The sequence below is a fragment of the Melopsittacus undulatus genome, chromosome 1 (genome assembly GCF_012275295.1).
Source record: "Melopsittacus undulatus isolate bMelUnd1 chromosome 1, bMelUnd1.mat.Z, whole genome shotgun sequence".
NCBI classification, from domain to species: Eukaryota; Metazoa; Chordata; class Aves; order Psittaciformes; family Psittaculidae; genus Melopsittacus; species Melopsittacus undulatus.
The window spans coordinates 8780353-9067651 of record NC_047527.1 but is presented as its reverse complement, the minus strand read 5'-3'; the positions used below and the strand labels follow the sequence as shown (position 1 = coordinate 9067651).

At 41.2% G+C, this 287299-nt stretch overlaps 3 protein-coding genes across 3 annotated transcripts; all 3 read right to left on the bottom strand.

The window, feature by feature from the left end:
- Nucleotides 1-2420: 2420 nt before the first annotated feature.
- Nucleotides 2421-23106, bottom strand: OC90 (otoconin 90). Its single transcript, XM_005143819.2, has 14 exons — nucleotides 23061-23106; nucleotides 19320-19385; nucleotides 19043-19102; nucleotides 18586-18760; nucleotides 14677-14789; nucleotides 13271-13399; nucleotides 10669-10725; nucleotides 8275-8325; nucleotides 7895-7951; nucleotides 5869-6018; nucleotides 5411-5506; nucleotides 4427-4601; nucleotides 3214-3320; nucleotides 2421-2731 (listed from the first exon to the last, which is right to left on the bottom strand). Exons 1-14 carry the CDS (start codon nucleotides 23104-23106, stop codon nucleotides 2421-2423), a joined length of 1593 nt encoding a protein of 530 aa, XP_005143876.2.
- A 4610-nt stretch (nucleotides 23107-27716) lies between these two features.
- HHLA1 (HHLA1 neighbor of OC90) lies at nucleotides 27717-43551 on the bottom strand. Its single transcript, XM_034069747.1, has 15 exons — nucleotides 43476-43551; nucleotides 42001-42060; nucleotides 40832-40912; nucleotides 39891-39974; nucleotides 39719-39802; nucleotides 38399-38482; nucleotides 37784-37840; nucleotides 37596-37682; nucleotides 36815-36907; nucleotides 35728-35853; nucleotides 35073-35144; nucleotides 34797-34868; nucleotides 28360-28516; nucleotides 27974-28056; nucleotides 27717-27760 (listed from the first exon to the last, which is right to left on the bottom strand). Exons 1-15 carry the CDS (start codon nucleotides 43549-43551, stop codon nucleotides 27717-27719), a joined length of 1260 nt encoding a protein of 419 aa, XP_033925638.1.
- A 13067-nt stretch (nucleotides 43552-56618) lies between these two features.
- On the bottom strand, nucleotides 56619-246278 carry KCNQ3 (potassium voltage-gated channel subfamily Q member 3). Its single transcript, XM_034063092.1, has 15 exons — nucleotides 245947-246278; nucleotides 88715-88805; nucleotides 85961-86087; nucleotides 84040-84212; nucleotides 82024-82179; nucleotides 80464-80574; nucleotides 79142-79237; nucleotides 77671-77765; nucleotides 75538-75564; nucleotides 64871-65058; nucleotides 63704-63806; nucleotides 61055-61186; nucleotides 60079-60177; nucleotides 58332-58416; nucleotides 56619-57373 (listed from the first exon to the last, which is right to left on the bottom strand). The coding sequence occupies exons 1-15, from the start codon at nucleotides 246273-246275 to the stop codon at nucleotides 56636-56638; spliced, it is 2550 nt and encodes an 849-aa protein (XP_033918983.1). The 5' UTR covers nucleotides 246276-246278; the 3' UTR covers nucleotides 56619-56635.
- Between the last annotated feature and the right edge of the window lie 41021 nt (nucleotides 246279-287299).

Below are 287299 nucleotides of genomic sequence, written 5' to 3'. Positions count from 1 at the left end.
GAGGAAATTGGGACCTTCTGTAGCTTGCATGACACATGTGACACTCATGTCAAAAAGACAGCTGTCTGCATGGTGGATACCACAGGTAAATTCATTCTGGGAGCTGATGACTACAAACTGAACTCACCTTTTGAGTTGACAGGGTGAGCATGCCCTTCCTGCACACCCTGATGCACAGATGCTCTGTTGCTACCACCCCTGGTCACTACTGCTCCTCAGGCTGCTTCTTGTAAGTACTTGCAATGCCCAGGCCTTTCCAGCATCCCTCATGTAAGCTGACTGCTCCAATTCTGCAGCATTTCCCAGCCTCAGGAAACTCCCCTGTGCACCAAGATCTGCTGTGCTGGAGCAGCTCCACTCAGTGGCTGACTTAGAGCTTCAGTTACACTGTATTTAAATCTTTTATTCTAAGAGCAGATTTAAAGAGAGGGAAATTTGGAATATTTTTAATAAAAATATTTTGTAAATAGTATTATTTTGCTTCCCACCTCCCCAGGTTAATAGTAACAAGTAAAAAGTATGCCTTTGTTAAGCAAACTGAAGCATTAAGTGTGAGAATTCTTAGAGACCTAATTCCAAGAGAAAGTGAGACAGGTATGACTTGATCCTTAAATCAATTATTAAGTTTGCTTCTGAATGTTCAGGATCACACAAACCTGACTCCTTAACAGTCAAAACTTGTGAAGAACAGTATGTAAGACAGGCAAACTGACGTCAGTGTTAACCTTCTTTGTCCTACTGTAGGTTTGCAGGCTCAGAATCATACTACTTGGAATCCAAGTGTCTCAAGGTAACACCTTATGTTGTGGTTAACATCCGAACACACCCCAAGTGGGAAGTTAAATGACCTTGTTTGTTTCTGGCTCTAATGTCTAAGATGCCTAGGAAGTTAGGCTGAGACATAATACAGATCTGAACCCAAACTCTGAACTCGGAGGTGGCTGGGAGGGATGTCAGACTTTGTTTCTCTTGGTGCTCAGCACAGGAAAAGCTATTGCTGAGGGTGAGGTGCTGTTACTGCTTCTTAGGGAGGGAGGTATGGTCCTAGGGACCACAGATGGACCTGAAGAGTATGAGACAAAGGAACACCAGTACAATTCAGCTGTATGAAAGAGTGATAGTCACCAGTATAACTTAAAGATCTCACAAGTGATGCAAACACAGCATAAAGTCAGTTATGGCAGGTCAACAGATAAACGGTCAACCAAGTTAACATGACTGCTTTTGATCAAGAATTCAAACCTTCACTTTTTCAGTCAGGTGTGTTTACAGAGGAAGTACCTTATTCCTATGGGTTTGATTTTGCAAATGCATGCTCAGAGAAAAAATGAAAATCACACTGAATAAAATGTTGCCTGTCCTTTGGACAGGTCACCTGGATTTAAGTGGTGTGTTTGCACTGTGTGTGCTATACAACTAAAATCTAATGAGAAAGACACAGAAGGATTCTACCTTTGTGTGCATCTTTCGTGTCAAAGTAACAAGGTTGCTGGTGAGCTTGACCCTAGCTGGGTTTATTTGTTGTTTAGGTTTTTTATTATTAGCCAAGTTCTAGTAATTTAATTGCTTGTGACAATATTTTATGATCAAAGCATAGTGTAAATTAGCACCTTATCAAGTAAAAGGACATACATATCCTTTCACACTGCTGTTGCCTGATAACTGGTGAATCTTACAAGTGGTGAGTTTGGAAACAAAAGCAATCAAACTTGGGTTTAGTAAGAAGCAGAAAGCAGTATTCCAGCTTTACATGACATACTTTGGAATGCGTTACTTTTAGTTGATCCCAGGTAGCAGATCCTTTACATTTAATCCCTTTAGCGTAATGAAATCTCTCAAAACTGGAAGTAACCGAGCATAGGACATAGTTTTGGGGCAAAGAATGGGCTGTCTACTGTCATGATCTGATTGGCCAGCAGAAACTCTGGGGGTTGAAATTGCAGTTAGATAGGAAGGGAAGAAGGAACTTACTAACTACCTTGGGTTTTCTTCTGAGTGTTTCCTGCTAAGCTCTGTAAAGAAAGAGCATCTACAAAGGGAGTTGGAGTAGTTGCAGATTGGTTTAATTAAGAACCTGAAATATTTAGCCACCATAAGCAAGATCCAGTCTGAACCAACTAGGCAGTTAGCAAAATCAGTCTCTGATCAGAGCAGTTTTTACATAGAAATCAAACGAAATTATACAGAACAGTGTGAAATAATCATTTATGGTAACATCTGACCTAAACAGGTGGTCCATAGCGCTGACCTCACTATGGTAAGAAGGTATACAGCCTAACATCTAATACTTAGTCTATGATTATGTCACTTGTGTGCTGCAAAGTGTAAGGCAGGCACTGGAATGATAAGAAAGAGCAAGGTATGCAGTGACTGACTATGAAAGTATCCATGTCATTCGTCAAGTGTGTGGTGGTAGTTGGTTATCTGCCTCCATGTTGCACAGCTCTGGAGTTTCCAATGCGATGATGTGTATCTCTCTTTGCTCTTCTTAATACGCTCCCCAGTGGGCCTTCCTCCTCACTGCTCTCCTCGGAGCTGGAAATCCCTGTGCCTGTTCCTGTGCCTGTAGAAGGCCTTTCATAGGGGTCACTTTGACATGAGATTTTCTCCTCTTGGCACTCTTGACTGTGCGGAAGTTGAAGGCTTTCATTGAAGAAGGCAGCAGCCATGCACTCGGCGGCTGCCTTATCACAAGCGCACAGTAGTTTCTCACATATGCTCCAACCAACACCTGAAAAAGAAGTTTCAGAATTGTTTGATAGAAGTTAAAGTTAGTCAATGTGTCATTTGCCATGGGAAGATGAGATTTTGAAAACAAAATTTTCCAATTTTTCTTAAATTTTAGCTTCTGAATTCACCTTTTACCATCTAAAGACAAGCCTGACACCAAGGCGCTGGACAACTGAAGGTGCAACTGCTTTGGTAGAACTTGTGAATGTAAGGACACCAACAGCTGACTTCTCTCTCCAATCAAAAAATGTCTGAGTGTAGTTTTCTCAGCCTGACCAGGTCACATCATACACAGTGGTGTAATTCCTTCTATCTCAGCTAGGAAAAAAGCTCAGGTTTATAGTAAACATCACAAACATTTTGTAAGCCAAACTTTTGTGTCTCTGTATTCAGCTCCAGCAGCTCACATGGTGGCATTTGATCTGTAATGCTTTGATACACACTGTCATCAGGACATTGGAAGTTTCTTCTACACAAACTCACAGTTTGGTTTATGATCGAAACACACAACTTCAGATCTTGAACTTCTTTCTTCATGACATCCAAGTTTCATAACTTGCTCTATACAACAGTGATGAGAGAAGCAGCACCTGAAATAAACACTAGGTGTAAGTGAAAAACACTACCTACATCACAGGGTACTCACAATTACTTTACCTCTTTATTTTCAATGTCTGTTAAAACGAAAGTCGCAGTTTTCATATCGTGGAAAAATATTCTCCATCAAAAAAGTAAAACAGCCCAAACTGTTCCCACTGTCCTCCCATACCTGTAGTTTTTAAGGGGTTTGTTTTAATTTTAATATATATTACAGTTGTAACTGTGACCTACTAAGTGCTATACATAGTGGGGCCTTGATGTTGCCCCAGCTATTATGAACTTCCACACTGGGACAGACTTTTAGGTTTAAATGCAACGCTCTCAGGGGAGATTGCTTTGGTTGAATTGTCTTCATTGCTCCAGAATTCAACCTTAAACAAGGGAGATTTAGGTGAGATATAAGGAAGCCATTCTTAACTGTGAGGGTGGTGAGGCACTGGAACAGGCTGCCCAAAGAAGCTGTGGCTGCCACATCCTCAGAGGTGTTCAAGGCCAGATTGGACAGGGCTTGATAGAACCCTACCTAGAGCAAGGCATCCCTGTCCATGGCATAGAGGTTGGAACTGGGTGAGCTTTAAGGTCCCTTCCAACCCAAACTGTTCCATGATTCTAGGAATTGCTGCTCTTGGTCAGCCATGCCATGACAGCACATGGTCGCCACAGCAGGTCTCTTGGCTGCAACTCTGGCATTCACTTGTGCTCTACACTCTTCTGAAAGACAGGGTGGCAGAGGTATATAATGCTTCATAAACCCTTTTCCAAACCGCCTCTTAGCCAAGTTTAACAGCATCTTTTGATTTACTCTTCCTTATGCTCCACTTACTTACCATTATTCTCCTTTCTTGAGTCAGTAAGTCTCTTCAAAGCATTGATGCTATAATAGAATCTCTTAGTGACATCAAAGAATTTAATGTTTTATGTGTTTAAGTGGATTTCTTTACCCCCCCCCCCAAAAAAAAAAAATGTGGGGAAAAAATGTGGCCTCACTACTGGTATATAGCTATACGAGGCCCAACAAAAGCAATACTGATCTTTGTTGGTCCATGCACACCTAATAATACCCACAGGTAATAGCAGATTATAGAAGAGCCCACACCTGTCCAGTGCATCAGTAGGATAACCTCTCCCTTCTTGGCCACAGTAGCAACCGTAAGACTCAAACTCCTCTGGGCATCGCTCAGTTAAGCAGAACAGCATTTCTCCTAGCTGGGGCAGCTCCCGTTTTGCTCTTCCATTTCCTCTCTCTTGCAGAAAGGTTAATCGCTCACATACTGTAAAGCAAAAAATGTTAATTGATACATCGTGTTTTCACTGTTTTGGGGGTTCTCATGTGATGAGAGAAGCATTTTCAGGGTGATCAGAAACTTTCAAAGACAACTTTTTACTCTTTCTAAATGATAGCTCCATTTCATGAGCTATGGCTCTTAGATTAATATTGAATAGAACAGCAGAAGTGTGCGGGGGAAAAAATGAAGATATAAATTATATTTCAAATTGGATTGCCATAAGAGTGCTTTGTAATCCTTCATAGACACTTTTTTCTTCTGCAATATTCATTCCTAGCTGATCAAACCTGTGCAGTAGTTTCTGTCTTGGCTAGCTCAGAAAATACAATCCTAACCTCTTGTGCTTACGCAGTGATGTGCAACGACTACATTGCTGACGGAAACTCCTCAGAGTGAGGAGCAAGGGAAGTTCCTTTTATTGCTTCCACTGCTTGTAAAATAAAGTAACTCAAAGATTCAAATACTGCCCAAAAACAAAGCCAAGAAGAATCATTCAGAGGGCTCAGTTTAGATCTGGTACTGTATGAGAAATGCACTTATAACCTAATCATAAATAGTTTCTGTAAGTTTTAATGAGAGCACATGGGTGGAAGAGAGGAAACTGTCCAATTTTTTGGAGGTGAATACATCTCCTGTTGTTCTTGTAAATACCAATACATAGGTCCTTGTCTAACTGGTTTAGAAAAACTACAATATTTATATGTAATATACATATACCTACCTATAAATGTAGAGGTAGCTGAATATTTCATTTCATTTCATATAACTGGGAAAAAAACACCAACTTCATTTACCTTTTCCTGCAGGTTCATTGGCTCTCCTGTCAGACAGTACCACCCCCAGAGCTATTCCAGAAGTTGTGCTCTGGCCACCCCTTGCAGGGCTTGTCTCTGGAGATAACATATGCATAGATTAGACTTGCAAAGGCAGAAGAAACACTTCTTTCAGTAACGGCTCTAAAAGTTCATATTCTGAACCACAATCCATTGGCAGTCTCCTAGCACTTGTTTAACTCATAGTTGGAAGCCTGTTCATTAATGGTTAGTTAAGCTTTCCTGATGGGTATTGGACAATGAACTGTCTCTTTCAGTGCAGTCTGTATTGTGCGCCCTGTATTCTATGTAATCTATCCAGATTTAGGGAGAAATAGTGTCATTCTACTTATCTGTGAGAAATGTTGAATCTTCAGGTAGCTGTGAACAGGAACAGGAGACTGCTGTAAGTTGGAATAAACATAATCATTTTTACTTGCCCTTTTCCTTTGTCTTTGCAGATATGACTGCAGGAATCTTCTCTGTGGGAACAATTTTGACTAGCAGTGAGTTAACACCTCCTGGGAATGAGGCTGGGGTCGTGTTTATCTCTTCCACTGACACTACAGCTTCCATAAATCCGTCTTCCTCTGAATAAGCAGAAAGAGGAAAGCAGAAAACAACACAGGAAATAAACAGTAAGATTTTCATTTTAGATAGTTGGTCAGAGTAATATCCTCAGGCAGCGCTGGTGCGAATTGATGGTCATAGAGAAGAAACATTCAGGATGAAAACTGGAAAATCAAAGAGCATCCACACTAGTCATTTCTTCACATCCTTTGCCTTTCAGAAGATAAGACTCTGGTTAAATACAGCAGTTTAACTGCTGTGTGGTTTTTAAAACCTTATATGTTGCTGCAAATAATAGGGTTTGCTGTTTAGTCAGCCCTGCTGAGAGATGAAGTGCAAAGGGAGGCATCATGAGATGTCATTTTCAGAGTAAACTGCTGAAAAAAGAGGTGTCAGTTCACATGAGGGTGACAAACAGAGAGAAACATTAGTAAAGGCAGGAAAATGACTTGACTGATGCAGTGCTGGGCAACTAAATGATGCCTGTGTAGTAACCACAAGGAAATATCAAGGAGAAAATAAGGTTAAATAGAAAGATAATTTTCAGGAGATTCTTTATCCTAAAAATGGTATTTGTTTTTTAAATTATCTGAAGCTTTATTGTTGAATGGGAATCTTTTGTTTTATTTTGGAACTGCTTAACACCTCCTTTCTTTTTTAAAGCTTTTTTGTATAAGCTAACTTGTACATGAGTTGGCCCTTTCCAACCCTAACCTATGATTCTATGATTCTATGAAACGAAATCAAATTGATTAATTTTACCTGAATGTCAATATGAAGAATGTGGCATTTCACAAACAAAATACTTGGAGAATACTAGTGGACATGTGTTTTCACATGTTTAAAGCCTTTCCTTTTGAATTCCAAGGGTCAACTTATTAACTGAATTAAACTCAAATTCATCCCATTTGTCCCTCTGATGTTCTGGTTTTAGTATGTGTTGGAAATGACCTGCCATATGATAAGAGAACAGATTAAAATGATGAAAATCCTGCTAAGAACACAACGAAGCCCATGAAAGGTTGCGGAATGAGATCAATAGCAACATGCTAGTTTTAATAGCTCGGCAAGGTGCACATTTTGTGTCACTTTGACAGTGATGTGTTAAAATGAAAGCAATTCCTGCCAGATGTAGAAAATAAAACTGGAACTGGGGAAATGCACTTAGCTAAGAATAGATGGTACAAGATGGTACAATAATCTTCCAGGAGCCATGCAGGTCTGCAAGCAACACAGGTTTTTGACAGAGGAGAGTAGTTAGTGATTTTGACCAGTGCTTAGTACAGCAGTGCCAAATGTCTGTGGGGTGGGAGATATGGATACTGCTCAGTGTAATAAGTGTCAAAAAATGACTACTTTCTACATCCCATATTCAGTGTTTCTTGGTATTTTTCTGGTGTGTTTGTCTATATGAATGTTTCTTTCTACAACAAAGGGGCCAATGACAATTCCCAAGTCTACCAAGGGGCTCCGCTTCCAGCTGTAGCTACTGGTGTGGCTGTGCTCAAAGTGCTAATAATTGCAAAAGCTCAAGCAGGGCTTAGACTGAGAAAGAATTCTGTGAAATTCCATGTTATAAAGAAGGAGGAAAAATCAAACTGAACCCTTCTGGCAGCAGGTGCTATGAATGTAATTTAAAGGATCAACCATAATATCAGAAAATCTCATGTGAAGAGGTTTTTGCAAGTAATGAAGGATGCAAATGGATGGCTGGAGGCAGCAAACAGCTGATGCTTCACAGTCTGGTTTTATTGTTGGTGTATATGTGATCTGACCCTAATCTTAAGGTTATTTTCTGGCAGCCCTGTTGTCACTGCATAGATTGTTAACTGTGATGCTTTTAGATGAAGTATTGCTGTGTCAGTCAAAGAGGAAGGAAAGCTGAGAGTCACTGACCTTTTATGGAGAGGACGGGGGGAGCAGGAGCTGTAACTCTGTGGTCCCTTGTGGTAACTGCACAAAAAACAGAAGCATCGTGGTAGTGACCTACCTGCTGCATTTCTGCAGTGTATTTTTTGACTGAATTAACTGAAACATCATAAAGCTGAACGTCACTATTAGCCTTGCTTTATAGAGGGTGATTAGGAAAAGCAAAGTGGTTTGCTGAAGGATGTGCAAGTCAGTGGAACAACCAGAGTGTTAAGAACAGCATTATCTAGAAATCCTGTGCTGCAGATTTTTAACTGTGACAGCACAGAGCTTCATAAACCAAAATCCAATTTCACCTTCAGTAAAGAGTGCCTGATTCATCAACAGCAGTGTAATCAGACTCTTACCTCTGGCTCTGGAAGTCCCCAGGACCATCTCACTGGGCTCAAAGGACTTCACTGTTGAAGAAGGAAAATGTAGACTCAGAAAACAAGTTGCCAGCACAAACTCTTATGAAAAGTCAAGCTGCTGAGAAAGCTTTCTGAGCAGTGCAGGAAGTCAGGCATTTCACATATAGCGATCTGCCTGTTTGTATCAGCAGTGCATTGATTGTTGCAGACAAAGCGATGCTGATAAAATAATCTTATTGCTGCGTTCAAATAATGTGCTTTACAGCACAAACGTGACTGAAATAGCAAACTCGATGTTAAATTCATTTGACAGATGAATGCACTAAAGAGGGTTAGGTATAAAATTTCACTGTTGCACACAGAAAGATGCCACATTGCTCATAAGCACCTGCTTTGAGAGTAAAGTGTTTGCCTGTATTGAAAGTCAAGTATAATGGGCAATTACAAGGCAAAATACTTCCCTAACCTCCAATTTTATTTTTTTACCTGATAAAGTTATTTTCATTTGTCAGCTACCTTTTGATAAATTACAAACATAGCTATCAAATGATCCAAAAGTTCATCTCTGCACCTTTTTCATGCGTTAGAAATTTGTGATGTGATCAAAAACGTCTTTGCCATTGCTTCTAAGTAGTACTTAGCTTTGGTTTAATACAATTTCCATGGCTGTTGATGCTGGAGCTCATTTGGGCTTAAACAGAGAGACAACTAGTTAAATGGGAAGTAGTTCTCCAAATGTTTCCTTCAAAGTCTGACTATTATGGTTTGTAGTGTGCTTTCAGCTTTCTGAAGTTCCCTATGCAGGTTTTTATCCCTTGGCACTATTTTGAACCTTATGATGAGCGATACCTCCTTAGAGACCATGAGTAATCATTTTTTCAGGAAGAGATTGCTACAGATGTGCAAATGCAGGTGCACACACTCCTCCAGGAGTTCTCAGGTTTCTATTACCAAGCTTCCCAGCAGCAGCTAGAAAAACATGAGCCAATATTGGAGCCGTTGTTCGGTGAGAACAAGAAATATCCAGGAGAAAACCCACCGTGATACAGGGGAGGTATGGAGAAAGAGCCAGCACTTACATTCAGCATGAAGCACCCTTGTTTTGTGGCACTTTTTTAAAAATAAAAGAAAAACATTTAAAGTCTGAGGAAATATTTCTTTTTTTTTTAAATGAGGATGAAAATGAAAGGGGAAAAAAAAAAAAGAAAAAAATCCATATGATTTAATGTTTTTTCATTATTCTAGATTCACGCTTTGGGCAATGGCTTACTGAGAAATGCAGGAGAGGACACAATAGCTTGAACCTAAGTTCTTAAGTTCCTCAAAAGTACAACTTTCCACCTCTTCTCAAGTGGTCAAAAACAGTGTAAATCAGGCCCTCAGTGACATGGTTTAATGGTGGTCTTGGCAGTCCTGAGGTAATGATTAGACTTGATGACCTTAAAGGTCTTTTCCAACTCAGTTGATTGTATGATGCTATGAGTGGTTGCTTGGTTGCACCCATCCAGTGCACAGTGCCTTGGTACTTGTTAGATACAAGGTCCCTGTACACAATACTGTGGTTTTGTTTGTGATTACAAGAGTGCATCAGCTAAATTGGACTATGGAACATCAAAGACTGGCTTCTGCATTTCACTACTGTGTGAACTGGACCTTACTTACTAGGTGTGCCCCCAGTACCACCCAGGACTTTGGATGATTTCTGCCCATAACCTCTTGTGTTGCAGTGCACAACATGCAGGTGAAAAGTAAATAGTTCTCTCATACTACAGCAATGAGATTTTGTGAGCATCCATTCCTGAATAAGATAACTTGATCACAGCAGTAAGAAATGAAGATTGTCAGAAGAACCACTTAGGAACTCACTTGGGAGGTACCAGAGTAACAGGGACTTCAGCCTGGATCTCTGTAAGTAAATAAACCCCTAAAATGCTGGCTCACTTGCCACAGATTGTGCTTGGTTTTTCCTCATGCTACAGCTTGATCCTTTATAAATAAATGTCTCTTTAAAGACAAGAAGCATACAACTGGCTGTGGGACCAGTGGCTGGCATCTACGTAGCACGTGTCTGCCAGACGGCTCACCTGCTTCTACCTGTGTTCTCAGGGATCAAAAAGGTCTGCTTTGATGAAAACAGGGTTTGTTGTGGAGTTCTTATTCTCAGCCCTTGGTAAACTTACTGTAAACACTGGTTAGGCACATCACATTGGGTACAAATTGAAAAACAGCACCTTCTCATTCAGCCTTGGATTCAATCACAAAAACATTCTATCTACTTTTATATCAGTCTTTCTGGAAGGGTAGAAGGGAAGCAAACAGCTCGGTTTTGTGTTTTATCCTTTCAGCCTCTGGGAGCTGAAAACAGTGCTTCCTGCACTGCAAGTTGCAAACCTTCTTCCATGGATGCAGTTGCAGGCTGTGTTCCATCAATCCCATGATGAAGTAAGTCTGCAGAAATAAAAGCACTCTTACTTCAGAGAATCACGGCTTAGGATGCTCATTAGACTGGATCTTGGCATAACATGATCAGAATGTAATTGCTTCATAAATATTACTATTATTGTGCTTTTTGTATGTTTACTTTGTATATAAATATGTATATCATATTTATATTATATAAATATAGCAAATCCGAACTTAATTATTGATAATTACAGTAGCAGTATTAAAATCCTGCCTTACTATTTATTCATTGCTGATACTAAATCCTACTCAGTAGCATGCACTACAATAATAATCATTATAAAAGAATCCCTCAGTCTCTATCACAAAGAATTTCAGCCCAAACAAGAGAAACTGCCTGGTGATCAGCATTCTTTACATTCCCATTTCAGCACGTACTTGAATACATAGCCAACAGTGAAGGTGTCAAGATAAGAATTAAATACTTAAATGCAAATCTCAGATGTTTAAATCAAAGCACTTGGTTAGGATGCTTGTTGGAGCAGGGCCCTAAATGTGCATGAAAATAGAAAAAGGATCCTCCTGAAAATGCTTTTAAGTTGCTTTTAGTGCATTACTTCTTCTATTATTTCTCAGTGAAACTCAGGGTTCTCTTCTGAATTCCTTCTCAGAAAAAGGAGTCATTTGACTGAAGTTTTCCTGTGCACCTGAATAAACACTTGTCACAAAAATGGTGCTTTGGTTTATTGGGCTTTTTTCTCTTCCTTTCATGTTTTGGCATCTTGCTAAAACTTTGCTTCTCAGAAAGGAATCCTCTAAATAATCGGGTTGTTTTTCTGAATATAAATTGGTCTCAGTTTAACACCCTGCAGTCAATGAATCACAGAAATGAGCACGTACCCTCCATATGAAGTGTTGTCAGCTCTGTCTTGCTGCTGCCTTCTGAAAAAAGAGAAAGTTCTCTCATCAGCCAAAGTGAGAGGAGGGTGTTTGTCACTGCTTAATCTGAATAGGGCAAATCGGGAGTTCATGGAATTTATTCCTGTTAGCAAAGATTCAGGCAAATGCACCCCCATTTCATTCAACTTTGTAATAATGAATCTGCCAAAATGTTTTTCCTAGAAATTTGTCAGATGGGGTCATTATTTTTCTTTTAAAAGCCTGAACTGGCCAGAACTACACAAAAAGATAATAACAGGAGTGAACACTAAATAAAGATGTTTCATTCAAAGGACTTTATTTTTCCATTAATAAATATAACCAGAAGCCTAAAATTAGAGAGCTATCGAGTGAGCTAAAATTGAATCTATCTTTATTAGCAGAACTAAAACTAGCATGATTTTCCTGTTAGCACCTAACAATTTCCCCCTTATTTGTAATGTGTTGGAACTAACACACTCTCTATTAGAGCCATCTGATCCCAGTCAAAGATTACTGGCTTACACAAAGCTATTTTCTGCCTTTGATGCACACGTTCCTGTGGCATTTTCTTCTCCAGTGACCTATTCACAAGGGGCTGCACATCCAGAGTCTGATAGAGATGTGTGTATCCGTCCTTATTTAGCACTAGGGTCTGTGAATCTGAGCCAAAGGCTTAGAAAAACTAGCATTGCTTTTTCACCTCCATCTCAGCTTGGGAGTTCAAAGGTCTTCCCCCTTGCTATGCTCTGATTGCAATACATATGAACTAAGTTTTTAATCCAGCCCTGTTCCCACAGGACAGGTATTCAGTCTTAGAAGGCTGTAATTTCAGCTACAGAGCACAGATCCGTGTATGACAATGGAGATAAATATCCCCTTCATCTTTAGATAGGATTTTGCCTTCCAAGATGAAAACCAAGTAACAGAACAGAGTAGGTTTATTTTTGCTTTTCCAGTTAGTTTTTACATGGTTTGAGGAATATTTGGGCTAGCAATATTTTGGCAGTTTGGCATTCCTGCTAGTGACCTCAAGGGGTCACTAATCATCCCAACTATCAGGTTGGCAAAATCATGGAATAATAATCATAGACCGATTTGGGTTGGAAGGGACCTTAAAGCTCATCCAGTTCCAACCCCCTACCATGGGCAGGGACACCTTCCACTAGACAAGGTTGCTCAAACCTATGTCCAACATGACCTTGGACATTGCCAGGGATTGGATGCAGGAGCTTCCTGAGATAAAAATTCCTTCTTATCTAACTGTAATTTCTCTGTTGCAGTTGTGTCTCTTGACTCTTGTCCTGTCTCTGTGCACCCCCAGTAAGAGTCTGGCTCCCTCTCCACACCTCAATAGCCTACACTACTATTGAGGACAGAAAAGAGATCTACCCTGAGCCTCCTCCTCTTTCATCCCATGCTCCAGCCCCCTTAGCAGGTCAGGAACCTCTCTTGGATGGGCTCCAGGACAGCAATTAGTCTACCTTCTTCTCTCTTGGAATTCACTTGAGTAGCAGTAAATGGAAAGGACACATGAAACGGAGAACAGGTCAGAGTGTCAGATAGATATATTGCAGGGGAGTGCCCAGCTACTGCTTCATTCTTGGGTCAGATTTGATGCCAGTGGAAAAAACTGGCAGGAGGAGGCAGTCGATCAGGTCCTTATTATTACCTGTAAGCAGAGGTGGACAAAAGGAAATATCCAGTCCATTCAAGGAAGAGTTAATATGTGCCTTCACCAAGCATTCAATGGCGTCTTTGTTACAGTTGCAGAGGAACTGTTCACAGGGATCCTCAGACTCTGGAAATAAAACAAGGATCCAAACGAGATACTATTAAAAAAAACCTTTTCCATCACCTGCTTTTTCCTCCCTGTGAGGTTTGTGTTTATGTTCATTAATGCAAACCTATTTATACTGTGATTTTTCACATTAAACACAGTCAAGTTTCACAGTCCAACACTGGTTGTGAAATGCCAATGTAGCCTGACACAGCTAATTGCTTCTATTAAGGACTATAGAGCAGTGCTTTACTGCCTCTAGTTTTCCCATGGAAAACTTAATCCAGCTGATACCAGCTTTGACATTTCATGACTTCATTAATATATCCCTCCTATCTCCAAGAATTCAAAGTCCAGATGCCAAGCTTTTCATGTAAGATGTGATTTAGTTCTTCTAAAGGATATGAAATAGTTTCAAAGGAAATACTGTTTTCCCACTTCAAAAACTTCTACCTTTTAGAGTTTCAAAGAACATTGACCTTTCATAGCTGTCACCCTTATATTTCATTTTTTTTGACATGTGCTATTCTTTTAATGTACTTTGACCATTATAGATTGGCCTAAACAGCAAAAATGATTTCAATTTAAAACAAGAAAAGGAAATTGAATCAGATTGCTTAAGCAAGCTGTAAGGGTATTGGCTTGGGGATTCTTCCCCTCTTTGCTGCTCCTCTTTTCCCCTCAAATCATGTTCTAGGATATCATCTTTTCTGAGAGCCAGTACTTCTTGAAAAGTTATATTAAAAATTATTAGGCATTAAAGAGCCCCACTCCACACTTGCCAGGACTATACCAGCATTGCATGGAGTAGCTCCTATTGTAACGCCATTGTCTCTGTTGTCATTGGCGATACTGTTGTAGCTGAGGAGTGTATATAACCCTGTAAGCAAAAATACTTTGAATCCCTCAATGTATATAAAACTGAGACTTTAAGCTTTGGAAGAGAGCTGTTTGTGAGGTCTTTCCCCAGCACCCACTGCATTTCTGATGTGTGGAGATATCTCAAGCATCTCAAGCAATGCCAGTGGACCTGCAAGGTCAGGGAAGCCTCAGTCTGCTCATGGAGCCCTGGCAAGTTTCTACCCATTTGACTTCAGTTTACCTGCTTAGTTGGGCTTTGATACCTCTTTGTATTCCCATTTCCATTCACTTTTGAGCAGAACACTTAATCCCTTAAAAATCCACATGAGGAGGTGGTTTCTGCTAAATTTATATATGACTTTGGTGGGGAAAGCAAAACGAGCTTCTTGGTCATGGTGAGGCTCCAGCATTAAGCTCCTGTGATGGGTTAATCTTACCACAGGTCAGGTTTTCAGTAGAGCAGCTGACATCAGTAGAAATCTTTGATGGGTCCCATGTGCACTCCATCTCCATCGCTTCCTCATAGCATTTGCGGTGCTGGAAACAGCATCTTAAAGAGTGAAATAACATACAGCCCACAGACTCTAGTTTCAGTTCAAGCTCAGATTGCAATGCTCTCATGTTGCTCTTAAGAACGCAAAAGATGCTAAAGAAGAAAAAGAGGTCCTCAGTGTTGGTCCTTAGACACAAGAAAGGCTGAGTACTACTTTCCCCGAAGTCAGTCTAGTGGGATAAATACAGCTGAATGCAAAACTCAGTGGTGGGATCAGGTCTGCAGGCTGTGGGAGACAACGCCTGCATTTGTGTCCTGCTGCAGTACCTGAATTCTTACAAGGACTCCATAGGCAGTTTAAATGAGAAATCCACTTCCAGTATCCAAATACCCACCCACAGCACTCACTCCCAAACAGCACATCATGGCTCGGCTCTAGAGGTCTTGGATCCAGCCCTGCCACAACCTTTCTCACTGCAGATTTGGAGAACTACACAGAGGCTGTCACTCACAGAGGGTTAATGTCTCTGCAATGCCTTGTGAATCCCTGTGTCTCGCTGAGAGTATATAAGTCTGTGCAGTGTAGCCCTCTGTTTCTTGTACTTTCTCTGCTATGCAACAAGCAGAATTAAAATACAGTTATGGGAAGGAGCCACAAATGCCTGAAATGCAAACCTCAGATGCCTGCGTGACCACTTTAGCTGTGAATAGCAATGAAAGTCAACTAAAACAAGCAGCTCTTCATCAGTCATCTCTTCAGCTGTTTTTGAACAAAGTCATCTCCTTCTATATTATAACAGCATCTGTGTGCACTCACATCAGCTATAAATGAAATATCAGTACAACATTCAGTCATCATTTACCCCATATAAAATTGTTACAAAGATAAAGCAGGAGCTTGCTGCTTGATTTAGACTCAAATATCCTAATTTCAGAGAAACAGACTCAGAACATGAGGCTGTTATTGAATTGCCATTGGTCTTGTCCATGCTGAATGCAGAGACAACATTAACACTCAAACCCAGCATCTGCTGCCAGGAATCACGATGCCACATGATCATGATGTAAGGAGTTAAATTTAACTAAGCTGATGTGGGATTTTTGTTAAAGACACAGTGAATGTGTTATTACACATCATCCTCTGTCCTGTGTGTGCACCTAATGTGGACTGAAGCACTCCTGCACCGATCAGAGCAGGGAGCAAACAGTCTCCTTTCTAGGCTACACATTGACTTTCTCACTTCCTATACTTAGGAAGCATTTAATATTTAATCACTTTCTATATTAATGAATTATTGCAATGTCCCTCACAACCATGGAAGCAGTCCAAGTCTTAACCACAATCACACTTTTGACTTGTTGAAAGGCATTGGTGATGAGGTTTGTTTAGGTTGCCAGCAGTGGTTCAGAGCTCATGAATAACAACCCTAATTATTCTATGATTCTATAATAGCATTATCCCAGATGATGAAGTTTCAAAGCCCAGTTCCTTGCACTCCAGGTCTCTACTTCCTGTTGGTTGTTTTTTCTGTTGTAACCTGGTTTAGGAGAATGATGGAATGTATTGAACAAAGGTGAAGGCAAATAACATTCAACAGAGAGTCTCTGATGGTTCCTCTGCACCACAAACACTACTATGCCTTGTTTTGGAGGTGAGGGTGAAATCTGGAAGCTCCATCAGGAGCAGGGTTTTAAACACAGAGCTAATGAAATGTGTCAAGACCCATTCCTTTTTGTGCCTGAGATCTAGTGAGGTGTCAGCATGTAAAAGCATAATTATACAAACTCCTGCAGTTCTTGTTTGTTTGAAGCATCACAACTGCATCAACCCTGAAACAGTTCATCAGAAAATATACTTTCCTTCACTTTGTAAGAAGGGAATTGTAAGACGTGGATTGTCCTCTGGGCATGGTTCTCTTTCTCCCTTGACTATGGAGGCTCCTAATGGAACCCATGGATTTGGCTTCTAATTTCGATATGGCAATAAACTATTTTGGGAAGTGAGAAAAGGTTGGTACAACCCTTTTCCAGTGCCTTAAAACCCTACAGGGAGATGTTCAGCCCCTGTTTACGAAACAGAAATGGCAGTGACAACATCTGAGGTTTGCAAAACTAGTTTCCAAGAAATAAAGTTAGTGAAAAGATTACAACACACTAGGAACCATGTCTGACAAAAACAGACACTGGTTTGATGCTCGATTGAACCAAAGGTGCATCTGTGTCAGTGGCAAAACAATAATCAGTCTCCATTTACTGCAACCTGCAGTGGGGTTGCTATGCCACTAAGGAAACCTCACTGCAGGGCTGCTAACTTATCTGTAAACACTATGAGACTCTATGGATGGTTCTTGGACAAACCTGCTGATAAATCATTCAGCCCTTTCTGTATTTATGCTGCTCTGCATTAAAATGAAGCTAAGTAAAGCAAAAGCCCAGGTGCTCAGCTCCACAGGTATCAATGCATTGAACTGATTCAAGCTCTTATTTCAGCATGTCATCATGAATGCCAAGAAAAGCTTTCTTAAGAAGTCCCATGGGTTTTTTTTCCAATAGCAGGGTTAGATTTTCATTTTCCCAGCCATCCCATGTTGGAAAGGGGATGGATTCATTTCCATCTAGCTATAGGCGCTGACCCTTTCTGAGCCACTGCTGTCTTCGCTCAAGGAATTAACATATTACATTGTTGGAAGAAACCTTTTTTCTATTTAGACATGGATCTTGGTTCTCTTTGAGTTTCTTTTCACACCTCACACAGGTATAAGCAAAAAAGCATTTGATTGTCCTGGCCTGACTTACATTTCTTCTCATTAGCCCAGTCAGGGTCTGCGGTAGCATCCCTCCAAAGCACAGAGAGGAGCTTGGATGGTTTAGTTCCTGATGCATGATACTGGAAGAAGCCATTGAATTACATTGTTCTGCTTTGCTCCCGGGTGCTCCAGTGTTCATGACACAGGTATTCAGGGCAAGATCTACTTAACCTCCTACCTGCCACTTGAAGTCATGCTCAACTGTAACCTGATTCTGTTGATGCTTAAATCCCCTTCAGATGCCAACATTTTCATTACAGCCCACTATGATCTTACACTGCTCCCAATACCAACACTTTGGTAAGATTGTAAGCTCACTAAACCACTCAGATTAATACTCTCCCACTCACCTTAATAACAGGCCTTCCAGGCACCAACTGATGAGTCAGACAGAATTTCCCAGTACAAAGAAATCCATGAGGTTTTCTTCACAAAGAACTGCCCAGAATTTAAAGAATTTAAAACTTCTGGGTAAAACTTGTCAAGGAGATGGGGATGGTGTTTACTTATGCTATTGCATTAGTAACTCACCTTTGCAACCAATTTAAATCAGCTGTGCCACCAGAGCTGCACTAGTGGAACTGTATGCAGGTGTGGGACTCTGCTTTTATCTCTAGGATGGGACTATTTCTCCCCAGTGAAGTGTGGGGAGATGAATTGATTCTGAGCCATAAAGAAAAAGAAGAAAGTGGATCATTATATGCTATAGGTTATGACCACCCCAACTTCATTTGTTTCCAAGCTATGCTGTAAGACAACTGGTATGGGGTATTGGCCCAGGAAAATGATAGTGCTGATCAGCAGGTAGGAAAAACATAAGACAAAGCTAATAAACCAGAGCTGAAATTGTCTTTTGTAGGTTATATCAGATACTTAGATTGTGTGTGATGAATAGATTCAACAGGGTTAGAAAACATTTATAATAACTCTGAATAATACTCTTTTCTTACAACTGTCCTTAAATTGTTTAGGCAAGTGTTACACTTTGGGTCATCAGAGCATGAAGGCACTGACAGCCAGTCAGGGCAGATGGGGCAAACACTTACTCATCAGCTTCATCCACAGGGAGTCCTTCCATCTCAAACCGACAAGAGCAGCCATAGTCTTCAAAATCCCTGGGACAAAGCCCAGTAACACACTTCATTCTGTTCACGAAGTTGAGCAGGGCAGGGAAGTTTGTGAAGATGGACTGTAACCAGGTGAAGTGAGAACCCAGGCAGTCTGGAAGGAGAGCAGCCACAAAATGCATGGTCAATGGAGGTGAGCCTGGTGTGGGGCACACATGAGTGATATTCATGTGAAAACAGAGCCTAAACAAGGCAGGGACATTGAGCAATGCTTGACACTTGTCCTTAAACCATGACAACACTTAACAGTATTTAGTATTATGGTCTTTGAGGAAATCTACAACCTCAATGATCCCTGCTCTTTTTCAGTGTATATAAGATGAAACTCCATGGGATTTCTATTCAGTGTTCAAGTACAACTGGAACACATACTTACCAAAAAATAATGCAACACTTTCCACATTCTGAAAGACTCCATTGAAAAATGTGGCATTGTCTGCAGGAAAAAATAAACAAAACACACTTCTTTTTATAAGGTAAATGACAAAAGCTGTCCCCACACTGCCCCGGTCCTGCTTCAGCTGGTAAACCAGTTTGAGATAAGCGTTACTAGCTGTTCACTGACAGCACGCACCGCTGTGATACTTCTCAAGTACAAGCGATGCCCCACTGCCATGCAATAGTATAGAAAGTAAAGCTTAAACCATTCTTACTCAGGATTCTCTCAGGTGTGTCAAGAAGCTCTGGCAGGAATGCTGGCTTCTCCAGTCCTTGGCCACCTGCTTCAGCAAGCACATTTGAGGAGAAAAAGATTTAAATACAAATGAAAACAACAAATCAAAACCATATACCTACTTCATTATGACACATACACTGCAGGCATTTCAAATACTGCACTACTGAGGTGCTTTATCAAAGCCATGAAACACTTGCTTGGCTCCATCCACACCCAGAAAAGCCTGGAAGCATACTGATAAGTACCATTGACTTCAGCTTAAACCGAGGTATTGCTGGTGAAGATGTGCTAACCCTTGTAGGTTAGATGTGTTAACTCTTCTGAACAGCAGCACTTGCTGGCGTATATCAGTAGAATTGTATAACACTCTTTTAGTTGCCCAACTACTTTCATTGTCCCAAACTTTTCTACTCTGTAACCTTGCGCTCTTATTTGAAGCATGGCTGTAACTAGATGACCTTAAGGTCCTTTCCAACCCAAACTATTCTATGATTCTATGATTTTATGATTATTTGAAGACCAGAGTTTCGTTTTTGAGTCCTTATTGCCTCTTTTCCCAAACTATTTTTTTCTTAATTATGCTTTTCCTTTTGAAGATGTTGTGATGTATTTTCTATTTGCCATGTCCTGAACGAGGGTGAAATCAAGACTTGTTCTCTCCCTTCCCGTTTTTTCCCTTTCTTATTTTTTTGCATTATTTTAGGAGAGAATGTGTTACTTTGTTACTATATCTAAACTGAAGGGTTTTTTTTTTCTTTTAAGGTATTAAAGGCATTTAATGGCTCAAGGTTCTAAAAACTGAAGAAAAACCCTAATGTTAAATTCATGGCATAGCTTATATCTCAGAAGCACTGGCATTAGGAAAGCTGTCTGTGGTCTCTATATAAGATTCCAGGAAAGAGCTGACAGTTATCTTGCCAATCTGTTGCATTTCCCTTCCATAAATGTAAGTGTAAGAGAGTAGAGTAATGGGGTTTATAGATATAGAAGGCTTAAAGCTATGTTTAGCAAACGATTAGGAAAAAATAGGACTTTTTCCTTAGATCATATATAAGTATCTTCTCAGGATGTCTACAACTTTTATGTAGTGAACAAGATATTCATGGTAAGAGCCATATGCCTCCAGCAACTCATTTCTCAAGTTTAGTGGCAGGATACGGATATAGGATTGAGGGAGGTAGGAACAGGTTGTTCCTCTTCTGGTTTTCTTTCCCTGAAAGTCTTGCTCACAATGAAAAGCTTTTAGAAGACCAGCAATCCATCAGAAGTGCCCTTCACTGCAGCAGGTCTGAGGGGACAGACTGCTTTCCACAAACCACACAACAACTCCTGATAAAGGGTGGCCTTTTCACACAGCTGAAACAGGTCTGTTGAAAGCTTGACAGCCAGGAGTAAATCAGATTCAAGCAAAGCAATGGTGTGCCTTGCAAAATAAATAGCACTGAATGCTATATATTCGTACACACGTTTGCTAAAGAAAATTGCCCCTTACTTTTGTCTTAAAGCCTGTATTTCCTCTGCAATGACGAGCATCCTTCTCCCAAGCCATATTCTTTCAAGCACGTCTACAGCCATGTTTCGGCACACTGTGTAACACCATGGTTCAGACTCTGTCTATTGATGAATAGCCAGTGATCATCCAGTCCTTTCAGCAAAACTTGGGAAAACATGAAAATCCCATTGAGTAGCAATGAGACAGAGAGAATTGATAAAGCCACATTACCTAACTGCTGAAGTTGTGATTGCTCCAGCATCCTTCATTTGCACTTAGTTCTTCTCAACAAACTTCATTTGCACACACTCAATTAATGCATACATGTTTGAAGCTCCCCTAGAGACAAATCTCTGTCACAGGGTCAGCAGCTCAGTAAACCTGTGGCTCTTCCAATCCTTTCATTGCAAAGAACCATATTTCTAGTTGTCACTAAGTCAAGATCAATGAGCCAATGTTTTCAATAAGTTTGCTTCATTTTGTTTAAATTGTCATGAGATGGACAAAGAGAAAATACTTTCTGGATGAATTATTCTCTTTTCTTCTTTTACTGTCATGTCTTTTGGTCCTGTGTTGTTCCCTGCAGAGCCAGTGACAGATTGTACTATAAAACTCAGTCCTTTAAACCTCAGAAGATCCTGGGGATGTCAACTTCTCTTTCTTTTCTCTAAAACCTGCTAACTGACTTGTCACATGTCCTGAGGAGACTCATATTATACATCAGCTTTCGGGCTTTTCAGTTCTGTACCTTATCCACAGAACTTTCAGACACATGTAAAAACCTTTCTAGACTGTGCCTGTGATGTTGGCACTCTGGCAATGCTTTTCTGCAGTGTTATCTTAAAAAAAATATCAAAAAAACCCATCAGTGCACATCCAGGTGTGTTTTGCAATTCTGGGTAATTAAAATGTCATCATTTAGGGCATGGATGAAGTTATTATAACCCTCAGTGAGCAGAAACCTCAGCTGTGCCAGGATAAGCCAAGCAGCAGCAAACCCAACTTGTTTGATTTATTGAAGGTAAATCACATTAGGTTCTCACAAAGATGCTAGTTCATGCACTGATACTTGTTTTAGTCTCAAAGCAGAGATCAGCAGAATAGATGCCACATAAATATAAACCAACAACCGTCTCCAAACCTAAAAAGAGTAACATTTTAAGTCTTTGACCTCAGATTGTGCTTAGCTGGGGGAAAAGACCATAAAAACTGTGCACAGCATTTGAGGTTTGGGGAGAAATCCCTTTTAAACATTATGTAGACAAATTTCTGAGTGTCCAGATATTACTGAGTGCTCTAGATATTATCAATATATAGTTCTCTACACATCTGGGGACTAAATATTCCTTTATTCATAATGGATAAATGGTGTAGGTATTTTGGCATTCTCTATCACTGCAGTGGGAAATGCTAATAATCTTTCAGATTTCTATTCCTATAATAGGAGTCTTAAGGTTCAGCTTCATCAGTATATTTTATCCCATATGTTTTCTGTTAGAACATTTTCTTTACTGACTTCTAATGCTTGCAGCCCCTGAGAAGAGAGGTGACTGGTGAAATTGAAGTAAATCACTGCAGAAATTTGTCTATGCCAAGGTGCTGATCTTTCTTCTCCCTGTAGAAATAACCCCATGGAGTGACTAGAACTGATGTTAGACCTTCCAAGAGGCCTTCTCTTCACCTGCACACTGCTACTCACAGCGCAGGGACTGCAGAGATGTGAAATATTTGCCCATCCCTATCACGGGGAAGGTCATTCACCCATGGCAAGAAAATCTGAAGAGTTATGTGAAGAAAATTATTCATAGTAAAATGTGAAGGAGGAGTTTTATCTGAACACGAGTTATATTTCAAGATTCACTGAATGGTTTGGAGAATTTAGACAATACACATGTATTGAACAAGTAGAATCTCTTTATTTTTAACTTGCAACTTCTTTAGGGTCTAAAGGATTTAAATAATAACCAAATGCTAGCAGAAAGAAAGTTGCAGTTTGTTTGGTTGTATTTTTAATCCCATTAAATGTTTGTTGCTACATTACAAGTTCTGGGAACAATACATTTATAAGAACTCCATAGATAAACTTATTTAAGTGCATTTGAGCATTGAACATCAGGTTTGAGGGGGCAGAAGGTGTTCTTCTAAAAGATTGTTTCCAAATGCACAAACTCACAACAGTATTTAGACATAAATGTCAAATAATCATGAAAATACATTGCTACTCACCACTGTACAACATCACTGACATAGACACCAGCAGAATTGCAATCATTTTAGTCCAAAGACAAGAAACAGTCACACAGCAGACCGGTGTGCCTGGAGAGTTAAGTAAAATATTAGGCAGAATGTTATCTCTTGAAACAGGGAATGGGAAGGCATCAGCTTAGAAAATCATTGTTTTGTAGCCTGGCCGTATTTCTGCTTGATACAATTTAGTTATTACCCTTATAGTAAATGCACATATTATGACAATGGTGAGCCTTATGTGTCCTTCAGGTTTTACCAATGTCCTCTATAAGCAATATTTATTTCAGTATTGCATTAGGTGAGTCAACAGGCTCAGCCAAAGCATCATAGACAGGGAGAGTTCTTTTAGCAATAGAATGGTGGACTTGAAGTTTCTTTTATTTTACAAACAGTTTTTGCATCCTAGTTGATCTAAGAGGACATTTAAACAATTCTTTAAACTTTAATTCCTTAAATTCTTTAAATTGTTTAAACAATTATGTTTAAATGCAGATACTGTGAAACACTAAATCAAGAGACATTCTGGGATTACTTCTATTGAACTCAGTTAATCTGCAATCCATTATACTAGTTTTCTTCACATCACAAATATCTCCCACTCTCTAGTCAAACTTTTACTCTAATCTGCACTGAGACTGACCTAATGCATCATGTCTTTTCTTAATGATAAACACGTTGTTAAGAGCTTTAAGTTTTGGGTATGCTTGTCCTTACATAAATGTATGTAAAGAATTCTTCTGAAGCCTTGCACTAGTATTTATTAGATGACAGATAATGGGTTGTTTTTTATCTATACTCCCTGATTTAGAATGATTTTCTATGTCAGGCATGGAATTTTTTAAAGCCAAATAAATGAATATTTATTTATCAGTTTTCAAATATGTATCTACTGTTGATTATCTGCTCTCTTATTGTCAAATATCACATTAATTCCTATTAAAAATTGCATTATTTCATGAGGAAGTGAGATTATAAATCTAACAAACAGCTCTGGATATTTATATAGTCTACTATCCCAAATCTCTTGCCTATGCTTCAGTCTACAACTCCACAGTTCCAACTAGCTTATTCTACATTGTTTCCTTCCTGATTCCTGTGTTACAGAGTGCATCTAGAAAGACTTACCTTGAGGGATATTATTCGAAAGTAGTTGGATGGAGGACAAATGGATTTCAGCATAGTCAGTACTAAGTTATTTATACCCACTTGGATATATACCTTACCCATGTGATCACTTCCTTTATCAGACCCGCTTCAACATTTATTAATTAATTCTTCTGGAAGATTCCTTAGAGTCATTATGCTCACAGTGTATTTTAGTAATGTAGCTCCAGCCATGTAAAGGATCTATACTGGGAAGTCTGTTCTGCAGGTGCATTCACCGTATAATGACCTTGCCTAATACTCTTGGCTGTAATTAAATAACAATCATCTCATTGTTATTAATCACTCACAAAATCTCCGGGGCATGTGAATATGGCTTTGATAGCTTAGCAACAAGTAGTGCTCAGTGATGAAAGATGAGTGAAAATTTACACAGCTTTAAACACTGGCATTCCTCGGAGTTGAGAAGTCTTCTCCCATCTATCCGCAGTGGCTCTGATCCAAAGCTGAGTGAAATCCAGGGGAAGGTTCAGTAGTGAGCTTTGGGAAAGCTTCTCCTCATTGGGAAGATGTGCTTTCTGCCAGGGTCAGACACCACAGCCCTTCACAAATGACATTAACAAAGGCAAACTGTCCACTGAGTTTTAGCATGGAAAAGTGAGAAGTCCACAAACTGGAAATTGTAGAAATACATACATGGACAGGAGGCTTGAGTCCTCCAAGACCTTCAGAAACCCTTTTGACCTTTCTCCGCTAAGATCCTCCTAGAGAAGCTGTTGTTATATGGGCTGAATGAGCCTGGTCACATGGGTTGAAAACTGGATGAATAGAGAGGGCCAGAGGGTAGTGATCAGCAGCACAAAGTCTGGTTGGAGGCCAGTGACTATCAGTATAGGTGTCCAGGTTTGGGCTCCTCAGTATGAGACACACATGGACAAAGTTGAGACAATCCAGGGAAGGGCCATAAGGATGAATAAAGGACTAATTTCTGTCTGAAAGCAGAAGTTGTTATCTCTCATATGAGGAGGGGCTGAGAGCTGAGCCTCTTCAACCTAGAGAAGGCTCAGGGGGATCTAATCAATGTATATGAATACGCGAAGAGACGGTGCTCAGTGACATGACAAGAGGTTCCCTCTGAACATCAGGAAATGCCTTTTTACTGAGGGGGTGACCAACCACTGACACAGGATGCCCAGATTGCTTGTGGAGCCTCCTTCTCCCTCCCCTCCTTTGGAGATATTCCAAAGCCATGCAGACATGGCTTTGGAATCACAGACATTTGCAGTCACTGGACATCTGGGCAACAGGCTCTAGGTAGCCTTGCTTGGGCCGAGGGAGTGGACCAAATGACGTCCTGAAGGGCCTTCCAACCTCAACTATTCTGTGATTCAGTGATGATCTATTGATTCAGTACTGACATGTTGACACGGAATGACAGGGTCCAGACACTATTTCTGTGACCAGCCTTACCAAGGAACTTTACAGAAAACATGGCAGAAATTATGTGTTAATGATATAAAAATTCATTTTCATGTGGGTTTTGGCGTCTCCATTTGCAGGATCCAGGGATTGCCCAAAGAGCATTTTTACTGCTTGGAAGAACATTTTCAGCTGGACAAATCATAGGGGGCTTGACTGAGCATAATAATAAACACGAGACTGCTGAGGTGCTGGTTTGTCCATATGCCACCATCATTTCTGTACTTCTGACAAACATTCATAGAGGTTTCTCGGGACTGAAAACCCTGGAACATGGGAAACAAATATGTTTTCTTAGTGCAGCCAATGTGTTCACTTTTTTCATGGAGCTTTTTCATTCCTTCTCTTATTTTGAAGTTTTTCTCATTAACTTTCATTATTCCCCTGGGAAAGCCAAACCTAAGTCTAACATAACTGTGACAAGAAGGTTGCCATTCAGGACAGGTACCATTAATCCTTTCACAAGATACCCATTACCATGTGATACCTTCTAATTCTGTCCCCATGAACATGCTTTGGGCAGTAGATCTCAGGCCTTTCCAGGATGTTAGAGTGGAGATGGTTGTGACCTACCCCCAGTGCCAGACATGGCTCAGGTACAACCTATTGCACTACACAGGCTAGCACTCTGTCCGAGGACTTGTATTCCTGAAGGAAAAACACAGAATGATTTCTTCTAAACACAGAAGTGCCCTTTAGCTTGGAGACCAGTGCTACAGCTCAAAGCTGATTAAACTTATTAAACTAATAATAAAACACTCTTTAAAAAGGGAAGCCTTTCCCCAAAATGCTTTTCTTTTTGATACAAAGTCAAACTGACTTTAATGATTGTTTCCTGCCTTTATGTTCTTGTTTCCATGTCCTTCTGCCTGAGTTCTCCAAAAACTTAATGATAAAAATGTATGAAATAATATAGGTGGGTTTTTTCTTTAATCATGTCTTCGGGCTTTAAGGTGATTTTGTGAGATTTAAAGGCAAATCTGTTGCACAAAGATGCAATTCACTCAGCTCCTCACAGCAGAATACAGAATGACATTTCTTCACAGCACTGCAGTACCATGGCCATGTTAATATTCCCAATTCATATACTCTTTGTATTGATATTCCTCTCTTCCACTGGCTAACATTTGGTATCAACTGTAATTGGTGCTACTCCAGTCTATCCTGCTCTTTGATATAACAGAAATGCTTCCCTCATACTATTGGGCACAACAGGGAAATGTATTTTGGAAGAGGGATGCTGCATCACCCCTCTCCCCGGGGGTAGAATTCCTTATGATACAACCTTTCTTTTTGGCTTTATATTACTTTGAACACATATTTCTTCAATGAAACATCAATGTGCACCAGCTGTAGTGCAAATAATCGCATTTTCTTTGAAATGTTAATAGTTTCATGATGTATTTTGGGTCAATAGCAGCATCACATTGCTTCAGTGTAGGAAAAACATAGTGTGGTGCAATTTGGTTATTCTTTTTTAGAGCTGCTTTTAGTTCACCAGATGTGCACTTAAGGCAGGAGTGATCTTGGTGAATTCACACAGATTTACCACTGGGTGCAGGCACAAGAGGTGTGAATATTTACTTGGTGAATCTGCACTTTAGGTGCTGAAGTAATGGGAGACTCTTGATTTGGAATAGTTGATAATCTGCATATGTTCAACCCCAGGCAAAACCCTCTTTGTCTTCAGTATTTCAGGTTGCTTTTAAATTACCTTGTATTCATTAATTGTGATTCTCTTATTTGTAAATAAAACTAGAATGAATTCTTTGCATTCACTACCCAACCACATAAATACCCTTTATAAAATCCAATTTTTAAAAGCCTTTCAATTCTTTTATTGCAGTTACATCATTTGTATAAAATACATCTGTTTTTACACATTAATTTTGCAATGCCTTAATGGAAGACACATTTCTAGGTTAGCATATGGTTAATAGCTTGCCTTGTTATAAATATTTGCAAATAACAGGTTTCATCCTCATTTTTACACTAAGGAGACAACTAAAACTGCCAACGATCTTCCAATCCACAGGATAATTCCCCAGTGCTCTAGACCGATGTACAGATGTTTTTAAGGCATTTTTGTTTTAGTGCTGGAAAGACATAAAAAACACTGTCATCAGAAGAGGTTTTACAAGGAAAATATTAAAAACATACATGAAGATTAAATTTTTAATACCTTAAAAAATCATTATCAGTAAAAAGAGCTGTTTGATGAAAAACAGGAAATGCTCTGTGGATATCTAAAACATTTGTTATACTGTCATAGTAAATTATGGACAGATATAAAGAGAAAATGTACTTACTTTGGGAGTAAGCAACTCTTTTGACTCTTGCACAGACATAATTTGCATTTTTCAAGAACCAAGAATAGTATTCGACACAGTACCTAAGGGTGTAGTTGAGATGTTATCTTTCATGAGCACAGCTGTATGCACGTCATACCGCTAATATTGAATATGGAAATAGAGAGAGTTTGAGCTTGATGATGCCATTAGATATGTGGAAAAAAATCAGCTGAGCATTATTCATGTAGTTTGAATACTGGAAGCTAGATCTTGGTCATTTGGGTCTCAGACAGTAGCTACAGATGCTCAAATATAAACATTAGTGATTGAAAACTGTCATTTGAAAATAGCCTGATGGAGCACTTTAAACAGAGAGAAAGAAAAAAGCTATTTCCAGGCTTTACCTCATGCCTTCCTTCCTGGAATATCTTCTCTGGCCAACACAGAGGCACAGCTGGAAAAACCTACACAGCTCCATCACACAGGGATTGATCTTCTGCACTAGAAGAGTGACAGGAGGTGAGGTCACACGGAAGTCTTTGAGCATCGCCTGTGAACACCCTAGAGAAAAACACAGCTCTGAACTAGTTCAGATGCTTCTCCCATTAAATGTCTTGTAGTGCCTTATCTGGGCTATGAGAAACGTGCAGGTTAATATGCCCATATAGGTGTCTTAAAATCAAATCTGGGTGAGGCAGATACATGCAGCCTGGCAGTTGCTTGAATGAAAGCCCAAATATTCTGTTCAACTCATTATTATTTATCATTACTGGTGAGTTACTTAAAACCACATTGCTTTTATTTATAAGGAACAACACTCAAGATGCAGTTTATTTATTATTACCTGTTTAGGCTGAGATTTAGTTGCCACTGCAGCATCAGCTTTCCACAATGCAAAATAGCAAGACAAAGAACAGCGCTGTACACTTGTCACCTTTGGTAGTTTCTTTATGCATATGCTCCTTCAATGAAAAACTAACTTCCAGCTCCACATGCTTCCCTACACCCACCCTTTAAATCTGAATCCTAGATTAAATATGACTGAGCTAATAAACAAACAGACTCTCACTGCTCTCACCATCACTTGGTTTTTAGCCTCATTAACAAAATAAGCGTGATTTATGCAGAGGTTACGGCTTTCTCTCTTGTCTGTCAGTTTTCCCCTTCTTGCTTCTAGTGACTTGAATAAAAAGCTCATTTCAGCCTAGTTTTTAGGGAGAGGTAAAGATTCTCTGGATAAATACATTCCTACAGGTTTCATTAAAACTGACAAGTAATGAGAGAAGAAAAGGTCAATCTTTTCCTGCAGTGAGAGAAAGGTGGGTGAAATTTCTCCACTTCACTATTTGTTTGCCAGGAACCAGCTGTTGAAGCAGTGTATTTTCCTTCAAGTGACTACCATTATATTACTTTAACTTGAGAAAAATGAAAGGAAATGGTGTACCTGGCAATGACCTCCCTCTTCCCCTCTTTTGAGCCAACCTAAATGACAATATCTAGTTTACTCTGTTCATTGAATCTCCTGCCATAAGCAGCAAGAGATAAACATTTGAACACCAAACATTTCATCCCAGCAACAAATGCAGCTGTGCCAGACTGCAGGAAAAGCAATACAACAGAGTGGGTGACAGTAGATTATAACAAAATCCTGAATTGCTATGTGGTTTTTCAGTGCTAAATACAATCTCTCTTCAGACTCCCTTTCTGTTATAGAAAAACTAGGCAAGGTGAAATTGAGAAGGAGGAAGGGGGAAATTAAGAAAAAGTAAGGCACACCTGAAGCTCTTTTCAGCATATCAGGGCTTTTTGTCATCATATTAAGAGAAAAACCTAACATTTACTAGTCTTGTCTTCTCCAAAGCAGTGCCTGTCACAGATCATCTTGCACCTTAGGAACCATTATGATAGGGCAGAATCAAAGGACTTGCTAGAAAAAAGAAATACAATATTTACAATATGGTAAAAGACTGCCAGGGCATGGCTAAAACAGGTCTGTAACTATATCTGCTTTGCATATTTAGTAAACAATATTATATTATTATAATATATTATATATTATTATATTGTTATATAATTTTATAATAAAATCCATCATTATATAATAACTGAGGAGGAGGTGCTGCATGTGAGGATACGCTTTGGGTCACTACAGTGAGCGCCACTTGCCCTGCAAGGCATCACATCTGACCCTGGGGAGCTGCAGGTACACACATCGTGCTGTCCGCTGCATACAGCAGTCCTTCCAAAGGGATGTCTCTCCTAAACCAGCACTCCAAATGTAAGGGACATATCTGTAAGCATCATGCTGGTGTTCTGAGAAGGTAACAGGGACCAGGCTGTGAGAGGGCACATTTGAATCATGTGGACGTCATATGCACCCACTGGGGTGGAAGATCCTGAATGTGCAGGGTGAAGGTTGACTGCAGTGTGGGTTTGCAATTTGCGTAACTACCAGCAGGCTTTGGCCGTGTGCAGATAAAGAGCCCTACCTGCAGAGAATAATCCCTTTAGACAGTGGAATTGCATTTCCCGTTTCACATGTCTCACATACTTTATAGCTTTGGGCCATCTTATGTTATGTGATAGGAGAGGTTACGGGGGTTAAATTTGGACTAATGAAGTTCTGTTGAAATAAGGTTGAGTTGTCTAGTGCTGACAAGAAGTTTAATATAAAATGGCATTCATGGGCAGGAGGAAAATAAAGGCTCTGCCAACCTGAAAGAGATCACTATGATCCCATTTTTCTCCTGCCAGTACTTGCCCAAGGTAGCAGAAGTCCTGGAACAATGGACAGACACTTGATGCTCCCAAACTCACGGGCCCCTCTGCAAGCTGGTTGTGTGTCAGAGGCGCTGCACAAATATCAGGAATAATAAGTAAGTCAAGGATGGGCAAGAGGGAGGCCATTTCTGTTAATCTCAACAACGTATCATAAATGTCATTAGGATTAGGCTTTGTCCACTGAATAGCATTTGACACACCTTGATTTTTTCCCACTCCATGGTGCTTAAAAACACTCTGCATGCTAAGAACTGAATATCAGAGTGTGAAGCAATGAGGTTTTAATAAAAGTTGCCCATTGAAAGTAATGTAGAATTGCTGTGAATAATTAAAACTTGCTAACGGCCACCCTCCAATGAATCTCAGTTTCCACTGCAGTGGGTACTTGCTCTCCTGCCTAACAGGTGTTAAATACTTCATGCAAGCTATGTTTTCCAGCAGAAACTCAGCTTTAACTAAATGCAAATTGAACAACTGCAGTTTCAATTTGGACTCATCTATGCAGGAAAGAGAAGTCAAACAGAAAAGCTGCAAGTTAAACAAATTGGTTTTCATTTTTGACAATCACTTGATTTTAAATTAATGCTGCATTTACATAATGCTGTATTTATTTAATGCTGAAAACCCTTGTCAATTATGTTATATTTAATTTTATTTGGCTTGGGTAATATGCTCCCATCATTGTTGAAATTAAAATTTTCAGTGCTTCATAGAAATGTTTTATCTCTTCTGTAATTAATTTCTACTGTGAAATGTAATTTTTTTTATCCAATTCACAATGTCCTACAGATTTGGATAGAAATTTAAAAAAATAATGAAAAGTGAGAGTTTCTTTCAGAATCTTATTTTCTATGAATTTTCTTTCCTAAGGAATTGAGTCACCTTAAAGGGGCCAGGAAACAAGGAACCACAGCTCCCCATGCAAAGCTCTGCTCTTGTCTGTTTGAAATTACCATGTTACTGTCACGGATGGAGAAGTGACCAATTCTTGCTGCAGTAAACAGACTTTTCCATTGTTAACTCAGTATCACATCTCTCTGACACTGAGATTAAATTTTGCTGCCAGTGAAAAGCAAGGCTATGGCTACTGTGAATAATTCAAACCTACAATATCCCTCCCTGTGTGCTCCAATATGCACAGCTGCATATTTTATCAGTTCACATAAGCTTTTGTGACTTAAGAAATTACTTCTTGGGATACTGTCTCAGACTTCAGAGTATTGTGGATGCCCTGCATTGATTTACGATCCCACTGTTCAATTTATTTCCCCAAACGCATGACTGATATATGCAGGTAGACAATCTCTGCCATCCTGGTTTCCAATGGGGAAGCACTAATGACTCCATTCCTTGGTCTTATTGAAATCCATGTTTCCCAGCCTGTTCAAAAGAGGCTGGTTCCCAGTTTGTGTTTCTACAGCGTCTATAGTGTTGCCCACATTGGCAAGTGTGCAAACTGGACTGTACACACATTAGACATACAGAGAACTTGGGTTTTGTGCAGAAGTTTTGGTGATGAGAATTACCATAGAGTATTCTTCTGCTCCCATCAAGGTAAGATCAAGATAGATCTCCCAATAAGGCCTAGTTCAGCTGAAATTCTTCACACCATCAAGAGTGTCAAGAAGTCAAACTATATTTGTGTGATGTGACATCAACTCATTTTGTTTATACAACCAATGTATGGCATGGGGGGGTGAGGACTCTGGTATTTTGAGCTCTTCTTTAAACAGAAATAAAATGAAAGAAAGATAAAAAACAATATTTGCCTTCCTATATACATGGTTCAAAATCTCCCTTACATCTAGAACTGCTCCTTGGCTCAGGACCTATGAGTCTTCTCCTTTGAAACGTGTCTCAGCGGATAGGTTTTTTACTGCATAGCTCTCTGCCCTCCCAGGCAATAGTTTCTTCCCCCTCTTCCTTGATGCTGCCTTTCTGCAGGACTTGTGTTTCTACGATCACTTGATGCTGTTGTCGCACCTTGATTTCCATGGTCAGCATTTTTACCTCTGATAACATTATTTACTTTTGACAATGAATGCCCCACCGAGCTGGATGCTCTCAAAGACTTTCCAAATGCTTTTCAAATAGCAGGGAAGGACCATGAGGCTGCAGAGTTTCCATTCATGTGAAAACCTGCTGCTGAGGCTCAAGGTTTCACCTTACCTCTCCTGTTCTGACAAGCAAAACATCAGCAGCAGTTTTCTTAGTTATATTTATTAGAAATCCATATCAAAGACCCAAGATTTCCTTTGACAGTAACAGAATGGTGCGGGTTATTTTCCATGTTTCCTATTAATCCATCACAAACCATTCAATCAGCATTTGTCTTTGCTCTCCTCACCTACCACCCTTCAGAATTTTCAGGATTTTATTTGTTCTTACTATGATTAACTTTTTTTGTGTTGTATTTCCTATATGTCCAAACAAAGCTTTGAACAAGTATTAGTTGACTGGCATTTTAGTTCTAAAGAGCTAAACTGGTTCAAAAGACACCTCAGGTATCAAATCTAAATGAAGACCCTTACAATTTTGCCCCATATTTTATCTTTGCACTACTATGCTTCCCTTAGACAGTCACCACATGGAAACATAAGCAGTTGAGGGGCAGATTTCCAAAGTTCCCTTTGTCAGTCCTCACTACCTACAAGACTTGTGCTCCCACTCAGTTGTGGTAGCAGCAGAGTGAACTTCAGTGCAGGGATCAAGAGCAGCCTTTTCCCAGAGCATCCCATGAGCTCTTAGCTCCACCTCAGCTCTAAACACCCAAAGCAGTAGGACACAGTTATAATACCAGGAGACCTTGGAATTGTACTATAGGAGTTTTCACACACTACTGTCAGTGGTAGCTCCCAAATTTCTCTTCCTATTTTGCTGCACAAACAGCAGACAATCACAATCCAGGTCTGGAGTCCAGGCACACAGATTTTATCTGTATCCCAGCGCAGGCAGTCTGGATTTTTCCTCCAGTATAGGATCATAGTAACACTGATGTACTTTCCATATTGCTATCAGTACTATACTATACACACCAATGTATCCCTCAAATTGATTTCCTCAACTACAATGTTAGTGGGAGCATATAATCAGGAAGTGTAATTAATGTAAATGTAACTTCAGTTGTGTCTTGTTTGCTGTTCAGATGGCCAAGTGGTTGAGTTTCCAGTGTGACCAGTGAGGGTGAGAACACCAGACTGGGCTGGAAGGATCACAAGGGTACTGAAGATGTCTGTATGATGGGGTGGATTTTACCTAGATTTTAGGTGTCCATGATGCTGGTTCCTAGAGCTGCAATAGTTGTGTTCTGTCCCCAAGGCTGAGACGTGTGGCTGAGATTTATTCCTGTTGTGCTCCTGAGTGCTGCTCTTACTTTGGATGTAGATAGCCTGGACTCAGACACACACATCCATGCTCAGCATCCAAAGTAGGTGATGGACTCTCCCAGAGTTCAGACTCTCCTCTGGCATTGAATTAGGTCCAGTTTTTCAAAGTTTCTTACTAAACACCTATCTGTAAATATCATTTGATTGCCAACACGAGCATATGATACTTATGAGTGGCACAACATATTAACTCTTAGTTTCTAACTCCTTATTGGTGTTATCTAAAGGAAAAACTGAGCCTTCCTGAAAATCTAGGGGATAAAGATCCTTCTTTAGCTCAAGAGGAAGTTTGCAGGATTCTAAATTCAGGGCAATTTTGTAGATTTCATGTGGCATCGACTGACTTAACAATTGTGTTTGTACCAATAGGAAGATTTAAAGCATGATACTTTCTTTCAGAATGAATCAATTTTAAGGTTCTCCAATCCATGTTAAAACTGACACATGGGGTACATACGCCAGTTTTATCACCTTGGTATAATGTGTATTTTGAGTGTGTGATTGTGTATGATTCACAAACAAATATGGAAGCAGTCCCTTAGATATTCTGAGTGGTTTACATAAATAAGAAGTAGTGTAAATGAAATATGTATTTTGTTTCTGTGTGGAAAAACCTGATATATTGATGTAGTTTCAAACATATTACCATTTTTGGTGCATGAGTGCATACTTACTGGTAGCTGAATAAAGTTTCAGGCTCACACCAGGTCTGTAGGGTGGCACAGACAGCACTGCAGAAGGCAAATCTGAGGGAGAGAAAAGAACTTGCCTTGACATCTTTGAAAAATAAAGAAGGAAAAAAGCCCTCTGAAGTCACAGACCACTGATAAACACTTACATAGACACTGGTGTATAAATACATTTACAGTCACCTATTTCTGTAAATGCTATTTTCTATTCTATAAGTGTTCCATCTGACACACTTTGTTATTATCCCAGATCAATCTCACCTGGCTCTGTTTGTATGAGTTTGCTGGTTTCTTGAGAAGATGCTGTCTGCATCCAAAATGCATCCGTGTCACCTGTGAGAACAGAAAGACACGTGTTTCATGTCATTCAGGATATTTGTTATTTAGCTGTCTACTGAGAAGTATTGCTCCCTCACCCAGCACTTCTAGTGGCACATAAAAGTGTCAAGATGAAAAAGGAAGGACAAAAGCTGTACTTCACCAGATCTTGACATGTTCACGGGCTAGCGAAAGGTAGGATTTAAAGAAAGGGTGTAAATGGAGACCAAGAGAAGCAGCTCCATATTGCTTTTCCACAGCTCTGCTCACCAAATTTGGAGCAAAATGTGAGGAAGACCTGGATGGCAGAAGTACCTATGAGGAGCAAAATTTAGTTTTCCCCCAAAGAATTAGGAACTACAGGGTGGACCCAATAACTGATTTTAGCACTTGTGCAATAAACACATTGACTCACTAGTGACCCAGAATGGGTCTCCCTAAATGGAATCCTAATGCTGTGGCTTCAACTTTTGGCCAAACCCCAGCACTAGCTGGTAAAGTTGATGTCAGTCCTCCTCACTGTACTCACTAGGACTGGGCTGCAGGGCTGGTGATGGGGTTGAGCTCCCCCCCATAGTCAAATGTGGTCCGGCTGTACCGAGTAGTCCAGGATCATCCACATGCAGTGGTGGAAACAATTCTTTCACTCCAACCGTCTTTGGCCCTGGTGGGGACCTCGTGGTGATGATTTCCTCCACTTCCTGGGCAAGAGGGATCCTGGTAGCTGCAGAAGCAGGAGAGGTGGAGGGAGGGCACCAGCTATGCACTGTGTGCTGATACCCCATGCTAGCAGCAAGCACAACACACTGGGGAGCAATATGTAAATAACAAAAGAAGAAACTGAAATATTCCTCTAAATTCAAGGTTTTTTCTTCTCATAAATTGTTTTTTATTTCCCAAATGCCTTCACTACAAAGGAAAGAGTTGAAAGCTCTTGTTTAGGTGAAGGGGAGCAAGCAGGCACTGGAGGGCAGATACTGAAAGTTAAGAAGTGATGATATCGTGTGGCAGGAATGACACTTGGGGGTAGAAGAGATCATAAAGGTTGGTATGCTGATAAGCAAATTAAAAAGCTTATAAAAAGACAGCAGTCTGACTAGAGATAATGTAGTAATTTTGTTGTAGAGAGATGCAGCTGAAGTGATGAGGAGGCATGAAATCAAGATCTGAATTTCTCTTGGCTTCTACTACATGCAGGCAAGTGTGAACCCTTCTTTATGGCTTTCACAATGAGGCAGACTAACACTTATCTTGTAGCCCTGTGGCTAAGATAAGTGCACTGAAGTTTATTAAATGCTCAGGTACTCACAACGGAAAGTCACATAAAGTCACATAAAGTCAAAGATGGAGAAAAACAGAGGAAAAAAGATAATAAAAAAGGAGAGGAAGCAGTTTAATCTGTCTTTTTTTGTTGTTGTTCTTTAAAACCAACAATCATTTTTTCTTTGCTTCTCTGCCTTGCTAGAAATCTTATTTTTCTAATAAAATGTCTTTTTTATAATAGTTTTCTATCCTCCAGCTATTCAATGCATTACTGACCTGCTCTGCTGCTGCTTTGGACAAGCTTCTATCTTACTCTGTAACTGTAGTTCAACATCACAGCACTGAGCAGCAAACATACATGATCACTTGTCAAGATGTTAATCAAGGAGAATATAAATTTAGGTCTGACAATATTTGCTCACTTTTAAATGTCCACGCATGTTCTGCTGATGGATCCACTGTTTTCTTTGGGTCTTCCTGTAATTTCATGACACTTGAAAACATCGAATCTAGATCTTTGAGATGTAAGAAGAGAGGGTTAGAACACTCACCATCCATTGCATATTGTGTGATAAAAAGGGAACAATTCAGGTTCTGGTAGAATAGAAACAACAGTTGTCTTTTCTTAGTTAATTTTTGGCAAAGTGATATTGTTTTGAACAGGAGAGAAGCATCCTAAAGCTTTCAGCACAGGTAAACTGGCCCCTGATTTCACTTGACTCAAGCACTGAAAATGAGAAATAGTCATGGGCAGCAATGAGATGTGGTCATCTGAAGTGCAGCTCAACCTGGCAGCTTTGGGTGGAGGAGCCAGGCAGCACAGTCTGAATACATCCAACTTGTTTCTGAAGGTAACTCATATGAAGGTAGAGGTTATTTGTGCTGAGAGCTAAGGAAAATGTCATTTAGGTTAACTGGGAGCCTCTCCAACCTAGTGCTGAATTCTGTTAAAGCTCTCATCTCAGGATGTTTTGTTAGCTCCTCCACTAGAAAGCCTTGTAGCCAGTGATTTATAAGTTTGTGAACTTTGCTTATAATGATAATATTATTATATTAAGCATCTAGTAATATAAAATATTATTCTGTTTTAATGATAAAGCTAAAATAATGTGCACATATATAAGTAATGATAAAAATATGAAATAATATTTTTACATTATGAAGATAGGGTATTCATTGCAAGTGCTACCTGAATTTACTTACCCAGGTCAGAAGATGTGTTACTAGAAAATGTATAATTAATAACAGGGGACTTCTCCAGCACTTCCCAAAAGTCAGACAGATTTCTCCCTGCAACAGAAATGATTTCAAATATCAAGAAAGGCTTCTTTCTAAATGTAAATCATCACTGAGAAGAAGTAGGGCAATATTTTGGGGTGGAATAGTTTTACCTGTCTGCCCTGTCATCACACAGATGTAGATACAATCTGAATCATTGCTCTGACGCACTGAAAGGCAGAAAAATGTAAACCAGGTCATTGCTGCCAATTTTCTTTATATGATACTAGCTTAAACAGTTGAAAACACAAACACAAAATGACACGTGGCTTCTGCAGCTGGACAAATCATTTTCTTCTGACCTGACTTTTGGTAAAAACCTTGAACCAGCATCAAATCCAAATGCTAATAATTCCATGGAAAACATTTCTATGTAATTTAAATTGTAATTTACAAGTGTTTTTACATGGGAAATTAATTTCTTATTATAATATAGCCTATAATTCTTCTTCAGGAATCACAATTCCCCAAATACCAGTATTAAATAATAACCACCCAAACTTTCAAACTAAGCATAGTTGCTAATAGAAGCACTCATGTCTCTATGTTATATATATCCACATTATAGATGTATCTTGTTCCTTTAAGGAGACTTGTTTACAAATCTTGCTTTGCAAGAAAAATGCTGCTGAATTAGAGCAATAAGCTTTTATACACATTTCTATGCTTGTTTCCAGGAGTAAATCAGTCAAATAAGACAATGGCAAATGTTAAAAGGAAATGCAAACCTGAGAGAATAGAAGTGGATTTGAATATTTCTGTGAGATAACTGGTGGAGTTTCCAGTAATATCAACAAGTAAAGCTGTGAAATCTGGACAACAAAACAGAGAAAGTTTATGACTGAAAACACATATTCTATCATTTATGAGAAGTCAAAAAATCACTTTTATACGTGATCATATTTTTGACATATGCTTCTACGCGATAATGGCTAAAATACTATAAAGTTCATAATGTTTCTGCTGGATGGCAGAGGACTTAAGAAGCCACTGTAATACTCTGTAGAAATATATATGAAAGACAATATCCACACTAGCATCAGAAGGAGATCCAAAACCTGTATGCTCTTCCTGCACCTACTGCCTAGCTATCTGCCATGTAGGAACATCCAGGAGGTATCTGATTGTCTCCTCTGAGGTTTACTTCAGACATACTGATGATGTTGTCAACTCAAAACAGTGGGTAGTGGTGATATGGTGTTACAACAGGTTCTGGCAGTAACAGTTCTCATGTAGGAAGTGACAGACAAGAGGCCTGTGTTGGTTCCTGAATTCTTTCTGCCTGAAAGGATGCTCTCATCAGAAAGTTTAAAGTTTCTCCACTGTCCTCCAAAGAAGATGAGGTCATTATGGAATAAGGCTTGTGAGATGTGTGGGTCCAGGAAAAGCCATGAGAGCCATTGCGGCCCATGTGTGTGGTCATCACATGAAGCTTAGAGGCTCCAGGTTTTGATCACCAGCTGCTGAGCTACTCTTGATATCTTACATTAACCAGCCATAGAATCCAAGCACTCAGATCCATCTTGGAATGCTAAATACTGAGAGATCAGGGGTGTGAATGATGACTGTAGGTGAAGGATTTGCCCAACAGCATTTTACAGTCCATTAAACAGCCCTATGAACATGTTAATCCTTGCTTTTCACTCTAAGGCTCACTGAAGTTATTGGAGACTATTGGTGCAGAGTAGCTATTGCTCATTTTGTGTGGGTCATCTCCGTAGACCTAAAGTGGCTGTGTTGTGTCTCCTGCACTGCTCTTTGTATTCTGAAGAGGAAAGGGAGGTCTTTCAGCTGGGTAAAACACACCACTCATTTAATTGATGGCTCCATTCCAGTCTAGCTGGCTGGATGCAGCCCTCTGAGACCAAGTTCAGTGAGCCTCCCCAAAGGTTTGGAGCAGCCACTTGTCATGAGTTATGGCTTGTACTTCAGTAAGGTGATGCTACTCATACGGATGGAGACTGCAGGATTCAGGCTACAGCTTACAGCTCCAAAGGAAATAATTAATCTTATGTACATGCAATTGCCAGTGTCTGCTGTGTACTCACCTGTCAAGTCATTTGTCACATTGTTCAAACAGTAGCAGTAATGCATAGGGAACTTGCCAGGGTCAACATTTTTCACATTAGAAACTGTAGGGAGAGACAGAGAAAAATCAGTATCTTGGTGCAAAGGATGTGTGAGAGAAAATGCTCCTGCACTGAGAGCTGAGGCACTCACTGTTATAAATGGTGACTGATTCTTTGTGGAAGGCAAATGAGCTGTAAGACGTGATGCTCAGCAAAGAGAAGAGCTTTTTGGTACCTGCAGAAACACATACCCATGCTATTAGCGGTTGAAACCAATTATGAGAACAGCATGTTTTGACTCAGCTCATTTAGGAGACAGGCTGAGGGAGCTGGGGTTGTTCACCCTGGAGAAGAGAAGGCTCTGGGGAGACCTTAGAGCAGCTTCCAGTGCCTAAAGGGGTACTGGGGGAAAGCAGGAGAGGGGCTTTTTACAAGAACATGTAGGGACAAGACAAGGGGCAATGGCTTTAAGCTGAAAGAGGGGAGATTTAGATTAGACATTAGGAAGAAGTTCTTCCCTGTGAGGGTGCTGAGGTGCTGGCACAGGTCATCCAGAGAAGCAGTGGCTGCTCCATCCCTGGCAGTGTTCAAGGCCAGGTTGGAAGGGCCTTGGAGCCATCTGGTCTAGTGGAAGATGTCCCTGCCATGGCAGGGGGTTGGAACTGGAGGAGCTTTAAGGTCCTTTCCAACCCCAACCATCCTATGATACAATTTCTAAAAGACTTCTGAGGTGCAGATACAGCTGCCTGAGATTCAGTTCTTCCTCATTTCCACTGAGGGAAGGATTATTTGTATTATTATTTGTTGTTTGGGGTTTTTTTAATTCAAACCTATGGTGGATTATAAAGTGCTTTCTAAAGGCATCCCATAAGTAACTATGTTGTGTCTATATAGAAACACACACTGCTTTCTAAATTCTTTATGTCAGGCAACAAACTGCATTATAAATGTGCAAGAGTAACATGCTCATGGAATTAATTCTAGAGACACACAGAATGCATTTATGGGTTCTCTTGCTAATACCTTTAGTCCTTTATCACATTCACCACTAGGCTGACAGCCTGTGTGACCTGCCCAGCCTTGTCCCGTTACCTCTGAGCACCGTGTTCAGCATTCCATTGATCAGCTCTGTCAGGTTAACAGCAGCCAGATCCACGGACTTCGCAGGCAGCTCTGAAAAAGAAGAGCTCTCTGAGCAGCTGGTTGGATGAAGACACAAGGAAAAGGCCATTTATCCCCTGTTTATATATGGGAAAACATCTTCCAGAATGGGAAATAGAAAGAATGAGCAGATTAAGTATTGGAATGTACTCAAAAATAATAAAATAGTGAGGAAATAAAGATGCCAGGAGCGCAAAGAGGCGTCTGGAAAATAGCAAGGTCAAGCAGGCAGTGCAAGTGCAGGCCAACATTGAGGTAGGGCTCTTGGTCACCTCTTCCCTTGAGCATGCCCGTGAGGGGATGCCAGGGAGCAGAGCCAGTCCTGGAGTTTGGGTGCCCTCTCGTGCCAGGCAATGGGTATTTATTGCCAAAAGAGAAGGAGGAGAAAGTGCCCAGGAAATGTCCCCCCTTCCCCAGTGCTGTGTGGAACTGGGATGAAAATATAGAGCTGATTCTGTTTTTTGGCTATCTTGATGGCTATGATGCCACTGCAGAATAAATGTGCTGCAGCTGAATCACACTTCTTTTCAAGTGATTTCTGTCACTGTTGCTTGTTTTTCCTGAATTGAGATTTCCAAAGATGTGCTTTTGCTTCCCTCCCATAAGGGCACGCAGAGGCAGAGCAGTGTGTGTGAGAAGAGGGAGATCTGTGTGTGTGTGACAGAGAGAAAACAGAGCAGCATGGAAGAAGAAGCATAGAAAGCTGAGAAGAGAACAAAATCGAATCTGGGGATAAATACAATTTTCCAATGACTTCAGTATTATTTTTAGCCAATTCAAAGCAAAGCTGCATCCCAGGGCTGGAAGCAAGGCTTGTCCACAGTGTAGAAGAGCAGAAAAGGATAACAAAAGGGAATTAAGAGCTGGGAAGGAGAGAAAGGAAAAAGAGAAAACTTCATTTTAGATTTCTGGAAGGACAGAGGTTAAAGTGGCAGGGCAGGGGATCTAGGCAAAGCCTGGGGTGGGTGAGGAGCTTTTGCAGCAGTGGTGGATTGGAGCTCACAGAGAGGAGCCCATCTGCTGACACCTCCATGCCCAGCACAATACCTCCACTCCCATTAGTACCCACACACAGGGCCTCCTGTTGTGCTGCTTGTTACCTGCAGTAGCCAGCACTGCCACTTGCTTCTCTTTATTATTTTCTCTTCTTATGCAGGAAGCTGTGAAGTGAAGAAAGAGGCTGAGAAGCAGTTTTCCACATTGAGCCATCTGCCTGGGTTACTTTGCTACTGTCATTTGTTATAGCTCAGAAATTGATGGATATCAGCACTGCAACACAGGCCACTGAGTATGCGCAACAGTAGTCCATCAGATGCCTAAAAATAAGGATGTCCTAAAGGACCAGCCAGATGCTTTAGCTGACAGCTAATGGAAGAAAACAGATTAAGTGTCTGAATTTGCCCCCTTAGCTCAAGAATCCAAAGAAAAACAATATTATCAAACTGTTGTAGAGATCTGTTCTAGGCTTGAACCCAACATCGACTGCAAGGAATATAGTGTAATAAGGCCAACTCAAAACAAACCTCCACAGGCTACATGCATGTTTGTTATTCAGAGCAGTCATTCAATTGAGTACTGTTCTCAAGAGCTGTGCTGCAAGAGGGATGAACTGGAGTTGGGATCAGGACATTGGACTGGCTTCCTAAGATTCACTCTGTGCCAGACAAATGCAAGATGCAGAGCAGTGATTAAGACATCACAGGAGGTGCTGAAGTGCAAGACTTTGGTGCTTAGGTTCCCTATTCTATCAGTGGAGATCTGGGTGCATCCAAAGAATAATTCAGAAGGCTCTCCAAATGAAATAGTGATAACAAATGATACAGTCCCATCCCTCTCTGAAGGTTCAGTGTCTCAATCTATCCAAGCTCCCCAGGAGAAGTCTTCTCCTGGGATCTGGTGGTGAGGAGGGCTCACCTCAGCTGTGGTGATGCTTCTCTCTGTGTTAAAACCTGACGGGCAGCGCTCTCACCAGGGGATATGAAACCTGAGTTCAGCTTCCTCTTCAGAAAGACTAAACCTATAGATCTGCAAACAGCAGAAGAAAGAGGAGATGTGCCTGCATGGTCTGGCTGTTTGTATGTAGAATGGTGAAACCTGGGTGTTTGTCCTTATTCGCACAAAAAATCTATTCCTTGTACAGCGGACGATCCCTGGATATATTTCTCTTTCTCCTTCTCTGCTTATATATATATAAGTGAAAAATATCCTATAGACAATCTGTTGCACAAAGCCTGTGAATCCTGACTCCTCGTACTGTGTTTCTCAACTGTATTAACAACTCTCACTTTGTACAACCTATATTTGGACTGCCCGTGTAGGTGGTAGGAGCTCTTCTAATCCCCTGTCTCTTTCCATACAAACATTTCTGACTCCAGATTCATGGCATGGGATCCTAGGGTAGACCTTTGCCATCATTTGATCTGCCCTGCTGAATGGCACCAGCCCTGGGGATCCAGCCCATCAGCCTTGCTTATGCAGGGTGAAAGAACCAAACCTGCCACAAATGGGAAAATGGGACCTTGAGAGCAATTGGGAAAGAGATACCCTAGGAGCACCAAACCATCATCATCCTTACCTGTGTTGAAAACCAGAAAGAGACACAGAAATCCCAGGCTCATCTTCACTGCCACATGCCAGCAGAACCACTGCATTCTGGACTTTGACTTCCAGCAGGTTTGGATGCTCTAGGAAAAAGAAATACTCTTTTAGTGGTGTTAAAGTTTGTAGTATCATGTCCAACTGTTGTCCCAGAGTGATGTGACCATGAGAGAATTATTAGGTCTCTGAGATGCAGCAAAAAGACTGGTGTTATAAATGGCAAAGAATCAGAAATCACACAATCAGCATTTTCTCCGTGTATGTGTTTGCATCATGAGTTTAGTGACTCTTGATTTTTTGAGTCCTATATCAAGGTCTACAAGAAAGCTGGAGAGGGACTCTTCATCAAGGGCTATAGCGATAAGAGAAGGCGTGATGGGTTTAAATTTAAACAGGGGAAGTTCAGGTTACATAGAAGGTAGAAGTTGTTTATTGTAAGGGTGGTGAGGTACTAGAATGGGTTTCCCAGAGAAGTTGTGAATGCTCCATCCCTGGCAGTGTTCAAGGCCAGGTTGGACAAAGCATTGGGTGACATGGTTTGTGAGAGGTGTTCCTGCCCATGGCAGGGGAGTTGGAACTGGATGATCTTAAGGTCCTTTCCAATCCAAACCATTCTATGATTCTATGTAACTGTGGCTTTGGTGGGACTTGGTAAAGTCATCTACACAATCCTGGTCTCTAGCAGCACGACCTGAGCCCAAGGGACACTGACACATCAGGTGCCTAAACCCTTTCTATTGAAAGACAATAAAATTTACTCATGTTCCATTTGAGACCAGGTATTAACTGCTTTTCTGTTCAGAAATGTTCCTTGCCTGGTCATCCCTAGTCTTGTATTTCTGTACTTAATTGTTGTCATGGAGTTGTGTCCTGTGCTGCCTTGGCTAGTTCCTCGGGAAGGATTAACCATGCTTTGCCTTCCAGACAATGAGCTGCTTTACAGATTTCAAAAGATTAATTAGAGGTGGTTAGAAAAAGAGAAGGAAAATCCTAGCTTCTTAACATGCTCCCCCCTGTTTTTGTAGTGTCAGAACATGCCAAATAGTTCTGTAGTTGTCAGAAAATGAGAGAGCATATGAAAATCAGCAAAAAGAGGGCAATTTTTTCCTCTATCTCTTGGAGTAGCTCATCTTGCAAATATGCAGCAAATCATTATCTACAAGATAATACTGTTTGGTTTGCAAACTATTATCATAATGGTTAAATTCATTCACATAGGGAATTCACTAGAGAATGAACACATTCTGAAAATAACTAATTTGTACTTAGTGCCTCTAAACACACCCTTCCTTGAAGAAGATGAAATGATACCAAGCATTTCTGTGTTTGAAGTGTCTGTGGTTGCTTGTCAGATGAGTCAAAAGTGTTTAAGTGCTAGCTCTGCTAATTCAAACAAAGCTCTGAGAAGCTTTTTAGGCAGTCCATCTTATCTATTCAGTCCATCTGCTTAATCTTTTCTACTCGACCCCAAGCCTATACTCGCCCACTGTTTCTGCACAGCATGAGTAGAAGAAAGGGCTGAGGAACAAAGAAAACCTTGGCCAAATCTTATTCCATAGGCTTCATATTCTGTCACTTTTCCATGATCTGGACTTATCGTGTATGGACAGACTCCAGTGTCTCATGGACCAGACTAGGAACAAAAATCCTAAGCTTGGCTCTTCTATCATCGATATTTGGGATCTGACCAACAACCAGACTGCAGACCATAAATGTATTGCTACTATGAGGATCACAGTGCCTGGCACCCCCTCAAGACCATCTCTGTGTGGTATTATAGAGCTGGTTCATAAGTAAAAGGGTTGATAGATAGTAGATAATTTTCTATCAGGGATCTAACTTCATTACTTATTTATTTGAACTGGCTAGAGTTGTTCATGGTGGTGGGACAGGCAAAAAATTAACTGACAGAGAAATAGCAGGCTAGAGAAGCACTTAAAGAGAGTACATGCCTAGAGACAGAGAAATGGCAAGAAGTTTAACATAGGAAGGGACTGTCTTACCAAAGCATCTTAAGAGAGAGAGAGGAGAAGAAAATAAGAGCTGTAAAAGTAGAAACAGACTGACATACAAAGCTGTGCTTGGAAGCATCCCATGCACACTGAGAGACATTCCTGCTCACCTGAATTTGCAGCTCCCTGCTCTCCTCGCCAATGAGCTGCTCCTCCGTGTTAACCAACACACGCAATTTTCTCCTCTTACAATGTTGATTTGCAGCAGGAATTCAGAGCAAGCATTAGCTTGGCCATAACACCCACATTTAATCGAGGTGTGACTACACACTAGTCTAGCAATTAAGACAACATGCAAACACAATCTGGAAGAATGGATCATAACAGCCCAAGTCCTGTTCTAACAGAGAAATATTAAATAAAGTTGGTATAAAATGATGGAAAACCCTTCATTCATGGAAGCAGATTTATCATTTTTGTGTCCCCTGGCCAGTACAAGATGCTTAAAGAGAAACTGCAGAGATATCTCAATACTAAGGACATCACTTAAGAGACAGCCCTTCCTCCTCAATTGGTAAAAGCTGATTTAAATTTGAAGCATTAGGTGTTAGCTGGTTTCTAAACTCTTTTCCCAGTATTAACTCTCTGAATATTTATGCTGTCCAGTTAAATTTCAAGGCCATATGTGATATTCCTAGAACTGCTGCCTGAAATACCTCTCAGCAATGTTGATATTAGTAATATTAACTTTTACAACATATATCATCTTTTCATTCCTCTAGTTATCTGATACTTAAATTTTATCTATCAGGGACAAGTCTTTATTACTATGTGATTGTATCTCCTTTGTTTCCAACATACGTGCCACTACTGTGATGACTGAAATACACATCCAGATTGCAAACATGAAACCTTCATTGTACTCAAGCTCAAAGTCACTAACCATTTCCATTTCCAGACATTCTGAGATTCACAGGCACCACAGGCACAGGTGCCACACATCCATGAGCACACCAACAAATTCCAATAAACTGACCCAGTGAAAATGTTCCTTCCAAACATTGATCTCATACAGGCACAATATCAAGCCTTTTGCTGCAGATTCTCCTTTACCTCTACTGGATGCAATAATCCTCCTCTGTTTATTTTAAGCTGTATAATATTAGTAGAATTCAGTTTACTTTGAACTGTTGATAGAGAGTTCCCAGAACTAATAAACTGGAGGTTTAAATCCAGTTCAGATTACCTTTATGCACTCATGTAGACCTCTTAATTAACACCTCTTTGCTACTCTGGATTAACAGCAATCATAAACCAATGGGTTTATTAGCTATACTTCATTAGAACTCATTTTCTTTTAGCAGGTAACCATGAAATTTGAATTGTTTTCAGTTTTCATGTACAGACAATGAATCAAATATCCAGTAATTTACCCATGTCTTCATTCTAAACAGAGCAGAACAGAGGTTAAGAGGGCAAAGAAATACAAATGAAAAATCCTTGAGTATTAATATCCTTACCTTCATTCAGTTCCAGCATCCAAAGGTCATCTCTCATTTTAAACACACCATGATACACCAGGTCTAAGAAAATATTCCATGTTAATGTGAAAATAAGCCCATGTTACAATGACACAGCAATTACATTGCTACAACTGTTTTTAAATTCATATTTATCTGTATAAGAATTTAATAAAATATAATCAATATATGTTTAAGAAAATAAAACCCCAACATTTATTTTTCTACGTTTCCATCAATCATTAATAACACACCTGAGATGGTTTCCTCCAAGTACATGTGAAACCACTGAGGTTTGGAACAGTTAATTCCAACTTACCTGATTTCCCTTGACAAAGGTGATTATCTTCAGAGCTTATATGAAACTGGAGGTTATTGCCAGGTGCTAATAAGCACTCTGTGAAAGACTCTGAGTAGGCAAGCTTGATAATCTTGCTTTAAAATCCTGTGAAAATTGTTATCTTAATCTGAGAAGGACTAACTAGAGGTAACACAATCATAAGCATACAAAGTGCCTGTTGAATCCCGCATGGAAAGGCTCTGTGGCAGGTCAGGTGGGGATTGGAAGCTCCTTTTGGCAGTGATGACTTGAAACACTGAGAAAAGAGGGTTTTTTTTCCCTTTTAAAGGGACAGCATATCTTACTGTTATTAGGCAAATGCCACTTTTGATGGTGAGAGGTAGGCCAGGGTAAGCCCCTTTGGTAAAGCTTTAGCCATGCTTCAAGGAGCAATTTAAACAAGAAACATTGTTGGGAGGATGGAGAAGAAATCTGAAGTGTATTGTAACTGCAGAATATCAAAAGCAACAAAATGGCAGTTAGAACAGAAAACTATGGTGAGGAAGAAAGCGATCTGGTCACAACAATGACATCAGGCAATTTTGATGGTGTTGAGTGATGTTAGTATCCAACATAATATTAGTGTTGGAAGCAGTTGGTGAAATTCTGCTCCCATTTACATCAGTGGACTGGAAGTGATTCCTCCAAAATCAGTGAGTTTAGATGCAACACTGTTAAAAGCAGATAATCATCCATTCAATAATATTATCCTAAGCCACCAAACACTTCTTTGTGTGAATTAATTCAAAACCTTGTAGCAATTAGAAAAAGGAAACTTAAATTGATTCACAGTCAATGTAAGAAATAGAAAGTGCTTTAGGAACCTGCACAAAACCTCGACAGAGAAATATTCTGTTAGAAAGGGAGGATAATATGAGATGCACAGGATGGCTGCATACACGCTGCCTGTTTGGAATGGTCTAGCTTGGGAAAGATTGAGGCTGCTGTTCAGGAGCACTCTGGGATTTTCCTGTCTATGTCATGGCCCTGCCAATGCTCTGGACATTTGGGTTGGATCCCCGGCACTACTTAATTTATTATTGGAGATATTGCTTAGGTAACTAGTGTGTCATCAGGTCATAGAATCACAGAATAGTTAGGGTTGGAAAGGACCTTAAGATCATCCAGTTCCAACCCCCCTGCCATGGGCAGGGACACCTCACACTAAATCATGCCACCCAAGGCTCTCTCCAACCTGGCCTTGAACACCACTATTTGTCTTTGTCTAACTGTATTGTCCCAGTCTTGCAGTCCCACCAGGTATGGTGAAGAAAGCTGTGATGTTACCCAAAGAATGAAGAAACTTGCTGCAACAGCTAAATCACTGCAACCTGCCAGCATGTCAGGTACAAAAATGTCATTTTTCTGTTTTCAGGTTTCAGTCATATATTTTGGAGGGTCCTGTTTTCCCCACAAAGAAGACGTTTATGGGATCATGATATGCGCGTGGTAGAGCTGTGTCTCTGTCCTGCAATTCTGTGGTCACCAAGAATTTAATAAGCTGGAAGGCAGCTGCAGCCACGTTTAACAGAGTTATAGCTGGTAAATACGATGCTTACACATGCACACGCATGAACAATCCTACCTTCCTTTCCTTCCACTCTGCATTTCATGAAAACACATAATCCAGTGCAATGTCATTGCATCTAAAATTATCTAATTCTATATGGCATTTACTGGTGAGATAAAAGGAAAATTCTCATGACTCGTGACTAAATGCTGCAGCTTGAGCAGTATGGAAACACCTTTTCTGTGACAAGACTTACTTTTATCGGTTTAATTACCAGTTGCTCAATATCTCATCAGGAAGGCTGGGATGAAAGTCCTCTCTGTAACAGCTGACAAACCCAGGTATAGCCAGGCAAATGTGTGCGCTGGGCTGGGTTCCAGCCGTTTGAAGTTGGGCTGTGGGGATAATTTGACTTTCAGCAGGTTTTACCTCATGCTGCCTTTCACCCTGGGACTCAGTAGTTTTAACTTTCCTCAGCTGCAGAGCGATGCTCAGGTGACCAGGGAGGGGGCTATTGTTCAGCCCCAACTTTGACTCCTGGAGACAATGCTGTGTTCTCACTCAGAGCATCAATCTGAGCTCAGAGCTTTCTCAGGAGTATAGTCTTTACGTGCCTTCTTTTTCCAGCATCTCTTTGTGTGAAAGCAGTGGGTCCATAATGAGCATCCCAATATCCAGAACAAGAAAAACACTTTTAGCATCTTAGTAACACAGTATAAGCACATAATTCATACCAGTTACTGAGTAAATACATTCCTTTGCTGAAAGTTATGAAGGGTAAGTCCCTATTAAGGCAATTGTAATAAACACATATTCAAGCCAAATGCCCATGTTTTATCTGTAAGAAAGAGAACAGCATGGCATGAAGATCTGGTAAGGAAGGAGAAAACAATCTGAATAGTGGTGCTTTATCTCTCTGTGGGCTGAGAACAGAGTGTGGAAGTGCTCCTTGTATATCTTTTCTTAGACCTTTAAAACCCACCCTTCTACACAGCAATTGCACTACCTCTGAGTGACTGCAAGGGCTCTGGCTCATATGTTCTTGAGACCTGAGCCAAGAATCAGCACCAGCACCCCTTCCCACTGGCTCCATCCCAGTCTGGCATGAAACCCCACTGTCCTGGCTGCGGTATAAACCATCTCTGCCCTCAAAGATGAGCTGCAGCACATGGAACACTGTTGCACCTAAAGCATCTTGCAAACCTACATGTCCTACATGCCTCATAGGAAAACATGTACCCACCCAGCTGTGCCTGTCTCATCAGGTGCTGACGTGCAATAGAGAACGAAGCATTGTTGTTAAAAAACAAACAAGAAAACTTAATCAAAGCTTGCTTCAGAGCATTTAAATTTAATCTTTAGTTACACTTTATTCCACCAGGGTAAGCACTTCCATGGAAGCACCTGAGAGCAATTGCTTCATAAACTTTGTTTAGAAAAGCATCAACTGTGGAAATTACTTTTTTTTTTCCCCTGAAAAAGCCTGATTACAATTCAACACTTCCCCCTTAGTCCTCTGCCTTTACGATTTCACAAGGTATTTAGGATATTTGATTAAGAAATGTGCTAGCTCCATAAAGTTTCTTTTCATCTAAATTTCATTTCAGATGTTAGCAATATCCTATTTTATTTTTTGCACAAATTTTATCAAGCATGAGTCACTAAATTTAATAACATTTCTTCGTTGCTTTTTTTTAGAAGAATAAAACAAATTTCATCTCTTAAAAGGAAAATTATAGATAGAAGCATAGAATCATGGAATAGTTTAGATTGGAAAAGAAGCTTAAGGTCATCAAGTCCAACTGTTAACTTAGTACTGCCAAGTCCACCACTAAACCGTGTCCCTGTGCACTGCATCTAGATGCCTTTTAAAAACCTCCAGGGAGGATGACTCCACCACTGCCCTGGGCAGCCTGTTCCAATGCTTGACAACCAGTTAGGGGAAGAAATTGTTCCTAATCTCCAATCTAAACCTCCCCTTCTGCAGCTTGAGGCTGTTTCCTCTTGTCTGATAGCTTGTTACTTGGGAGAAGAGACCGGCCATTTCCTCACTCTATCCTCCTGTCAGGCAATTGTAGGGAGCAGTAAGGTCCCCTCTGAGCCTTCTCTTCTCCAGACTGAACCCCTCAGGTCCCTCAGTCGTTCCCCATCACACTTGTGCTTCAGACCCTTCACTACATCCATTGCCCTTCTCTGGTCCTGCTCCAGCACCTCATTGTCTTTCTTATAGTAAGTGTCCCAGATCCAAACACAGGATTTGAGCTGCAGCCTCACCAGTGCCCAGTACAGGGCAGGGATGATCACAGCCCTGGCCCTGCTGCCACACTATTGCTGATACAGGCCAGGATGCTCTTGGCCTTCTTGGCTGCTATTGAATTCCCTGCAGAGTCTATTCAGAGGAGGCTTGGGCCATTACTATGCTCTGTACATATTTTGTGTGCAACTCTGTCATTATTTAACAGATTATTGTCTCTAATATGAATGAATTTTCCCCTAGTTTGCATTTTCCCACACATAAATGATCAAAGCAATAGATCTTACATGGCCACTAAATCAAAGGGAGTCACAAATAATAGGATCTACTGTGTGTTATACTGGAACAGGACTAGCTGCAGAAGCCAGATAAAGCCTACTTGTATCTGTGAGCTCAGCCCTGCATACATGAAGTCAAAAAGATCTTTGCCAATGCCTTTCCTGGGGGTACATTTGACACTCTGTTCTTTGAATATGTGTGAAGATATCACAATTTAAATGAAAATAAATTCCTCCACATCATAATTGAAATTTCTATTTATTAATAAGTGGTGCAGTTTTTAAAGACAGAACATAAAAAAATCAGTTAAGAAGTATTGTTTGCATAATATATTGAAATAAACATATTAAAGTTGTTCAAATATTGGACAGTGCCAGAATATAAATTACACATACAGTTTAAAAATTACAATAAATAATATTATAAAGAGCACTAAAGGCCACTTGTATAAAAGTTGTGTTCCCTTGTCAGCCAGAATCTGAAAAGCATCTTTGTAGCATGGAGAAAATTTCAGTGAGCAAGGCACAAATACTAGTAATAATAAGATGCCATAACTAGAAAACAAAATGCAGTTGGCTATGTAACCTTCAGTCTCAGCATATTCTTGAGGATGGAAATAGGTTCCCATGTCCAGTATTTTTCTTCACTTAACTCCAGAGGGAAGCTACTAAAAGCTGTATTGGGAAAGATCAGATCTTACAGCCTAAATAATCAGAAGCAATAGTGATACCCAGGATCTTAATTTCTACAGTGCCCAGCTAAAAACACTTGAAAATGGCCCCTTTTTCCCCTGCACCTCTGGAAATAGCCTTCGAGAATGAACACTCGCATTCAGTGGGGCTCTTGGTAAAGGGACATCCCACCAAATTAATGAGGTGCTATAGGAAATTTAGGTTTGCAGCTCTTATGCACCTAAAGCTTAGTGGTGGGGGCTGTGGGGTGCAAGGAACTAAGACCCAGCTCTTCTTCACAGGGTCTGCATGAACCAGAACAGATTCAGTTCTTACGTGACACCCCTGCAACAACCGGGCTCCCAGCAGGGCTGAATTTGCTCCTTGCATTTTCTGATTGCTTTAGGCTGTGATCTTACACACTAGTTGGACCACGGTGCTCGCCTGAAGGCCACAAGGCAGCAGCCCCGCTACACACGGGTTCAGGTGGGAATCAGTTCGTGGCTCTGCTGGGCCACAATTTGAAGCAGAAAAACTGAAATCTATTTCCACTCTGAACCATAACAATGCAGCAAAGTTACAGATAAAAACAGAGCCAGTGTAGCCAGAGTCAGGTTAGGAACCGTTCAATCAATCTCTCCATGTCCTTTTAGTCTGATAGGAGCCAGACTGATTAATTCAATGCAGGGAAAAGCCAAGGCAAGGACAACAGCAATTTCCTCACTAGATTCTTTTAAAGGACCAACTCCTTAAATGGAGCACAAACCACATTTTCTATATGTGCATTCTTTAACCGAACATTCACTTCTGCCTTAATGAAATACCCTCAGTTTGAATCTAAAGATAGGGAACTTGGTTGATAAGAGCGCTGCAAAGAGAAGCACACAATGTAAACACAGACTCACCTTCTCAAAACTTCCAGACTTGTGTCATTTGTTAGTGACTGAAAAATCAGCATAAAAATGTAGTTAAGGAAAGTATCTTCAGATCAGTGCTGTCTTTCACAAGGAAATTCATAAATAAAGGAAGATTAAGACCCAGCCCTGTTCCCAGTGCAACAGTTTGAGAAGGTTTCTTGCTGACTTCAAGAAGAGCAGATGAAAGCACGACGCTTTCTGGTTATAGAAAACATCTGAAGGCCTGAAAGGAATCCTTGGTTGCTTGTAGGACTCAAGTCTCAGCAAAGAGTGGATTCCAATGGTTAACTACTTTTAACATTAACTACACGTAAACAAAGTGTCGGTGTCAGTCTAGACATGAGGAAGATCCAACCCAACTGAAAATGATAGCTGTTGAACTTAAATGTTACATTCAAATGGAAGAATGGATAACTCTAATCCATTCCCAAAATAGAGTACTACTGACCCAGCTGCCTCTCTCAAACAAAACTGTAACAATTCCTTTTTGTGCTAAACCTATTCTGTAAAACAGGTCTTGATATTTTAAATGTTGCCACAGTCAATAATCACAGATACCTTATTCTGTCCAGTATCTATGGCAAGCACATGACTGCAGTTCCAAGGCTGATGCACTGCCTGGACTCAACCTGAACTGGAGTTTGATGAAGTTTGCATGCACACCCCAGATCAGGTCTCCAGATCTCTCCTTGCTGGTGGCACCTTGACACAAACCTGTTGTCAGCATAGAGGGCAGACTGATGCACCAGCTGATGCAAGAGACAAAGAGCCATTAGGCACATCACCCTACTGAACATAGCAGTGATTGGTTTCAGTGCAAAGAAGTGTGTTAGAAAAAGCTCACATTAAAATAAGCTAACCAGAACTTCCTTGACTCTCTTCTTGGGTGTCTTCCAGATGATCCAGTGATGTCCACTGCAGAGCCTCTTGCTGTGCTTACCACTAGTGTCTTTTAAGAAGAGGAATGCCTTATCTTGCCAGTGAGCATGATTAAATATTTCATGATGTGGCTACAAATACCTGACCTGGTATTTTTAAGCTGCACAGAGTAAACTGGTGCTTACAGCCCATAGAAAATGATAACTTGAAGGCAGTTCAGCTGCTAAGTGTTCATAGTACAGGGCAACTCAAATCCCATTTTCTCTGAGGCTACACACCATGTGCAGGTGGGAACTCACCCAAGTCTCTGCCTTTGCTTGGATTTTCTGCTGGGATGAACGTGCCTTTGTAACGAGGTGATTTATGGATTTTCAGGAAGATTGAATACTGAGAAAAGATTCCTTTTATATGATGTGGCATTGGAGAGATTAGAAATGTGAATTGAAGAATCTGAGGGGGAATTGGGTAGGGAGCTGCATGGCATAGTCCCTGTCAAAGATACTCACAGATTTCTCAGTGGGATTTGGCTGCCTTGACTTTTGGTTGCTCAGATCTAGAAAGCATTTTAAGAATGGCCAAGTTCAAATGGAATCAGGAGTAATGCCAGGCACTTGACATATGAGAAAAGGGAAGCAGGTTTGTCTAGCACATACTTACATGAATTTCTGAACTCCAGCAATGTTAAAATCAGGTTTTGGGGTTTTATTCATTCTTCAGGTGAGGGTTAAATCATACGAGTGGCCATAGACATGTATTAGTGTACCAGTTAGCCTGCAGCAGGCTCAATGCAGGTATTTGCAAGAATCACTGATGGTAAGGAATTCTTCTCAATAAGCCAAATGATGATGAATTACATTTTTGTCAGCTAGTTCTATTCTCTGCAATTTTAGCCATGAAACTGCACCAAGCACAGACAATCTTTCAGGTCAATGGCTATTTTGTCAATTAAGTAATTACCAAAATTGTGCCTCATGTCATTATAGTTGCTGCCTCAGAACAGCTCCATGGACACAGCCAGGACTTCAAATGCTGTAACAGGTCTGCATTACTTATTCAAGTAAGCACAGCAATTTGTTCTCACTGAAGATGTGTCCCAGAAGGATGTATCATAATTTAGCTGAAGAAGCAGATGAAGCAAGACCCTAATCCTTTAGATGCTTCTTCAAGCAGAGAATAAATGATGAAGATGAAGGCAATGACTACTTCTGGAAGACAATCAAGTGTCCTTGGATGGAATGACTTATGAGATGTCAATGGTAGTGAGGAATCAAAGATGTTTAATAAAGTGGGCAAAACCCAACAAGGTATCTTCCATTGAAGTGCATTCTGTCCAGGCCTGTGCAATACCCAGTAAATACTGAGAAGTCTGTATCTCTTTCTTGGAGATACAAGATCTCGTGCTCTGATTGGATATACCGAGGATGCTCAGTTGTGCAGCTGCAGCATAATACAAGCAGTCACTACCTCAAGTCCACTTTCTAACATTTTACATGGGCCAAATCCTTGTATCTTTGTTGGTCAGTGCTCTAGTCATGGTGTTGTAGCCATTGTCTTGACTATCATGGGTCATCCTCAACAGGACTGAGTGGGTGTCTTTGTTCAGTTGACATCTATGCAAGTCACCCTCTGCTCCTTTGAAATTTGTTCATTTTAGATAATTGAGTTAAAGATGAGATTAGTCTTATCCTACAGCTGATGTGTGCCTTGGTTCTTGTACCCTGTACTCACCACCGTACTGATTAGCTTTCCATTAGCTGGTAAGAGTTGGTAGCCACCAAACTTGATGTCAAATGGACACTATTTCATGCACATCTGGATTGACACCAGATGAGTCCTGCATAGGTTATTTGGACAGGCTAGTTTTACTAGCTGTATAGATACTACATTCCCATTGTAGTGGTTAGATCTCTGATTCATTTCTGCCCTGTTATCAGTGGGTTACATTGTTTTCCTGCTCTCTTTCAATACAATTTCAAGTTCCCATGAAAAAATATTTGGATGAGACCCTAGGGAGTATACTTATCTCTGTGTTTCTCAGGGACAGGTGACAAAATGGTATTTATCTGTTTGTACATTGATCCCAAAGATGGCACACATTCATGGTTTTTATAAACACTAATGAAGATTTTCAAAGTGGTCTAAGAGATTTATATTTACGTTTTACAATAAATACCCATGATAAATCCCAGGAGGTGGCATCAATGATTTTAAATTCTACCCTTAATCTCACTTTGACATTGTATTTCATGGGTAGTTGTATAAATGATCACAAGAAGCATTCAATTCACAAAACCATTTCATTAAGGTCACTAACTTTGACTCAGCTTTATCCCTGCTTTGAATATTAGATGTTCTTGGATAGGTTGATTAGAGATTGATTTACTTGTATCAGAAATGGACTGAGATGCTTTGTTTCCACAAAGGGATATTGCTCCTAAAAATATTTTCACTTTGCTGCTCTGTTTGCAAACTGTAGCAAGGACCACCATATCTTGCCTGTTATCAAATCACCATTGTTGTATTGAAGAGTATCAGATAGATATGTATCATAGAAGAAATCAGCTGTACCATTTATATAGGGTAAAGTCATGCAAACCATGCTCAAAACTAAGCTCCTTAGTTTTGGTAGCATGAAAAAAACTGCATTAGTAAATTGTATGAAATGGTGCAGAATGACTACCACTAATATCACATGCATCTTATGCAGCCATTGGTGTTTTGAACTAGTAAGCTTTGGGTGTAGAGTAAGTGAGATATACAAAGTATGCTTACATTACATGGAGAAGTCAACCAGTGACTGCCCCCACACGCACTTTTAAACTGGCTTATTTGAAGGGGTCCATATTGAATCTGAAATCCCATCTCCTGTAGAAGACAAAGGCATGGAGCCACTTGGTGTGAAAGGGTCAGTGTCTGTGTCTGTTTCCCCTTCTGCTAGGTAGCGTTTCTCTCTCATCCATGCCGATCCCCCGCTGGGGCCAAACGGGAAGTCATCTTTGTCTTGGGAGATACTGAAGCCACTTGGGGAGCGCTCAAGTTCCTCATGGTTGACGGAGAGAAGGGACAATGGAGTGTCACTGTCTCTTGTTAAGCTCCTTCTCTGTCTTGGAGACACCTTATCTGAATAAGGGCTTTGTAGGTCTCCTTGAGAGTGGTAGCTAACCTGGGAGTCCATTAATGTAAATATAGGCAGAACTGTTGGCCTTTCTGCATATGAAGTTGAGGAAGGTGTGGCTTGCAGTTTGCCAGAGTTTTGCCCACCTATTGATACAGGTTGTGAATGAGTCATATGACCATGTGCTGAGAAACCATAGGGACTGACTTTGTTGACTGGAACCTGTTGGAAGTTGTACGGAGTTTCATGAGCACACTGCTCAGTGTATTTATACATTATTGTTTTTAATTCTGAATATTTGTTTTCTTCTCTCCTCTCCTTTGCAGGAGAAGCAGTTTCTTTCAATGGACTTATCTCAGCAACCTGTATTTGCAGCTGTTCCATATGATGCATATGCATATCAACAAGAAAATCCAGTTTCTTCCCCATGTCATTAACCTGAAAAAGAACAATGTTATTATATCTTCCCAAGTGAGCTGTTCAATGAAAGAGTCAATGTTTCCATATGTGTTCTGCCCCCAGCAATAGTATGCTGCCATCTTTATTGATCCTGAAGGTAATTACAGGATAACCATGACTTTCCCTTTCCATGGAAGCTAGGCTGCAGTGCATGCCAGTTTATCCTCTAACTGCCTCAGATTAAGAAGACCTGCCCTATGACCTGTGCCCAAAAAATTTCTTAGCATGGCTGGATATTTGGCAGTCCAGCACCCAACAGTAGTCTACAGTGTTAGGTTTGAAGTCTTGATACTACGTAATAAATAGACATTAGCAAACTGCAACAGATGGAATTACCTTTGCACACAGGCCTATTTTCTAACTAACAATAGCCGCACAACAGTAGTGTGGGGAGTAATTTCCTTTGTCTTTTGACAGTACTTTGTGCCTAAACATTTACATTCCATGAAAAGAATCAATGAGAATCGAAGCCACTTGCTTACATCTTACTTATGTATTTAAAAATGAGTGTCTTGACTTGCTATGCAATAGGCTAGGATGCATAGAGGTTCCCAAAATTCCTTTGGAGGCAATACTTTTGATCACCAGACCCTACAAAAGAAGGTGGTGCTCACAAGAAAACACCAGACATAATGAGTATGGAGTTTAAGGGAATGAAAAAGTCCCATTTAAACATTGTGGTTAGGGTCTTCCTGCCATATATAACCTGGTGAATATGTGAATATTCATTCACTAGGTTTCAAAATGTACACTTCCCATTTAATTAAAACTTTTCATGGAAAAGTAACAACATAATTCTGTGATTATTAGTAGAAGATCTGTGTGAGTCTTGGTCACCGACAGTACAAATCTGTCTGGATAAGCCAAAGACTCATACAGAAGCATATCATAATCATACAAGCATCTCAGCCTCCATCATTGTCATGAAATTACATACCTGTCGTTCAACTTTAACAAATTTGCCCATCATACTTTGGTCTTCAGTATCTGCTGTAGATGCTTTGGCTACATATGGATCATTTCTATAAAGAATTAATAACTATTAGTGTTCGATATTTCTTTGCATCACAGTGAGTAATTTACATCAGAAAACAGAATTACCATCTGGGTGGTATATTCATATAGCTCCTTGAAACCCGGCTAAGAAAATATTTATAATAGAAACAGAAGCAAAAGTCTATTCTATCTGATTGCAATGCATTTATAAAAATATGCATTTCTGATTTCTAATATGAAATTATTTTGTTTTGAAATTAAGATAAAGATTAAGAAAAAACAAAAAAATATTCAACATGAAAGTGAAATTAATATCATCATTACTGTAAAAATACAGGTTTGTGAAAAATGTTGAAGTAGTTCAGATAGTGGGTCTAAAAATAGCCATGTGTTTTAAAATCTAGTTCTTTATATATAATTAGTGTCTTTAAAGATTGAATCTGAATTTTAAGGCTGAGTGGTTGTTTTTTAACTCAATTTCATTAAACCAAATAGTAAGTGGCAGAGACCTGACATGCTGAAAAGAGTTTGGCCTGGAGATCTAGATTCCTGAATAAATTTTCTTTGATGTAATTTCCTACTGTCTCTCCATCAGATGGGCTAACTTCAGGAGGTGAGAAGATGACCTCTGCTTAACTAAAGAACTTGTATTTATAACTTCATGTTAGCAAGTTAAATACTTATCAAGATGTTTCTAAACTGACATCAAAGGAATCTCAAAGTCTTTCCATAACCTATGTACAAATCTAGAAAAACAGTTTCTGAGCACTTGTTCTTTAGAAGAAATATACCATAAAACTTTTCTTTTAACAGGTTCAGTTTTTCTCTTCTGACACAATTCAAAATATACTATAACTCAAACATGTCAGATTTTGCACATTGGGTTACTGATGATATAGGCTCATTCAAATTTTGCAATCTGCTTCGTTTCCCAAATAATCATTACCTCTTCCATATATGTAGGTCTCTGTCTTCACATTTACAATTTTTTAGGTATTTTAAAATAAAAAAAATGTGGATAAACCAGATAAAGCCAAGTTAATTCATTTTCTGTAAGATTACTTTTGTTCTGAGCAACCACAACAGCTTTGGGGACAGATTGTTGATGGTCTTATGTGGCTCTTCAGTGGTATTTATTGACAGATTGATAATTGTAAATAACAGAAGAAATGTCATTTATTACTGAATTCTCGCTACCAGGAATGCATCAATACAATAACATGCTGTAACTTTCACACCCAGAAACCTGGTATTGCAATTTATTCTCAGTAATTCTGACCAGTCATTGGTGAGCATCATTAAGACTCTGCGTTTGCCATTTGGTGGGGGCTATAATGACCTTTTTCAGTTCAGGAAGGTAACAGAATTACCTTCAAACTATTGGTGACGTCTATTGAATTTTTCAGTAGGTTTACTAGTTGAATGATAGAAACTCAGTACCTCAGCAACCAAATGTACATTTTTCATATAAAAACACATTTACAGACCATGGAGAAGCTGAGCTAGACAAAGCCATTATGTTTAAATTTCCATCATACATTATTCCTAGGGAAGCTTGTAGCAACATATCATCTCAGTATCATTACTGCAACAGCAACTGGCTGGATGAAGGTCATGCTATTGCTATGAATGAATACTTTTATTTCTGTTTTGGTGTGTGCAAAATACTAGGCATAAAATAAATTCACCTGGGAGACTGTTGTGAAGGGTAAGAAAAAGCTCCTCCCTTTTGAGATTTCTTATGCTTGGGAGTAGATGGAGGTCCAGGTGTAAAAATCATATCTACTCTGGAAAAAAGAAAAGTGCAACTCCATTAGTCCATCTCCAAATGCTGACACATGATAGAAAATGCTATGCCTCTCTGCAACAAACAGTAGCAAAGATTCAAAAATGAAGCATTCCTTGATGTGGTGATATATTGAGGGTCATGATGTGTTTGTTTTGTTCTGGGTCCACTACTGATGCACTGAATTGTAATTACCTGGTAATTTCATGATAATCATTATCTAGCTCACTATTTCCAAACATTGCCATTTGAAATACATGACTTCACTTCCTTCAAAGGAACTAAGTAGTGTAATTGTCAAAAAATTCCAGTAACCACTGCTCCTAAAAATGGGAGGAGAGACCCATCAGGTTTAGTGAAAATCAGAATTTGAGAAAAAGTGGAAATTCCTGATACTCTTAATAAACAAATGACTAGCTGCTTGGACTCAGGTGAGTATCTGAGAGGTGCTCTGCTGTCCAAGATCACACAACACATCAGTCTGAGGAAAAGAAAGTATAAGGCATGTAGATGCCACCACAGATAGGTGCAGATTTCTAACATCATGAGCCCTCCTCAACTTCGCAAGTTCAAAAACATATTACTGCAATGAAATCTAAGCTTATGTGATGCAGAGCTCAATTTACAGAGTAACAATGGTGTTTCTTGGTATATAATTTAAGAGAACAGCTTTTTTAGAGCAGTAATAGTGAGGTAGGAACCAGACTTATTATATACTTGAAAATGAGATAGCCCAGTACATGGAAAAACACTTTGAAATAAGAACCAGCTACACTAAGCAAAGACATAGCTTCTGGGTGGCCTCGTGTACAGAGCAACTGTGCCTTAATTTTGCCAGCACAGCTACACATTCTTCTCATTTACCAGAGGATTCTTACCTTGCCTGAAGGTATTTTATTCTGGAAAGCATATCAAGATGCCCTGCTGAGTATTGCTCTATCACATCCTTTACATCGTAAGGCCTCAAAGTCTCCTTGAATTTTTTTTTATACAGACGAAACTGTAGTATTCTGTATAATAAACAGAAAAATTATTAACTTCTTATATAAATTCCATGATGATAATTTGGAGGTTTAGTGAATAATTGATAAATATTCTGGATATTTGGAAAAAGAGCATGTTATTTCAAAACAAGGTAATAAAACATAAGCAGAGAATCTCTAATATGATACCACATTTCTAAATACATAATACTTGGCTTTTCTTAATTAATAGGCTAAAACAAGTTATATGCATGAAATGTCTTTTTCAGCACTAAAATCATAACTAGAAATGATTCAAGCTACAAAATCACATGTGGAATTTGATTTTTCACCACAAACTAACAGGAGATTTTGAAGTTGTAAAACTAAAGCTGACTTTTTATGCTTCAGCCGTTTACAGAGCTAATTTATAGCAGATGCAATGCAGAATCATTCTCAACTTCGTTTTCATTTTGCACCTGGGAAAGCTTTGGACAAGAAGGAAATGTTAATTAGGTAGAAATGTGCAAGTTAAGAAGTCAGCAGCAGTTCAAATTGTGGAGAAAAGAAAAAGCATCAGAACTGCCTGAAGTGTCCCAGAAGAAACAGCCATGTGACATTATTGCTGTTGTTGTCATAATAATAATAATAATAATTATTATTATTATTATTATTATTATTTCAGCTGCTGTTATTATATTATTATTATTAAATGTCCTAGTAATTAATAACAAATTTCTTATAACAAGAACCAGTGCTACCCAGAATATTTGAAAACTGTTCAGTATTTTGGCTTTTATTCTTTTCTGTTTGTACATCAGTTCACACTGCTATATCTTGATAGACTAAACAAATCAGAAAGAAACACACAGAGAATGAAAAGTGTTCTAGCTCTTTAATCTCACAATTGAGATCTAAGGGTTTGCTTTCTCAGTAGAATCTTCATGTTCTTATTGGTCTGAATTGAGGAATTGCTGTGATTTGTTAAAATTCTGAGCTGTTTTTTATTCAAGGTTGGTGGCTTTTTTACTTTTTTTCATCATTTGCATAAACTTTCATTTAGCAAAGATAATTCTACTGCAACTGTTTAAGGGATCTTGACTCTAAATCTGTGGCTCATATATTTTTCAAGGTTTCAAAATTAAACCTTTATCTATTCAGCCAAACTACATATGATAGCAGCAAAACTATACATTTAAACAGGAGAAAGGGAAAATAAGAATCACACTATTATCGATTTCATTTTAAATCCTGACACTGAAAACCTATTAAGAGGTTTTATTTGAAAGAATTACTTCCCATTAACATTCGGGGGCTTAGTAAAAGATAACACAAACATTAAAAACCAAAACCAACCAACCAAACAGCAAACAGCTTGGCTTAAGACTAAGTTTAAAGGGAAATTGCATGAATCAATTAGATTTGGACAGGATGTGGGAAAGGAAGGCTTGCAAAGTAATAATAGCATGTTTCATAGAGATAGGGCTGGAAAACAGGACAGATGTATAGTCTATGTTTTAAAGCAAGCAGGTAGCAGGGAAAGAAAGAAAAACTATGGAGGAAGTCGGGATGAAGGGACTTCTGTCGGGAGGGAAGCAGTCATGGATAACATGAGCAAAGCCTGGATTTCAGCAGGCAGGAGAAAACTTGGAATTCTCAATAACTGGTTCTCCTGCACCCAGCTGGAAAAGAACCAGGAGAATATATACTATGGCTATATACATATATAGGCATATGGTTATATGCTTATAACCATCTTCCTTGAAGTTTTTCTAAGAAGATAATTTTGGAGCACTCCAGACTTGCAGTATCTCACCTGGAAGGTAGTAACTTCCTGGCCCAAAACTCAACAACGTCTGGAATAAAAAGCAAGTGCAGTGAAAGCAGAGTATTTTCCTATGGGGGCATTTTCAAGGGAAGAAAGTAAAAAACTACTGAGAAGTAACAGAGCATCAATGAATGAATTCTATGTGCTTGATGTGCTAAACGCATTATCAAGCCTTACTAGGAGTTTTCTAACCATAGGGGATATCTCCTGTGATATGAAAATAGAGGTGACACATGTCACAAGCTGAAAACTGCTTAAATGGAGACCTCAGCATCTATTAAAAGATGACAGCTGAAAACTATATTGCACGCTCGTACAACTGTGAATAAAGAAGAGTTGAGTCAGCTCCGAGTTTATTGTTGTGCTAAAATTCCAGTTTTACATTAACACGATAGTCGCTAAATTGAGCAAGATTCTGTATTTACAGCATATTTTAATGAGGAAATGTAAAGGATTTTATTTTATAATAAAAATATTTATAGAGTATCTTGCAAAAATGGCACTGAAACGTGTTTCCCTCTCTGGGTATTTTCAAAAAGGACTTTAAAAAGGGTCTTTCTTGTACTTTTCAGTATATCTGGAATTATCTAAACAATGAGAAGTATCTAATCTATTGCATTTTATAAAAGTAAGAACAGTAGTATTGAATCAACATGTAACAACATAGCAATGTGGTGTCCTATAGCATAAGCCCACAAACTCAAAGCAAAGCATTGAGCAGCATTAAAGACATTTACCTGACAGCTCGGATGGCTGTCTTGAATGTGGGAATCATATCTTCCATAAGGAAGTCGCTACCGTCGCCTCTCTCTTCTGCCATGGGTTCACCTGTTCCTGCATCTGAAAAGCAGGTCAAAAAACAGCTCTGTGAACATCTGACCATGCAATATTTAGAGGGAAGTATGCCTGCTAAAGCACTGTATAAAATAAGTGGAATTTAGTAAAGGAACATCTCTTGCAGGTTCCTCTTTCTCTGGTCAGCTCTTAAAAGCATTTTAATAATTCTGGTGGGACATAGTTTGAGGGATCTCTTCTCAGATTGCAGCGTTTCAGAAACACTTCTCTTCCTTTCCAATGGATTTAAAAGTTCTCACTTTTATAAGATTTCAGAATGAGACATTTTTGCCAAAATTATGTTAGATAAAGCTAAAACAGATGTAGAAGCTACAGGCCAAGTTTTCCTCTCACATGCACTGCTTGGATCTCATGTACCTTCATGGAAGAGAATAATCAAGTTTCCAGTGTAGACACCCAGACTACATCCATGGTATTATGCTCAGTATGCATTGATGTGCTGGCACAATAAAGGAGAAACTTATTTGGAGACCTTTTAGTAGGCAAGAAGAGGAAAATGTGTGCTCAAGGAAGCTGAGAGAAAAAAATGTCCTATAACATTGCATGGACACCCACTGGAAATCTGCTGAGAGGCAGCAGTTGTAGGGAGAATGGGAGGGAAACAGTCCTCTATAAAACAAGGTTTTAAGAGATTGCTGTGTGGAGATATTTGAGATGTCTGGACCCAGGCAAATGCAGGGCTGGATGCAGTCTAGGAGGGAGCTACCTTAACATAGCATCCCTGCTGACAAGGCATGTGCCTTTTTTGGGTGATATAGATTCACTTCCCAGTGAGACCTCTTTTTCTAGGTCAAATATGTTGATTCCCTCACCAGCTTTATCACATATCAATTACTGTTTTTATGGAGGGCCATTGTCTTGTTTCAAGCACCATGTTGCCTGAGCTACAGCATTCATTTCCTGGGCCATTCCCAAATGTGCCATGTAATACCAGGGAACAGCCATGCTTGGCCCAGAAAGTCACAAACCTTTAACAGAAGACGCAGAGGAACAAAGTAAAATGGGAAGAGTAGGGGATGGATAGAAAGAAATCAACACAGATGGGCTACCTTCTGAGCTTTGCCAAAAAGCGTACGCTTTCATTCGGAATGCAGTGCGAAAACGCTCCTTATTATTCAAGACAACATTCTTAGGCTCTTTTGAAGGACTTTCTTCAATGGCATCTACATTCAGAGGGGTAAATAGCTTTCCTTTAGTATTGGTACCACGAACCCGATCCAAGAGACCCAGCTTTTGGCTACAAAATAAGCAAAAGTAATCATTTTCCTCCTTTGTACACTTTTAACTCGTTTTCATGATTCTTTAAGTTTATAACGGGCTAAATAAATGTTTTGTACACAAGGACACTGCTGGGGCTACCATAATACATGAATGTCTTTGCAAGCAATGGTTAAGCTCCATAGATATTTAACTGCTTTTTTTGAGCATTTTTTGTATCAATGTTGAAAATGTTACCAGAGGGTCTTTGCTATTCTCTCCAGGTAATGTATCAGTGCTTCAGCTCCTGTAGTAAGTCTGCACATTAATTATTAAGATGGAAAACACCGCTACTTAGGCAGTTTTATTATCTATTTATAAGGATGTTTAGTTTCCCTGTTCAGAGCTTTCTCTAAGTACTGAGTCTATTGGAGGCTATTAAATTAATAACTCACAGAAGCATAGAATGGTTTGGGACACCTTCCACTAGACCAGGTTGCTCCAAGCCCCATCCAACCTGGCCTTGAGCATTACCAGGGATGGGGCAGCCACAGCTGCTCTGGGCAACCTGTGCCAGTGCCTCACTACCCTCACAGTAGGGAATTTCTTCCTTATATCTAATCTAAATCTCCCCTGTTTCAGTTTAAAGACATTTCCCCTTGTCCTATACCTACATGCCCTTGTAAAAAGTTCCTTTCCAGCTTTCTTGTAAGCCCCTTTAGATACTGGAAGGCTGCTCTTAGGTCTTCCCAGAGCCTTCTCTTCTCCAGAGTCAGAACCCCAGCTGTATTCAGCCTGTCTTCATAGGAGAGTTGTGTATAACCAGGAATGAAATAGTCAGATGTGCTGTGAACTAAATAAACTATCAACAAAATATTGTAAAGTCATTGCCAAGCAATAACTAGGTACATAGTAGGGCAGACTACCCCGTTCTCTTCACCGTTCACTTTCAGCCATCTCTCACTATATAGAAGTTGAAATGACCTATAACAATAAACCAGCATATTTTGTTCCTCTGGTGATTCCTTGCACTGTCCTCTTACAGATACACTGACCAAAGACATTTGTCCTTCAGTGACAACATGTAGCTAGAATTTAATCTACCTGCCACATCTACCTGCATTAATAACCCTTCTGACAGCCTAGCTACTGTAACAGACTTAAAGGCAATTACTAACACCAAAGGAAAGAGCAACACAAAAGGAATTTGCCATCAAGTAGCTCAGCTTATATATGGTCTGAAGACTTTGTAGGTGACAGATGGGGCTATGCCATGGGAAGAAAGCCTGCCTTTTAGCCCATTCCTGGACACTGCAATGTGGGACAGCTATGGGGAGAGGTGAATTGAGCACACATGGCCAAGGGGGAGCTCTGTGAGGGACACAGGTCAAGCAGGTGGAAGGGTGGGAGGGAAGAAGCCATCACAGCTAGCAGGTTTCTGAGAGCCACAGATGGGAGCAGAGCTGAAGGACAAAGAGCAGTGGTGACCAGGAACAAGGTTTCATAGGTAGGCAGAGGTATCTGTGCAGCACACTTGGCTGAAGCCACTAAACTTGCTGGCAGGAGAGGCAAGCATAAGGAGGGTGCACTGTGCAAGGACACAGTGAGTAAAGATAGATGGAGACTTGTGTGCAGACTTTGCAAGTGAAGGGTCTCACTCACAGAACTATCTATCCTCCTATTAAGGAGTTATCGTGATCAGATGGATTATTTTTGAGTTCTATAATCTCTGATGTCACTGGTACACCTCTTTGAGAGAAGCATCTGTTTGTATCTCAGAGTTCTGTCTGTTGCAGTATCCCACCACAATGGAAGTTTGTAGGACATTCCTTTTAGAATGATAAAGGTGAGATTTAAAGACACATCACAGCTTTCATAGGAGTGCTGACTCTGGTAGGAATACTGCAGTTGTCCACATACAAAATTCCTAGCTGATCTGAGCATTGAACACCACAGCTGTTGCAGGGGCTTCTGTTTAGTTGTTTGGTTTCTTTTTAATATGAATTACTGGGGCCCTCTACTATCTGTTTCCAATTAATGTTTCTTTGACACAGGAGGTAATGAAATATGGGCTTACTTGTCATAGAAGATGGAAGCACTAAACCTTTGTGTAAAAGGTTTTTTCAGGCCTTCTGAATTTTCTTGTTGACAACACAACAATACTTGTAAATACAGTTTCTATAGCCTAGTAAATTCAGGCACTTGCCCTGTCATTGCCTATGTGTGTGCAAGTATGGAAGTAACAACTAAGAAGGACTTGTGTAAGTAAGGAGACACAACAAATCCTAATACATTTTCAGAAGATAAAAGCATGGATTTGAAGAATTAGAATAGCCTAAGTGGATGATATTAAGATTACTCAGACTTTGTGTTATATCCTGAGGAATTCATGGCACTGGGAGAAGATATACAAAACACAGACAAATGTGCAGAGCAAAAATCAGGGATTACATCCTCCTTTGTATAAAATAGGAGATGTTACATGTTGACATCTGTAGCAAATTAACCACCACAGAATGTGCATGGCAGTCTCATGTTCAGTCTTGAAAACTTACTTTAAACATAACTTCCACAGTACTTGCTTTTAGGTTGGGATCTTGACCTGATTGATACTCCAAAATACTCCAAATGTGGCATTTCTGTGATATCTGGATTCTTCAGATACTCATCTACCATATATATAGGAAATATATACACAGGAGAAGATGACAGCTACTGAGAAAGTTTCAAAAGGGCATGAAAAATAAAGCTGAGGAAGTGAATGTCAACTGACTGACTTTTGTGTGGTTTTATTTTGGGAAAATAGATAGGGAAAATAAATTATTGTGTCTCACTAGTAATAAAATCAAAGTTTGAAGGAGGAATTAATTTCAAGAAGGATGGTCAAGAAGAGTCTGGAAGCATAGCACATCACTGAAAAGGATGTGCACCAAACGTCCTGCTGAATGATAACAGTGTCAGCCAGGAAATATAAACTGATGGGTATGAAGATGTTGGAGAGACTGAGCTTATGAATTCTTCAATGTGAAGAAAAGAAAGAGCAATTAAGCATGCTTGGCATGGTGGTAAAATAAGCTACAAGAAGGAAAGAATTGAAGCAATTTTTGGATAAGTAGATCTAATCAGTGATAACAAAATGAAGTCATTTTTCTTTAGGTCTAAATTGTATGTATGGCAGGCTTGTGAAGATCAGCTTTTCCTGGTGGGGGTATCAATAGGTTGTCAATGACTCAAATGAAAGGGGAGACTATAGTCTACCCATTCTGCAGGATTTCAAGACTGGACATCTTGGATGAAGAGTTTCTGGAAACAACTTCCAGGACAAGGAGGATGAAATCTAGAAGGAAGCTTCAGATGATTTCCTCAAAGACAAGTTGTGATCACATAGTATGCATTGGCTTTGAGTAATGTATCGGGTGTAACACTACAGAACACAGAAAAGTTCTCAAAAGAAGAATATGTTTAAGGCGGAGAACCTGAAAGATAAAGAAGCAGAAAAATAAGTGTGACAGAAGATTGCTATTGCTTTTAAAAAGCAGTTTACTACTGTGTTAGGAGATAGTTCTCATTATGTATGGCCTCCGACTCTCTTTCCAGAAACTCTCATAGTCCTTCAAAATGCATACCCTGATCTGTCAAATTTGCCCCTTAAAACTCCTGTAATAACTGCTTTCTTTACCAGAAGACAAGGAGGCACAAAGTACATTGAAAGGCTCTATAGGGATCAGACCAACAGGAAAAGGCTCAGTGGATGATGTAAATTATCCAAAACATTACTCCTGAGGATCATTTTTGTTTCAGTGTAGGACAGAAATATAGGCAATGCATGAAGAAATCTCCGCCATGGTGTTATACAAGAATAGGAATGATCATGATTTCATATCCTACTTATAGATCAAAACAGATCAAAATATTCCTCTGCATTCAGCACAAAAAGCTACTTATTTGCAGTGATATTTTCCCACTGAATATGTAGGCACACTCATTTATGATTGCTTTTGGAGGGAAGGAGTTTAAGGCAGATAATATCAATCAAAAGCTTCCCAAATTCTCTTTCTAGGGGATTTCTCAGCTTTCCTTGTTGATAAGTGCCAGTTTAGGAACAAATTGTTGTCCTGAGACTGTGGCTCAAGCATCCTAGGTTTAATAGCACTCCTCTGATCTGTCATAAACTGCTTAAAAAATTAAATGTCCTGCCTAAGGTTAACCTTTTGACTTCTTTCTCTAATCAGTGGGAAGTTAGAGACCTACAGTACAGTTCAGCTCTATTTCACTTTGGGATGACTTTACATTTGGGAGAAGCATATCCCTTGTTATTGACTAGAGAAAGATCTAGATGAGAAGTCATTAGTGTAAGTTAAAGCTATCTATCTGAGCTGAAGCCTTCCTCATTAATTGATCCTGATGATTAACCCTTAAAGTAACATTCAGATTCATAACAGTATGTTTATGCAACAAATACAGATAATTGTGTTCATATCCAGGCAGCCAGAGCAGTGGAATCATCAGAAAACAATTCATCAGCTTTACATGAAAAAATACATCAATATATTGTATACAGAAAAAAACCCAAAACAAAACCCAAGCTTCGTTCCAGGTAATGACTAGCTGTCATCAGAAAAAGAAAATGGACTTTAATCTCATTTCCAAGGGATGAAATCTGGGTCTGCTGGGGTTTTTGTTTTCATTGTGCTGTTTAAAAGAAACAACTTAGGAAACGTTTGTTCTAATGACACAATCTCCTTCATTAAAACAGCATGCTCATGGCTCGGTCTCAGAGTATGAAACATGCTCAGATCACATCATCCTTCATGAGAATGGCTAGGACAGTGGTTCCCACCCACAGGGTCATGTACTGCTGCTTGTCTTTCAGGTTCCTCCTACTGATATTAGCTAATCTTTCTCCTGTTGGGACAGTGGTTTGACTTTATTTGGCTTCCTTACATTCAATAAATGTGAATCCCAACTTCCAGTGCAGTTCCAGAAACTGGGGATTCAAATTAGTCCCAAACAGGCTGATAAAAGTGCGGGGTAGTTTCTCTGACTAGCTTGGATATGTTGCTGTTGCTGTTGCTTGTCTTGCATGCTATTGCATCCCCTCCCTTGGATGGAATAAAAATATTCCCCAAACCTTTATCTTTGGAGTCCCAGAATGAGAACTCCTCAACTCTGTGGTAGATACAGATCTCCATAAAAGGAGGAAGGCAGAAGCAGTGCAGACAGTTTGGCTTGGAAGCTTCTTACCTGAAGAAAAACTCAGCTCTCAGATTCTTGCTCTCCAAGAACAGTGGGAATTATTTTGGACCATCTGAGAGATGAATTTGATGGCTGGATATACAAAACATGTCTGGCTTCTGCAGCAGATGCATTTCTCTTCCTCAGAATAAAGAGTGGGAACCACTGAACTAGAAATACTTTTCCAGAAACAGTCATGCAAGGAAATAATGCAGTTACATCCCATCATGCAAGTCAGATACTCTCCACTCTGTGCTTTGCCTAGTCTTGGAGTTTCATAAACAAATGGCACATGTATGAGAAGAAAAACAATGAATTAATGCTAACAGTGAATCAAACACAGCCCTCTTCCATGTATTTACCATTCTCACCTAACACAGACTAATAGAAATCAAGAAATGTTTCCATATTGTTCACAGTTTAGCTAATCACTACATTTAGTTGGTCTCAAGGAACTGGAAGCAAAAGGCAGTCATACTTAATCCAATATTTTAGTACATTATCACATTCAACTGATCTCAGAAAGTCCATAGTTTTCTTAATATAAACGAAACAACATTCTACACTTCCAAAGTACTTCCGAACAGTGGCCAATTGGCTTTCCCTTTTACCAATTAACATTCTTTGCTATAGAAAGGATCTCACAAAAATATCTCAAAATATTTGAGTACAACTTCTTGACAACTAATGTCTTTATTTAAAGTTACTTTGCACCCTGAATCTTGAGGTCTTAATTTGCATGCTTCTAATGTCTGAGGATGAAATATCCCTTTTCAGCCAAGCAATTTTGACCCTCTTTGGTGGTGTATATCATCATTGGCATTTAAGAACAGGCATGACTCTAAATCCAAACTCACCTACCATCCAGATTATTTGCCCAGAAACATTAACACAAATCCTAACTTGGGCTTAACTTTGACGCCCTTCAGAAAGAGAAAGAACCCTTACGCACACTTTGCTTAGCGCCTCTTCTCATCCACACTTTCTAGAATGATTTGAAATGGGTAAAAATAAGCAATGTCACATAAATCCATGGGGAGAATGATCCAAGTTTGATTCCTTGTGAAAACAGGATGGATATTTTTCTTCAATGGATGTAGCCATCATGGATGTTGTCTCACTCTTTACTTTGCAGTGACCATATCTCCATGTATTAACCAGTAAAACAAACTGCAAAATCAGTATATGTTGAATATTTTGCATGGCAAATCATGCAATGAAAAAAATGGAGTGTTTCACTAGCAGGTCTCCAAAAGCTAAAGAGCTTCAGCTAGGAAAGCTGAGTTGTGTGTCAATGATTTCATGGTTGTGAAATGAAGTGGGAATGAGAACAAAGAGCTGGAGTTGAATGATAGCAAGATGTTTGTGTGGAATAGAATAAAATGCTTGACAGTTTAGTCAAAATATTATTTCTGATGATATGTCTTTCAGATTCCTGAAACACTACAAATTATTTCTGTGTCTCTTTGCAGGAAGATAAAATTCTTGCCCCACATCTTAGGTCGCAGTTCAGCAAGATATGTAAACATGTCACTAACTTTATTCAGATGATCAAAAGCATCCACTTGTTTTCCATTTGCTGAACCAGAACCTGCAAATACACATGCGGAGATGTTGTTCTACTGAACTCAGATGCAAAGTAACTTGCATGAATTTGTGTTGGCAGGGTTGGGACTGCATAAGGAATGTTATTTAGATCTTATAGTATATTTTTCTTACAGTAAATTTCTAAATTATTTGCAGAGTAGGTTAGTATCATTCTCATTCTATGGAAACAGAGAAAAGCACTTGTTTCTAAGCAGATCATTGGCAGAGCCAAGATTATAACCATGTTTTCTGAACAGCAGAACAATGAACTATCTGCAAGGTCATGCAACTTTATTTTTATGCTTAAATAACTTTCCAGTCTTATTGCCCTTTTTATGGTGGTTAGATGAACTACTGTAGTAAAAACAGAAAGTGCAGGCAGAGAATGGCATGCAAGAAATATGAAAAGAGTAAAGCTTGATTGTTACTTGAATGTATATACCTAAGTTTTCTTGTGAGGCTTGATCCAAAGAATGACTCCCTACTAAACATGACATTACTGTAAAGTGAAGAAAAGTCATTAAGATGAGACGTTAATGATTACCCATGAAAAGCTCTATGAAAAAAGAATGGGAACAGCCTTTCATTTGTAGTTAATGTAGTGTGTAGATCAGAGTGGCTTTTTTTCACTCCTTCCTGTTTTGGGCAGATGTATTAAGAATAAATTTTGACAGCAAAATTTTCCACCTTTAAAAGTATGATTTTATTTTCATTATGCTGTTACTACTGGCAATACAGAAATGCACTACGTTATTTGCACTCTTTCATACTCGCATAATAGGAAGGACTAGATTTCATGGGGTGCTAGTTTACGGCACTGATTAAGGAAAAACAAGGCAGTGGCATCTCTGGCATGAAGTCAGTCAACTCCTCACCAGTGAGCAGTGAATAACATAACCCCAGTTCTTCCTGGTTTTGGGGACTATAGAGAGCATGTAGGGAAAATGCTACTCTTAAGAGAGCAGCATCAGATGTTCGACTTCACTGTCTACAGAACCCAGCCTACTGTTTAGCTGAAGGGTAGTCCAATGTGCTTTTCATCATATCTCACATCTTCACAGCTTTAGTTTAAAGGGAGCTTCAATAAAGCCTTGGGCTGCTGCCAAACTTTAATTAGTGTTCTACAATCACAAGTCCTTCCCAGCAGACTTGCCTTGTGATCCAGCTTCTGAAATGGACTCTTCCACTCTGTTGTCTCCCATGTGTTTTTCCCGAATAGTCTAAGAACAACAAGAAGCTGTGTCTAGCTGTGACTTTGTCATGGTGCCAACTCCTGCTTCCAAGGATTGATCCTAGAAGGACTTCTCATGGGAGTTCAGCTCCATTATTGTGGAGGTCCTAAAGAGCTTTCACATCACTGAATAGAAACCCTGCTGCTGAAAGTCCCACCCATCCTCAAATTTTCACACAGGAAGGCATTATTTTAGTTTATTAACCAGTTAACTTTTCTGACTCTTCTGGGCAAGCTTTGGACCAATTCTTCTCCTTTATCAATCACTATTCAGACAAAACTCTTTATTACTACAGCTCTCCCATTAAGTACTTAACTGATGCAAAAACCTGGAGACTGAGTGCACTCATGGGCTATTCTCTCCAATAGGACTGTGTTCCCTTATTGCTCATTTATTTCAATAGAGCCTTAAACACAAACTGCAATGAAGTATGAGTAATATTTTCCATACTAAATCACTGTAGGAGGAAGATGATTTTTTTTTAATTATCTGGTCTGTAAATAAGAGTTTTATGAAAGATGGGAGGTGGTACTGTCAAAACAACCAGATTTTATGGCTGAGTCCCATGTCTACTGAAGTCAGTGGATGCTCCCACAAGTACCATCATCTGTTTACCTGGAGTGTTTCCAAGCCTTTTAATTGACTGCTTACTTCCACAAACACATTCCTGCTAACAGGAAAGCTCCAATTCAGGTTTACTGATTATTTTGCTGAAGGTTATTATATATGTCACAACATAAAATCAAGATCTATCCCGCTAGAAAAAGGGGCCTTGGGATTACAGTTTTAGAGATTTTGAGCTGTGAGTCATTCTTTTCCATTTTTAATCCAGTGCGTCAACATAAAGTGACTTCTTCTACTGACCTTAAAGATACATTAACTCAGAAGCTATTCCACAAGCTGTTCTGCCACTGTAGGTGCAGGAGCTTCTCTAGTGAGTCTGTGACCAACAGCAAACTGCAGCAATCATTCACTTGCCTATTTTTAATCTGCTGCTGCATCTGAGTCAGAACATGTTTTGGCTTAATGTATGGAGTTACATACTCAAAAAGGATTTCAGCTCCAAAGCTTTCTCCTACATATTAAAAGCCAAAATTCAACTGCTGCCAAACTGGAGATGGCTAAAATCTCCAGACACTTACGTTAATACAACTGAGCTTCCTCATGACTGCTTAGCCTTAGCAGTGTCATGGATGTGCAGTACTCAGGATTCATAGGAGTTCACAAACTAGGTAACTCCCATAGGCAGTCTTTGAAGAGGAGCATGTTAGCTCATGATGATGGTGACAGGAGGGGGAAGATAGATATCTTTTCCAAATAGTGCAGCACTACAGCACTTGCTTGTATAGTAAGAAAACTTGGGCTAGGTTTTTCTTCTCTGTTAAAGGAGGTCTGAACCCCAAACATTCATAGCAGAACTGCAAGTGTGAATTTCCCCCCCCCCCCCACTTCCTTTACTGAAGCTGTCATGTGTTGCATTAAATGTTTAAAAGCAATGTTTCAGGACAGGGTCTGAAACCCAGACTTGTCTAATAACATCTTTCAAGTTTTGCTGCAGTTTTTGCTTATGTTCTCTGTGCTGCAAATGGGGATGCAAATAGAAATAGCTTAAGCACAGGTCTGAGGAACTATTCATCCTTTTAATTGTTACTGACTTTCATTGTGGATGATCCATTGATAGCAGTTTAGCATTGAGCATTTCATGTTTTCAGCTTAGAAGTTGAATTATTTTATGTGCTTTTCCACCTGCAACTTAGCTGGAGGGGGTTATAAATATACCGTTTCCATCTGAGACCTTGCAGGCTGACTGGCAATGACTGCTCTGCTGTAGTCTTCAGTGACTGACTGGTATTAGGATTGATGATTCCTTCATTCTCTCTGCTTGCAAACTCTCCCAAAGCAACTGGGAACTACCACCTGTTTCAGCACGGGTGGGACCAAGGCCTCAAATCTAATGTATCTTTTCTAGTACTGCCAGAGAGATTGGCTATGCTGCTCATCCATTAGCCATCCATCTTTGCATTTATCGTCCAGAAATCTTTGCACATGGTGAACTGAGACAGACTTGATCCCTTACATGGCAACATTGTTCTGTACAGGACTGTTAAGCAATAACATGAAGCAGAACTTTAAAGTCATCCCAGAAGAATCTGGATGCTAAATCCTGGTTTTCTGACATGGATCAGGAGAAATATAGACTATGATTAATCATAACAAACAATAAAGCTGTTTACAGACAATCAGCAAGCAACACTGCATTTAAATGATTAGTATTTTAGCTGTGTTGTTAAACTGGGGAAAAAAAGCAAGCAATTAGGATATGGATTGGTTAATCATTTTTAATGGCTACCTGTAGTGTTAGTAGCATGTTTTGGTTAACAGCTCATGAATCCACAAAGAACCATTTAACCTGCATCCTCCAACAACTGTATTCAAACAAGGCTATAATAATGGCAGCTACATACCTGGCAGTGCCATCCAATTGCTCTTTCCTTTTATAGAAGAGAGGAAGCATTACAAGAAAACAAGGAGAGAAGAATTACATAATAAATTCAGCAAATTCTTAAAACATAAATTGCAAATCTCTTACTAATAGTTTATACCTCTTTTGTTCTGTGATAGCAGAATAAAAGCTGCATTTTCAACTAGCCATAAAGCAAAGAAAGCGATATAGGTTCCTGAAACCAATCTATGCTGTTCAGTCTGGAAATCCAGTCTTTGGTGAGAAATGAACTCCATTACCCTCTCTCCCAGGACCTTATTTGTAAAGCACCTCTTAAATTTCAGGTCTCATTTGAATCACAGAAGAACCTCCATACAACAAACAAGCTTGAAATCACAGTAAGGAGCCTAGACTGCAGGCAAGCCTGAGAATTATTCTCTGAACAAAGCCTCAGGTCAAGAAACCCTCTAGAAATGACTCTGTAATGGAGAATTTGTGACTACATAGAGAGTGAGAAGGAATAAAAAAAAGGGAAATACACTAAGACTCAAACATTTGTGGTGTTGTTTTCTTGAGTTTTCCTTTTTGACATATGTGAAATCAGTCCTAAAGAAGTATATTGTGAATATAACAAAGAAAGACTTAGCATTTCTAATTTGCCCTTTGTGAAGGCAGGAGCCTGAAATGTTTCTGCAAGTCAATTTTGAGCATCAGCTGCAGTTGCAATATTAATTAGCTCCTTGAGCACAACCTATATGTGAGTCCTCTGAGCTGAGCAGTAGTTTAAGGGTATATTTTTTTCCCAGAATGAGGCATAACAGCAGCTCCAGAATGAAAGTTTACGCATAAACTTGGATAAGTAATGCCCGCTACTAGCAGCTGATGATCAGGGGACTGGAGCACCTCCCGTATAAAGACAGGCTGAGAAAGTTGGGGCTGTTCAGCCTGCAGAAGAGAAGGCTGCATGGAGACCTCATAGCAGCCTTCCAGTATCTGAAGGGGGCCTACAGGGATGCTGGGGAGGGACTATTCATTAGGGACTGTAGTGACAGAACAAGGGGTAACGGGTTGAAACTTAAACAGCAGAGGTTTAGATTGGATATAAGGAAGAAATTATTTACTGTTAGGGTGGTGAGGTACTGGAATGGGTTGCCCAAGAAAGATGTGAATGCTCCATCCCTGGCAGTGTTCAAGGCCAGGTTGGATGAAGCCTTGGGTGATATGGTTTAGTGTGAGGTATCCCTGCCCATTGCAGGGGGGTTGGAACTGGATGATCTTAAGTTCCTTTCCAACCCTAACTATTCTATGATTCTATAGCTAAAAGTCTTGGTTTCATAGGGCAAACATTTTAGCATGTTAAGACCTCAAAGTGAGGAAAGGACCTCTTTGAAAGACAAGAAAAATGAGGATCAGGCAGCCTCATATCCATAGACATATGAGCATCCATTAGTCTGAATGTATTTAGGTATGGAATGTTTTTCACTGAACTCAGAAGTGGTGATTAAAATAAAACCATGAACCCAACTCCCCAGAAAAATTTTCTTGTGAACCTTCAGTGAATAGCTTCAGTGGGAGACAGTTTTAAACACGCTTTGGCTGTCCTCCACTGAATTATCCCCTTGGTATTGCCAAAAGAGAAGCCTTTATCAAGCATCAATTTATGTTCACATGCCATGGGCACCTCTGTGAACAGCAAAATTCTCAGGCCTGTTGAGGTAAAGAAGGAAAACTAAGATTTTTCTGCATAGCCCATAACTTAAAACATATGACTGCATCATAGATGGTGTGAGAAGTACAGGCACCTCTGAAATCCAGGGCTAAAACTTTATCAGGATCAAAACTACAGAGGGAGAAAATGAGATTTCCAGGGTGATAAACTCCTAAGTCTTACAAATGGAAGGTGATGCTGAGGCAGCCTTCTCTGTTTGATGCCAACATGAGAACCATTGATTGAGTAATCCATGTGCCCCAATATGTCTCACCAAGGGAAGGGAAAAGAAATGGATCCAGAATCCAAAAGCATGTTTTTCATTCTCAGTGAGGAAGTTAGCTGGCAATGATCTGTTACCTACAAAAGCCTGACTGATCTATATGAAGTCAATATTTCCTGTCCTTTTACTTCACAGAAAATAGGGAGGTTGGACAATGCACTTACCTGAAAAATGGAAATGATACAATTGATTCATAAAACCTCCAGGTAGCAACTAGATCAATCCTGTTGGGGTTAGTAGCATAGTATCTCCAGGCAGCCTGAATTACAAGGGAAAGGAAATTAGGTTTAGGTTAATCTATTCCCCAAGCTGACAGCAGCCAGATAGCTTCAAACAACATAGCAATGCACCTGAATGATTATCTAGAGGTTAGTTACCCATCAGCCATACTTAATGAGTGTCACTGTATGGAAAAATGATGACACTGGATTATGGCACTGGGAGGGCTGTTAATGGAAACAGGACACGGAGAGAACTACCAACATCAACAATACATTACATTTGACTAAACTTGTTTTATTCTTCTGTCTGGTGTGTCCAAAAGAGCTTCCATCACTGCTGGATTTGTCCACTATTTCTGGCTTAAGCTAGTTTACTATCTAGTGTATCCTCACGGGAAAGTTTGCTAAGCAATTTTCTATTTCAGCATTCATCTCTAATCAAAATTATTTCAGCACGTACCTAAAACCACTGTAGCTAAATTAGCTCCTGCTAAGGGGTGATGCTTTAATTTAAAAGGTGAATTCAATTCACAGCTCATCCCTGCAGCCCATTCTGTTTGCTAACAAGTGGTTTTAATGAGAATAGCATAATACGCCACTCAGCCTGTTTTCCTGAGGTCTGGTTTGATCCTGCGCGGTCCTGAACAACAACGCTTCCATCTGATATCACAGAACCTTTCTCTGTTCCTTTATGGAAATGCTTCCATTGACTTCATTGCCATCAGGATGAGTTCCACACTTACTACAAGTAACTCCTGTCAAATTTGTCATCCCCTGAACTAGGAATTTTAAGCTTCATTTTCTGAATTGGTAGCAAAGGCCATAACTGATGTCCAAGTAAGCTAAGGAGTCTCTTCCCATCAAATCCTCTGATAGTCCAGTGACATAACAGAAGATCCAGGATGTGTTCCAAGTTTTACAAACCACACATACTATTTACATCATTTGCTTTGATTGAAACAGTCACTTTTCTGTTGTGTTATTTCTATTGCTGTTTCACATCAGTAACAACTTAACTTTGTTTGCACATAAAAGCAGTCTTGCAAGGGAACTGACAAAACCTGGATTCTGGGAAGAATATGTTTTCGACAGCTTGTTTTCTGTGATTTCGTGGCGCTAATGCGGAAGTTGGTTGGTTTCCAGAAGCTGGTGAATAAGAAAAGGCACTAAAGACACTATAGACACTGTTCTTCTGAAAGGTATTCTGAGAATTGAAAGATTCCCTCCTCAAAAACTGCAAGGATCTCTGGATTATCTTGCTCAATGTGAAAAAAGCCCCTAACTCCTCTATAAACACAGCTTCTCACCTCCTGCAATGGGAAATGAGAATGTGGGAAGGGGTCACCCTTGTTAACATCATGCAGCAGTCTTCATACAAAACACGTTATCAAGGAGGGGATAAGTAGGTTCAAACCTGGATGAGTTCAGCTGCTGGCTTTCTTCTTTTCTCAAAATGCTTTTGACGATGCTGCTCCTGGACCTTCAGTGCCAGCCCTGAGCCCAAAATACCCTGAAAGCACAGAGGGGTGCAAGATTTTAGGTATTTCTTACTCAGAAAAGACTGGATTACCTATGAGACGAAACAGGCCTGTGGGTGGAGAAGGAGATGGCTACGTGGAAGCTTTGCGCAGTCCAGCATGACCTTTCCATTGGTCCACTCACAAGACATGAAGCTCTCATGATCCTCTCAAGGACCACAGGCCACATCGTATCATCTTAAGGTCCTCAACAGGTTTCTTGTCTACTGCTTTCCAAGCTGGAGAAACGAAGCTGGTCTATTACTTTCCACTCAGGTAAACACAACCTGTGCTTGTGTGATAAAAGAGCTATGCTAGCCATACTCTGTATTTGGGTGTGTGGGACTTCCCATTTTCTGTGAAACGCTTTCCATGTCTTGATGTAAAAGAAAAATATCCTAAAACCTGGACTTGGCATGGTTTCTGTTGCTGTTCAGCCCATCTCACCCAGATCTTGTCTTGCTCTTACCTGAGGACTTTGCAGACAAAGCAAATATTTGGTCCATGTAACACAAGAAAGCAATATACTTTCAAAAGCAATTTAGAGATCATTTCTTAAGTAACCAGAGGATGAATCACATGGCTAGGTCAAAAATACCTGTACTGTCATCTGCTGTCTAAATCCCCTTTAATCTTAGTGGCTAGAAATAGCACTTCTATGGTGGTGTCAGAGACCTTCTCTAGGAATTACTTCCCCAGCCAGCTGACATGAAATACTTGCACAGCTGCACTGGTTATAAAGGATGGGCACTGGTCTGTGATGATTGCTCACATGTAGGTCTCTAACTTGCAAGTGTTCAGAGCTGGGTAAGGTGGATTCAACCTTAATTTTTAAAGCAACAGGCCGCAAATCCTTTAAAAATACATCTTGTGTAGCTGTGTCAGTACCAGTAAACTAACCTGGGCCAGGGTACAGGCTCATAAAGTGCCCTGTGACTGCCCAGGCTGTTCACTTGCTGGATCATTTTTATCCTGTGCCAAGTAGCACTGTTTCAGACAGTGCCCACACAAGGTTCAAGGAGTATTGATGTATCTCATACCAAATAGGTTGCATGCAAATTTGGGAAGAAAGGAGTTTGATTTACTGTTCTAGACCAGCTCAAGAGTCTGAATCAGTTCTTAACAAGGGATTTTGATCCCACTGGCAGTTTTGATTGCCTTCATTCTGCAAGTGTACAGCAGTGAGCTGTGGCTAACAGAGGAGGGGGAAGGTACTTACTGCAGGAAGAGCAAAGAAAGACACTCCAATAAGAGAGAAAGTAGCTGCAATCAGCCGTCCCTCCCATGTTTTGGGGGTCTTGTCGCCATACCCAATCGTAGCGAGGGTGATCTGTGGGCAGAATGACCAGGACTTCTCATCAGAAAACCAAAGCTGAAAGCTCTGCTTTAAATGTCCCCATGAAATGTGTATTTAGCTCTGTGGGTGCTCATGCAACCTCCTCACGTAGGATCTTGATGATGGGCCAGCCAATTATTTTAATGGTATCGTAGTCCAGAGGTATTGCAATAGGGAGAATGGAATTAGTCTTAGAGCAGCTGCCTCTCTAGGATGTGTTTGCCGAAAGGGAAATGTATGTGACATTCCATGCAAAGTGAGTCTTCTGCCCACTATGAGAGCACACTTAGGAAAGGGACTTGCCAGTTAACCGCTTGCAGGGCTTTAACAACCAATCAGCACTACCTCTCTCTGAAGTCCCAGTGTCCTTAAAGCAAAGATGACATTGTGAAAACTTACTCCTTTCCTACACAGTTGCTTATTTCCAACTGGGTATCTTTTATCACCAGTGAGACTTTACGTTGGAACTAGATGATCTTGAGGTCCTTTCCAATCCTAACTATCCTATGATGCTATGATTCTATGTGTCATGGATATAAAAGGATTTGAAAATATTCAGGTGTTCTATGCAACACTTGGGACCTTTTGCTTAATAATGGGGTGGAAGGATCTTGTCATTTATGAGTGAACTACATCAAATAAAAAATAGACTTCTGAAGCTTAGTCACACCATGCTATGGATTCCCCTAACTATTGGTAGCAAAGCAACATGAATTCTGTCTACCAGGTGGCAGGAATAGTTCGTGATCAAATGAACAGTGGTGCAAACCAATACTCCTCTTTTCATCAGAAGAGGCAAGAGTAGATGTATCAAAGATCCCTCTTGCTCAGTATTCTACAACCAATGCCATACCCTCATCAATTCTGGGGGTATGCATGTTGAGACATAAGAGAATTGTTGAGTTATCCTTTCAAGAAATATTTTTCCACTTCCCACATCAGAATCCAGAGACATCCTCAGTCACTGGCTCTTTATAGACCAAACTCCCTCGAGTGTCTATCAATACTGGCCAAGCCATTGATGCACTTTGCTATCCCAACAGAACCATCCATTGGCCAGCTCTGGTTCTGCCATTTTCTGAGTGATGCAGTTGTCACAGGCAGGCTACTGCTGTCATTAGGGCTAAGTTTCCCATAGGCATATGTTCTACCAGTGCAGTTATACATCAAAAGGCACCCCTCTAAAAGAGTGGTTTCCCAGAAACCAGCAGAGACTGATTTCCAAAGGAGGTTTAAGCACCTAAAGGCCTTTGTCTGACTGAAAATCAACAGTGTTGTAAGATCTGCTACTTGGTTGTAGGGGCATCCATACTCTCGTAATATTCTACCAGTAACATGCTCTTCACCCCAGAGTAGCACTACTGTGATCCCTAGCATCCCTAACATATTTTATCTCTTCTTGGATATGAAGTTTTTAGATAAGGTATTTTTGGAGTCACTTACCAGCCCCCACCACAGTGCATCTGCATAAGTTTCAAACTCTTCCTTCATCTCCACCCCATTAGCATCCTTTTCAGGAACATCTTTTTCAACCAGATAAACAAGAAACGAGGATAGGATGAGCGTCAGGAACCCAATGTACCAAGCAGTGATGAGCTCCTGCAAAAGAAACAGATGGGGAATGGAGGGGCTGAAAACAGCCTCAATACCCACTGAGGCAGAGTAAATGCCAAGAGAGAGGAAGCATGAAGCTGATAACAGCAGAGCTGTTGCCGCTGTTTGGTCACAGCCCATGGCCAACCCAGCTCAGCACTTACTGGGAAATAATGCAGAGATTTACAAGAATTAGCCCATACATGGCATGTTCCTTGGGAGCAGCCTGGAGCAATCTGTCGTTAGAGTCCTGCATAAAGCTGGGTTGCAGGCTTAGCTGCACCCATGATGCAGGATGCTTCAGGGCTCTATCTCTGAACATGACTCTTCTCATTCTGGCTGCCCATAGGTTTGGTCAGTTTTGGCAGGCAAATAGCAGCTCTGCCCAATCCCTACTTCCAGAGAGCCAAGGCTGCAGGATGAACCAGGGTCCACCATGAATTATGTTTTCACAATGAATTAATGCAGTAAGAACAGACCTTGAAAATCATCGGTGTGAAAAAAAAAACTGAGCTTCCTTAGTTTAGAGACAGTTGACTAAAGTAGAGTGTGTGGCTAAACCCACTGAGGTGGAAGGTACAGTGACCCAAGTTAAATTCCCAAACAAAGCAGAAACATTTTTGGTGAAGGTCTTCTAAAGTGGGTAAAAGTCAGGGCTCCACTTCCTTTCATTTTCTGAGAACTGCATTGAAATAAAATTAAAATAAAATAAGTAAAATAAAAATAAAATAAAAAATAACATAAATAAAATAAATAAAACTATAGCTGAGAATGTCATAATTGAGTCTTGAGATAAGATTCTGTGATTCTGTAATTCCTGATGTGCAGCCACAGAAGGATATTTCTTGGCTAACCTTGCCTCTTTAATGTCTCCAGTAAAGCCTTAAACAAATTCCAAGCAATGGCTCTGGCACAAAGACTTCTTCCATTATCTGAGCTTCCTGAGAAGCACTTTTGACATAAGTGTTTATGTGCAACCTGCCTTGTAGCAAGTTTACATGGGGAAGAAGCAGAAGCTGGTATGAAATGAAGCCAGGTGGGTATTCCTATCAGCCACCACTAAGCAGCAAAGTCTAATTATGCTGTGCCAGCTGGCATTTTAATCCTCAAAACCCCTAAAATGTCAGGAATGTCATTCACTGGTAAGAAAAAGCAGCACGGAGCACAGATATGCAATTTTCCTGCACCTTGTGCAGATAAGAAATCTCATCTAGAGGATTTTTATGCAGATAGCTTTCAACTTGTAATAATGTTTGGTGAAAATACCAGAACACAATGTATCTGTCTGGTGCGAGACAGGATGTGTCTGAGTATAGCATCAAGTTAGAACCAGAGAAGATGAATTTAGAAATACTGTCTGTCTGGGTTCACAGTGTGTGCATCTTTGTATCATCTGACCCATGCTTCCAAAGACAAATTATGCCAGTGGCTCTCTGTGACACCACATTTCTGCTAACCAGCCTCTTTTCATCCCTTTGGAGTCCTGCTCCATCTGTTGATCAGACAAGTATGAGAAGCCACTACAAATATGTTGCAACTACAGAGGTATTTCTGTCAGACATTTCAACATACTTCAGCATTAAAGGGATGTCCCTGCTCTCATTCAGCTAATGGCAAAATTCTTGTTGCAATGACTGTGGGAATGAATGCTTCTTCATCATTTCCCAGCACCACTGTTGAGTATAGAAGGATAAAACACAGGGCAGAAATGGTTCAGAGTGGAGGAGAGAATAGAGTTGAAAGAACAAAACTATTGCTTGGAGTACTGGATATAGTCCCAAGACTGTGCTGCACTTGTGCATCCTCTCTCTTTCTCTTTAATGTCTCCCCAAAACCCCATCGGAACCCTGCGAGTTCATCACTTACTTTGCTATGTGCACAAATGGCTGATCCTAAAAGTTTCCACGTGCCTCCCCGCCTATCCATTCGGAGCATCCGTAGGATCTGAAGGAAGCGGAGGCTTCTGAGAGATGTGGCCAGAACATTGCCCTGGTTCCCAACCGCAACCACTGGCACCGAAGCAATCAGCACGAAGATATCTGCAAGGCAAAAAGAACAAACCCTGCCAACAGAAGTGGCCCCATCACCTGCTTCTTAATCCCATCTGGTCGTGCTCCAGATTTCCCTAGGCAAATTTTAGAGCTGCCTGAAAATGCTTTCTCTTGCCAATTAAACAGGTTCCTGCACCTGCCACACAGTCAGCATCATACACAGAAACTTCCAGAAAGCCTCGTAATCTGTTTACAGGTCCATGCACTGGACTTGAGACCCTGTCTCAGCCAGTTTAGGGATGCTGACAGAAAACAGTGTCCTAATGCTGACAGAAAAACAGCCTTAGATACATCTGTCCCACAGGAACACCACAGTGAACAGGTCAGCAGATGAGAAATTCCTGTTTTGGTAGTGCCTCTAGTACTTTGTTGTTTTGGCTGAGTTTTCCCATTAAAATCTTAAGCCAGTACTGCGATTTTCTGTAAGGCTCACAGGGCCAATTTGCTGATCAACAGAAGAGGTTTGAAATGCAAACTGCATTGCTCCTTCTTGGTTTATTTCTTTTCCTTTCTTTTCCTTGTTTGCCCTCTGCTTTGTGACCCTGTGCATATGCAAGAAAAAAAAGTGGTATCAAAAGGCTTCAAACTTTCTCTGGACACCCAGTCTTTAAATATTCTTCATATTCTGTTTTCAGCCAAAAATAGTGACACTGGATGGATTTTGGATTTATTCACTTTCAGTCATTCTCAAAACAAACTTCTGCCAATAACAGTCAAGAGATTATATTAATAAATCCAGGATCTTTTCTATTTTTGACTCAGATATCAATGAAAATTCATTCTCAGAAGCGAGATGACACTTTTACAGAGAAGGCATGAGACAGTATCAATCGCACTTGCTAACACCACACTCTATTGCCTTCACAATGCTATTAGAAGTACTTCTACAACACTAGCACCCAAAGGAGCATTGCTAGATTGAAGATAGCACAGATGCGCAAAGAAAATTTGTTCCAATTTTGTCTACCATTTAGACCCATAAGATGAACAAAAAGAGGGAGAGGGAAGAAAGTGACAAGTATTCCTATGGCTCCCCAGAGCGCTATGTGCTTACAAAGAAAGAACAAAAAGCAAGTGCTTGGCCTGAAGAGCATCCAAACAAATGGGGGAGTCTTGGAATCAATGAATAAATGTGGATGTTCATGGCAGGTGCTCAGGGCAGAATGAGCTTCTAAGTGTCCGTTGGCTGGTTTGTGGGTACAATAGGGAGTTGTAGGAAGGGATTCAAACATGTATAATGAGTTGTTTTATGGATACTTATAGACAGTGCTTTCCAAGCCTGAAAGATAACATGGATGCAATCACAAATATACTTGTTTGCAAATGTAGACCAACATTACAAAGGTAGAACACAACATCTGAATTTGAAAGAGGGCTGGGGAAGGTGGTATAGGGCTGGGATCTGAAGCAGTTTGAAACCTAAGGCAGACAGAGTATATTTAGGGATGGCTTAAGAAAAATGCTGTGGGGCTCAGCACGAGGAAATGTGTTTAAAGGGTGGAAGAATACATATTTCCTCATTGATCAGTTACTCAAGTGTCCCTCAAATTAACTAGTATTGTAGGGTACTTCAAACAGCTACTACAAGTAGGACGCAGCTTCCTAGGACAAAGGGAAGATATGACTTGAGTGCTCTTTGCACTGCCATTGCCTGGCTCCCTGAGGCTGCCACCCACCCCAACTGGCTTAGAAAGAAAAGACATAAAGGAAAACAGTAGCAGAAAGCATGTGCTTACCCAGCATACACAAAGGCTTCCTGGCAAATTTCAGTCTCCCCCTCCATCCTTTGTAGCGACAGCAACACCCAGCAGCCCAGATTCTTAAGGCAAACTCTGCTCCAAAGATGAAAATGGCAAAAGTTTCCTGTATCAAAGACACAAGCTACAGTGTCAGACTCATAGCAAGTTTGGCTATAATTCTAGACATGAGGATAAAGTTGAAGGAAACAGGTGAAATGCTAGCATTGGGGGGTGTGTGTGAGATACAGAGAGGAAAAGAGTGGGGAGAAGAATGTGGGTTGATAAAGAAGCAAGGCAAAGAGGGACATAACTCTATAGCCTGGTCAGTACTCTGCAGAAGGGATGTGCCCCTGTTGTAAATGTGAAGCGTTTACCCTGTCTTAATGGGAAGGCAATTACTTAACAAAAAGGCCTCCTCTGGTTACCCACCAGCATCTTGTTCATGCAGACATGTCCATAGGGACAGGATACAGTATATTCGTATGGTTATAAATTTATGGATTGATAAAGGCACATATAAAATGAATTTAATGCATATATTATTCCCTAAATTTTCTGGTATGCAGAAGAATGGGATTTTCCACCTTGTTCAAGAGCTCTTCTAAGCACAGGGAGGGAAAGCGGAATCACAGAATCCCAAGGGTTGGAAGGGACATCAAAAGATCATCTAGTCCAACCCCCCTGCAAGAGCAGGGTAACCTAGAGTACATCACACAGGAACTTGTCCAGGTGGGCCTTGAATATCTCCAACGTAGGAGACTCCACAACCCCCCTGGGCAACCTGTTCCAGTGCTCTGTCACTCTTACAGTAAAGAAGTTCTTCCTGATGTTAACGTGGAATCTCCTATGCTCCAGTTTACACCCATTGCCCCTTGTCATATCACTGGATATCACTGAAAAAAGCCTAGCTCCATCATCCTGACACCCACCCTTTACATATTTGTAAGCACTGATAAGGTCAACCCTCAGTCTCCTCTTCTGCAAGCTGAAGAGACCCAGCTCCCTCAGCCTCTCTTCATAAGGGAGCTGTTCCACTCCCTTCATCATCTTTGTGGCTCTGTGCTGGACTCTTTCAAGCAATTCCTTCCTGAACTGAGGGGCCCAGAGCTGGACGCAATATTCCAGATGCAGCCTCACCAAGGCAGAGTAGAGGGGGAGGAGAACCTCTCTTGCCCTACTAACCACATCCTTTCTAATGCACCCTAGGATGCCATTTGCCTTCTTGACCACAAGGGCACATTGCTGGCTCATGGGCATCCTCCTATCCACCAGGACCCCCAGGTCCCTTTCCCCTTCACTCCTTTCCAGCAGGTCAACCCCCAACCTGTACTGGTACATGGGGTTGTTCTTCCCCAGATGCAAGACTCTACACTTGCCCTTGTTGAATTTCATCAAGTTTCTCCCTGGCCAACTCTCCAGCCTGTCCAGGTCTCACTGAATGGCAACACAGCCTTCTGGTGTGTCAGCCACTCCTCCCAGTTCAGTGTCATCAACAAACTTGCTGAGGGTACACTCGGTTCCCTCATCCAGGTCGTTGATGAAGATATTAAACAGCACTGGTCCCAGCACTGACCCCGAAGAGGCTGCCTCTCTGGAGTGCTCAGCAGAGATGGGCCAAGGGCAGCATGGGGCACACAGTTTTCCTCTCTTTTCCTCTGTGTGAATACCTGGCAGGGAGGAAAAGGGGATTTTCCCTGATGCTCATACCCACAGCAGCTAGGCACTTCTGCAAACTGCTGAGAGCTATATAAAAACAAGCACAGGAGAAGGAAAAGGACAAATAACCTCAAGCCTTTTCAAATGTGAAAAGGTCATCTGTCCGGGGTAACAGAGACCAAAAGTCAGTTTCCCATTCCCTATGGGATGAGAGTGTTTTCATATAGGTGCTTTTTGAGATGGAAAATGCAAGGGGAATTCATATTTCATTCATTTTGGCATTTAGTTCTTTCTCGGATCTACTTGACTCTGGGGGGTACAAAGGGAAATGGAAATTTAGTTCCTGGAACTACACTTTGTGCAGTTTCCTTAGGGATGCTTCTCTGCAAGGCCAGGTTAAGTGAGGCATTATGCTCACTGTTTGATGCTAGCTATGGGAGATAAGGGTCATTTTCATAAATGATTAACACATCATATTTATACTTGGTGAGATTTTTTTGCCTTCTGCCAAATGGGAGGCCTGCAGAAATACAGTCTGGAGCACGAACCCCAGCACTTATAAAACAAGCATGTTTGAAACACACAGAGAAAGGAATATATTTGCTGCCAATACATTTTCTGTCATGGACAGTCATCAGCGGCACTGACTGCAACAGTTCCAATCATGCTGCTGTTGTGTATAAGCGTGAGTCCAATTCTGATGACCTTCCTTGAAAGAAATGCTGGGATTGGTAGAATATTATAGAATGAATAGAAATTGTTAAAAGATTTTTAAAAAGTGAGTTTTCAAATGCGCTCTGGCATGGTCAATAGGAAACTTACTGATGTTTTGATAGGAGAACTGTTAGGCAAATGCTGAAAAACATTATTTGAAAGCCTCAGTATTTTTCCTCTCTCCAAACTTTCTTTTTACTCAGTCAGTGTTGACAATGGACCAGGAACTATCCAATATATAAGTGTACAGTCATTGCCCCAGGACCAGCAGGAGAAATCTTATTGCATGCAGAGCTGGGAGTAAGTTTCCATCACTGCTGATGGGGCTGATTTCAATTCAAGGACATTACCAGGGTGATGCAATGCCCACACTCTACTTACCAGCAAGAGGAGCCAGTCTCCCGATACAGTTTCATACTCCTTGAAAGTTGTCAGAACAGCTAAGATCAAACACCCCAAGACAATCAGAAACCTGGAATGAAATAGAAGGGAAAACCACAGCACTGTTACCCCTCTCTGTACTGCAGATGTTGGCTATAAAATCCTAGTTAAAGACCTTTAAGGGGTCGCTACTACTATTGGTGAACAGTCAGGTGGGATCTCATGAAGATCAAGGGTTCTCAACCTTGGCAGGGTGAGGCTGGTAGTCAGGAAACCCTCACAAGAGCCTAAATCAGAATGGTGCTGGTACTGATATGCATTAAGCAACTTGTTTCCATTCTTCAAGAAGGAAGCAGGTGATACTGCGTTTTGGGAAGGGATTTTAGATAGATAGATGATAGATAGATGATGATAGATAGATAGATAGATAGATAGATAGATAGATAGATAATAGATAGACATACACACACAGGCAAAGGACTGTAATACTCAGGAGGTCTCTTCCAAGCTGATGTGCTGTGTGCTTCAGAAAATGGCACTGCAGTGACAGTGCAATGAATCTACTTGGCATGTCCTGAGACCTGAGAAACAGTAAACGCTTCACTACAATGCAGCACCAGGAAAAAGCCTCCCTTGAAAACTGCACTGCATTTCTTTTCTCCTCCTTTTTTTCACTCATTTCCATGCAGATGAAATGATGAAAAGCTTAAAAAGGTTAGAAAATTAAACAGTAGAGAGAGAAATTCTGCTCTCCAGTAAACACAGTGCACAATAAATCACTGCCCCTGTGTTATTGTCTGTCTGTGAGGCTCCAGAACAGAGATTTGACTGAGAATTTAACTCCCACTGCTGGTAAATCTAATTCAGTCCAATCTAAAGTCATGTTGATCTGCTTTGTAAAACTATCCCCAGGTTTCAGCTGTTCAAAATCTTTTATACATAAAGTAGTGAGAAAAATCAAGGGAATCTCATATGTGATTACTGTGAAGCAGAGTGGGGGGAGCTTATATTTTGGTACTTCATGTACCCAAATCATATGCATTTTAATGTGCTCACAAAACCTGATCCACAGGAACAAAGGGGAAGGTGGCCATGGAAATATTTCAGAGCTTAGTGAATAAATTGGAAGGATGTCTCCATAGAGCTCTGTATCCCTGGTCTAGTGGTTAGGGTACATTAAAGAAGTGATAGGCATTAGGTACTGAAATCATCCAGGGAAAAAAGCTTGTTAAGAATCAAACTGTGTTTAGTGTGTCATACCTGCACTGAATTACAATCTGAATCCTAAACTGTGGTTTATTTCTTGCTGAATAAAACTCTGCTTTGTTTCACTGGGTGAAATGAGCAGAGTCTACTGCCTACAGTGTGGAGACAGTGGTCAAGGACTCAGCTCAGACACACGTCCTCTAACTTGTATTGGGTTTTGGTTTCATTCATGTATGAGGAAATCCAGGGCTAAGGGAGTGTGTTATGAGAATTTCCATCTTTGCAGCTGGGGTGAAAGGAGAGAGGTGAACTGCAGACAGCTCTTACTGCCTTTTGGGGGGAATTTCCCCCAGACAGCATCAACTGGCACCCTCCATGCAAGGAATAGGCAACAGTCAAACATTTCACATCAGACCCTGAAGGATTACTTTTCTGTGGCTTTCCCAACATTAGCTGCTCAATCTGAAGTTTCTTAGATCAGGAAGGTTTCACATCAGCCATTTTGAGAAAGGTTAGAACAGAAATAAATGTGTTTCCACATGCAGAATAACTCTGAATTTCTTTGACATGTTTCACCTTTTCCCACTCACCAGCCATGCTCTAGGGCATGGGTTATGTGGTTGGTAGGAAAGAGCTTTTGGGCCAAGAATGTGTCTTTTGCATCTATCTATAACCACAGTCCCCTGATCAAGATATTCGTCAGTTAGCACAGTAATTCTGTAATGTTCCTGCCATGCCCTCAAGCGTGCTTTGTCACACCATACATTGATGTCCCCATCCTGCAATTATGAAGCTAATGGCTCAATGGCTTCCCAAGATCCATGATCTGGCTCCTCTGCACCTCCATGACCAAACTAGTGAGAACTCAACCAAGACAACATTATTTCTTTCATTAGCTATAAACCAGCAATGATCTGCCACATTGCAGCCATTACAGTGATTCCATCACTAATTCTCTATTTAAAGCCTTTAGCTGCTGCTGTTTGAGGTTTTCCATTACAGCCGTTTCTTTCTACATGTGAAAATTCAGTCACCCATCAGCTCACAAGTACCATTTCTATGATTTAATGAGAGGTGAAACACACTGAAGACAGTCCAAGCAAATGACATCATCATCCACTTAAACTAAAGGCATGTATTTACGATGTCATTCAACAGAAGAGCACTGTCAATTAAAGATGATGTGCAGATTTTTGTCGAAGAGGAAGGAAGACAGAAGATGAGTTAGGAGTGAAGTCATCTTTTTGCCTAAAAATGCCTGAAGTTTTACCACTAGAGGGTATCTGTGCTCCATAGAGCAAGGAGATGCAGCGCTCGCTCCTGTTATTCTTCCCAGTGAAGCAAACCTAATGCAGGTGATGTCCAAGTGATCGCACTGATCGCACCTATACATTTGATAGGCAAGAAATGGAGTCTCACACTGGTAAAAATGCTTTTCCTTTGTCACTAAAAACTTCAAATGCTGGCAGTAATGGACAAGGGGTGCTGCTTGCTCTATCACTCTGTGTGACACAGCCCACGCTGCAAGCCTACTGCTCCAAGTGAGAGCCCACCCAGGAAAACATCATATCATGAAGCACAAAAAACTCAGTAAAAATAGGGTGAGAGTATGAAACTGCAGATGTCCAGTCACCAGAAATAATTCTGAGGGCAAATCCCAGCATAGAATGTGGTCTGGACCTCCAGATGCAGGAATTGCATGCATGCAGCCCAAAAGAGTGCCTTGAAAGTTCAATTGCTGAGCAGGAACCTCAGTCCCAAAGCACACATAGCCGTTAGAGCAGGCTCCTGCTCCTTCCTGCAGTACTCTGGGATGTGCAAGGATGAAAAGGCTATCCTGGGACATATAACCGCAGTCAGTCTTGGAAGGGTCGACTCTCCTCCTACTGCACTGTTTCCAAAGGATAAACACCCACTGCAAGTTAATCAAATCACATCTCAGCAATCCTCCCTTAGCATCTGAAATGACGACCGTGGTTCAGAGCACTTCATGAATTTTAATCTCCACTGATACTATGCAACCCACCAATTTAACTGCAGCCTCTTCTGGTTTGGATCTTGGTGCTTATGAAGCCTGCAAGGCTTCTTGCGTCCTTTCTCTATGGAAGATGCTACACAAGTGTCATGCTTTTTTACCAGTCCCCCTTGCTCAGCAAAGACGATAGCAAGGTTCACCTTTATCTTGTTGCTTGTGTCCGTATTGTTGGTGTATGCACCACTTATACCCATACTGTGGTCTTGCAAACATAAAGACTCCAACTTGCTTGACAGTTACTGAGTCTACATTGTCTAATCTCAGTTTTCAGGGGCAGCAATGTGGGTCCAGTGCTTGAGCCTGGTTGTAAAATCTTAACAGGCAAAGCGCAGGGAATGAAACCACTCAAATCACAGGGGGTAAGCAGAGGGGAGACCGACACTGCCCTGGGGAATCAAGGGACAGAAAGAAAGAAAGTCTGAAATTTGCTCATAGTCATAATGATATTATCCATGGGATATGGAGCACCAAAGGCTATAGGAAAGAATAGGGTAGTAGTCAAAGTTTAATAATGAAAATTAAGTCCTATTAAGCCTAAGCCTCCTATAGAACAGCCTTTCAGCAGGTGGCAGTCCAGACTTGAAGACTGTAAATCAGATATGCCAAATGAAGTTCTGTATTTGGTTATTTAGTTTTTTTAATAGTCCTTGCTATCATTTACATGTTTTTTCACAGCCCATTGCACTGTACCTATTTGTGATGTGATACCTAAAATCCAAATTAATTTGTTGTGTGTAGAAGTTCCAGACCACAAAATTGTAGTGCTCTTTTGTGACTCTCACAGCTAATATGCTGTTCTAGTAGATACATGAGTTTGATATTGGAACTCACATGTTTAACACTCATATTTTCTAATTGTACTATTTTGGTGCATTAAAGAGAATATTTCAAAAGCAGCACACATTTTTTCCAGGAAAGAAGCAGTAATTTGTGACTATGTTAGACCATGGATGTAATGTTTCTTAGGTGACCAACACAGATTGTTTTGCTAGATAAATTTTTATTTCTTTTAATATTTCACATTCTTCTGAGTTTTTTGTCCATATCCACTTTAGTTTGAAGCCAATGCAATGTAGATCTAGGTGAAATCCATATAGAGTTTTCCATATAGAGGTGCTCATCATGTAGCCTCTTCAACACTTCTTTCTTCATAATTTTAGGAGCAGATCACCTAGCAATTTGCCTATAATCTATTCCAAATCATAGCAATCCTTTTGCAGCTGCTATTAGCACTAGGTACATCACAGGCATCACTTTGGGAAATCTTTGTGCTGTGTGACAAAATGTTCTCAATTAGACTTACAGGTTACTAATAGAGAGGATTCTATGCTTTATTGTACAACTGATGTTTTAAAGGAGATGGCTCAAGTTGGTCACAAGCAACTACAGAGACAACTTCCCTGTATCCAAGGAAAAGTTCTAGTGACTAGCTCCTACAGAGATGTTTACTGTAAGAACGAGCTGAATGCTCAGCCCTATTTTGGTTAAATTACAAACAACAGCTTTTAATAATGTTTATACATATTTACTTCTTAAAGAATTACCCTACCAGCCCACTTTTTACACGCCCAGGTTTCTCTGAAAGCTCTTGCTGTTAATTCAGGTATCACATAGGACCAAGGAATCCGGGTTATAAAAAAATAATCCAGACTATGAGCAAGCAAACCTCTTGATCAGCTGTTAGTAAGAAATCCCCTCAAGTGGACATGGCACAACTGTTTGCTCTCACACCTGCAATGCCATTTCTCATAAGCTGGAATTCCCTCTGTCTCCAAGTGTTTTTATGACTTAGAATTCATTGTTTTGTTTCATTTGGTCCTTTCTTGTTTTCCCTTAAAACTTGTGCTTGAGTTTTATTTTGTTCTGCAACTTGTCAAAGGCTCATGGAATTCTCTAAGATTATATTTGGGAAACCTGACAGTGTTTCGCTAAATTTTGGTTTAGGGTTCCCAAAGCAATATGGTTCTGAAACCACGATTCCCACACACTTTCCCAAATTTCATATTGGAACAATCTTATTCTCTTCCACTATTGGCTTTTATCCACGAGGATTGAAAACACATCTTCTCTCACAGTTTTCACTTGCTCTATATTCCCACCCACCATCATTTTCTCTGCATCCAAACTCCAGTTTTCACAGAACATCTGCAGTATCTTGCACTGATTGGTTTATAGTTGCTAATGAGAGTTTCGAGTTGGGATTTTTTACACTAGAAAAAACAAGATTAGCAAATATTTGAGAACAGCTCTTCAGAGAGAAGGGAATTCACGTCAGACTTTCACAGGCTTGGGAATATTCACTGTTTAATATTTAGATTTGTGCATCTCTGCTCTTCCAAGCAATAGGCTAGCTACTCCTACAGAAATTAGTATGGGGATAAGGGTGGTAGGAAAAATCCAGAGACTCTGTAAGGCTACAAATGTGAAGCACAGTGGGGAAGGGCACTGAGAAACTTAGTGGAGGCCCTGAAGGAGGAAGGGAAAAGTGACAAGTGCTGCATGTAGGGATATTCAAAGGTTCCTCTTTCTCTGCATTCACAGATTCCACGGGGTACAGAAACCATCCCTGGCCCAATGCCATCATACTGCAAGGGCAGGGTAGAAATACCATGCTCAGTAAGCTGAAATGCACTCTTGCTCTGCTGCAATGGCAGTGACAGAGCAAGATCCTCCACAAGATGCTGGAGGAAACCCTAGGAAGCAAGGAAATATCCCCTAAGGATCCCTAGTCTTAGTGACAAAACAGCTGATCTAGCAGATGATGAAGTTGTAGCCCTGAATGACACCAGTTTGTTGGTGACAGAAGTGAGAGACATTGTCCCTCTCACAGGAAGAAGCTGAACCAGAAAAGCTTAAATGCTAACTCATTCTAGGTTTTTGATGACCTTGAGTTCTCATTGGTAGAAGTGCCTCTAAATGGCTTCACTACTGTTTCCCTAAGCCTGGAAAGCTTTTAAACAGTGAGATCTGGGAGAGATCTATGCTTCACAGCAGGGCATTTAGGTGCAAAAGAACAGCTTTGAAATCAGACAGTTCCTATCTCCTGTCCTCCTTGTACAAGCCAAAAGCCTGGTTAAGACCTCCTTCTCTACTTGCTTTTTCTTCAGGTCTACTCCAAACCCCTTTTTGTTCAGTACCACCATTGCCAGTTTCCTTAGGGAGTCTGGTATACTGGTACAAAATATGTTGGGTCAGCAATGTCAAGCAGCATGAACACCATCAGCCTGGGTTTTCTGCTCTGGAGAACAGACATTTCAGAAGAATGGCCTGACACATTTCCCAGGTTTGCTGGCAGAGAGTGAAAAATATCCATGGCACTACACTGTTTGATTTTTCTCAGCTTGGGAGACAAGAATCATCCACCAAGATCCCATTTCCATCTTTCCAAAGACAAGCTTTAAAGATGCTCTGAAAGGCCCAGCATACATAGGTTACAAGAAGAGGCTTAGATATCACATGAGTGACTGGGGATGGACTGCAGAAGGGAAGGAGAGGCAATGACAGCACTAGCTACCAAAGAGTTTGACATCTCTTGTTGTCCTGTAGTTGAATAAGGATGGAAAAGCTTCTGACTCTTGCAACTAAATATTCTGAGTTGCTCTGTTAGTAGCTTTAAATTCTATTTTAATATTAAACGAATGACACTGGACTGAACTATTGTTTAGGGCTTTTATCTACCATGACTAGCACTCCTGTCCATGGGCTTATCTCTGGCTGGCAGCATGCTGCTAATGGAGCTGAGACACATGACTACAAAACATGGTAGACCACGCAGCACAGAGCCAAACTGCATTATCCAGCAACCTTAACTGCAATAACTACAAATCAAAGGAGTTTCAGCAATGCTTCTAACAGGACATTCTCCAAAGGACATTAACTAACTTGTATAAAGCCTTTTGAATGTAAACTTTAAGACTCACTCATCAGTTTCTGATGAAATTTGTGAAATAAATGTGTAGGACATCTGAAAGTTAGTCTGTAATACAGCAAAGTGTGTGTCCTTCAGCAAACCCATAAAGAAGTAAAGCAAATTTGGAGTGTATATAGACTCTTTTTGGTGGAGATGGCTCCATTATACTAGCTGAGAGTACTACCAGAGTCCTGTCACGTGGATGAAAATGACTTTTAGATGTCAACTTGAGCAGCATTATCTCATAGGGATACCTTCCCCAGCTGGCCAAATGCTCACCGACATTCACTTTCTCACAATGCAGAAAGGAAGTTACACTCCATGGAACTCAGCTGCACATCAATCAAAAGGTCTTAATGCCCTTCAGCATTTACCTTTCAATGTTTGAGGGCTCCTTTTATAGTTCTATTTGAACAGTGGCAAGATTCTTTTAACCACTTATTGGGAAGAGAGAAGAGGCACAAAAAGTGGATTTTAACCCTAAAATGCCAGCTGCTACCTTGGTGGTTTAACGCATGACAAGATATGTGGTCTGGATAGAAATGCAAGGGGATATTCTATTGCTTAGAGACGAATCCCTTCATAATAGTGTTTTTTTCAACAACCCGTCTTTAAACCAATGAGAGTATGTCAATATCTATAAAGCAATTCAGCAAAAAGGCTGTCATGTGGAATTTCTATAGGATCTACACCTCCACAGGAAAGAGCATTGAAGGCTCTGCAGTTCTCCAGTAGGCTGCAGACCCATGGTGCTAACAGCTGCTAAGGCCAACATAGAAACAGCTGAAGCATATAAGATAAGTTAATGTCCTCCTTTTTCACTTCCAATTCTCATTCATTAGTAAATTATGAGTTGTGTTAGCATGGCAAATGAATCACATCCTCCTTGAAGGTGAAATTTGGATAAGCTCTTTAGAGGTCATTGTTCCTCAGAACTCTGATTTACACAACCAAACAATAACAATAGCACGTGGCATTTGTACCTATGTAAATTTAATGCTGCCTTAAAATATTCCTGCTGCTTTTCATTACCATAAGCAATTAATCAGCACTCAAAACTCAGAATGATCATCTGTAAGCATGTGATATTTCATTTGAAGTCTGAAGTCTTTGGAGGAGGTTATCAGCCTTCTCCAGACCTGCTCAGTTTTAGTCCTGAAGTGTTTCACCAGCATCTGCAGCAATGCTTCTCACCATAGTGCATGATGGCCCTTTGCTCAACTGTCTCGTTAATATCTCAGATTACATTATCCCTGTTTAACCTGACAGTTTCAAACAAAGGCAATTCTATCAAACTTTCATGACAAAAATGGCAGTAAGGAAGGGGATATTTTTATTTGTTTCTCATTGAAGAAAAAGCTCTATTTAGATGAGTAAGTAACTTCAAATGGCACAGACTTCAGCATATGTAAGTACATTTAGAAAAATAAACCCCAATTTGCAGCAATGAGAAGTTTTGCATGCAGAATACAATCTAACAAAGCAGTTAAGTCTGTGCTAAGCAGCTCTACTGGGACATGAAGATATATGTTTGTACCTTTGGTTCTCCCCTAAATGAAGCAGCTGGTTTCACTGAAGGAAGGTCCTTTGTAACAGGAGTATTGGATAAAACCTTGACAAAACTTTCCTGTTCTTACCTGACATCCATGGGAACAGGAATTCCTATTCGTAATTCAAACTTTGCCACCTTCTTCTGTTGTGGCATCAATGCAGAGAGCAGCTGGAATTTCAATATAATAATGAATCCCTAAGAGGGGAGAGTAAAGTCCTCAGGCTGGGGGTGTACAAAAAGGTGGGAGAGAAAATAGCCAGGATAGCTGACCCCAACTGATCCAAAGGATATACCATACCATATGGTGTCATGCTCAGCATATAAAGCTGGGGGAAGAAGAAGTACTTCAAGGTACTTGAATTCTGAGGGAGCTGTGGTAAGTCTGGTGGGAAGTTAATTACCCACAAAACCAAAATTTGGAAGCGTTTCATGGTCCATACTTCCCATTAAATTACCAGCGCTATTTCAGTCATTGTGACCTTTTAAAAACAAGTACATGTTTGCATCCAGCTTGCTTGTAAGGTTATTAGGTGTATCTCAAGGTGCCCAATTTTAAGCTGTAATGTGGCTATAGATGTTGTTTATCTAACACAAATAATTCAACATGCTCATAACAGAAAGCATGTAATTTAATTCTGCACACACCATTATTAGAGTTATGGGACAGGCTAAGAAATATTTCATGTTTTAGACCCTCGAGTAAACCTGTACTCCTCCACCATGGCTCACTGTGTTCTTCACAACACAGAAGGGTACAAAAGCATATGAAATCTTTCAAGCCTAAATATTTTTTGCTGGGAATTTTGAGTTATTCTCCTTATACAAGACATACCACACTGTGCACAAAAACTGGAGCAGCTTTTGCCTTGGATCTGGACAGCAGAAGTTAATAATATAGCAGTTATCTTGTACATCCAGTTGCAATTTTCTACCTTGCTCCAGTGCTTAAACTGACATCAGCTTTCTTTTTTCTGTCATTTTTTAACATGTTGAAATTCTTTATGCTGGAGGATACTGTCATATATAATTTTTTTCTCAGTTCCTGAAAGTTTGTTGGGTTTTGGGTTTTTTTTGTTCTTTCTTTCTTCATGTATTTGTTTATGTTATTTCTAGCACAGCTTTTATTAGTTCCCAACTTTACAGAGCTAGGAGTAAATTGCACATGTCTGTCTATTCTTCCTTTATTACAGCATTAACCTTTCCATTATCAGCTCAAAAGTGGGGTTTATATTGCAGGCATCAGATCCAGCAATGACCTCATAGGCTGATTTAGTAGCAGTCCCAATCAGTTAGTTGATGCCCCACAGACCCAAACTTCATGAGACAGATGATAAAAGAAGAAACAAGAAGTAATGGCTAAAGCCAAATTGAATTCAGGGGTTATTGGTTTCTTTCCACATGCTTTTATGGTAGAGCAATGTAGACTGGATTTACATTAACAATTGCTTCAGCTAATGTTCCTAATAGATAACAATATTGAGCATCAAGTCAGCCATTTTTTGCATGCATGAGTTTTCTTTATTCCCCACTTACAGCTAGGAACAAATTAAGTATAGATATATTTTCTAGGATGCACACATATAAAAATCTAGATCACATTTATTTCATAAGTATATAGCCTAAAACATTTTGGGAGTTACCACTTCTTATATTTTAATGACTTTTTAGAGTCAGCTTGCATCAGTATGGCTTGGATGCTTCTGCCTGCTCTCTCAGGTCCTCCTTTCCCATTAGACCAGTCCACCTACACGATGGCATTCCATTTCCTCCATGCCTTGCACCAACTTGCTTGCTTGGTGAGAAAACTCCAAAGTGGAGGAAGTGCAGGTCATCTCTCAAATACTGTATGTTATTTGGTTGACCTCAGTGTCTCATGGCCTCTACAGCGAGGACAAAACTAGCAGGTTGATGCCTGAGTTCCTTGACTGAGGAATTTGAAAGACCACTAGAATACCAATGCATAAGACCCTGGAAAGATGTCAAGACTGAAGCTTGTGGCACTCCACCTACCAGCATTCAGGAGAACTAGCATCAAAGGAAGGGGTATGACAAAGTTATCCTTGGTTAACTGTCTCCTGCTGCTCCAGGTTAGTGCTGCTGCTCTCAGGGATATTTCAACTAAAGAAGAACAGACACTGAAGCCTTTAGGAATGTTTCTTATTCCTTGGTGCCCAGTGGCAACTGAAAAAACTTGAAATAACAACCTGGACAGATTCAGATAACCTTTATTCTTCCTTGACCTTAGCACTATAGCTATTGGTACCTTGGCAATAGAAAACACTGGGTTTAGAGGGAGCTCAGGCCACATGAATCTGTTTCTCAGTCTCCAAGTACCACAACTTTGTATGGACATCACTATAGATTTTTGCTCTGCAATGGGATTACAATCCAGATTAGTAAAAGATTAACTGGACCCTGAGAACAAGTTTCTGTACATACATCCTAATGACCTTATCCTGAAGATGGAGATCCAGGTTTAGTCAAATAGTGAGCCATATTATTACTGTTACTTGTAGTATTTCAAGCTTAATTTGAAGATATTTTACTGTGAAAGTGTTAGAATTAATTAAGCTACCTAGGGCATTATGGCAAATGTAGTTTGAATGGGTTAATCTTTCATGATGAGAACCAGTTTATTAGTGTGATGAATTAATCTGACAGCAAAAAGTCCTATGCTTTCACAATTTATCTGTTTCTGTTATCATTGTAGCCTGGTTGAAGTTAGCTCAGGTATTTCTACATCCCACCGAAACTTGTTCCATAGTCGCATTTTTTGTTTCTTGAATGCAGTGCATATATAGAAGCCACCATTTAAGGAAAGTAATGACAGCTTGAACAGAAGTGTCATAATATCCAGAAAGTCTTTGATGTGCACGATGATACACTTTATGTATCTTACTTCCACCATCTGAGTTAAGTCAAGCATCAGATTTGGCATCAGGAAGGGATATGTCTTCACATCACTCTGGCACTGAGTATTGGCTTAGGCCTGGATATTTTCTTTTCCCCAGAACATAAGGCATTACCCATTTCTTAGGCTTATCTGGGAATTATTTTGCTGTAGCAGGAAATGATTACATTCTCACTCTGCCTTATGTACATTACAGTTGGGATGCTTGGTCTTTAGTATAGGCATTTTTTTGTAAATGCTTCAGGCTCATCATAGGGGTGACTTTGATGTTCTGGTGAATGCAATGCATGAGTGGATAGTATCTGATAACATCTGGAGAAAATACTTCATTTCTTGTGCCGGAATGAGACTGAAGCTGTTGGTCCTTCTAGCCTTTTCCAATGAAAAAGAGAACTCCACTTTTATAGTCATGGAGCTGCAGGGGGGGTTGTAACTCCAGCACATGGAATGGACAAGCCATTGAAATGAACCCAAAAAGATGTACATCTATCCGCTCACTCCATCTTCCTATGTTTTAACTGACCCAGTTAAACTACCTGGTTCCCAGAACAGCAGTAAGAAGCTGATGTGAGAGCACAGGGTGTCAAGAGAAAAGTGCTAAATAAAGGAAGCCGATACCAGTAGCTTCATTTCCCCCCTCGTCAGGTTTAAAATACCTTATGATGAATAGGGAGAACATCATTTAATGTGAGCTAAAAATATTACAGGAAATTAAATAGGGCTGTGAAGATGTTAAATCTAGAACATATATTCAATCATCATAAGATCTTTTACGGCACAGTTTTAGTTCTGATTTAAGCTCAAAACCTCAAAGTAAACTTAACTTTGGAGCCATTATAACATCTCTGGAGTGTATGTTGGCTGCTATATTTATAGATAGTGTTACATGAGTGTTCTTCTGTCTTTATATGCAGCTAGTCAGTAGATGTCATGCCAGTGGGAAGTACTCCAGAATACATGTGCTCGGTATACCAGCATTATGGAATCAAGGAGGTTTAATTTAGCAGCTTTAACTGCATGAATTGTTCACAAGGCTCATATGTGAGCAGCTTAATTATTTTTAACATGAATACCCAATTACGTACAGACAGGTTTATACACGGGGAGTGAGCATGTACATTTGTATCCACATTTATTTTCTGGCACCTAAATATTCTACACACATTGGTTAGTTACTTCAAGGAGCTGGAATATCTGAACTAGTTTGATCATCTCCCCTACCCTAAAGTGGATTTACCAAAATGCTGGAAGAAATCTGACAAATCAAATTATTCACTGCTTTTCTGAAGTGCTTCTACTCTTTAGCCAAAGAAAAAAGAATAATGAAAAGAGGGACAGAAAGAACATCCGTGCTTTGGGGAATGAAGCCTAGAAAGAAACATTTGGGAAACTTAAGAAAGAGTATGAAAGGAAAGTAAGAGCTTGATCTTATGCCTACAGAAATTACTGGCAAAACTCACAGTGACTTTAATAGTGAAAGATCACAGCTCAAAGCATGAGCCCAAGAGAGGAAGAGAAGAAACAGGTCTGTGATGAAAGACAGGAGGCACAGGGAAATGGTGACAGTCAGACAGCAAAGCCCATAGCCAAATACTTTCATGTAAAAAGTTCCATGCTTCAATGATCTACGCACTTCTGACGTCTGGTAATTTCTCTCTTTAGGGAAGATAGCCCCATATATACCCTTCCTATGCACTGAACTCCAGACTTTCAAAGCTGCTGATTATTTTTCTTTGACGTTTTCTCTTTTTCCCCCTTTTTTTCAGTCTATCTGCTGCCAGCTCAGGAATTTTTACCTCACCAGTTATAGGTAACTGTGTCTCTGGTGAATGAGAGAAGCTTTAAAGAGTAATTTATAGAGAGATCTTGCAAATGTAAAGAAAACCTTTACATTATAATAGCTTGGAATACAGATGGCAAATTGAGGTGCCCTTTAGCTGATGCTGTGCTTCCCAACAGACAGATAGCTATAGAATAGGAGAAACCTCCTAGAACAATGAAAGGCTTGGAAGCAGTCAGGATTTAGCTAAGGTTTTATTAGGATAAAGAATTAGCTTTGAATTTTACCGTGGCAGTTTTGAAGGCCTGAGGCTTTAATCCTGCAAAGGCTTTACTGCACAATATGTGCAGGATATTACAACGCCATACACCATCCCCTGTTCACAACACAATTCTTTTCTGATTGAGATTTTGCAAACTTTGAAAAAAACATAAAGCATATGATTCAGTTCCCATTGATCAGCTGAAGTGCACTAGGCTGCAGAGCTTGTTAGGGTGTAATGCTTTGGGGGAGTAAGATTCTAACAGACTGCTGGGGTTATTTTTGGTCTGTCATGTGCAAACTGACTGTAATCTCATTGGTACCCACTGAGAAGGCAGAAAAGATGATGGCTGTGCTACAGCTGGTGATGAAAGGTTATTCTTAATTTTGATCTGGCATACAAGTTACCAGCCATCATGAATGACAAGTTCCCTTCTCCCACTCAGCCACTGATGAGCAAACTTTCAAACATACTGTCTTAAGAAGACATAATTACAAAGCCATTTCAAAGTCAAGGTTAAAAACCTCAGATGCTTCATTGCCCGTTGATAAGAGAATATGAAATTATATCCCTCTCTATCCTACCTGCCATCATTAACTATTTCTTTAAGAGAAAATACTGCAGTTGTTTTTCTAGGAGGCAATTGACAGTCAAAGTCTAGGAAGAATGCTCTACCTTAAACTGGAGGAAGCAAAGTGTTAGGAAAATGGGAGGTTTGTGAGTATTTTTGGATAAATCGAGTTCTGGATCAAATTGGCTGGCAACATAATGGAAGTCTTCACCATGACTTGAGAATGAATGAGACCACTGGATGCTGTAAAAAGCTACTCATGACTGGAAAAAAGGCTTTATTTTGATTTAGAATGCAGTGATTCAATAAACAAGGAAGGTGGGATCATTTCCCGAGTTGTTGGGATGACACGCTACCACAAACTAATCAAGTAAAGCTTTCCATCAGTAGCAGCACTGATTTTAAACCATGGCTGTTTTCAAAGCTAAACCCATGTGAGGGAAAAACAAGTAACAAATTATTTCCTAAGTAAATCTTTCCATTCACCCTCAAGAAAATGTTAAAGAGAAATATGTAAGAGGGTTGTTCAATCTAGCCATATAATGTGACTAAATCTCTGAATAACTGCTGCAGCATGAAGAGGACATTAATGTTAACTCTTTAGCCTGGGCATCAATGTCTGATCATTATCACTCATTAAAAGCACTCTGTTGCACAAGCAAAACCCAGTTGCTAAGGGGACCTGAAAACTATTTAAAGCCAGAAAGTGACAGGCATCTTTATGAGCACTCAGTATTATGGAGTCTCTGCAATCCTATTGATAGTAATGCAAACATTTATGGTGAGATGTATCACCATCATTGCGTAAGATCTCTCTACAATCTTGCACATAGTGGTGGAAGAAAGGAAGAATGGTACAGAAGAATGATGCACGGCCAACAGACATATCTACATTCAGAATGAGCCACTGTTTTCTATACAGCTTGGTGCCAAAATGAAATTATTGCATTTATTCTACATGTCCATGGTCAAACTATCTTATACCCTACTTCTGATGAAGAGTTACCAAACCTCTGTATTGTGCATGTCCTGCTGCTTTCCACAGCCTGATAAATACGAGACAGAAGGTTAGCGAACCTGCTCAATGTTATGAATTTTGCCTGGTGATGACAAGGGAAAAACCTAAAGGAGGAACTGAAACTGTAGGCAAGTGTCATCCCACACAAATATGTGCCAGAAGCTTTACAGCTACACTTTCCTGTCTTATGAGCATGAGATATTGTCCACACTATTCAAGATCAGACATGGGGTTTTTTACTTTCTGGTATCAGTCTGATGTCTGTATATAAGCATTCTTAAAGCACTAGGTCTCAGTAATTTATGTGTGCAGCCAGGGAGCTGAGATATCACTTCAAGTACAGCCTCCCAATGCAGTCTTGTAGTGCTCTTGTGATTCCCATAATTTTGAAACATTCCACAGAGGCAGGACCCAAACAGCCAAGGGGAGAAATGTTTATGCTTCCTTTAAGGTAACTATTTCAATCAGGGGATTTCTATTGGAACCCTGTTAATAATAACCCAATAAATTAATTTTGGTATCTCCATAATTCTGCTGGGTGGTGCCAGCCCCTACACAATGCTGCTTTCCTTGAGTCATGCTGTTAAAACCAGGATGCAGCACAAATCCAGAGTCCAGGTGAAAGACTTCAGGAACTATGTATTTTCACAGGCTGGAAATTTCAAGGAGCCACTGTGCTAACAAAATTTTAATGAAGAGAAGTGTAATACATTGTTGAGACAGTCCTGAAATGTGAGCCTGACACTCAAAATTCATTAAAAAAACCTCAAAAATATATTTGTTCACTGTTATGAACACAAAATGGCTTAGTAATTTCCTTTGCAGGACATATTACTTAATCTGGAGCGAGGTTACAGCCTTGGAATATGAATTACCTTGCACTAATCATATCAGTAGCAAACACACAGAGGTGCTTTTTGAGAGTAACTGGTCTCTTTATACAGCTTAAATTGAAACTGTCTGTTGCTTTCCAGTGCTTATCACCTCAGTGTCTGATTTCAGCCAAAACCTGACAGCCAAAAGCAGGAATTGTGTAAGAGATGCATGTTACCTGGTGACAAACAACTATGGTTTTCTAATGGTGTTAATAACTCATTAATCACAAATGGAACCCTGCAATAAAATGGCCACTGGTTCACAATGAAAGGAAGAGTTGTACCCATGATAAGAGCAGTGACCCTTTCCCTCTGGCTATCTTCCCCAATGCTATTTGGCCCAACTGGTATCTGCCAGCACAGCCTTTTTGGATGACTATAAATGCTGTCAACACACCCGTCCCTCTTTCAGGAGCACACATCTTCCTGAGGAATGGGGTAAAAATCACCTCTGGTATGTGCAAAATGGCACATCAGACCAAGCAGAGAGCCCTGTTTGATTAAAAATTCATATCCATGGGGCTGTGAGCTACCGGGCTGTAGGCATGTAAAGAGAAATACTGGTAAAAATCTCACAGATATATGGTCACAAGGGAAGATGTGTTACTTCTTGTTATCTAGCACCACATCAAAAAGGGCATGCCAACATATGGATGCCATTGTGTTTCAAGTCTTACCTCTCTCCATCCCACTGGAGCAAGCGATTTTGACACTATGAATATAGAGATAAAGCAACTCCATGTAGTGCACGGTGGCTGCTGTGACCTTGGTGATTGAATGAGAACAGTTTCTGTTTGCTTGAGAACTGTGACTTCCTCCCCCTCCTCTTCTGCATGAGACCTGGGACCTGCCAGCATCTGTCCCCAAGACCCCTGTGAAGTCCCAGTCCTTAGCAGAGCTTTTGACACAACAAGGCAGGTGATAACCTTTTAAATGTTCTTTTCTCTTCCCTGTCAGCTCCTCATGACTTGCTGTGTGCTTCTCTATCAGCCTCCTAGCCTACATCTGTTGGTCAGCTCCTTCAAATCCCTTTAGCTGTGGCGTTGTTCAGAAGCTGCAGAGCATAGAACATTGCATCTTATCACAACCACAACCCAGAAGTGATGACAGCACTGGAGAGCATCTCAGGCTGTAAACCTGTATCTGGTTCTTAGGTTTCATTTTATGTTATCTTTACACTGCAGACCAAACAGCAATTTTAATACATGAGCAAACACACAGATTCAACACAACGGAGGAGAAAACATTCTCCTGGGTTACACACAAAGGGCAATTTAGTGGGGGTTTTGCCTCGAAGGCTTGCCAGTGCCTAAACATTGTGAAATTTATATTGTAACTGGCCACTGCTTTCTTTTTTAATCATGTTCCTTGCTCCTTCCCACCCTGAGGACACATTGTACTTTACACTACAAAGAGATGCAGAATTTGTCCTAGAGAGAAAGAAAACAAAATTACTGGCAAAAGAAAAGAGAGGATAACTCTCTAGTAACTCCTTTCTCACCTTGGCCAAAGCACTACCACCTTCAAAGCATCAAAAGCAAACCTTCCTGGCTTGCTTTAAATATTTATCCTTTTACCTTTCATTTTAAAATACAACCTTCTGGCTCTGAGATATTAAACACTTAAAAGGATAAAGTCTATGCTCACTTACCAGTTCTCTTGGTATAATCGCTGTTCTGATCCTACTAGGAAAGAAACACCGTCTGCAGTCTTGGGTGGACCAAGATTTAGGCCCTGTAAAGTGCAACTTTTCTCCCTCTTCAGGTTACAGTATTTTATTGACTTTCAGTGGTTAGACGAACAGGCTGAATGTCTGTATATCTCATTTCAAGCTAAATCCAAGAATATATAGTGAGTGAAGGTCTAACACATTAATAAATAATAGCCATGCATGGGAAGGTGGGAATTCAACACCTTTTGCAAGCGCTTGCAAGGTTAACAGGAGTGCCACAGGCAGCCCGTGATGAGCTGCTCAGTCTGTCAGACTGGAGGACCAAGGGCACAGTGTAGCTGTGAAAAGACAACTATCCTTCTGCAATGACAGAAACTCATTCTTTGTTAATAAAATTTTATGGCTGAATCAGTGATTTAAAGGCATTTTTTGTGGCCGATGTTTCCTTCCTCCCAGGGAGGCACCAGAAATGTGTTATTGATAAAACAGCAGGACCCAAGTAAATACCAAAGTGAAATCCTCCAAAGCTGTCACTTACAGTGACAGTGATGGATTTGCTCCAAGAGCTGATAAGAGCTGGATTTGGCTTCTTCAGACAGTCCATGGTGATACATGATACTTGGCAAAACCAAGAGTTCCCAAATCAGACAACCCAGAATACTTTTGCAACTACACTCAAAATCCATTCTTAAAACTGCAGACCAAGGGCTTTTACATGCAGAAGTTAGCTTCCCATTCTCACCTCTACTTTTGTTTCAGCAGTCTGCTGCTCTTCTGCTGCATTATGATTCCAGCTCTATAGAGCTGCACCAGCTACCAGTGGTGCACACAGCACACCTCTGCTCTAGTGTGAGGCACCATGGCCAAGGAGACATGCTGCCTGATGGCAGCCTCTGTGGGGAAAGAATCATAGAATAATTAGGGTTGGAAAGGACCTTAAGATCATCCAGTTCCAACCCCTTTCCATGCCCAGGGACACCTCACACTAAACCATGTCAACCAAGGCTCTGTCCAACCTGGCCTTGAACACTGCCAGGGATGGAGCATTCACAACTTCCCTGGGCAACCCATTCCAGTGCCTCACCACCCTTACAGTAAAGAACTTCCTCCTTATATCTAACCTGAACTTCCCCTGTTTAAGTCTGAAACTGTCCTATCCTTGTCCTATCACTACAGCTCCTGATGGAGAGTCCCTGTCCAGCATCCTTGTTCGTCCCCTTCAGATACTGGAAGGATGTTTTAATGTGTTCTTTATTCCTTAATCAAATTAAAAAAAAATTACATACATATATATATATACATTATTTAGACATTTATTCTAGAAGATTTTTTGGTTGTTATTAGTATCTTTCTGGAGTTAATGACCTTTGCCTATGTGAGTGTCCAGAAGGTATCTGCTTCTTGATGAACAATTATGTTTTTCACACTCTACTGGATACTATCAGAAATGTTTTTGTGTTCTTTGCCTTATAAAAAAGATGATTTCAAAACTGTAGCTGCAACCCAATTATACCCCATGTCAGAGCAGAACAAAAGCAAATGTGCTTTTAGCTTCAAGCCTGCCAGCGTCATTCAGTGCTTCAGTGATTTTATTTCCCCTAAGTCAGCAGTATTTAAATTTCTCTGTAAATTATTCCTGGTAGTTAATTCATATCTTAACAGCTGGATTGTGGCATTGTGCCCTGCACTGTATCAGCATAGTGTGAGCAACATGAAGCTGCTGTGCCACAGAGATCATCTACTGATTTATGGCTGACTCAGGCAGAATTTATTTTGGGATGACACACAGAGTGGCAGACCCATTCCCAGTGCCCATCTGACAGCAGGAGGAAAGCAGCCACTGCCTACTGTACATATGGGACAGGAACAAACTCAACCTGCAGTGAGAAGAAAACCGGTAGATGATGGATGTTTTAACGTAGCCAAAATTCAGATTAGAAGTCTAAGTAAGCCCTTGAGGCAAAGCAATCAATGCATCATTGTATAACAGGTTACTGACTATCATCTGAGGTAATGGTTGGACTTGATGATCTTAAAGGTCTTTTCCAACTCAATTGATTCTATGATCTGGGCATGGCAGCTGCCCATGCATACATCACAGACTTCTACAGCTGTGAAATAAAACATGTTATCTTAGAGCAGGAACTTCTGAACCATGGAACCATCAATGATTTCAGCCGTGGCTTGGCTTTGGTAATAGCTTTGGCTAGGCTGGTAATTATGGTAATGATCTTTATTGTGCTGCCATTTAGGCAGCGAATTTAGAGTCAGTCTCCAGGGTAATGTCTCAGCAGTTTCATTTATAACTGCTCATAATCTATGGAAGTAGCACAGTGACGAGCATTTTTTTGATAGATCAGTGAAGAGTGCTTCAAATTGTTATCATGTACATATATAAAACTTCCCTGTGCCCACTAAACGAAGGCTGTCCAGTGTCAGTGAAGGACTTCCAGTTCTTTTAGATCTTAGTTCTACAGAAGCACTTCTTTAGCCTCAGTTTACTCATCTGACAAATGAGAACCCTACGATTTATCCATGTTTCAGACTGATGAAATGCTTGCAATTTTAGCAGCTTAAAATGAAATCAAGAAGCATTAAAATATTACTGCTCTTGTTATTATTGTTGTTATTGTTGCAGGTTATCTAAAAAAGAATCCTAACACTTCTTCCTACCTGCAGGGACCATGGCAACAGAAAAACTCCCTTACAGAACTTGCTGGAAATGCAGAAAAAGCTCAACAGTGCCTATTCCCCTTCATACCGAACCCACACACTGTTTTAAATCCTTATCTACATTCATCAGCCCAGAAATACCTTCTCCAGCACCTGTAGAAGCTCCCTAGGATGTTCCCAGCACCCGAGCATTTTGGCTGATAGTGTGTTTGTACTTCAGCTCTTGGGTGTACCATGCATCAGCTGCAGCAAATATTGTTCAGTAAACTCCCTGTCTGCCTGTTCCTGTGTATATGCAGCAGCAGCAGAAGAACTCCTGGGCATCACTTTGCAACTCCCATTCTGGATCTGCCTGACCCTGGACAAGTCAGCTAGACTCCTTTTGCCATTTTATGCCGAGTGTTGAGAAGATGCAGCACTTACCCTCCCCTTTGGGTGTTGCATATCTTTGGTAATTTATACACGTCAACTAATTTGGGATCCTTAGACAAAACGTGCTAAAGGATCACTATTCATATTTATGAGAGAGCAAAACCACATGCAAGTCAAACACAGCCATGTACCCTTTGCTGGGCTGAGTTTTACAGCACTGGGCCACTAGGCTTATGTGTCTTCACTTCTGAGATGAGCATCCTCAAATGGCTGTGTCATTTAACAAGGACTACACTTAGCACTAGTTGTGTTTCATAAAAAGAAATAATTACCTTGATACCCATGGTGCCCCAAATGTTGCCCAAACTGATGCATGTAACGTCTTGTAGAGATAACTGGAGACCTCAGACCTGAAGCCCTCCACAATCAGATCATGTATGTCTATACATATCCAGAAAGCTGATATATGCTTGTGATAACAACCTAATAAGGTACCTGCAGTTTTGCTACATAAGGGTAGATGTTCTTTGATGTGATGGAGCTTTTATCTGGTCTGTGACCTGCTGTGAACACCCTCTGTCACATATGGCAGGGGCGTTGGAACTAGATGATATTGATGTCCTTTCCAGCCCAAACCATTCTATGATTCTATGATGAGAACTTATTACAAAATATGACTTTGAATCAACTAGCATGTCTACCAATATGTAAGGTTACTCCTATCACTTGATATCACATTTGATTGCTCTTATGTGACAGGAGACATTGGACCTGAGGTTGGCTTCCAGTTGTGTAGTCTGCATAGATTTTGGGAACTGCAACATCAGGAAGTGCCTTGCTAGGACAATTTGTATGGTCTGTGGTTCACTTCTAGGACACAGACCATTGAAAAGTGTGACTAGGGGTGATAGTTAGATGGTCTGTCTTGATCTGTTTCACAGAACACCCCTGCAATATATAATTCCTTAGTTACTCTCTCTTCCTTTACAGTCTTTCTGTCTCTGATCTGAAACACCATCACTTTAATTTTTATCATGTTAACTGGAGTCCTGCTTCACAAGACTTTGTGCAGAATTCACTCCTGCTTAATGACTGAGTGCAAGGTCTGGACTGAGTTACCTACAGGGCTAAGTATGTACATTAAGATTCCAGCTTTATAGAGCAAATTTCTACGTAACTGCAAGAGAACCACATCTTCTTGAGAGCCTGATTTGTTAACTGAAGGCAACTGAAACATGCCAAGGACTTCTTTCAACAAATCAACCACTAAAGAGAGAGCTGTAAGGAAAAGCCACTTGCTCAAGTCAGAGGGCAGAGAGTATTATTGTTGGCTTCAGGGAGCTTCAAATGCATTGGAGAATTGTCTCTGTGCCTTCCACAATGGGTTGTAGCACTCCAGCTGCTAGCTACATCACCTGTCTACAAAGACCAGGCTATTTTTCCCTGTAGTTCTTCTTCTACACAACCTTCCTTAAATGAAGTAGAAGCAAACAACATGGCAAACATTATAACCAGGCTTTGTAACTAAGAAGAAAACCTGTAAATCCATTGGGCTGAGAGATGTCTTCCTGTGCTTTTTACAGTCTGCTCACGCTCTCTAATTGCTCTGGTGATTTGTACTTAATCATGGCCATTCTCCTTTGCCTCCCATTCCCCTCCCCTGTCTGGCCATGGGATGAAGTCACAGGCTAAATCTGTGATGATGACAGTCAATGACACAGAAAGGTGGTGTTTTGCTCTGACTATAACTATGACAGCTCTGTGTGTTCACTGCAGGATCAAACAGGAGAGCCTGAGCAGGGTGGGAGAGGGAAAACCTTCATTATTTTTAAAGCAACTAGCTCCTTTCCATCATGCTAGGTGATGAAACGTGTAGAAACTACCTCAAATTAGAGGGGAACATTAGGGAGAGAGACGTTTCAGAGTGTGGGTTGTAATGTGCTTCAGGGATTTAGCCCATTCCCTGACTCCTCCTGGCACTTTCTTTCAATCTAATTAAGCATAAAGAAAATTACATGCAACTTCAGGATGATGTAATGCATCTGTGTAATTGAACAGTGCATTGTCAAAGAGCATTCAGTGCAATATTATGTATATTTGATGGAACAATTTCCACTATTAATATTCACTGAGGATTCCTAGAATTAACTGTAATTACTGGGGAGAAGGGACTAGATATGACTGAGCACAGCTCAAAGGAAACATCTGTTCAGTGCTCTGTGCTGGGCAAAACCAGAAGGATGGTGCTAGGCTGCACTAGGGAAGGCAAAGGCAACAAAATAGGAAAGGAGGCAATTATAAAGAGATGAAATAATTGATGGCTTCAAATTAATCCCACTGAAAAATTCTATTGCTGACCTAAAGAGATGAGAAAGCTTCAGGGTATTCATCCACAGCTACCTGCCTTTTCAGCTACGAGACTAGAGACATGGTAAATTAAGAGAAATCTTTGCTTTTATTCTAGAGAAATATGACTTATGGTAATAAATAGGAAACATATCTTATGAAAAAGTGATATGTCACCATATAATTGTGCAAATCAGAGTCCTAAAAACAAACACCCTGCACAAAGGAGGAATGTGAGTGACTGAAGTATGCTCCTTCATCTATCACAAGGAGTCACACATCAATGCTTTTGTTTCATTAACAGGCCTGGCCAAAACATGGCAAAGAAAAGCTTGTTTGTTTGCTGCAAGCTTGTAAAGGTCTTGCTGATTTTCCCTACTGTTTCAAAATTCAACAATTCTAATAAATTTTACAAGTGAACAGATGCTAAAAAGGTTCTAAAAAGCATGAATTTGACTAAATCATATTTTCTGTTATTTTTATCTTTCTAGCATTAAGTTGTCCCATCTCATTAACAAAAACTTGGTGCCAGGTTTGTCTTTTATGTTATGATAGCACGATACCCATGACAATGGATCCTTGATCTTGTGCTCAATACAAAGAAATGGAGGGAAGGTAGCTGGTGAACTGGCCACCATATAGTCTGCTTTTTATCCTCCCCACTGCACCAAACATACCTTCTTTTCTGGGTTGGGAGCAGGTCTGGTGGATCTGGCCAAATAACTACATCTTTTCAGGATTTCTGGAGGTATGAATGTACGACAGCTCTAACAGGCTTGGCAGTTTGCAGCTACACAGCCTATGACACCTATCAATGTCCAAGACGTTCTGTGGTGGCATGGATTAGCCCTGTCTTCCTGTTTAGAACCTGGCTATGGAACAACTTCCCAGCAAAGGTTTGGTATGTACATGTTGTATTGAGAAAAAATGAGGACAAGGATTCCTCATCAGCTGTGATTAGTCAGCAGCCATGAAGAGCATAGTTTGCTCTTTCTGATGTCTTATAATGAACTGTATGAGAGATAGCCTACCTTAAACTTTGCCTTCCCAAACCATGGTGTAGACTTGGCACATTTTGTTCCCCATACCTTTCCATTTTGATATTGATAGACTGGATTAACATGTATGAATGGAGCCCATACCACATACCATTTTACTTCTCAGCTGATCTCATTTCCTCTATAGGTCTAGCCATGGAGCAAAACACAACTCATTATTAATAGATTTATCAGGCCACGAAGTTTCAAAGCCATATGAAATCATAGCTGAGCAATGCCATGTAAGGCTACAGTAGGCTGTTATCATAATTACTAAAACCTAACCAATTGCACTGGTTGAATTTTATTCTCTCTTGGACCTCACAGAGGTGCAGTGATTTGTAAAAGCAGCATTTGAAGCTTTGCATGAAACTTACAGTCAAACACACAAGAAACATTGTTTATCCTGCACTAGCAAGAAATCTGCCTTAACCTTGATGGTACTAGGATTTTTCAGTCTGACAGGTTATGGGATTAAAAGACCAGTGTGCAACGAGGCAAATTACAGGAATATAAAACATCGGAAGGAAATTGATCCCTTGGGTCATTACATCCCTGTTTTCATGGGACATCACATAATCTTGTGCAAAAGCATGTCAGTCTCTTATCTCCATGCTGTGCTTACCTCTCCTGTGGTGCTTCTAATAGGACAATGCCATAGAGTCTCACTCCTCAACTAGCCATAACACTTCTTGTTTTGAGCCTGAAATATTCATGAGCAATATAGTCACATTCAGTTCTGCCAACACTGCCCCGTCTGATTAATCATTGTTTTTGCCTCCCCAGTGATCACACACTGATGCATTGACAGACAGCATACATTTTTGCAGCCCCCACTTAAACAAGCTGACTCAGTTTGTCTCTCCTCATAAGAAAATAATCTCTCTGTTTGCTTCATTATCCCTATGCCCACCTCTGCAGTTGACCTAGTTTGAACTAGCTCGTTGTGAATATGGACGGCCAGAACTGTATATAGATACAGGCTGTAGCTTTCTCAGTGTCAGGCCCTCCAGAAATTTTTGAATGGATGTGGGGATGTTTTCCAAGTGGCTGAAGGCCTCTGGAAAACAAAGCTGATTTTCTGATTTGCCTTTTGTTCAGTCCTTACAAATAGTCCATGGACCTCAAATAAAAAAACACTGACTTGCAGTATTTTAAATTTTAGCATTTAGCCATAGCTTACATCAATATCTCACCCTTGTCAGTGGCACAACCTGATGCATGCTCCAAGTGCATTTGGTCTTCCATAGTCCCATTACACTTTCTGTTTACCTCATTCTTTTAAAAGACAGAAACTCTTACAGACCTATATGTTACTGAGGCCAGGTGGCCAGCTGGTATCTGCAGGATCACCTTCTAAGCATTTGACTACAGGTAACATGCTGACTATTCCTCATGCAGGTGCTGTCATGCTGACACTCAATTTGATAGATTTACTGAACACACTCATACAACAATCAATATGCCAGTTTTTCAGGATGCTGAGACAAAGACTGTGGTGTTCTCCTCCTGAGAAAACCTTATGTTCTTTGAGATTTGTTTCCGTATTGCATACGATAACTTCCTTTATTAAATATTTACTTTGTGGTTTTTTGGTTTGTATCCAAATAAACTTGCTCTTGGCCTGAGATCCCCTGCATTTCTGTTCTTATTCTCTTTTTATTTATAGTTCTAGGAAACCTTCTGTGCTTGCTTTCTATTTCCTTCGCGGTGTTTAAATCAGTTGGTTTCGCAATTAGCACATCATGTCTTCACTTCCTGTAAAAACAGCTTTTCTTGCTCAATTCTTTTTTTTTTCTCTTACTCTATTTTTTTATATTTTTAACATGGATACTTTAAATCGTTTTTATTTTTTTCTCTTTTTCTTTCAGATTTTTTACTTCCTTGATATCTAATTATACACTTGGGAGGAGAAATGTGAAGTTTCCACCACATTCAGCTCCTTGAGGCCTCCAGTCCCAATGGCGTCAGTAACTAGACCCTTTTTCCTCCCAGAAAATCTGTAGAGACTGATTTTCATTTATTCCAAATGAAATCATCGCAACTCACTGGATTCAATAGTAAACAATAATAATAATACACCAACTCCCCTAGCCTTCAGTAATGACTCATTGTTTACAAAATAAAATCTAAAGTTGCATTACCTTCTGCTGGCTCAGTGACTATTTGGTAAAGAAATATGCCAGCTACACATGCAGGGGTTGCCTGAACTGGCTGGTTTTTAACTGCAGCTCTTCTCCATATTGAACTGAGGATATCAGAATCTTTTCTGATTGACTTTAGGAGTTTTCACCTCTTTAATGAACTTCACAGAACTCTGACTGTATAATTCAGTTGGACCTACACATTATTAGACCACCATCATGGAGCCTTATCCCCAGTTATCCCCAGCACAATGTTAGGCAATGGCTATTCGGACAATTATCTCTTTGTGTTCCAATGCAGTAGAAGTAAAAGATAATCATATGGGACAGAATAGCTTAGGCAAGTGATTCCATTGAGGAGACATACAGATGCACCAGTTGAAGGATTACACTGAGGATTATACACTAGTAGCAGACATGTAGCAAATTGGCTTTAATCAAGGAATGGAGATTGAAAATATCAAGCAGAAGCATAACTCCTTAGTTAAAAATACTCACTACCTCTATTTTTACACCTGTCTTCCCTGGATAGGTGATTGACTTCAGTGCCTGTTTGTCAATCATTACAGCAACTCTACTACATTTTTAGTTCTATAATTGCTTATTTGTTGCTCTATATCAGCAACTCTGGTGCTTTCCTTCTACTGCCTGATTTAACGAACAAACATCTCACCTCCTTCTCATTCTTTCCGGATCAACCTAGCAATTACACCACTTTGCCTAAAACATTTATGACCAATTTGAAATGCTCATTTGCTTTCAGGTAAATAATCAAAACTGAGCTGTTGTATCCTTATTCAGTATGGCCCATGGACAAATACTTGTGTTAGTAAGATTAACTTTGTCCTCTGTGTTGTTATATGTGCTTCAGCCCCTGTTGTGTTTCATCAGTAACCAGTTAATAGGATGCACCACTGATTTGCCACAATCCATAATTTTACAGATTTCAAAATTTCCTGACCTTTTTTTTTGGTTTTGTTTTATTTTCATACCTATGTTCTTAGCGCCTTGGTCAACTTTAATAAGCTTCAGGGTGGACTGGAAGGTTTCTCTGCTTGGCAAATTCTGCTTGCTTTTTTAAGGATTTACTTTGATTTCCTGATGTTTACTCACCATATCCCTCTATCAGTGCAATATGACCTTTGAAATTATTAGCCTCCCTCACTACTCTTTTCCCATTGTACTAACTTGGGTCTTCAGGCTTAGAGCAACTGTATTCCTCCATAAATTCACCTTCTTGTATGATCTTTTTAGAACATACTTGACCCCGTGTTTCATTTCTACCAGAAGCATGAGTTTCCTAAACACCATTTCACATTGTGTCTATTCCAGTAGAGCACTAAGGCAAAACTACTTATCAGTATTGAGGGTTTCAGAACTACATTTAGTTCCTTTTTTCTATTTACTATGTCTTTCAGAAGTTGTTTAAAATCTTCCCCTCTGTTAATCTGTATTTCCATTGAGTTTCAATGTGGTTTTCAAATGATCCACCCTTTCTTTGTTAGTGTTCTCTTATTTCATTACACTTCACTTATTTCATGCCACTTCATGTTCAGGATTAATTCAAAGAGGTTTGCAGAACCCTGTACTACTCAGTAGTCACTTTTTAAAGGACCTGATGGATTTGCCTCAACTCTTTCACATCCAAATGTGAACTCTAACCAAGGGCTTCTAAGTGAAAGGAGATGTGCTCACAAATTAGCTAAGTAAAAAAATCAGAGTTTGGCACCAAGAGATAACTGCAGAGAAACGGGAATAGAATCTGGGGTTCCAGCCAATAATAATATGTGATAAGAGAATTTTCTTGTAGCACCTTAAATCTGGCAGGTTATTTTGAGACTTGTTAGGAAGCATAATTGTAATTTTGTCTCTGTTCCAAATTGGAACTGATCATCAGTAACAATCCAGTGATGAAGAGAGACACAGAGCTGTAGCCTTTAGAGTGCATTAGAAATTAATTTTAACTTAAGTCTTCCTCAGGGACAGTTCTGGTTCCCTTTGATTTAATATGGGGTTGAGAGTCAAGACTTGTAGACTCTGTTCCAGTTTCTGACAATGAATCAAACATTCTTCTCTGAAAACCTACTGAGGCCAAAGTATCAATTTAGCAGCAAAATAAATTATCTTAGTTTTTCGGATTATTAACTGTATTCTGGTTACATAGGACAGGCAGCTTTATTTCCTTCTTGCTTCTCTTACACTGAGAGTACTATGTTGGATTTTCCTCCTCAGAATTTAAAAACAAAAAAAAAATCTACTTTCTTTCTAAAAGAGATATTCTGGAAAAAAAAAACCCACAGAGTTATTTCATGGGTACAGAATGACATTGGGAGACTTCATATCATTGTAAGGGTTTATCATACTAGTTGGTCAGAAGGATCTTTTCTTGACTTAAAAGTGAAGGAATTCAAATATGAGAGCATATTAATTTCCTTTTAAAGGGTAAACAACAAATGGAATATGCTACTGCGTTTTGGCATATTCAGGAGCATTCTATGAAACCTCCTTACTAGTGTCCATACAGCACAAAGCATGGTACCTCTGAGAGCCGATTTTTACACATCTTCCCTAGTAAGTAAAGGACATCAGCTCTGTTCTAGTTTAAGAATGAAATGTCTCTCTGTTTTACTAGTACAATTTGTACCTGCTGACATTCCTTTGAAATGCAGTGTACAAACCTTCCACAGGTATGACCATTTCATCAGGAGGTTCTCCCATTTTCACATCACAGTCTTCTTCCCACCTCTTTCCTTACCAGCAACAGACCTTTATGTGAATTTGAGGATCAAACAACACATCTGAACCTGCTGACAGCATTCTCAATCACAACAGCTTTCATCCAATTGATGACATCTACTTCTCTTTTGGGAAGGAAAGCTGAAAGGTGCTAGATTGTTCAGGATAACTGGAATGTCTTTTCTATTGTGTCATTTTGACAGAAAGAGGATAGGAAGAGTTCATACCACAACTTGCAGACCTGTGAGGGTGATAACTCTCAGGTCAAGGTGGGAGGTGAGAATTCAGTTGAGGTGGGTAAAAAGGCAGTAACCTCTTTCCCTGAAGTATCTCCTTACAAAGCGTGTTGTCTATGATTTGATAAGCCAAAAACTTTCTTCCTTACCATTTTTCAGGTGAGATGACATAGGTCACCTCTTCAGGCCTACAGGCACTGTAGTCTGGAAAACAGATATTAAAGAAATGTCCTGCTAGCTCAGACCAGTGTTTCATTTAGGTGTTCTGTATCCAGAAATAGCAGTAGGACACACTATATAGGAGAAATACTAAGAGTGTAATATATTTTCTCTACACTCTTCCAACATACACAACTGCTGTATTAGCAATGTTGGATCTCTCCATTCTAAAATTCAACTCTAATGAGGAATCCTTCCAAAAAGATCTGAGAAACTTGTGAAAAAGGAAAAGGATGCAAATAGGGTATGGTGGTGGAGGTGGATCTCTGCTTTGGTTCTGGAGATGGGCTGAGCTTTGCCCATGTTTTGAGACAGTCAAAATGCCATCAGATATAGCTATAGAGCTTTTGGGGGTTGCCACCATGGCTTGGGATATTGTCCATGAAGTTCTACACAAGCTAAATTAGCAAAATTGAATGGTTACACAATGTTCATGTGTGGTCACAGAACACCTCTCTAAAATCATGAGAACACTATAGCAAAAACCTGGCAATGAGAAGAAGCCCATAAAAGTCATTCAGAACTATTTCCCTTAGTAAAATTGCAATAGTAACCCAGCTGTAATGAGAGCTGCAAGTATGAAAATGGTCACATTTGGGGGGAAATAATAATCCCAAACACAATAAAAACATCAGAGCAAGGTTACTTCTGAGACTAAACACACATGTATGTGTCTGTGTGCTCAATTCTCAGGTAGACTAGGTGCCTGCATTTCCTATTATCATTAGCTGAGAGCTAGGGCTTGATTTACATGCACAAACATGGGCATAATTAGAGCTGCTATGGGCTTTCTTCTCTGTGTCCTTCTTACTATTGCATACTGCTTGTTTGGAGCATCTTAAATGGCACCAGATGCCTTTAGGCAGAAAATGAATAGTCCAAAACAATAACTCTTTCCCCCACCACCCCTTTTCCCCAAATGAAAGAGAACAAAGCAAAAAAAAACCCTTGACAAATACATTCCCTCATTCATAAAATGAAGATTTTATGTTGATAAAATCTACTTTTGCACCTACTTTTAATGTTCAGACATCCTCAGTCTCCTGAAAGCTGGGAAATCATGGATTTAGTTGGTGCTTACACAGCCTTAACTAAGTGATGTCTTCATGGTATAATGCTCTCATTCTGCTTAAGATCTACACAAGCACAAGCTGTAATCATACGTGTGTGTGTGTGCACGCATATATGCTACCAATGAAGTTCTGGAGTTGAAAATTCTCTATTCTTACTTTCTTACGCAATATTTGACCTCTAATTTTTGCTTGTATAGGATGTTCCAGACTCTAGTTTCTTTTCGAGACAGCTTAAAAATATCATCTACACCAAAGTGCCAGTCTTCTTTCTGTAAACAATAATTTAATTAAATTATTTCTTGAGCTTGTCATAGCATGCCATTCCACAAACCCCCTCATGTTATTGTCCTGATATAAATACATCCTCTGCTCATTTGCTCAAATCTGACTGTTTGCAATCACAGCAGGAGCTGGAAAATAATGAATTTAATCACACGGCAGGGTAAAGAGGCTAGCCTAGCTTACAGAGAGACTTGCTAAGTACAGTGCTTCCATTAACCCCCTAATGACATCCTCAATTGAATGTTTTTAAGCCAGGGCATAAATAGAACAGCAGCATGCCTGTGCTTGCTGGAAAAAGGATATATTCACAACATTCAGTTAACTTCTCCTGTGACACAAGTTAGGGTGCTATTTTCTGCCCATGTCCCATCCCCTGTCCCCCCCAAGACCTGAAAACAGAAGAGTTAACACTCAAATAGAGCTCATCAGACTCAATGCCTCATTTGGTGACTGGTCTAAGGTAGTTAGCTGATATTGGCTTTGGAGAAAAACAGGTGCCTCCACAGGAAGAGTCAGCGGATCTTAGATATTCCTCACAGGGTGAAATGAATTGCTGTATTGCAGCAATTTTAATTTGGAAGTCTCAAATTAATTCAAACTCACAACAGCTCCCTGATGTGCAGCCGAGAAGTGGTTCCTTTGAAAACAGAAACAGAGGGAAAAGAAAGTTAATCTGCTTGTCTTGGGTATCTAGAGAATCAGCTGCAGCTGGTAACTGATTTGACAAGTCTTAACTCCATACTGCAGTGAGATGAGCTCACTTTGCACCCTAAATCTTGCCCCTTTGGAAACACAGAGGCTCTGGCAGGCAATTAAATGAGTGACTGCAGATTGACAATGCTCTTCACTTTGACAGTAGGGTAGTGTCAGGGTGGGCATTTGGGTGGGGAGGATGAACAAAGTTGTCAGCTGTGCAGTGGGAAGTGCATGAAAAGAGGCTGATTCTCCATTATATGAAGGGCTTTTCAGCTACTCTGGAAGAACGAAATATCATTTATACAGAGTGTAAATGACCTTATGTAATGTCACCTGTCATGGGCTACTGCAGCATCAGAGGTGTGGGCTTCAATACATCCTGCAGCAACTGCTCCCCAGTTCCAAATATAGGCTCTAGCTAACACAGATATTGAGGGTATAGAAAAGAGGCAAAGGTGTTGATCACTGTACACCTACTGAGAACCTGCTTCAGAAAAAGCAATACTTATATTATTGCTCACATTTCAATTGCTGCAGGCAACAGAGATTATGCAACCCCTGGGAGCTGTGAAACCCAGACCATAGGTGGGGGGGAATCCCTGTGAAGAAATTAACTGATAGCTGGATAGAGCTAAGTGCTTGCTGCATGAGGACGAGAGCACAGGGAGGGGACAGTCCTACTCTGAGGTTACCCCAGAATCATTATCATGGAGATATTCCTTTGGATTCTCAGTCAAGGGAGGATTTATTCTGCATAATTTAAGCTGAACCTCCTTGTAGATCTCAAATGCTTGGACAAGCAATTCTTCTGACAAATTGTAACAATATAAAGTAATATTTAGCTGGGACTGTTCAGCCTGGAGAAGAGAAGGCTACATAGAGACCTCATAGCAGCCTTCCAGTATCTGAAGGGGGCCTATAAGGATGCTGGGGAGGGACTCTTCATTACGGACTGTAGTGATAGGACAAGGGGTAACGGGTTAAAACTTAAACAGGGCAGGTTTAGATTGGATATAAGGAAGAAGTTATTTACTGTGAGGGTGGTGAGGTACTGGTATGGATTGCCCAAGGTAGCTGTGAATGCTCCATCCCTGGTGATGTCCAAGGCCAGGTTGAACAGAACCTTGGGTGATATGGTTTAGTGTGATGTGTCCCTACCCATGGCAGGGGGGTTGAAACTGGATGATCTTAAGGTCCTTTCCAACCCTAACTATTCTATGATTCCATGATTCTATGATTTTTCTTAAGCACCAGCTCTGTGAGTTATATGCTTACACAAGAATCTCTGGTGTTGACAAAATAAAGGAAAAATATAGTGACAGCTACACAAAAAAGTCTGAGAGTCTCAGACGTAAAAGCTCCAACTTCAGAAAGCTGATAAATGTCTGGGATTAGATTTTAGAGCTTTTATTTCTTTATTACTTTGGATACCATGTTCATCAGTTCATTAACACCACCGAGGCAGTGGACAAATAATGGCAGGAATCTAATCACATGATAATAGTTCATACTGCAATGCCCATGAAAAACACCATCCTGTTATGGATCAGTATTATGCAGGAGAAATATTAGATAACAGGAATAAAGCAGATCTCCATGCTGTATCCCAGAAACTGATGACCAATCTCTAGCACATAAAATGTGCTTGTCTAAACAAAGAACAAATCCAAAGGCATCTTTACCTCTATGATAAAGAACACTGAGGCATGTATACAAGCCTGGAGCAACTCTGTGCTTGGCACTTTACTCATGAGAATGATGTACTCTAAAAGCCATGGCTAAGTAACTCATAACCACTGCACAAAGTTTGTCCTGGGATTACCAAACTGTGAACTGGGAAAAAAATTGGAATAAGTTCCGACTGTACATGCGTGTCATGGTTAAAGCCCATCTGTAAATCAGAACCACACAGTCTCTCTCTCACTCCCCCCTTCCCAGCCACTGCTCAGCAGAGGGATGGGGAGGAGAATCGAAAGGATGTAACTCCCACAGGTTGAGATAAGAGCAGTCCAGTAACTAAGGTATAACACAAACCACTGCTGCTACCACTAATAATAATAATGATAAGGGAAATAACAAGGGAAGAGAATAAAAACACTCACCACCCACCAACCGATACCCAGCCCAACTGAGCAGTGATCTAGCCCTTCCAGGTAACTGCCCCTAGTTTTACATCCTGGGCATGACACACTGTGGTATGGAATACATCTGGTTAGTTTGGGTCAGGTGTCCTGTCTCTGCTTCCTCACAGATTCCCCTCCTCCCTGGCAGAGCATGAGACTCAGAAAGTCCTTGGTCAAAGTAAACATTACTGAGCACCAACTAAAAACATCGGTGTTATCAGTGCTATTCCCAGGCTGAAAGTCAAAAACACAACACTGCACCAGCTATTAAGAAGGAGAAAAACAACTGCTACTGCTGAACACAAGACAATGAGTGAATGGAGTAACATAAATTTGCTCCTTGGCTGTGCAATCACCATTCCCACATGCTCCCTAAACATCCTCCCTTGCAGAACAGCTGGCTCCTTGGCCCTAGGAAAGCACTGCTCAGCTCCTTATCTTCTTACCACCTCTTCCCAGTATTTAATTCCATTTGCTAACAGTCCAGAGGTATAACCACTATAAATTCATCTCTAAGACCAAAAGCTTATTGGAGACTTTTCTGGCATAGCTATGGTTAAAACTGCCTGTGAGTTTTGTCGCAGTGCCCTTAATTTTAAAGAAAACAGGTTCAATCATAATGAGAAGAGCCCTGTTCACTGGGATGGGAACAAGGCTAACTGACATGAAAGAAGTGATATCACAAAAGTGATAGATAGGGCTGTATTAATGCAAGGCAACTCATCAATGCAATAACACCAGTTAAGACTTCCTCTGGATGAACCTCACCAAGAAGAATGTTATTGGTATGCTCCAAATACAACTGGATTTAGAATCTGTAGTCCTAAAGCTAAGCCAAAATTTAAACCACTGCTAAGGGCAATGGCATCAGGGCAATAAGCAATGATTCTGCCATCACCTGGTTTAGACAAAATTTGCAGTGAAACAATCTGAGGCTTTATTTGGGGGATTTTGTTACTGGGAAGAATGGTCCTCTCAACCTGTCCATGCAGAAAGCTTGAGACCTTTTCTGGAGAGGAGATACTATTAAATCTCAGTGCCTTAGACACACAACTGGGACATTTGTGGCCTGATCCAAGAAGTGGTGGACCATTTTGCAGGCACAGGCTTATAAAGATTCCCTTAACTCAAACCTGTATGCTTTAATTACAGAACTCTTAAGCGTCTGAATTACAAATAATCTTATTCTGCATCCTTATGCCCTTATCTGATGGAGAATTCTTCAGTTCCAGACCTGGCACAGTCATGCAGTTTTGCTGTGTTTTGTAAACAAATCTCTCACTTGTTTGTAAAGCTCTTAAAAAACCAACCTAAATATTGTTGCTAAGTTATTTATGGCTGTGCCAGATACAGCTGTGTGAAATGTGGCTTCTGATGCCACCTGTGCCCTATGAAATACATGGCTATAAATCATTCTGAGATTCACTAGAATGAAAGATCCTACATAAGCAAAGATATATGGTGCTTCAGAGCCTTAATGTTCAAGTTCAAATTCCTTGATGGACTGCTGTCAATTTACTCCAGGGAAGGAACTAGGACAATTTGTTTTAATGGCTATAGAAAGTGACATAAAAATCTTAAAAAGGTTGAAAAGTTTCATTCCGATCATTCTCAGGTACTACGCTATTCCTTTGATCTAAAATCACATTAACACTGAACAGATTTCCTCTGGTTTACCTCCCCTAGATATTTGCCCATAATGACCTTGCAAACCTCCTGATGTGGTTTTTTTTGTTATAAATCCCATCTTTTCCAGCAGCTTCCAACTTTTTTGCTTTGTGAAGGTCCAATTTTATTCTCAGAGGCATAGCTGTCATGCAAGGATTTAGTGGCTCAATTTGCTCTCCCTGGTTCCTTTTCATATTTCTCACTTCTTACAAGCAGCCCTGAGGGGCTGCAGACCCCAGGTTGGAAACTACAGTTCTATATTCAAAATAAAGCTATTGGGTTTTCTTGTGCATGGGCTGCTGACAGAGACTAAGGGAGGGAAGGACAGAGGGAAGGAGAAAGGGAAGGGAGGCAGGAGGGAAAAGGGAGGCAGGGAGAAAGGAAGGAGGGAAAGCAGGAAATCTTTCACTGCGGATAAATTCTGACTGTGGATTTCTAGCCCCTCACCCTACCCCTATGAGTCTGGTTCTGCTTTGGATCAATTAGGAATAATCTTCACCCAAAAAATCACGCAAATAAAACTGAGGAAATCAAAAGGGGAGAAGAACAGGCCTGCAGCAGAGTTTTCTGCAAGGTAGATATCTTCCCCTATGTAAAAATCACCTTCAATACTGGGAGGAAAGGCAGGAAAGACAGAAGCTTATAAAGATAGATTTCCTTATGGTGGACCTCATTGCTATTCAAGGGAAGAAACCAACAGAGGTTACCACCAGCACGTTACACTACATTAGATTTACACACAGGTGCCAACACATGGAGCCTCACCATGTCACCCATGTGGAGCCATGTCCCAATGGACAGCTCCTGACCATTACTTGGTCTCTCCTCCAAAGCAGTCCACAAGACTAAGTAAAGAATCTAGATAAATGGCTCAAAATGAGGGACCAGACTGTGAAGTAACTAAGAAGTTTCTGGAGCACTTGTTATTCTGAAAACTAGAGTGGTAAATATTTTCTAGTCATGCCAGGCAATTAGGATCTATTTTAAATGCAAACTCACTCATGCTATGCAGATCTCAGGAGCAGTGGAGCAGGGCTGTTTGTTTTCCTAGTGGATTGTCTCATTTCATTAAGCATTATAATAGAATTATTTTGGAAACATCTTTGCCTTTAAAACCATGTTATTAAAATAACCCACCTTGGATGACTTGGCCGGGCAACTAATGCTGTACATGACAACTAGCATTATGAGGTGAAGATTCCAAGGATTAGCTTGTATCTTGTTAAGATTTTACCCACTTATTTTTCTGTCCAGGTCAAAGGGCTGTGCTGTTTAAAAATCTATAAGGAATTCACTTGTACATCACATTATGAAGGCAAATGACAGCAATGCTACACAGTTATATAAAGCAGGATGCAATAATGATATCTCCAGTCAGAAATGAAGGTTGAAGCTTAGCTGGCAGGGTTTAAGCAAGTATATTCAGAGGAACTTCTGAAAATAACTCTATGGTTCTTTGCTTATAGGGGTATCTCTATATATAAGTATACCAGGAACACAGGATGGATGAGACCAGCTGGGTCTTTACTCAAGTATTTGTAATTGCAGGTAACTATGGAGACATTTCATATAGAAATATATATATACCCACTAAAAATCCTAAGCTCCACAAGTCATCTCTACACACTGTAACAGTGTAAAAGTACAAAGGATCAAAAGTCGCTAGAACTACACAATATAGCAGAAGAGAACAGAAGAGGTCAAGCACTTCCTTCCTGCAATCACTAAAGCATTCAGGTGAAAATACCCTGTTCTTCCTTGGTAGTGGATTATACCCCAAACTACAGAAGTAAAAAAGAGACAATAAAACCAGCTTTTCATCACCAGAAATGGAGAAAATGTCCTCCAAAGCATGTATCTGAGTCAAATTAACCCAGGTTTCATTAATAAAACTCTGGAACAAGACATCTAGCACCTATAAGAACACCAGCTCAGTTCTGACCAGCATCCTCTCTTGTCATAACCAGTCTTTGCTGTTCCACAAAAAGAGGCAATTCATTTTTCTCTTAAACCAAGTGATGTGCCAGGTTTGTGAGGCCAGGGATGGAGGGTATCCTTAGTATCTGCCACAGGCAACAAGCTAGTGTATGGTTTTGGAATAAAACAAATGTAATAATGGATTAAAACTTAACCCTTAACAGGTTAAAACTTAAACAGGGGAAGTTTAGATTGGATATAAGGAGGAAGTTCTTTACTGTAAGGATTGTGAGGCACTGAAATGGGTTGCCCAGGGAAGGTGTGTTCCTTGGTGGTGTTCAATGCCAGGCTGGACAGAGCCTTGGTTGACATGGTTTAGTGTAAGGTGTCCCTGGGCATGGAAAGGGGTTGGAACTGGATGATCTTAAGGTCCTTTCCAACCCTAACTGTTCTATGATTCTATAATAAATAAAATAAAAGCTGATCAAGACTCAGCAGACATGACTATTCATAGCACTGGGCTGCATCCATCTACATGGTATGTTTATTTGGGTTATGATGATGGCAGGACCTTTGCTATTACAAGATCCACACTGGACAATGTAAAGGGCAAAGAAGAAGAATAAGTAAATTTCCACTCTCAGTAAAGACCAAAACTAGAAAGAGTGCAGGATAACCCCAACCCAATTATTTCCATAGCAAATAGTACAGACCTGTTTTCCCTAACAAATCTGGTTATTTACAATTTTTCTGATTTGACCTTGGTATGAAGCTGCTCATTATCACAAAACTTGTACATTCAAGTAGGCAAAATAGATTTTTAAAACCTCTTCAGCTAAAGTGTTTTGCTGTACTGAGAGGCATGGAGCAAGAACATGATCCATCAGAACACCAGAGGATATTGAGCAATTTTCACTATTATGATTTGTGTTCTCTCCTGCAGAAACTCAGGCATTAAGAGGTGGAAAAAAGCCAATGATACTGACCTCCCCACACTTGAAAAGTGAACTCCAAAAGCCTGGGAAAAACAAAGTTGGCCGTTCTCAGAGTGAAACACAAGGCAGTTGAGTTCAATAAAGTTCAGTGAAGAGAAACAGATTCACAAAGATATTTCAAGACTTTTAATTTCAAAACATTCTTTATCACAACACACTCTGCAATATGCAGAGAACAATGCAGCAGTATCTGGGAGATGGAGAAAACTCACATCCATACAGTAGAATAGGGAAAAGGATGAAGCTTATTCAATTCTTTGGACAATATGGACATCCCTTGCACATTTATGGCAGGGGGGCTGGAACTAGATAATCTTAACGTCCTTTCTAACCCTAACTATTCTATGATTCTATGATTATGAAAGGAAGTTTTGTGATTATACAATAAAGAAGAAATTCTGCTGCTATAGGTTCAGCAGTTGGATTTATCAGAGATACCGTGGGTGTCTTGGCAAGTTACATGGCTTGCTATTGAAGCACTGGTTTAACTTACCTGTTTTCCACCAGGAATACTCATTAGTTTAAGTATGTGCCTGAGTTAACGGCAAGGATACGCTTAGTGATGTACAGGAATTTAAAATCTCCTCTAATTAGGGATTAATTGAGACACATCATTAAGGGTCTTGCTGAACCATCTTTAACATGCTCAAATCGCCTTCCTGGAAAAGAGCTTTAACAAAATTTTGTTCTATCATGAGGAAAATGCACATTTGATGGGTAAGGGTTTGAGAAACAACACTGCTGGAGAATATTTTGCCCACTTATTGAGAAATCTGCCCAATTTTTGTTTATTCTTGCAAACTCTAGAGGTGCCTGGATCTCTCCCTTGACTAATAAAAGGAGAACAAAGCAAAATAGTTCTTGCCATCCGCACCTTACATGCTTTAATTTAGACAGCACAAATTCTGGCTGAACAGACAAGGAAGTAAACAAAGTTATTCACTATCTCACATTTTGTCAGATATGAGCTGTTTCTGATTAGCTGACTTTCTATTGCTTCTTTTGCTGAACTACTCTGCTGTAATCAACAGTCAGTTTCAATTCCTCATTTCTCAGTGATACTTGATTACCCCCTAATTTACCCCCTTCCCGCCCCCCCAATCACTCCCTTTCTTCAGTCTTTGCATACGTATGTATATTTTTATAGTTGTCTCCTCTCTTACCCATAATTTCACAACTGAGTAAGATAGGAACTCTTTTTTTCCAGACCAATTTCTGTAATAAGCCTATATTTTCCAAAGCAATCCCAATGCAAGTAATTTACTCTTAAAATCAAACTGCTCCAAAACAACTTAGCAAATATCACATCTGTAGGGCGAACATGGAATCTGGCACAGATACACACAAGGGCATGTAGTGATAGGACAAGGGGTAATGACTTTAAACTGAAAGAGGGTAGATTTAGACTAGATATAAAGAAAACATTCTTTACTGTGAGTCTGGTAAGGCATTGGAACAGGTTGCTCAGAGAAGCTGTGGCTGCCCCATCCCTGGGGCAGTGCTCAAGGCCAGGTTGGACACAGTTTGGAGCAACCTGCTCTAATGGAAGGTGTCCCTGCCCATGGAAGGGTGGTTGGAACTAAATGAGCTTTAAGGTCCTTTGAACCCAAACCATTCTATGGTTCTAGGAAAGTAACTGCATATGAGTTCAGTAACTAAAATGTTTTGAGACTGAAATAGACAATTCCCAGATGCAAAGAGCCTATGTATATCTGCCAAAAGCCCCTGAACTTGTTTTATGGAATCACATTTCACTCCCTTTCTCATAGGTGCTTGATCTTACTCTCTGATTTTAAATGAATCAACTTTTGTAACCATCACAAAGAAAAGAAAAACTGCAAATTCATGGCTGGAGGTATAAAGAAAACATTTCTGCTTTGTTGCGTCTTCCCATCTATCACCAGAGATCACAATAATTCACTACGAAAATGAAAGCCATTCTGAAAACTTGAAGTAGGGAGAAGTGATGAAGCACCCAGCAGGACATCCACTATATTAAGTTATGGAACAGAGAAAACTCTGTAAAATAGGACTTCCTAGAAAGGGACTATAAAGAACTGATGCAGAAAAGAATGATTTAGCCATGTGAAATATTTCTTCCAGAATAAAATTTGATAACTGAACACTCCCTTGGAAAATATCATTGTACTTTCTAAAGAAAGTAAAATACAGATACACTCCTCTGTGTATCACAGCTCTCCAAACATCTGAATAGTTATTATTCAGTAATGTTTTTTAGTCTACTAAGTTAAGTAATAAAGTATTAACCTTATTTTGCTGAGGAGGAACTAAACCATAAAGTAGATTAGAGCTACCTGAGAGTGCACTGAACTGTTGCAAGATAGGCTCATTTGACACATATCCAGCAAAAGAACTGGCAACAGCTGAACTGAGAATTAATCTCTTGAATCCAATCTGCCAGATTATATTTTATCAAAACTCTTACTGGGACTTCAGGACTAAGAGATGTGTATATGTTCTGCACTTTTCATTTGTCCCTACATAAGGCAGATGCAAGGGTGATGCTGGAAATGCTTTTAATCACTAAAGGAATAGTAGTTACTATCTGTGGCATAAAAGATTTTTCTCTTTAGTTAAGGCAAAACTGATTTGGGTATAACTAGAAAAATTAGATTAATCATTAGAGCAACAAAATCAGCCATAACATGCAGGAAAGCTCAGGCAGAAAAATCTGTCGTGTGATACCAGAGTTTGGACTTTGATGCTGAACTGTGATAGCTGCTCTCAGAGAAGTAAGTCCCAGTCTTCATCCTGAGCAGTTAAATCTCCAAGGAAAATCCTTCCTTGTGGCCCTCGGAGTCTCCTGCTGCAGTCTGGCTGTAATCCAAGCTGCCATCTGAAATGTTAGATCTATGCAGTCCTTTACAGAGAAACAGCAGCAAGGTATCCTCCTGTGTATCAGCAAGGAGTAGCCAGGTCTAACTACTGAGGCTGAGAGGAATAATCCATCTCTAAATCCCCCAGTTTAGAGCAGAAAACAGATAGATTATCTAGCCTGGAGCAAAAGTAGCCTTAGCAACTGCCTAGCAACACTACTGCAGAGAAAGGCAGGTGATGCCAGTTATCCAGATGAGAACTTGCAGAGACAAGCCAGCACCAGCCAAAGCTCAGCAACCTCTAATGCACAAACTGAACCTCAGCCTTGTCTCTCTCTCAGCCATAGAAAGGCAGGAAGTTTCTATCAGTAAAGCAATGGATACTCAAAACATGCTACATCTTTTCCCTAAAAATCTGTGTTTCTCACTCTTCTGCCTCACCAGGTAGATAAACTCACCTGGCAGACATATTACATTAACAGTCACTCCGAAAGAATATTTTTATCTTCAGTACATATCATCATGATTTACATTTATTTTTTTCCCTGCTTACAGAAATGACTTGTGAGTTATGGAACTCTTACAGGCATCACAAATTCCTCCATGGAACATTGCACAGCTGTAACTTCCACCCTTGCAGTTTATAGCTTCTGTAGTTGCTTTATTAACACTGCTACACAAGAGAAATATTACTTGGGCAGTATATCGGTGCCCATTAGTGTTGCAGACTGAACATTATGCATCATATTGTAATGTCTCCAGTACCACAGCCAAAATGGTTACAGGATGAATAAGGCTATTAACTTTAAGGACTGCAAGCAATTTATATTCAAATGCTGCTCCACCTTAAAAAAACAGCCTTGCTGTGGGCTTCCAGCTTACAAACCTGAACCTAGCACTTTCCAGGTGGGAAGACATTCTCATGAAAAGCAGCTGAAAACAGAAGCAAACTGAGAAATTTAAGACAAATGTTCACATGGAGCACCTCCCATATGAAGACAGGCTGAGAAAGTTGGGGCTGTTCAGCCTGGAGAAGAGAAGGCTGCGTGGAGACCTCATAGCAGCCTTCCAGTATCTGAAGGGGGCCTACAGGGATGCTGGGGAGGGACTATTCATTAGGGACTGTAGTGATAGGACGAGGGGTAATGGGCTAAAGTTTAAACAGGGGAAGTTTAGATTGGATATAAGGAAGAAGTTGTTTACTGTGAGGATGGTGAGGCACTGGAATGAGTTGCTCAGGGAAGCTGTGAATGCTCCATCCCTGATGATGTTCAAGGACAGGTTGGACAGAGCCTTGGGTAACATGGTCTAGTGTGAGGTGTCCATGCCCATAGCAGGGGGGGATGGAACTTGATGATCTTAATGTCCTTTCCAACTCAAACTGTTCTATGATTCTATGATTTTATGGCCGTCCAGTTGTGAGGCCTTTGTTTGTAATAGCAGTTATTTGTGATATAATGGAATGGAATACAATAGATTCATAGAATAGTTAGAATAGTTTAGGACAGGATAGGATATTTCCATTGGCAAGTACCTACAATGATCATCTAGTCCTATCTAGAACACTTCAGGGCTGACAAAAAAGTTAAAGCATGTTTTTAAGGGCATTGTCCAAATGCCTCTTAGATACCGACATGCTTGGGCATCAACTGCTTCTCTAGGAAACCCATTCAGTGTCTGAACACACTCTCTGTAAAGAAATGCTTCCTATTCTCAAGTCTCAATCACCCCTGGCACAGCTTTGAACCATTCCCATGTGCCCTGTTACTGGACATACCAGAGAGAAGAGCTCATCATCTTCCTCTCTGCTTCTCCTCCTCAGGAAACTGTAGGGAGCAGTGATGTGGCTCATTCTCCAAGCTAGACCAGCCCAGCATCTTTTGCCCCTCCTCACAGGACATTCCTTCCAACCTCACCACCAGCTTTTCTGGCATCCTCTAGGTGCACTCAAGGACTTCACATATCCTCATTAAATTTGGAACACAGAACTGCAGACAACACTCAAGGAGGGGCTGCACCAACACTGAATACAGCAGGATAATCAGTTCTTTTGACGGGCTCATTATACTGTGTTTGATGCACCCCATGATGCAATTTGCTCCTTTGGCTGCCATAGTTTTGTAAAACTGAATGCAATTATAAATAAATCTGTGAGGTAATGACTAATGATTCATCTTCTTTTACTTAATTTCCACTTTGATATTGTAGTTTCAGAACCAAATTGGTAGGATGCCAATTTGATAATGAAGTAATTTAAATTATAGATACAAGGCTGTAAGATTTCACTGTAAGTTTACTACCTATTGAAATAGATCTATGCAATTGTGTATGAAGGACTTTTAGAAGAGCAAGCAGTGATAGAGCAAGAGGTAATGGCTTTAAACTGAAAGAGGATAGGTTTAGATTAGATATAAGGTAGAAGTTGCTCCCTGTAAGGGTGCTGAGGCGCTGGCACAGGTTGCCCAGAGAAGCTGTGACTGCCCCATCCCTGGCAGTGTTCAAGGCCAGGTTGGATGGGGCTTTGAGCAACCTGGTCTAGTAGAAGGTGACTCTGGTCATGGCATGGCAGGGGATTGGAACTGGATGATCCTTAAGGTCCCTTCTGACTTAAACCATTCTATGAAACATATTTTAAAGAAAATGTTTTACTTTGAAGCTAGCTCATGCTGATAGGTTTTTAAAGCACAAATCTTTTGTCTTTCAACCGGTAAACTCCAAAAACACTTTTTAAGAAATCAAAACTGTAACACATTCTTCATGTGAGCAGCTGGGATTTTACATAGTATCACCACAAAGGACTATTGGCTACTCTAAGTGCCTTGATTTCTGTTTGGATCATTGTTCAGGGGCTGTTTTGACAACTATCACTGTGGATTTTTTGATGTTTGTGTTCATTTCCAGGCTAAATCCTTCTCACCCTGCTCCCCAAAATGGCATATTTAAACTGACATTTTAATTGCTCAGTGCTGCATACTTAAGCAATGAGAAATAGTCTGAGCAGATCCTATATCCCTGATAGAGGGATCCTATATCTTATGTCCCTACAATCCACAGTAGTCTGCTGATATTTTGAACTTGCAATCTATTTCTCAACATATGTAGGATTTGAATACCCACTGGTCTGAATTGTAAGGCAATGGGGCCATTGGGAAACTTAGCCCAGTTCCCACAGCTACATGCAGCTGTGGAACAGAAGTGAAATCCAAGCAAGCCGTGCTTTGTGTCATCCCAAAGGATAACTCCCACAGCCTTCAAATGGATTGCTTCTGCTTGACAGTGTCCAGACCTTATTTCATTTACCAGTTTAATGCAGATATTTCCAGTTTCAATTGCTTGCTGTGCAGATTATGTTTTCCATATGCAAAGGAATGAATATCGCACAAGTGACCTTTCACTGTACATCCAAATACTGGAATGAACCTGTCAAACATTTAATCTAAGCTATATTACATCTGAACACAAGCTGTCAACAGCTGAAGCTGTTGTAACCAATTTAATACAGTTGAATGCAAAACATTTCTGAGTGTTTTTTCCTGATTTACAGATGACAAGGAATATAACACATTTACAATATTTAGATCACCCCTCATTGCTCTCACACTACTTTTCACCTCCTTGAAGCTGCACAGATGCTAATGCTCAGCATTTCTAATCCCCACCAGGACCTCTCTGTATTGCTTTGTCTCGGTAACTGTTTCTGACAGAAAGGATGAGGCAGTATCCAGCTACTCATATGGAGTATAATTCCTTGACTGAGTGTGCCTCAAATAGAGCAGAGCAATGAAAGATTTAATGATTTTTGGGAGCAGAATTTGGGATATCTACGATCACTAAGTTTTCCTGATAAAATCTTTCCTTTAAAATGTAATTAAGAGAGATATTTGCTATGTGATCAATGTTTGAATTGTTTTTCCTAAATATCAAATGCCAAGTAGCTTTTACTGGGATATTACTTGGAAGCAATGATGAGGATTAACAAAACTTACCCAACATTATGGGTGTGAAAAGGGCTGTGGATCCAGCTATGTGTGAGGAGGAAGATAGGGTGTTTATCTGAAAGTCACAAGTGTAAGTGCTGCAATCTCTGTCTTTCATTAACTGCTAAACCAAGTTGTTATTTCAGAATCACAGTTAGTTCCACAATGCTGTTCCCTGTAACATCTAGATCAGAAATTATAATAATTCTTTGTGCTATTTAAGGGCTCTGCTATCTGCACTGATGTCTTTTCCACCCCTTCTTATAGGAAGAAGGAGGCGAGTTATAACACAACTTACGACCTTCAGATCTGGCTCTTCTGTTGGCCCCAGCATAAAATAGGCCTTAAATCAAGAGAATTACTAAAATAGCTGAAAAGAAAAAAACTAACACGACCACCTGCAGCATTCGTTGCAGAGAAGCAAGAACAGGACTATGATAGTCCTATGTGTTTGTAGGGATGAAAGGGGCTGCCCCTGTCATTTCACTTGGGAAATCACAGTCTGTAGTTGTTGGATAAGCATATTGGGAAATCACAGGCTGTAGCTGTTGGATAAGCATATTGGGAAATCACAGTCTCTAGCTGTTGGATAAGCATGAACTGAAAGTGAAGAGGAGAAGGATCAGAGCTCACTGTTAGAAAGCACATTTTTACTGTCTTACTCTAGTGGGGCAGAGACTCAGTGGGAAGAAGTGTTAAATCTCTGTGTAGGTCACACTCCCAGTCCTGCATATGGTTTGTGCTGGCAAAATCCAGTGTAAATCCAGGCAGAATTCAACTTTAAAGCTGCACACTACAAAAGTTTATCTATCTTGTTACCAGTGAAAACAAACTGGGCAAGGGAATGAAAAGCCAAAGAAAACAATATCTAAGAAAGAAAAAATACTGAATTAAAGTCAGGAAACAAACCAAATCTGTTGGGCTATGATTCAGACTCACATTTAACCAGTACATTCAGAACAGGTAAAGTTAGTCTAGATCAGACAAAATACGATAAGGCATAAGTTTGCTAAGCTCAGAGAAATGGGTAAATGATGCACCATTTTGACTTGAACAAGCTTTTGATTTATGTCATTATGAACAGGTATAGCTGACAGATATACTTATTTCAGGTCTTGCTACTTCCAGAGCTGCAGAGGCAACCAACGTCATCACAGACTTCCCTGTGCAACATAAAAAGGAAATCTCTTTGTTTTTTTTAAGCCATCTGAGATGATTATTGATGCTCTTAGAAACTTTCCATTTTGGTAAGCTGCTTTTATTAAAAGTAAAACAAATTCCCCCTTTCCTCCCTACTTTTTGGTTCCAGTGCATTTTTTAATATAAGTGCATTTTTCAAGGCACAGTAACTTAGGTTCTGACCTATGAGTTTTACAGATGAAACCAGAATCTTTCTGTCCTTCATTCAAACTCCAGAATACACAGCAAAGAATTAATTATACCATTAATTCTCCCATGAACACATCCATATGTGTCCCTGGATAACATATTCTTTAATGTTAATAATCTGTAATCTTTTCAAATACTGCCTGATTTAAGAATAGATATTGCAACATCTGGGGAGAAGTTTGGACTCATAATGACCCAAACTACAGAAAAAAAGTAATCCTTAATAGAAAAAAAATGCCAGTTTCTTCAGTAAATAAATACCTGTATGTAGGATCGAAAGACCAGACCTGATGCTTGTTCTACCAGCAGCCTCACAGTATGTAAAAAAGAATATTCAAGCAACAGAATCAGGTATACATTACCCATTGCCATGTCTTTGGATATGCAGTGGTGAGACTATAAAGATGGGAAACATTTAAATCATACAGTTTTAGCTCCTTATGTTTATATGCACCTAGACAGCTTGTGCTAACCATAGATGTTTCCATAACTACCTCATTCCCATCTGCTTCACTTTGAAAGCAAAGTACCTGGATCCCCTAAAAATTGTCCATGTAGATCCCTGTTGGTATCTGTTTAAAGAGTTATAGATATTTGGAAAACCATACATGATTCTTATTGACCATAGAAAACTACTTTTAATAAATTCCAGAAGTTAGAGCCAATATCAAAATAACAACACGGGTCAGCAACAGCTGAAGACTCAACTCTTCTTGTGAGTGACAAAGAAGCATCCCTTAAGAAGGAGCATTGCGTTCCAGTTCTCCAGGTCCTTTTATCAATGAACCTCCACAAACCTCTGAACAGAGGTTTCCAAAGGCACTGGGATAAGTCATCTTCCCTTGCCCTTATCCAAACCCCATTTAGGCAAATAGCAAGAGTCCCATTTGTTCCAGGGAGGTTTGAACCTGACCTGTGTCCATTTAAATACTGTTTTTTCTGCAGAACACTTCAAACAACCTGACATTTTGAGCCAAACACAGGCTAGATGGTGGCAAGGCATGTTACCAATGCAAAGTGGTTGCCCTGATTTTCTCACTGTGATGATTAAAGTACAGGAAAATACTGTTCCTGCTGTGATTGCTAAGAAGGATTTCCCTGTGTTCTGCTTCCTGGGCTGCGGAATGCAGGAGCCATGGCTTTATGTTTTTGTTCTTTCACCTTCAGTTGTGTCATTGTCATGTGGTTTATCCCCACTGTAAGGCTGAGTCAGAAATTAAGTCATGTCATGCTTTATTTTCAGGGTCAGGCCATGTATTGCCATGGATAATGTTCACTTGTTTTGAAATCTAAGGTGATCTTTAGAGACTGGTACTAAATCTCCATTGTATTCTTAGAACTACTGCACTCTGTAGCAAATAGCCAGTCAAAACTAGGCATCCTACAGCATTAAAGCACAATGCTGCTATGGGATATAACACCCTACCCAGCAGAACAGAGGGTGAGAAGTCTTTCAACTTCACCCATAGTTACAACAACAGTCTCACAGATCATTTGTCTGTCCCCTGCTGTCATTTCTGCCTTGCCATTTCAAAAGTAGACTCACCCTTTTGTCAGTGGAAGACTGCTGCTTGTTGCTGTCATTAGAAAATACAACACATATGTTCTTTTGACACCTAATCCATCTTCCAGATGTACAGTACAATGTACAGTACAGCACTGCAGCTTCTCAGCTCCCTCTCTGTTAGAAGATCTCTACACTTTTGCTAGCCCTTTCACTCTGCTTTCTGTGCAAGTCTTTCACACAGACACATATTTCACTTTTAATGCTCTGGCCTCTGACCATTTTTCTTCTCCTTTGTGTAGCATTTAGTCTGTTCAATACCTTCATTCTGCCCTGTCTGCTGTGGAGATTCCCTAAAAGCATCAAGTAAGCCTGACTTTTTTGCATGTTTGTTTTGCCTGACCTGCTTTTGTTATTTGTATTGGCTGCCTTTAATCACTCCATCTTACCCAATTTAGTAGCAGCACGAAAAGCCAGTAGTAGTTACTCATTTCTGGTGTTCCTTTTCCCTGGCACATGAAATCAAACCTCCTAGCCCTTCTATGTTACAGAGGAATGCCTCCAGCTACAAATAAGCATGGACACGTCTACAAATAATGATGCTTAGGAAAACAAGATTCAAAGACAGAGCTTACATAGCTAAAACCAAGTGCTTGCATACCAAATGGAGCCACTGCCAGCAGAACTGAATTTATTATGAAGGAGAAAAGGTCATAGTTTTGTGCAAGGTTCAAAAAGATCTTCTTTCTCACATGGACTTGAAATCAGCAGATAGAATGGGTATGTAAAGTAATGTTCCCCAGCAAACAAAAGAAAATAGAGAGGAAAAGCTATTTCAGCCATCAAGGTGATCAGCTTTTGCAGAGATAACACTGAAAAAACAAAGTTTTCACCTCCTGTAGCTTGCCTGTGTGCCTGGCCTTGCAATAGGACTTCTTGTTTTTTACACATAAAAGATGACTTAGGCCTATTGAAGAAACAATGTCCAGTTCTTCTTAATAGGATAATTCTGGAAATTTTTATGTCAATAATTAATTAATTTTTTTTTGCAGTAATTTGATCTGGAACATCCAGATAAAGTTTATCTGTTGCAGATGGATTTTGTTGAAAGAATAAGGGAAGCTTTAAACACACATATAAGTGAAAGGTTAGCCAAATTAAGTAGGTATTTTCCTCTGCATTTAAATGTGCCCTGTTCTTTTCGTGTCCTCTCCATCCAGTGTGGAAAACTTTCTGGCTGAAGAAAGAATATCTCTGTGGAAAAAGAGATCTGTGGACTCTGGAAAATCTTCGGGCAGTGAATGTGAGGAGGCCTCAAGGAGGTCAGGTTTGGATGTATTTATAAAGACAAAACTGGCTGAATTCAACTTCATTGGCTTCACTTCAAGCTCTTCAGGCAAATTTCTCGTAGCATGGAGGCCCTTAGAGAGCCCTGGAATTTGGCCCGGTGATTTTCGTGACATCTCTATTTTCAGAACCTAACTGTGGTCCTCATCTGCTTGGGTAGGGCTGGTCCATTGGGCAATCACTGAAGGGCACTGTCATGGATTTTGTTGTGTTTTACAGTTGCAACTTCAGCTACCAGTCTACACTGGAAAACATCATATCTTCCCTCAGCCTGTTACTAAGCAGGGTGCTGATATCCCAAGTACCAAATTTAGAGGCAGCTCAGGTATTTCCAGTGTTATGCTGTAGCCTTTTCTATCACTCACTGTGGACTTTCCCTCAGTGTTCCCTTGTTTAATATAGGTCATGCCGAGGATCATGAAATAATAGCAAACTCATGTCTCTAGAGATACTGGCACTGTGAAAACTCATTTCTGATGCTAGAATTCCTAGACAGCTTTTGAAAGCTTGAATGCTTCATTTTTAGGGCCTCAGCTCCTAAACAATGTCTGACACTGTAAGTGATACACATTTGAGCTCCACATTGTTCATGCATTTTTAAATATTTCTATTTAACTATTTGCTTGCTTGCTTGGACCAATTTCTTTTCCCATAATAAGAGCAAAATGAAGTTAAAGTGCCTACATTATTAAATTTAAGATGAAGTTACAACTGTATTACAAACTAGTAGCCATTTCTCATATTTATTATGAGGAACTGGTCTCTCACAATGGATCTTCTTTGCTGCTCATAAGATATGAGGGATATGGCCTAATAAGCTGTCTTTTACAGCTCAGATTTTCAGAACAACTTCAGATGTCTGGATGCCCTCATCCCATTTAATTTAATGAGGACTGAGAATCAAATCCCTTAAGCAACTATGAAAACTTCAGAAGGGAGGGAGGATATCCCTGCAGCCAGGTCCTTTGTATGCTGAGGCTGCCTGGTCCATTGGGAACTCCTTCTGTGACTTGAGGCTTCGTCTTGCTTTCCTATCTGCAAAGTGTGGACAACACACTTTGTTACTGATTATGGGGACATGAGGGTTGTGTAGGGATAAAGACATGACAGATGATGAATTATGAGACTGCACAGAGACAGGGATGTGTACCTAATACAGCATTTCAGAACCATTTCCTTGCATTGACACTGCATTCATGGCATTTCATACACGTCGTATTGCAGGAAGCTGTAAACATCAGTGTTACAGAACCTGCACAGTCTGGTACAAGAAACTATCAAATCCCCCTGAACAAAAGAGACGAAAGTAATGATTCAGGTAGAAACACTGGGAAGAAAAAGTAGCTGTTTAGGTTGAGAGAACATTGAGTCCCAGTGATTAATAAAAGAATATAAAAAAATTAAATATTGGCCATGAATATTTTAGGCTACACAATAGGTAACAATTAGATGGCAGTAGCTCTGGAACAGGCTTACAGAAGGAGCGACTGGAGACAAAAACATGTAGCATGAATAGTATTTAGAGTTTATAAAGTGTAGTAGCAAATGATTGGATATAAAAGCCAAGGTCTCTTTCAATCCTATTGTTCTGAAAAGCATGTAAGATTCCTCCTTTCAGGGTGAAGGACTCTTTTCATAACCATAGTTACCTCTTTTACGTAATTCCTACATTATTTTGATTGAGAGGAACGAAGGGGAGTAAACGTGTATTGGTTTTTAAGGCATACTGCTCCAACCTGAGGGCCATAAAAAAGAAAAGAAAAATAAATGGGAAATGTTAATCTATCAGAAAAGTGCAAGAGGACATCTAAAGATGGTCAGAAAGTTTTGACTGGAAATAGTACACCAACATCTTAACATGAAGGACTGGAACAGATCATAGAATCATAGAATAGTTAGGGTTGGAAAGGACCTCAGGATCATCCAGTTCCAACCCCTTTCCATGCCCAGGGACACCTCACACTAAACCATATCACCCAAGGCTTCGTCCAACCTGGCCTTGAATGCTGCCAGGGATGGAGCATTAACAACTTCCCTGGGCAACCCATTCCAGTACCTCACCACCCTCACAGTAAAGAATTTCTTCCTTAGATCCACTCTAAACTTCCCCTGTTTAAGTTTCAACCCATTACCCCTTGTCCTATCACTACAGTCCCTAATGAAGAGTCCCTCCCCAGCATCCTTATAAGCCCCCTTCAGATACTGGAAGGCTGCTATGAGGTCTCCACGCAGCCTTCTCTTCTCCAGGCTGAACAGCCCCAACTTTCTCAGCCTGTCTTCATACAGGAGGTGCTCCAGTCCCCTGATCATCCTCGTGGCCTCCTCTGGACTTGTTCCAACAGTTCCATGTCCTTTTTATGTTGAGGACACCAGAACTGCACACAATACTCCAAGTGAGGTCTCACAGGAGCAGAGTAGAGGGGCAGGATCACCTCCTTTGACCTGCTGGTCACGCTCCTCTTGATGCAGCCCACAATACGGTTGGCTTTCTGGGCTTCAAGAGCACACTGCCGGATCACTACAGCTGAATTTCCCAGTGCAGAAAGATGTGTCTTTCTTTCCCTCTGGAGGATTCTTTCAGATCTTGAAGTTCGTGCCTATGCATATGAGGAGAGTTATAGTAGTGACAGAATGACTCTTAGCTAAAACTTTTCTCTTCTCCAAGGAATACAGAGTCTAAGTGAAGGTACATTAATGGAGGTGGCATCAATTGAACAGTGCCCCATCATTTAGAAAATTAAAAAAAAAATAAAAGATTATGAATGTAACTGCTGTGAGTATGAAATCAAATATTTTCTCCACTGAACTTAAGAAAATGAAGAAGAGAGGAGAGGAGAGATATCATAATTCACTTACATGATCCATACAAACAAAGGAAGCAAGTAAAAGATGAAACTAGAAACCAAGACTAGGTTGTGAACTAGGCCAGACAGGACAAATTTAAGTTTTTACTATGATATAAATGACAAAATTCAAAGTTTAATACTGCAGTGCATAACCCTGACTTTCTGCGCCTGAAAACTGCAAAATCTGGATCAGTGTTCTGTAATATTCTGAATTTACCTGGCAAGCATAAACTCTTCTCCCTGAAAGCCTTCACTTTTGTCCCTGTCACTTCCCATAGAAACCCCACAGACTTCAACAAGTACCAGCCCGGTCATAAAACTCTGCTTTTCTGGATTTATTTGCAGGATTAAGGACTATAAATCCATCTCACTAGGGAATGTCTGGCTCAAATGCTCAACAACACATATAAATGCTTTCCCACATAGGTCATTGGGCTGGATCTGCGCCAGGCCAGTAGTGGTCAAAGGTAAATGTTATCTTTTTACAAAAGTCCTAAGTGGATCCCATTAAAAACTTTAAATGAGCAATTGGCATTTCACCTAATTTCTTACATTAAGTCTAAAAATGTCTTGCAAATGTCATGACATAGAGGTTCTTAGCTTAAAGACCATCTCTTAGTTATTCAGGATAATGATGAGTTCAGATAACTGGGTTAACAGAAAGAATTGGTGATATGGACACATATTGCAAAGGTATCCATCTGGAGTCATTTTGGGTCCAGCAGGACTCGTTGCATTTTCCAGGGCTTTCAGTGCAGCAGCTCCACATAGAAACACTTGAATAAGCTCCATACAGACTGAGCTTGGACCAAGCACTATGGATCATCTTGTGCTTCATCACATACACAGGTACCTTCAGTAGACCCTGGAGGAGAGTAGCTACATGTGGGCAGGCTCACTAACGGACCTAGCAAGCAGGGACTGTCACTGGAAACCCCATTAGTCAACAGCCCAGTAGTCTGACAAAAGAAGGGTGAGTTGGCCATGTTACAGCAATGCAATGATTCAGTGATCAGAGCCAAACGCATTTGCAATGGAGAAACCACCACCACACTTTCAATAGTTTCTCTCTCTCTGGCCCACTGAAGGAAGTGTTAATTCACAGAGACCTCCAGTTTTTATCCACAGTTGATGAGCATCATGTTTCCAAAAGCTGTCAAGCATTCCAGCTTTTAAAAAGGTGAAAGAGCACAGGACAGGAATGGAGTATGTGGTTCAGTGCTCTCATGCTTTAATTCACAGCATCTGACTGCTGACAAGATAGGCTATTACAGTTCCTTTAGGGCTCTTCAGTGCGCTTGTGCCAGTTCTTAATCTATGGATCATTGACATGATGGAACATAATGGCAGCTTCAGAGCCCATTATATTTTCAGTTGTCAGATTGAACACAGAGAGATGCTCATCAGCAGAAACTCACTATAATGCTACATACAGCCATGTTCATAAAGCCTTTAATCTTTCATACTGGAAGGGTACAAAACACACCAGTCTGCATTTTTTTTAATTGCAAAGGCCAAATTACCAAGTATAATGAAGCAAAATGATTTCATTAGAATTGCTTTTTTCTCATTTCTAAGCTAAAACATTACAAGACAGTCACAGATTCAGAGTACTATTTTAGTTTCTTTGCTTAGTATCTGATTAGAAAATACATTTTTAAAGGCTGCTTAAAATTGCTATACACCATTACAACTTTCTTGACAGATCTCACTTATAAGCACATTACAGTTTAGACGTAAAGGGTAAAGAGCTACAAAGTGGGATCCAGAAGGGTATCACGAAAGCATTCTACGATTCAGCTTAAAAAGGACGGTAGACAGAGTAATTAGTTAAATCATACCTACTTTCACCTTCACGTGGGTAACAGTGGAGTTAGTAAAAGACATATGCTCTGTGATGAAATGAGTGGCAAGCAGAGATTTGATTCACAACCTGGCAGATGACAACAACAAATGCTAAGTGTGGTTTTATTGTCAAAGCTCTGACTTGGGGTTGGCTTGTTTCTGGCTAAAGAAAAAGTCTTTCCTACTTTCCCTCCACTAAAAAAGTTCAAAAGGGGAAGGCTATAGCTTTTTCCTCATCAGACAGAAGTTGAAATGGAGAACTTGTATGGAAGGTCAGGATGACTATAAAAGCTTGGCAAAATAAACTCAGCCACCATCATTGCCTGATTCATTTTAGTATCTTTCTTTCCTGTCTGAGCTTGTCCTTTAAGATTACAACCTTGATAGCAAGGTCTTGAGAGCCACTCCAAAGTGATTTCAAGCAATATATGATTATATTATAGTTGGGGTTGAAAGCTCCCATCTTACAAAGCAATAGCAGCTGTGTGAGATCTAGCCCATCTGACAAGATGATGGTTTTGATTTTCCAGCCTCCTTTGCAAACAAACAACTTACCCCCTTGGTCATAAAACAATTCATTAAGCCTCCACAGGATCTGGGGCCCAGCTTTGTCTCTACCTTGTTCTTCTCTGAGGAACTGCAGCACTTCTCCAAGGAGAATCAATCATCAGTTAATGCTACCAAGAGAAACATCAGTGAAAGGTGCAGGATGAGTGTGAGCAGGATATATGTAGGCAACAATGGGAGTTGTAGCACAGCTTCCTTATGCTGAGCATAATCCTTGTATTAGAAAGATCAGCACTAAGTTTGCTCAGTCTCTGGTTTTCTGAGAGGATCAACAGGTTACAGAGAACTTTTTGAGACATTCACAATGGTCCAACAACCAGATTCAAACATGCCTCCATACTTGCATTTGGAGATATGGTTCACCAGCAGTGCTAACCATGCCATGTGCTTAAACTTACCATCTTGGATCCAGCTCAGCATGTACCACATAGCCTACTAGAAAAGAGCAACCACTGTTCCTAGTCAAGCTTCTGCTCCCAGTTGAAGTCTGGAGCTCCTCTTTGGAGTCTTTCATTTGTGTTAATGGGAAAACAGATGTGTTTTGGAGCGCCACTGGAAAGCAGCAATGACTTTTGTGGCCCCTACCTAAATCACCTTGAAAATTATTTTGTTCCTACTTGAATTTATTTATTTTCTCCCTCAAAACTCTCATCCAGTATATACTAGAAAAACCTCCCTCTGTGCATGTACTTTGTTCAAATATGTGACTTAACAAGTATTCAATATGGATAGGTTAAGAGGTAGAAATGACTATTAATAAGCAAACAATTGGCTTTCCTCCGGAATTCTTTTATCCAGAATTACATAACTTAGGAGTAGGAACAGTTTTAATGGTCAAATAAATTACAAGACCTAGAAAACTAATCACTGCAAAAGCCCACTCACTTGCTTAACATTTCAGAAAGCTTATAATGTAAAGTCTTGTTCCATATCGTGTTTCTGCACTCTGAATAAGCTGATTTTTATGTTCTGCTAATGTTCATCTGTGATATCTGTGAGCTATGAAACAGAACATCTCCAAGCTCAGGAAGCCATACATGCTGCACTTGCTTAAATCTGATTCCCTGCCCAGTCACTGGTCAAAACAACAGGGGTCCAAACACTGTCTTTGGCAGAAATGAAACCATCCAGACTGGATTTGTCTTACATAAAAAGCAAACCCAAACTATACAGTCAGTCACACAACATAACAGGTCCCAGACTGTAAATACAGATACATGTCCCAGAAATTTAAAATCACAAGAGAACAATAGAAAGAACATTTCTTTGTCTCTATTTTATTGTTCTGACCAGGGCAGGTGCCACACAAGGTTACAGGGCAGACTCCCAGCCATGGCCCTCACATTGCTCAGTGTGGTCTTATTTGGGCTGTGGGAAGGGATAATGCAAAATGATCCTACGCAAAAATGTCAATGCCTATGAAGAGGTTTCCCTGCACTGACATAGCAACCCAGTTCATACCAGTGCTCAAAGGAGAAACCCTCTGTTATGCTGGTGAGACTGCACACTGACTGAGAAAATCTCAGGGTAAAACAATAGCAAAGTTCTTGGATGCTCTTGAATGAACTACAATTACTGCATTGTCTAGAAGAGGAGCTCAATTAACAGAGATACCTGCATGGGGGATTACCGTGGTAAAGAACACTCTCCTTCTAGTGACCTTCTACAGAAATTTGTACTCTGAGGGGATTTTAAACATATTAAATGCTGGGCAAAGAGAGCACTGCAGGTAAAGCTTAACTGCTTTATTGAATCCTGAGGAAAGAACAATTTATATTACTGGAACATTTAGAAACAATTCAGGCAGAGATAATAAATGATTAATGACTATCAATAAATGTTTGGTCGGTGGTTATGACAATTTAGAATCTAAGAGGTCGACCGATTTGCTAATGTGATGGGATTGTACCGTGTATAAAACACATGCTATTCCTGCAGTATGCTTTTAACACCTCTTCAGCTTTATTTAACCTTTTTAACTAAAGATGAGCTGAATATTAAAAAAGGAAAAAAATATTTTGGATCCTGTTGGACCTACTGTAAACGTGCAATGATTTTGAGCTCCTGCTATTCACTTATAGCCACAGGCAAAGTCTAAAGGCCAGAGTCAAGCTCAGCAATGGTACTGGTCTAGTGTGTCAGGGAGAAGGGCAGCAGAAGCAGACACTGGTTATTTATTCTCTAACAGCTTCTTGGTTTTCATGCACCTATTTACATCTGTAGTCCCTCCAGGTTAGTCAAGAGAGACTTCTACCTGCCTCTATAGCATTATGGTCCTCTCTATAGTCCACCTGCTCCTTCATGTATATTCTACCTTCCTGGCTTGTGCTGAAAAGTTCCAGCTACCCTCCACTGTTACAAAGATGGAGTCAGAATCCATCCCTAGTGATGCAACACATCTAAGGCCACCACCTTCCTTCATGGATGGGAAGCATCATTCCATGGGCACTGTCAGTCTTTATTTGGCTATAAAAGTGATTAACTCTCTCTGCTATGTTGCTGACCTTTTCAGAATTACACCCACAGCTCACCCTGAAGCCAATAAACTCTTAATGCAAAGGGAAATAAACCCGCCTTAGCCCATTGCAGGACTTTCTAATTATGCCTGAATTGCCTTTGTACTTCGAGTAGATCTTGTGGGGGAAACACTATACAATGGAGCTGACATGCAAATGCTCCTCCCCAAATCTGGGACAGCTACAGAATGCTCTTGAAACAGGCTGATAATGCCAGGTTCATTTCCAAGGACAGGTAGATTCAGATATCATCTCTCTAAATAATGTTCAAAATACCTATTAGTATATGGTTGGGAAATACAGATACAGCTGACACCCCAGCTTTGTCGTACCTGAGCTATTGTCCACACCTCTGCTACTGAATCACAACCCAATTCAATAGAGTCAATGGGGATCAAATGTAGGAGGCTTAGGATAAGGCAAATTGCATCCTAAACTCCACTGATTTTACTGACCAGCTCTTTCCGTAAATATAATGGGTAGACAGGGAGATTTGCTCAGATATGGTGGTGTATATTGTAGATAACCAAACTACCCAAGGTAATTTCACTCTTGTTTATTAACTATGGATGGAAGGGAAAAGAGATTTCCCACTGCAATTTAAGTCTGCTTAAAAAGGCTGTGTTGACTCCTGAGGTTTAATCTCCCTCTGCTGTAGAAGATGCTGCCATTTTGGGAGATCCACACTGGGGAATGTTTTCATAAGTCCTGTAATTACTGAAACAAAGATTTTTCACAGTATTTTTTTCTTCCACAACTGGGCTACTTGTTGTAATAAAAACTAACTGAGAAAAACAAGCTGTTGTTAGGAAGGTTTATTTTTTTACACAGAAGGAAACATACTGATTGATGAAAGTCAGTCATCAAATCATGAGTTGCTAACCCTTTTCCTTAAAAGCCTAATATGAAGGGTGTATTATTCTCTCCTCTGCAATCACTGATGTAGCTGCATGAGCTTTATGGGGTGACTCCAAATTTACCTTGGTAAATGCACTGACAGTCCTGCAAGACTGGGACAGAAGTGAATTTTACTTTGCTTCTGACTGAATTACCAACTATGCCAATTCTAAAACAAAGGTAGTCTGTTTCTTTGACTCTTGCAGGTTACAGACAAGATCTGATAGAGTTTCCAAACCATCTTCTGACAGATTGAGGCAACTGACTTACCTTGCTTTGTTAAAGACCCTGTGCTATTGTGATGGAATGAAAATTGCCATAGGCAGGAGAGCAAGGATCGGTCGTACAGCAAGCCAGACTTTGATAATCCTTCTCTCTCCATGGATGTGGGAGGCAGCTTTGATATCCCATATAAGGAAAGTCTTCCTCCGAGGTGAAGTACTTCCTTTCTTCTGGAATATTGCTGAGAAGGTCTGGACAGACATTCACTGCCTCTGACTCCATCTCCCTACTGCTGAGGAAAGCTCTGTACCCAGGGCTGTCTGCTATCATCAATTCCCTCTCAAGCACTCAATTTCCACAAGTATCCTACTTGGGATGACTTAGGATTCCACTTGGTATGCCTTGAGATCCAAAAAACTTGAGTGGCATTCCCAGCAGTGTTAGATAAGCCTGGGAATAGGTGGCCACTGCAGAATACAGTCACTGTGGGGAAAGGAAGGCTCATATGAATATGTTAAGAAGTGAACAGATGTGGGCCAAGACTCAGTCTTGTTAGCTTTAAGCACTTATCTACAGAGTCTGAACCAAGTATAATGTACTCTTTAAGATCCCTTATATGCCCGTACAACCATTTTGGCTTGGTTTTAGTATCAAAAGCACCCTTCATGCTCTGATGATTTCCACAAAGAAAACATAGATGGACTCAAAGATGCCTCCACGGTACTTTAATTGGGGTGATTTAGGCTTAAGACACATGGCAGGAGCTCACCAAAACCTGTTCAAATTCAGCTCCTGACCTGTGACAACCTCCATCCCCCAGTGCTTTTTAAACAAGAGCTGAACGTGGACCAGCCAAGGACCCATGAAAAGTATTGCAAACACAAGCTGGAAATGAGCTCAGCAAAGCTTTATTAAAAAAGCTCAATTACTCACTTGAGCTCAGCACTATGGGTGTATTATCCTTGTCAGTCAAGAGCTGCCTGTTCAATACAGCTAAAATTGAGGATACAGGTGATATGCGGAGATTATTCCTGTTATTTCAGATTCAGATACTTATTTGGTTTTTCAGCCTTTCTGTCTTATCTCATTAGGAAGCAAACCAAAGGCAGATCCATGTACACAGCTTCTAATGAAACTGCTGGAGTGACAAAAGATAGCAGGATAATTAAATTCCATGATGTACTTGAGGCTGAACAGCAACTTTTCATGCTTCTGAGGTTGTTAAATTGGTCAGTACTCAAACTTGCAAGTTTGTCAGTTTTAGGTAAATTAGAAAGGTCCCTCAGAGCATTTATAAGGTATTCCTCAGTGGTCTTTACCCTATCTTTAATTTCAGAGAGAATATATGCCTTTAGTATTAGCACCACTCCATGCAGTAGGTCTATAAAATACCCCTGAGCAAATGAGAGCTGTACCCTGAATTGCCAGGTCTCATATTCTGTCAAGTCCTTTGTTTTGTTCTTCCATCATACTGTTGGCATGTGTATGTTATCTGCAAAATTATATTTCTTTGCACTAATTCTGCATTCAATAATAACTGCATCTCTTAAAATTCAACCACTAACAAGATGTGAACAACAGAAAACACCAAGTAAAGAAGAGCTGCAGTTTTCTCTAAACGATAATAATTTTTTAGACCAAAATACTCTGTTCTCCATAGCATCCATATCTCCATTTTTATGCTCTTTCCTATACTTCGTGTCTCTCCTTTTGGAGTTACTTAGCCTTAATTCTGCCTTTAAATGTTCAAGCTGACATTTGACTGTCCTGGAGCTACACTAGTTAAAACATATCCAAGTTAAAAATGGTATATATAGTAACATCCAGAGAAAATCATTATCCTGTATGCTGTTTTTTTTGTTGGGATAATTTTCTACATAGTAGCTACAATGGTGTTATGCTTTGATTTGTACTGAAAACAGCATGGATAACACAGGGTTGTTTTAGCCACTGCTGAGCAGCACTTTCACAGAGCCAAGACCTTTTCTGCTCCTCACATTGCTCCACCAGCAAGCAGGCTGGGGATGCACAAGGAGTTGGAGGGGACACAGCTGGGACACCTGACCCCCACTGAACCAAGGGATATTCCAGACCATATGGCATCATGATCAGCATATAAAGCTGGGGAAGAAGAAAGGGAAGGGATGTTCACATTGGTGATGTTTTGTCTTCCCAAGTAACCATTACATGTGATGGAGCCCTGGTTTCCTGGGGATGGCTGAACACCTGCCTGCAATGGGAAGTAGTGAACGAATTCCTTAGTTTGCTTTGCTTTTGTATGGGACTTTTGCTTTACCTGTTAACCTGTCTTTACCTCAACTTATGAGTCTTCTCACTTTTACCCTTCTGATTCTCTTCCCATCCTACTGCAGGAGAGTGAGCAAGCAGCTGGGGGGGGGGCTGAGTTTTTGGCTGGGTTAAATCACAGCAACCTGTCACTGAAAATGATATAAACAAGTGCTTCTCAAAATCTGGAGTTGTTTGTACTGGCTTTGTTTTCCTCATGTTTGGCATAACAGAAGCACTATCACTCATTGCTACACTGTAACAGCAATCATTGCTCCTTAGGAAAGCATACTTCCATTGTTCAGCATTGCAGTTCACACACATATATGACACAGAGATGGAAGACAACAAAGAAAACAGATAAAAAAGAACTGTGAATACTTTCTTTTTTACATTCCAAGATTTTAAATCTGGATACCTGTCATGGTCTTTGCAGAATTACTTGCTCTGTTTCCTATATACAAGCAAATCCTTGGCAGCCTGTGATATTAGTGGGCTGTCAAGTTCTACTGATGAACATGTTGAGTTGTTCTGCCATCCCTCTGTCACAGCACTCAGAATCAGAGTGAAATGGGGCTGGAGGGGGCACACAGCTGACAGTCTCAAGCTGGAATCACCTATTCTGGACAAGCAACTGTCAAACTCCTGGAAGGGATGCTTCCTAGCCTCTCATTCTTTTGCTTATTTAGTTAGAATCACTATTAAAAGCATTTTCTTAATTTCTAAACCAAGACTTCTCTTTGAGATACTCCTGCACTGCATCATGTCCCACTTGGAATGAACATGGAGAATAAAGTATTTTTGCAGCAATCTGTTATATGTTGAATGCTGTTACTGACACCTGTTAGTCTTCCCCAGACTGAGCAACCCCAGTCCTGCCTATCTTCCAATGTATGTCACTAACATAAAGCCTCTATCTGATCTTAGTTCTACCCCCCTGTGTTTTCTCCAGCTAGCCCAAATTTTGTTGACATGTGGTGCTCACAGAACTACAGACTGAGGTCTTACTAATACTGAACTATATGGGATGATTACTGTCCTCCAGTGTCTGCCTTTGCTGTAAGAGCATGAATATATTTACTTAGTCAAGGTCAGCTTGTCACCCACTATAATTTCCATAATGTCTGCAGATCTGTTTTCCCCTGCCTATATTTGTGCAGTTGAGTCTTTCTGCCTAAGGGCAATATCTGCAACCTTTGCTGCACTGCAACATAAGCATTTTCTTTAAGAGATCACAACTTTGTTTGAATGTGACTCCCACCCACCAGTGTGTTGGGTCTGTCCCTGCTCGGTGGTACATACAAACTGCCTAAGCAAGTTTCCTATTCCATCATCTAGGGTAGCGGTGACAATAAACATCCAGACAGCTCTTTACTCTCAGCCAGTACACACCTTTGTTCATAAGAAACCATTCTTTGTATGATTTTCCAGGCTATTATTCACACACGTTCAAGTGGTTTGACTCATACCAGGCATTTCCAGATGTTGAATTATATTATTGTACCAGCAGGTTTAGAGAGGTGTCTTGAAAATCAGAACTTTTACATTCCTTTCCTTCCAGGTTCATTTAAGGCTCTCTTGATTCTTCATCATCTGCTGAGATCCTTCTTGAAACACTACCTTCCTATTTTGCCAGATTCTCTCCCCAGCACCATCTTTCCTTTCCTTCTGTTGTTTGCCTTTGATGTGGGCTGTAAAGTCTTTTGAACGTATCTTTTGGTTGGTGTTAGTCTCACCTAGTCTACCAGAAAGTCCTTATTCCTTTACTCAACACTTCCAAAAGAGGTATTATGCACTCATAAAGTGTTTTCACTAAAATCAAATGAGAGCCCAGCACAAAAATGTGTTGATAGAAGGGGAAATTCTTCTTTTTAATATATTACAGATATGATACTACAGCATAAATACTTGTCCTGCAAAGAAATGAAAGCTCTTGACATGAATTGTTTTAACTTTGGACCCACAGGTGAAACTCTGCCTGAGGTTTGAACTTGACCTGCTACCCCTGGGAAGATCCAATGTTGCCTTAGGTACAAATCAGTTCAAGGGTAAAGAAACACACATATCTGCATAGGTGTCTGCTGGAACGCTGGGTATCTTAACCTCTTTTTGCAGCAATGACATTCAATCAATACAACAGTGGAGCCTGAGGAGTAATTTGCTCATCCAGACACTTGCTATCCACTCTAGAGCAAGCTGAATTACTCTTTGGGTTGCATCAGCTTTACTGACTGAATATCTGTGGACAGCAGTGGGATCTTTAGACACAATGGGCTCATTTCAATTGTCCATGTGAGCCTTTACCCAGTGTCATTTGAGACAATCCAGACTATCTTCAATTTGCTTCTCTTTGTGGTGCCTCATAGAGCAGTGAACTAATGCATCACATCTCTACAGGCAGTCCTATAAAGGTAAAAGCTCTTCACTCTTCCTTTAGTTTGAAGGACCTGACTCAGGGATAGAAAGACAGGAAGAGATGATGCAGTGATGAACATGATGAACAGGGGTCTCTGCTCTGTTTGCACCCCTCCTGGTTAAAATAGTTGTGACAAGCCTGGTGTAAAGCCCTGAGTTACATCCAGGTCTCAGATTCCTAGCCAGAAGCCTGCTTTTTTCTTTGATGCATCCCTTTGGATATCAGCCTGCTGTGCGCTGGTCTTGCTTCACTACATAGGGGGGACAACTGCACATGTTGGTAGCAAAAATAGTCAAATTGAATAGGAATGTGTGTCTGAGAAATATGTCAAACACAGGGACCCTTCTCTCCACTATATGGCCAGCTGCACACACTGAAAGTCACTGGTTTTATTAGCATATAATACACTAATAATGCCATATAGGAATTAACTTTGAGGAGCCCTAAATTTCAGTATCATCCTGTTGATCTTAAATAAGTGACTTACTACTACTTGTTGATCTTAAATAAGTCACTTAAATAAGTGACTTACAAAAAGAAAGAGAAGTCTTAAAGTCAGCTCCCAGAAGTACACATGTTGTTGGGGTTTCTGACTAGTCTCCTTCAGGGATGGCTCTTCGTCTGTCACCTTGCCATACTCTCCCCTTCAGATTCTGAGGCTTGACTTATCTTTTATGCCAAAAGCCGATTTCTGTACTTTTAATAGAAGAGGAAGCCATGATAGCTAAAGACCCTTTTAACTGACATCAGCAGGAAGTTATGTGCCCATTAATCCATTAATTTGTATATCAGCAGCGTGAAAGAATGATTGGCTTTGACAGACAACTGGAATGACCCACAGTCTCTGAGGATAGTGTGTGCTAAATAAACTTCCTCAAATTTTCAGGATTTTTGGAAGGAAGGCCCAGATCCATAAAGACATTTCACTGCTTGAGTCCTGCGGAAATCAGTGGGAGTCCAGAGGAAGAGTGTCTTTGTGGATCTTGGCCAATGTGCCTGAACTCCAGGCCAGCTGCCAAGGACTAGAGGCAATGGCAAACTTCCCATAAAGATTGGTGGAACAGGCTTCAAGAGACAATTTATTGTTAAATCTAATGTTAAGGCAGATCCTCATCTGGACTCAATTGTCTACAAGCCAATAAATTGGTTTGTAGAAGTCAGTGGACTTTGAACAATAAAAACTAGCAGGGGATTGTTCCACTTCCTTCATCATTTATTCAGTTGACTCTCATGTTTTCTAATAGGAGACTGCTGGCAGAGACCACAGTAGTGTCCTGTTGGACTATGGGAAGAACAAGACAGGCAGAACCTGGTGGAGCAGTGTTTGTGCACCTTCCCCATCAGAGGCTATTTCCACAGAAGCAGGATGGCAGAGAGACAGAGAGGTCTGAGATACCCTCATGTTCTCTGAAGTCTCAAAGACATGGTTGGATTATTCTCATGGACACTCTGTAAAAGTAGATTAGCAAGTGAGAAGCTACAAATCCAGCTAAACCAGTGCTAAGTTATAGCCTGCCTCCCCATCAGACTCCCTGCAGAACATTAGGTAATCAGCTTTTAAATATTTTATTTGCTGTGAATTTCAAGCATTTTCCAGCGTGCTGAAATGTGCTGAGGATTGTGGCTTTTGATATTTAAGCCAAAACCCAATAAACTGTTGACCTGTCAAATATGATATTCCCAGTGTTTAATAATAATTTTTTAAATCCTGTAAAAGTCAGTTCAGAGAATATTCCTGTTAAACAGACACTGGTGGCTGCTTTAAACCTTTCACTTAAGGCCTATGTGGAAGACAGTAAGAGATAAGACCAAAGCCAACATATCCTTTGAGCTCAGTGATCAAAGTATGTAAGAGATACTTCAGCATTGCTGTCAAAATGCTGCTGCTACCCTAATGCTCTCATAGTGCACCACTGGGGAGACTACTGAATCACTTCTCTCCTTAAAACACCAGCCTCTCATGACAAAACACACTGGTGAGACCCAAACCCCACCAATATCAGTAGAAGTCTGACCAGTTGATATTAAAGGACTTTGGATCAGATTGCTGATGGCCTGTTTGGTCTATTCATTTTAAACTTTCATAAGGAATGTGTGTGTCACTAGTCCCATTGCTAAGAACAGATTACTAAGAACACTGGAGGTGAAGTGAGGACTGAAGAGACTGGGGTCTTTTGAAAGCTTACACTAATATGTGGCACAAATATCATTTCAGTTTACTGAGTGCTTTCAAAAGGAGGATGGGCTTTAGGTAGCAGTCCCACCACTGCTGAAATAACAAAGACAACTATATTATCTTATACAAAAGGTTATTGGGAAGGGAAATTGATGATATATGAGTTTAATTAATAGCAAAAGATTGACTAAGTTTTATATTTCAAACTCAGTTTACAAATAAATTTAAATGACCTTCCTAAATGGAAAGAAACAACATCTTAAATTATTTCCACTTTAATTAATCAGGGTGTTAATGAGTCAAACTGGCATTTTGTGGAATTAGCAGTGATTTAGAATGAGTTAAATCTGTACTGGGGAAGTGCCTGTGGTTTGTATTTTCTGAATAAGCAGGAAAATAAGAGCTTCCTGAGGGATCCAATGATAGCTAAAAATTAATGTCTGTGTACTTGAAATGCAAATCAAGTCCTAAGCCAAGAGCCTGGAGCATAGTGCAACTGTCTATTGCCAAATGCAATAAACCCTGTCCAGAAACAAATCCCAAAATTGCTTACATTAGAAATGGGGTTACTTGTGATACCCTTAGTGCACACCTGTGTGCCCAAGAATAACCTGAGTTGAGGAAGGAAGGCAAGCTAAGCCAGAGGAAAGGTATTTGAAGTATGTTCTTCAACTTATTTGGTTTCCTTGTCTTCTTGTTCAATACTATTTAGACACTGATTCTCCTACACTGGTTCAGAGCCTTGCCCTCACTTCAGGAAGACAGCCACGTTGTTGTCCATGTGCTCTTAACAAGAAACTGTCAGTCCACATGCTGTCAACAAGAAAACTGGCACACAGCTGATGGGCACATAGCTTTTTCCCCTAAAATAAGGTGCCTAAACAGTACCCATTTGGTTGATAGGAAGGTGACACTGGTTGGGTGTGCTGTGTCTGATACTGGCAGTGTGCAGAGTGAGCAAGTGTGTGTTTACACCCATGATTGTATATACTGCCAGAAAACCTGGGACAGGCTGGGAATGAGAGAATGAAAAGGGGTAAACTGATATATTTTATCCCCTTCTATCCAATTATCACTTTTTAAAGATTTACAAGCAAATATGAACAACCGGAAACCTGGGAATATAGATGGCACTAGAGCAGTAACAGGGAACAGCTGCCTCATCTGGTTAAATCACACGTTAAAATGGTGACCTCAACACAGCCATAGTGTTACGAAACTACTCCAGCTGGAGGGGACCTCAGGAGGTCTCTAGATCAAGATCCTGCTCAAAGCACTGAAATTAGAGTAGGTACATTCTCCACTTGAGCCTTGGAAACCTCCAAGCACAGAGATCACACAAGCTTTCTGTACAACCTGTTCCAGGGCTTCATTATCCTCACAGAAGAAAAAACTATATCAATTTATTCAGGCTGAACTTCACTTGTTCCAATTTATGACCACTGTCTGTCTTTCTCCCACTGTGCACCTCAGTAAAGAGCCTTGCCTCACTTCCTTGGTAACCTCCTTTTACATACGAGAAAGCTGCTCATAGCTCTCCTCAAACATAACCCTATCAAAGGCTAAGTAAGCCCTGTTCCCTCAGGCTCTTCTCACCAGGCACATGCTCCAAACTTCTATCATCTTGGTGACTTGCCCTGGGGTTTCTACAAGTTTCTGTCTTCTATTGGACAGCTGATACAGTAAATAGGATCTAACGAGTACCATGTAAATAATAATTTCCCTTGATCTACCTGCTATGTTTCTGTGACACAGCAATATATGCTGCCATCCTTCCCTCCTGCCAGGGCACCCTGCTGATGCTTACTTACCCTACTGTCCACCAGGACTTTGAGGTCCAGATTTACTCCTTTCTTTGTTGTAGGTATCCACTCTTACTGAAGCCATAAGCCGTATTTGATCAGAAATGCATCCAGGGTCTGATTTCACCACTCTAGGGAGCATGAGATCAACTCAATGATTGCAACTGGAAACATAATCAGCCCTTCTAAACTTTGGCAAGGGAAGGAGACCAAAGACAGACTGAGATATCCACGTTACAGACATCCGCCATCACAGAGTTAACAATGTGTTGACATCCCAATGTCTGGTCCAGAGAAAACAACTTCTTGTGCAGATGTAGCCAGAAATCTCACAGACAAACACTCCCTTGATTCTTCCTTCCAAACAATGACAACCTGAACTCCCATAGATTTCCAGCATGTGGGACTCAACTGAGCATTTGCTTCTGCTACTCATCACCTCTTCAAGGGGTATCATTGTGAGCACAGTGCAGCCACTGCAGTATTTCAAACACCTCTCACATCCACACTGCCCACTGGTAGCAGTAAGACTTTTGAAGCACTCCAAGTTGCCAGTGCAGGGTACCCTGACTCCCAGCTCTCACTCTTACCCAGCCCCTTTTGTGGTACTGGCATAAAGCTGAGCCTCTTGGCTACTCAGGCACTGAGCTTAAAGTCACTTCACTTCTTGTTAGCTGTAGCAGGGGTTTGTTTGCAAAGCTGCTTTGAAACAAGGTCTGGCCCATAAGAACATGAAAAAGGCAATGATTCCTTGTTGCTCAATGGAATAAAACAGCAACATTGTGGGGTTTGGAAGTTCTCCTGTCTGTCAGCCACAGAGCAGAGCCCCCCTGTGACCCAAGAGGCATTAATTAGTGTCTCCAGATCTGCAGGAGCCACTTAGTCCAGCTCATCTCTGTGCTCTGGCTGCCCTCTCCGTTTTGTCCTTTTGATGCTCTCTCATCGTTTTCATTAGTACAAGTTCAGAGATGCTGCTGCCACCAGACATCTACTTTCTCCAGAGAATTCCTGAGGATCCACTGGCTACATGTATACTAGTGAATAAAAGGACCAGGACTGATTAGTTGTCTCTTGGCATAGCATAGATAGGCTCATGCCCATATGGCCAGCTCTGTTCCCCCCGACACAAGCTGGCCTCATCCCTTCTCCTTACTGGGAATCCTTGCATATGGTGAGCCCCAGGATGAACCTTCAAGGAACTTGCCTCAGTTACAACCATGCCAAGGAGCATCCTAACAATCGCACTGTCTGGGTGGTTAGGACAGCTCTTACACCCATGCCTTAGCCCTGTTTAGGTTATTAGTGCTGCCACAACCACTAGTTCCAGCTTAAACCAGTAAGGGCAAGTTATCCAGGCTTAATGTCTAGGATAAGATTTAAACATGCTGCTTCTTAAAAAACAGCCTACTGAAAATGAAGAAATGGTTACATACCATAAGCTTTAAATATGTCTACATAATTTCTTATTTCCTGCATAATACCTAATTCTGCACGTGGATATGCCCACAAAATATAACAATTGGATGTGCAAATGAGTGCAGCAGATAACTGTGAAATGCACCCTTTTATTTCCATCTCAAAAGAAATGTCCTGCAAGGGTTTTTTTAGGAGTTAAGCTAAGTATTTGAAAACTTTATCCTGGGTGTCAGTAAAGTTGAGAGATTTATTTCTTCATTGCTCTGGAATAAATTTTACCAGAACACTGGGATATTATTCTGTGTGTTTAGGATTCATTTGCCTTCTGTCTGCTTGTAATACTGTTGGTAAAAATATGAATATTGCCAATGAGTACTTGAGGTGAGACAAGAAGTTTGTGTGCAAGAGAGAGATCTCACACCCCCTGAAGGGATGTTTCTCAGATCTACAATGGCTCATCTGGAAACAGCTTCTTCCTGAAAATTCCCCTTGCTGTAAATGGTTCTGATACAGTGAGTACATCCAGAACAACAGCAATTTTCATGAAGGTCGACTGTCAAGCACACAGATGCAGACAGCTTCTGTCAGGCTGATGTTGCCAAGCAAGTTCTTTATTTAATATGTAATAAGAGACTAGCCATATTGGCTCAGAGCATGTGTGTAAATAGAGAATAAGGGTTTTATATTGTACTTGCATTTGGTAAGGGCAGAAAGAACATCATATGGCCATATGCAGCTAATGAGATGAGGGACTACACTGAAGACTTCAGAACAATAAAGAGTGATAATGACAGAGTCAATATGACGGGTTAAAGTCAATTTACTAAGGGCTTATTCGTGTCAGAGGGTTGGGTTCCCAGCACGCACTTCTGAAAGATGCTCAAGACAAGAAAATATATACAGCGTGTCATAAAAAGATGAGAGAAAGCAATAGAAAAGATGTTCATTCTAGCTTAGCCAAGGGAAATGTTCCAGCCTCAGCTCTGATGTTGGATAAGGTTTTTATTCCTGCTTGGAGTCAAAGGAGAGCAAGCAGACAGGTGAACCTGGCCAACACTGCTCCTCAAGGACCACTGTGATTCACCACTCGGGAGAAACCAGCACCGTGCCTCTCAGTTTAATGCAATAGGAAAAGCTACATGTTAAAAACAACCCCAAATATACCCTAAATTTTAGACATCTTTGTGCCCCTTCCTGGGTTTGTGTTTCATGGCTGTTCTTTCATTTTGGTGTTCCCCAGAAGATATCAGCCAAATAGAGGATGCAGATGTATGTAATGTCAGGAACTGTTTACATCCGATCTACACAGACCCAGATGCAAAGTGCAGTGAAGTCAATGACTGACTTTTCTTTCCTTCCTGTGCTGCTGGATCAGGTTTGTGAAACTCAAACTTCCAGTGGAAGAGAAGAGCCTGTACAGATGGTTAGCTCAGAGTGGAGAACACGTTGTTTTTACCTTTCTGGTTTTAGAGGTGAACATGGTTTTTCAATCTATAACTGTGTTTTTACTGCTGAAATTGGGAGACAGTCTGAGACATGCAAGCATTGGGTAGTCATGCATTAGTCTCAAGCATTTACATGTCCATCGGCACAAAAAGCAGGGATGAAAATCAAAAGTTCCGCATCTGTTGTAACCACAGTGACTTGAGGGCTGCAATGGGGAAGGGAGCTGCACAGAAGTGTCCACTCCTCCCCATGGCCACAGCCTCTTGTCACCAGACACGATATATGCCCATCACACAGCATGGTTTTCAGGTGTTCCCTGTCATGGGACTGATAGTTCAGGTCAGAGCTATGCTGGCCCTGAGGATCAAAAAGAAAGTTAGGAGGAAGGGGAGGGGAAAGCAATGCAAACATTTGATAGTGATGTATTGCCAGATTTTGTAATTTATTTGGAAAACAGCATCCCGCATTTCCTTTTCCAGCAGGTAAATCCTACAAAGAGTCTTTAATGTTGAAGACAACTGCCTTTAGTGAAGAAAAAGTAAGAGAAGATGGGAATGAGCTCAGTTGCTCTTGTATGAATCTTAAGCAGCTTCCTTGGACAGAGTACCAATGGGATACACACAGAGGAGAGAAAGAACAGCAATGATAAAACCTGCCATTTCTGGTTTTGATGCTAAGTCTTGTAAACATGCTACTGTAGGAGAAAGACAGACACAACATACTTTCAGGCCACCTGGAGACCTGGCAAACTTATGCCATTGTGGTGCTCTTTAGAGCATTGCTATTTAGCTGCCTTTTTGGCAATGAGTTTACAGCCAAATGTTCTCTGAGCATGATCGCTTTTTCAAGCACATGGCAAGAAGAGACAGGAAAGAGAAAAAGTAAGTGTAGAAATGGAATGGAAACAGAAGATGACGAAAGACAGTGTAACCCCTATTCCTTGAGCTGTTCAAGCTTTAGCAGATGCCAATTGACCAAGGAAAAAGGAGAGAAAAAAACCCAAAACAACCTTTTTCTTCACATCAAACTTGTCCAGTCGTCTCTTAGAGTGAATATATGAAAGTTCAACAACATCAAGATGGTCATCGAAGTCCAGCAGACAGAATGAATAATGACTCTGCTCCATTCTGCCCCTTCTCCAGCCATCTGGTCATTCCCAATACACCAACTTTAGTCCATTGATTTCCAGCTCTACACTTCTCTTATTCACCAAACACGATCTTAGCACTGTCCTTGACTGACATTCACAGACCCTTTATCTGGATAAAGCCAATCTATCTTTAGCTCTTGCTGACTTATATGGACAATCCTTGGCATCAATCTGAATTGGTCTTTAATTACTTTGAATCATGTAAAGTCTAGACCTCTACAGAAGCATTCTGTTGCTTGCTCTAACTTATTCTATGGCCTGAGAAACTATCTGAATCCTGTGGTAGCATTTCCTAGCTGACAAACTGGGATATATACAGAAGTCCCACCTGCTCTAGGAGTTATGCTAGTGAACAGGGAAGTGATACGAAGAGCACACTGAAATCTGTTCAGAAGTATTTGTTCTTATCAGGGAGCAGATGGTGTACAACCTGCCTGTGGCTCTTCAGGATCTCCTTGAGTTAGACCAGTTTGGAATCTGATCTAGGACACCATTGTGCTATCCTTGAAAAACCCCACTGGCAAAACCTACTTGACCCAGTGAACTCCACATTCCTCCTTGTTCCCTGCTGTTTTGAAATGATCACTGTAGAGAACAGTTTGCATACCATAATAACGAATGAGGACACTAAGATGCAGATTGTACCTCAAACTCAAGCTGGGACAAGGGTTTGATCTTTAATTCTCTTTTCATTTAATTGTCCTATTTAACAGGAACTTGCACCAATATTGAAGCAATTCACCAATCTTAAGGAGAAAAGTTATGTTTTCTCGTGCAAAAAAAAACCAAAAAATAATTCTTTACTTTTTTAAGAATAATGTTTTAAGAAAATGAATAAAAATTCAGGGAAGGGGTCACCACCTTTCTTATTTTGGAATATATTTGTTCAATTTACCATTTTTCTTTCATGTTCTATCACTACAGATTTTTCTGAAATTTCTCTATTTTAAATAGAGTCATTAGAAGAATTCCCCATTTAGGTTCTAGTTAAGAGTTTCTGTTAAAAACTCAACTATATTTACTTTATAAGGATGCAGTGAGAACTAATTAGATAATGATGACAGCAAAGGTTATTGAAGTTAGAAGTGCCAAGGTATAACAGTATTACAGCTTAATCCTATTCATGCATTGGTAGCAGACTATCTACCCCAGGTCACTGTCTCCATCTATTTTTTCCTCTCAGGAGTACAGGCTTTTGCTCTGGAAGCTCTTTCAATGTATTATATTAGGCACTAGTTCTCAATTTTTGTTCTGATTGCAAACTAACTGATACAATATTGGTATGTTTGCCTCTGAAATACTGTACCTAAGCAGGGGTCACTAATGTTCAAGAAAAAGAAGTGCATGCTAAAGAGAGTCAAAGATCAGTGACATGTGGAAAAGAACAGAGGGCCAGCTAAGAGTACCAGGTAATAAACCAGTCACTTTAGCTAAATAGAGGGGGGTTTTATTCATCAGGAAAGTAAATAGATGGGAATGAGATGAAGTATTCAAACCATAAATGAAAACTGACAAAAGCTAAGGGAAATAAAAGAGTAATAGAAGTTATTAAGCATCAGATAGGGAAATGCCAAACCTAACGTTCATTTTGAAGTTGTGAGGGTGAAACCACTAATATCTTTTCAGATTGAGCTTGGTATCTTCATGAAAGGGGCTGTATGAAATGGTAGAACTTGAATTGGTCTTGGATAACTCACTTAGGCCCCTCCAGCCCATAATTGTAGTTCTTATTCTGAGAATGTCTGAATGAGATGGACAAGAAGATGTATGAAAGAGGCACACATAAGGAGAACCCATCAATAAGTATGTTTGATTTGCAAGTGAAATGATCCCCACATACACGCATCAAGCGCCAGCCTTGCAAATGTAATTGGAGATCTGAAAGTCAAATTGTGACCTTTCTGCCTCCTTCCTCAGGAATAAAGATATTTGTGATCAGAATTTAGCTGATTTGGAGGGGTTTTCTGGTAGTAATGCATGAAGCAGCTAATCATCACCTCCCTCATCTAGAGACATGTTCACTCTGTGAGAGTCAGATTCAGTGTGTGGCAGACAAGAAACGTGCCTGAATCATACAGAAAAGCCAGATCTAATGACTCACTGCATACTATTTTTACTCAGATCTCTGGGTTCTTCTGTTATCTTTTACAGCCTCTTTTTGTACGATTTAAATTCAAATCCACTACAAGATAGCTCAGAAAAGCAATTTGGGTCAAATTAGAAACTCGAATGAATTTTCACCCTGTGACTGATTCAAGACAGAATCACCTAGCAAGGTGCAGAAGATGGACAACTGTCTAATTAACCTTGCTTTGTTACATGAAATCACTGCTGACCACTCCAACATAGCCTTGCTGCAGAATCGCCTACAGTGATGCTTCCATCCATTACCTACACTGCAGCTTTAGTAATGACAAAAGTTGTCCTAGATGACCTAATATGTATTTTTCAAATGCAGACTGTATGAATCCAAGATGAAACTACTAATCAGAGACAGAGAAAAAAAAATTGCTGAAATAAAAGGAGGGCAAAATGGGTCACAAGAAGTAAATTAAAGGAATGATCTCAGTGCTGCCTACAGTGTGTTCTAATAATAAATTAATCAACTGCATGACAAAAATCTATAGGGAAATCTGTTAATATAAACTCGGCAAAATCTGACTTTGAATGTCTTTCATAGAGCAATTTCCCAGGTTAGTATGTAGGCCAATTGACACGCAGAAGCTCAGCATTCGCAAGAATGGCAAAATGAATCATACAGCAACTCTGAGCTCCTCTAGTCAATAATCCATTAATACAGAGAAGATAGATTTGATTCATGGTCACAGATATTTGGGAGCATTTTTCTGTCATTGGAAATGTGGCACATAACTCACAAAAGAAATAAAAGGAAAACAGAGCAACTGACCCCTCAGTGAGACAATGTCTGCAAAGAAGGCAGAAAGCTATAGCCCTTCTTGCAATTATTAATCTAGTTTCTAGCACTTACTCACAGGCCACAACATCATAAAGACTGAATTCTGAGAGATGCCCAACGTCTGGCCTTGCAGTCTGGTTGGTGGCCTTCTATGACAGGGCTACAAAAGTGATGGACAGGGGTGGAGCAGTTGACATCATCTATCTGGACTTGTGCAAAGTGTTCGACACGGTCCCACATGACATCCTTGTCTCTAAATTGGAGTGTCATCAATTTGATAGGTGGACCACTCAGTGGATAAAGAACTGGCTGGATGGTTGCACTCAAAGAGTTGTGGTCAATGGTTCAATGTCCGGCTGGAGACCAGTAACGAGTGGTGTCCCTCAGGGATCGGTGTTGGGACCGGTCTTGTTTAATATCTTTGTTGCTGACATGGACAATGGGATTGAGTGTGCCCTCAGCAAGTTTGCCGATGACACCAATCTGTGTGGTTCGGTTGATACGCTAGAGGGAAGAATTGCCATTCAGAGGGACCTTGACACACTTGTGAGGTGGGCTGATGCCAACCTCATGGAGTTTAACCATGCCAGGTGCAAGGTTCTAAACCTGGGTGGGAACAACCCCAGGCACAGCTACAGGTTGGGCAAAAAGGAAATTCATGGTAGTCCTGCGGAGAAGGACTTAGGGGTGTTGGTCAATGAGAAAATGAACATGAGCCAGCTGCAGTGTGCACTCACAGCCCAGAAAACCAACCGTATCCTGGGCTTCATCAAAAGGAGCGTGACTAGCAGGTCAAAGGAGGTGATCCTGCCCCTCTACTCTGCTCCCGTGAGACCTCACTTGGAGTATTGTGTGCAGTTCTGGTGTCCTCAACAAAAAAAGGACATGGAACTGTTGGAACAAGTCCAGAGGAGGCCACGAGGATGATCAGGGGACTGGAGCACCTCCTGTATGAAGACAGGCTGAGAAAGTTGGGGCTGTTGAGCCTGGAGAAGAGAAGGCTGCATGGAGACCTCAGAGCAGCCTTCCAGTATCTGAAGGGGGCCTACAGGGATGCTGGGGAGGGACTATTCATTAGGGACTGTAGTGATAGGACAAGGGGTAACGGGTTGAAACTTAAACAGGGGAAGTTTAGACTGGATATAAGGAAAAAATTCTTTACTGTTAGGGTGGTGAGGTACTGGAATGGGTTGCCCAGAGAAGCTGTGAATGTTCCATCCCTGGCAGAGTTCAAGGCCAGGTTGGACAGAGCCTTGGGTGATATGGTTTAGTGTGAGGTGTCCCTGGGCATGGCAGGGGGGTTGGAACTGGATGATCTTGAGGTCCTTTCCAATCCTAACTATTCTATGATTCTATGATTCCATGACAATAACTTCACTCTCTGGAAACCCAGGGACCCTTTCTCAAAAGCAATAAACCACAAGGTTTGGATGGGAGGTAGGTACAGGTAGACACGTTGGTTTGCAAAGCCAGGAGGATAAAATTAAATGTACAAAGTAATCTCAACTATTTCAACAAAGGGGAAAAAAATCATCAAATAAAGAACAATAAAAATGCACCATAACAAAAATATAACCTAAACCAAAAGATCTGAAGCTGAATATTATTAAATAATGGCATCCATTATTGCTTTCCACTCCTCGGTGAACTGTAGGAAATTCCTTTTTCAAGTTTGAGAGAGGTAACATAGGGCACATAGTTGACTTTTATAGTTGTGGAAAACAGTCACTGGAATTTAGGTAACTAAACTCATTTATATCCATTCGGGTCACACCCAGCTTCAGGGGAATCCGGTTCTAGATTTGGTCTAATTTATTTGTATACAGCCACAGTCAGGAAATTGAACTTTAGAAAGCAGGGGGGTTTATGAGAGTCTTCAGTCAAATTGCTTATATATTTTCCAATTCATTCTACAAGGAGAATAATAAAAAATAGGAATGGAAAGGTCTTTGAGGGGTCATCTAATATACACTCATGCACCAAAATCCACTCTTATCTAAACTTCTTCCAATTACAGCATGCACCAGTAAAATATGTTATTTAGATGTGTCAGCTTCTTGGCAAACGTAAGCAAGTTAAAGAAGAGTAATCTTTCCTATGGAGTTACTGCTTGCAACTGAGTCCCTTAATATTCTGCTCATGCTAGGCTATTTTATTTTTCTAATGTAATCCTCCCAAGGTCCTTGCCTTCAGCTGAACTTTAAAATGTAAAGTCAACACATTTACTGAATTTAAAACTTTTTACTGAAATGTTTTTACATGTTCTCTTCTCCTCGTTTCAGACCAGAGGACATTAACCTAATGTTCTTTGAGACAGAGTCTAAAAGCTCTAAACAATAGCAAACTTGGAGAAGACCTGGCAAACTGAAGCATGCAGCATTATTGGCATTACTGACCATGAGAGATTGAGCAGAATAGAAAACAGTGCAGCAAGTCTTTGTGCATTAATTCTTTCATCATTATCTTTAGTTTCCCACTGAAGGAAGAGACAGATATTTCTGAAGAATTCTCAACTGACCTTGCAGATGAGACCAAAATACTCTGAAGGCACCAAAGCAATGAGTATTCATTCATTGGATTTGCACATAAATAACATTTTTAAGCCGAAGTAAACACCAATACACACAAAGCTCAACAAATATAAAAGAAGAAAGGAAAAACTCTTTTAAAATAAATCACCCTGTTCTCAGTCCAGGTTTCCATAGTCTCCCTTGTCTGCATTACTGTTTGTATACACACCAATGACCATATTTCCTTTCAAACAAAATGGTTGTTGGTAAGCCATATGACTCCCTGCAGTAAGTGTCCTATTTTCTGACTACAAAATCTGCTGCTATTCACTTGTCCTAGAGCAGCCAAAAGTCTACAGCTAAATAGTCCTTGCTCCTACTGTGTCTGCCCTATTTTGTGATATCAGGATATGCCAAAACCTACTATGATTCAAAGGAGTAATTTTATCAGTCATCTTGTATTTTTTAACCACAATACCAGCAGCATCTCTGGAGACTAACTAAGATTCCCTTAACAGTTCTTGGACCATATTTGGATTCTTACTGCATCAAATGCTTTCCTTCAGTAGTAGCTCCTGATCTTTTGTGATTAAAAGGGACCTTTTTATTTTCTTCTGCATTGCCAGAGCTCTGCACAAAACCAGACTTCCTAGACAGATTCAGATAACCAGTAGCCTTAAAATCAAGAGGTTTTCATGATCCAAAAAGGAAAATTCATGGGTTTGCATCCTCAAGTCTTGATTTTTACACACACTTTGACAACCGGTCTGCCTATCAATGGGAAAAATGCTAATACAACCTCTTTCCCTACAGGGTGATCAACAGTTTGTTTAATAAGAAGCTGCAGATTGATTGGTAACATAGCATTCATCTTACTCCATGAGCAGATCTATAATTGTAGATGTTTTTAAGCAAGTCACCAAAGGCTTCCTTGTAGCCAACAGTCTAACCAGAGTGTTAATGGAACTTAGGGTGAGATTCATCTTAACTGATTCTTATTAGTCTTATAATCTATGAGTTATAGAAATATTCTTCATACATGCTGAGATAACCTCAAGAAGAGATCAGATGAATGGCTCACCTTACCTGCACTGACCATAATGAAAGACTGTTACATCTTAGAAGCAGATATCTGTATCACAGATACCTAAATGTTTTATCATCCAAGTTTCACCTGGGTATCTAAAAGTCTCTTTATACACCATTAACTGTAGCTTATGGAGAAAGGAATTTCTGTAAGACAATATGTTGAACAGTGTTAGACACCCGTCTTGGGATCACAGCCCACCAAAAGTACTTGTCTCTCTCCATAGTGATACCATGCGCCTAGATGAGTAGTGTAGACTGGGGACCTACCTATCAAAGAGCTAAAGATGGGTGAGAAGAAATCTGCACTTATGTTCTGTGACTTTAATGGAGAGGGACACCAAATCAGGTAAAAATAATGCTTTTAACAAATGATTGTGCACAGTGGATCAGCCATAGTGTGGTCCCACTCTAGGAAATGCTGTGAGATGGTTACTTACAAAATAAGCTGTGCCATGGTTTGAGCTTTTGTTCCATCTCATTTCCATCTTTGGAAGACTGATGGCCACCCTATTTTTAAATGATAATTGAACTAAACAGCTTCTAGTGTCAACACTGTGATGTCTGCTTGCTTAACAGAATGAGAAAGGCATGGGCAACTATAAATCTGGAATCAGACTCACTTGGCTCATCTCTTTGCAGAAAAAGACTTCACATTCCTCTCTCCTAGCCCAGCATGTATGCATCTCTCTCTTTAGGCTTCCTAATATTGCTGCCTTCTCTGGAAGTCTTGCCTTCCTGCCGCTCTGGTCTGAACTCAAAACATGGGGCAACCATGACAAAAGCATAACAACCTCATTCCCACCAAAGGTAAAAGAGTTAGCACACACTTAAACTCTGTTTGTAAGAGCTGAGGTTTCATAGATGGAGCACTAAAAAGACTATGCAGTGGCATCCTGTTTTTTTATGTGAAGGAATACAAGGCTTTATTTCAGCCTTTGTCCAGTTTAGTTCTCAAATACATATTCCAATATTCACAGAATCATAGAATGGTTTGGGTGGGAAAGGACCTTAGGATCTTCTAGTTCCAACCCCCTGCCATGGGCAGGGATGCCTCACACTAGACCATGTGGCCGAAGGCTCTGTCCAACCTGGCCTTTCTACTTTTATTACCTGAATGACAATAAGTGTACATATCATCTCATATCTGGTAGGTACAAAATACTTCTACCTAATTATTCTTTAAAGTTTGCACAAGAAACTTGCAGAGGTTCAGTTCATGAAAAGTGAGGATGTTAAACAACGTGGAAGAAATAAGAACCTGGCTTAGCACAGTGTTGATAGGTGCTGGATATGGTTTCTTGATTCTCTGGTCCAAGCTGCGACTGCAGCAGCCAGCAGACTGCACACCCGCTGAGAACAGTCGGAGAGCACAACAACATGCTGTGGCAGCTTCTCCCTGCCATGGCCTGACAGCAAAGTGACAAGAGCACTAGCTGGCCTGGCACATCAGCTATTGGGGCGTTTGGCATGCGACTATTGTGAGCAGACTGTGTGGGAGCATCTGTCCCTGAAAGCAAAGAAGAAGAAACAAGAATGAGGATAATGCAGAAGCGCTCTTGGACAGACCAGAGAATCCTACTGATGCAAGCACAGGCATGAACAAAGGGTCATTCTGCTCCATCCCCTGTAATCCAATCAGCTAATATCCCTTTTTAATTAGCTACAATCAAGTTAGCATAATGAGTGCCTTCTCTCTTTACAAGCTTCATCTGTCCTCTTCCATTCTTGCATCCAAATCTGCAGTGCAGTTACAGCTGGGTTTTGACGATATTTGCTAAGTAGCTTGACTGAGGGTTGTCCCAACCTTCCCATTAACCTCAGGGGCACTGGAATGCACCATTCTGAAGCTATTAGGCACTGAAAGAGAATATCCTGCTACTGTTATTCTAGTCAGTGTTCTGCCTTCCAGACAACAACCCTTACCTCTATGGAGGAGTATTCACATATTATCAATAATCTGATCTAATGCTTCAGGGGTAAGAACCTTGCACAGCCCTTGTACCTGTGCATAAGTAGAAATACAGAGGACGTTCAAGAAGCATTTAGGGGATGGGCGAGAAGTGTAGCTGTCCTTGAGTCTGAATGTGTCACCTTTGTCTATATGTACAGAAAAGGCATTAAAATATACAAGACATTTCAGATACTGCAAGGACATTTGTAGCAATAGCCCAGGACAAAATCTGCTTTGTAAAAATTTGTTGTGGATCTTTACATTAATGCAACAAAATAATCCTTTCATTTCACAGCTCATGATTCTTCGTCAGATTACTGCACAGACTGCTTTTTTATTGCTTGGTGGCTTTTAATTGGTGTGCATTGTAGGAAAGGAAACATCAAGGCAAGAATGACTTAGAAATGCAAAATAACTAGGTTATTATCCTATTTTACAGTAAGCCTTCTTTTAATAGCCTCTCATTTTTGCTGTTCAAGCAGCCTCTGTGAAAAGGGATTTTGTCCTTCAGCCAGAATAAAAGACATCTTGATGCTAAAAATAAAAGAAATGGGAATCGCTTTCTGGAGCTGGAATCCTCCCCTGCAAGAAGGCTCTGACAGCACTGAGGCTGGCAGAGGAGCGTCGTGATGGAACAAAGGCAGCAACAGCTCTGAGACGTCTCTCTTGCGCAGCAGGAGGAAAATATTCATAAGGTCTGTCTGTCTTAGTAACCATCCTGTGATGCTGTGTCTGCTCTCAGGCTCACTTAAAATAAAGCAAATGTTTCCATCAGCTTCACCAAGCTTACCCCGAGAATTTCTAATAGCTGCCTGTAACCTAGCACAGGCCAGTGTGAGGCCAAAATAACGTTCAGTGGATTAAAAATTGAAGTCAATTAAAGCAACAAACTGCCCGAATTTCCCCTTTATTTTGCATTTTTTGCTGTTTTCTTTTTAATTATTTTTACTTATTTTGGTATTTTTACCCCCTTTTGCAGAGCTAGCATGTGTCTGCTGCAGAGATAAATCAGGACAATTTGTGGCTTCAACTGAGCAGTGTTGGTATGCAAGATGTGGCACACACAAAATGAATGTTCCTGTTGTAAGAAATATTTGCCTAAAGACAGTCTGCACCTGCACTCAGACATAGAAAATGACTACAGTTGGAGAGTCCTCCCTGTAAAGTATCAGCCTTATAAAATCCAAGTAAGAGGACTGCTTAATGCCACTGCTCAGACACCAAGTGCACAATGGCTAATTAAAATGCATAGCTCCAGCTAGGAAGCTTGTTCTGACTTCCGGCTATAACTGGCAGGCTCCAGCCCGCTTAGATAAAAGATGATGGGGAAATGTAATGTCAGACAGCTCACTCTCTTCAGTTTTGTTCCTTTTCTTGTACTCACCAGGAGCCAACCTGCAAAGAAGGGTTGAAAATCTCTAGCGGCCCAATCTTTCTCTTCTCACATAGCACCTCAGCCCTCTCATACCTCAACACTCACCCTAACAAGCAAGCTCTGTTCAGGTAAGTGCAAATCAGTTTATATTAAGTGGTGTGTGAAAGACTTTATCAACACAATATAATGATTGAGGACAGCGGAAAAGACCAAGGGTCACCTGCCTCAGGGCCAGCTACTTATGTATGTTGGCTGACATTTCGGAATGAACCTTGGACTTATCACTCAGAAAGCTGCCTCTCTGAACCCAATGACATGATGTTTTCAAAGATTAATATACCTCTAACTAGGCATGTCTGGAAGCCAATATGACTGCACATGCAATGCACCCATCTGCTGGGTCTAACGACAGCAGATGAGTCAAAGGTGGTACCCAGCAAGCTCTCGCTCCCCTTATGTGACTGGTGATTGGCAAAGAGCATCACCCATCTCAGAGATATCTTGTGCAAGGACACATCACTTGGAACATGTTTGACCTTCTTTGTTTTCTCTGTAGTCTCCTTCTTTGGGTTAAACCAGAGAACAAACTAGAGTCAGAAACAGCCTGAAGCAAAGAAGTGTCTCTGAGATGTTCTTCACTTCTGCTGTGGCTGTGGTGCATATGCTGGAATGCACATACCTGCTGGTCCCCTGCTCTTTACTTCAGAAGAAGGTTCACTGCTGTTTTTACATAGCACCTACTGCATGAGGAAAAGAATGCTCAGGTGTCAGTGTGCAGAGTTTAATGAAAGGACCTCCATAGCATAATTACACGGTAATGACAGTACATCCCTTCCTGTCTTTCAGGATTAATTGTAAAACACAGGCAAGCTGTAACTCATCACTAATACAGTGATACCTACAAACATTTCATTGTTAATCTTGAACTGTGCAATGTCAAGATGCTCATTAATATGTCTGAGATGTTTCTTCCTCTTCCCACAGTAGCAGTAATCTACAGACTACAGGCTGATTCTTGCCTGCTCAACATGGGCATCTCCACTTGATGCTAAAATCAAGCTTGACATTAACACCGCCTCTGTGTTTGGTTCTTTGAGCTTGTTTTTGTTTTCTTTCCCAGCTATTACAGAGATACCAGCTCAGATAACATGCTGCCAAAGTAACTAAAAGCATGGAGTGGCCCATACAGCAAAACATCAAGACTGAGAAGAGTCACAACAAATGAAGAAAGCTAGAAATGAGCTCAGAGAAAGAACCTATCTGGACCCATAAGGAAAAAATATCTCCATTTCAGTGAAGTCTGCCTGCATGGGTTCCTCTCTAAGGAACTCTGAAGTTCCCTAATTCCTTTCTTGGAAATTTTTCCATATGCTGGTATGCCCTTAGCACACTGCAGGGGCAAAGATTTCCATGATGCAAGTCGCTTATTTTTCCTTAGTCCTTCACTTTGTTTGTTTAACTTTGTCTATATGCTTCCCATGGCAATCTCAACTTTGATGACAGGATTATTAACAGTGGTGATGGCTGATGGGGAATCTCAAGCAGAGTAAACACAAACACATACTTGTGTAACACAGTGTTTGTTATGGCATGTGTCATGGTAAAGCTTTGTGAAAAGAAAAAGAAATGTTTCGTTTCTTATAAAGCTAGTCTCAAGGGACACAAACTATTCCATGAAGGGGTTCTATGAGGATATTGTAAATGAGCTTTTTAGATGTAATGAATGGATTTTTATCACCACCCATGTCTAGAAACACATGGAACACAATAGCAAGTTTTAGAGTCAAAGCATTCAACACTCAAGAAATACAAGAAATGGGACAGCCATTTAACCTTCCATTCCTTTTTATTCTATATTCATTCTTCATGGGTACTATGATAGCCTTTAACTACATAATCACAGGCTATTTCTCCACTGGGCCCCTACCTCATTCATTGCATTTAAGATACAATGTGCCCTGATCAGGTAGCTACTCAAAACTCCAGTTTAAAGCCACTGTTTAATGGTAAGTCTGTAGCACTCATGACTCATTCAAACTCTGCATAGTTTGAAATCATTATTCACTTTTTTTTTTTGAGTGCATCATGATTGTCCCTGTGTGCTTCAATAGGGACATATCTTCATGAGACTTCAAGAATATTAATATCTCCATTTGAAATACGAGGAACTAGGGTTGCTGTTAGACACACTGTTAACTTTGAGAGCCTGGTTTGTTATGCCCATGGATTGATCTTTCTGAATACTTTGCATTTTTGTATAACTTCTGTCTACATTTTGCTGCACAGACACTCATGGACAGAGTGTTTGTTGGAAAGGAGAACACACGCATTGGGATCTTGGCACAGGATAGCGCTCATGTGAGGAATCAGATCGCCCAAAACAGAGGCTTGTTGCCACTTATGATGGGAGGCTCTGTTGTGAATATCCTTGCAGCAGTATCTTCGGCTGGACTGGGTAAAGCTCTTCTGATCAATTCCTCTATTCCAGCTGGCCTGTGATTGTATGTGAACACTGCAGCAAACATAATTTATTGCTACTGATACATCATGACTACATAAAAACCATCTCACAAATAACTACACTAAAAAGGCTGTCCCATATAACCAATTCTGTACCTGCAGGGATAATTTCTATTTACCATTTACAAGTGTCTTATCTAAGCACAATTTCACCAGTTCTGTGAATCTCCTGCCTGCTTATTCCAACCAGGATCACAGAATAGTTTGGGTTGGAAGGCACCTTAAAGACCATCTATTTCCAACCCTCCTGAGATGGCAGGGACACCTTCCACTAGGCCAGTTGCTCAAACCTTGCCTATCCTTGCCTTGAACACTGCCAGGGATGAAGCAGCCACAGCTCCTTTGGGCAGCCTGTTCCAGTGCCTCACCACCCACACAGTAAAGAATTTTTTCCTAATATCTAATCTAAATTCACCCTTTTTCAGTTTAAAGCCATTCCCTGTTGTCTTATCCCTACATGCCCTTGCAAAAAGTCCTTCTCTGGTTTTCTTTTAGGCCTCCTTTAGGCACTGGAAGCTGCTCTAAGGTCTCCCCAAAGCCTTCTCTTCTCCAGACTGAACAACCCCAATTCTCCATAGGAGAGCTGCTCCAGGTCTCTGGTCAACTGTGTGGTCTTCCTCTGGACTTGCTCCAACAGATCCATATTCTTCCTATGTTGGAAGCCCTAGAGCTGAACACTTCAGGTGGGGGCTCACCAGAACAGAGTAAAGGGGGACAATCACCTCCCTTGACCTGCTGGTCACACTCCTTTTGATGCAGCCCTGTATACTGTTGGGTTTTGGGCTGCAAGTACACACTTAGATGACTCCTGTAGCCATCAGTCTATACTTAATTGTGAAGGCTCAGTTAACCCTAGGTTTCAATGAGTTAATGGAGCTCATTATCTTATCTTCACAAACAACTAGTCAATAAGTCCCTGGACTGCTCGAAAAATTAATGCCTTAAGTACAGCAGATGCACACCCACAGGCACATCAAGCTGCATCACAGTTATAACTAAAAACCTTGATTTCCATACATTTAACTCACCAGTAACTTCAGCTCCATAAGTCTTGTCACCACTTCTCACAGAATTCAGACTGAAGATACCAGGTGCTTGACTTTCCTTCAGATGAACCCTAAGATGCACACCCCATGAAAGAATACTGCTTGGGGCAAGGTAACATTTACCAGTTTTAAACAAAGGTATGACTTAAGGCTGAATCAGGATCAGGTGTGTGTGTGGGCACTCCTGTGGTTAACCATGTAATCTTGTTTGCTCTTGCTTTATTTGTTATACAGCTAGGATTCACAGCTGTAATATCCAGCCTTTGCTGGGATGAGACAGATCTCCTTCCCTTCTTCTACACTTAGTACCAAAACAAGAGGCAGCAGTTGCCTTTCTGCTTATGAGCCCTTGCAAACAATCCTAGTGACAGGATCAGGAGCCAAGGGGACAAGACTTTCTGGACCTCTGATTTGGCACTTGTCACTAGCATGGGGCATGGGCTGAATGCAAGGCACTGTAACAACAGAAGCAGCAGGGGAAGGAGTAAGTTTAACATAGTCGGAACTGTGGGAGAACTCATCTCTGCAGTCTCCAGGAGGACCACAGAAAATAAGATCTCAGATGTTTGACAGATCCAGGCAGTTTTTCACAGAGATGAAACACGCAAACAGGAGGTAAAGACCACAGCTGAAACCTGCCTTTCAAGGCAGGAAAGCCACTTCCTCTGATCTACTTCTTAGGAAACTTCTCAGGGTGACATATAAAAAAGTACAACCTCTTTCTGTGGGCCTCATCTTCACATTTGCAGCTGACAAGGGCAAAGCTCCTCACAGACTCACTCAGGAGAGAAGAATATTTAACATTTGAATAAGTACTTACCTTTGCCTATGCAAACTGGATGTAGTGAAATCTGGGATCATTAAAAAGTGCTTGTCTAAGCATACAGAAATTTGGGCTCATCTCCTTGTTATCCACAACCTTCCTGGCATTACTTTAAGAAATCCCGTGGTCACAGAGCTTCCAAGTTGTTTAAGGATCTGCTTGCAGTTTAAATGCCCACATTCCTCTGAATCCCACTTCACCTACATACCTTTGAAGAGCAAGGCTTTACCCACAGAGTCACAGAGCTTCCAAGTGGTCACAGAGCTTCCAAGTTGTTTAAGGATCTGCTTGCAGTTTAAATGCCCACATTCCTCTGAATCCCACTTCACCTACATACCTTTGAAGAGCAAGGCTTTACCCACTCTGTTTCAGTTTCCCATCTATGAGAAAAAGGTGGGCTGTACTGAACTTGTGGCAGGGTAGGGAAGATGAATGAACCATGACTGGTAACAAGCTGGGCAACTCAACAGGAAGCCAGCAGACTGGGGAAGCTCTGCATGTCTTTATCAGTACTGTGGGCACTCTAATTCACCTCCACACACACTGCTCAAGATGGCTGGATAAATGTAAATCCAATAATATAAATGTAACATGGCAAAGTTAAATGAATAACCTTAAACTATCTGCAAAATAAGGGGGTGGTGTGGTTTATGAAAAGGTAGTGGCTGCTACAGTCCCAGGCTTATGGCAGGGATCATAGGGAATGCTTTACCACAGCTGCCCAGTCTTTGGTGTTGGTGAATGCTGTACAGGTACATGGAGCCCAGGGGACATGCAGAAGAGGAAAGAATGTGTCACAACATAACAGTCTCATGCATTGAGATGGCAGTTAGCTGGCTGACTGGGATATATATGAGAATTTATTAGGACATTTATGGTTTGCATTAGCCAGATGTATACACAGTCCTGTGCTCTTTTCCTCGTTATTCAGTTTGCTATGGGTGAAAAGGTAGGGTTTTAAAAAGAGAGAAAAGGATTTTTAGCCAACAAGTGAAGACAGACCACAGCTGAAAAGTGCAGCCCTACAGAGACTTAGTCTCTGAGAGGGAGGGATGCTGTGATGGAGCAGAAACCTCATGAACCCAGACCTGATGTTTGCAGGCTCTAAGAGTGGGAGGGAAAGGTAGGCTGCCCTCTTAGCCAAGATCAACATGATTGTACAACATCAAATTAAGATAAAAATGAAGGTTAATGTGGCACTTAGTACATGACCTCTTCTCTTTCCGTGTTAAATCCTTTCTCCTACAGGTCTGGGTTGTCCTCAGTTTTTCATGATAGCTGTTTTTATTGTAAGGATGTCCTGTTCTTATGCCTTGCTCTCTAGCATGGAGTCAGGTATTGCTTTAATTAACAGCAGTGGTAGCTGTGGCTACTTAAAGGAGAGAAGGCCAGCTAAGAGCACCATTTAACATAAAAATAAATTAGAGCTCAGGAAATGGGACCACAAGTACATAATACTTTACGGACAGATGCTGTTAAGTAGACAGCTCCCTTGACCTGGAGAGATTAATTTAATGCATGTATGACACTCCCCTTTTAAAGCATCACTCATATGAACACAGTGTTCTTCTCTATTCTTTTGACTTTGTGCCAGAGTGAGCGAGAGGACAGCCAAGTTGCCTAGCTTTAAGAAAAATAGACCTTCAAACACGCTATTGCCAGGTTTCTGCACCAGCATGTTTTGTAGCAGGGCTGGTAAACTCTAAACTCATAGGCCAATTTGTATTTTAATTCATGCAGCAAATGGCCTTGTGACAAACTCAGTATTAAGTCATCTATCATCTCTTTTTCTGCTCAGCTACACCAGCTACAGCTTTATTTGCAGTCTAAATGCTGAGCTATAAATAGCTTGAGAGGCAGAATTTGAAATGAAAAATGAATGCACCTTAGAAACTTAGCACCGTGAGTGGTGATCTTGTCAAGCTTTACAAACTAAGCAGAATTGGGTTAGGCCGGCATTGGAAGGAGAAATACCAAGAGGGAGAGGCAAATGAAATCAGAAGGTCACATTCAGCTTTACTTTCACCAGGACAGCAGCAAGAAGGTTCTCTCATGTAGCCCATGGCAGATGCTGAAGAAAAGCCATAGGCTGGAGCATACTAATGCTGTCAATTTTGGTTCTCAAGGAGAGTTTGCATTGATGCTTTTAATGATTGCAGGGGTTTTGCACCAGCCCCATTCACATTGCATCCTCATTTTGAGTATTTGCTCATCAGACTCTTAGTTTCTGGGTAGTGAGGCAGCAGTACTCATGTTTACCAACTAGTTCAGTCCTGTCCAGCTGAAGCATCTTGGGCACTTGTGTACCGGTTTTCTACTAAAACAAAGAACAATGGAACTGCTGCACCAGCTGAGACTTGTTCAGCTTAAAAAGAAAATGGACTAGGAAGGAAAAATGCCAAAGTGAAAGAAAAATAAATATAAAAATGCTGTAATGATTGCAAGCATATACAAGACTGAAAATAAAGAAATAGCATTGGTTAGAAAATTCTTTATCGTATTTCTACTTTTAAACTATGTTTAGATTCTGTACAATGAAATCAGCCTCTTTGTTGTCATTAGCTCAAACCCATCCCATTAGCTCATCTTAGCCTTGTTTCATGTGAAAGCAAAGATTATGTGATCTGTCTGCCAGACACTCCTCCACCCTTACCTCCCACTGCATTTCAACCCTCTCCCAGTTTCCAACAGATTTACAGATGGGAGAAAAAACACTAAGGACAGGAAGTCCAACAGGTTTTCTGAGAGCCATTGTCCAGAAAGGGGAAGAACTGAATCATAGAATCATAGAATAGTTAGGGTTGGAAAGGACCTTAAGATCATCTAGTTACAACCCAAATGAATGCCTTCAGCAAGGAAAAGCTGCAGTGGGAAATCATCTGCTGAAACCGTGTTGCACAAGCATATACCCACCAGCTGCCATGCAGCGCATGATACAAGCCAACCAGCCAGTGCATGCCATGTCCCTACACAGCGCATGTGTGCACATCAGCAGGTATGGGTCCAGCCAGCAATAAGGACATGTGAGAGATGAGTTGAAATGTGCATTGAGGGTGGAAGTCCCAGTATATGTGGACATTTACAGAATCAGAGAGAGGGCTTATGTAAAAAGAAAACCAAACCACACTCTTTGGAAATTCGTGGGCTTAGTTCTACTGAATGATTTGGTTAAATAACAGTTCAGTATTTGCCAGAGCACAAAATCCCCATGATCATTTTAAGATCAAAGTGCCAAAATGCTCAAGTCTGATAGCACCTAGGTGTCACACTGGTTGCTTATGCCAAAAGGTGCAGGTGAAAGCTCAGCTCAGCAATTCTGAAATCAAGCTCCTTACAGCCAAAGCAGGAGCATGTCCCAGGCCTTGAAAGCATTCTTTCTGGTAGGCACTTCATTGTCACTGTTTGGTTTCTCTCCACTGATCAGTTCAGCTTCAGATGCTGCTCTTCAACTTCTTTTGAATTTTCTTACTTTTAGGAGTTAAAACTTTATCCTGAAGGGAGCTTTATGGTGAAGATGGACCTTCATGGCTATTAGTGCTATTGCATGAAAGCAGGCTTTCCCATCATTGCCTGGTATTCTTTACTTCCACTACCAGTTGGCAGAAAAGCAACAAAACCTTCTTGCAAGCAGAAGAGGGCTCTGAAAGGCTAAAACCTCTGAAGTCCCCAGCTTTCACTTGAAGCTATATGCCTTCCCAGAAGTCTGTTTTCTATTTCCACAAAAGTCAAGAGGTACTTAAATCAACTATTGCAGCCTATACCAAGCCAGCATCCTTGGCATGCACGCTTCCGTGAAACAGGCTAACAACAAAATGACATTGCCTCATAAAATTAAAGAGGATGGATGGTCTCAGTAATAGACATGACTCCCATTCTCACCAGCTTCCTGAGCAAATCAAGTTATGTCACTGAGGTAACTTTTCAGCATTTGCCACTAATAGGAACAGCAAAGTCCTCAGGGATCTGATCTGGCATAATAGCTGACAAGAAACACATGGGGTAATTGGTCATGAGAAAACTGCACAGAGGTAAATTGCTTTCTCAGAAGTCCGGAGGACAGCCCTTAGAATAACACAGAACTCAACATAGAAAAGAAATACTGAAATACACTGAATTACTACCCCTCTCAACTCAGAATATTATGATGGGAATAACTCAGTGCACCTGACCCCAGTGAAGACGTCTACTAAAGCCTGTGAACACTGAGCCATCTGCATGAAAAGTGAACCTGAGAAAATAAGGTCATAAGTTTCACAGGTGCAGTGATTTAAGTGGGACAGAGAGGTCTGAGGCATGCTATGGGTAGCAGTTAACAGGAGGTGTCTGGGTGTCAAAGGCAGGTGGGAGGGTGAGGCTGGGGAACAGAACCTCACTCTTTCCTTAGCATTGAGGCAAGCCCAGCTGTAAGCTTGAGCAGTTTTCCCTGCAGCAGCAAATTCACCCATTACACCTCACAGCTGCTGCTGAAGCAATGAATGGTGGCAAGAATACAAGAAAGCGCTATGAGCTTCTATAGAGCACAACGGTGCTGCTTAAGTGCTACCTATTTTATCTTGACAAAACCACTACCTTATGCAGGAGATGCTGACATCATCATGGGAGCTATAGAAAAACATCCCAATAGTATGGCAAGCCCGGGGCTGGGGAAGAGAGAGAAGTTATAGCTTCATAAGCTGTTAAATAGAGCTTTTGCAGAGTGTAAGGTTTTCCTGGATGAGTACATGACATTTCTCAGTCTTTACCTTCCAGATATTAGGAAAGAAATAATAATAGAAAAAGGTTTTAATTATTTTGTCTTGACAAAACATGTTTTACAACTAACTCAAGTTCTCCTCAAATGTGCTTTGCTCCTATATTTTGATATAGCAGATAACTAAAATTGTAAGGACCTAACAAAACACCTTACCTATGGATTTGTATCTTAATAGTGAACTTCCGTATGAACTGTCTGCTGTATAATAACTTCTGCTAAAAGACCCATTCTTCATCCTCACCTTAGACCCAAGACACAAAGAGAGTTGCCAAGGGGCAAGGGTAGTAGTTTAAGCCAAAGCAGGTCACAAAGTGTGTGACCATATCACTGGCTACAAAAGCAGCATAATTCATTCCTTTGCAACGATTTATATCTGTTTTCTCTTACCCTTACATACTCACCAAATACTTTCCCAACATGCAGTACCCGAGACATGGCTCTCCCTCAAAACCGTTTTTCACAGTTACAAGTCTGCAATTTCCTTTTGCATCTTTTCCAGACACAAATCAGATTTTCTTATAACTGGTTATCTGTTTAGTGCAGAAGATGTACTGAGATATTTATCTTTTTTGAAAGAACAACAACCAATTTTGGACAAGGAACTTTGGCTTTATCTATGGAAACACCCATAAAAGAACTATGTGGATTAATAAATTTGGCTTATCAGATACAGCCAGAGGTATAGACAAAGGGAGGGGAAATTTGTGACATGTTCAGTCCAGGTATTATCCCAATTCACGAGCATTAAAAAAAGTTTCTTGGAAGCTACATTGAAAGCCTCTATTTGGGGTCACCCATTTAGCTGGATGTTGTTTGCATGTACACATGCACCTTGGCAGAGGTACTTTCCTGGCTCTATGTTGAGGAACAGCAGCAAGCAAAGAACTTGAAATGTTTGCTGTTGACAAGTTGATTCAAGGCTCCCATCGGTCACTGTTAACACAAAACAGAGCAAACCAAAAAGCCCAACAGATTCAGAAGGGCATCAGAAGTGTTGTTCAAAACAGTCGCTGGACCTGGTACAGAAGAAAATCGCTGTGAAAGCATGATCTGAGGCAAATGTGCATCTGAATGGGGTAAAGAGAAGCCATGACTGAAAGCTGTTGCTAGTGAAAGGACAAATCTTTACTAAGCAGCAGTATGTCCTGCAAATATCAGGCATTAAATACATCTCAGAGAAGGACTGCAAAGCATTTTGCAAAACACAGATGAAGTCTCATCATATTCTGAAAGGCAATCAGTGCAATTCATAGAGGAAGAAGCTGTTGAGAGATGATGTTTCTTGACAGTGGTCATACATTACCATCAGTCAATGGTTCTCTATTATATCATGACTTATTTCCTGAAGCCTCTGAAGGCAGGAACTCTGTGCAGATTCATGCCCTTACCCTACCACATTTTCACTCTTATGAAGCTTTTGTGTCTAAACCTTGACTGTGAGTCACACATTGCAGGCTCTTGCACTCACTGCATATCCATCACAAGCCCACCTCTGCCTTTGCAGACCAATGGGGTGTCCTCAACTTCTCCAAAACCAGTCATGCAGCCTTCACTGCTCAACTCATCCCAGAAGAAAATGTGAATCTAACACAAGCTATCTAATTTAGTCTTTTAATCAATATATCAGCAATATAAAATACTATTTAACTAACCAACATGGGAAGGATTTATAGAAGCACCAAGTACTAAAGGGGAATATTAAACAATCAGGCTGCTCCTTGAACCAGGTTGTAGACCCCAGTCCCTCAAAGGACGAAATATGTGGTGTGTGCTCCTCACCTACTGGAACTGACATGTGCTGTTAAGTCATTAATAAATCAGGATCAATTTAACTATATTTCTGTAATTTTAATTTTAAAACCAATGGATAACTATTTTGACAATATATCATAATCTATACCGTCATATTACTCAACCCCATTATTTACCACAGCATCACAGGTGACTGTTCAGTATTGAGTGCACGAAAAATACACTTTCTTTCTACCAACCACTTCCTGGGGGCTGGAGGTGACATGCTTAGCAACCATGATCAGCCACCACAGCACTCATTAAGCTGGGCTAATTCATTGCCCACCTCTCCCATGACTATGCCTCAAACCCTGATTTGTGGTTAGCCCAAGATCGCATGGAAATTACATGGCAGAATAAAGAATGAGCTGAGAAACTTCCCTGGCTAGTGAAAGCATTCCTGTTGTGGCATCGTCCTTCATTTGTAATGGTTTCAAGGAAAACAGATGCAACGCTGACAACTCCAATGAACATAAAACATTACAGAGAGGTCACCAAGAGCTCCATTTTTCATTCTTCTCCCCTAGTGCTGCTAACTCTTTCCTGTAAATCTTCAGTTCTGCACCTAAATTCTTCCTCGATAGCCTGAATTCAAACTGGGAGCAGTACAGTAGATATCAGAATGCAAGTGTCTAAGTGTATTTGTTCAAACTAATATAATCCTGTTCTTTTGTGTCCTTAACACTGAGATAGGATGGAAAAAAATGTGTCATTTCATGACATATTACTTTTCCCCATCTCAATCCATCTTCTCCAATGCTTATTCAATAGTTACATTACTTGAATTCATCACGTCAAGTGTACACTGAAATTGAATTAAAACAATTTGAGTCAGAAAGCATACAGATGCTCCTATGTTTCCCATAGCTAAGAACATCCTGTTACAGTAGCACAGCTGCAAATTTTGAAACATTTAAAAAGAAAATTGCTTTACATGGGGGAAGGGGAGGAGAGGAAAGATGTCTGGTTTCAAAAAATTCCTGTTCTGCATTATATTATGGCTGTTTTTTTAAGTTTTCGAAATGAGAATGCTGGGTAGACAAGAGGAAAATTCCATTAATGTCTCCATAAAGTGTTTTAAAGATGCTCTATAAAGTCTTTCAGCACGGAAGAGCACTCTTCTAGCCACATTTTGTAGGGATAAATTAGACACATTCTTATTCCACTGATGACTTAAAATGGAATCAAAGAGCACACGTTTCCAGAGGCTTTAAGGGATTTCTAATCAAATCTAGGTAACAAAAATGAACAGTGCTAGGGTCAGATTCTCAGCTGGTGCAAACTGGTGGTGGACAGCAGAGGTTTAGATTGGATATAAGGAAGAAGTTCTTTACTGTGAGGGTGGTGAGGCACTGGAATGGGTTGCCCAGGGAGGTTGTGAATGCTCCATCCCTGGCAGTGTTCAAGGCCAGGTTGGATGAAGCCTTGGGTGATATGGTTTAGTGTGAGGTGTCCCTGCCCATGGCAGGGGGGTTGGAACTGGATGATCTTAAGGTCCTTTCCAACCCTAACTATTCTATTATTCTGTGATTTTATGAATTTCTGTTAAGTTGCAGTTGTCATTTTTACACATATTTCCATGAGACCAAGGGGAAGTCACTTAGAATTTACTGTTAATTGGCATGAAGAGCTGACCCAAGGCAGAACTCAGAGTAAAGGTCCTGACGGTAAATGCTATTTGCAATCAAGTCCTCCTCTATGCAACTACACTGCTCTACAACAGATACAGCAGTATTAATCATGACAAAAGATTTGCCTCCATGGACTTTATTCCAAGCCCTCCTTTCCTTATGGAAAAATGGGGACCTCACATTTTTTGCATGCTCAAGCCTTTGCCTCTCCATTGTGTCTGCGAGCAAGGGTGTCATTTACTTCTTTCAGTTCTTAAGTGCTGACACATTATAATCATCTGCATATAGCTTCTTATTCATTTAGCAATGCGTACCTATAAATAGAATAGTATCAAGGCATTCTTCTTGCATAATGTCTTATTTATGCTACACAGAATCACTGTCAGGAGAATGCAGAGGAAAATCTTGGCTTCCCCAGAAACAACAGGTCTTTTGTCACTTTTTTTTTCAGAGGCAGCACAAGAAAAAAATTGAAGAATTTCATTTCATCTCTGCCTAGGAAAACTACTGTGAAATTATTCTGTCCTTCATGATATTTATCAACATGTTTCCTTTTCACAAGCTGCAAGTGAAAGAAGAATCATAGAATCATAGAATAGTTAGGATTGGAAAGGACCTTAAGATCATCCAGTTCCAACCCCCCTGCCATGGGCAGGGACACCTCACCCTAAAGAGATTGAGAAAATAAAAGGGCTGGGAACCTGTGGGAGACACCAGCCCTTTTCCCATTTTTACTCTTCCAGGAGTAAATGGGTATTCAACCAGCCAAGTCCTTTGTCCATGCCTTTGTTCTTTCCAACTAAACAGTGGCAGATGAGAGAACATTCCATAAAGGTCACTCATCTATGGCAACAGAAAAAATGAACGTGCCCAAATCACTGTTGTAGGCATCTTCTCATTCCTACAACCACAAAAATGGGGCAGAGAGTCTTCTGTAAGAAAATGACATCATATGTGTGCTTTTAAGAACCTTCCTCAAGGATCCAGTTGTTTTATTTGGTTATTTACTTGTAGAGCAGTTGCATACGGCCCCTGTGAAATGATCTGTAGAACCCACCTAGACTGGATGGTTTTGCGTCCATTTCAGCTGGAAGTGTTCCCTTGGCCCCAGAGAATTTGGCTTTGGAAGTGACAAATGAGAGCATGCTCCACTGATATGAGTATGATTGTAACTCCATACATTACAAGGCCTTTGGGAATGGACTGGACCATCCAGACCAAAACCTCCTCCTTTGGAAAGGGCATCCCAGGACCTTTAGTGAGGGTATATATGAGGGTATATGTCCAGGAAAAGGATGCCTGTCACCACATGACAACAAATGCAAGACTCAGCAGTCTTGTGCAGCTGACACATATTAAATCATCAGCCTGACCTGCGAATACACCCAGGATTAATCCCTAAAGGCATTTTTATCCAAGTTCTAACTTGGCTTGATACCAATTAATTTGGGACATATAACAAGATCACAGCAGGAGATGAAATGGTTGTATCTTCACATGCCCCAATTCTTAACTATTGAATTTTCTAATTAAAAAATGCATAAATAAAGACAACATCCAAGAGCTTCTAAGTTCTTTTAATTAGAGCATACAAACAAAGCCACAGAAGAACATCCAGAGAAATGACAGTAATGCTAACCAAATGTGGATTCATTAAACAGTTGCGTACAGCACAGCTGGAGATCTCTTTATATTCATATAGATAAAGATAAATATTATCACTGTGTATAAGTGAATATTCTGGCAAGAACTTTCTTAAACTGAAATATCTGAAAGCCAGCACCTAATTCCTTATGTGGGTTGGAGATGGTGCAGAGGAATGCCATAGAAATGAACAGACGGATGGAGAACCTCCCCTGTGAGGAAAGGCTGTGAAAGTTGGGGTTGTTCAGCCTGGAGGAGAGAAGGCTCCAAGGAGAACTTTTTGTGGCCTTTCAGTTCTTAAAAGGGACCTAAAGAGAGATGGAGAAAGAGTTTTAGCAGGGCCTATTGTGATAGGACAAGTGGTAGCTAAAAAGAGGAGAGATTCAGTCTGGATGTGTGGAAAAAATTCTCTACAATGAGGGTGGTAAAACACTCGCACAGGTTGCCCAGAGAGGTGGAGACATTCAAGTCCAGTCTGGACAGGGCTCTGAGCTACCTGATCTAGTTGAAGATGTTCCTGTTCCTGTTCCTTGCAGGGGGCTTGGACTAGATGAGTTTTGAAGGTTCCTTCTGGCCCAAATTACTCTATGATAAAGAAGCAGTATAGAGAAGAGTCATTTGGCTAAAAGGAGGCAGTAAATATCACCTGGCATGTCCTAAGTTATCTGACCTGGACTTGAGAAAGTCTGGATCAAATTCCAGAAAGCCCAGGTTCCCTGCAGATCACAATTTCTGCTACCCTGTGAAATTATCTTGGATAACCTAGGACTTCTCATACTAGACATCTTTCAGCAACTGAATCATTTCCATCACTGGTGACTCAAGGCTTTTGGAAGGCTAATATATTTGTTCCTAACTAAAGAAATTGATTATTGCAGACAAACTTTTCAAAGTATAAACAATTACATATACACTGCAATTGCTGACAAAGGAAATCTATGATATCCCAAACAAATATGGTGATTCCAGCACAGAGCTGTATCTCCCAAAGTACACTTACAGTCTCCATTTGAGGAACTACTTAATTTCTTTGCCTGGAAATCAAACAACTGATGTGAAAAAGGTGTGTGATATCTTAAGCAGCATGAAGACAATGACAGGGTGGATAACTGCTAGCTGTCTCAGAAGAAATAACACAGAAACAGCAAGTGCCAGTTGACAAAAAAGCAAAGAAAAAAAAGAGACAATTCATTACACATCATGTTTGTAGGCAACTCTGGATAGATGATATTGAATAATGGAAGAGAAACCAGGTGGGCATTACAAAGAAAATAATCCTGCAGGTACCTTTGCCTCCAAGAATTTCTGAGCCAAAAGTCTCAGGAAAAAAGGAAACTATCCTGGAAAAATATCAGGATAGGTTATCCTAATTTAAACCTTTCTTTGCACCCAGTTCAGATAAGTATTGCGAAGATGATCCTTGCTGATACTGAAGAGTGTCAGCAAAATGCATGTGTAATAAATGCTGCAAGTGTTCACTCAGAAGCAAGAAATACTGGTAACAGAAACTACCTAAATGTGTCTTGATTTCCTTTCTTCTCTATTACTCTATGCTACCTTCCTCATAGAGTTACTCAGTAAGATCAGAAAACATATAAAACATGGTGGAAGGCAATACCATCCAAATAATGGTTTTTCTGTTTGACAGATGTCTCAGTTGTAAACAAACTTCCTGGTTATTTTTCTGAACCCAGAGGTGAGATTCTGCACATTGCCTCATTTCATAGGTGACAGTGGCTGGGTATGTGCATTAACCAGTGGGACACCTCTGATATATCTTGACCCACCAGCCTGATGCAGGGCTTTCAGCAGACCAGGGAGAACATGACCCTGTACTTTCAAAGCAGAGGAGTCTTCTGCCTGAGAAATGGGAAATCCTATTCCTACAAATTGGAGAGGATTAGGAACTCATTACACCATACAGACACTATGCTGGGTATTTCATTGTCCCTGGGACACGCAGGAAGCTCCATGAATTTTGAAAGCATCAATTTCCTTTTTCTCTTCTGAAATAAGCAGTGCTTGCAATAATACAACCTCTTCACCCAAGGGTTATGAACAGTTCAATTTATATGCCTGTGCTACTACCCTCCTGCTTCCACTTCTGCCTTTTCATGTACCTCCTCAGCGCCGCGTGAACCCTCTGCTAGTGCTCAACCCGTCAAACCTTTGACATACCTAGTGGAAAATTAATTCCCACAAATTCAAGTGGAAGAGCTACCTGCCTCAACACCACCAGAACCGGGCTCTAATCCCCACAGGAAATGGCTACAGAGAGCAGTGTTTAGACTGCAGGAGTCAATCACCTAATTTGTGCTTATGCAGCATCTAGCACAACAGGGGTTCCCATTTCATTTCATTCCTACATGCAGCACTGTAACAGAAATAAATAATAATAAGGTTGCAGCACTGATCTCACTGTTCCCTGCCACTGTTTAATTGGCAGGGATTAAAACTCTCATTATTATATAAAGGAAATCCAAGTGTGTGTTCTGTAATTAGTCTTCTATCTGCCACATACCATAACTAGTCCTTACATTCTCTCTAATGATACAGGTAGTAGCATGGGGCCTTACAATTGCATTCCCCTTTCAAGACAGACTCTGTATGTTTCACTTCTTTTAATTATCCTCATTTTAAAACCTGTGAAACAACAGTACTTTTCACAACTGGTCCTCCTATAATTCTATCTAACAGCTCCCCACACCCTCAGAAGGAAAATCTTTCATTTCAACTGCATATTAGATCTTATTTTCATAGGGGCAGGCAGCTACTCATTCATTCAGCTAATGCCTCTAAGAAACAAAGCAGTCCAGCATTCACCGGGTTAATGTAGGGTAGATGCTGCCACTGTCTGTGACACCTTTTAGATTCACAGAACCTATATTGTTCAAACTCCCCTGAGTGAGGCTACAGCCTCTTAACCAGCATTAGCAGGAGGATGGAGAACAGGATAGCTGGTGACGAAAAAGCCATGTTTGGTCTCTAATTTCCACTCTTATAGCTCCTAAAGCTAAGCTTATCATCGCTGGGAATGAGATATATGCCTCTATGTCAGTAAAGAAATAAAGAGAGTCTGACAACGTTGAAAAATCTGGTGTGCTATAAAATACTTGGCAATGCAAGGCATGATTATATATGCAAGCAACTCCTAAAAATACCGTAGCTCATAATGGAGGGTTCATTACCTAGACAGATAAAACAGGTTTTACCCAAGACAAGGAACATTTATACTAAAGGAAAGTATATGCTGGTTATTTTGACTAAAGAGAAGGGAGTGAACAGGAAAGTGAAAAGCAGACAGGAATAGACACTAGACGAACGGAATGAAATAACCCCTGGTGAGAAAATTGCCTCATTAGGTGTCATAGGTGTATTGGTGCCTGTAACTAAACCTTCCATTAATGAGGCTGCAGTACTCACAGTTTTGTGCAATATTGACCAATTTCCTTACAGGTGGTTTCAACCATCTCTGTCTCTCCCCATGAAGCCAGCCTGTGCAGGTGTGTTTCTCACACCCCTTCTAGAGAAATAGGTGAATTGGTGTCACTCAGAAGCTCCTGACTTGGAGAAGAAATAGCAAAAGCCCAAAGAATCAGCAGAGGTTGATTTGATGGGGCCCAGCATGACCAAAAATGTTCTTAATAAGAGGAAGTGTTGCTGTGCATGCTGCTGCAAGATCATGAGGTATTCCCTAAGCAAAGCCAGACACTCTCCCTGCCAAAACCCATCAGATTTCAATCTTGGTCTTCTTCCCTAATGGCTTTCCTATGTTTTTGCACTTGCATTTGGACCGGCTTTGCCAGTACAGTGTATTCCCCTTAAGGAATTAAGACCTACTGTCATTAAAAGAAATGAGCAGCTGGTCTTCCAACGAGGAGGGATTGCCAGCAAACAAAAGGATTTTCCAGCATATCCCACTAAAATGACTTTTGGCAGGAAAATGAGAAGCATTTCACAATGGAGCCATTTTTAAGGGGTGCCTGCACCAATTTCTACAGAAACAAAACATTTGATTAAAATGAAAAAGATAAAGAGAGGCAGAACAAAAGAATTGGTCTGGAAACCCCTCCACCAGTCAGGCTCTCCGGGTCTCTCCAGCTTCCTGTGGGAATTGCTCCAATTTGCATGCATAATCACTGCAAATGCAAAGGCTAGAGATGCCTGTTTTGTTCCCCATCAATACCAGGCACTGTCACACATGCCCACCACCCATAACATTGTTCCACAGTTCCAACATTTATCTTAGGGTTACTTCTTTAGTTTTATCTAAGAAATTAAAGCTTGGATGTCAGGTCCATGATATGAACTAGACAGAGCAGGAAGTAGAATTTCAGGTCCCCTCTCCTATCATCATCTCATCACCTGAGAAGATACCATCTCTGAAAGGCTTTGTTAGTTCTGGTACAAGGCAAGGAAGTCTAGCTTCCCACAGGCTTTCCCTTCTTCTGAAACAGCCTTGGTTTCTTCTAGAGTTAGATAGCAGTGTAGTCAGATACCAGTGTAGTCTGACTTCAGAATCAAGATGCTCTTTCCAGTATTGTGTAACTTTGTATGAGCACAACCACTAGTTTTCCTCTAGCAATAGCCATTGCAGCTTCTCTTTATTTAAGAAATGTACATGAAATTCATATGGTTCTTGATTTCCTTTCCCCTCATGACAGCAAAACACCTCAAAGAACAAGGACTTTCTTTAAAGACATTCTAGTGTTGACCAACACCACTTTACTTTTTTTGTGTGGATTGCTCAACGAGTTGTATTGGCATGAAAGGGCTCTAAGCTATAACTCCTCCTCTAATGGGTAGCTTAAATGTCTGATGCATGGACAACACAGTGAATCTGACAAGTAAATCAAAGGTTTCCTAGAAGAGCTGAATTTACTGGGTACCCAATGGACATTTAAATGCACGTGCAACAGTACAAAACAGTTCTGTTTTGACCTCAGGAACAAAACATGATCAGTTAACCTTGTTCTCCAGAGCATTTTGGAGACAGAAAGCAGTAGGTCATATGAACTGTTCCAATGGTGGTAACCAGCTTCTCACTCCCATTTTTCCAGGTTGCCAGACACACCTACCACACAGCAGTGATGTAACCAAAGAAGGTTAGATGTATAGACCACTCTGTAAGGTGCATAGACCACTCTGGAAACACAGTACTTTTGTTCTGCAAAGCTCTTTCTTAACTGATAATTTCTTGTCCTTTAGCAAGGTCCTCTGCTGCCCAATGCAACAACACTAGTCCAGAGAACCAGGGGGACTGCTCCACGGCTCACAGTCATTCCCCTACAACCTGCCTTCATCTTCCCGTCAGTAATTCCAGCCTGTTGCAAATAATTATACCACCTTGTACTGTACTCTATAATTCCCCTTCCTTCTTCCTGTTTACACTTTTCAGAGGTGCGTGGGCTGCCCACAGCAAGAACTTCATTCCAGCTCATTAACATTTAAAACCTCCAGCAAAATGTTTATGAGGTTACCTTTCTACTAAGCCAGCCTAATGTATGAGTTTTTCTATGCTCTTACATGTTAAGAGAATTCAAAAATACAGACATTGAAAGGAAAACGGAAGACATAACAAAAGGAATACAGAGTTTCCAGCATTGCTAAAATGCAGTGTGGGTTTTCTGTATTTTTATCTAATAGCTGGCTTAATTGCTATCTTTAAGTTTTGTTTCTCCAGCATCAAATAAGAGGATATCAGAGCATTCGAGTTTGTGTCATAGGTTTTCTATGGTCAAGTTACACTCAGTATGGAGAATCAAGTCTAAACTGTGATATATACTGATCATTTTATAAAAAGATAGAAGAATTCCATCCGCTCTGTTCATCTTACTGGTCTATTTCCTCATCTGGTGCAGTCACAAACTCCTGTTGGTTTAGTTACACAAACAGTTTGCTGGTAAGGTTGTTGTGGAACAAACAAAAAGCCCCCTGAAAAAAACATCATAAAGAGGAGAAATAAAAGAAGCAGAGGCATTTTTCCATACAACTACAGCCCTACTTTCCATAAGTCCTTGAATGTCTTAAGCCACACAGGTGTTCATGCTGAACATGGAAGCATGATGAAGACACCTGAACAGCAGAGGCCTGTGCCAGCAGCTACAATTGGCAGACACACACAGCTCATCAGATGTTGCTCGCTGGGGCAATAGTAAAAGGAAGGAGAAAGTTTCCACACTTCCCAAAGAAATCAAACTGTGGGAAGCAAATAAACAGTCAGCCAAGGAAGGAAACAGGCACCTGAAGGTTACTGTGGTCCACAGGATGCTGAAGATGCCTGTGAGCTGCACAATCACAAACCCAGTCAGCAACAAACAGCCACGACACTTCTAGCCTAAATGCCACTGGGCTGCAACTGGATTGCACGAGCTGTTGATCTGCTTGCCAGTAAGGGGAAGAAGAATCCTTATTTTTGAGGACCATAGTTCAGAAGTCCAGCTGGGACTGTAATTTCCTGTATTTACAGCAGGGCCTTGTAAAAACAGTTCTTTCTCTTTTAAAATGTGGACAAGAGGGATTGTTTTCCTATTTCAAATAGAAATCATGTAAAGTGTAGGGAAGAGTACAAATAGATGACACCAAGAACTCAGCCCACTTACCCATATGCGGTTGTTGGTGCCACTGGAGAAGTCCAAGGGCTTTGAGACATCTGCAGGAGCCTTCCAGAGGGGGCAAATGGGGGCAGACATGATGGATGAGGACATCTCACATGCTCCATATGGCTGAACCTGATGCTAATGGATGAGATCACATCTATTTATCTATAAAGTCTGTTTCTGAGCAAATTGGCATGCCTTTTTTTACATACCATGAAGAGCATCAGGTGCATTTAGATCACAGCTTTCACAGCTTCTCTGTCCTATTTTAGGGTGAGAGAAATCTTCCCCAGAAGACCCGTTTCTCTTTTATTGATTAGATGGGAAGCTCAGATGTAAAACTAACTGAAACTGGAATTTCTAAGTTGCAAGCACATGACATCCTCTGAACACTGTTTGCTAGTTATGGTTTTTTCGAAACCATTGAAGGTGGAGGCTCATCTCTGTGTTCCCCTTCTAGCTGAAGAAAGTCTTGCTGTATACCAGCAAGTTTAGAGTGTCATACACATCAAAGTAGATGCTTGCCTTTGCTGAGATGAATCATGCCTTTTCATTTGCTCAGACGAATATTGCCCAAGGCTTTGTCTAAGCCTGGGGCAAGAATAAGGTACTGAGAAGGGTAAAGGTCTACAACTAAGGGAAAACAAGAAGTGTTGCTGGAGTGTCTGAGGTCCAGCATTATCAGCTAAAGGGGTCATTGTCCACACTCTGTAGCTCTAAGTGGTTCATGAGCCTTTCTAGGTTGGGAACTCCAAATAAATTTTATGGGAAAGAAAAAGGGACAGGAAAAAAAGAGAGGAAAGTTGATCTCTGCCCATTCCCTGTACTGAAAGAGCTCGTGCTCAAAGAGTTCTGCTCCTGCATCTCCGCATTCTCACCCTACCAAAAGTTTGGGTCAGAGTTCAGAGTAAATCAGCTTTTTAAATGAATCATTTAGTACTTAAAAAATAGTAACACATCCCACAGCATTAACTTAGCGGTGATTAATGCTCAATAAGAGATCTCTGCGTGCATGGATATCTCATGCAATATTTATCACAGCCCCACAAGTGCCTGGGTCAGCACTTTCATTACGAGCCTCTAGAGCCTCTAATCTCTGACAGGTATAAATCAGGAATGGTGTGGAAAGAAGGGTCATTCCTCCCCTGTGTGGCAGGGTTACAGTGTTACAAAAATACTAAGTGTGCAGTATTTCACAGTTGGAAACTCAGAAAATTGGTTGTGAAGTTGCTTTTTATTCTTCCTCATCCAGGTTTCAGTGGAGAGGAGAGCTAGTGTCCACTTTATTTCACCCACTGAGTAAAGGAATGCCTTTCCTTTCATTAGGACTCCTAATTTGGAGTGCTCCTGCATTCTCACTAAGGAGATTTAGCTGGAGAACTTTAAACTGAGATTCAGTGGTTAACTGAGCACCCTCTCCCAGTGCATTTCAGGCTTTAAAAAGCAGTGTCATAACACAGTCCTACCTAACTCTTGAACGGAATAGATGGTGTTAAGGTATTCGTGTGAGGCTTACATCCGCATCTTGTGCTGTGTGCCCACAAGGAAAGCTTGCAGTTGTACCATGCTTCAATTTCCCTACATGTTTCATGAGAAACACAGAAAATCATTCTGATCTAGGGTTGGATTACACATTGGGTTAGTTTGAGACCACTTTAAGATCTTCTGCCAGACCTAGATGCCCAGATGATTTTTTTCTCTCCTTGAAAATAAAAGAATGAATTTGTTTTCTAGGAAAAAATGCTTCTGAGATACTTAAAGACCAACTTTCCTCCACTTTTCACCTAAAGGGCTTCTTTAATCCATATTTTATATCCAGAAACTACTAGCCTTTGTACAAGTCAGGGATTCAGGTATCTCTACAAGCAGATCATTGCTCAGTGCAGTCTTCCTTCAGTGCGATGCAGAGAATGATGCAGATTTATCCACTCACCATTCCAAAAAGTAGACTGGGAGCAGGTGTAAAAAATTTTCCCTGGCCTAGTTATTTCCATGCTGAACCTTGTTATAACTGTGTTTAAGTTGTAATACTTCTTGTACAAGAAGGATTTCCTGTGACCTCTTCCCTTATAAATCAATTTTATGAACTACTTGCTTGCCAAACTCGGCAGCAGCAGTGCTAAATGTAGTCAGAGCTAGTGGGAATCACCTAGCCATGGCTGTTACTAGATAGCAAAGTAAAGGGAACAGTGATGTCCCCTCATTGCAACACAATGAGGCCATCAGAGTGCCATCCTGGCTCTCCTCCTTCATGATTTCTCAGGAGCAGCTGGTAAACAAGAGGACAAGACTGTGATTTTATCGAGTTGCCACTTAGGCAACCAGGGTCTGGTTTGTACCATGGGCACTTCCCCCATCTGTTCCAGGCAGAGCACACACAGGATGTGAGAGCATGGATGCACCCGGGGGCTGCCAGCTCCAGATTGAAATGCCTCAATAGAAACATCTACAGTAGAGGTGTCTGACTGGGAGCAACGTGTAGAAACCCTGCATCTGAAGGAGCTTACGAAGCAGTTCTGCTCACCCACACTAGTATCTGTCAGCCCCACAGAGATGCTTCCAGTATCCAAGGGCTCTTCACACAACATTAGATGTTCATGTAGACAAATTCAGACCTGGGTCTCTACACAGTATGAGGGTGTAGATACCTACAACACTGTAGACATCCAGAGGTCTGAATCTGAAGCTTGATAGTACCCCTAGGGCTCAGTTCAGTTGCCTAAATATAGGCTGCTAGTGCCATCTAGATGCTCTGAAGTGTTTGAGGATCTTTGAGCGAGCCACATCCTTCTGGGCAGGCAGCTGGAGGCTGAGATGGATTCCCCAAAGCAGCTCTGATGGCTCAGAGAGCTGGAATATCCCCAGCATCTTTGATCAGTGGGGCATTGAGGCCAGGTGCAGAGCTACCCCAAAGTTTTCTGTTCAGGAGGTTTTGGTCCCTTCATCTTTTAATGTTAAGCACTGTGAATTTTTTTCTGTACATTTTCATATTAAGGAGGTACTGTTGCCATTTCCACATAAAAAGTTGAAAGCAACAGTCAGTGCACTGCAGGTTGTTAAAAATGAACTATTTCCTTTGGGTGTCAAAAGAAAACATCATTAGAAATGAAGAGGTTTCCAAGCAAATGTTAAATTAATAACATCTCTCTTTCCTTTTCATGTCTTTTATCTCTGTCTCGCCCTTTCTTTTTCAGTGATGGAACCAAAAAGAAGAAGAAACAGAAGCTGGGATCACAGGAGAAAACAGAGCCCTCTTCAGATCAATCACAACAAAAGTTTCTTCCCAGAGCCCACTGAACAGCAGTGATCTCAGCTGTCTGCTTGCTTTGTGAAAAGAGGTTTTTAAGCAAATTTTCAGCTACTTTCAGACTAAACAACCTTCAGACAAGCTGATCAGCACCAGCCACCCAAATGTGGTTTCCAGTGTCAAAGGCAGCTCCACCACCTGCTATAGAAGCCCTTTATGTTACTACTATTTATGCACATTATACAACATCCAGACAGGGAATGGGTGTTAAATATGTACTGCCAAAATAATGAGCTTCACATTCATGGCAACACAGATGCCATTTATAATTTGTCTGCCACTGGTCCACAGAGCACTTCTGGGCTTGTGCTATGAGCTGCATCAGGTCTTTCTAGTCTAGTACCATGATTTCCTTTCCTCCCATTCATATCTGCAGGGGAAAATGCATCTTTGGATATACCACAGATATAGCAGTGTCCCAAAATAATGACAGTCCTACTGTGCAGGTATCCAAAGATACATTTATACCCTTATTACAAGCTGTTTTCTTTCAGTTTGATACATGTAAACTTCCATAATCCCATGTCTTCATATTGCAAATGTACATTGCACGTTGTAAAATGTCTACTCTATGAGCTAAAGGAACGTGGGTTTGATGGAGGTTAAAGGATCTCTTGACACTTTCTGGTTTCTCAGTGACCTGTGATAACAGAACCTGGAGTCTCAAAACTTGGTCTGTTTTCAGCCTCCCTACAAATGCCTGGGATCAGATGTCACTGCACGTTTCATTATTCACTTAAGAGGGGAAAATATCCTAACATATGCTGAAATATAAAAGGTCATATATGCACAGGAACCCTCATGTAAATGAATGTGGGAGTACCAGCAAACAGCAAAACAAGCTCAGAGGCTACATCCATCTTAGTAAGTAGCACAAGCCCAGAAAGAAATACATAAAAAGGAAGCTGTTGACTATTTGTTAGTTCAGAATAATTCCCTCTCAAATATTTCTCCTCAGAGATGTTATTTTTCCCTTTGTAACCCAAGGAATGATGAGGCAGACTGACGGACATTGTGTTCTATTTAAAAGCAAGAGGTTAGGATATAAGTTTAGGTTAGGTGACGTGGATGAGAAATTAACATCTGTTGGCTGACAGGAGTGGTAGCACTAGGCTGAGGAGTGGAGATCAAGGCCCATAGCTTCTCCTTGGGGTCTAGCATGGTCTTAGTCCAGAGAGAAAACTGGATTGGGACCACAGTTATCAAAATTGTTTCATTCAGGAAATCAAGCATTTGGTTTGCAGAAGAATTCTGTACCTAATAGATGCTGAAGCTTCCAGAAACTGTGTCCAGTCCTGTCCCCAAATTCCATAGTCTTGGTCCCACAAGCAGGAGTGTTGGTGTTGGTTTTAGAGCATTTAGTACTGACTCCTAAATATTTAGCTCTTCTGATGTGCTTTGAAAAACTGGTCTTTTACCAGGCTTAAAAGCTGTTTCACATGCAATTCTGTTGGTAACAAGTTAATTCACAGGTTATCAGTACTTACTGTGTAGGTTACAGTGTCATCCATAACACATGATTTGTCTTAAACATGCAAAGAGTTTGTGACTCAGATCTACTGTTCCTTCTTCTAATTCCTCAGTAACACAATACATAGTCAATAAATCTCTTAAAAACATTTAGGTAGCCCTGGAGTTAAAAAAACTCCAAACAATGAAAAGCTCAAGATAAAACTCACCACTGAGAGATGTTCTTTTCATTTCATTTAAAAACCCACCAACCTCTCTCAAAAAAAGGCAGCATTACACAGATACAATGCACCTAAATGAAAACCCAATGTCTGGAGCTCTGCATGCTGAATTATGGATCCATTCTTTGTTCAAAATTTTCTATCCTGCAACGACTTTAATTCTCAGTGAGAGAGCTGAGTTTATATTGCACTGAATTTAAAGGCTATAAAATCAGATGTTCTGTGATGTACTCCTATATTTTATCCCAAATCAGGTTATAGTGGCATTGAATCCAGCAATGTGACAAAACCTGTACTATATTATGCTATATTAATCCCCTTGTGAGAAAATAAATATCCCGCTCCCATTAAAGTGGATCTTATTCATAGAAATAAAACAAGCAATAAAACACTCAGCCATGCATAGAACCTAAGAACTCCTTGAATTGATTAATGAAATAGAGTAAGTATAATATCATAATACAAATAATGCTTCAATCTCATCAGATCTTTTAGAAAGTGAGCTCAAAGGAATTTGCAAAAGTCTGGCACCTCAAGAGTAATTCATCCTTCTGTTCCCACTGTACAGGTATATACCTCAGGATACTCCTGCTACACAGGAGAAGGAGAGGAGCATGGAACTGGCTGTACTTCCTTGAGGCAGCACAACACAGGAAGTACACAGATGAGTGTCTCCTTCCTACTGTTTTCTGTTTTTACATCTGCTCACAGATGCTACCTGCCTCTTTCAGTGAGACTGAGGAACACTTGGTAGAAACTTCTCTGCCTTCAAACACCCCATGTTGATTTCAAGCTGGGGCTGCAACCAAGAAAAAGAGACTTGAGGAAAATCTGATTTTCCATCTGAAAACTCGAGGCTCCAAAATAGCTCTTTCCTCTCAATTTCTGGAACTTTGGGGCTGAAGAATTTTCAAGTCTGTAGAATAATGCTTCTTTTGGTTGGTAGAAGTGTCCATACAACACAGAGAGCTTTGACACACTCCACTTAGGAGCTTTTGGTGACAGTGTCATCTTGTTTGGTCCACAACTACTCGCAAGTCTCTACATTCTGCCTGGGGCCAGAAGAGATAATGAATAAGTTCTAATACTCAACAAATCAATGAAAGACTCAATGACAGAAACCAGGTTTCCTGATTCCAGTTCACTGCCTTCTTTATTAGGGTGAGAATATGTAATTACTTATGTCCTGATAATCTGCTGGTCCATCCTGTTATAAAGAAAAGAACAGTGCTAATAATGTGTGGACATTCAAAAGCCCTGCTGTCTGGACTGTCATTATAATATAATCTCATGGCTATAACATGAATATTTTTAATTGGCCTTTAAAAAAATAGTTTTATCTGTAGCAAGTCCATTTGCGTGATTTAAGGACAGGATCTCCCTAATGAGCCCACCATCCACAGCTGCACAGACTGAAAACTTGTTTTGCTCAAAATCCATAACCCTTATAAATCTAATAAATATGACTGTGACCAGATCATCAATTTGCTTTCCTGCAGGACATTTCTTCTTTTATGCTGTTCTGTCTGCTTTGCTGTGAACTGATCTTATTTGTTGGAGTTGCTTCTGACCAAATGCCCAACATAAGTAAATCACATGCAAAGCAATGTTCCTCTCTTATTAGATTTGGGGCCTCTGGAACTAAAAAAATAAAATTATGTTATTCTTACATTTGTTATCTTTCTAATGGTTTATTAAGTCAAGCAAAGGAAAACTTTGGCACAAACTTAATGATTTGACATGTCCTGTACCTAAGGAAAAAATAGCATCCAACGATATAATGTAAAGACTCTTAAAATTGCTTCTCCCAAACTGCCTACTTCCATAAGCTAGGATAGCAGTCAGAGAAAAGTTCTGCTTAACTTTATTTCTCTTCATCTTCCAGGTACGTGCTTTACCTATTGGTCATGTTTGGCTTGAGAGATCCCTGGGGCAGAGGCTGTGTTATATATCTTGCACTGTTGCACAGTGCCTGGTAGATAAGGTCTTTATCCTTGAGAAAGGTTACTAGGCACTATTTCAATGAGTCTAAGCATCACTCTCGGGCACAGAAATCTTATTTTCCTCTTCACCACATGCTTCTCTTCCTGTCTCTAATCTGAAAATAGGAGCAGAGGATAATGTAATACAATTGCCTGGATGAAGCATCTTGTATGTCTTAAAAGGACTGAGGAAAGATGATCCCAAATTTCTATATTCTTTATGTGGGCCTTGTTCCCACACTGGGAATTGCAACCTATCTTCCTGATGCACCAGAACTTTTCCATATGACTGCTCTTTCCCAGCAGGGTTTTCTCAGCTGTTCTGGAATAGAACTGGAGAGGTGGATGCTGGAGACTAAAAGCACTGTGGAAAGCTGTCCATGTTGTATTGGGGTTGTGGCATCAGTGAAGAGATGCTTTTGTGAGGTTAGGGCATTTGTGCCCAATTCATCTGCACTTCAGCACAGTGATTTCCTCTTAGAGCTCAGGAAAGGTCACTGCAGACAAAAAACAAGAACTACTTATGCTGACTTAACCTTGCCCAAGGCTCTGAAATGGTCCAGAAAAACAGTAGTGTTTCATACTCTCAGTAAGAGAGTACATACTTCTCAATAAGGGTACAGACTGACTTCTCCAATGTCCACTGAGAGTACCAGAATGCAGTAACTGATTTGATGGTGTGCTCTGTATGGATAAGGATCACAGAGAATTAGAGGGAATAAAATACCTCACTCCCTCCATTGTGTTTGGGTGAACTTTCTTACTTAAGTTATCCTTTCAGGCATATCTCAGCCTTGTAGAGGTTTCTGTGCATGAAATGTTGAAGGCAGGTACTGCTTTTGCATAACAGCATCAATTTTAGAAGCCATAAATGAGAATATATAGGTGAGGCTAAAAATATCTGTATGAACCTTCTCAAGAGAATTAAATGCAGCAAAGGCATAATGTTTACAGCTAAATGCACTTTCCTACCCTTAAGGCAAAATTCCATTTTCATTGAAAGCTATGGAAAAATTCAATTTATGTGGAGTCAAGATTTCACTTGTTTCTTTTCTCCAATACTATGCCTTCATGTAAAAGCAGAAATTAAATCCAAATAGACCTTATTTGATGCATGGAAACGTTTTCAGCTTCTGAGACTTTAGAAAGGCCTCGCTATTAAATTTAGAACACACACCTTGAGAAAAGGTTTGTTAGAAATTGCTACAGGAAAAAAACAAGGATATGTTTCATTTAACTGCAGCCAAGCCTAATAGAATAAAGTGTACTATAGAGCTTTTCAAAACACACATGCTCATATATATGCATAAACATACAACCACACTGCAATCTGGAGCTCAGAACGATATTTATTACATCTGATAGGGCAGAACCAAACAGCTACCAAGAACAGTGACCTTGGTGTTGGGCCATGCACAAATGCAAAGCAGCACAAGTGGTCTCTGCCCTGAAGAAAAAACTAACAATTATTTTCACATTCCCTTTCTTGAATCCAGAAGATTAAAAAATGAAGCAAATACACCAGGATTTGATAAAGAAAATCATATTGTAGTTAGTAAGAATATTTCTGCACAGAATGGTATTACAGACCTCTTCCATCACTCACTAAATCAGCCTGATCCTTTCTAGCTGCTTTAGCAAGATGCTGTAATTTAGAAAGTTATTCAATAATTGCACACACACAAACCTTCATTTGCCTCCCCTGTGCTCCTGCATTATGATGAAGCCTTTAATTACAACTGAACATACATGAGCATTTTTACAGGTTGCACAACTTGGTGCATAAGGAGAATGGGGAAGACCAGGCAAACCTCTACACAGTATTCATATCTGCAAGCTGTATTTGTGCTGTGTGTAACCTTGCTGCATACTTCAAAATCCTGCTAGGAAACGAGACTTGTTTCCTCACACCCAATGCTGCAAACCCCTGCAAGCTTCACAGACACGCACAAATCTGCTGCGACATCAGAGCAGTCCCAGATTTATTGTGCTGAGGAGGAGCTGAGGCCCAGAGGACTGGGTCAAAAGAACAATTTAATATTGACATCTCAGAATAAAGAGACCAGATTTCATTTTTCTGTTCTCAGGGGTTTTATCACTCCACAGCACAGCTCCCTCTGACTTTGGCTGCAGCTAGAAGTGACGAGCACTTCTGCAAGTTAGATGCACTGTCCTATTTCCTGCCATGTACACACCCAGTCCCTATCCTCTCTGGGGCATCAAGGAGGGAAGTAAACCTGTTCTCCTCCTCCAGACTCCTGATGCTCCCTAGAAGCTGTCTCTAGGGAAGTCCAGCCGAGACCCTCCATCTTGAGCAGAGTCAGAGTTGTAAGTTTCTTGTGAGAGACCAGAATTTTCCAAATCTCACAGTTTCTCCATATACAGACACTTCTACAGGAACAGCAAATGGAATATCCCAGACATAAAGACAAGATTTCTTACCAGCCCTAAACCCACGTTCAGAAAGCTGCTATAAATTTCAATGTAGCATCCTTCTTTAACACACAGAATAAATATTTCCTAATTTCACTTTCCGAAATGGCTTCTTGTTTGGGTTGAAAATTTAACACGTGCTGGTGGCAGATTTGCAGCTGGGGTCAGTGGTCAAAATTTTGCCAGTACTATCTGATTAGTATTAATAACAAACCTCAGTGCCAGTCCTGCCTGTGTCTGATACATAAGGACCTGCTTACTTACAGCCACTAGAGGATACAGGAGTGCAGTGATTTGGGGGGGAATAATCAGATTCCTGTATTCACTGAATCTCTCCTTTCTCCTGCTACTCAACTTTTAAGCGGCAGGAGAACAGCTGAGAGTTGAAGTTTCAAGGCACCAGAACCTTAAGGAGGATTTTGCACCTATGCTGTGTGAGCTCTGCGTTCCCACCGCCTGCTCCTGCGTCGCTCCATGCGCAGGCTCTGCCTGCTGCTACTGTGCGGGCTGATGCAATCCCCCCAAAATACAACGTGTGACTTTTGCTTCAGGCACTCAAGGCTCAGCTCATTAATTAACAGTTGAGGCATCGCTTCCAGCTGTCACTGCAAAGGCAATTCTATGCCTGGTTTCGCAAGGAAGCAGGGCCAGGGTCAGGAAGGGCATGTCCTGAACCACCTTAGAAACGGGACTACAAAAGGGCTGACAGTAAAATACATTAAAGATGTCTGTGTTTGGGTCAGTTACTCTGTATGGAAGTTACCTGCTCTGATGGCTTAGAAAAAACTTGCATTTGATGGTTTACAGGATGCTGTGCCTTCATAACATGCTAGGCAAAGGCAGCATGGAGAGGTCTGTGAACCAAAGCAAGTATGGGTTTGTCAGTAGTTTTTCCATCTAGGTACAACTTTGTTCTGCTCACCCTGAGGCAAGCAGAAGCTGACTAGCTGTAGTTAGCATGGCACCAAACCTGAGCTAAGAGGCCTGCTGAGATGGGTGCATTAACAAGGGCGGATGCACAGTCAGATAAGGCTGAGCAAACAACTCCCACCTTCATGTGCTGGGACAAAGCTCCCTCTGTGGGCTCTCATACTGCTCTATTCATCAGCACATCTGAAGCATTAAGAAAAGGAAAGGTCAATATCCCACCTACGCTGGGGAAACCAAGACATGCTCTGGGCGAGCCAGCATGGCAACGGCAAAGCTGAACACTGAAAGCTGCTCTTCAAGTCAAGAGTACTGACCTGTGCTGTTCAGCTGCACCACTTGGCTGGCAATGTTTTTTTAACTGTGTTTTTTTTGTTAATGTGCCCAAAGAGCTCTGGGTTTGCATTAAGGACTACTCTATATGAGTACTTAAACATCAACCTTCAATTGAACAGGATAGCTCAGTATGAATGAACCCATGCCAAATCTGTGCAGTGTCCTGCAGTGCCCAGCCTTCAAAGCACATCCTTCTCACCTCTCATGAATTAAAAATCATTCCCATGTGCACCTCTTTGCACTATAACATTCCTCATGTTAATGTTTCAAAGGTTTGCCTCTCCATCTGTGTGTCCATCTTTTACATGGGGAGGCAGTTGGCATGGGGCAGCTTTAGCAAAGGATGGGAGAAATATTCAGGGAAACAACATTCCTTAGATATTGAGGGATAAATAATATGGTGGAAAGAAGCTCATTTAAAATAGTGTTGTTTGGGTTCACTTGATTTCAGTGTGCCTCCCCTGTACTTTGGTTGATGCTGGCAAGAACCTTCTGTTTACTCTTCTCATCTCTATTTGTGTTAAGATTTGGGGATTTTCACAGGAAGTGAAAAGAGAAGGACACCCAAACAGAAAGGGAAAAAAGTGCCTGTGTAACATCCCAGACATAGACCTCCATTTTACACATTAAGTTTTTTGTCTTCATCACTCCAGCATTAACTCTCAGAGCTAAGAGCCAATCACTGGGAAGAGGTGGGAAGAAAAGTCTAATCTGCTGGTTTATTAAAACATGTTAATGTTTTGTACTGTAAATCTTGAACAGGATATGTGTGTAGGCAGTTGTTTATATCTGCACAATGTCCTATTCATGGCTGAATGGAGCAGGAAGACAGGCACTGGGTTTTGGAGGGGAGGCGGGTATCAGTTTCAACCAACTGATGTGCAAAAAGCAGCTTTTACTTCCAGAAAATTCAATGTTCTTGTTCTGTTGGCTGATTTCAGTACATTTATATTGTCATACAGTTTAGCATCCCACTTCATGCCCAGGTGACCACTACCTGGAACAGCAGTGTAGAAGTAGCCCTTAAGATTGGCTCGATGTAGCTCTGGGGCTTTTGGGGCTTTGCTTCTCCAGGGCAGAACTATGTCCTGTCTGTGGGCTCCTTCTTCACTCAGAAAACCAGATATTCAGTACTGCTCCCAGCTGAAGGCACTTGGAGATGCCAAAATGAGATATTTAATGCTGTATATTATGTTTGTTGACATAGACAAACAATATGACAGTGCATGTGAGTAAAATCTCTAGACATAAATACAGTCATCCCACCCTACACACCTCTGTCAGGCTCTCTCAAGCTACACAGAAGCAATACAACATCAGTGAACTGGTTCACATTGGGAGAGTTTCCCTCTTGCCAACAAAAATAAACCCTCACAGCCAAGGTGTTTTGGTTTTGCTTTTCTCAGCCAAAGATCAGATTTTAGAGCTTGAAACCCAGTAACAGCAGTGATGTCTCAGTTGGTATCTTTAACTTCAGCTGTGGTTTCATTCACATTGGGATGTCTCTGCTGCATACTGATAGGACTCTGTCAGTCTGCCAAGATTTAAAGACCTGGTTTTAAGGTCTTAAGAGGAATTTAAGACCTTAAAAACCTTTGATTTGGGAACATTTACACAAGCAAAACAAGATTGATGTGGTAGCAGTTTATTCTTCCCTTTAGTGTTTTTCCCTCAAGTTGTCCAAAGAAATTTAACTTCAGGAATGTCAGTTTTAAATGAAAATCATTTTCAAAGCAGGATCTGGAATACTCAGTGATGAGTCAATAATCTTTTTTGGGTTAGTATAAGAACTTGATACTTCTTGGTTTAATGTTTCCTATTCAAAATGTTCTTGAACACTTCTTAAGATGAGAAAAAAACAAAAAAAAGAAAAAAAATAAAGTAATTCTAACTTTGAGTTCCAGTGATGGACAAATACACCAAAACATTGAAACTTGTCACAGTGAACAAATTTGAGGCTGTTTTGGGTTCCTTTTCCAGCTCAGCTGCTGATATCATCTGGTATAAGATTATGCAGTCTTCTTGCTCAGGTAAATGAACTTTACTTGACTGAGGAATAGTTAACAAGCCTAGAAAAAGAATTAAAAATAACTAGCAATTGGAATTGGCAGAGAAGATGATGATGGAAAATTTAACAATCTCAGAGCATACAAAACAATTTGTGTTCTCATATTCTTTTTCTCATAAACTGCTGACACTCAGCTGTAATCAAGGATGTACTTTCCCACTCTCCCAACCACTGTCACCTAGGCTCAGCTCCCACTCTTTAATGAGAAGCTCCCAAGCAGTGAACAGAAAGTGGGGCAGATGTAACAGTAAAACTGCTTTAGTCCTGCATGCATCACTTTTGTGCAACCAACATGCAGAAAGCTGCTGTTTTCACCTACAGGAAAGGTTCAAGATAGATTTGATACCTAGAATGACCTTCGATATTGTCCTGGGTTCAGCAGTAGCAGTCATTTTTCTCCTTCTTAGTAGCTGGTGCAGTGCTGTGTTTTTGACTTCCAGCCTGGGAACAGCGCTGATAACACCGATGTTTTTAGTTACTGCTCAGTAATGTTTACTCTGACCAAGGATTTTCTGAGTCTCATGCTCTGTCAGGGAGGAGGGGAATCCTGGAGGAAGCAGAGACAGGACACCTGACCCAAACTAGCCAAAGAGGCATTCCATACCACAGCACATCATGCCCACTATATAAAATGGGGGCAGTTACCCAGAAGGGTTAGATCACTGCTCGGTCAGGCTGGGTATCATTCGGCAGGTGGTGAGCAGTCCCTTGTTATTTCCCTTATCATCATTATTATTGGTGGTAGCAGCAGTGGTTTGTGTTATACCTTAGTTACTGGAATGTTCTTATCGCAACCTGTGGGAGTTGCATTCTTTCTATTCTCCTCCCCATCACTTCAGGAGCCAGAGGGAGGAAGGAGGGGAGTGAGTGAGTGGCTACGTGGTTCTGAGTTACTGGCTGGGCTTAAACCACTACAGTTATCTTTGCATTCTCCAGAACCCCACATGTTTCATGAAACGTTCCTTCTGCTGTGTTAAAACTGCTCATTTCAGAAATATCCAAGCTAGGTCTATGAGTGTCACAAAACTTAACAGGAAGCATTCAGGGTCATGATGTAAATGCAGTAGGTGTCCAAAATGAAAAAGGGTCTTTGTGACTTAAAATTGCAATTGAAGAGCCTGATCCTGCAGCACAGACAGTTTCTTATGCATGCCAAAGAGGTGAGATTAGCACCTTCCATTACATGTTGTAATTTGTGACTGCAAGGAAAATATATGCGGATAAACCTTGTTCTGAGGTTAATCTGCGCTTTGCTGCTAATGTCACAGCTTCCAGAAAAGAGGAAGCCAGTGCAGCCTAATGTCACAAACACTGGTAGAGAATAATCATGTGTTGTGTTATCTCCTGACTTTTGGAAGTCTTGTGATGCTTGGGCACTTGGGACTTCTCAAAGGCTCCTTCTCAGCCCTTGTGATGGCCCTGGTACATTTTACTGTTCTGGGTCTTCATTTTGAGTGGCAGGGATCATCTTGGACCCTTTGGTTTAATGGAACTTAAACAGCACAAATCAAGTGTGCTATGCAGGATATCCTTTATCTCACAGACTGGTGGTGTTTAAGTGGTTGAAGTGGAGACACTATAGTCCAAAACTTGTGTGATTCATTCATGAAAACATAGAAATGGGGGAGGGAAAGGAAAATTCTTTTTCCACAGAAAAACAAAAATGCTGCCTCTGTTATAACACATTGTTTCTGAGAGAAATAATACCTTATTTAAGTCACATTGAGAGAACCCTCTTAGTCATATAGGGTATTCTGACCACCAACCCAAGACAGCTTCTCTGTGTATTTTTTAACAGCAGTTGCCTCACTTCCCACCCACTCTCTTTTCTCTCCCTTTTCTGCTAGAGCAATCTATTCTCAGCAATGTCTTCCCCATGTAATTTTCCACAAACTCCACTTAAATGAATTTAAGGGATTAAGAGAACCCTTCCCTGGTTAAATTAAATATTAAATATTTCCTCTTTCACAGCTGGATATTCTGAAAACCCAGATTTGTCTTGTTACATATGGCTAAAACCTTTCTCTTTTTAAGGTTGGACACATTACAGTGTCCACCAAATTAAGCTGCTTCCTTGATATTCTCCTACTCCTACATTCAGGATCCTATTCTCCCTGTTATCTACTGATTGACTAAGAATCCTCAGCAAATGACTATGAAAGTAATTCACTAGGGGAAGTCCTGTAAGTATTTTACTCCATTCTGCACATGTAATTACCATCGCTGTATTACTGAGAAGGGAAAGAGTCTTTTCATGAGTTCAACAGCATTTATCATACTGTATTCACTAAATTAATATTAAATGAGACTACACCATATCTAAAATTTCTTTTGCTCCTCTTTTTCCTCTAAGCTTTAAGCCTTCTAACACAAAATAGAAATGGATCTGGAAAGCAAAGTAGCAGATATTCAGGGCTGTGTTAATTGGGCTCCCTGTCTCCCTACCACAGCCAGACATAACACTATTTACAGCCAGATGCTAACAACTCATTGTATCCGTGGCTGAATAAAAACCAGCAAGCAGCTTCAAATGAACAGAACTGAGATACAGAGGTTATCCCTTTCGTACGTCATGTGACAACAGATTGGGAAATCTTCTGCATTTCCCACCAAGAAGCTCATTAAAATGGGGGGAAGAGGGAAAGATTTCTCAAAATATGTGCTGGGATTATGCAGATAATGAGAGGAAACAAATCCCTGTGCTTGCACTTAGGGAAACAAAAACCCAACCTATTTACAGCCAGCTCCCCCGGCCTCAGATGCTCTGTACAAGAACTGGTGCTGGCCCAGCTCTCTTCAGACTTTGCCCCCAGTTTAGCCAAGCTTGCTATCACTAATCACAATGGTGTCCCTCCAACTGAATAGGCAAAGCCTTCATGACTCATTACCAAATACTTCCTCAGGTGCCTGATCTGCAGGTAAGAGATGTTAATTGTCAAGCGAACAGCATTGACTGAACTACTATGGAATGGAACTTTTCACTGGTCCTTTACACTCCCTATATTACCCCATTCTCCATTCATCAGGACAGCTCACCCCTGTTTGTGATAGTGACCCACCAGCCAGACTGCAGTCTGCAATGAAACAGCTCTTTGGTGAACTGAGCAGTTATAGAACTGTTGACTAAAAACCCAGAAGAAAGTCAGCTGGCCAACTGATGGCGTAAAAGAATGATTAATGGCTATATCTGAGCTATTTTCTTGCAAATGAGGTTATTGGGAAGGACACATTGAAATTAACTTTCTTCACTTACTTAGTCCGTCTTTAGGGATTGATTAGAGCTCTAGAAAGTGGGAGATAAAAACCAGTGAAAACTACAGAAGATATTAACAGAGTGGCCACAAGCCCATACTATGATGGAAGCTCTCAAGTTGCATGACAGGGTAAAAGACCAAGGTGAAGGGTAGCTATATAAATGACACAACTAGCAAGATTGCTGCACCATTGCTCCTGAAGCAATATTGTAGGGAATATGCTGAGGAGCAGATTCCTGTGCTAACAAGGGAATTTGGGAACTATCACTGCATAACCCAGAGCAGCACAGGTAGCAACAGCAAGGGGAGCACCAGTACAGGTCTCAAGTGAGAGCTGCATCACGCAGACTGGTCTCTGAAGGAGACTGTGAAGGGTATGTGCACCAGCAGAGCATTGCCATGCTGAGCAGGTCTCATTGCATTGTTCATTTTATGCCACATATCTGAGAGGGCAAACAAAATGAAAGGCTTTTGTCCCACAGCATACCCAGACCCATTACATTACAGGTCTGACACTGAGCATAGGGCTCACGCAACTGCTTCCTCCTCTCCAATCAGTGTGGGACCTTACCCCCTTGCAATGAAAGGTTATCACCCCTCTTCTGTCCCAGACACCATAGAAAAAGCCAGAGTGCTTTGCCAATTTGCATGCCATCAGCATGTAAGGGAAGAGACCTTAAGAGAAGACGTGTTTGTGGTAGAAGTGGAGCATGGCATATAGCAAGACTTCATGTTCAGAAGATGCCTCCTAGGTAGACCATTTCCCCACTTCAGTCTCACCTCCTAGTGACAACTTTGTGCTGCTGACACTCTCCCATTGCCTGACTAGACATGGATCCTTCACAGGGACTACTGCATTTGCACCCTGTGAAGAAGAAAACCCTTCAGATCTCAGACCCCAAAGTGCAAAGGGAGAGGAAAATTCAGGCATGTTGTGCAGTGTCTGAAAGGGAAGAGGGAGAACACGAGCAGGAGATAGATACACAGGCTCCAATTATGGTCATCAATGAGCACAGATATTATCAACACTGATAAGGCTATTTGTGAATGCAGAGGTGACTCAGTGGTCCCACAGCAGAGACCGTGCAGCTAATACACCCTTTGCATAGAAGATAAAAGCTTAGGAATAAAGCCTACAGACCCAATGAGAAGTATAAAATCCAGCGCAGACTCTCTGCAAGAGAAGAAAGGATCCAGGTGGAATTTTATCAATTAATTGACACAAAAAAAAACAGTAATCCACCCTTTTTGGAGCCATTTTCAGAGAGATTTAAAGGCTTTGGAAGAGTTGAGTAGACAGAGTGCATATCCAGGACTGGCAAATTGATCTCTCAGGCGGACTTACACTTTGGGTGCTTGGAGAAGAGACTTCAAGTGACTGTTTTATTCTAGAAAGCGGGCCTTTTGATGTGGGCAGCCATGCTCCTTGCATGCCTGAGAAAGGTATTATCTCAGACTACCTGCATCAGTAGTGATCTTCAAGTCATGGTGACTCAAAATTGTGAATCTGTATCCTTCCATGGACCAAGGAGTAACAGAAAGTGTTAGATCAGGATGAAAACATTAATAAGATGGAGGCTTTTCAGTTTTACTGTCAGAGGAGCCTGGAAAATAGGTACCAGCACTAACAAGGTCACTACCTGAAACAGCATCAGAACTTGAAATCTTCCATCGACTTCTGTCTAATCTCTGCCCATTCTAGTCCCAGATCAAATGGATGTTTAAACACAAGCTTAATATTAAAGCAATAAAGATCAAGCATCTAAAAGCATCTCTTTAACTAACAAATGCATGTCTGACTGTGTTATTGGGATTCCATGGCCCTTTAAAGAAGCCACCTAAGGTCAGCAGGACTCGAAGGCATCTTCATTTCCTTTGTGAGCTGGATCCAGGCACATGCTAAATACATTTAAAATTTTTGCTAACCTAAAACTTGAATCTCCTCATAACTAACTCCCCAGCTCAAGAACAGACAATGTTTTATTTCCTATCACCATTTGTCTATCTTCTTAACTGCAGTTTCTTTGGCTGTAAAATCTGCAGTTATGAGGACTAAAAATTCCCTAGAGCAAGAGTTGTACCTCATTATCTGTTTTAATAATGCATAACACAAGATTGGCAAAATCCTAATACAAAACGCAAGATCAAACAAACAAAAATATCCTTAACAAAATTAAACCCTCCTCAAATGTACATTCCCTGTTCCTCAAAAGATCAAAACCAAATGTCTTTTAAAATAACATATTCAATCTTCAGAGAAACTATTTCATCTTTTGTTCTAAACAGCAAGAGCTGGCATATGTACTTCACTATTGAATGGGAAAGAAATTCTAAGATACAAGCCATAAACTGGTTTATCTTCCCAACACATTAGAATCCTGAAATCTACTCCTCTTTGTTTCCTCTGTGAGCAGCCAGGAAATGTTTCCCACCAGAATGTGCTACTTGAGGAAGAAAGGACAGCTCTTAAAAAACAAAGAGCTCCACATGAATTCTGCAACATATCTATTTGTAATGCTGACTCATGATATATTTACAAGCCATGTGCATAGCATTTAATATGCAACATTAAAAGTGTCAATGTTTGTATTGAATAAAAGTGAAAAATTGAAGATCTGATTCAGTTGAATTCAGATATTCTCCTAAAATGCACCCAAAGTAATATTCCCTAAAAGAAATTCAGTATCAGTCCAAGCACAGGGAACTCAGTACTATTTCTTTTCAGCAATAATACAACCCTCAAGCAATTCCACTCCTGCTTAACTTTGATTCATGTCCACAAGGTCCTGATTCTCCTCCCGAGTCATCAGCTCAGGTAACCCTCCTTTGGGCTAAACACTATGGTATTGTAAGTCCAAGAGAGGTATGGGTCACCAGACTGGATTCAAGCTTGTCTTGTCTCCTGTGCTTGTCCATATGTGCCCTCTCTTCCCTTGCCTGCTGCCACTCTTCTCATCTACAAGGATCTTTCTTTTCCTGTAACCCACACCAGCAATCATCTTTTTTTTTGGGCTACAATGAATGAAAAACTATCATCTCCCCAAATAAGACTAATGGTTTCTTTTTTTAAATGAAAACAAAATTGGGTGTATTCTGACAACACACAGGTGAGCATCTGAACCCTTGGGAGGGAGCATCTCTAGATATGATATAGGGAATCTGATCACCTTAGTCATGGCTGTGGTTTCAAGGCTTCCAATGGTTTTGTGCAAAGTCTCTTTTTCAGATCTCAATGAATGGAATTTTTTCATTCATGGTCTCTGGTTTGAAGGTACTTTGTCTCTGGGATACAGATATTATTCCTGAGATGAGGATTGGGCCTGATTCTTCCTCTGATGTGTTTTTAGTCTGCAAGTATTCCTGAAATATGCTGGTCATTTCACTCCAGGAACACTGGAGGGGCTGAGCCCAAAGTCCTTGTACTGGAGGGAACATCATGTCATAGTTAATCCTACTTAAGACTAACTTTGACTAAGAATACATTATTTCCCAATGAAAACACACCATTTCCTGACACCCGTGTAAAACTGAGTCAGGCACCAGAGTCATTATTGCTCTACTTAATGCCTCCCACCCTGGATGCTAATGGCTCTGTTATGGAAGTACACATGCCTTTAAGGAAGGAAACTGAGGCACAGCGATTGAGATGTGCAAAGAAACGTGCAAGAAACGCTGCTGCTCTTTCCCCAAAAGCTATAGTCCTGCAGGTAAAACACTTATAACCTTTTTACCCCTTCCAAAACTGTCTATGCAAACTGCCCAAACCCACTGTATAAGCAATTCAGATACCTAACTTTAACTTCTGGAGTCAGCCTACACTAGCTGGTGTCCTGCCAGGCTACAGAGCTTGAAAAATGCACTTCCACTCCTACCTGCATCACATGAGCTTGGAGGGACCCAAGGAAAATAATTTCCTCTGTTACATACTGCACACTTACCTTCCTTTGAAAAGCACTTTGGGAAAGCTTGCAAAGGAGGGCTATATAACAGCTAGAAATCGTCATTATTATTATTATCACTATCATTATTAGCATTATCATTATTATTATTATTACTACTACTACTAGAAGTCCTCCGGACAGAACTGATAGCACTGCACAATGCAGCACTGAGCAGACAAAAAGAGGTTTTATAGCAAGAAATACCTTTAAAACAAGCTCAGTGATGAAAGGTCTAGCCTCTAGCCACCACATTTTCCTTAACCATTGCATGATTGCACATAGCACAGAAAACATTAATTAATTCCTACACCAGCAGGAGGGGAGGAACTGCCAGCTCAGATCAGCTCTTAGGTCTCCGTAGTTACAGCATCTCATCTCCCATAGGAAAGTTCAGAGGAAGGGATAAGTAATCTCATAGCTACCAAGAAGAGAGGAATCTAACTGCAAGAAAATTCTCTTTCTAACCTCTTGTTATTTGGAAACTACAGCTAAAATGATGAGGCATTGTTCCTCACCCGGTGCAGAGAGGTATCAGCTTGTCAATCTGACAGCCAAAGGAGATAGGGATGCTAAATGATTTGCCTCAAGCATTAAGGCCATGTTTACATTGAGGAAACTCCTCACATCAGTGGAAAATCCATAATGCAGTTGTCTGCACTGGCTCAGGGCAGGGCTTAAACTGCTGCAAACCCCACTACCGTCTATTTTTAGCTTAAAACCTATCATCTGTATGTGCAAACTCCCTCAGGGGTGGCACAAGTGTCAGGTCTCCATACCAACACCTTTCACTCAGAACCACATCAGACCATAGTCCTGTGCTTGATCAGCCAGAATCTCAGCGAAATCCTGCTCTAATTGTGCAGCATCGTGATTAAGCTGAAGCTCATGTTGTGATATATCCTATTGTAACACTGATCCAATGCAAATCAGTCCTATGGGGAGAGTGCTCCCTTTCTTACCATGCCTATAACTCACGCTGCGCAGCATTGCAGCAGCGAGCAACAGGCTGGGCTGTGTCACGGGGAAACCCCTCTGCTCTCGTCACAGATTTATGGCTGCCCATGACAAGCAGACGTAGCTTTAGTTTTGGCTAGAAGACGCTTGCGAGGCTGCCTAAATAATTCATCTTTAAGAGCTCATGTCAGCCTTTCCAAGGGCACGCTCCAGCAGGAGCTGCCTCCTGCAGCTAACAGCCCCAGGTCCCCGCAGCGCACAAAGCGGCATGGAATTGTGCATTGAGGCTGAGGCAGCTCGTCATCCTGCACTGCAAACACCAGGCATTGTGAATAAATCCAAACGCCTGTGACAGACCGCTGTCTCATTTTGCTCCTGCTGTCTGCAGTACTGCTGCTGTTTTGCTATTTGCACAACAAACAAAGCCCTGGTTTGTTCAATACGCTGGAATCAATATTGCTCTTTGGCAGGCTACGCAGTTATGCACAGTAATGAAAGCTAAAAGAAGATAACTGGGGCTTCCCAGGAAAACATAAAGCTATTCTATCACCATTAGGACCCCACTGGTAAAGGGTTGTTGATAATATGATAATAATTTCTTCATTGAATCAACAAATGCAGCCACAATGCATCTTTTGAGAAGACACTGGTCTGGATGGAATGATATTCTATTCTATAGTTCTATGATTCTATGATTTCAAATGATCTCCCACACACTTCCTAAGCCCCAGACACTTCCAGCCAGACCAGCTGCATTGCACCCATTTTACAAACTACTAAGTTCAGAGTCAAAGAAGTGACTTTCAAAGGTCACAATGAGCACATAATGACAGAAGAAAGATGTTCACCCCCTTGGTCCTATTTCTAACCAAGCATTCAAAAGCAGCCAGTAATTCTGCATTACAGCCTCTGTCCTCTTAAAAATGCACCCAGACCTCTTCAGCATCTTTTAGTAATAACAATATGGAGCTGGTTCATACAATCCTGGGCAGGGTTCTCAGCCATTGCCATGGTGTGCTGCAAAGCCATTACCAGCAGATCCCAGAAAGAATAAGTTTATTGGGCAGAAATACATATTCAAAGTGAAAAACTAAGTAAATGAGCTGAATTCATTGATGAGGACATTGCCTCCTATCTGACTGAAACCTAGACCAGGTTCAAGGAGAACAAAGCCCCATTAGGAAACAGGGGGTGGATTTTGAAACATCTTGCTGCAGCTACATTTTCCTTTGTGGAGGGTTTGCCTGCCTCATCCTAGGCAGTCCATTTTCATGCACACAGTGCCTGCACAGCTACATGGCAGGGAAACCCCCATCTGCTCCCCTTGGATTTACACTCAGCCGTGACAAATGACTTTAGCTTCAACTTTCTTCTAGGAGATGCATATAGAAAATGAGGTCAAAAAGGCTCACTTTAAATTATTCATCACACAAAAAATCACCCTGGCTTTTCTAAGCTTGTGCAGCCAAAGAGGAACCACCAGCTCCCTGGAGCCATAACAGCTGATCCTTTGCTCTGCTGCCTATAGCTCTGCTCTAAATGAGGGATGGCAAACACAGCACCACAGCAGGGGTGTGGGAGTGGGGAGATCTGGATTACTCTGTTCCAAACACCAACTGCCTCCATGTGTCAGCCTGAGAGAGTCAGAGGCATTGATTTGGAGATCAGAAGGGACTGGGTTGATGCTGGAAAATCTCTGCAGTGAAATCCCCAATCCGTGGGACATAAGAGGTCAGGCTAATCGATCATCATGGGGGAATGCAGGGAAATCTCTGAGGGACTATTAGGATCATCAGCTGTGATTTCATGGGGTAATGCAGAAATGAACACACCATTTTTCTGGAATCCCTTCAGGTTTTTTTGGTTAAGCAAAATAGGAAAGAGCTATTGTTAGTGAAAAGACTTGCTGACAGAGAGCATCTGGATGCACCTCCTCTGTTAATCTGTCCTAGCAGTTAATCACTCACACTTTCAATACATAATAGACCTTTCCTTCAGTTGAAACTGTGTTGACATGACTTTGCCTGTCCCTGTGCACAAGGGCCTCACCCCCCACATCTATTCTACTTTTATAGCAGCTCGGTACTTCCCCACTTGCTGATGGAGGTGATACACCAGCTGTTGAAAAACAAGAAAAACTTCAAGCAGAAACAAAAATGCATAGGAAAACATGTGAGTATCGATGGAAGCCAGGAAGTTTCAAGTTAGTCGGCATCACTGCTGCACTTTTAGTGCAACATGGTAAGAGGCAGAGGGAATCCTCATAAAAGGATGCATTATGTTGGGAAACACTGGGGCCATAAAATCAAGTGTATATAATCTACAGCAGAGGTGCTGTTTGTGCTGTCATGTCTTTATCTGGTTTGATGGCTATTTCTGCAGGCTCACCCTCCTTCCAGCTGTCTTCCTCTTTGCAGAGGGATTGATTGACTCTCATTTTTCCTCAGGCTCCTCATACTCTTTTACAAGCACCTTATGTGACACAACAACCTAATTTCGGTTTATTTGTCCAAGCAAATGATATGTGTGCAGTTGGGTACTGAGCAACTCTAAACCCAGCAATGGCTTTGCTATAAGCTAAGAAGTTATCGATTTCCATTGGGAAATGGCAAAGGGTCATTCCAAAATACCAGCAACTGCCAGGGTCCCATTAGCTCCACAAACCCTCCACATCTCAGTGTCAGCCTCTTGTAATTACACTACTGAGTGCCATTACTAATCTCATTTTAACGAATTTTAGTACATGTATGCGATTTTGTTTCTGCCAATATCAACTTATCTTGAGCATTAAGACAGATGATGCCCTAAATAATTAAAGTTGAGGCTTTTTATAAACAGGAAGATTTCATCTTCTTGAGAACCACCTCTTGCTCACTTTTTGCCAGGGTCCACTCTTTGGAGACCCCAACCTAGCAGATACTAGTTACAGGGATGTGCTTAATTTCAACATACATGTAAGTTTTGAAGAGGTCTAATCATGTGCCTTAAGCTATTAAAGCTGAAAGCACAAACTGAGTGCTTTATAGAGCTGGCACTCAAACACTAATATCAACAAACATACAGACTTGTCCTAGGGGTTACAGGGGGGTGTAGCTGTCTTTTTAATTACTTCAAACTTAGCATTTCCTATAGAAGGCTGTTTTGTAAATGAGTTGCAAGATAAGGAAAGTAGAATGAGAGAAGTTATTCTAAGCATAATGTCATTAGAAGAAAAAAAAATGTGAAATCTTGACTTTGCCCAACATTCAAGAATGCTCCATTCATGGTGTGTATATTCATTTATGAATCATATAATAACTGTTATTAGTACAGCTCACAAAAGGGACTGGACAGGCAAAGGTTGTATCAGTTCTGCATTTAATGTCATCAGTTGTGATGGGAATGAAAGTTAGAAACATCCCCATAACTCTTCAGACTTATACCTTGGGAACTGAAGGATCTTGGAGGGCTGGGAACATCCCCAGTGCCATTCATTTCAGTAGCAGCTGTAGAAATGTAATACCCTCTGTGAGGTATGACTCTGTGCATGAGGCTGGGCTCCTGCATCAAATTGAGAGCAAAGGAAGGAGGGACATAAAATAATGCTATAATGATGGCCACTGAATAGGCTTTATTTACTCTCCTGGAACTACATAAATACCAGTCTGCAGTCAGCTAAATGCATTGCCTGCTCAAGCAGTTTTATAAGCATGAAATTTACTCAGCTGTACCCATAACTTAATAAGCCAATTATTGATAAGAACACACCATCTACACTAGGATTAAGAGCTAAACATAGGTTTTCTTAAGAACACATCAAGAAATTAAAAAGCTATGTGGTCATTATTGTTAATAGTGTGAAGGCAAGGCCTAGCGACATCAGCTCAGATCAGAAACAAGCATGCCAGGAGCTATACAAATAGAGAACAGGGAGGTAAACACCAGAATGGGCTGAGAATATAGAAAGAGGCAGAAAAATACAGGGGAGGGACAGCAGGGACCAGGAAAAGCTGCAAGGGGACATGCAAGCACCATCCAAGCATCGTGGGTTGTCTAATCATAGGTTTCTCTCTGGGCTGGGCTACACAGAAAGAGTGTGGGGCATTGCTGGGAAGGCAGAGGGGAGTCCAAAGGGTAGAGGGGCAATGTTGAGTTAGAAAAGACCACAAAGGAGGAAACTGGATTACTGGCAAATAGAAAGATTGAAGAGAATTGTAAGTTGAACAGTCAGGAGCTGAGATAAGGACGTACCAGCAGATATAACCTTACGGGAATACACACAGCCATGCAGAGAACACAAGACCATGTTGGTGATTTCTCACCAGCCCACAGACTGGATGTCCTGGGAGCCTAGGGAGGGTCTGCACAGATTCACTTCTGTTATGATCCACAGGCTCTCACACACTCCCAGGTGCTTTGTTCCCGTTGCCTTTTTTAAGCTCTCCAAGTGTCGGAGCCTGGTAACACTTCTGCTTACTTAGCAGTTGCTTTTCCTCCCTCAGCTGTCACACTCCTTTTGTGCCCTCCCAGGGATGCTTTCCTCAGCTTTCCTTATGCCCTTTCTGTTCTCTTCAGCGAGTCCCAAATCTTACAGTGCAGCTTCTCTTCTCATCACGGAGAGGTGGGAAGTTCATCACAAGTTGCACACATTGCCTTCTGCTCCTGGCAGCGGGAGGATGCTTGAAATACAGGATAAGCTGTGTATGTGCTCGTGTCTGTGCTGCAAATCACTTCCCATCACCAGCCTCTCAAACCCCAAATGGACACCTGTTTGGAGGAAACATTAGGCACCTGCCTTATATAACATGTGGGAATGTGGAAGTGCTGGACCCTGAGCAGGTCACTCCACTTCTTTAGCTTTGGCAGTGGTGCTCTGCAGGGGCAACCTGGATCTGGATTTGTTCTGATCACCTGGTATTCCTGGAGGATAAAATATAAGTGCACCCTCCTCAAATAGCCCACAGGGGCACAGTTTCCTGCCTGGGACACAAGCCTGGTGATCAGCTTCCATTCCAACAGAATCATCAGTCCCAGCTGTCTTTATAGCATTGTCCCCTGATGGATGTCAGCCTGCAATAAAAAAGGACTAAATTGTTTGCTGATCTTTCTCCCTTGGTCTTAGCTGGGACTCTATAGGGCTTTTTTGGCACAGAAGCGCGTGTAACTATGTAAAGCACTACCTCCAGGCAATCTGAATTGTTTCCCCACTGTGATACCAGATTTGTGTCAGAACCTACTCCATGAGGGCCCATCTCCCTGATCACCTTTGGCTGATGTGATAGAATCATGGAATAGTTAGGATTGGAAAAGACCTTAAGATCATCCAGTTCCGACTCCCCTGCCATGGGCAGGGACACCTCGCACTAAACCATGTCACCCAAGGCTCTGTCCAACCTGGCCTTGAACACTGCCAGGGATGGAGCATTCACAGCTTCTCTGGGCAACCCATTCCAGTGCCTCACCACCCTCACAGTAAAGGACTTCTTTATATCTAACCTGAACTCCCCCTGTTTAAGTTTAAACCATCACCCCTTGTCCTATCACAGAATGGTTTGAGTTGGACTTTCAGGGAACTCAAGGAAGGATGACTGATTGTCATTTTAAGGAAGTTCTAACATATAAGGTCTGGACATATATGGGCACACAATTATGCACGCTGATCACCATGCATTGTATGCAGCAATTTAACTTATTCATTTGCATATGCATTAATCCACATTATGTATGAAGAAGTGGTACTTGCAGAGACAAATTAAGCATGCAACACAATGGATAAATTGTTTAAATAACATGAATGTTTATCATTCAGTTCCCTGTGTGCAAGACAGGGCTGTTAATAATTAGTTTCTTACCTCCAAAAGAGCATGCATGTTAATTAGTTAATAGTTGCAAAGCACTTTGAAGTTGCAAAGCAGCATAAGAAAGCTATCCATTATTCTGTATAGTGAATGTAATTCTAAATTAAATGATTTGTCTATTTAAGATCATTTCCCTCCCAAAATCCCCTAGAATCCCTCATCCATAGTACTAATTAACATCCAATGTATAAAAAACCCCTGTGTTATACATGTGGAGTTTCAGGAGCAAAACTGTTTCTCCATCCCCAGCATGCCAAGGATAAGATAGAGTGGCATATTCAACTACACATAAAAAAACAGTTGTATGAGTCAGGTAAAATAGACAGGGGAAAGAAAGAGGTGTACAAGAGAAAAGATACTCCAGCCTTATACTGCATTAACATGGACCAAGAGACCCAGGTTTAACTAGCAGCTCTGCAATGGATTTCTGTATGACCTTGGATGTCTCATGAGCTATAGGTTAGAATGCATCGGCCAGCTCACTAAGCTGCAGCCCCCAAAAACAGAGGGGTTGTATGAGTAAACCAGCTTGGGTGCCTTTTTTCATAGAATCATAGAATAGTTAGGGTTGGAAAGGACCTTAAGATCATCCAGTTCCAACCCCCCTGCCATGCCCAGGGACACCTCACACTAAACCATATCACCCAAGGCTTCACCCAACCTGACCTTGAACACTGCCAGAGATGGAGCATTCACAACTTCCTTAGGCAACCCATTCCAGTGCCTCACCACCCTCACAGTAAAGAATTTCTTCCTTATATCCAATCTAAACTTCCCCTGTTTAAGTGTTAACTCATTACCCCTTGTCCTATCACTACAGTCCCTAATGAAGAGTCTGTCCCCAGTTTGGCTGATGCTTCAACAGCGTAATCCAGCCCAACACCTCATGCACATGATAAGATATTCATTTGAGGTCCCAGAATCCCATAGTCATGACTGTGCTCTGCTGAAGGAAAAACAAATCTTCTTAAATACTGAAAGGGGATATGGAAGTGGCAGTAAGGCATTAATTTGTACAGCTCTGTAGAGGTAGGCAGCAAATGGAAAGAAAATGGCAATCAATATAATTTACAAAACACATGACTGATAATAGGGAAATGAAGGGAACAATGAAATGACCCATAGAGCTAGAAATAATTACAGCATATATTTCCATGTGAGTTATTGCTAGTGGCACACAGCAAAAGGGCTCTTAGGCAAGTAGAAAAAGTAGAAATTTTCAAAGGATAGATATTTTTGCCTGTATATCAAACCGAGCAGGAATTTTATACCGAGGGTGGAACAGAAAGATTGCCATCTGTGAGGAAAAGGGGATGTGAGGTAGCATTTGCTAAAATTAAACCTTTTTTAAAAAACAACAGACATATATCTTGCACCAAGAGCCTTTAAGAGATGAGGAACTCTCAGTAAAGTTAATTTCAACGGATCTTGGGAAACATGGGAAATTCAAAATGACTGCAGAACTACCAACATCAGTTGAATATGGAAAAGTATAAAAGGGATGAACTAGGGAATTACAAACCAGCTCAGCTGATCTGGGTAAATAATAGAATCACAGAATCATAAGGATCAGAAGGAACCCCTGGAAACCATCTAGTCCAAACCCCCTGCTAAAGCAGGCTCAACTAAAGCCGGCTGTACAGGATCACGTCCAGGTGGATTCTGAATACCTCCAGAGAAGGAGACTCTGCAACCTACCTGTTCAGCCTGTTCCAGTGCTCTGCCACCCTCAAAGTAAAGAAGCTCTTCCTCATATTCTTTCTGTGTTTCAGTTTGTGCCCATTGCCCTTTACCCTATCGCTGGGCACCACTTAAAATGAGTCTGGCCCCATCCTCTTGACATCCAGCCTTAAGGTACTTCCTCTCTGTCATCTCTTCTCCAAGCTAAATAGTCCCAGCTCTTAACCTTTCCTCATAAGAGAGCTGCTCTCATTCCCTAATCATCTTTGTAGCTGTTCACTGCACCTTCTCTAGTAGCTCCTTGTCTTTCTTGTATTGAGAAACACAGAACTGGACACTTCAGGTGTGGCCTTACCAGGTCAGAATAGAGGAAGAGGATAATATCCCTCCACCTGCTGGCCATACACTTCCTGATGCACCCCAGGACATCACTGGCCACAAGGACACAACTTCCTTGGGCAACCCATTCTAGTGCCTCACCACCCTTGCAGTAAAGAATTTCTTCCTTATATCCAATCTAAACTCCCCTGTTTGAGTTTGAACCCATCACCCTTTGTCTTATCACTGCAGTCTCCTATGAAAAGTCCCTCTCTGGCATCTTTGTAGGCCCCCTTCAGATATTGGAAGGCTGCTATGAGGTCTCCTTTTCTTCGCCAGACTGAACAGATAAATAGATATAGATAGATTAGATATAGATAGATATAGATATATAAGATAGATATAGATGAAATATATATAGATATAGAGATAGATGAGAGATAGATAGATAGATAGATAAATAGATAGATAGAGATATATATAAGAAGAAATCGGTTTCAATTAGTCATGGAGGAAAGCTGTCCAACAGAAAAGGTAATGAAATGGAGGTAGATGGTCTAAGACATTATACACTCTACATGATTTCAGTTTTTTTAAGAAAAGACTAGACAAATACCTTTCACAAATGATACAGATACATTGATGTACTTGCTTTTCTAGTTTAGGGGTGGACAAGACAAGCAGCTAAACTCTCTCCCAGTTTTTATATTTTGAGGTTATAAGAGAGACCATCTGTATTCTCTGGAATATATCTACTCATAGTGTTCAGAAGAACATGAAAGGAGTTCGGAGAGTGCAAGAACAAGGTAAAACACTCAGCATTTCACAGTCTTCCTCCCAAAGTCCATTTCTTTAAAGAGCGGAAAAATTCCTCTCCAAGCTGGTTTAATAAAAGTATACTCCAGAGGAGAGAAAAGGTTACTTCTCATATGTTTTTTCTCAGCCTTACATCGCTCCAATGGCTTTTTAATGTTCCTAAACTCCACATGACATCTAGTGAAGCTTGTTAATAACACAAGATAATCATCCACTGGATCCTAATGAAATTTTAGAAGCTATTAAAAAAAAAAGGGGGGAAGATTAAAATATCCTGGATGCCTATTAGTTACTTGGGGTTTCTTCCTCCTCCTTTTCCATCAAATCATTGGCCCCAAACTTAACACAAAGGGGCCAGTCAATCATAGTCATTTTAATCTGATCTCTTTGTCATCATTTATCTGCACAGCTTTAAAAACAAAAGCTGTACATGGCAGCATCAGATGCTTCCCCTTTGTGCATTGCACTCATCACCTGTCGCTCTTCTCTTGTTCAGTCTTTGATGGGAGTCTTCAGCACTCCTGCTAAATAATTTATGCATTTTCCCCACCTCTGCAACTACCTTGTGACAAGAACAAGAAGAAATCAAGGAGGAGGCTGTAATTAATGCATTTCCACCATCTGAAATTAATGCCTCAAAGTCAGTGCCCAGCCTTGTCACAAACATGCAGCAACTTCATCTCTACTGTCAAAGCAGCACAGTTACAAACATGGATTGCTCTGGCCGTGAATCATTGGTGAATCTCAGTCACACCTTTGACATGTGTGGGATTAATTCTGCAGTTTACGGTAAAGGAAGGCTATGAATCTGACATGTGTACAAAGATAATCTGTTCAATCCCTTCCTAAAGCTGGGGCTTACCTCCACTGAATAACCCCACACACCGAATCCTTCAGATGTGAATTTAGATTTAAAAAGAAGTGAATTTGTCACATTAAGGTTATCACTTAGAGGAAATATTAGTCTGTCCTAAGGAATATGGAAAAGTGAAAATCAAGGATAGAAGTATCTAAAGAGGAGATGGTAAAGAAATCGATTAAACAAAAAGCAATACCAGAATTATACCTGGAGCTTCTTCAAAGAGTTTGGAGGCATTCCTAAGGCAAATTATGAGAATGCACAGGGGAAATAGTGGGAATTCAAAAGGACTTCATAAGGGACTGTTAATCAGAGAGGCGAACTCACTGACACCACCTCAAGGGACTGGTAGGTAACAAATACTGTAGCCTGCTTTTGTAAAGCAGGTGAACCAAGATGTGTAGGCTTTGCTGGATGTGCAGGTGAGGTGTCTGTGAGACAGTGCCAGAGAGGGACTCTTTAGTGCCACTGGCTCTGCTTTCCAGAACTCAGGTAACAGAGCTACATGGATATCCCAGGAGTTTCCAGCAGCTGGGCTGGAACGCCTGAGCCTCCTCCAAGCGAGCAAGATTATCTGTGACATTTCCAATATTCTAAGGTATAAGATAAGAAAAAAAAGCAATCTGTATATTTTTAGGCACACTTTCTGCCTATATTACTTTTCCTATAATAAATCATAAGGAGAAAAAAAAAAGAACTCAAGTTTAACTATTTTCAAGAAACCTTTAAGAGGAGCAAGCACATCCATTAACAAAGAGTCGCTTGTGCCCCATATGTCTCATCTCCCTCATTTATCATAATCATAAATTGGGCAGGTGGAATTAGAGTCCCCATGCTGTGTGCTTATGCAGTGCCTAGAAAAATTAGAAGCCTGGTCTTGATTAAGGACTTAGAAGCACTGATGTCAATAAATCACAAGACAGTAAGAGTCCATCTGAGTTAACTTTTGGTTCATTTATCACAGAGCAAGGTGGCAAAAATTGGAAAGACATCCACAAAAAGTCACAAGGTTGGTTTTTGGGTCTTTTCCTCTTAGATTCACAAACGTTATCTTTTCAGTAAGCTGTTAAGATAGAGGATGACAGCTCCTTTTAATTATGCTGGGAAAGTGAGGAATGGGAGAAGCAGAAGAGCTGTTTGAACTGAAAACCAGCATTGGCAAAAGACAGAGATGAATATACACAGGCTGTGCATAAATATAGATATGGAATTGAAAGGTTTTGAGCCACTAAAATAGCAAAAGCCTTGAATAGCCTTCAAATAGCAGCCGTGGGAGCAAACCAACGGGATCCATGTACCCGCCAGTGATGTGCAGATGTGCCCAGGCTCTCTGTGCACCAATTGCTCTTGGGAACTGCCTGTCTAAAGAAGCAAGGACCTCAGTTCAGGTTAATTTGCTGAGTGTTTCAGCCTTTTTGCTTCCTTCTCAGCCTCTTTCACAGCCCCTGTAGAGCTCCATCCTCAGCTGCTACTGACACCTGAGCTCATCACTCAAAAGTAGTGCCAGTCCAGTACTGCACTGCAGTTCTGTTCTGAGTCTGGTATGGACAGCCTCTAATTAACTTTCACAAAGACTTTATTCATTTAAGGAGAAGATCACACCATGTTCCTGCCTGAGATAGAAGAGGACAGAACTCAGCCCCTGCAAAGATTTTCTTCCTGTCCTGGATTCTTACATTGCTGCTGCTTCTTTTCAGAGGGACAAATTAAAACCTCCTTCATCCCAACATTTTTGTCATTAGCTTGCCGAGGGAGTCTGAGAGCTATGAAGTCCCTCCTGATGTCCAAATGAAGGCAGAGCTTTCTCAGCACATCAAGAAAGGATCCAATTTTACCCACTGGCTGTACAGTGTGCATCTCAATGCAATCCCCATTCAAAAGGACACTTCCCATGTGTTTGTGTAATATCACACAAGTAAATGGGATGTTGTCTCACAGAGTACCTATTGAATAGACTTGTTATTTTTTCCACTCAGCTACAGCAGCTCTTTCTCCTTCTGCCTTCATAATCTCACCCACACCAATTTTTTAGGCTATGAACCTGTTATGTTTCAAAACCCTGCATTTTTGCTCTTCTGCAAAGACACAATAGCAGTGGCATTCACAGGCAAAATCAGAACTGAGTCCCTAGGAAAAATGAGAAGATCATGATTTCTTTATCATCAAAGTTTAAAGAAAAAAAAACATATTTGAGAGAGCTGGAAATATCCATTTCAAAGTTTGAGTTTTGGAAAGCTTATACATACACACGCGTCTCTGTGATTGCTTGGTAACGTAAACCTTCTAAAGGCAAAAAGAATGAATAAAGAAGATTAACATATATGTAAAAAGCTGCTATAATTATCACAAAAGGACTCTTGTGGTTAGGACCACAAGAACCCTGCAAGTATTTTGGGATCTGTATTGGAAGTGGGAGTCAGCACCACTAAGACACACTGCTTATAAGGTACCCAGGTCATCTGTAACTCAAAATTCAATAGACAAATGTGCTGAAATTTCTTTCAAAGTGTGTTTACTAATGGTGATAAAATGGAGACACTATAGGTCTAAAGGGATTTATTTCTTTCTTGGTTAGAAGCACATATAAAAGCAAGTCTTGTTTGGAAATGGCTTTGCAACTTTTAACTCCTAAATAGGTGCTAACAACAACAGCTATGAAGCTGATTTATGTACAAGGACCCCTGTGCTTTCTCCAAACCCTAAGGTACAGGCAGTGCCGACAGAATATAGATACATGTTAAAGACTCTGCTATTTTATCTTAACAAAGTCTGTTTTATAACCGAGAGGAAAACTGGAATATTTGACTGATCTTTATATAATCTGCTTATTTTCAATACCTACCTTTTCAGCTTTGCTGCCTATAAATAGTCCTCCCTCACATGATACAGCATACACACAGATCCCTTGCATCTCTGCACGTTGTAGGTACCCCAAGGAAGGGTTTACGCATCCCTAAGCTGTCCACATGTCAAGAAGAATATGGGCATGGGCATGGGCAAGAAGGAGCCACAGAGGAGCCACGTGCTCCAAAAGGCAGCAGTCTCACAGGCACAGGGCTTACTACCCTAGATCTGTGCCGCAGCATCCAGTCCTGACTGCAGAGCACACCACACTGGTATCACTTGCTGTGAAAAGACATTTCACAAAACCATAATTAACATTTAAAACAGCAGTTGCAGTTAAGACCTCCTCAGATAAGATGCCCAAATCTGTTTTCAATAAAAGCATTTTAATTGCTTTAAAGGTTTTATTAAAATCCCAGCAGACCAATTACAGTCAATTGTTTCCAGCTTCTACCTGCCTAGTAATCATTCAGTTCACAACAGTGAAAGATGTGTGCTCCATTACATACTGTCCTCTCCCTCTCTCTGGTAACCACATTTTTCACTCACTGCTTCTCCCCAGGTAGTCTAGCAAATTTGGATTGTCAGCCTCTTTTGTTAACAATATTCTACCTTACACTGAATATGGGTGCTCATGTATCAAAGGGTTTATGATGTTTAAAAAACAGGCAAAGATTCCCCCCTACAAACAAAATACCTCATGGCCAAGAAAACATTGTATCTAGAAAAAAAATAATCAACATATAGGAAATTTTATGCTTGAAAAAGCACTAAGTTTAAGAAGGAAATAAAAATTCTGTGTAGAACATTCTTTGCATTGGAAGCTTACAGTGCAAAGAGCTAGCAAATCCTCACCATTCACATAACCACCCATTCAGCTCTTCATGCCATGGCAACAATGTCATTAAATTAACCACCCTGTCAAACAGAAGAAGCTTATGAGGAAGCACCACCTTGGGTTGCATCACATGCCCATGGCAGGTAGGGTTGAAGGCACAAGAGTCACAGCAAAGTGCTACATGGACGTGGACTGCTCAGTGGGACCATGACCCTGCTTTGCCTCAGCCATCACATCTCCTCTACCCACCACAGCCAGAAATGGGCCCCAGAAGTGAGCATAATGCAGCCATATGCATAGCTAGAGGTTATTAAAAGAAGTGTCTAAGGGGAGATGCCAACCGGGAAACACTTCTCCCTTCTGAGATGTAAAAGGCTGAGTCTGTGCCCTGCAGGTCTGTGAGGTCAAGGAGTCACTGTTCCTATCAGTGATGGTGTCTATACAAGTGTATTACACACCAGGAAGTAAGTTTGGTAGTTACTGTCCATGGTGACATATTAGCATTGACTATGGGCCTGGGAACTTTTACCTACATCATGTTTAGTAGTGGAGGTTAATGGCTCTTTAATGACACTGCCTTAACACACCAAAATGAAGGAAAAAACAAACCCAGATTTTTCTTGTTTATAATCTGTTACCCAGACACATTGTTCAACACCAGTAGAGTCATTTGTGAAATCAATGATGACATTTAAAATGGTTACACTTCCAAGCTAAAGCTGTATGTACATACGTTGAACAGCTTCCCCTGGTACCTCTTCAGTTTGCAAAGTCAGAAGTGCGGCATAAGAATTTCCTCTACCTTGGAAGTTCTTTGGGGTTCTTTTTGGAAGGGAGCTGTTTTGGCCTTTTAATAGCTGACTACAAGAACTAATGGAAATCCAAAAGACATTTTATCCAGCTCACTTTTAATGTTTTTCATCTGTTGTCTCCAGAATAAGCTCTCTCTATTCAATCCACCACAACCAGCAGTTTTCTAGCCAGAGATTTAAATAAACCAATGAGCAGTGATTTGCCATATAGGCATGTCTAAAATTAGCTGCACACTTCTGATTTCCAACCTCTGCTCCTCCCTGGGTCAGACTACAGAGCCAAAGGGCACAACGCTGAAAGGTGCCCATATGCAGAAGGTCTCATGGCTTTGCCAAAAGCATGTTCTGGGAATTTATGCACTACCAACCTCTCTGCAGCAAGTTTATGTCTTAGCTCATTTCATCTTCACCAGAAGATCCAGCCAACTTCCAGCTCAGCTCATGATACTGGAAATGCCACTGTTTCTTCTGGGAGCCCTTCAGTGTGCTGTTAGAGCTGCTAACTCATTTCTCTTTCTCCATTCATGTTGTCAGTGATAACCTCCAATGCATTAGCACACTAGACAAGGATCCTTCTGGAGCAACCATCTGCAGCTGAACTGAGAGAGGTTCTGTGGCTCATCGTTTTTCTTCCTGAGACACAACAAACATAGAATCATAGAATCATAGAATAGTTAGGGTTGGAAAGGACCTTAAGATCATCCAGTTCCACCCCCCCCCTGACATGGGCAGGGACACCTCACACTAAACCATGTCACCCAAGTCTCTGTCCAACCTGGCCTTGAACACCACCAGGGATGGAGCATTTACAACTTCCTTAGGCAACCTATTCCAGTGCCTCACCACACTTACAGCAAAGAAGTTCTTCCTTATATCCATACTTCTTCATATCCAACATCTTAGAGCAGAAAGTGCTAATTTGTACACCACTGAAGTGAGGTCTTCAGAACCTTCAAGGTTCATCCAGGATCGCCTATTTTGCAGCTCAGACTGAGGAGCAGGCACTGAGCGAGGATGCCCCATTAGAAGCACTCCACCACATTTTGCAAAGCAGAGGACATTGCCCTTAAGAAAGCTTAACCATTACATTCTGGGCTTCAGTGCTGATGCCAGAGCATGGCACAAATGCTAGGAGACCATTTTGTCTGATAAATGTACCTGAGCCATGACAATTCCTGTGCTTTCTCTTGCCTCCTGCTGGGAATAGCAGCTTCTCCCACATCTGTGCCAGCCCTTATTGGTCACACATCAGACCTTTCATTGCACACATCTCAAATGCATTAGTAGCACTGGCATAAGCTGGAAGATGCAATGATGCAGGAAGCTATCTCACTGACTTTTCTAATACCCTTTCTTCAAATTAGCCATTCCTGCGGTGTATTCGACGTTATTAAGAGTTTATGCTGAGGGCAAATTGGGAGTACTGTCAATGGTTCTAGTTCTACCTTGCTTCCTCTGGATCCACTTGTTATTCCTTCTAAATTACACCGAAAATATAAGGTGTTTGGGGCAAAAACCAGTTTGTTCTTGCATATTGACTCCCAATTGTCAGTGTCATCCCACTGTACCAAGTTCTGGCCATTATAATTACTAAATCTTTCTTTCTCGAGCCCTTCTGGCCCATCTCTCCTCACTGTAGCTCTCCTTACAACTTAAAACAGATACCTCACAACAAGACCCGCTTGCTGAGGAGATGCAGATTGCTGCCTGCAAGAGCTAGACAGGCAGGTGAAATCCAAGACCTGTGTCAGTGCTGCCCACATCGCCTGCATACAGCAGCTCCACATACAGGATCCAGACTTATGAAAACAGGCTTTGCTTTCCAGAGTTGACAGAAAGCAAGCCAACCGCAGCCTATCTGCATAAATCAACAACATAAGCAACGTATGTGAGCTGAGCACTTGTCATCAGTAGGATCACAACCCACCTTGAGATCTGCTCATAGGATTTAGTCCATACATCTCCCAAGATGCAGCAGCAGCAGCTGCCATGAAATGCTTTTGCTCACAAGCTTACAGTGGCCCAGAAGAGGAAGAAAATGTGATCTACAATTCTCTATTCTCAACCACCTCCTTAAATCCTCTGCATTCAATACAAGAAGGGCAGAGATGAGATAAAGATCACATAGGGGCAGAGGATGCACATTGGCTGCATTTCTTAAATCTCCGGTCCTCCAGTGTCAGTTGGCTCAGGGAAACAGAAGGGAATAGTAGAGTTCAGGTTAAGTGAATTTAACAAATCTGCCTAATCTACCTGGAGCTTATATGTGACTGGGCAAGATATGGCTGAGAAGGAAGATGGATGGTACCTCCAGACCCATCAGAAACACAAACCCAGCTGTCTCTGGCAAACAGAATGCAAATGCTCCACCCCACCACATGCTGTGTATGAGCAGCCAGCTGCATAGGAGTACAGACAGTAGCATGACCATGTATGAGCCACCAGCCATAAAACCATAGATGTTCTTGAATGAACGCCATCACTTTCTTTACTCCACTCTCTCCAGCACTATGAGCAGAATAGTCACCAAATCCCAAAGTCAATGGCTCCTTCATCCCTGGTGAGCTGAGTTGATATAAAAGAAGATGAATTAGCAGCCCTGAAACATGACAGCCTTTCATTAGTTTGTCAACAACAGTTTGTGTGTCCACACCTTCCAATACGGATAAGGCATTCCGAGGCTTGGAGTCCATCCTCTCAGGAGCAGTGACACAGCAGAGGCACCCTAAGAAAGTCATTTAATCTGTGGCATAACACTGCCAATGAGGATGTCAGCTTTGGGGATGGCTTTTGTGTAAAGACTGGTTAGAGGAAACAGCTTCTCCAGTGATCCCTGACCTTTCATTCCCAGTGTCTTCCCAGAACACACCATGGAGTGTTGAAACCCCAGTTCTTGGAGAACAGTTGCTGGTATTAAACCATTGCTACCCCTGGATACCAACTTCTACTTACTGATCCACTCTTCACACTCTTTTCACTGTCTGTCCCCTGGGCAAGGAAGGAGCAGTCTGTGAGAATCAGCAAATACAGAACTATGCTCCTTCCAGAGGCTTGTTTCCGTGCCATGCATGCAGAACACTAATAGTACTGGAGCACTGAGACTACTGATTATTACAGGAATCATAACTGTTTCCTTGTTAAATTATACCTGTCCCTGCTGGTAATCGCAGCCATTTTCCATGTCTTGTTATGCACAAACATGGACACATCCTGGGGCAAGGTTCCTCTTTTCTATGTATGAGCAGTGTACAGCACAGGAGGCACAGCTGGTCACCATGGACTGCATCACACTGGGGAGGTCATTTGTGTCTGTGTCTCACCAACTTCTCAGGACAAGGTTGGAAGTTCTATGGTAGCAATGTGATGGGACCTTAAAGTGCTGGAAGGAGTCTGCAGTGCTAAGGGAAGGTACAACGATGCATAGCCCAAAGAGCTTTCATCTCTGCTTGTCCCTGAAGGTATTTCTATAGTTTGCATAAATGCCTTATGAACGATTTCTGGGTCGGTAAAAAGGCACATTCCAAATAGGAATTTCAGTTGTGACGATTATGTGGTACATTGCTATTTCAAGCACACATTCATAGCTACATCAGACATAACCTTTGCCATCACATTCACCTACCATTATTTCAGCTTACAATGTGACTGCACATTGCTAATAATTTCCTTATCTCCACCAAAGATTATTTGGGGGCTTAAAAATGGTGTCACGACATGAAGAATAATCTCCAACTAAAAGCCTGATGCTGGATCTGCTGACTCAGAAACAAGGCCAGTGAGAGTTCCTTCTGCCTTAACCTAAAAACCAAACCAACCCACCAACCTGCAGGGAATGTCCTCTAGACGATATGAAAACATAAACAGAGAATTACAGAAGGTCTTGATACCACATTGCAGGGCACAGCAGTACATGAGTCACAGGAGTAAAGAAACTTGTTGAAGAGAAGTCAGGCCATGAGAACAGAGAGATAGGCTAAAATCATCACCCCCACTTACGTGCTGCAAACTCTTACATTACTGTGGTTTTGTGGTTTCTCTTAATCCCCAGCTGGTGCAGTCAGGATATATCAGGGCAAACACAGCTGCTATAAAAAAAACAGTGCAATTTTTACTTCATTATTACAAAGAAGATCTGGAACACCTGACCATGTGCTGCCAGCCTGAAGAACCACAACCTGACTGGTACAGAAAACTCCCTCAGAGGTAATAATTTCAACCAGCAATGTCTACAGCAGGCATTGATTCAGACCTGATATGGCATGAGGCTGGTTTCCCATGCAGTAATGGTGGCAGATGTGATTACACCATTGAAGCCTAAGACCCAGCACTGGCTTACTTCTGGGACAAGGGTTGAAGCTCTAAACTTGCTTTCTCTTTATAGATACTCCTGCGTGGTTGTTATTTGAGGTAACAGGGAAACTATTCCTAAAGTTGATTAAGCAGAAGTGTAACTGCCTTGCATCTCATTGGCATGTATTTTTGTAGCTCAAGATTAGATAAAGCTATCCCTCTTTTCCCCCATTGAAGTTACATTTAACATGCCTTGAATATGCTACTCCTTTAGTCTCGATTTTTTAGACCTTCTTCAGGTTTTGCAGCTAAACCATGAAATGCAGGAGCAAAAAGGAGGCTCAGGATGAGCCCCATATTGCCACACAGCACACTGTCCTTGGGTTTCAGCTCTGAAATCTGTGCTCTGCACTAAAATAACCAATGAAGTTTAACTCTCCTGCTGTTTGGATGCCAACACGTAACTCCTAGCTCTGTGCTGCCAAGAGACGATGGCAGCTATAACCTGTGCAGTGATGGATTCATCTCAGAAACCATGGTCCCCTGGCTGAACATAGAGAAGGCTCAAGAAACAGCTATTTTCCATCACTGCCTGGCCAAGACACCTCACTGCTGACCAGGTCTTGGGCCTGCCAAAGGGTCTCCCATGCAGCCAAACAGCAACAACACCTTTCACTGAAGACATTCTGCAATTAGAGCTAAACAGGCAACTTGCCTGAAACAGGCACCAAAGCACCAGTAGGGCAATTATGTTGTTTTCTGTATACACGGAGCACCTTCATTAAATAGCTCCGAACATATTCACCTACAAGAATAGCCTTAATCCTCCTCCTCCTTCTGTTTTACCTCTCACAGCACAATTACTCCTCCTCCCCTTTGCAGCTTTATTTGTAACATCTCCTTTGCCTCCTTCTCCAGCTCCACTGCCATTTGTTATCATCACTGGAACAGTGTTCACAGCTGCTGGCTTCTTCCCTGCACCATTGCTGCTCCTACCTCACTGTAAAAAACACTGGCCTCATTGCTTATTCCCACCCTGCCTTTCTTATTTTAACCAAGTGGGCTGAAAACCATTCTTCTTTCTCTCTGGACAAGGCAGAAACCAGACAGGTCCATCTGTTCTCCTTACAGGATCAGTGGCAAAGACACTGCATGGACACCTAAAGATTACATCCCACTCTTCAACAGAGATGACAGCTCTGAAGGCATGACCATATTGTAATTACTTTGTTAAATAACTCAGAGATAGAGCTACATGTTTGTGCTCTGGATGGGATAGCACTGACCTGGAGCCCTTTCCAGAAAAAAAAGGAAGGGAAGGGAAGGGAAGGGAAGGGAAGGGAAGGGAAGGGAAGGGAAGGGAAGGGAAGGGAAGGGAAGGGAAGGGAAGGGAAGGGAAGGGAAGGGAAGGGAAGGGAAGGGAAGGGAAGGGAAGGGAAGGGAAGGGAAGGGAAGGGAAGGGAAGGGAAGGGAAGGGAAGGGAAGGGAAGGGAAGGGAAGGGAAGGGAAGGGAAGGGAAGGGAAGGGAAGGGAAGGGAAGGGAAGGGAAGGGAAGGGAAGGAAACCCCCATTCTGGCTTCCAGCAACAATTTCTGACCGCAGCCTTGCAAAGCTATGCTAGACAAGGTCTCATATCTGCATGCATGTAGAGCCTGGGGGACATCAACAGAGTCCCACAGCAACACGAGATGAACTTAAAAAGCATCACAACAAGATTTAGGTACAAGACTGTATCAAAATCCAATGCTGCAGAAATGTAGTGATCTTGGTTTATCTATTTACCTGCTCTAAGAAAGGTGATCCAGACTTAAGACTGTAAGATTTTCATTTTACAGTCATGTTAAGGACAGAAAGGATGTCTCTGTTTTAACCTCTTGTCCAGAGTACTTTGTAAAGTTATTACCCCAGCAAGGCCTTCAACAGTGTGATTAGGGTAAGGTCCATCTCACTTAAAAGTTAATGTTTACAATGTACGTGCCTCCATCTCAGCCATGTATTGAAGTTTCTGTTATAATCAAGGAATACCTCTTTATTTGGTATCATCTCTGGTAACCAGGATGTGATTTATTAGCGTCATCATTCAGGATGAATTGAACAATCACCAATACTCCTGTAGTAGTGGTCCATACAGGAAACTGAGGAGACTGAAACAGCTCGGCTGCATTTAGACATTTACAAAGAACACACTTAGATTTAGTTCCAAGAATCCCAGCCCAATTATGATTACTGCTGCTACTTACACTATGGTGCATTACAATGTTAATAATCCACTTAAAAAATGAGTGGATGGAACTCTTTTCCTGAGTTACTTCATAGCTCTTTTGTTTATCTGTTGCTAAATTTAAACAGAAAAACAACCCCAAAAGCCAACATATTCATGGTTATAACTCAAAGTCGTGCTTAATACTGGTCATGAATACACAGAATTATAGATGTAAGCCCGTATTTTGTAGCTAAGCTACAGGCTATGGTTGTCTCTTGGAAAATTCCCCAAGTTTGGTTTAAAAAGTGGAAAATCAATGATTTCTCATGCAAATCCTTCCAGCAGATATGTGCTCCCCTATTAGACCTTATCATCATCTATATCTAGAAATGAATTTATCTTGAATCATCTTCCAACTGTTGCTATATTGTCATTTACACGATTAAAAAGTCCTCTACTATAACAGAAACTCTTAGCCCTTGTAGCCTGGAACAAACATTGATGGAGCACTCAGATTAATGACTATGAACAGATTATATATTTCAGCTCACTTGGAAATTAACTCTTGGTAGAACAAGTGAAAACAGGCACCACCAATGAAGATGAGCACTGACACATTTCTATCTGCCTAAAATCTCTTTTCTTCACTCATCGCAGTAATGTTTTCTTTAGAGTGCTGTTTCCAGAAAACTATAACAGAAGAGCTTTCCTATGGTCTCCAGTAAAATGTTGCTTTGGAGATGGTTATGCCCTGTTTTGGTGCATGGGAACAATCTTGTGTTCTCATCCCATTTGCTGGGGAATGTGGTGATTCAGGCAGCAAGACAAAGTATTCAGTCCTGTCTATATCTCACTACAGAAAGTTGCTGTCCATTTATTGTTACATCAGAAGCTCCCATCTTGGTTACCAGCACTGGTAGCAAATGGAGCAGCAAACCAGGACCTTGTATTATTATCTCAACTTTGAGAACAACAGTTGCAGATGTGATTCAGGCTGTGTATGAAGTATCAGACAGATCTTGAGTTAATCTGTATGTGGCTAATCTTCCTCCTACCACTGAGACCAGGAATGTGGATAAACCCAAGTGACAGTCTGTATCCTTTCTGGGAAGAGAGATGGGTGTCCACCTCCACTTCATGTTCCTTCTTTCCAAAGAGAACAGCTGAGTCACTGCAAGAAATCTGTTACCTACACAGGTCACCAATAAATCGCTTTTTGCCTAAAACCACCATCACCCCTAGAGCAAAGAGTGATGAGGATCAGTGACTCAGAAGTGTGGGGGTCTGAATCATAACAACCCTAAGAACTTCTACAGTGATGCTGTTTGTGCAGGGACTCTAACTTTGAACTGTGCCTAAAGTCATAAACTGGTCCAGCAGGAGGACCTTACCACTGGATGCTGGATTCAATATCAGGGAGCTGTGCGACCAAAAAGGAAACACTGATGATAATGATACACAAGGTGATTCAGAGAAAACTCTTGCACCTCGCTCCATACGGACAAAGTAATTCCTATTGAGACCTTACTCTGAGGGAATTAGAGGCACAATTTTAAGCCTGACATAGGTGGAATTCAATGTCAGAATCCAGTAAGTTAAAAAAAAGAGATAGAAAAGACCAAAAGGTAAACATAGGTATGTCTGGGTAAGACACAAATTGTCATGTCAGCTCCATCAACCTGCCAACTGAAGTCAGAGTGAGCTCTACTGTTGTTGCCACATAAAGTATGAAAGAAAGGCTAAGGGGTCACATGCAAAGCATCAGTGAGTGGTGCTGTGCTTCACTAGTGAGGGGATGAATGTCACCAAAAGAAGGAGAAAAGATGGGACTGAGTGAGGAGGGGACACAAAGAAAGAGATGGGAAAGTCAGGAGGAGATGTAAAGCAGGGATAATTTTCTGGAAACTGAATAATTCTTCCAAATGTTGAAAAAAAGTGGAAATTTTGAATTACAACAATATCAGTAAAAAAAAATGAATAGCCATTGAGAAGGATTAAATATTTTCAATGAACTCTACTGATTACACCAAAGATTATCCCTAGCATTTCCCAGTGTCAGCACTCCATAGACAATGTTGGTGCTAGTCAGCCTTGAGGCAAGCAACATTCTTTGTGGTTTAATGTAAGTGTTGTTTCATCCACAGAGGGTTGACCTGCCCAGCATCTCAGTCCAGATACTACATCTCACTTCTGTCCATATATATTCAGGATTGAATGAAGTAGGAAGAAAGGAAGACTCCATGACTCCGGGCCTAGAAGTCTGCCTGTTATGAGAAATGCACAAAACAACATATTCCATGAAATGCAACCAAATCTATCACTCCTCACAATACAAAGTAGTTCATATCTTGGACATGCACAGATCTTAACTGGATATAGCTCTGAGCAACCTCATTTGACTTTGGAGTTAGCCTTGCTCTGTGGACTGGACTGCATGCCTCTAAAACCTTCCAAACTAAATGGTTTTAAGGTTGCAATAGCCACCTCTCCCCTACAGCTCTAACATCAGACTTGACCTACACCAAGAAATGGACTTAAAGACAGTGCTTTGCTTTCTTGCCTTCTCCAGCTGCACTGTATTTGTTAACTAAACAATCGTATTTGTTAATTACATAACTGCATTTATGAGGGAGGAAAAATCCTCTCTTCATTTTGGGGAGCAGAGAGGGAAGGAATTACTCCATACTTACAATGAAGCCAGCTCCCACTGTGAAGGAAACAAGCCCTGAACACTGTGGTGTGAGTACGAACAACTATGGGACAGGTTGGTGCTCGCTTGTTATATTGCCAGGGGTTCTGCATCTCTCCTATTTACCCCATTCCTTAAGCTTACTGGGAGGGCATGTTTGCTGTGGCAGGGAAGTACCTCACCAGAGGTACAGGACATTGCCTTTGGCACTAGCAGAATATCAGTAAAAAATGAGGGTCCAGAACAAGCTTATGGTGCAGCAGCCAAATCCAGTTGTTGTTCTGACTCTAATGGATTTACTCTACATTTGCACTGACATGACTAAAAGAGGTTGCTGGCGCAGTACTTCTGCAAAAACAAGCAAAACACAAAGCAGCAGCTGTTAAAGGAATACACCACCACCCAAAAGTGCTTCCTTATGTCAGGGTGTTTTCATGCATCCAGATTTTGTACAGTTCTCTGATGATTTCAGCATTAGGTTCAATGATGCTAATTTACTGATTCAGCTGGTATATGAAAGTGAGTATACCCTCTAAAATACTGAATGGTGCTTACATTTCTATAAAGCTTTACAGAGAAAACTATAGCCCAGAAAAAAACAGTCTAAGCCTATGAATGACCCTCACAATCACCCTCCTTCATCCTATGCCATTCAAATTAACCTTCAACATTTGCTACAGGCTTCAAAAGGACAGCATCCAAACCACTGAAACTGTTTCCTGGTCCCTAAAATGGCACCTTTTAGAAAGCAGTGTTGCCTGTTCATTGATTTGGGGTCCAATTTTGGGTGGTAGAGACAAGAGGAGCAATGCAGATGGACAGAAATTCAGGAATAGGAAGGAGGAGAACTGCTTCTGGCCAACTCCCACCAGAGTTACGCCTCTGCCCAGGTAAAACCCAAATGATCGCAAGAAGATGAAGGGAAAACAGCCAATCACAGCTCTTGAGTTTGAAGCTTAGTACAAGAGCTGGTGCTTGGTTTGAGCATAACCTCAAGATCAACTGCAACTATGATTATAAATCAAGAGCAAACTTATGGGAGGGCTCAGGGAGATAGACCCCATAGCAAACCAAAGAACAAAGGAAAGGTGGAAAGGCAAAGTTAAGACTCTCAGCAACTGAAAGCTATTAAAGCTGCTGCAATCAGAAGCGTAAGTAGGATGATGAAACTAAGGACATCAACTACACCATGACATTTTTCTTTGGCATAATGTCAGGGATGACTGTAGTCCTGTCATGGCCTGGGATAATAAGTAACCACATACGTATAGCTCTTGAGGAAAGAGAATTAGAATTTTATGTTTAGCCTAATATTAATAAAAGCCTATGTAATAATGAGTCATATTGCTCTCGCCTTTAAAGGTAGGACTCATCTGTCTGAAAGTGGATTTTACTGCAGTCATTTAACAAAGATCAGGTCACCTATAGACAATGGAGAGTTGCTCAGTGAAGCTGAAGCTATGATTTATCTCCATCTAAAGCAGACCCCTACATCTGGCTGGATGAATTGCTCCATAAAATCTATTGACTGTATTGACTAAATCTTGACTGACTATAAACAGAACTTAAATACCTATTACACACACAGAACCGTACATGAGCATATCTAAATTTAGTGATCTTAATGTGGCTTTGTGTCCTGCCTCTCAGGTCAGGCAAAAAGTTTCACATCCCTCAGAGGTTTTCAATGTAAATACCTAAATCCACGTTAGTCACCTAAGGTCTCCTTTGTGGAAAGTCTGATGCACTACAAGAGATGATTAATCTCTCCTATTTTAGAATCACCTTTGGAATAAGATTAATTGCACTCCAGAAAGTTCTATTTCCTGTTTTTCTTCAGCAGCTACAAAAGGAGTCCAGATAACTACCTCAGATAAGGCACTAGATGGATAGGTCCCATTGTGACTGTTGAGAGACTGCCTCTCAGCCCCTGAGAAAAAGCAGGGAAATAAAGTTGTTTGAAGTAGTTTAGCACTGAAGAGAGACATGTATTTGAGAATGTACTACATGATAACGCCATATTCTGAGAGCAGAAACTGCCATGAGCACACATCTGCCAGATCTCACCACCCCTGCACAGTGTCATTGCACCCAGAACATGACAAGGTTGTGGAGCAACATCTACAATAAGGAGTGAGGCAAAATTGGGAGAAATGTCCAATCAGCACCAGTGCAACTAGCAGTATCTTCTTTAGTGTGTTATACAGATCAGAAGTTTGGGAATGGTCAGAGGGTTCTTCCTCCTGGATTAGTGCCACCAAAAAAGATCATTTTTGTTCTAATATGCCAAAGGTGTTGGGGTGAAGTATTTGAACCTCCATAGGAGTTTGACCAGCACAAGGAATGTTGAAAAGGAAAAGGCAAAAGCCTTGGCAAAGTTCCATGAACACAAAGGCAAGGATGTAAAAGATAAAACATGTTATTGGGCATACACATAGGGTGAAACCTGTATTATTTCAGTGGGGCAGGATTACTTTGGTCTTTAAGTGAAGGGTCTTATCCCAAAGCAAAGGAGTTTTTTCCATAGACATCAAGGCTGTAAGAACTCACATATAATAATTATGTTTACTGTGGTAACCCAAAGATGCTCAGTCCTGCTGTCTGTCCATGAGGCCAGCTGGCATGACCGCTGTCCGTATCACTGACCTCACTTGCCTCCAAAGCAGGGAGCCACACACAGCCTCCTACTGGGAGCAGTCCCAGGTTTGTGGCAGCACTTGATCTGTGCCCAGTCACTTAGTTGTCTCAGACAAAAACCACAGCACAGGTCATTCAAAGATGTTGTTTTTGGCCAGCACGTGTCACTGCTTGGGAACATCCCCAGCACGACTTTGCCAATTAGTCTAGACATAGTTAATGACTACTCTTGGCATGAGAAAAGCTGCTGCTGTAGCTGCGGTATAAAACTGGTTCTGAGCTGAGGCCCAGTGCATCTGGTGCCACTGTGCAGACGGTGTCTGAGGTCAGCTCTGGGAGCCTCAGCTGGTTGTGTGCATTGAAATTCTTCCAGCATGTCTCACAGGAGCAGCAGTGTTAGCAAAGGTAGAAGAGCAAATTCCAGTTCATGTAATTACCTTCCTAAATTAATTCCCCTGCAATTTCAATCAGCAGCTCTTGACTTGCCCTCCTCAGGGTGTAATCCCTCCTTATAAGCACCCTGATCAGTGCATGGAGAGGCACGAGGGGAGCAAAGATAAGCAGAGCTGATGCTGCACTGCTGAAAGCCTGGTGGGCAGCTCCCCACTGTGTGCTTTGGGGATTTCACTATCAGTCCCTCAGCAGCTTTACTTGCTTATGCTCCATGCCCACTGAAACCAGAAAACTGCAGACTCTGTACTTGCAGGCAGTGGGAATGCCTTGTAAAGCATCTTCTGGCTTAGGATTAACATCTCTGTTGTTCACCTGATGTTAGGTATAACCCAAATGTAATAGCTCCCATAAAATATATAAGAACTACCACTTGGATGGATTGGGAGATTTAAGCTTTCAGCACTGCTTTAGCTCTACTCTAGCAGCGGAAGCATTATGAACATTGAACTATTTTGTTATGGGAGGTGCACACCATGTCACAGGCATGAAATAACTGAGATGGGAAGATAACAGTTAAATGCTTATCACTGAATTAAATAAACAGAGCCCAACAATCAATTTTGAACAAAAAGAAATGAGGAAACATTTCTGATTTGACACAGGTGCAATGTTTCGTAGCATCTTAGTTCTAGTACTAACCCAGATGAGTAGGAGAAACTACATGAAATTAAAAACTGGTTTCAGAGTTATAAATAAAGCCATAACAAATGACATCAAGTTAACCAGGAAGGGGGGAAGTTGTTATTTAGTGAAACACTGAATAGATTTTCTTAGTTCTGGTCTTGTGAAGTGCTTCCTTAATGAGCTATAAAAAGAATTAAATTGAATGTTAATAAACCGATGAAGTACCAATCTGGAAGGTGATCAAAACACCAGTGGGGACAGAAGAGAATAAATAGGAAAAGCATCTGAGATTTAAAGGAAAAACACCACCGAAGAGCCAACATGACAATCACAAACTAATATGGATTGGCAAAGGAATGCAGAGCGCACGCTGCAACACAGCTCTCAGCAACAGCTCTGAAACCAGGGAGGACAAGAGAGATTCAAGTATCCATAAAATGGAATCAAGTCTATAAAGTTAAAGGAAGCAAAAGACAACAGCCAGCCCAGACAGGATTAGGATTCCTCCACTGCTGCTGCTAATGGACCTGTAATGCTCTACCACCGTGTACCAGCAAGCTAGAGAAAACAAGTAGGAAAGACTTGGGCAATATTAATGCATGTAGGAAAAGGGCGTGAGAGCACATGCCACCTCAAGAGATACTGGATGCATCTCATGTCAGGGTCTCAGCATCTCTCCAAACTGAGATTTACCAGTGTTGGAGATAGGCAACTCCAGTTCATGCTTTTTAAAACCTATGCAAACGAGCAAAAGGCAGCACCTCTAAGGAGGGCAAGGTGTTATCCTGGTGACCATAACCAAAGGTGGCTATTTAAGGTACAAAAGGGATGAAGGCCTGTGGCAGATACTGTGGAGAACTGTAGCTCAGTAGGATCTCACCAGGCCCAAGCAGAGCAGCAAGCTGGTTGTGCAGGGGATGATGATGATATCTAGTGCTGCTTTCCATCAAATCTCAATTATCTCGTGTGCTTTGGATGACCCCAACATCACCTTGGATAATTTCCTCCTGACATCAGTGGAACCTCTGACTTGCTCCAAATTAAACATGCTCTTAAGCTGTTTGCTCACTGAAGGCTGGGGAAGGCAATTTACAGATTCCCAGCCTGGAAGTTCTCCCAAAGTGCTCTTTTCTAAAGTAGGTTACCATGAAACTAAATATCCTTGGGCATGCCTCTCTCCCAGAAAATGCTACATCTCCCACCTATCATCCTAGGACAGAAGGCAGCGTATACTTAATGGTTCTTGTGGACCATACTTCTTGTAAAGCTATTAATATTTAAGTTATCCCATTTAATACAGTATCTGCCAGAAGCAATAGCAGATGCAATGTCTCCATGGCTCCATTCCTTCTGTAAAGTTCCACTCACAAGAAGGGAATATAGCATTATTAAATACAAGGAGGAAATATAGTACTTTAAATACAAGGAGGGAATATAGTACATTAAATACAAGGGAATATAGCATTATTAAATACCAGAATACACATTATCATTTATTTATACCATGCAAGGCTGATCATGGTAGTATCCAACCATCCAGCTGCCTCGCTATGTCTAAGGTCACCAATCTATTATCTTTTTAAACAAGATGTAAATGATCTTAACACTCACTTGACTGTTTTTCACTTGGAAAGTTTCTTACAGCTGCTAAATAAGATCCAATTTACCCAATTTCAGACCTTGTCCTTGAATATTCATGCTATCACCTGACCTTGCACATGCCTCTCATTGCAGGATATGACTTTTTACTGACCACAAAGTACAGATTTGTGCTTTACATATACACACAGGTTTGTATATAAATAAAGAGGACTTAATCAAGTGATATTTGAAGACAGGGAGTCCCAAAGAAAGAACAGAAAGATGCCGGGGAGTAGCCTTTGGGGTGATGTTTAGGAGTAGGAACTGCTGGGGTGCATTCATGATCACTTGCACGCACTCAAGCACACAGTGGTACATCTATAACTGATGCTACATCTATGTAAGGATTTTCTAATCCAGATTTTTTTAATATGCACAGTCTTTGGTTACTATTTTTGCCATTAAGTTTGTTTTGAATGTTTCTACATTCTGCACCAAAATGAGCAAAATGGGTTTGGAAAATCTCTCCCTGCTAATTTTTAAGACATTTCCCTAAACTCCATCTCAGATTAAAAAAGAAGAAGTAAAACCCATGTGGCCTCTCCACACAGAGGTATCCAGACCCTGCTGTGCCCTGATGATCTGATGGGTGCTGTAAGAAGCAAAGAGAGGCACAAGGAATGGAGATGGCTTTTAGATCCAATCAGACTCCAGACACTGATCTGCCATGCTGAATATACTGCAGTCTTGGCTTTACTGCTGACAGTGCTTCAAGGACCACAGGGGTAGCACTGAGATGGTGTTGTTCTTCACTACCAAGTTTCTCAACAGAGAAGAAAAACACAGTTTCCTGGCTGCTGGAGGAGCTTTGCTGTATCACTGCTCACCAAAACGATGACATCTAGGTCTGTTCAGTACAATACAAATTTACAGGAAGGCTGGGACTTCTTTCTGAGGGGTTTATTCCTAGGCTGAGCTGATGCCATCGAAAGCCCAGTTGATGATGCCACTGGATGCCCCAATGTTTGCCCACAAGTCCACCCTCCCTTGTGCATCACCAGCCACAATGGATCTCAATGACCATCCACATGAGGCTGCATCGCATGGTGTGAGGGGGATTGCACTTGCAGAGAGGTGCTCAGGGACCCCAGTCTCAAGGGGGTTGGGGGACATTAAGCCTGTGGTACCAACAGCCCTGTGCCTGCAGCTCCTGCGTGAGCAGCACCAAAATTCGGCAAGTTAGCAGGGTAACCATGGCAACACCGAGCACCAGCTGACCAACCCAACCGTGGGTACCCATGCTGGGAGTGGGTCTCACTGTCAGGACAGATGCCCTAGCAAGGAGATATGAGGCTGTAGGTGAAAACACTTATCACAACCAAAGGGCTGGTCAGTGATTTCAGAGGTAGTTTGGGTGCCTAAGCCAGTGCTGGGCACCTCCAAGCTGCTGAATTGATTGTGAAGCTACAACTCAGGATCCCAAGTCACTCACATTATACAGCCTGTGGCTTGCCCAGTCTCTGCTGCCTTTTCTCATTCCTACCAGCACACCCCAGCAGCCAGTGACTACAGCCTGCCATGAAGACTGATCCCATACACTGAGATACAGTCGGATCTCACTAAACCACACACACGAACCCAGGGAGGGCTCCACAAGCCTCGGCAGAGATGCAGCAGCAGAGGTGTGTGGTGAGGTCTCCAATGACTAAGACTTCATTATTTTTTACAAAGTATACTGCAGAATATTTATCCCTGCATTACGATGAATTAGCATAAATAATTAAAACAGAGCTCGCATTGGTGAACACAGAAGCAAAGGGCACTTGCTAATGGACCAGGTTTGCTCTGCTGCTCCTGGGACTCACTTAGAGACAAGTCCATGCCAAAAAGACCAAGGAAGGATTTGCATTTATCCTTTTTACCCCAGACCTGTTCCTATCTCACCCCAGATGGCTGACACAAGCTGGTGGATCAGCACACCTTATGGAGCATCTCCCATAGGGCAAAGAGGAAAACAACAGTAAGTCCCCAGACGTTCAACCTGCTCCCAAGTCCCACTGCAATCTCTTCTTCAAACAACCCACCTACGATCAGTCATGCAAGAGGTGCTTCCCAGAAATGCTCACAATCTGATGGATCGCATGACTCTGCCTTCTCTTTTTATTCCAGGTATTAAGCAGTATAGAAAGAAGATTGCATGGCAAATAGGGAAGGGTTTTCAAGTGCTCCCCATGGTTTTCCTCCCTCAGGAGCACGTATGCTCTGGTGATCTACACCAGCAGAGTGCAGCCAATATTGCAGACTTTCCCCAAAAAAGGACAATTTAATCCCAAGTCTTTTCCTAGCCTTATTTTTCCCTGAAAGTAAAGACTGCAGTTGTCTCAGAGGAGGGTATGAAAATAAGAATATCTCCTAGCTACGTCTCTTTCAGCATCTCTCTTCTTTGAGACTGAAATTTTTCCACAAATTGATGATCTGTATTTTGTTCTCTTTCTGGCCTCTTTCCATTACCCACCAAATATTTTGTGCTTACAATTAAAAACGAAATGGAAAAACAAGATCGTGCTTGTTTGCAGTTCTTCATTCGATTCACTTATGCATCTGTGCATAAATAAAGCATTTGGATGCCTGCTGGAGGTGAACAGAGCTCGAGTCAGTCTCCCTGGCCAAAGTACACATCCCATGAGGCACAACTGCAGGGGTTTCCTGCAGTATATTGTACAGCTCAACATGAAGGAAAACACAGTAAGGCACTGGAACAGTTATACCTGCAGGGAGATGAGCTATGGAAAGAGCAGGGTTAGACTGTAGCCTGTCCTGCAACCCCCAAGAGTCACTTCCAAGCCAAATACCACAAAGCTTAAACCACATTTTTTAATTATTTTTAACATTTTTGACTGAAAATGTTGTCTGCCTTTACAGAGGTGAGATTTCTTCATGGGAAAATCAATGTTCTCTTACCAACTACACCATTAAGATATTGCCATATTGCCAAGAGTGAACTCTGGTGTTGTAGCAGAAGAGAACTGCATGGGTGTTATGTAGATCTCCTGTCTAGCAGAGCTGTCAGAGAATACGTGTTTTCAGATGGTGAAGGAAACAAAGTCAGCTTCTTTAGGACCAAATTACCTTCCTCGTTGCTATAAGGATAGGCTTGGACATGCTCACTTGTGTAGAACAAGGAAGAACTGCAAGGAAAATATCTGGTGCTGCTGTCTATAAATCACTGTCAATGAGAGCTGAACACTAAAATTCACATCAGGAATTTGCCCCTTTCTCCCCTGCCCCTTTGTGCCTAGGGCTAGGTAGGGCCTGATCAGGTTTATGCATCATCACTCAATTATTTCAACAGACTAAATCATTTCAGTAGGTCTAACCCCAACTAATCTAAAGAGAGTGTTTACACAGGCACTGCATCAAACCTTATTTATGTGCGCATTGTAACCGTGAGATACACAAAGGATCATGACCCATTTGCAGCCATATGGGCATTGCTGTATGATTTAACACGATCCCATCTGCACCTCCCTTTTCAAAGTCCTGGCAGGCAAAGCTTTTGCAAAGACCTTTTCAAAGCCCTTTCCTGCCCAAAAACAACACCCTTGGTGCGTCCTGAAAGTCATAATCCTCTTTCATCAGCAGCTTCCCACCTCCCGCATCCTGGGATATACACAACACTGGAGTCCTTTGCGTCATCTCTTCATTAAATACCTCTGAACGCTTGGATCTGTAAGGAATTCACCACATCCATCCATGATCCATCCATCAGCTGTCTATTCTCTGTGGCTGCTTGTGTGAGAACATCCTCCTTACTCTTAATTTTGGTTGCATTGTGTTTATTGCAAAGATACTCAGAAGACAAAGTGTAACATGTCATTAAGATAATGACATTAAGATAAATGGGACTTCTCTTCAAAATTAAACGAGCATCAAATCTGTAGATTATATGGAAAGGCTGACAAGCTCTCACCTACCCAAGGGAAAGTGTAAACTGTTCTAGTGTGAAAAGAGGCACTTGGGGACTGCTGGGATGGCACTACACAGTGTCACGGCAGCACCTCCAACACGAGAATCCTTTACACAAGAAATAAATCTAGAAGGCAATTCATCTGAAAGCAAGAACAAAGGCTCTGCCTATCAGCTTAGGTGCTGCATCCCCACAGCACTGCTCCTGCTCCCGAGCAGGTCATCATTCTCCAGTCGCAGGAACAAGCTCTGGAGGCTGTCAGCAAGAACTCAGCACACTCTTCCATTGCTTGCAGCAGAATTCTTTAGTAGGGTTTGATCCTAGAGCGAGGTGAGAGCCCTCAGCTTCACCTGAGTTCACCAGAAGCTGAGAACAGAGACACAGAGTGGCCAACAGCAGACTCAGACTGCAGAGCCCCCCTGGATGTCCTGGGAAGATATGGCCTGACTTCTGTGGGCTGATACACCAGGACATGTGTATCTTAATGCTGTCAAGGATAAGGACTCCTAAAGGTGTCTTTTTTCATTAATGTTGAATTTGGCACTGATTGTCTTAACAAGACTGTTATTAACTTCTGTGAGAGCAGGTCAGACTCACACCCCAGTTTTGCAGGACTAAGTAGTCACCAAAGAGAAGCTGGCTACATGGAGCATTGCATCTTCTCCTAAGAAGGATGAAACCTTACAAACACATGGAATGTTTTCCCTATTCTATGATCCATGTTGCATAAGGATCTCCAGGCTAACCACACACCTAGATACCTAAAATGAATGTTGTAACTTGGAAATTCTTAGACCACTGCAAATAAATGTGAATCTCTCTGCTTGTTTGATCTTCTCTATACTCACCCTCTGTTCTATTACTTATATTCCATGAGCCCGGGCATGGATTTGACCCAGCTGTCACAGCGAGATGCCAACTGCTCAAGGTGCTAAACCCTCACTTGCACAGCATGTGGGGGCTGACCAAGGCAGGATGAAGGAGGTGCCCCTCTGCCCAGACATGGATCTCCCCAATAAGAGGCAGCATTATGCAATACTGAGCACAATGAAGAGCAAGCTCCAGACCGAAGAGTCATCCCAGCATAGCACAGCCCAAATGCTGTCGCTCCCCGCCTGCTAGCACAAGTTTTCCCCTGGCAAAAGAACTGACAAAGTGTCCATATTTCCACAGAAATGAAGCTGAAAAGCAAGCACCCATGTCCCAGGATGCACTTTATGAACAGGGAGCAGAAACAAGTGAGTGATACACAGCAGAGGTTCAGTAATGAGCTCTGCCTGTCACTGTTTGCCCAGGGCTAAATCCCTGCCAACACCAACAAGGAGCTTGCCTGAAGGTAAAATCACAGCCCTGTATTCAAGGTGCTTATTTGCAAGTGCAAAGACTACACCAGTGATCAGGACTCCCTCAGACCCAGCTCCAGGCTCACAGCCCATGCAGCCTACAGCACTTTGCTTGTCTGTGGCAAGCCAACCGATTTCAGAATCACTGCTCAAGTCCTCTATCACGCTGCACACGCTTCAGCAGTAAAGAAAAACATTAACACCGTGATCAATGCTAATCCCTCGGGTTTTCAAACACAGTTCACAACACTAAACCCTACATTTATTTTAATAGGACTCTGCCAACTCCATTCTACACTGCAAGTAGATTTATATTTTCTATATTCCACACGAAAACTTAAGGGAACAGAATTTTTAGGAACAAAACCCAGTGGTCACCAGATTGACTTGTCACCCCTGGGCCACCAAAGGAGTTTGTTTCACCTCAGCTCACTTGTGGTCAGTCTGACTCTCTGGTTGGCAGTTGCTGCAACGCTCGGGTTTCACCCGTCGCAGGGCGATGGTTTACTGGACCAAAACCCGACGCTTTCCATCTGACAGGAGCGGATTCCCTCGGGGCTTCTAACAGCGAGTTTAACCGCACGCCGTGCTCCAGGCTGAACTGAAGCCGACAGCGCTCCCCTTAAGCACTCCGAGCCTTAAAACCGCTCGGAGCTTGATCTTTCTGGCATCCATCCGTTTTCTAGCGGCTAAAACACAGGGGCTCTCCTGTGGCGGTGCACGCACACCAGCGAGACACCGACTGAAGAGAAGCTGCTCGTTCGGGGAACTCCCGACAGTCAATAACTGAAGGAATACCTCCGCTCAGCAGCACCCCCCATCCTCAGACACCTGCCACCCCCCGGGGCTGCACCGGGCTCCCCGGAGCGCTTTAACACCGACAATGATAAAGCAAAACGGTGTCCCCGGGGCAGCCCCGCTCCGCGCCCCGCAGCGCGCCCGCGTACTCACACGAAGGCGTGATAGAGCAGCGCCCATCCGCGGGGCCGTTCCAGGGCGTCGTAGATCAAAGTTTGGATGCGGCGATACTTGGCGTGGTTCCGCTTCACCGGCCGGCTCAGGGGGGTCTTCGCCAGCAGCCCCAGCCCCGGCGGGCTCCGCTTGCCGCCCTCCTCCTGCCCGCCGCCCTCCAGCAGCAGCGTCCCGTCGCGGTCCGCACCGGTGCCCAGGGCCAGCGAGCCCTGCTCGGGGTCGCCACCGCCGCCCGCCGCCCGCCGCCCCTCCGCCACCCCGCCGGCAGCGCTACCGCCCGCCGCTCCGCGCCGTGCCTTCAGCCCCATGGTCACCGCCGGGCCCCGGAGGAGAGCTGCAGATCGGCGGCGCAAGCCCCGGGAGCCCCAGGGCCATGATCCGAGCTCCCCGCCCCTCCCCCCAAAAAATGATTTCTTTATGTATTTATATATATACACACACGTATGTATATATATATAGCGATAGGGAGGGAGGGGGCGAAAAGAGAAGGTGGGATGGGGGCTGCGATCACATCCCCGTCAGGTCATCCTCGCCGGCGGCAGCGGGGAGGCAGGAGCGCGGCGGGCACCTGGGCCGGCGCAAGGCAGGGAAATCATCGCGGAGTTTATTTACCAGCCCGATGCCCGAGCCCCTTCCTTCCCCCCCCCACCCCCCCCGCCTCCTCTTCCTCCTCCTCCTCCTCCTCCTCCCAGCTCCTGCCTCCCCCCCAAGCCCTCACGTTAGGGAGTGGCCCATTGTATGCAGCCAGCAAATAGCCGGGCGCCCGCCCCCCGTTCCCCCGGCCCCGGGTGTCTAGTCATCCACGGAGCGTGGAACACCGGAGACCCCCCCCTCCCACCCCCCTTTTCCCCGTTGCCAACCCCCAGCAGCCGCCTCTGGGGCCGCCGGAGCCGAGCGGGGAGATCCCGGCAGCCGGCGGAAGGGGAGACCCCGCTCGACACCCGGGGATCCCCCTTGCAGCATCACAGCCCCCCTCCCCGCTGCGGCGGGAGGGAGGGGGGGGAGGGCATCCCCGGCCCCCGCGGGGGCTGCTTCCACCGCCGGAGCAGGAAGGAGCGGAGGATGGGGATGAAGGATGCCGGGAGAGGCGGCGGGCGGGCGGCTGGAGGCGCTGCTGCCGGTGCGGCCGCTCCGAGCCGAACCGAACCGAGCCGAACCGGAGCCTCCGCCCGCGGAGGGGGGGATTGGGTACGGGGGAAGGGACGCAACAGCTCCAGCCCCGCCGGTAGCAGCGTTTGCACAGGGCTCTTAAAGGAGATGCTGCTTCTGCCATAGACCGGGCTGTGGTTCTTCCCGCGGGAGCAGTGCCCTGACCCATAGGACCTGAAAGCTGCCCCCCCTCTCCGCTTCAGCGTGTGTACCAGCACCCCTGTTCAGGCTCGGACCCAGATCCTGAAGGGATGTGATTGACGGTCCTGTGCCCTTTCAGTTCCTTGGCTGCAAGGAGGGTGGGAAGAGCCAGCTTTTGTGTGCCCTGCAACCCTTGGTGCCCTGGGATTTCTGCCACAACACACAGAAACATCTCCCTCCCTCCTCCTAGAGTTGCTTTTGAGTAAAAACCTGCCTGCAGGGCTGAGTGTTGGCATAGCTACACCTTGGGAGGGTACAAAGGGTTTGATGGAGCCATTTTTTCTTGCCAAATAATAATAATCAAAAATAATAATAATTAAAATGAGACAAAGCCTTACAGATTGCTGGGTGTTTTCATGGGAGGTCCTCCTCCTCCTCCAGATGGGGGAATTTTCCTGGTATCTCCTGAAGAGATTCCAAGGCACCCAAGAGCCCTTCCAGACTCGTGGAGAAGCAGATTTGCCACCTACTCTGACTGTTCCCACTCCATTCCCAGAGGGATTTATGATCTGAGCAGTCCTTCTCCTCTTTCACACCCCAGGAGGGACAACAGATGGAAAGGGAGATTCTGGATGTGATTTTTGGACCCAGAACAGGGACACAAAGGCTGTACTGCTTCAGACCAGACTATAGGTCACTATTGGAGGTGTCCCAGAAATGCCACTTCTGTCACTGCATTGCTGGGTGGAAAAAGGGCCATTTCCCCTCCAGTATTTGACCATATGAGGTCCAAACTGAGCAGGTTCTTTGCCAAAGAATTAAAACCACCTCTGCAAGCTCCAGCATTAATATGCCCCAGTCACCATCTGGTTTTGAACCTTGGCAGCCCCAAGGGGTTCGATGTGAGCAGACAGCCCAGTATCTCACCCACCCGCTATAGCATCAGCTGCCGGTGCTGGGTTTGCTGGGATCTCCATGACACTATCAGCGTTCCGCTCCCCTCTCCGCTAACATCTATCAGCATCATTTGAAAGTCATTTATAGCCCTATTCCCAAGGAGGGCTGTGGGAGGCTAGGAAGTTTTGATAACTAGGCCATTTATCTCTCTCCAGCTCCTGTTCTACCTCGTACAATAGTGATAATACTTCCCGATACCACAGGGGAGCTATAAGCATTAGCGAGGATGTATGGGGCACTGAGAATAGAGCACTTACTGCAGATAACACCCTATGCCTTAACCTTCATCCCAGCGTTACATAGGAAGAGGTGGGAGGAGAAGGGAGAAGGGAAATTTACAGCTAGCCAATCCATCACAGTTTGAACCACAACAGTAAATGTTCAAACCACAATGGGAATGGTAAATAATTTTCAAGGGTCTGGGGGGAAAGGCAGTAAATTATGTTTGCTTGCAAAGTGTTGTAGTGATGTCAAATAGCAATAGGTGATTGATAGGCATGCACACCAGCTTGTTGGCTTTTATACGCCTTATACCAGGGACACACCACTTTCCAATACCATTTACATGTTGGGGTTTTCAGTGGCCTCCTCCAAAAGGTGTGCTTCTGGGACATTTCCAAGTCCCAAATCACCCCCCCTAACAAACCACCTTTTAAGACCCAACAGCAAAGAGATTCCATCTCCTCTCTAAATTTAAAATCCCACTGCCCAACGATGGGGATTCTCCTCCCTGCTCCATTTGGGATAACTGTGGTGTGGATGTAGCTGTACCGGTTGGGAAGCAGTATAACACAATGGGAGTTAGCTAAAATATTCTAAATCAATGCAAAGACAACCAGCAAATTCATGGGATCTGATAACAAACCCTAATAGCGGTGTTTCAGTACCTCATTGGTGGTACTGCTGCTTGGGACCCCAATCCTATTGCTCACCTGCTGGCAACACTCCCACTGATGTTGAAGGGAGTTTGGCCAGATGGAGCACTCCAGGCTCTGATTTGGCTTGATGAGCAATTACACTCCATTACTGTTATTTACGATGTGTTGCTGGCAGCACCCAACCAGGTTTGATATTCACCTCCTTGGCTGACACTGGAGATCTCTGTAATCAAAAAGCAAGTGCTTCTGCCGAGCTGGAGGTTGCAGCCAGGAGGATGGAACAAGCTCTGATTGGAGCATGCAGAGGGACTGGTAATAAGCAGCTCCCATTCAGTTATGCTGGCCCTTGCCAAAGAGAAATCTGGTCAGTCAGACTGGTTACAGTCTAAAACCAGAGGAAACCAGTAAGGTATTGTATCTGTTGGTCGAGATAGCATGGCTTTATTTTGGCTTATTCATAGATTAACTCAATTCTAAGCACAGAAGTGCTTGGTAAACCCCACACAAACACACAGGGTGTTTTGGTAGAGTCACATGAACATTGAGCTAGAATATATGGATTATGTTTACAATCAGGAAAACTGCAAATGGAAAACCAGTTACTCTGCAAAAGACTCAGGAGCAAAATGGACAAATGGCTGCTGATGAATTTCAGTGGCAGAGGAACTGAGATTTGTTAACTGGAAAAATGGTCAGGGTGCTCTCTAGGAATGAGGAACAGGAAGTGACACTGTCTGTAGTGTGATTGAAACTGTCATTACAATGTCCAGACATGCTTTGGGAAAGGTGCTGAAGAGCAGAACCACAGAGATAATTTCCTGGGATGACAAGTTTGAAGCTTGAGGGCCTCTTGACCCTGCAGTCTTACATATAACAAGACCCAGCACATGGAGGGCGAAGCAATACAACCATAGAAGTAAGCAGGGGTCTCAGTTTTAGTGTAAGCACAAAAATGGTATTGAATTTTGTTGCCTTTCTGAATAAAACTGGCTCCTCTATCTTATCAAGCAAAATTTTTGCAGTGCTTCAAGGCTTCTCGTTTCTCATTTAGGATTACAATATCTAAACCCATTTTTATCCACTCTCTAACCCTAACCTCTACTCAACATTTGGTCACAAGTCCTTCATACATTCTCATGGGTGATATGGTTTAGTGTGAGGTGTCCCTGCTCATGGCAGGGGGCTTGGAACTGGATGATATTAAGGTCCTTTCCAACCCTAACTATTCTATGATTCTATGAGAGCTCTGAAGGCTTTGAGGAGGACTCCATCCACACACAAACCTACCTCATGACCACTTCCAATCAAGTTATATTACAACCCACTACTGGGATGCTCACCAGCTCTACCCATGTGCCTGCACAGAGTCTGGAAGCACCTACTGATGAATGCTCAATGAGACAGAAAGTTCCTAGGGCAGCACTGATATCCCAGCTAATCCAAGCAGTGAGAGCAGTCTAGCCATACCTGATGCCCCAGAGGGATTGATTTAGGGGGTTGCTATCCCAGGTACTGTGTTGCTGCAGCTATGTTGTTCATTCACCAAACCTATCTCATGAACTATGACTACAGAGCTCAGCAGGACAGATATGCTCAAGCATTTCTTCGTTTTGCGCATCAACATTCTCCTTATTCCTTATAGTTGCAGGTTAAGTTCCTTTTTTTAGGCATTCTTTCTTAGGATTTAACACTAAGGGACTCTAAGCTGTGGCTGCTGCTTCTATCTGCTAAAACTAACACAAAATGAAGACTGACAGTGAAGCAATGGAACAGCCTAGTGAAGCATGAAACGCTCTCAGACCTGGTCTCAAGTCAGAGTTGCAGGTTTGATCTTTACTTTGAAAAACTATGGCCTACTTTAGCTTGAAGCTATGATCTGTAATGTGCAGATGGTCAAAGTGATCAAAATGTTAGCTTCTGGCTTCCAGATCTTTGCATGAACCGCATGAAACCAGGCGAGGCAGAAGGACACACAGGAGTCTTTCTGGGGAGACTGAAATCAGTGTCTGCTCCTTAAATCTGCTGATGAAAGAAGGGTGGAGATGCCCATAAAATCCCAAAGCTGAGCAGGAAAATAAAAGATAGTTATGACAGCCAGCTCTTCCTTCCCTAGACTGCAGATGAGCCTGATGAAAAGTAGCTGCTGCCTCAAGCTGTTTTCCTTTTCTCTGCAATGACAAAGTGCAGCTGGAAACCAGAGCCTACAGTAACTCCTCTTCAGGGAGAGAATAACTGTGGGGCTGGAACTGCTGGTCCCAAAGTGGGCAAAATTCATTATGAATTTTTAAACCCAAGATAAAACACCACTGTAAAACACCTTCATAGTGCTCACTTAGGGGTGTCGTGAAACCAGAACGAGGGGAAAGACTTACCAGGATGGGTCCCCTGGTCTGGGAGCTGACGGGTCAAATGTTCCCTGGATTGCAACTGCAGCAGACAGTATTGCTGCTTGTCAGGGGTAGAAATGAGTCCATAGATGTCCCCCATGCCAGCTCTGCTCTCCCTAAGCATTGAGTCCCCTGACACTCCACGATCCTATGAGCATCTCCCTGTGCTATCCATAGAAATGAGAGACCAAGTGCTAGCTGCCAGTGGCCAAACTACCTACTATCTTCATGGAAAACATATATAAAGAGGAAAATAAATCTCCACCACTACAAATTACTGCATGGACAAAAGAAAATCAATACACTGTAACTTCACACTGTCTCATTGCCATTAAAAGATCGTTGCAAACCAATCAAAAGACCATCCATAATTCACTCATGCTCACCTTACTGAATCCATGGCACGATGCAGAAAGCATGTGTGCATCCATAATCTTGCCTCATCATTTTGCACAGTCCTTGTGTTTCAGGTAGGGGGGATTTCACCCAGCAAGGTTCATGTATTGTATCAGTAACTCCAGACCTTGGGCTCTGTTGAGCTCTGACCACCCTAGTCCTTGAGTTTCTTGAAAAAGTATTCATCCTAAACTTCTTTATTCCCCAATGCACACCCTTAACCTTCTCAGGTTGTTGGATCTGCCTCATCATGATTCAGTTTTGGCCATTCCCCTTTTGCACACAAGGCAGAGCAGAACTGTAACATTAAAAGTCAAAGAGCTGCCTGAAAAAATGACATTATTGTTCAGGGAAGGAAAGCAAGCAAATAAAGATGAGTTTTCATGGGGCTTCTGCTTTCTGCCATCTAGTCTCATGTTTTACAACTTTATGTGAGCCGCATGGAATTTCTCACTTCCCTTCCTGACTTAGTGAATAAGAGTGAGGTGAGACTCTCACTTCCAGGTATTGGGACATCACGGGGTCAACCCAAAATCCTGGCATTTGAACTCTCATCTGCTGGCAACTCTGAGGAATACGTAGTGGAGTCAATACTGATTGAAACGATTTCTCCATTTCTTTTCAGATAATTTTTAAGCATCCAGGTTGTGCCTAACATAACAGTCTCTCCCATTACAGTGAGGCTTTCAATTGGATATTTTCCCTTAACATCAGAATAATGGCTTGAAATGTCAGTACAGGAATTCTGGTCATGCTATGGATTCAACAACAAACAAGGTCACTGTAGAGTTACTAGGAGGTCCAGCTTGTGACTGCTATTGCAAAGGGCTTCCATCAGATTCTCTCTTTGCTTTCAGGCCTGAAGGAGCCATGTTTGCAATGACGGGTCTTGCAGGGAACTTACCTGCTGCTTTCCTTTATGCTACCTACTTTTTAAAAAGGAAGCAGCCTAACGTAGCAAAATAATATCTCTTGGGGATATTTTCTGCAAATATTTACTTTACACAGAATAGGAGCAGACACAGGATATGATTTGAGGCAGAAAACAAGGGGAAATGGTGGCTACATGTGGAAGAAACCTTTGAATATCAGTTTATAATAGCTATAAACTGATCTGTTGCAAATTTCCCAGTCAAGTCACTTCTAGTTGAGCAAGCCAAGAGAGGGCTTTGCTTTGAGTGTCTTTTGTGCTGGTGTTTTATTTCTCCATGACATGGGCTCCATCACTGTTGGTGAAATAGACCATGATCAAATACTAGTACAACTTCCATAACTCATTGTACGAAGCACCACACAACCTGAAACAGTGGTGTTGGCTGTCAACCCATCATGGTAGAGTCTGCTTTACAACACTCAATAGCCCTATTCCACTAAAGTCCTTATAATTGCAGTTGGAGCTCTCTCTGATGGATAAGAAGCAGTCTTCAGATATTCATAGATTCACAGAATCACATAATTGCAGACTGATTAAGGTTGGACAAGAGCTCTGAAGGTCATCTGGTACAATCCCCCCTCTCCAGATGCCCATGACCATGCCCAGGTGTCTTTTGCATATCCCCAAGACTGAAGCCTCCACAATTAAGTATTATTTAATTTCTGGCTCCTGAAGACCCAGCTACAGAAAGGATTGATTGAAGTAACTGACATGTAATTGCATTTCAATGAATTTAACCCAGAACCGCACTATGACTCACAGCTATCTGTCCTTTCTGTTGTGGAATTCAGCTCTGGTTTGCAAAGCCATTCCATCCCTGTTTTGCATCCAGCCCTTGAGAAGAGAACATTCTGTGAAAGATCCTGTGGGCTGGCAATGATCCTATGGACAAAGTTTCTGTCCACTGTCTTTGGTAGCAGAAAGATTCCACTCCACTCTTCCAAGGATGCCACTTATCACCTTCCCAAGCACAGAAAGAATTTGTGCTGTGTTTGGACAACTTCTGTCTTCACAAATGTAGAAGTGAAAATCTATTTATTTCCAGCCTCCCTTTCCTTGCCCAGTTGTCGCTAAGATGACAGAAAACCCATTGCCAACTTCCCTCTCTTATCAGAAGCAGTTTCTGGGATGCAGCTCCTCGAAGGCTTTCTGAGCACTGCAGCACTAAAGGACCAGCAAAAGCCTTACACAGCACACACATAACCCCATTGTCAGATGGCTTCTCTCAGAGTAGGCTTTCTTCTGCACAGACAGGCACAGCTCTTCAGCCCATGCAGTCTCTTCGTGATGAAAACAACAGTAAACAGAAAGCCAGGACCTCACAAGTTTTCTACACTTGTTTTGCAGCTGAACAGACCTGACCTCATGCACACAATCCCTTTGAATGATGCTCCCAAATCTATGGTTTCTGCTCCCAAATGTTGCCTTTCTATTTCATAATTTGCATCTTCCGTGTGTTAGTTTTCAGTAAGAGAAATGGATTATCACTGACTGGAGAAAACTGTACTTTATTGCACAAACTGATCAACCTGCACAGCACTGAAGTCAGCTTCAGGCAAGAAACTGCAGTGTGGTTATACCCATTTTGCAGCTCCCACATACAGCATAACTTTTACAGCTTGGTGAGCCTGGTGATGCTCTGGGATCCCAGCTTAAGGATGCTCTGAAGATCTGCCAAATTGAATATTTATTCCACATTTCTGGACAGCAAATGTTGCACCTCCCACCTTGAATGATGTGGGATCCTGCACTATCAGACCATCTTGTTTCTATTGTTGTTACCTTTGCTGTTCTTAAAAAGGGATGATTAGGAAGTAGCCACAATAACAAGGTCATAAGGCTGTGCTTTGGAGTAACTCTCTGCCTGTCCATCAGGCGCAGCACATTGCAAATGTGGGTCTGGGGGAGCCCAGGATACCAACCCAGCAACAATATGGATATGATTCTTAAATAGTTCCTTAGCTTAACTTCAGTTCATAATGGAAAATCCAAAGAAACTGTGTTCAGAGACAGTGTGTTTAGGAGACACAGCAGGAAGGAATAAGATGTGCTCTCAATATGTTCAGGAGAGTTAATTTGGCAATTAATACGTAGTTGTAGCACTTAAAAGATATTGCTTTCTCTTCCTGCTATTATTTATTCCCTGTGTGGCTGTGATTAACGTTACTTGATGTCCCATTCAGGGAGCAGTTGTTTGTTCCTTAGGACTTGGTCCTGTGCTTCATTTTCGTCCAAGGCCAGTGCAGAGTTTACTGGTGCAATAGGGCTTTAGTGCTTTAAGACTATAATGTCTGGAACTACTCGGGGCCTGGCATGATGAATGGGATCCCTCAGCACTGCAAGAAGAGAAATGCTAGATTATTAATAAGCAGGTGAACAAGGAGGCATATAGCAGTGGAGTTCTTAAGTACATGGATTGAGGTACCAACAGTGAAAGCACATCTGTTAGTCTCATTTCCTCCAGATGGTTTCTTTCAACACCTGAAGTTAGTGTCATTTATTTCATCAGTAATTCAGTTCAGGGCTTGCTGAGGAGTGGACACATCCCAGAGGTGAGAACAGTGATCCTGAAAACTTTTCATAACATTGGAAAGAGAGAGTCTTTCATTTATCGCTGAAGGATATCCCTTATTTATTGCTGAAGGATATCCATGGATTTATGTTATCCATGGATAACCTTCAGCAATAAATGAAAGACTCTCTCTTTTCAATGCTATGAACTTATTAAAAAGAGAAACTAAGGGTTTTTATCAATATGTGGTAAGTTAAGCTCTTTATTATTATTGTTTCTTGGAAGCACATTTTAGAAGAGAAGGCAAATCCCTTTTTGTTCACTAAAAACAGCTCGAAAGATGATTCTTTTTCAGTTTAACAAAATGAAAAACAACAGGATGGAAAAGTTTGGTAAGACGTTGTTAGGAAGATGAGCAAACAGTAATTCCAAGTTTCAATATCTGAGCAGCTCATCGTGCTCATAGCTCCAAGGAGGTTTAAACCAGGGCACTGCTTTCTCCTCAGGGTGGACACTGCAGACACGCATGGCCAGCCAGGGCAGCATCACTGAGTGGCAGGAACCACTGTTCCCAGTCAGTCAAAAGTCTGCTTGTCGCTCCATGGAGCCTGTAAACTGGGCAGATTTGATGCACTTTAAACTGCAGTTCAGTAGCAAGGCCACATATCCCCATGCCTGTCTGCATCTTCAGGCAGCCTGAAATCACGCTAAGTGCTGTAAAGTGTCACCTTTTGAAGAGGATGTCACAACCTCCAGGGTTCCCAACAGCAGTTTTATTCCCTACCTTTTTATTGGAAACCAAAATCTTTCTCCTTGCATATTTTTCTGTTCTTTCAGCTGTCCCATCTCATTTTCAGTAGATGCTTCTGCTTTGACTGTGGCTGGGGATTGCTTTGTAAGGGGCCAAAGCCAGGCTGAAGAGCACTCAAACTTAATTCCAGCTTCATCCTCTGTGTTAGGCAGATCATCTGTGATAACCATGTTCATTACTAATCCTGATGCTGAAGTGTTTGGTGGACATTTCTAGCAAGCTATAACAACAAAATCATTGTGAGATGAATGGATTCAGCCTCTTGAGTTCATGATGGGGCCTCAAGCTGAGCTGAGGGGAAAATTTTTGTTGATCCAACTAATAATACTTTAATGAAAAGGGTGAATGGAGGGGTTTTACCTATTTTGCAGAAGCTTAGAGTCAAAAATATCCATTTTAAGATCTGTTTGAAGTGTGTGTTTTACCAGTTCAAAGCTCTCTTCCAAAGGTTCAACTCAGTTGTAATAAAATTAGAAATCTGGCCAAAGCCAAAATGCAACACTTTTGACAAATCACTCCCACTGTCCTTGCAAAGCCTTGAGATTGCTTGCAGTACTGTTGAAGTTGTGTGAGGTTTTTAGTGAAGTTGAATTTGCATCACTTCTTTTTCAGTGTTGCTGCATTCAGCAACTTCACAGCAGCCAAAACCCCATTTTTGTTCCTTTCCAACATCTCTTTCTCCCTATGCTTCCAGTGTAAAACAATGTGGTTGCTCCATCCTAACAGCCTCAGACACCCAAAACCCCACCCACCAAAGACTGATGGTGACTGAGGGGTGTTGCTTGAGCATCTGGAGTTCAGGGTGCTGTGGTTTCCTCCCTAGTGCATAAGCAAGCTAAATTCTGCCTGAAGAGAAATGACTTCTGACTTCTGAATCCATAGGCTTTGGCTACCTAAGCTGGTCATTGCTCTATTAAGGTAAAAAGGCATTCTTTTCTTGGTTGCAAAACATGCAAGACATGTTAAAAGCCTACTGGATCTGATGTTCTCTTTTCTGCCACAGGGATTTACCATTCCAGATGTGTGAACCCAGTGAGGTGAATTCCTGGAGCAGGAGTCAGGAACCTGTCTGTATTTTCAGAACACTGCAAACCCACTTTTCCAATTTAGTGAGATAAAAAATCAGGTTAAAAAGAAATAAACTTAGTCCATTTGGAGGAATATGTTTTCAGGTTGCTTTGGAAAGGATCCCTTTCTCTTAATTCTATAATGTAGGGTCTTGGAAATTACATTCACTTGCAGGGCAGAGGTTTAGAACAGTGCAAGGACCAAAGCCCGTTCCAATACTTCGCTACTGCTTGCAGAGGAGCATGCTACAGGTCCAGTTCAGCAGACTCTTCCAGACTGTATTTGAATCCCATAAAGCTTGTAGAATCACAGAATAGTTAGGATTGGAAAGAACCTTAAGATCATTTAATTCCAGCCCCCAATTTAAGAGATTTAAATGTATTAAAATGTCTTCCAGGCATTTTCTTGTTCCTTTGAGTCCTGGTCACACTTGTGAATGTATCAGAGTTCAGCACAGAGGCCAGATTTCAGAACAAATTTACTACAGGAAAAAGAGCTAAGGGGAAGAGTCACAGGTGAGGATCCATCTTGCCAGACCACTATCTACTTTCAGGCTAAATTACAGCTGATCTGCTCACACACTGGCCCAATCAATCTGCCCTTAAAAGAATGATCCATCAGAGAAAGTCTAAATATATCCATCCTTGGTGAAAGAGCTCCCAGCAATTCATCATGGACATAAGTGACGGAGCAGTTTAAAGGTATTCTCAGCAGCTGACCTTTCTGCTTGAAAAGACACTTAATTCTTTCAGGCTGTCAAGAGCTCACTCTTTGGAGGCATCACTAAGAGGGAAAGTGCCTGCACCACAGGATATTTTTGTTCTCACCAGGAAGCTACAAGAGCATTAATTTAAATGCATTAGTGAGATGTTACATATTTGTGCACGTTGGAGAGGAGCCCGTGTTCCTCCTTGCTACCTCAGCTGCCTTTTGGCATTTCCGCCTGTGGCATCACGGTGCTGGACCAGAAGTGTGACTTGCTGCTACTGGAGACTGAAAGAGGGAAGGGGAGGAGATCTGGGAGGCTGAATTTGGAATTCGCAGGTCTCACCTCAGCAGCTCAGAGCACAGCAGGGAGCAAGCCACTTGGCTGGGGTTCTGGGTTCAGCTTCCAGCACTTGCCCTTAAATCACCTAGGCATAAGATGTATTAATCCTCTTTATTGCACTTTCAGAACTGATCAAAAGCTCTAGGTGAGGATGACTTAGCCAAACCAAAAAGGCCTCATTCAGATCTTTTGAATAGGTATTTCATATCTATTAATAGCTGTCTTTTCCCATAAGATGTCCAGCAAGCTTGAAAAGGGCAAAACATTGCAATTAGTTGGAAATTTTCAGTATGGATTTCAGTATCTAAATAGGGATTTGTTGTGTCTGAAAGCCCCAGTGCTTACCTACCCATGCCTTAATTTCCCTACCTTTAAATGGGAATGATGTGGCAATAATTAGTATCCGAAAAGCACTTCAGTTGCTTATACAGTGCATTCCCTTGAGCCAATTACCTACAATCAATGGGATATAATGGCCTCATATTATTACTATAATTAAATACTTCCAGCTCTTCACTTACTTAACCAATGTTTACAGTGCACCAATGAGACAAAGGAAACTTTAACTTTGTCTGGTTGACTGAGAACCCATGTAAAGGAAAAGTACAATATTCAGAGGATGATCAGGGGACTGGAGCACCTCTCATATGAAGACAGGCTGAGAAAGTTGGGGCTGTTCAGCCTGGAGAAGAGAAGGCTGCATGGAGACCTCATAGCAGCCTTCCAGTATCTGAAGGGGGCCTATAAGGATGCTGGAGAGGGACTCTTCATTACAGACTGTAGTGACAGGACAAGGGATAATGGGTTCAAACTTAAACAGAGGAAATTCAGGTTAGATATAAGGAAGAAATTCTTTACTGTTAGGGTGTTGAGGCACTGGAATGGGTTGCCCAAGGAAGCTGTGAATGCTCCATCCCTGGCAGTGTTCAAGGTCAGGTTGGACAGAGCCTTGGGTGACATGGTTTAGTGTGAGGTGTCCCTGCCCATGGCAGGGGGGCTGGAACTGGATGATCTTAAGGTCCTTTCCAACCCAAACTATTCTATGATTGTATGATTCTATCTATGTAACATGCAAAATACCCTTATGTGCTTCTGAGCAATTAAATTCAAAGAACTATTAGGCAGCTTAGACCACTTAATTTGAGGACTTCAGGAGTCTGCCTTGAAGCTCAAAGGACTGTATCCATGCACTGCAGGTCTTATGCTTTAATCCTAATAATCAAAAATATACAGAATACGATTGGAGCAGGTATACTTTTGTGGCCCTCATTAAGACACTCACTGCATGTATTTCTAAACAGACACTTTCAATAAATTGTTGCTGGAGCAGGAGAACAACTTATTCTCTGAAGTACCTGTCTCAGTAGCCAAAACCTTTAGCAAAATATTGGTATTATAGAATCATAGAATAGTTAGGGTTGGAAAAGGACCTTAAGATCATCCAGTTCCAACCCCTCTGCCATGCCCAGGGACACCTCACACTAAATCCTGTCATCCAAGGCCTCATCCAACCTGGCCTTGAACACTGCCAGGGATAGAGTATTAACAACCTCCCTGGGCAACCCATTCCAGTGCCTCACCACCCTAACAGTAAAGAATTTCTTCCTTACATCCAATCTATACCTCTGCTGTTCTGTTAAGGAGATATTTAATCCACACATCAATTTGGAGATTATTTTTGCCTTTATCACACTTATTTTGCATCAAATATTAAAGTTTGTACTCATTGGATCAAGAATAGGTGATAGAGACAGTATATAGCGCTAGCATTTTGTGTCTGGATAGCTGGGTTCAATTCTGCCTCCCTTTTCCTTCTGCCTTCAACCTGGAAAAGAAAGGATAAATCTGGAGCAGTCAGGCTTACCCTGTAGCTATATATGCATCTGTATCTTTTGCTATAAGCAAACACACAGGCTAGAATCATGATCACAAATGCTGTCTCACCAAAACCTGAACTTCTGTTGACCTACCCTGGTGTTTCTTATGCTTGAAAGAAAACAGAGACTAAAAGGATGGGTCTGAGTAAGACAACACATTCGGTGCATGGTGCAAAGTGCATCTCCAGTATGATTACCAGGAATCAAGTGGGACCCAGTTATTTCAGACTGATTCTGAGTCATATAATGTGTCCCTCAGAGCATTTACTGCAACACAAGTAACAGCAGACGGGCCACCCTGTGTTTGGAAAACATGCTCCATTTGATGCATCTTCAGAGGAATACTGAATAATAGAAGGAATTGTGCATCATCTTATTTTTTTACGATGCAGCACTGCAATACAGGACAAATAATACAAACAAACTAAAAAAACCCCAAACATGTAAAATTCCAGGAAGTCAGTGGGGAACTTTGCTTTGACTTCTGTGAACTTTGCAAGACCAGGCTGCTCATACTTTTATTTGCTCAGAGTCCTTCAAATATAGCATCTGATGCCATTTTCTAGTCTTGAGATGAAGAAACCAGAATTTTCTGGCAGTTTCTGAAAGAAAAAAATGAAAGGAACTTCTGCTCTCAATTTGTTTCTATTTCCTCTTGTTACTTTCCTATCTAAGATTTATCATAAATGGACAGAGAAATTACAATTCAACCTCAGGTAACTAGACAGATTTCTTCATTAGGCCTGACCCAAAGGCCACCTGATAATTTCACTTTTTCTAATGGAATTTTCCACCCGATGCCTGACAAAAGTCTCATTGAACCCCACAGTAAACTTGGTGCAGTGTCAATAGCAGCAAGTTTTATAAGTGGTGACAGAGACCCTTGCCCCAGCCTTATGCTCCACTTGCTTTCAAATCCCAGACTTCCACTGCTCATTAAATCTCTACTTTTAGTTCAGGTGGTTAAGTCACCTTACAGCAGTGCCATCAATAAACATAAGCCAAACTCTGCTTTACGCAAACAACCACAATAGCAGAGAACAATTTGTTGGCTTAAAGGGACACTAAAAGAGAAGAGAAAGATATAAAGACCTCCACTTTAACAACATCTCCTATGTTTGTGCACTACATGTGATTTGAGAAGCGTTAGCATTTTGTTTTGTTTTGGTGTTGTAATTAGGAAGATTCTGCTTCATTATCCTACTGTAGCTCCCGCTGTGACACGGTCCCAGTTATCTTGCTAAAAGAAGTATTTCATATACACTGTCAATCCTGTCAATCGACTACAAAGGCTCAGAAAGTTTCTCAATTTCTTATTTCAACACAATTTTTAAATGAAAAGACAAACAAAACAAAATCCACCCCATAATCATTCATTCCTATGGAGTTATAATATTCTTTGGAATGACCCAGGGAGGCATTTCAGACAAGACAGTTAACTGCCATAGAACTGAATTCCTGGAATATTGAAAGATATCTTTTGGTGGTTTGTTTTTCCCCTTTCTCTTTGCAGGATAGCTCTCATTAAAAGGAGGGAAAAGCAGTCTCCATTAATTAACAAATATAAACGTGATGGGGAGGAGGGGAGTGGGTCATTAGTTTTTTCCCCCAAAGGACACTGAAAACACTGTTGTTTATGCTGTAAAGGAAGAGACAGGTTTAGGTCTAAGAAGTCTCCCAGGCTACCTCTATGAACTGCATCCAAATAGCTCCGGGTCTTGCTTCTCTTTCTCACCTCATCTGCCAGTATTCTGCCCTTCCTTTAACAATCAGAACCTCTCCTTCCACAAAACATATGTTCGTAGCTAATAAGATAATGTTGCCAGTGATACATAAAATCTTATGTTCCTGTGTGCATATGTTAACTACAGTATTCATTCTGAGTATTCTCATATTCAGAAGGGAAAAGGTCTTTCCTATATTTATGCTAATTAACATAACATACTCTACCCAGAATTCATCATATTCTGCTAAGCTCTGCCAGCGATAGTGTATTAATAGCTGAACTGTTTCAACCCCTTATTAATATTGGCATTGCAAGTCCTACCAGTTTTAAGGCTTACCAAGAAGACAGGATTTTTGTCCTTATTTCTTAAATCTTTATAAGTAATAAGAGATAATGAAAAAATGCTCTAGGGAAAACAGCCTGTGTATAAAGGTAAGCGGTGTTTAACTCGCACTGGGTGGCTCTGTCTTGTTGGATCAGTGGCATGTCTCTAGGTCTTGCCTTAAAAAGTGACCTTATTGTTCTTCATCACCTCCCAGATCTGTATGAAAGGATTCATGCAGATGATGAATACTTCTAAGAATTGCTTGACATGAGAGGGAATGATATCTACAAACTGGAAGCAGGCCTGCACATTACATGGTGTTGGCTCCTATGGCACCTAGTGTTGTGTCTAGGTTCAGGAAGAATGCAAAACTCAGAAGTATTATTATTGTTTAATATCTACATTATTGACCTGGATTATAGCCTCAGAAGGTTTTCAAGTGACACAAAATCAGAAGCAGTGATTGGTACACCAGGGGTTATGCTGCCATTCAGAGGAACCGCAATAAACTGGATAAATTGGCTGACAGGAACCTCATGAAATTCAAAACATGGAAGCAAAAAGTCCTTCATCTGATGAGGAGCAACCCCTGGATATGCTGGGTGCCAACTGTCTGGAAAACATCTTTGCAGAACTGGACCTGGGGGTGCTGATGGATATCAAGTTGACCATGACATAGAAATTTGTCCTTGCAGCAAGGAAGACCAATGGCTGGCTGGGCTGCAGCAGACAAGTATTGCCACCAGGTTGAAGGAGTTGATCCTTGCCTTCTACTTACCACTGGTGAGATCTATGTGCTACGTCCAGTACAAGTGGGCTCCCCAGTACAAGAGAGGCACACAGATACTGGAGCACGTCCATTGAAGGGCTGTAAAAATGATGGGAGGATTGGAGCATCTGACACACAAAGGGTGACTGACAGAGCTCAGACTATTCAGGCACAAGCAGAAGGGATCAGGGTGATCTTATCCATGTGTATAAGTACCTGTCTGGGGAGTAAAGATGGTGGAGTCAGAGCCTTCTCAGTGGTGCTCAGTGACAGCAAAAGAGGGAAAAGGCACAAACTGAAATACAGGGAATTCCTCTTAAACTAAGAAAAAATGCTTGTTCCGTGAGGGTGGTTGAACATGGAATGTATTTCCCAGAGAGGTTGTATTCAAAACCCGAAAGGACATTGCTCTGGGAAGCCTGCTGTAGGTGACCCTGTTTTGAGTAGGCAATTGGAGTAGACAAGCTCCAGATGTGCCTTCCGACCTCAGATGCTGTGTGATTATGTGAAATACAGACAGCCCAACCTGCCAGTGACTGGATGCAAAAGGGCATTCACATATTCTTTGGTTGAAAGTCAGTCACTGTGTAACTTACATTCTGGAGATACATAAAAGAAGGAGAGACAGGAGGGTTTTGCTTGGTGCTTTAATAGAGTAAATTCTCCTAAGTCACCCTTTAAGGTCACTGCCTCCATCCCAGCTAAGACATGCTCAGATCTTTGGGACACATAATAGTGTTACTTAAGGCTTAATATGTGACTTCTCATCTGTTTTACTAGGGTGGTGGGCAAGGCAAGACAAACAATGGGTCAATAGCCGACCTAGGAATTAAATCCAGTCTCCAAGTTTAAGGTCAGAGCTCCACCTATGAGACTGGACCAGTATATGTGACAGTGGGATATGTTCTTGCAATTAGTCTATTGCCAGCTGGCTGAAACACAAGCTCAGTAACTCAGGTATCTTCAGGTGCCATTGTTCAGATTTGAGCAAGATTTGTTCTCTTGCAGAACAGCAGAAGGATGTTCTGATTTTACACTTTTAATGCATAAATTTCTGGGTGAAACCAGAAGCTGTTTATCTGATGCCTCAACACAGTAACTCTTTATAAGTCAGCACAGAAGATGCACAGATCAAACTGAAATGGCAAATATACCCACAGACACTGCCATGGTTCTGCTTGTTCTTCCATCAGGAGTTCTTGGGGGAGAATTTCCCCTGGCATCCAGGGCCCTCCTCTTGCATGAATCTCCATATTTTTCTGCATCCTTATGGTACAGTTTAGGAAGCTCAGTATCCTCTAGAATTTAATTTTCTTCTACTTCAGTCTAATGATTTCCTGATCAGCCCCAGCAGGGATTCAAAGCTCCTCACAGCTTATATTTAGTAGCAAGCAGCCAATAAATACATTTTGATTACTGCAGTGGTGCTCATCTGTACCTCTTGATACAGCAACAAAGAAGAGGTGCTGTCTAGGATCATCTAGAGATGGCAAAGAAGAGGGGTTAGGAAGTGAGAACCAAGGTGCCAGGAGTCCCATGGCTGAGCAAAGGCAAAGGTGTTGATTTAATGGTAGATGAAAATTACTTTGAACATCTCAGAGCAGCTGGAAATGTCTTTGCTCGTGGCCTTGCCCATGTAGAACTATAACTGGAGAGTGTGGGAGAGACAGGCTGGAGGTTGCCCAGAGTCCCAGGTCATCTGAGAGCAACCTGGACTAGCACAGCTTGTCTGCTGACAAGCCATGAAATGTGTTACAGGTCCCAGAGTTCTTGGCAGCATTCTCTGACCTGGTGGGAAAAGAGCCTGAGCCCCCCAGAAGCCCATCCAGCAAGAGCTGAGAAGGGGGCTGAGCCCATTATGAGAATTATGGTCATTGGGTAGAGAGTCCAGGTTCAAATGATGTAGCATTTGATCCCTGGACAGAAAACCTCAGCCGGTGTCCAGTGGAAAATAGAAGAGTCAGGTTATCTGCTGCAATGCAAAAGAGACACAGGCCAAATCAGGAGAACTATATACTGCAAGTAGTTAATGAGGCAGGAAACAAAACAATTGCTGCATTGGGAGATCCAGCCACCAAGTATGAAGAGGAAGACATAAAACCATTGATTTGGTGCCTATTGCTCTATGAGTTACTGGGTCACATCCATCCCTGGTTTAGTGTGGTTCTGTTAGAGGAGTCAACAGCACAAAGAAATTTAGTCTTTCTCTTCTGCATAAGCAAGCTGCTATCTTTAAGTTCAAATACTTCAAACTGCTGATCACAGAGTCTGAGTGCTACGTTGTTAAAGCAGGTGAGTTAAAGCTCTCCAGTTTACAACAGGGATTGTGTCTAGCTCATAACAGTTGTAATATCCGAAATCTTCTTAACGCTCAAGTATCTTTTCTCCCTTCTGTCATGTTTTTTTCAGCTGGGTTTGTGGAGCAAAGATGACACTCAGTGGCTGGTTAGGTTATCACAGGTACGTCTTTCCAAGCAGCTTTCCAAAGGGTGCTGTTGGCAGAGGCTGCTGACAGAAGCCTGCTGTGCCACCCTGGTTACAATACCACCTTCACCACTACATACTGCTTCCACCGAAGGACAGCATGCCTCCACTCCAGCCATATGAATACTAAGCAGTGGTTTATTTTTCATGTGCATTTTTGACAGACACAATTCTTGGCAAAATCCTGGTTTTTAGGAGGTGGAAGGAAAAAGATTTGAGGAATGTCTCAGTGGAATGTACTTTCTATTCTACATAGAAAAATCTGCTTTTTGTACTCACAGACACAGCTTTCCCTATTAGGAACAGCCTCCACTGCGTAAGCCCAAAGCCCTTTGCAAGCACTGTAGGCATTGGCTTACCCAGTATGCAGCTGAGATGGAGGCTTACATCAGAATCACAGCGATGAAGCGAGGCAAAGTAATGTTCATAGGTCAAAACAAAGATCCAAGCAAGCATTTATGTACTATGGAGAACTGTGTTTTAGGGGTTTATACTGTCCCGCAGTGCCCTTCCACTACCATGGCTGATTCAGCACACTGGTGTAGGAATACAAACTGTTTAACTTAGTGTCCAAAAGACCTCGACAAAAGCCCACTATCTGTATGGTGTGTGCTATATGCAGTCTAATATGCTGGTTAACTCTGCAGTGCATCCTCATGTCTCAGCACCTTCTGGTTACTCCTGGCCCTCTTACTAGAAAGGAACAAGTTACGCACAGGCTTTTGCATTAGTTGATGTTGTCGCAGTTTTCCTTCCTTCCCAGAGGGAAGCTGCAAGCAGCTTGGAGGTTTGATCACAAATGTGATTGTCTTCACTGATGAGTTACACAGATGAAATGAGCCCCATTCCTCAAAAAATAGGTGTCTGTGTCTCACAGTGTGTCCATGTGCCTTTTTCATCAGCAGCATAAATACAGGGAAGGCAGAAATTCAGTTCTTTCTGCTCCTGCAGGTCTCTGGCATTGCAGAATCAGGTGTATTAGAAGAGCAGAGACAAGCTGCACCACTGCTGCCTATAGTTTTCTGGTTAAAAAAAAAGAAGAGTTGGAGCCTTCAGGGTGGGTCTGGCAACATTTGCTGTCATTAAGCTGATGTTATCAATAATGGGGGAAAGTGGGTGAACAGGAAGGGTACTAACTTAAACAGCAGAGGTTTAGACTGGATATAAGGAAGAAATTATTTACTGTTAGGGTGGTGAGGTACTGGAATGGGTTGCCCAGGGAGGTAGTGAATGCTCCATCCCTGGCAGTGTTTAAGACCAGGTTGGATAAAGCCTTGGGTGACCTGGTTTAGTGTGAGGTGTCCCTGCTCATGGCAGGGGGGTTGGAACTGGATGATCTTAAGGTCCTTTCCAATCCTAACTATTCTATGATTTCTAATTAGAGTAATGCTCATTTGGGTAGTGACTGACATTGGGAAGTGATTGGCAAAGCCCTGCTTAGTGATGATCCTCAGGCTCCTAATGACAGCAAAAGGACCTCTCACCAGTGTCAAGCAGAAATTTGCACAGAGACCAAGGACAGAATAAAGTATTCCCATCATGAGTAAACTGAAAATATCTCTGTGATTTCTACCATGCTGCATTTGCTGCAATGGAGAGTATCCTTTGCAGTACATCATCCTCCTTTTTCCTCCTTTGCAATCTGGCTTGGATTCCTTTGCCTCTGTCCATTTTTGCCCCACTTTGCAGTCTCCCTGGCTGTCCCCAGCTCACTATGCAGAGCTTTTAGTAATATTATCTTCCAGATTTAACATTAGTGTTAAATTACCTGATCTAGTTGAAGATGCCCCTTCTCATTGCAGGGTGAGTAGACTAGATGACCCTTGAAGGTCCCTTCCAACCCAACCTGTTCTGTGATTCTATGAATTATTAGTCAGCTCCAGGCCTCAAATAGGAAACACATCTGATGACACACTCCTTCAATGCTTTTTAGCACAGGGACCACGTTTTCTTCCCTGCATCTGCAAGTCACAGTGAATTATAACTATCTTAATGGAGAAAATCAGTGCAGCTGTTATCAGCCAAGGTAATGATGAGTGGCAGGTACAGACATCATTCAGAGGAAGTGGCTGGGGTTGCCTGCAGAAGAAATAGATAACACTGCAATGTTTGTATTTGGTAAGTTTTGTTGGCAGACAGGTTGGTGATTTAGAATACATATGCATGTATACATTTATTTGGTTATATATGTATGTAAGCTTATATATACTTGGTTGTCCGTACTATGCAGAATAACTGTCAAACATACAGGTAAAGTGAACACCTTAATCTGGACAAATCATGTTGCCATATTTAGGTTTTGATTTGCCATATCATTAGGTTTTATTATTTGTTTTCACCCCTCAATCTTGAATCAGAGTAGATGTGAAACACACTTCTCATCCCTTCAAAACAGAATATGAGGAGGTGATGCTCCGGACTGCATCCCTCTGCATCCACCTGGGACAGCACTTCTCAAGTGTTACTAGGAGCCTAAAGGCCCTTTGCAAAGAATCATATACCACATAAACTAACATAGAATCTAATACTGACATTGTTTTCTTACTGAAATCAAAGTAAACTCATTTTCTTAATGCTTCTGTGTCCATTGCTACAACAGTTGTCTGGGAGATCCCTGGAGGTTTTTCTGCAGGGAACTGGACTAATTTGGGATTTTATTATTTTACATGTTTTGCCTTTAAGACACCGACTTCAATCTATTCCCACTGTGACTGCCTTCTCCTCCAAAACTCATTTCTCTGCCAAAATCTTTCCAGCATTATGGTATTACTTGTTTCCAAGTTGCCTAAAATTTCTGAAGCTGGATGCAATTCAGTTTGAGAAGTAAAGCAATAGAAGAGCATAACCAATGAGCAAGAAAAAGCACCATTATCCATCCTTTATGTTTCAAAGCTGATCAGGCTCAGTCCACAATAACACATATTCCTGATGATGCACCCAAGAGAACTCCATTAGGGCTGGCACCAATGATGAGAAACTTTCTTAGAGTGTTTTGAGAATGTTTTGTGAACATCAAAGTCCTTCAAGCTTCATCTAAAGCTTCTAAACATAATTTATGTAAGCTTCACAAGAATTTGGCTTGCATGCTAGCAGAACATTCAGCAAGGCCCTTGGTCCCTATAATTGAAGAGAATAAAAATGCCTAAATAATCCCGAAAGTAAAGTGAAATCAATATATCATTAGCTTTGATCAGAGGGATGCAAACTTATGTTTCATAATGCAAATAGGCTCCTGAGCCCAGAAATGGGTAAATGGAAGGAAGAGAGAAAGAACATTAGAGAGAACAAAGTTTGCAAGTGTTGGAAGTGAAGAGCTGCTGTTTTGCAACTGCTTCCCATGCAACGTGGAGTGAAAGAAACCTGGGTGTCCAGTCCAAAATTATACTGGTTTCTGTTAAAAGTGGAGTTTTCCCACTGCTTTGCAGGCTCAGATCTAGTTCACTGCTTATGGCTTCCTTATCCTTCATCATTATTGCTTTCTCAATGTCTTTCTCATATTCAGTATTCCACCTTATTTCTTTCTCTCCATATAAATGAACTTGTATTATCACCACTTTTCATTTTGTTCTTTTGTTCCTTTTGTTGACTTCTAAGAAGGCTTTAATCAGTTAAGGATCTGTCCTTTGTGCCTATTGTATGCCCATCAGCTATCATCACTGGGATCAACAAGGCCCTAAACACCTCCATGTTCTCCAGTTTTCCCTGTAATTTCACCAGTACTTGCAATTGCTGTCAGTGCATTTCCCAAACTGACTACCAAAGTAAAGCATCCTAATTGAAACTCCTTTTCTTATATTCTCTCTGTGTACTAGAAAGACATTTCCAAAGTAGGACAGCTCTTTTCAGTCTGGATCTTTATCTTTGCAAGGGTGGCTATTAAAATATCACAGCCTTCACATGCTACCCTTCTCTCTGTACTGGCTGTCAGTTAGTTAGGATGTCTATAGAAACCTCCTTAATTCTGTGGGTTTGGAAATCTCTGTTTCCCACACAGTGATTGAATGTTAGCAGTAACAATAAACCACCCAAGAAGATGAACCTCCTTGGTCTCATCTTCTTCAACATAACAAACCTTTTACCCATCTTCCTTAGGTACCATTTCAGAAGGCAGAAGAAACTCGCAGGTGGGTGCACATAGCTGAATTTAGCTGCTGATGTGAGATTGCCTTCCACAGACCTTTGCATAGCCCTTAACAAAAACAGTATCTCAAATTCAAATTAAAATCATGTTTAGTTCCAACACAAGGTCTTGGAAAGAGAAAGAGGACCTAGATAAAGGTAACCAGTGAAGGGCAGTGGGTCAGAGAAAGCATCAACTGGGAAGCAGTGGGAAAATGTGGCTGAGCCTTTTAGGAGTGAAGGTTACTATGGAAGGGATAAGGAGTGCCTTCCACTCACTGAGGGCAGAACAAATGGTGATGCCTTAACCTCCATCAAGTTCTGAGCTTGAGGAACTGAAACACTGTTTATTTGCCCTCAGTGTCCTAATTCCAATGGTTCCAGAGGATCCCACAGCCATGCTGGGAACCAGGCTTATCCAATGGAGTGTAGGTGAGCACAGGAAGGTCTTGGCAGTTGGGACCATGCTGGGATGCAGTCTAAAAGCTACATCAGCCATGAAAGGCAAAGACTGCAGTCTTTACGGTTGTTCACATCTCATTCACTAGGGAGTGGTTGCTCCACAAGGGAAGTGGAAGGGGGGCTGTACAGCCAGCTGTAGCTTTGCTGAGGCTTATTCTGCTGGCATAGTCTCTCAGAGTCATCAATGGTGCTGCTTTAATTGCATTTACATACTGTGCTATTTCCGAATGCCATGCACAGCAACCCTAATTTTGCTCTCAACAAGATGAGATGTCTTTGAGCTTCACTGACAGTCTAAGTTTCTGATAGTCTAAGCTTTAACTCAGAAGTGACACAAAGCCCTGGGCTGTTATCACACCATGCAGTATTGACCCCATTTCTTTTTCACACCAGATCTTTCTCTGTCTTTACATGACTTTGGTAGGAGGACTGAATGGCTCCCAGAGAATCATAACTTGGTCTACCTGGCCTCCATCCACAGACCTAATTCTCCCTGTTTAAGTGGGAATGATTTCTTTTCCTGCTCTGCCCATGGAAGTGGCATCTACAACAGACTACAGAAAGTAAAGTTCATGCTGGTCTTCAAGAGGAGTCATTGGTAGGAAGTAGGATAGCAGAGCAGAAGATGCAATTCAGGTTATAAGAAAACTTAAACCATCTCCCTCAAAAAATGAAGCAATTACTTCAATGTATAGATTGAGAAGGAATCAACTGTTGTGTTGTTAATATCATATCACAAGACACAGCACATACCATAGCTTAGAGTTAGTTGACCTATAATTTTTATAGTGGAAGGCCATGGTTTAAAGGCTTGAAATGATGAAGACTTAATCTGATGTATCATGAAGCTGTGATGGTGAATTACCTTCTTAGTTAAACATTAGCTTCATTTTCCCATTCCTGGCAGTGAAGTTTATAGTCACTGGGTTTCAATGCACTTCTACCTGCTGGATTAGAGGCCCTGTGGTTGTCTATCAGGTCTTTAAGGAGCTGATTACAGAGTGCCCACCAATGTTTCAGCAGTGCCTGTGGGCTCCCCATGTGGAGACTGTGTCTAGGGCTGTCTCTGCAATGCATGATTTCCAGAGCTCAATCCACACTCAGTCTGTGCTGTTAGCTCTTACAGAAGCATCTCTGCTCACCCCTCTCTTCCCTGAATGACCATATGCAGCTCTCATTAAAACCCAGTTCTTAGGCTTGTGAATCTAACACTGTGTTTCATTCCCCAGCTTTGATTGGTGCCCTATTATCTATTATTTGCAAACATGGGAGAAACCACTGCTTATGTATAAAACGTTCACAAATCTCATCATTTTCAGTCACTGCATTAGTGCAAATCTAATTCTTTTTAATTAGGTTTTACCTTCTACTCCTTTTTATTGCTGTTTAATTATGGGATAAGAAATATGCTGAACATTATTTGGTAGTTGAATATTGAACATCTAGTTCTATTAATAGGCCTAAGTGTTCCTGTTGCTGAGGAAGATTAGTACAACCCTGTCTGCTGAATGAAAAGCGAAATAAAAAAGAAACATTAGCATAAATGAGAATGTTTTGATTGTTTGCTATAATTATCCTTGGCACTGAAATACAAGGTGAGGCTGTAGAAATAATAAGATCTTTATAAAAATGTAGTAAATTTGAATAATTTTGTGGGTGTGTATAATCAATACAAGGGATTAGCTTCTTGCTGTTTTCCCCAGGGCAGTGTTCCTAGATACCTTGTCATCCTCATTACTGAAGAAGCTGTTGAGCTAAATAAAGCAACGCCTCCTTAATTTCAAGCCTAACAGGTATGACTCTACCTCTTAGCTTTAGCCTGAATGAATCCTGACCCACAGGCAATAATTCTGAGTAATAGATCAGAAACTAAACAAGCAAAGGTTGCAAGTATTAACAGAGCATTTTCTAATCACCAAAAACACGGTCAATAATAACTTACTGAAATGCATGTTTTGTTTTGCTTTGAAATGGAAAGTAACATATTTGCATTATATACTTGCATCGTACATCATGAAAATAGCTTAAGAACCAGGAGTACCTTTTCTCAACTGACTCCTGGTGAAAAGTGACAGAGGGAAAAAATATTTACATGTAATTATAGAATCACAGAATGGATTTGGTATGGTTTGACTACTGCATCCAAAGCTGCAAGGGAATACAGTTCTACTGCTGCTGACAGTGCTCTCCTGTCAATCTCACTTTACAACATACGATGCTATTTGCTTGATTGCCATGTTTGCCCTTGCCATCATAGAAATTTTTGTGTCATAGAATAACTTTTATACAATGAAGAATAAAACAATTTCAGCTACTGTCAGATGTATAAAAGCCATTCATGTGGCTGAATGCAGACATCTCCAAAGCTAACCTGTAAGATGGACCAAGTCTTTTAGGCTATGTCTACATCATGTCTATGTTCCCACCATCAGATAGAAAGGGCAACTGGGACTAATTAGTCCCAGGCAGATAATGCACAAGGACCAATATCTGTGTGGAAAATCAACACTATTAACAGAATAGCACAGATGTAGCCCAAGAGTCCTTTTAGTTAATCTGGAGAAACAGGCACCTTGTCATAAACAGCAAAAGTAGATTACTCACATCTTTAAGCTGCTTATTTCTCTCCATGACTATAAAAGTGTAAAGAGTGACTAGGAGAGAGACAGACATCTACATGGCAGAAAACTAAAGGAGACTCCCTGATGGGTTTAACACACCTCTGACATAATGTCCTGTATTAAAGTCAGTGGGACCTAATAAACAGTTACTTCAAATGTCCTTCTTGCCCATCAATGGTTTCCAAAATCAAGGCCAGTTTTTTCAATCCTGGTTTCGCTGAAGCTGATGGCAAACTCCTATTTTCTTCATTGGAGCTTGGATTTCCTTGTTAGGGTTCAACTCTCCAAATAAGAGATGCTTGCTTTAATTGAATTACTCACTGGTGTCTCTGCTGATAGGCAGCAGAGACTGATAAAAACAATTATAAACCAGATATTCTGGACAGCTCTGCTACTCCAGCTCTCCCTCAGCATCTGAAGGATTGGCAGTTCTTAGAAGAAAGTCCATACTAAATTAGGAAACGTTCCTCCCTGCTCTACATTAACAGCTTGCAGGCAGCAGGGGACCGAGGGATTTTGCTCTATGAATTATTTTTTAAATGAAGAGAATTAGTTCATTTCTTGTCCTCTATTTTTATTGCAACGCTTTTGCCAGGGCTGCATATGCCAAGATGTAATTAGTTTTCAGAGAAGACATTTGGAGCTCTGGCACAAACCAGGAATAGTTTTAACAGCTTCTTTTCTCTTTCTTCTGAATATTAAGCAGAAGCATATAATTGTCTGTGGCTTCTTTCAAGGCATCTCTGGAGCTGAAATCAGTTTTCAGAATTAAATAAATTGAAATTAAAAATAATATTAAAGCAAGTATTATTCAAAGAAGATATTTTAAGCACATTAAAAAAAATTCAGGAATTCCTGCAGTTATGATGATTCATTTCAGTGCAAATTCAGCCCAATGTTTTAATTATACATATATGCATTCTCACTCTCTTCCCACATAAAAACAAGAAAGACTGAATAAACACTGCCAGGTGTGTGCACTAGAGAAGAGCTGATTTTCTAAGGCAACCATGTCTTTTGGTGTTCCTTGTCTCTGGAGTGCTTCATATTCCATTAATTTCTCTTTACATTTTGTGGCTTTTCATGTGCTCAGCAATTTGATGCTACCCAGACATCTGAAGTTATCACAGCCTTTGCAGTGAGCTGGAGGAGCTTTGGAGTCATTGAAAGTTTGTATTAAATCTGGTGAAATGTCAGCTCTGCCTTTCACATCACCCAAAACCTTCCCCTGATCTACATGGTGTCATTCATAGCTACACTGATCCTGAGCTCCTCCAGGCTTAACTGAGTTATGCTGGTTTACTTCCCACCATCTTCTAAGCTTCATGCAAAGGAAGCAAATCCTCGTGGTCACGGTGATATGCTGCCCTGCTTTGCACTAGAACAAGCATGTGGACAGCAGTGAAGTAAATCAGCCTTACTTGTAGAAAGTCAGAGGATAAATCAGTGCTATGTGACTGCACCCACAGATCAACAGATGGGAGGCGCTGGAAGGCATGTTACCAGCGATGTGCTTATTGGGGGATATCCTCATATGTCCTGCTTGCAAAGTGCCAGTCCTGTGTCTATAATGACCCCTCTGACTACAATAGCTCCATGAATAACTTCTGAAAGTATGCCCAGGTCTTTCTGATGAGTTTTCCACAGCACAAATTCACCACTCAGTTTCCTGGATGATCTTCATTTCTGTGGGGCTGTGTTCCCAAAGGTGGCTGACAATTCAAGGTGCCCTTTTCCACACTCCCAATCTGTCTGGCTTTGTCCACTCCTCCACTGGGTCCTGTGCAAGTGGGTCCTGAGGAATAGCTGCTCTCAATGGCAATGAACTCTCTTTACATTTACAGAAGAAAAGAGATTGCAAAGTGTTTGACTTCTGTAATACTGCCAGTTATGGTAATGCAGACATCAGACAGTCCATCATTAGAAGATACTGAGACATGGGGAGACAGGATGGGGAGACAAGCTGATGAAGTGACCTTTTGTAGGTCATGCATAGGCATGACGTGAGAGTGCACTGAGCATGGCAATCCTTCAGGAGAGCTCTTAGGACATGCTTCAGCCTATGCAAAGAGCTGATTGTTGAGGGTGCTTGTCATATAAGTAGAATTTGGCTGATGTAGGAAGAGACACTTGAAACGTATATGTCCTCGATTAAAATGGAATGCTTTCACATGTCCAGTTTAAAGGCTGTTTAGGATTTTAAACTAACAAGGGTGAATTGGGCTCAATACATGGAAGACATAATCAGATTCATATTCTCCCATAACATACCTGAGAATTTTTTGCTGCTTGAGTGCACTTTGGAAATGCACCCAGAGGGTGAAAAAAACCCCTGAGATCTCAGTTTGCTCAGCAACTAAATATGCAGAGCTCTCAAACAAAAGAGAAGTCAGTGTTCACTGAGCTGGGAACAGAAGCTAATCCATTGCAACGCTGGAAGAAATGTGTCTTGGGTCTTGCATAATCCGGACAGCTTAGTTTCGAAGGGATGCATTTTGCATGTCAGAAAGTCAGGCTCTGGCTAATCAGGCATTTAACATAAATGACATGGTTTTGACAAAGGAAAAAATGACAAACAAGCAGAACGTGGTGTCTCTCCTACCCCCTGGCTCCCCCCAGAGATGTCATCAAATCGTGTGCTAATTAGATGCATGTACAAACAACTGATGTGTCGTGTGTTTAACAAGCAAAGATTTGTTTTCTATGAGCTAATCTCAGCAAAAAGTCATGTAAATGCTCCCTTCTTATGAAAGAGCAAGGGATGATAAGAATGGCTGAGTACCACATGCTGTGAAATGCTTGCCTTCAGCCTTCTGGTGTCACTAGCCGTTGCCTGAAGAGCTCAGGATGAGGCACCCATTGTCAGACTCACTCCATTGCTAACAGCCAAATGTCTTCCAACAAACACCAGGGATGCTGCAGACTTCCTTTATCTCTCCTATATGAACACTCATTCAAGCCCCGCACCAGAAGGCTAACTGGCATCATTATCATGTGATGCTATGGATACTGCAGTGGGAGGCTTGTGAGAGGCCAGGAATGGTTCATCAAAACTGTATCCTACATATAAAATCCAGCATAAACCATCTGGAGGTTGCTCACACACCCAAGTCCTCACAACTCCCTTCCTCCTACTTACCTTTAACCTTTCTGTGCATCCTCACCCTCTGCATGTCCAAACTGGCGCTTCTTATGATTGTTCCAGCTGTCCTCCAGGCTGTCAGGATCATCTCTAGCAAGGTCCTCCATTGTCCCTTAGTTCTGTCTTCTGCATTCATGTAGATGTTAATTTTTACCCCCAGAGATGATCAAACCCAGTCCTCCCAACCTGGTACAGTCTGTTCTTCAAACTCACAGTCTGCAAACAAAGGTAGTATGAGAACCAAAGAAGGCATGGAGGTCTTTCTTTCTATGTCTCAGTCCTTAAACCACTTGTCTATGTCTCAGGGAGCAAAGTTCTCATAGTGGAGGTCAGCCTGGAAATGTGTTTTTAACTGTAGGGGAAAAATATCTGGGCAAAGAGAAACAGCACTGTGTGGATTATAGAACTTTCCTTTGCTGGACCAATAAATACAAGTAAATGTTTCTTAGGTCAGCTTCTAATATTGGCTCATCCTTCCTCCTGGTGCAAGGTTATAAAATCGTGGCTAGGGAAGAATAATAATGAGCAATTTTATGCATTGGAACTCATGTTACTAAACATGGAAATGTCAGAAGGAGATGAGGCTGATGCATTTCTGTTCATTTCATATTTGCAATAAGATCTTGGAAAATTTGTTTCCTTCATAATTGTTTTACCTTTGGCCACAAGGTGCAGCCTGGAGATCTCCAGATATTTTCACATCAAACTTTATATGATGGGAAAGATGGTGTGGAGATATCAGGGAAAAATCAATTACACAGCATTTTGGTTTGCCTGCGTAAGTAATTAAGCATATATGCTTATCAAAGTGTCTAGGGTAGGGCCTACTCACTCTATGAAGAAACTTTCTAGAAGCTCTTTTGTGTTTCCATTGCCTGTGAGAGACTGCAGTCTGTCACTTCAATTTAAGTGAGGTAGACATTTGTTTGTTCCCTGAAAGAGCCATGATTTGCTCTGGGGCTGGACGTGTGGCAGGGATTGATGCCAGCCCTCTTCAGAAAGTGACATTCTGACCATATTTTATTTTCTTAAATCCCTTTCTCCATGTCTTGCCTATTACAAAAGAAAAAGTTATTTCCCATAATTTATGCAGTGGGTTCAGTGTCTGAGCTGATATTAAGCAATGTGTCTCAGACATAGGCTGTGTTCAGCCCTCAAGATGACATTTTGCTTGGAGTAACAAGGATGACATCAGTTCGCAGGTTACATGCAGTCATTTTTCCAAAGAAATCAAGTCTTTAGCTTTTACAATCCCCAGGGTAGGAGCCAGAACTCTCTGGACCGTTGCTTTTATGTGCTTTGGCACTCTACTGACACATTTGGTGTCAAACTGTCTCTTAGCACTTACAACACCTCATCTTGATCCCAGACTCACCACTATCTGTAGTGAGCATGAGCTTCATCCTAGAAACTGCAAAACATAAGAGAGAAAATGAATTAATAACAAAAGTCCTTCTGTCAATGAAACATAAAATCCTACAACTAGGAAAAAACAGAGCCAGCTCGTAATCACAAAAGAGCTTGTTTGTACCATGGACTTAGAGTGCCTGTCCTGTCCTATCCCATCGTATCCTATCCTATTCTTCTTGTTCCACTTGCGCAGGGTTTGACACATTCACCCTTAGTACCAGTTAGTGGTGCATCAATGGACAGGTGCTGCAAGAATCCATATTTGATATTGTTTCCAAGGATTCAACACCTATGCACGGAGTTGGATTCTTGACTGCATGGCCTTTCTTGTCTTGAAAGGTGAAAAGGAAGGAGGACACCAATGAAAACAACCAAAGTTCATGAGGATGTAGTGGAATTAAAATTAACACCTGTTTGCAAATCCTGTATTGTGACCACAACTCTTTCTCCTGACTGATGCTCTCATGTCCGCTGATGTATTTGCTACTGCCATTCAAAGGGCTATATTTAGCCTCCCAAGTCATGTTTCACTCCAGAAGTCTTTACAAAGGAATACGCAATGAGTTTCTTGACTAAGGTTTAAAGAACTCTTACATTTTTTATGGTCAGCCATATTTCTGTATTACACTATCAGAATATCCAAGGGTAAACTGTCAAGGTCTGAATCCATGACAGAGTGCAGCAATAAATTTAGTGGAGCCACTGTAATTGCTTCTCCCCAAAATGCCAATAAATGTGATGAATATGGTAAAGCTTCTCACCAACCTCTCACCATTTCCCAGAAAGATACATCATATGCAGATACTAATTTGTTAATTGTCAGACAGTCAAAGGCATGCAAATGATGTACAGAGTGGATCTGCTAAAGACTATTGACATGCAAATGTTATGTTCTTTCAAGTCTAAACAGAATAAGAGAACATTCAGCTCATTCCAGTTCTAGTGTAGAGTAAGAGTTCATTACATTTGAACAAAAAAGTTAGAAAAGAATGTGGAAATGGGTTTCTGAAGGTAAAAGTAAAAATATGCACTGCTGCTTGTGGGAGAACTTCCCTGCTGGAATGACCTTCCAATGGAAAATGGCATCTTTTAAAAACCATTTACATCCAGGTTGCTGTGGAAGTGAATATGCTGCAAAGGTCCCAGCAATTCACTCTCTGGAAGTGATATGGACAAAAGGGCCTGAAGAGTTTTTGCACTTTGGTGCCTTTGGCATCTCTTGTTCTGCCTCCTCTTCAACTCCAGTCCAGAGGAGGAAGGACTTTAGCTCTCTCTCCTCTTTCTCTGCAAGTGATAGCTTCTTTTGTCACCCTACTAACCTGCATGGGAAAAAACTCTTGCTCACTTATCTAATTTGCCAAAAGCTGGATGAGAAGCCAGAAGTGTCTATTTTGTGCTTTTTGAGAGACAATGTGTTTTTTTAATTCCTTACCATTCTGTGATCAGCTCTCGTCCTCAGCATAACCAGAAGTGCCACTGTGTTCTACTTTCTATATGTGTATTGCCACATAGCCAGACCATGTTTTTAAGCAGGATCCCATATGCTCAAGGCGAAACTCCTCCAAGGAAACGACTAAAGGTAGGGTGAAAAATCACTGAGAGTGAAAAATCACTGCCCTCTAAAGGCATCTCAGATTGGATACTAAAAATGGAAGCAACTGAAATCACTAAAATCATTTTAACTACAGCCACTTGAAAGCCTTACTGCCAATAGTTTGACTCAATAGAAATATTTCTGGAGAGCATGTGGAGAAGGATGTTCTACTTGATCTAATGCACTCAGTTCTTAAAAGAGCTTTAGACTGGGTTGAAAGATTAGGAAGGGAACTAAGCTGTCATGGCATAAGAAGGGAGGTCACCTCAAGGGTTAAGAATTTCTCAAAGACAGGAAAATAGTAGGAATTAATGGTCAGTTTCACAATAGAGGATTATCTGTGGATCCCCAGAGAGACCTCTACTCAAAGCTGAGCTGCTCAACTTCTTCTCAAATGGTCCAGAAAAAGATATCTCCAGTAGTGAGATGATAACGTTCACTAAAATAAACTGTGAGATGGGTGATCACTTGCAGCAGTCATATCTGAAACTGCCTGAGAAGAGTGCAAACATTCCTGACAATCCCAAGTGGCTGGGTGATTGAATGAAACGAGAGTTCAATGTCTCTAAATGAGGGGGAAATAACTGTACCTAAACCAGCTTGATCTGTCAGTACATTGTGGCAGGTTCTTGTCTAGCTATTGAAACCCAGGAAAGAAAATTTGAGCTCCCTGAAGGTGGGCTGAGTTCTTGACACTATTTAAAACACAAGAGACTATTAATAATCTGTAGGAAAGTGAAAGATAACGTGCTGCTATGTAAAACTGCAGACCGAACTCTTCTTATCTACTGTCCTGGACATACCTGGATGTAACAGAAGTAGAAACAGCTCTGGGAAAGACACAGGGAAAATCAAAGTAACGAGGAATCCCCAGGGAAATGCTGATAGGCTTAAATAAACAAAGGCTGTATTTACAGGATGTATAATTAAAGCATGAAGCTCCTAACCACAGGATAGAGAATGGAGGTTTATAGGCATAGTTAGTGTGAAATAATGACAACACAGATTCACAGAGGAGTGTTCCATCAAAGATAATTGCATGTTAGCCCCTAGGTCAGGGTATCCTACAGCTGCTGACTGTCTGAGATTGTGTCTGGGCAGGATCTGTATTTTCAACATCTCCCATATAGAGCAGGGTCAACACTTCCCAACAGGGTATGCAGAATTGAATTTTGCCTCCCCCAGAATGAGGGAGAAGGGACTAGAATAGATTGGAGTGTATAAGAGAACCATAGTCTCAGTCTTGCCTCCCCTATAGGGCAGAAGGTATGGAGGGGCAGTTACACACAACCCTGCAGAGAGGTGGGTATGTTGCTATTCACTGCCTTTTGCTGGCCTATAGGATGTCCTAAGTGGTATTGGGCTAAATAGACTTCTGATTTGGCTTCATCTGGCCTTCAGTGCATCTACTACTGTGGGCATAAGATGGCATCAGTGCATTTGTACATCCTCTCCTCTAGTGATGGGTTTGTGAATTCTATCCTCAGCTCTGTCACTACTGGATCAAGTGACCGAGGTGTGCTCACCCATAAGATGAGGTTATCTTTTCCAACTTTTCACTCTTGGTTCTTCATTATTTCAGTATCAGTGAAGCTGAGCCATGTGAGAGAAGCTTTTGGGCCTCCCTGGGAAGCTGGTAAAGATTATATTGTCTGAGAAACTGCAGGTTATGATATGTGAGTCCTGGAACAACGGACCTGAGTGCTGGAGACATCTCACTGCAACGGCATTTCACTTGAGTGACTCTGTCAATAAACCATGCTATATGCAGAATTTAAGAGCTACTTTGCACATTGAGCTGTTTACTCAAATCCCTTTGGCTGAAACAAATGGCAAGTTCCTATGAACATAAGACAAGAACTTTGAAATCAGCATGAATGATACAGCACCACATTCACAAGCAACAGTAGCCTGGAAATGGAGCCCTGGAGTTGTTCAGTTCTGAACAATACAGTGTTTCTGAAGTGGTCTCCTGCTTGTCTCCATTTGCTGTGGCCTTGTCTGCAACATCAGGCAATAGATTCCTAGAACCACCTGAAAAGACCCGTTGATGATCAACGGACTGGAGCACCTCCCATATGAAGAGAGGCTGAGAAAGTTGGGGCTGTTCAGCCTGGAGAAGAGAAGGCTGCATGGAGACCTCATAGCAGCCTTCCAGTATCTGAAGGGGGCCTATAAGGATGCTGGGGAGGGACTCTTCATTACGGACTGTAGTGACAGGACAAGGGATAATGGGTTGAAACTTAAACAGCAGAGGTTTAGACTGGATATAAGGAAGCAATTCTTTACTGTGAGGGTGGTGAGGCACTGGAATGGGTTGCCTAGGGAGGTTGTGAATGCTCCATCCCTAGCAGTGTTTAAGGCCAGGTTGGACAGAGCCTTGGGTGACATGGTTTAGTGTGAGATGTCCCTGCCCATGGCAGGAGGTTGGAACTGAATGATCTTAAGGTCCTTTCTTGCCCAAACCATTCTATGATTCTATTGTCATGCCCCAGAATACACAAGAAAGTACAGAAACAATGTGGCCATTCTGCAGCACAAGCAGTAGGGAGAACATTTATAGTTGTGGTCATATACAGGATGTTCCTTGGACAAAGTGAACAACATTTTGCATCTGCTTTCCCAACTGGAGAAAAGCTCCAGGTCAAAGGATACCACATAAAGTCTTTACAGCCAAAGAGGGAAACCCGCAACCTCCGGTCTGTATGACTAAATGATATGGAGTTTTGTTCCTGATTCAAGGGCCCAGTGGTGAATTTAAGGTGTGATATCTCAAGAACTGGCAGGTGCTAAATCTAATTCAATACCTCATACAAAAGGCAGACTTTTCTGTCTCTATTCATAGCAACTTGCTTTATTCTTGTTATTCAGATACAATAATCCGGCTTATTCCCAATAATAAAATCTCCTCTACTTTAGTCCCAGGAGGATTTAAATAGATATTTTTGCCAGCTGTCCTTGAATACTCTGCACTGAATCCTGAACTAATATAATGGGAAACAAGAAAGAGCTTTTTTGTCTATCAAAGAAACATGAACTAGATCTAAGATTTTCAATGATGAGGTATCAGGGTTAAGTTAACCCAGAGAAATTCATTTGACTGAATTACTGTGACTTCCATGCCACACATTTAACAAATATTAAGCTAAGTAATCTCTTTGAAACAGGCTTTAAAAAGCTTCCCTAAATCATTAAACCCCTTCAATGACTCATTAATTCTAGCAGTATAATCTGGTTTTGATTAACCAGGTTGTTAAATGTCCACTGTCAAACACTGATAAAGAGGGAGAATTTGCTTTACAGATCAAAGACAAGTAATTATGTGCCTCAACACAGCAGATAAAGTGTGAGAAATTACCTTCAGCCCCACAGAAATCACCCCAGCAGTTAGCACAAAGTAATCCAACTACGTGTTCACATCTTTGAGGTGCGTGCTGACATGTCTCAGGAGCCTTTGACATTTCACTATCCCTTTGAGAATGTTCAGACTGAATGTCCAGATATGCGGGAAGGAAACTGAAGAAGTTTAATAGATTGGTCTAAAATACTATAGACCTTTACTGGAGAGACACTTGGAAAAGTTTTGGATACTGGGCAGTGACTTAGTTTCATGCATGAATTCCCAGAATGAACTAAGCCAGAAACATAAATTTTAACAGACACATATTTTTATTTAGAATCATAGAATGGTTTGGGTTAGAAGGGACCTTAAGGATCATCCAGTTCCATCCCCTTGCCACAGGCAAGGACACCTTCCACTGGAGCAGGTTGCTCCAAACCCCATCCAACCTGGCCTTGAGCACTGCCAGGGATGGGGCAGCCCCAGTTTCTCTGGGCACCCTGTGCCAGTGCCTCAGCACCCTCACAGGGAAGAGCTTCTTTTTAATATCTAATCTAAATCCCCTCTGTCAGCTTAAACCATTTCCCCTTATCCTATCACTATATGTCCTTACAAAATGTCCCTCTTCAGCTTCCTTGTTGCACCCTTTGGGCACTGAAAGCTGCTCTAAGGTCTCCCAGAGCCTTCTCCCCTCCAACATAAACAATCCCAACTTTCTCACCTTGTCTCTGTAGCAGAGGTGCTTCAACCCTCGGATCACCTTTATGGACTTCTCTGGAATTACTTGTGCAGGTACATGTCCTTATGTTGGTGCCCCAGAGCTGGATGCAGTTCTCCAGGAGTATTAAAAATTACATGGACTCTTCATTAGGGACTGTAGTGATAGGACAAGGGTTAAAGAGTTCAAACTGAAACAGGGGAAGCTCAGGTTAGGTATTGACTCACAGACATAAGGAGGAAGTTCTTTACTGTAAGGGTGGTGAGGCACTGGAACAGGTTGATCAACAAAGCTGTGAATGCTCCATCCCTGTCAGTGTTCAAGGCCAGGCTGGACAGAGCCTTGAGCAACATGGTTTAGTGTGTGGTGACCCTGACCATGGCAGGGGGTTGGGAGTAGATGAAGTTAATGTCCTTTCCAACCCTAACTATTCTATGCTTCTATGATTCTATTGAAAAAGTTATTTTGATGGGATGAATGCAGCTTTTACTGTACATATAATGGAGGGTGATACTTCTTTTCAAGCATTTAAATATCTGAAGTTGTAACTAGATGCTGAGCATATGCACACAGAAGTTCTGAAATGATGCAGCATGTCAGCATCTTTAAATGGTCAGAAGTCCAATACAAAGTCTCCACTTTATGTAAATTACAATAACATGTGTGAAAGAGATTTGTTTGCTTCCCTTAGAGGGTTTCTACTGCAGAATGGAGTTCTGTGCAGAAAAATCAGAGAGCTGGGATTTCTTTCGTAGCTGATGTCATCGGCTATACTTCATAGGTGACTGATAAATTGTTGCGGATGTTTTCCCTCTAAAAGTTCTCCACTCCTTGTGCACTTTCATTTAAATAGGGAAGCATATTGGAACTTTATTATCAATCTTAGTGAAATCCTTAATTAAAAAATCAGATGGCTGCCTGCCTGGCTGCAAAACCAGAGGAGCCAACACTAATTTATGTACACTGTAAAGCAGGCATAATTATGCTGCCGGTAGACTTGCAGATGGTTAGCACTGAGAACACAGAAACAAGGGTCAAAGCATAGCCACAGCTCACATCTTTCTAACCAAATGTTCACCAGTCTCCTGTTCTAGTCACATATTTTCTGTGAAGTTTCTGAAGAGAAAAATGCTCCAATTTGAAGCTGTGGAGCTTTTTCAGTTCATATGATACAGGCTGTGACTTCAGAGTTTTTTTCCCCTGGACACTAAGGCTTTACTACACTTAAAGTTGTATTTCCAGTAAAACTAGTACAATCCACAGTATGGTCTTGGTTATTATGATTTTCCTATGCTTTTGTGCTAGAAAATGCTGTCACATGGGAAAAAACTCTCTTATAGATCGATAATAAACAGTGGATGTTCAGGTTCAATATAAGGAAGAAGTTCTTCCCTGTGAGGGTGATGAGGCACTGGCACAGGTTGTCCAAAGAAGCTGTGGCTGCCCCATCCTTGGCAATGTTCAAGGCCAGGTTGGACGGGCTTTGAGCGACCTGGTCTAGTGTGAGGTGTCCCTGACTAGGCAGGGGTGTGAAAGTGGATGACCTTCGTGTCCCTTCCAACCCAAACCACTGGCTCTATATAGAAAAATTGCCACTGTGCACAGATACAAACTCAACCAAGGGCAAACTATCATACTAACATCTGGTTGCTGCCTTCTACAGGCAAGGCTTGTAAAGCAGAAGAGTATAGCTCAATTGCTATGTGCACCATCACATAACTGGGTCTAGATAGCCCAGCTTGAGCAGGGGGACTGGACCAGGTAACTTCTTGACGTGCCTTCGAACCCCAACCATTCTGCGTGTCAGTGATTTTGCTGGGTGAAGCTGTAGTTATGAACACAGTCTAGATTTGACAACACCTGATTTTTAGCAACTGCTCCAAAAAAGACTTACATTCAGTCAACCCTATGGCTTTCTCTATTTGTTAACCATGAAGAAGGATATTTATTACTCACCAGCTTGCCATTATGGGAATTATCATTGGAAACATGCAGTGGAAGAACACATTTTACATGCCTAATACTGTTACCCATGCTGGGTATATTCACATATCCACATTTGAGACTGTAAGACAAAATCATGTTTTGAATCAAACTTTAATATCTTAGTGCTGGTTGTTCTGCAATGCAGCTGTAATTATAAGTATAGCTTTACCCTGCAATTGTGTAACAAATTCTCTCATGCTTTTGGGGGTTTTTGATCCAGCTGAATCAGCTAAGAGCTCTGGAAGAAACCGGATTCCTAGTGTCTTGTGCATCAGCAACAAAACTCTCTTGTTCTGAATGTGCAAATCCAAAACTTACATACCAGTGATGAGTTTTAGAGCAAGGAGAAGACTTTATGGCAAATCCGAGGGCCTCCCTGAACCATTGCACATTCTCTTTCCTCTCAGTACTGCTAGAATTTGTCGACCCCATCCGTCTCCTGTCTACTGCATGATGAATAGATCCATCCAGTGCATACTGCTTAAATTCATCCAGTCTTCTAGTTAGAGATGAAATGACGCAATACAAACACATAGTGCTCTCTGCAACTTTAATCTACTTAACCTAATTACATAGTAAGAGATAATGCTGTACATACAACTGCTGAGTCTGCAATGGTGGAATGAGGCAAGTGGCAAATCAAAAAGCAGCACTTTCTTTTTTCCCTGATAGCTTTGATAGCTGTCATGTCCTCAAGCAGGGAGACAATGCTGGTGCTATTACTCCTTCTTTGCTCTTCCTTTTTCTTGTGGGGGTTGTGACTGCCTTTTGCTCCTTATCTTCTTTGCATTTTCACTATACAGGGGATGTTTTATCTGTTTTGGCTGTATGTTGCTTGTCTTCTTTCTTATGTCTTCTCAAAGTTGCATCACTTTAGTGATCAGTAACTTTGTGATGTGTTTTTATGCTCTTGTATACCACTGGCATTACCTTGTGCTTGTACACTCCTTCTCTGGGATCAGTCTCTCTTTGTAGTCTCCATGGCCAATACACACATTGAGGTACTCTATTTCAGACATTTTCAGACTGGATCCCAAGATTACAGTTCCATGTGAAACAAATAATTCTGTTTTGGTGCCTGTTATTCATTTTCCTATGAGATGTAATTGTAGCTCAATACAGCTCTTTTTCTTTCCCCAAAACACAACAACATCTACCCACTAGAAACCAGATGAAAAAGAGAACTGAGTTGGAATGGGGAAAGATGCAATTGTATTATCCTTTGATTTGACAGCAGGGGTCAAATTTTATAGCTTTCTACTTATAAAAAATAATAAAAATAATCTTACAGAAGCAGGCTGTATGGATGCCTGTTTTCCAGAACCTTCCAGAACTCTTGACAGGTTCATCCAAAGTGGCTGAAGGTCTGAAAGGTGGATTGTTCCAACAAGATTCACAGAAATAAGCAATGAAGAAAAAAGAAGTGTTCAATGTGCCCACCTCTTAGAAGTATCAGAAAATCCCCACAGAAAACAGTAAAACTATAGGAAACAGGCTTTATCTGCTACCAAAATTCACTGATTTTTATCTTTAAAAAGGTCGTGGAGCTTTGCTTTTTCACCCATCCCAAGGTCAGCAAATTCATACTTCCATGCAAAAATAAAAGGAAGCAGAATTGAAAGGAATCAAAACATAAATTATCCAACTGTCTGCTAAAAATGACATTACTTGTTGCCTGTTTTCCTACTAGAGCTATAAAGTTACACTAAATCACACCAACTTGCTATGGAGGCTGCCCTGCAACACCACAGCCAATGCCTGGGTGTGGATATGCCGTTCAACAACAATTGTAGGCATTTTAATGTTAAATCCAGAAAATGATCCACATTCATCCCTACGGGCATATAACTGTTCAGTGACCTCCAGAAGTAAAACAACTTTTCCATAGTTAGCTGGCATGATTAGGCATTTATAGCAAATAGGGGTATACTGAAAAAGAAGTTCCTATTTTTATACTCCATTTACCAGAATAGAGCTGATTAAATAGATTTCAGGGCTGAGAGGCTTTATTGCCTCATATGAAGTTGAATAATTTATTCTGGAATTGGAAAAATCAAGTCAGTGAACAAGAAAAATCTAACATGATACTACAGTAGATCAGATGATGCCCAAATGCAACTTTGGTTTATGTCTTTCTGATACATAAACTTTTTTCAGCAATCAGTACGTGCAGTGTTGGTATGAAATATCATTTTTTTATCCTATATCCATTTCTAACTGCAACCGAAGAAAATGCATCAGTTCAACCCATAACCCTAAGTTGATGGGTATGTTCTGCTTTTCTTCAGTGCACTTCAGGATAGACTGTTTATCTCTCATTAAACATCTGTGGATAATCATAAAGCCCTTTAAAGCAGCTAAAAACCCCTGAATTCCATAGCACTATTTTGTTTCTAACTGCTGAGGTTTTTGTGTCATGTTTTTCACAATTAGGGATACAGCACTTTCAATGAATGTATCATGAACTTGACTGTGTGC

What these genes read in the sequence shown, in the direction of transcription:
- HHLA1 (XM_034069747.1), bottom strand. Translation starts at nt 43,551, where the DNA reads ATGCAGTGGTTCTGCTGGCATGTGGCAGTGAAGATGAGCCTGGGATTT. An exon ending in TGTGACAAATGACTTGACAG is followed by an intron (nt 38,483 to 39,718) that starts GTGAGTACACAG and finishes TTTGTTGTCCAG; the next exon opens with ATTTCACAGCTTTACTTGTT. An exon ending in ACATGCGTGGACATTTAAAA is followed by an intron (nt 35,854 to 36,814) that starts GTGAGCAAATAT and finishes CTGCTTCTGCAG; the next exon opens with CTACCAGGATCCCTCTTGCC.
- KCNQ3 (XM_034063092.1), bottom strand. Translation starts at nt 246,275, where the DNA reads ATGGGGCTGAAGGCACGGCGCGGAGCGGCGGGCGGTAGCGCTGCCGGC. An exon ending in ATAAAATACCTTCAGGCAAG is followed by an intron (nt 60,178 to 61,054) that starts GTAAGAATCCTC and finishes TCTTTTTTCCAG; the next exon opens with AGTAGATATGATTTTTACAC. An exon ending in TTGTTAAAGTTGAACGACAG is followed by an intron (nt 57,374 to 58,331) that starts GTATGTAATTTC and finishes GTTCTTTTTCAG; the next exon opens with GTTAATGACATGGGGAAGAA.
- OC90 (XM_005143819.2), bottom strand. Translation starts at nt 23,106, where the DNA reads ATGATTGCAATTCTGCTGGTGTCTATGTCAGTGATGTTGTACAGTG. An exon ending in AAGTGTTGCATTATTTTTTG is followed by an intron (nt 18,761 to 19,042) that starts GTAAGTATGTGT and finishes CTCTCCTTCCAG; the next exon opens with ACTGCCTGGGTTCTCACTTC. An exon ending in GGGGACTTCCAGAGCCAGAG is followed by an intron (nt 7,952 to 8,274) that starts GTAAGAGTCTGA and finishes TTTTTTGTGCAG; the next exon opens with TTACCACAAGGGACCACAGA.